Here is a 288,358-nt window from a genome sequence, read left to right on the forward strand (position 1 = left end):
TATTTTTATAAGCGCATCCTCTTAAGTCTCACCCGGTATACAAGGCATTCTCCATCTGATCATCAACCTGACATCTTATCGAATTGGCTATCTGGCATTTTTTAAGTACTTTCATATTTTATTGGACTTCAAAAGTGTCTTATGACACACACACTGATTGGATGTTCTTTGGAGTTGTCATTAAAAAAAAGTGTTCATCCCAGGGGCTGGCATAACATTGTAATAGAAACAATACTATAGTCACAGAGTTAGCCCATTTCACAAATAGATTTTTTTTAAAATAAAGTTTTTAATGGCAACGATTACATAAGGCATTTGATTAGCTTAAGTTTACCAACACTTTAGGTAAGCATAAAGTGCCCTGTTTTGCAATTGTTATCAATTAGGGAAATAAACAAACAGTTCTCCTTTTTATATAGACAAACTCTGCTATGGATGAAATGATTTATATTGTCTCTGTAAATAGTTGCCCAAATGATATGGTATAAATGTCATCAAATGTTACCAAATGTTACCAAATCTACGGCTAGATTACGAGTTTTGCGTTAGGCTTAAAAAGCAGCGTCAGCCGGTCCTAACGCTGCTTTTTAATGCCCACTGGTATTACGAGTCTTGCAGGTACAGGTGTACCACTCACTTTTTTAGCCAGAGTTGGAAATACCGCAAATCCACTTACGTAAATTGCGTATCCTATTTTTTCAATGGGACTTGCATAGCGCCGGTATTACGAGTCTGCCAAAAAGTGATTGGTACACCCTCTCCTGTCAAGACTGGTACCGCATTTTAAAGTCAGTGGTTAAGAGTTTTACACTACAACACCATAGCATAAAACTCTTAACTAAAGTGCTAAAAAGTACACTAACACCTATAAACTATCTATTAACCCTTAACCCGAAGCCCTCCCACATCGCAAACACTAAAAGAAAAATTTTAACCCCTAATCTGCCAAACTGGACATCGCAGCCACTATAATAAATATATTAACCCCTAAACCGCCGCACTCCCGCCTCACAAACATTAGTTAAATATTATTAACCCCTAATTTGCCATCTCTAACATAGCCGCCACCTACCTACATTTATTAACTCTTAATCTGCCGCCCCCATCGTCGCCGCCACTATATTAAAGTTATTAACCCCTAAATCTAAGTCTAACCCTAACACCCCCTAACTTAAATAAAAGAAATTAAACTAAAAATTCCTATCATTAACTAAATTATTCCTATTTAAAACTAAATACTTACCTGTAAAATAAACCCTAAGATAGATACAATATAATTAATAGTTACATTGTAGCTAGTTTAGGATTTATTTTTATTTTACAGGCAAGTTTGTATTTTTTTTAACTAGGTAGAAAAGTTATTAAATGGTTATTAACTATTTAATAACTACCTAGCTAAAATAAATACAAAAGTACCTGTAAAATAAAACCTAACCTAAGTTACAATTACACCTAACACTACACTATAATTAAATAAATTAAATAAATTAAATACAATTAAATAAATTACATACAATTACCTAAATTAAATTAAATTGGCTAAAGTACAAAAAAAACAAACACTAAATTACAGAAAATAATAAACAAATTACAAATATTTAAACTAATTACACCTAATCTAATAGCCCTATTAAAATTAAAAAGTCCCCCAAAATAAAAAAAAACCCTAGCCTAAACTAAACTACCAATAGCCCTTAAAAGGGCCTTTTGCGGGGCATTGCCCCAAAGTAATCAGCTCTTTTACCTGTAAAAAAAAATACAAAAAAACCCCCAACAGTAAAACCCACCACCCTCACAACCAACCCCCATATAAAAACCTATCTAAAAAAACTAAGATCCCCATTGCCCTGAAAAGGGCATTTAGATGGGCATTGCCCTTAAAAGGGCTCTTTTGCCGCCCAAAGTCCCTAACCTAAAAATAAAACTCACCCAATACACCCTTAAAAACACTAACCCACTGAAGATCGACTTACCGGGAGACGTCTTCATCCAAGCCGGGCGAAGTGGTTCTCCAGACGGGCAGAAGTCTTCATCCAAGCCAGGCAGAAGTGGTCCTCCAGACGGGCAGAAGTCATCATCCAGACGGCATCTCTATCTTCATCCATCTGGCGCGGAGCGGGTCCATCTTCAAAACATTCGAACTAAGGTAGAAAAAATCCTATTGGCTGATGCAATAAGCCAATAGGATTGAAGTTCAATCCTACTGGCTGATCCTATCAGCCAATAGGATTGAGCTCCCATTCTATTGGCTGTTCCAATCAGCCAATAGAATGGTAGCTCAATCTTATTGGCTGATTACAGCAGCCAATAGGATTTTTTCTACCTTAATTCCGATTGGCTGATAGAATTCTATCAGCCAATTGGAATCTAGGGGACGCCATCTTGGATGACGTCACTTAAAGGTACCTTCATCTTGTGTTAGTCGTTGGATGAAGAGGATGCTCCGCGTCGGATATCTTGAAGATGGACCCGCTCCGCACCGGATGGATGAAGATAGAAGATGCCCTCTAGATGAAGACTTCTGCCCGTCTGGAGGACCACTTCGCCCGGCTTGGATGAAGACGTCTCCCAGTAAGTCGATCTTCAGGGGGTTAGTGTTAGGTTTTTTAAGGGTGTATTGGATGGCTTTATTTTTTAAATTAGGGGTTTGGGCTTGCAAAAGAGTTAATTGCCCTTTTAAGGGCAATGCCCATCCAAATGTCCTTTTCAGGGCAATGGGAAGCTTAGTTTTTTTTAGCTAGTATTTTATTTGGGGGGTTGGTTGTGGGGGTGGTGGGTTTTACTGTTGGGGTGGTTGTTTGTATTTTTTTTACAGGTAAAAGAGCTGATTACTTTGGGGCAATGTCCAGCAAAAGGCCCTTTTAAGGGCTATTGGTAGTTTAGTTTAGGCTAGGGTTTTTTTTTATTTTGGGGGGCTTTTTTATTTTAATAGGGCTATTAGATTAGGTGTAATTAGTTTAAATATCTGTAATTTGTTTATTATTTTCTGTAATTTAGTGGGGGGTTTTTGTACTTTATCTCATTTAATTTAATTTAGGTAATTGTATTTAATTTAGTTAATTTATTTAATTATACTGTAGTCTTAGGTGTTAGTGTAACTTAGGTTAGGTTTTATTTTACAGGTAAATGTGTCTTTATTTTAACTAGGTAGTTATTAAATAGTTAATAACTATTTAATAACTATTCTACCTAGTTAAAATAAATACAAACTTGCCTGTAAAATAAAAATAAACCCTAAGCTAGAAAAAATTTAACTATTAGTTATATTGTAGCTAGCTTAGGGTTTATTTTACAGGTAAGTATTTAGTTTTAAATAGGAATAATTTAGTTAATGATATTAATATTTATTTTGATTTATTTAAATTATTTTTAAGTTAGGGGGTGTTAGGTTTAGGGTTAGACTTAGGTTTAGGGGTTAATATCTTTAATATAGTGGCGGCGACGTTGGGGGAGGCAGATTAGGGGTTAATAAGTGTAGGTAGGTGGCAGCGACATTGGAGGCGGCAGAGTATGTGTTAATAAATATAATGTAGTTTTCGGCGATGTTGGGGGCAGCAGATTAGGGTTCATAAGTATAATGTAGGTGGCGGCGGTGTCCGGAGCGGCAGATTAGGGGTTAATAATTATAATTTAGGTGTCGGCGATGTCGGGGCGGCAGATTAGGGGTTAAAAGGTATAAGATTAGGGGTGTTTAGACTTGGGGTTCATGTTAGGGTGTTAGATGTAGACATAAATTTTATTTCCCCATAGGAATCAATGGGGCTGTGTTAAGGAGCTTTACGCTGCTTTTTGCCGGTGTTAGACCTTTTTTTCAGCAGGCTCTCCCCGTTGATTCCTATGGGGAAATCGTGAACAAGCACGTTACACCAGCTCACCGCTGACTTAAGCAGCACTGGTATTGGAGTGCGGTAATGAGCAAAATTTTGCTCAACGCTCACTTCTTGCCTTTTAACAACGGGTTTCTGAAAACTCGTAATACCAGCACTGTAGGTAAGTGAGCGGTGAGACAAAACTGCTCGTTAGCACCGCACAGCCTCTAACGCAAAACTCGGAATCTGGGCCATAGTCTCTAATGAGGCACTTCATTATACAGGATAAACCATTAGACGGTAATATTAGCAGGAGTTGCCTGTAGCAAACTTGGCTTACCCCACTGTGTGACTCTTCTGTTCCTGGGGAGAAGGAATTTGTTATGCTATAGATCTGTGTTGTTTAGAAGCCACCAAACATTCTGGGTATCCAGCGTGTTCCTTTGTGCCTTCCTCCTCAGACGTCAATGGGGCTGTAAGCAATCCTCTCCGTAGCATTCGATTCTAAATGGGCGATCTCTCTGCAGCTCCTAGCCTGCTCAGTGAGCGAGCATAAACGGATTATATCCCGCACAGGTGCTTCTTGCTCAGGGGTGGTCAGCAAATATCCAAATGAAAAAAAGGTAAAGCGGAGCACCAATAGCTTAAAACTTGAATTTTATTTTATTCAATTAAAAGTCTCATTCACATATGGAAAATGAAATCCAAAAGGGGGGTCAGAACACAGCTGACGCGTTTCGGCTTCCTGACATTGTCAAAGCTGAATCTCAACTGTGTTCTGACCCCCCTTTTGGATTTCATTTTCCATATGTGAATGAGACTTTTAATTGAATAAAATAAAATTCAAGTTTTAAGCTATTGATGCTCCGCTTTACCTTTTTATCAATTAGGGAAACATATGTAGCAGGGTTGGCCTTAAGAAGTCAGCAGGATACATTTCCAGTTTTGAAAATTAGAACATCTACACTATTTTTTTTAATTACATGAAAAGGTGGCAAAATAAATAATGAAACTAAACATTTTATAATAAAATCTCAATGTCACTTTTCAGTAGTGTACACATATTGAGGTAGACTCAAGAGCATGCACATATCTTGAGCACTACATATAAAATATTGTTACAAACATTTCTACACACACAACTTTCCATAAAGTGCTTAAGTTGAATGCATGCTACCTCAGAACATTGCCCCTTTAATTTTAGCTCCCATATCCCCTTAAGTGTATGGACATAAAAAAAATATTTAAAAATTAGCACCCAATTATAAGAAAACGGTTAATTGTGAACATGATTTAAGCTTGCTATGAAACTCAAACTGTATGGAAATACACAAGGTAGTCACTTTATTAATAAACATTCTAATTTTCTGAATGAATGAAGAAGCAATGGGGTAAAAAAACCATTACAATAAAGCAGGTTAGATAAGAATAAAAATGAATCAACTTATTTGTTGCAAAAAACATATATCTGATTTAAAGAAAGGTTTTAGAATATAATTGAAATAAGATACTTTATCTTGTAAATTAATCTGATGAATCAATATTTGGATGATGAAATGTAAAAGGACAATACTGACATCTAGTGGCAATACACTGAAGGTGCAATGATTCTGACTAATCACGGAATCAAGTAACTTTTATGAAGCACTATTATTAGTTCCTGAAAGTGTATCTGTATTGTATCAGATGAAACTTAAATAAACATATATTGGCAATTTAATTAATTAGGTCAACTGAATCACAGTCTAATTAAAGGTTTAGCAGGAAAATAAGGCATTATTTTTCTCTGTGCTGATTGTATACCCCATTACGAGCGGTCTTGTTTCTCTGTTTTATGTAGTAAAATATTATTAAGCACAATAGCTTATATTCCAGCATTGTAAAAAATCCCTTTTAGTTAAAACAGGAGATTAATTCCTTAGCAACTCACCTTTCCGTGTGTGTGCAACTGGCATTGGTATTAACCCTTCCCCACTTCCCTTTAATTAATGATACCTGTATATTTCTTTATAGCATCCCAATTACCTCTTCAATTAATTAACTATTTAATTAATTGGCATCATAAAACCTGTATAAGTGTTTAGAAGGTTGACACACAAGCCCAAAAGTAAATATCCACATTGCCAAAGTAAATCGTAAACAGACTATAACATAAATTGCGAACTCAGGAACATTATTAAAATGCAAACATTGGTATAATTCCATTAAAGGGACAGTCAACACCAGATTTTTTGTTGTTTTAAAAGATAGATAATCCCGTAATTACCAATTTTGCATAACCAACACAGTTATAATTATAAATGCAATTTTTCCTGATAAATTCTTATCTGTAACTGCAATCTTCCACAGCGATATCCCAAAGAGGATCAGTTCTCCAAATGAGGTTATGATAGTCCCATATGGTGATAGAGATCAGGAACACAAACGGAGATGGAGTCTGCTACTTTGTCAGAAATATCTGGATACAAGAGCAATTTTTCTCTGTGAAAAAATCACAAAAAGACAAAGGCGCCTCCTGGTGTAATAAAGTTGATGCAGAGGGATAATTAGGTTATTAAAATGGTACTCACAAGTGGAGCAGCACCCAATTGTGCTAAATAAAACAGACTGGGATCTCACAGTGTCCCAGCTCACTGACACTCCAATGTGACTGGAAATTCCAATGTCCTACTGGACCGATAAAGCTCAGACTCTCACAGAAAGGTTTATAAAAAAACACAATTTAATAGCAAGTTAAAAATCACAGTGTCATATAACACTTGATATTAAAATACAAGCAACGCGTTTCTCAGACTGCTGTCTCATCAGGCTTCTAATGATACAATGAGAGTACTGGCTTAAATAAAAATATATGACCTATCACACTTCATTATCTAAAGACACATCCATCCAGGTGTGTTAGGACATAATTAGTCTCAATACAACAACTGACACATTGTACCAGTAAAATAACATTCCAAAAACAACTAAATCCATTCATAATCACTTCCCTGTTATAAGGTATAAGCTTATACATGATTTCAAATGATAGAACTATCAGATCTTGTGAACAGTGTCTTATTAGTACATAAATGTCTTAAAGTATATTTCGAGAGAACCCATATGGCTTGTGTATTAAAGAAAACCCTGAGGAGTTAAACATTTCATACCAGTAAGAGAGGTATTTAATATGGGGTCTATATGTAACAAATCCTATATGCTGCCCCCAATATGTAACGTTTCGTTCAAATTGTGTCTATACATATTCAAACATTTATAACAACTGTTTCAATTTGTACCTCCAACTGAAGCCTTTTACTTATTTTGTATCTAAATACCTTTTATCCTATAAACCAGCGGTGTCAGTTGTAAATGTTTTCAATTCTGCGCGCAATTTACTTCCTAATACGTCACTGTTTGTGAAAAAACACATGGACCTATCACAAGTGATCCATGTGTGTCATATAACCAATAGGAGCTGGAATAGTCCGGTCTTAGCTGTTCAGCGTGGTCTCTATGTTAAACTGATTACGTGAACTGTCTGATTAAAATATGGGTAGAGTCCACAGCCTAAATGCAAATACCAAAGGCTTACTTTATAGATTGTCCCTATTATTATAGTATTTAGTTCCTAACTATTTCTTAAAAAAATCATTATGCAAATAGGAAAAAAATGATAACTATATGTGTACATATAACTTTTGAATTAATATTATGTGATATATATATTTTGCTTTAAACTAGGTAGTAAAACTCGCTGTATGGTCGGCATATATATATATATATATAATAATATTAATGCTGAGGATTACTAACAATGTACATATAACTTTAAACTTCATAGATACTCGCTATATATTAAGTGATAAGTATGTTTCACTTGAAATTAAATGTATAGTGGGCAATGTATCTGTAATATTAATGAAGAAATAAACAAACAATAAATAATGAGAAATTACTAGTAAAAATTATAATGCTAAATAGATGCTAATATAAATATGCAGAGTTGTTCCTATGCTAGGCTTAACTGTTTAATGTGTTGCATGGATCCATTATCTACCGGATCATGTATGGATAGAGTCCACAACCTGGACCCGCATAATATACTATACATTTAAATATCAGTTTGATGTTACATTATTAATGTATATATATAATAAGTGATATATTATCATTAGGATCTAGTGAGAATATGACTTTAAGAGTAAAATGAAGATATATTTTGTGCAAAAGGAAATACTATAAGATTATATGTGTAGTAACTATATAACAATGTAGACCATATACTATGTATGGAGATGAGTGCTGAATGAATATATGTGAAATCACTATATAACAGTGTTTAACTCCATGTTATGTATTTAGTTAAGTGTATAAATAAAAAAATGTGAAATAACTGATTAACAGTGCTGTCTATCATATGATAATATATTATATGTGATATAGCCGTGTTGATAAATATATAAATATGTGTTGGTATGTAACTAAAATATGGGGTATTCATTTCCCCAATAAATGAGATATATAAATATATTCAATACTAAATGTGCAAGAATAATCTTGCACACATGTTGTTATCATAATACTAAATCTATATGACAACAACATATGTGCAATTAGTGTAACATGTGATCTATAAGATATCAATATGTAATGGAGGTGGGAGATGTGGCCCATTCTCCCACTATAATACTAACTAATGAATATATAATCAATTGGGAGGACCACTGTCCTACTCATGACCTAGCAAGTGTATACAACTAGGAAAGTCTATAAACTAACTGTACCTAAGAAATTATGGGTATACATTTTCTCACCAGTTGTGGGGTACTATCTAACTAAATCTCAACACCTATAGTAATCAGATCTATAAGCTCAAACTATAATCCTAAATCCTAATAGACATAAAATGATGACAACATCCTACTATCGACCTATCTATCTGACCTCAAATGGTAAATAGTATATGTATATAATAAATAAATTATATCTTATAAATATCTATCTTGTTGTATGCAATAGAGATAATAATAGGACTACTGTTCACAAGATGTACATTAACAAATCTAAAATGCAGACATGTCTATATTTTCATTGAGACCTGCTGGAAATAGTGTATTAAATTTATAAATCCAGTATGTCTCTCTTTGACATAGATTTTTGAACCTATTGATACCTTTTTTGTAGCGTATCCTTTCTAATAGTGTTATTCGGAATTGACATTTTTTGCCTACATGGCATTTGGTGTGGTGTCTGGAGACACTATGTTTTGGACTTTTTTTTTACTATATTCCTATAGTGTTCACCCCATAGTTAGAACCACAATTTAACCTTTCTCTTAGTTGATACGTATATCCAGAAGTAGAAGAGGTGACACTAGTGGTCCCATGGGTCACATATTTACACATATTACATTGTGTCTTACCACATCTAAAGGATCCTTTATTTCCATAATAATTATTGGTCACAGTGCCAGTTTCAAATGATCTTTTCAACATTATTATTTTACTTGGGGCTATCTTTTGTTTGATTGTAGGCGCTCTCCTAAATGTTGTACTGGGTGATTCATCTAGTATCCCTTTGAGGATTGGATCCTTATTAAGAAGGTACCAGTGTTTGTTAATTATTCTTTTGATCGCTTTATAGTTAGAGTTATAATTCATGATAAAAGAAACAGTTTTCCTTTTATTAGTGTTATTTTGACTACACTTATTTGTAGGGGTAGGGTTGAGAATGTCTTCTCTTTCTAAATCTCTAGCTCTCATATAGCCTTCTTCTATGAAAGATGGTGGGTATCCTTTCTCAATAAATCTATTTTGCAAAACAAGTGATTGCTCATCATACGTTTACAAAAGTGTACAGTTGCGCTTTATGCGCCTAAACTGGCTAAAATGTATATTTTTATTCCAACTGCAAAGATGATTACTGCGATAATCTAAAAGATTATTGCTATCAACTTGCTTAAAATAAGTTTTTGATTAGACCATATTATTAATGTCCCATGTGAGGACTATATCCAAATACTCAATTTCATCAGGATGTATTTTATGGGTGAAGGTGAGACCGAATGAATTAATATTCAATTTGCTAGCAAAATCTTTAGCTGAATCTATGGACCACTTCCATATTATAATTAGGTCATCTATATATCTGCCATAGAAGACCAGGTTTTGCTCCCAGTCCTCGCAATAGATGTAAATATCCTCAAATCTTCCCATAACCAAATTGGCAAAGCTGGGAGCAAACCTGGTCCCCATGGCAGTACCCTTAGTTTGTATATAGTACTTATCCAAATATTTGAAATAATTTTGTTTCAGAATAAATTCTATCAGTTCCAATAGATATTCCTTCTGTATCCCTGACATACAAATGTCCTCATTCAGATAATCAGACACATATTGTAACCCTATTTCATGAGATATATTGGAGTACGATGCGTTAACGTTGCGTTAACCAAGACTATCTAAAGGAAGCTGATAGAATAATAAAAGATATTGAATATTATAGACCCTTAGATCAGGACCCCACAATAGTGTTCACTAGGAAACTTAATTCACTTATTCAATTTGGATCAGAAGAGGGTATTTTATCCTTAAAAGAGAAACAATATTTGACACCCAGAAATCCTAACATCCCTTATTTTTACCATCTTCCCAAAATCCATAAGGATTTGAATTTTCCTCCGGTAGGCCAATTATAGCAGGTATGAATAGTATCACTGATCATCTATCAGCTTACATAGATTCTTTTCTACAAAAATATGTCAGACTATGTAATGGATTGGAGGAAGATGTGGATCTACAGCTGTGGATCTGGTTTTTTGTCTCACTCAGCCAAGAGTATCCTATATGAAAAGACACCCAGATAAGCTTGTAGTGAATTATTGAGTTCCCTTCGATGATGTATGCAGGTAGAGACCTGTTTATCTCAAGTATCTGATAATCTTAAACAGTTCAGACTACTATTTACATATATATACAGTTCAGGTTGGATTTCTCTAGTGAGAAACAGCTCTCAACAGAATACCTTGTCCCAGGAGTAACAGGAGCGTAAGCGATCTAGACTGAGCTCCTTATTAATAAGCAGATGGACACAACACTCACACTGTGGCAGAAGGTTACTATGTGCAGGGGCTCAGTAAGTGTGAAGGCTGTGTTTACCTCAGAGCAGCTTGTGAGAAGCAGGCAGCGTGTGCGGTCTCTGTGAGAAGCAGGCAGCGTGTGCGGTCTGAAACGCTGAAGTGATTGACAGGTCAGGAGCGGTGTTCCGCTCAGTCACGAGTGACGTCACTCGACTCCGTGTGTAATGAAGCAGGCTGTTAGAATCTCCTTGCAGGGAGGCGTAGATAAACTAATATGTTGACTCAGGCTTCTTATGAAAAGAACTGGTAACAGGTTGTATCCGGATAGAAGTGGAGAGGCTGAGGCATGTCATCCAAAAGGAGAGAATTGTAGTAATTCAGGCAGGCTTTAGAAATAAGTCAAACAGGAAACAAATATGCAGTAAGAACTAATCCAAGTAGACTTTGTAGCTCAGGTACTAACTTAATAACTAAGCACCTGTCTGATCTCTCAGCACAGGTGATATAGAGTAGGTGGGTTGGACATTGAAACTAACGGTGGTATTGTAGAGATGGTGGTGCTGATGTCAGATAAGGTGGAATCCCCTGACAGACTATTGCCTTCATACATAAGAGATACCACAGACCTACTTCAGAAACTATCTAACATAAAAAAGGGGGATCAATACCTTTGGATGACATGCGTCGTTAACGCATTGTACTCCAATATATCTCATTAAATAGGGTTGCAATATGTGTCTGATTATCTGAATGATGATACAGAAGGAATATCTGTTGGAACTGATAGAATTTATTCTGAAACATAATTATTTCAAATATTTGGATAAGTACTATATACAAACTAAGGGTACTGCCATGGGGACCAGGTTTGCTCCCAGCTTTGCCAATTTGGTTATGGGAAGATTTGAGGATATTTACATCTATTGCGAGGACTGGGAGCAAAACCTGGTCTTCTATGGCAGATATATAGATGACCTAATTATAATATGGAAAGGGTCCATAGATTCAGCTAAATATTTTGCTAGTAAATTAATATTAATTCATTCGGTCTTACCTTCACCCATAAAATACATCCTGATGAAATTGAAGTATTTGGTTATAGTCCTCACATGGGACATTAATAATATGGTCCAATAAAAAAAAATATTTTACACAAGTTGATAGCAATAATTTTTTTAGATTATCGCAGTAATCATCTTTGCAGTTGGAAGAAAAATATACCCTTTAGCCAGTTTAGGCGCATAAAGCGCAACTGTACACTTTTGGAAACGTATGATGAGCAATCCCTTGTTTTGAAAAATAGATTTATTGAGACAGGATACCCACCATCTTTCATAGAAGAAGGCTATATGAGAGCTAGAGATTTAGAAAGAGAAAACATTCTCAACCCTACCCCTACAAATAAGTGTAGTCAAAATAACACTAATAAAAGGAAAACTGTTTCTTTTATCACGAATTATAACTCTAACTATAAAGCAATCAAAAGAATAATTAACAAACACTGGTACCTTCTTAATAAGGATCCAATCCTCAAAGGGATACTAGATGAATCACCCAGTATAACATATAGGAGAGCGCCTACAATCAAATAAAAGATAGCCCCAAGTAAAATAATAATGTTGAAAAGATCATTTGAAACTGGCACTGTGACCAATAATTATTATGGAAATAAAGGATCCTTTAGATGTGGTAAGACACAGTGTAATATGTGTAAATATGTGACCCATGGGACCACTAGTGTCACCTCTTCTACTTCTGGATATACGTATCAACTAAGAGAAAGGTTATATTGTGCTTCTAACTATGTTATATATCTACTTACCTGCATTTGTGTGGTTCGATATTTAGGTAGAACCATCCGTAATATCAGAAGTAGATGGGGTGAACACTATAGGAATATAGCAAAAAAAAGTCCAAAACATAGTGTCTCCAGACACCACACCAAATGCCATGTAGGCAAAAAATGTCAATTCCGAATAACACCATTAGAAAGGATACGCTACAAATAAGGTATCAATAGGTTCAAAAATCTATGTCAAAGAGAGACATCCTGGATTTATAAATTTAATACACTATTTCCAGCAGGTCTCAATGAAAATATAGACATGTCTGCATTTTAGATTTGTTAATGTACATCTTGTGAACAGTAGTCCTATTGTTATTTCTATTGCATACAACAAGATAGATATTTATAAGATATAATTTATTTATTATATACATATACTATTTACCATTTGAGGTCAGATAGATAGGTCGATAGTAGGATGTTGTCATCATTTTATGTCTATTAGGATTTAGGAATATAGTTTGAGCTTATAGATCTGATTACTATAGGTGTTGAGATTTACTTAGATAGTACCCCACAACTGGTGAGAAAATGTATACCCATAATTTCTTAGGTACAGTTAGTTTATAGACTTTCCTAGTTGTATACACTTGCTAGGTCATGAGTAGGACAGTGGTCCTCCCAATTGATTATATATTCATTAGTTAGTATTATAGTGGGAAGAATGGGCCACATCTCCCACCTCCATTACATATTGATATCTTATAGATCACATGTTACACTAATTGCACATATGTTGTTGTCATATAGATTTAATATTATGATAACAACATGTGTGCAAGATTATTCTTGGACATTTAGTATTGAATATATTTATATATCTCATTTATTGGGGAAATTAATACCCCGTATTTTAGTTACATACCAACACATATTTATATATTTATCAACATGGCCATATCACATATAATATATTATCATATGATAGACATCACTGTTAATCAGTTATTTCACATTTTTTTATTTATACACTTAACTAACTAAATAACATGGAGTTAAACACTGTTATATAGTGATTTCACATATATTCATTCAGCACTCATCTCCATACATAGTATATGGTCTACATTGTTATATAGTTACTACACATAAAATCTTATAGTATTTCCTTTTGCACATAATATATCTTCATTTTACTCTTAAAGTCATATTCTCACGAGATCCTAATGATAATATATTACGTATTATATATATATATATATATATATATATATATATATACATTAATAATGTAACATCAAACTGATATTTAATTGTATAGTATATTATGCGGGTCCAGGTTGTGGACTCTACCCATACATGATCCGGTAGATAATGGATCCATGCAACACATTAAACAGTTTAGCCTGGCATAGGAACCACTCTGCATATTTATATTAGCATCTATTTAGCATTATAATTTTTACTAGTAATTTCTCATTATTTATTGTTTGTTTATTTCATCATTAATATTACATATACATTGCCCACTATACATTTAAAGGGACAGTATACTGTAAAATAGTTTTTCCCTTAATGTGTTTACAATTGCTTTTTTTACCAACTGCAGAGTAAAAAAATGTATGAAAATTAGCTTTTTAAGGTTTATTTCTGTATATTAAAGCTCTGATTGTGTGTTTTGAAGCCACAGCCTAATAAAATAGGTTGAGCTTGTAGGTATAATCAGATCTCATTACTGTATCACACTGTGCACATATACCTGCTTCTTTATCTTATATCTGTCCTTAAAACAATCACCAATACTTTGAGACAACAATGGAAAATCAACATTTTATTACCTTATCTCTGCTTTATCACACTGGGAGTGTAATTTCTTCTGCTGGCTGTGTTTACAAAGCTTATCTATAGCTGGTACGCGCGGCCACAAACTTTCAAAATAGGTGGGGATACCACATGCTAAATTAACAATTTCAAATGCCAATATAAGGGTAAAGGAGCTACTTGTAAACAATTTAATACACTCCAGCAGGTAAAGTAGATCATTGGGAACAAATTAAAGGGGAGAACATTTTTGAGTAAACTGTCCCTTTAATTTCAAGTGAAACATACTTATCACTTAATATATAGCGAGTATCTATGTAGTTTAAAGTTATATGGACATTGTTAGTAATCCTCAGCATTAATAATATTATATATATACATATATATATATATATATATATATATATATATATATATATATATATATATATATACCGACCATACAGCGAGTTTTACTACCTAGTTTAAAGCAAAATATATATATCACAAAATATTAATTCAAAAGTTATATGTACACATATAGGTATCATTTTTTCCTATTTGCATAATGATTTTTTGAAGAAATAGTTAGGAACTAAATACAATAATAATAGGGGCAATCTATAAATTAAGCCTTTGGTATTTGGATTTAGGCTGTGGACTCTACCCATATTTTAATCAGACGGTTTACGTAATCAGTTTAACATAGAGACCACGCTGAACAGCTAAGACCGGACTATTCCAGCTCCTATTGGTTATATGACACACATGGATCACTTGTGATAGGTCCATGTGTTTTTTCACAAACAGTGACGTATTAGGAAGTAAATTGCGCGCAGAATTGAAAACATTTACAACTGACACCGCTGGTTTACAGAATAAAAAGTATTTAGAAAAACAAAATACGTAAAAGGCTTCAGTTGGAGGTACAAATTGAAACAGTTGTTATAAAGGTTTGAATATGTATAGACACATTTTGAATGAAACGTTACATATTGCGGCAGCATATAGGATTTGTTACATATAGACCCCATATTAAATACCTCTCTTACTGGTATGAAATGTTTAACTCCTCAGGGTTTTCTTTAATACACAAGCCATATGGGTTCTCTCTAAATATACTTTAAGACATTTATGTACTAATGATAAGACACTGTTCACAAGATCTGATAGTTCTATTATTTGAAATCATGTATAAGCTTATACCTTATCACAGGGAAGTGATTATGAATGGATTTAGTTGTTTTTGGATTGTTATTTTACTGGTACAATGTGTCAGTTGTTGTATTGAGACCAATTATGTCCTAACACACCTGGATGGGTGTGTCTTTAGATAATGAAGTGTGATAGGTCATATATTTTTATTTATGCCAGTACTCTCATTGTATCATTAGAAGCCTCATGAAACAGACAGCATTCTGAGGACCTCTGCATCAACTTTATTACACCAGGAGGCGCCTTTGTCTTTTTGTGATTTTTTCACAGAGAAAAATTGCTCTTATATCCAGATATTTCTGACAAAGTAGCAGACTCCATCTCCGTTTGTGTTCCTGATCTCTATCACCATATGGGACTATCATAACCTCATTTGGAGAACTGATCCTCTTTGGGATATCGCTGTGGAAGATTGCAGTTACAGATAAGAATTTATCAGGACATTCATATATCTATAATTACTTGCTAACAACATTATTGTATATCATTAATACCTTTTTATCTTGTATGTGTTAACACTGTTATTGTATATTACTACTAATACCTCTTTATCTTTTATGTGTTAACACTGTTATATAGTTATATAGTGCCATAGTTCTATATATAGTATTGCTACACAGTTATTTGCGCCCTAGAAATAACACATTGTGGTTGTTATTGATTTGTTCTTTGGACAGTTATAATTATACACGTTTTACCTCTGTAATTACATTGTATCTGAGCCTCAGCAGACTGCCCCCTTATTTCAGTTATTTTGACAGACTTACCTTTTAGCTAATCAGAGCTGTCTCCATGGTAAATTCAGGAGCATGAGCACAATGTTATCTATATGAAACACATGAACTAATGCCCTCTAGTGGTGAAAAACTATCAAAATTTATTTAGATTAGAGGTGGCCTTCAAGGTCTAAGAAATTAGCATATGAACCTCCTAGGTTTAGCTTTCAACTAAGAATACCAAGAGAACAAAGCAAAATTGGCGCTAAAAGTAAATTGGAAAATTGTTTAAAATTACATGCTCTATCAGAATCATAAACGTTTTTTTGGGACTTGACTGTCCTTTTAAGATGATAAAGGCTGTACAATGTGACTAACATGTAGATTGTTAATGGGGTTATAATAAAGTTTGCATTTTAATTACATTCTGAGTGCCCTTTCTCCTAAAATGTCTATTGTGAAGAAACATTTTAACAGTAACTAACATGCAAATAATTATCGTATGGGTTTGGTTGCCCTTTCAAAAACTTACATTTGTCCAATAATAATAGGGACCAGCAGTTTATGTATGGATTTGAATTGGAGTTAGAATGTGGGACATGGTCCTATAAAATGTTGGACTATATTACATTGTTTACAAACAGTTCCTTTATCTTCATTCTGTCATTTGAAGTAGCTGATTTTGCCTGCACAGAAGAACTTACTATAGAAAGGCTATGTATACAAGTGACAGCTGCTGTCATTACTATTATTTTAGGGAATAGATTCATCAATATTTCAGGGCCCTATGATCAAAAGCTTGCCTGCGTGTAGAGAAATCATTCAAAAGTTTTGATGTTTTCTACCATTATATTGCAGTTTATTTGTCTCTCATTCATATCCAGAACCCTGCACAGCCAGATAAACAGCTCTCATGATAAAATGTGACTACTAACATTGTATTAAGGATCTCACAGTATTGACAAGACCTCTTGGATAATCAGAGCAGAGAGCTTTTTTTTTTTCATTAGGACCTTCAAGACAAAAGGCTGTATGATCTAAAACTCTGCTCTGGCAAGATAATTTACGAAGTCTCCTCTGTAGTGAGAGGTCCATCAAATAATTTTAGAAAGGGAAATTTTAGATTGAAAGCTATTTATCTGGTTATGCATGGTTCTGGTTATGAAGAAGATGCACCTACATGGAAAAAACGAAGGTTTTGTGTAATTTCTCTCCATGCTGATGAGATTTGATTATCAACCCCAGAGAAAGAGAGATTATAGGTGAGTGATTAATTGAAATTTGAGAATAAGAGTTTTATTTCAAGGAAAAATTATTTCAGAAATCACAGCTACCATACGGCTTTAGCTAAGATCACAGTTCATTAAAATATTTGATATATATAATATAATAACTACACAAGAAATAGCATCTTTTCACTCATCAACAATTTTGAAAAAGTTGATTCAGGTAGTTATAGAATGTTTGAGAGCAAAGTTGAATTTCCACCAAGTATTTAGTAAAATGTGGGAGTTTTCTATCTTTTGCACAACTGAGTGAAGAAGTTAAATGTTGCCATTTTCTACATGGATTATAATGAATATATTTCACAGATGACCTATAGGACATAGAGTCATTAAATGCAATGCAGACTGGGAATAAAATGACATTCAGATGATGTGAGTTGTATGATATCAGCATATTTATAACAATTTAGCTAAGAGGGATGATGAGTCTGCTTTTGTGCGAGTAGAACCTGGGATCTCACTGTACTATTAAGATTTCAATAGATAACATGCAATTTTCTTAGCACTCTACATTTTTATTTAATGCTTATAATTTTTACTTTAGAAATAATGATGTATCTGCTGTTCTGTAGATCAGAATGAAGCTGCAGAGATTCATTATATTTGTTTAAGTGTCAGTTATGCTTCTCAAACAACCTTAGACAAAATGAGTATGAAAGGTATTTAAAAATGTATATATATATTACATGTGAATCTGACAGAGAGAGCAGTTTGTATCCTGCAACTTTGTCAATTTTCAGATACTAATTACACCAAATTCACCGCTCATTGTTTGGTCTGCTTAAACAGTAATTCATGGTCAGTGCAAGAGCAGAACCAGACATGATACGCTGTCAGCATTTATCATTGCACAAGCATTTCTAGTTGTACAACCTAGCTTATTTTAAGATAGGGTGTACAAACATTAATAAAATAGGGTCTACTCATCAGCCATCACTAATACGCTAGGGTGTACCAACAGTAATAAGCTAGGGTGTACGAGCACTAATAAACTATGATGTACCAGCAATATAAGCTAGGTTGTACCAGCACTAATCAGCTAGGGTATACCAAAACTAATAAACTAGGGTGTACCAGCACTAATCAGCTAGGCTATACCAAAACTAATAAACTAGGGTGTACCAGCACTAATAAACTAGGGTGTACCAGCAACTATAAGCTATGGTTTATTAGCACTAAAAAGCTAAGCTGTACCAGCAGCAATAAGCTATGGTGTACCAGCAGTAATAAGCTAAGTAGTACCAGCACTAATAAGCTAAGGAGTACCAGCACTAATAAGCTAAGGAGTATCAGCACTAATAAGCTAAGGAGTACAAGAACTAATAAGATAAGGAGTACAATCACTAATAAGCTAGGGGGAACCAGCACTGATAAGCTGGGGTGTACCATTGCTAATAGGCTGGGGTGTACCATCACTAATAAGCTTGGGTGTACCAGCACTAAAACGCTAGTGAAAACCAACCCTAATAAGCTAATGTGTACCAGCACTAATAAGCTAGGGTGTACCAACACTTATAAGCTAGGGTGTACCAGTAGTAATACACTAGAGTGCAGCAGCACTAATAAACTAGGGTGAACAAGCACTAATAAGCTAAGATGTACAAGAATTTATAAGCTAGGGTGTACCAGCACCAATTAGCTAGGGTATGCAGGCACTAATACGCTAGGGTGTGCCAGCACTAATACGCTAGGATGTACCAGCACCAATAAGCTAGGGTGTACCAACACTTATAAGCTAGGGTGTACCAGTAGTAATACACTAGAGTGTAGCAGCACTAATAAACTAGGGTGTACCAACACTAATAAATTAGGGTGTAGCAGCACTAATAAACTAGGGTGTAGCAGCTCTAATAAACTAGGGTGAACCAACACTAATAAATTAGGGTGCACCAGCACTAATAAACTAGGGTGTAGCAGCACAAATAAGCTAGGGTGAACAAGCACTGATAAGCTAAGGTGTACAAGAACTTATAAGCTAGGGTGTACCAGCACCAATTAGCTAGGGTGTGCAGGCACTAATACGCTAGGATGTACCAGCACCAATAAGCTATGGTGTAGCAACACTAATAAACTAGGGTGTACTACCAACACTAATAAATTAGGGTTTAGCCGCACTAATAAACAAGAGTGTACCAACACTAATAAACTAGAGTGTAGCCGCACTAATAAATTAGGGTGTACCAGCACTAATAAGCTAGGGTGAAACAGCACTAATAAGCAAAGGTGTACCAGAACTAATAAACTAGGGTGTACCAGCACCAATTAGCTAGGGTGTGCAGGCAGTATAAACTATGGTGTAGCAGAACTAATAAACTAGGGTATACTATTACTAATAAGCTATAATGAACCACCTCTAATAAACACTAAAAAACTAGGATAAAGTTTCAAGAACCTTGGAGCCCCAACTCTGAAAATGTTAAATTAGATTCTTAAAATGATGCATGTCTAAAAACATAATTGACTAAAAATTATAGAACCAGATTACGAGTGGAGCACAAATGTTTGCGCGCAAGCCACACAGGGTTTATCACAAGTTGAAAGTAAACGTGATCACTTGAGCACAATCGCAATTTACGCTGGAATGATTACCACATCCTCAGAGCTCTGGTTACTGTTTTGCAAAACAAAAAAGTTGCACAAAGCACATCAGAAATACATTACACATCAGAAGTAAAGATACACTCATCATAATAACATGTAAAAAAATATTAAAATAAAATATTGCACATAGAGAATATGCGATCATGTTTGCGCTCAAGTAGAGTGTTAGGTTTTTCTTCTATGGGGAAATTTGTGAACGTGCACGCAATATTCTAAGTTTGGCTTTTTGTGCTTGTCAGGTTACCTTGCGAGTGAAAACAGTTTACTTTCATCTCAAAATACGCGTGCAAACCCGACAAGTGCAAAAAGCCAAACGTCTAGTGCAGTTAACGCTCATGCGGGAGCGCTAATTAGTGCTCCACTTGTAATCTGGCCCATAGCTGGTTACTAAGTTATATATTTTTGTCTATCACTGATCTAAAGTAAATTCAGTTAGCAATAAATTATTTGTAAAAATGGTCAGTATACTATTAAGTAGCTATTGGTTTTTCATAATTGTGTTAACTTAGAAAACATGATTGTAATTAAAAAACAATTATGAATATGTTAGTGTCAATCAAATTGTACCTTTTAAAGGTCAAATGAATTAGCTACATTTTGATTTAGATACCTAGTAGAAACCAAGGTTGTCAAACATTTTTCAAGTTGTGAACACATTTTAAACACGCTTTTAACTAAACACATTTCAAATAATAAATTCTTCAGTTAAATCATTTGCACACATTTGCCTGAATTCAACAAGATGAGGAAAACATTGTGGAGGTATTGTGTACAATGCAGACATGAGTGTGTCAAGCAACTCCTAGAGCTTCAACAAAGATGTAGGCCTGCAGCGAATAGACCTTTACAGCTCATCCCAAAGATTGAGATCCGGCAACTGAGCAGGCCACTGCAGCAAAGACAAGTCAGTGTCCTGTTCTAGAAACCATCCCATAGTGATGCTGGCTTTGTGCAATGGCGCATTATCCTGCTGGTAGTAGCCATTTGTCTGAAGATAAACTGTCAACATGAACAGATGCACTTGGTCAGCAGCGATTTTTATGTACGCTATGGCATTCAGACATGAATCTTGGGTTATCAATGGACCCAAAGTGTGCCAGGAAAACATTTGTCACACCATAACACTGTTCCTACCTCTTGCACAGTTTTCATCAGACATGATGGGTCCATGGATTCACCCTGTTTTCCCCAAATTCAGAGCCTGCCATCAACATCACGCACTAGCAACTTCAACTCTTCAGACCAAGCAATGTTTTAACAGTCTTTGAAGGTCCAATACTGGTGTTGTTGTGCCCACAGAAGTTGTGCTCTCTTGTTCTTTTCTAACGTGGCCGCTGGCTGCCCATCCAAGACAAGGCCATCCAAGACCTAGTGGTACGTGGCAATATGTATTTCTCTGCACCAAGGTTGAAATGCGATTGCACAAGTCTAGCTATCCTCCTCTGACCTCTCTCATCAACAATCGTTTTTCTTCCACAGGACTGCCGCTGATGTTTTTTGTTCATTGCACCATTCTTAATACACCCCTGAAACTGTGGTATGTGAAAAGTTCAGGAGTACTGCCTTTTCAGATACGCTTCGTCCAGCACGTCTTGTACGAACTATCATGGCACATTCAAGGTCCATTAGACCACTGCTTTTCCCCATTCTTACTGCGGTTTGTAACTGATAGTAGGAAGGTTGTTCTGCTGTATTTATACCAAAACTGTGGCCACATGATTTGCAATGTAGTAGAACGAACCATTTGTGTGCACAGCAGGGCTGTACCTTATAAAGTGGCCGCACAGTGTATATGGAAATATCTTTTAAAAAATACAAAGTACATTTACCCATCTCTGAAGAACATTGGAATGTGAAATATTAAAAACTCTGGGGAGAATAAGTTAATGTGGTAACAATATCCAAAGTTCATCGTCCGCACTAAAAAACGTTTAATTTCAAATTGTAATATGAGTGGTATCCGCTGTATGCAAAAAGTTTGCTTCTTGTGGTGTTAACTTTCGAGTGAAATCCACTTGTAATCTGGTCCAAATTGTTTAATTACCCATAGTGAAACAACTGTGCATGTTCTTTAATTTTTTTATTTTTTCTGCGTTTTCTGTCATTTAAATTTGCAAATTGCAGATTTTACATTCCCTAGAGAGTTCATTCATGTTGAGAAGTGATTGCTTAATACATGTAGGATTTTATTTCTACCTTGTCCTAATTGGCCACAACAAAAGACATAATCTATGGAATGTTCAAGAAGCTTTCCAAGTGGTGAGTCCCTGGACTGCAAATCAATGCAAATTGTGCTAATGTTTTATATATATTGTATGCAAATCTTTGCAATATGGTGATTTATTTCTGATGCATATATAAAAACATCTTTGATACCTCTTTAAGCTGTAAATATTAGAGAAACAAACACGTGGTCTTTCCCATGGACTCAGAAAAAAACAGTACTGAAATAGAAACATAGAACAACAGTTTAATATTCTCAGGACACTCTTGTTAAGAATGGTCATTAAACATAGCAGCATTTTGTAAGCTGAGAAGGACTTTCCCTCCAAGAAAGATATAGGTGCACTTGAGAGAGATTTAAATAAAACGCCAGAAGCCAAGTAACAAGTTTCAACCTTAACAGCTATTTGATGTTTTCAGTTTATGAAATTTTGCAAAAAGGGTAAAATATAAACTTTGCACACTCAGATGACAACACTGAAACAATTTCTTATTCATAAACATTAATTCAAGTTTCCCTGCAAAAGCTGAGTTAGAAAATATTGAAAAGCGTGACCCAAGCCTGGTATAGCAAGTTGTACAGCGTTGAAGATTCATTTTCTAAGACATTTATAAACTTATTGCTGTTTACAAGCACCCTGAATGATGCTCAGAATTAAATATATTGATTGAAAAACAACTTAAAATATATAAAAATCCATAGGCTGCTGTCTTTAGCTATGCTTTACCTCCTTGTACACCATACATAAATTATATACTATATTTAAAGGGACACTGAACCCAAATTTTTTCTTTTGTGATTCAGATAGAGCATGACATTTTAAGTAACTTCAAGTATCAAGTATTCAAATATCAATTTTTCTTCATTCTCTTGGTATCTTTATTTGAAATGCAAGAATGTAAGTTTAGATGCCGGCCCATTTTTGGTGAACAACCTGGGTTGTTCTTGCTGATTGGTGGATAAATTCACCCACCAATAAACACGTGCTGTCCAGAGTTATGAACCCCCAAAAAAGCTTAGATGCCTTCTTTTTCAAATAAAGATAGCAATAGAATAAAGAAAAATTGATAATAGGAGTAAATTAGAAAGCTGATTAAAATTGCATGCTCTATCTGAATCACAAAAGAAAAAAATTGGATTCAGTGTCCCTTAAAACATAATGGTATGTAATGGAGGTACAATTAAAAAGGGATATTAAACCCAATTTTTTTCTTTCGTCATTCAGATAGGGCATGCAATTTTAAGCAACTTTCTAATTTACTCCTATTATAATTTTTTCTTTGTTCTATTGCTATCTTTATTTGAAAAGCAAGAATGTAAGCTTAGGAGCCAGACCATTTTTGGTTCAGCCACCTGGGTTGCGCTTGCTGATTATGGCTAATTGTAGCTACCAATCAGCAAGCACTATCCAGGGTGCTGAACCAAAAATGGGCCTTAGCTTTGATTCATGCTTTTCAAATAAAGATAGCAAGAGAACGAAGAAAAAATTAATAATAGGAGTAAATTAGAAAGTTGCTTAAAATTGCATGCTCTATCTGAATCATGAAAGAAAAAGATTGCGTTAAGTATCCCTTTAATTATAACTGTAATAATGTCTCAAAGAAATTGAGAATTTGTCATTATTAGAGGTAGTAGTCTCAGGACAAACATTTTAGCATTTTCTTCGAACTTTCCAGCACTCATTTATGAGGTAATTCAGCATTGTCATGAGCTTTAACAACTGATTATCTTAGAAAACTCATTTCCAATCAAACTGGTGGTACACATAGATGGTATTATTTGTTGAAATTCTTTTCCACTGTTGCGGCTGAAAGATTTTGAAAACAAAAAAAATCCTTTAATGTACCAGGATTAGAAATTCAAAGGTTAATATAACCTTTGCTATTTTTCTTTCCAAATGGTAATCTTTAAAAAAATATATAATACTAAATTGAGTTCTTAAAATGGTCCATATTAATTTACATCACCACATATATATATATATATATATATATATATATATATATATATATATATATATATATATATATATATATATATATATATACTTTATTTCTATATATATTAATTCACATCCCCACTTTCTTTTTTTGCTTTCATTTGTTTAACTGGTTATATACACTATACACAATAAGTTGATTATCATCCTTGGTTCTTTGATTCTTTAATATAATTTATAAGGATGCAGACAAGATTATTGTTTTGTTTTCTTCTTTCTCATTAGGTTTGTTTGCTGGGGCTTTGTAGATACAAAATGCTACAAAGAGAAAAGCGATGGTTACGACTTTGCAGACGGCACCTAAAGGAAGCAGAAAAGAACATAAGTATCAAAGATTCTGAATCTCAACAAATGTCTGTAACTATTAGCTGTTGCATTAAAGGGTCATGAAAACAAAAATATTTTTTTCATGATTCAGATAGAGAATACAATTTTAAAAAACATTCCAATTTACTTCTATTATCTAATTTGCTTCTTTCTTTAGATATCCCTTGTTGAAGAAATAGCAATGCACATGGGAGAGCCAATAACAAGAGGCATCTATGTGCAGCCACAAATCAACAGATACTGAGCATATCTAGATATGCTTTTCAACCAAGTATATCACGAGAATGAAGCAAATTAGATAACAGAAGTACATTAGAAAACTGTTTAAAATAGCATGCTCTTTCTAAACCATGAAAGAAAGTTTTTGGCTAGAATGTCCCTTTAAGTATATATTTATGTAAATATGTACTAGTTTATTTCCTAAATGTTCATTCTGAAAATGAGTATCAGTTTATAATACAGTAATTGGATAATTATGACAAATTAATTAGTGTAAACTGCATGTGTACATGTGCACGTGTCATATCAATGCCAATAAAAGTCCTGTGTTTTCCATTTTCCAGGGACATAAAGCTCACAATTTTTCTTCCATGATTCAGATAGAGCATTTATTTTTAAAGGGACGTACAACCCAAAATGTGTCTTTCATGATTTAGCTAGAACATACAATTTTAAAAACGTTCCAATTTACTTCTATTATCAAGTTTTCTTTGTTTTCTTGTTATCCTTTGTTGAAAATCAGGAAGGTAAGTTCATGAGCGTGCACGTGTCTGCAGCACTATATGGCAGCATTACAGCAACAATGTGATATATTAGCAAGATCACTAGATGGCAGCACTATTCCTGCCATGTAGTGCTTGCTTAATTCTTTTGGCATCCATTGTTGAAGGTGTAGCAATGCACTATTGGAAGATATCTTAACTCATTGGTTGAGCCAATGAAATGGGACATATGTGCAGCCACCAATGAGCATTGCTGCTCCTGAGTCTACCTAGGTATGATTTGTAACAAAGGATACCAAGAGAACAAATCAAATTAGATAAGAGAAGTAAATTGGAAAAATGGCAGCACCCATAACCAGTGGGAGGTGCACAAAATGTATTTAGTGTTCACCGTCCCTTTAAGGTTGGCATTGAACAAGGCACACTTGCTATCCCCAGCAGCCCAAGGTTACTAAGGGAAACGACTGTGCCTTAATCACTACCCAAACCTTTCATGTCTCTTAATGTCCCCTTTAACTACATTCTGAGATCATTGGAATTATTGGACTTACAATTGGGTAGCAGAAGTTAACATTTTCATTAAAGAATAGAAATAAACTGATCACTTACTGATAGCGACTAAATTGTAGGACATTTTTGTATTATTGTATATCCAGCAGGCTCCCTTGTCCCCACAATCATTCAGATTCCATAAAATACAAGTACTGTCTATTATAACACCAAAGACAATTGGTCCAGGAATCGAACCTAAAAAGGTAATGAATCACAGAAAAATGTAACTCGCATACAACATCATTCTTATCATAATATCACAATTACTATAATTACTAAACAGCACCATGTATAAGAAAACTATTTCAGGGAGTCCAATCTTTTCACAAATACCCACAGACAGTTTGCTAAATTCTTAATAAAGCTATAGTATTTTTTGTTTATTTAATCTACAGCGAGGGTGGGGGGGGGGGTTGTGAAGAAGCCCAGACCACGATCTATCATGCTTAGCTAAAAATGAGAACATGCACCAGAGTTCCAGCAAATCTTGCTAGTGTCCCCTCTCCGGGTCTCTCTTGGTGACTGGCGTTTTGGGGAGACCTGTCTTTTGTATACTACTTGTGAAAGGCTTAAACCCCCAGCTGTTTTGAAAGATAGGAGATAAGTCTAGGCCCCGACAAGTGCATGCAGAAATACTACTCTAGCTTTGTCAAGACTACTGGCAAGATGGCTAATAAGCAGAGGAACCAGGAGCGCAGGACAAAGCAGACAGCAGATCCGCAGGCTGCAGATCACATTTCCATGGAAACAACTGGCACGCATCTACAAGAGTTTCACCCAATTGTCACACAAATCTCTGCATTATTTCTCCCGAAAATGGAACAGCTCCAAACAGGCCTAGACTCACTCTCATCAGAGTTTAAAAGCTTTTCATCAAGACTCCAACACATAGAACAAAGGGTGAGCGATGAGGAAATAAGGCAAAGAGAGACATCAACAAAAGTAGCGTCTCTGGAGGCCCAAAATAAGCTGCTAGTTGACAAAATAGACGACCTAGAGATTCGCTCACGCCGCAATAATCTGCGTATAGTCGGCCTGCCAGAAAGTGTCCCAAGCACAGATCTGTTGGACTTTGCAGAACACACTCTGCCTACCTTGCTGAAGTTAAATACAGATGACATCCCATGTATAGCTGAAAGGGCTCATAGGGTGGGTACCACAAGCCAAGACCAAAGAAATGCAAAAAGACCAAGACAAGTCATGATCAAATGACTTGATCTCGCTCCTCAGAGCATACTGTCAACAATCGCCTCTACTATATGAGGGTCAGAAGATATTGATATTTCAGGACTATTCAGCAGAGATCTCAAGGAGGCGTAGGGAGTTCACGCCATTTTGTAAATCACGACTGGAAGCAGGGCGCTCAGTCTCACTGCTCTTCCCAGCTACATACTGAACAAGGCATCAAATTCTTTGACTACCCTAAACAGCTTAAAAACGTTTTAAGAAAGGAGGAAGTAGAGAAAGACACAGATAAATGAGAGTCACTTTTCATAGGTTACACTTATTGTTTTGCTGCAGTACTAAAGATGTAAATGATTAACCCTTTTGCTTCCTCAGGTTGAAGAGAAGATAGTCTAAAATCTTAGAGGAGCGTTTTTTTTCAAGAAAGTTCACCTAGCTGAATGGTTGTTTTTAGCCCAAATAACACTTGGTAATATCTTGCCCAGACGGGATAAATGTGCAAAAATCATAATGTTTTAGCCAAAATGTTATACAACATGCTACATAGCTGGGATTTAAATACAGCTCTAGGATTCTGACAGAACAGAAAAGGCAAGAATAAGAGTTTAGGCAGAGGTGATTAATATACTTAGTAACTTCTTTTACAGGTTTTAGTTGGAACTCGCATATGGAAGTCTGGTATAGCATAGTATAGTATAGTATAGATAGAGATGGGCGAGATGAAAAGGGAAACGATTGCCCATCTAGTTACTACTTACAGTAAATTTTCTCAAAATGTATTTGATTGTTTTTTATTCTTTTTGTTTTGTATTGTTGCACTGATGCGTGCCCCTCCTCTCTCTCAGGTGCCCCTCCTCTCTCTCAAAAGTCGCAGGAGAAGAATTGATTTCCTGGATAAGCAAGTCCCCAATTACTATGCCAAGACAAGGTACACACCAGAACACTACGCACTTCCCACATCATGACACAATGGCCAATAGTATACACATAATAAGTTGGAAAGTAGGGGGAATAACATCGCCACAGAAGAGTAGATCCATCCTACAATACCTACGGCTGAAAAATGCTGACATCGCTATTCTGGAGGAGACACATCTCTCCAGGATAGAACACCAAAAATTAAAGCAAGGTTGGGTGGGGGAGTTAATCAATACAACATATGAACAGACTAGAGCCAGGGGTATAGCAATACTTTTTAGGAAAAACTTAGTCTACACCATAACTAAAACACTCATAGACCCTAATGGAAGGTATCTCATGATACAGTTGGAGATGCAGGGCTTATCATTTGCGTTGGTAGGAGTATATGGACCTCAAACACAGAAACAGATATTCTGGAAAGACTTACAGTCAAGGATAGTTCAATTCACCTCCCAGCCCCTCGTAATGGGAGGTGACTTCAACATAGCACCACAGACACTAGCAGATAGATTCCACAACCCAGAGAAGCCGAAAGTGGGACCTAGAACCACTCAGAACTCCAAGAAAGATACCAATTTACTCAAAACACTCATGAAACATGCTTGTCAACAACAAACGACACACTCTCGAGACTTGACTACTTTTTGCTCTCAGCTGACATATGTAACAGGGTGACAGAAACAAAAATTGACCCGATAATGGTTTCAGACCACGCCCCAATAACTTTAAAACTCCAGCAGGGTCAGACACAAAATAAGAGCAATAAGTGGGTATTCCCAAGGTACCTTTATAAAGATCTCAACTTTTATTGGCACTTGTTAGGGGAGTGGCAATCCTATACAGTATTGAATGCAACATACACAATCAGTCCTCTTCTGTTTTGGGAGGCGGCGAAGGCTGTCTTAAGGGGAGTTATTTCGGCATACGCGGCAAACATAAAGAGAAAACATACAATGAAATCTGAGCTCCTCCTGAGACAGATCATTAATGCCAGGAATAGATATCTAAGATGCCCGTCAGAGAGAAATAGGATAAGATATAAAGACATAAAAACAAACAGAGATAACTATTTGTTCCAGCAAGCAAACAATTCACACTCTAGAATGCAAGCCAAATTCTACAGATTTGGAAATAAAACAGGCAAACTCCTAGCTAATATAACCAGACTTACAAAGAAAAAAACTACAATTATGGCAGCTAAAAAAGACAACAAAGTTTTGAATGCAGAACAAGACATTCAGAATACCTTTTTAGAATTTTATAGAGATCTATATTCCCCGCAACAGGTGAACCCAGAAGATAAGATAGGCTTTGGCTACCAGTGGAACTTCCAGAGGTGGAACAGTCTCAACTTGACACATTAAATAGTAAAATCACGCAAAAAGAAATTCTGGATACGGTCAAAATGTTAACGCTAGATAAAACCCCGGGCCCGGACGGGCTCCCGGCGGAGCTATATAAGATTCAAGACCCAGAGCTGTGCCCCACCCTGGAACAACTTTACAACGGTATTTTAGAAAATATTGTGGAACCATCCTCTAGATTAGCTGAAGCAAATATAAGCATCATACACAAGGAAGGAAGGGACCCTCTGTTAGCACACTCCTATCGCCCTATATCCCTATTGAACCAGGACTACAAGATCCTCACAAAAATTTTAGCTTATCGTTTGGCGGAAGTACTGCCCACTATAATTCACAAAGACCAAACTGAGTTTGTCAAAGGGAGATCATCCACCCTTAATATTTGAAAAGTGCAGACTGTAATACAACATTATTGGACAGTTAAGCAGGATACCACCAACAAAATAGTACACAAAGACGCGACCTTACTAATGCTAGACGCGGAAAAGGCCTTTGATAAGGTACTTTGGGACCATTTATTCACTACACCAGAGAAGATAGGATTACGGGGAGAGTTTGTTGCAGCAATCCACAATTTATATAGAATCCCACAGGCATCACTAATAGTCAATGGCATGCTAACTCAACCCTTTCGTCTTTACAGAGGTACACGCCAGGGGTGTCCCCTTTCTCCACTCCTTTTTGATATAGCTATAGAACCCCTGGCGTGGAAAATTAGACAACAATTAGAAGGTCTCAGAATAGGAGACTCCCAAATCCATTTGAATCTGTTTGCCGATGATATGATTTTATTCATCCAAGATCACCAAAAAACATCCCCAAAAAAATGAACCTAATAAAATAATTTGGGCTGGTGTCTGGGTATACAATAAACACAGACAAAATGGAGCTAATCTGGATACTTAATAGGGGGGGAGAATCGATCCCTGGATATGATTTCAAAATTGTTAAACATAGTTTTAAGTACCTAGGCATTATGCTGCACATTGACCCATGTAAATGGTATTCCATTAACTACATGCCCTTGCTGCAAAAGCTTAAAAATCTGATACAGGCCTGGAAACAACTGCCGATATCCCTCTCGGGCAGAATAGGACTCATTAAGATGATCTCCTTTCCAAAGCTTCTATATGTTTTTCAGTCGGTCCCGGGAATTCTTAAAAAAACAGACTTAAAGACTATAACCCAAATGGTCCTAGGATTTGTATGGAACAATAAAAAACATAGGATGAGTTACCTAAAACTGACGGCTTCTAGGGAAAAAGGAGGGTTAGCGCTCCCAAATTTTGAATTATACAATTGGGCAGCTCAGGTCAAATTTGTAGTGGACTGGTTTACTGGCCTAGAGAAATTTACAGACCCACAACTGGAGAGTAGTCTTCTCCAACCTTGGTCACTACAGATGATACCACATATGACGCAAGCGCAAGCACACAGATGGGTGGGAGATCTAGAACTCCTTAATCAGCCAGCTAGAGCCTGGAGGCTAATGAGTAAGTGGTTAGGGGAAAATCACAGAATAGTTCAACTTCTCCCGTGGCAGGGGAACCCTGAATTTCCAGCCGGAATTACCACTAAAGCTTTTAGACTATGGAAAGAAAAGGGACTACATACTATAGGACAAACTTTATTAGAAGACAATAAGACCATGATGACTTTCACAGCCTTACAGTCTAAATTTGGACTTCCAACAACACATCACTATGCTTATTTACAGGCCAGACATTACCTATGCTCTATTATGGCAACAAACACCCAGAGGACACAATCACAACTCATGCAGATCATAGCCCTGGCATCAAAGGGGATTTCCTCTATATCGCCAATATACAAAACACTGCTGCAACCAATAAACACAAAATGTATAGATAAGATTATAGAGACATGGACAGTAATATTGGGAGAACAGATTCAAGAAAAGGTGTTCACTGAGAGCATTGGTAGAGTCCAAACGGCCAAACTCTCTTCCACTGTAAGGGAATCACATCTCAAACTTTTGCACAATGTTTACGTAGCCCCAGATAAATTCCAGTATTGGAAAAAAGAAAGAGAAAGCAATTGTCCAAAATGCACCTTTTTAGAAGCATTCTTCATATGACATGGTGTTGCCCTCACATAATGAGATTCTGGAAAATGGTACAATACTTGATACGTACCGCAATGCATCTCCCTGAGCTAGCTTTGACGTTTCAGAATGTAGTTTTTCTAAACATTCCCAATATCCCACGACCACAGAGAGCCTGTGTCTATAACATAATTCTAGTCGCCAGAAGTCTGATATTTCAGAACTGGCTGAAAAGAAATCCGCCTACTGTCACACAACTAAAAAATGCTTTGCTTAAGCAATTATTCATTGAGCAATTTGATGGGCTGGGGGACATAGTAAAGAGAGTTAAAACCTTTCTAACTAAATGGGAACCTTACATTCACTGCTTACCTAAGGGAACACGAGATCTCATAATCACACCATTCAAAGACACAGATTATGTTCTAAATGCGAGATTGAGAGGTGAAGAGATATATAAGTTGACAGATCATTGTGTAAGAGAGAGAGAACAGGAGGGGCACTGGACGGAGGATAGCGCACTGTGAGTTCAAATGTTTCTTTTAATCTTGTTGTTGTTAGGATGTTTGATGAAAGTTTAAAATGTAGTCTTCCACAGGACTCAACACGAAATAAGTTAAGCAAGAATTAACTTGTGTAAATGTATTCTAGTCAACTTGGACTTCCCTTGCAATAATTGTGAATGCGTGTTCTTGTAAACACATGTAACCGGAATGATTTTATTTCTTTTCTTTTATTTGATGTGTTTGTTTACATATTTGTAATCCTGTGGAGACAACCAAAAATAAAAATATTTTAAAAAAAATAATATGTTAAAGGTCTGTCTAAGTGACAATAAAATGATACAATTGAAAATGTAAATCAAATTTCTTGACATTCCTGTCTATATTTGCTTGCAAATCATAAAGCAAGTCAAATTTTTTTAACTTCTGCCATTTATGTTTTAATTTAGACAGTGCTTGGGAAACATATATTTTATATATTCCTTACATACTGTACAAAAGTACAACGGGATATGCACATGTGGACATGTCAAGAGAAACTATTGTAAAATTTGTTTCTCTTAAAGTGTTTCATATTACTCATTATACCTGTGGCTAATTATTAAAGAGGATATTGATATTTTAGGTTTATTTTTATATTTAAAAAGTTGCTTATTGAAACCAACACCCAATGTTGCCAAGAAAATGTCCATTCAAATTGACTGAGCCTGCAGGAAGAGCAGAAGTATTAATCTTATTTCTATATATACACACAAAGGCTAATATTTAGGTATTGATATTTTCATTATGGATAGTGGTTTGAATAAACAAAACAAACTATTTTAATTGCAATAATAAACCTAAAGGAGACATTTCTGATACAAGTAATGCTCTACAGCTGGTATAAGTCATTAGGAACACATTAAGGGGAAAACATTTTTACCATAAATTATTCCTTCATATAGCTTTCATGTGAATGAGGGACAAACTGTGCAGCATGATGCCAATATTAATAATATACAATAAGAGACAGATATATAGTTTTGAGGCACTTTATAAACTTGTTCCTTATACCAGCCCATGAGAGATTGCCATGCAAAACTTTTATTTGTGATTATGGGCTTTGTTTACTATGCCATAAAGAAATACCTTAGAAGCATGGCCATGTGAATGAATTAAGCCTCTAAATTTACATATTTGATATAACAGGAAAATCTGGATTTCTTATTATTATTATCAGGTATTTGTAGAGCACTAACAGGTTCCGCAGCGCTATGAACATAGGTGGTATATAAAAACAATTACAGGGATCAAATGGGTAGAGGGTACTGCCGAGAGTTGCACTGTTGTAGTCGGCTCTTATGAAGGTGTACTACAAACAGTTGGGCTCATAGGCTTACATGCTATGAGGTTTAAGGGGATAGCAGTGGAGATAAGAAGGTTAGTGAAGGTTGCGTCCCAGAATAGTAGAGTCTTCAGGGAGCACTTGAAGCTCTTAAAACTAGGGGAGAGTCTTGTGGAGCGAGGCAGAGAGTTCCATAAGATGGGGGCCAGTCTGGAGAAATCTTGTAAACGGGAATGTGAGGAGGTAACGAGAGGAGGAGAGTAGGAGATTATGAGCGGAGCAAAGGGGTCGGGAGGGAGAATATCTGGAGACAAGGTCTGAGATGTAGGGGGGAGCAATGCAATTGAGGGCTTTGTGTGTCAGTGAGAATTTTGTGTTTAATCCTGGAGGCAAGAGGAAGCCAGTGAAGAGATTGGCAGAGAGGTGTGGCAGATGAAGAGCAACATGTAAGAAGATGAGCCTGGCAGAGGCATTCATTATGGATTGTAAAGGAGCTAGGCGGCAACTAGGGAGAACGGAGAAGATGGAGTTGCAGTAGTCGAGGCGGGAAAGGATAAGAGCGGATTAACATCTTAGTTGTGTCTTGTGTAAGGAAATGTCTGATTTTAGTGATGTTTTTAAGGTGGAAGCGGCAGACTTTAGCCAAGGACTGAATATGAGGAGTGAAAGAAAGATCAGAGTCAAGTGTGACCCCAAGACATCGGGCATGTACGGTTGGGGTAATGATGGAGTTATCAACAGTTATAGAGACATGGGGTGGGGAGATTTTGGAAGAAGGGGGGAAAATATGGAGCTCAGTTTTGGAGAGATTTAGCTTGAGGTAGTGAGAGGACATCCAAGATGAGATATGAGAGAGACAGTTAGTGACACGGGTTAGCAAGGAAGGAGATAGTTCTGGTGCAGAGAGGTAGATTTGGGTATCGTCAGCATATAGATGATAGTGAAACCTGTGGGACTTTATTAGGGAACCTAATGAGGACGTGTAGATTGAGAAGAGATGGGGACCGAGGACAGAGCCTTGTAGTACCCCAACAGAAAGAGGTAACGGGACAGAGGATGCCCCAGAGAAGGCTACACTAAAGGTACGGTTAGTCAGATAGGAAGATAACCAAGAGAGAGCTGTGTCAAGATGCTGAAGGATTGGAGGGTAAGGAGCAAAAGAGGGTGGTTGACAGTATCAAAGGCTGCAGACAGATCAAGGAGGATAAGTAGAGAGAAGTGGCCTTTGAATTTTGCTGTAAGTAAGTAGTTGGTAACCTTAACAATTGCTGTCTCTGTTGAGTGAAGGGGGTGAAATCCAGATTGCAGTGGATCAAGGAGGGAGTTTAATGTAAGGAAATGAGATAGACTTGCATATACTAGCTTTGAGGCAAGCGGGAGTAGGGAAATAGTGCAGTAGTTGGATGGGGACGTTGGATTGAGAGAAGGTTTTTTGAGGATAGGTGTGACTAATGCATGTTTAAGAGATGTGGGAACTATAGGGATAATTTGTTTTGTTTTGTTCTCTTGGTATCCTTTGTTCAAAAGCATACCTAGTTAGGTTCAGGAGCTTCAGATTGGTGGCTGCACATATAAGCCTCAAATAATTAGCTCACTCATGTGCACTGTGTTTCTTCAACAACAGATACTAAGAGAAAGAATCAAACTAAATTCTAAACTAAACTAATTATTTATTAATGCGTGGACGACAGGGCTCATTATGCTGCCCTCACTTAATATTGCACAAGAGTCTACTAGTGCAACCTATCAAGAGCAAGAGCAGGGACTGTCAATCAGCCCAGTCATCATCTCAAAGAGGAGAAACAGTGGCCTTAAAGAGACACTCAAGTCAAAATTTAACCTCCATGGTTTAGATAGTGAACAATTTTAAACAACTTTCCAATTCACTTCCATTATCTAAATGTGCACAATCATTTTATATGCTTACATTCTGAGGCACCAGATCCTAATGAGCATGTGCAAGATTCATAGAATATACATATGTGCATTTTTTGATTGGCTGATGGCTGTCCCATGATGCAATGGGAGAGAAAATAGAACTAACTTTAAAATTTATCAGAAAGAAATCTACAATTCATATGAAATTCAATGAAGTGCTTTTGTATTGTCATTTTATTACACATTTACTGATTATACCTTTCTACTGTGTTTAGTGGCCCTTTAAGACCGCTGCTTTTGAACTATTGGCTATAGGCTTACTCATGCGCTCCAAAGCCATATCAGCCGCTTAATTAATGGAGCCCATACTGCTCATAATGTTCATATCATATTATATTAAGTATGACCAGCATTTACTAATGTTGACAATGTTTTTTTTTTTTTTTTGTGAAAAACTTTTTAAGTAAAAACTTTTTACATTTAAACAAATATTGTAGTTTTTTATTTGTAATTCTTACTAATTCTACTGGCTGACAAGGACAATTGACAAACCTCTGCAAGTCCCTGTGAGACAGTACAATGCTTCCTATAATAACGGTTTTATTCATTACATCCTCTATTTGTCTCGCTCAGTATTTACCTAATAGTCGAATAAAAGACCACTGTACTCCAACAGGCCCATTTATCAAGCTCCGTATGGAGCTTGAAGGGCCGTGTTTCTGGCGAGTCTTCAGACTCGCCAGAAACACAACTTATGAAGCAGCGGTCAAAAGACCGCTGCTCCATAACCCTGTCCGCCTGCTCTGAACAGGCGGACAGGAATCGCCAGACATCAACCCGATCGAATACGATCGGGTTGATTGACAGCTCCCTGCTGGCGGCCGATTGGCCGCGAGTCAGCAGGGGGCGGCGTTGCACCAGCAGCTCTTGTGAGCTGCTGGTGCAATGTTAAATGCGGAGAGCGTATTGCTCTCCGCATTTAGCGAGGTCTTGCGGACCTGATCCGCAGTGTCGGATCAGGTCCGCAAGACCTTTGATAAATGGGCCTGTCTGAGCGAATGATCTTTGCTTGTCTGGCACACACCTAATTTAAAAAAAAAATAATCAAATTATATTGTTTTTTTTTTAAATAAGTTGTAATAAGTAAATATTAGATATAAAACTGTTAACAGTTACAACACAGAAGTCATTTGTGCATGATTTACAAATATAACAGACACAAAGAAACAATTACACTGGGAAATAAAGCCATGTTTAATATTGTAGTATTTTTTATTTTTATTTCTAAGGTTTAAAGGGACAAAAATCTAACTTTAATGATTCAAATAAAACATGCAATTTTATACAATTTTCCAATTGATTTCTATTGTTAAATTTGCTATCTTCTCTTGCAAAACTGTGTTGAAGAATAAATGTAGGTAAGCTGAGTTTTGGAGTCTGCATGTGTCTATGGCAGTCTATGGCAGCAGTGATTGCAACTGTGTATAACATTGTTATAAAAAAGTTGCAAACACTTCTGTCAGGAGGCTAAAGACACATGTATGCTCTTGAGCTCACTTATGATTACTCTTTAACAAAGGATACCAAGAGAACTAAGCAAAATTGGTAACGTTGGAAAGTTGTTTAAAATTGCAAACCCTTTCCAATCCATGTAAATTTAGTTTTTACTTTACTGTCCCTTTAAGTAATTATTTAAGTATAAAATAAAGAATATTATGGGGTAGATAAATGTAAAAACAGAAAATCAAGAGATTCTTAACAATACACTTAAATGGACATTAAACACCTTTTGCTTTTGTGTAAAAATTGTATATAGTCCCACTCTTCATAGAGAAGACAAAAAGCAAAACCTGTAATCCAGGTCTTTAAATTACTGTAATTTACCTAAATTTGTAGGTTACAAAATTTGCTTTTTGGCCTCTCTAGGCAGTGTTGTGACCTTTAGTTCAGGCCAAGTCTGAATACACTTGCACTGTGCACATCACAGCAACAGTTTTTGTTTTTTTTGTAAAGTGCACACCACGTATAATAGCAAATTAATAAAAACTCTCACATAGGTATTTACACTTTCACACACTCTCTATCTCACAAACACTCTCACACACAATCTCACATACACTCATGCTCACACTCTCACACACTAATACACACAGGCTCTCTCTTTCTCTCACACACACAGACACTCACACTCTCGCAAACTAACACACACATGCTCTATTTCATACACAAACAGATACTCACAATCTCACATACACTCATGCTCACACTCTCACACACTAATACACACATGCTCTCTGTTTCTCTCACACACACAGACACTCACACTCTCGCAAACTTACACACACATGCTCTATCTCATACACACACAGACACTCACAATCTCACACAATAACACATACACTCTCACACACTAACACACACATGCTCTCTCTTTCTCTCACACACACACACATAGACACTCACACTCTCACAAACTAACACATACATGATCTCTGTCACACACTCACACTCTCACAAACTAATACATACATGCTCTCTCACACACTCACACTCTCACAAACTAACACATACATGCTCTCTCTCACACACTCACACTCTTACAAACTAGCACATACATGCTCTCCCTCAAACACACACACAGACACTCATGCGTTCACATACTAACACATACACTCTCACACACACACACATGCTTTCTCACACACAGAGACAATCATACTCTCACACACTAACACACACATGTTCTCTCTCTCTCACACACACAGAACTCAAGCTCTCACATACTAACACATCTCACACACACTCTATCACACACACACACACACAAAGATGCTCTCTCGTTCACACACAGACTCACACATACATAAAGAATGACAAACACAAAGACACACACAATCTCATGACCTGGTCTGACTCAGCTTCAAACCCAGGCACACAAATGGAAACCAGTACTGTCTGGGTCATCCCTGGACAGGTGGCAACCCTAAGTGTTGAATAAGCACAATTTTTATACAAAAGCATGGGTTTTATGTCTTTTTAAGAAACACCAAAGTGTATTTAACATTTTTTTTTAAAAAAAGCTATATTTGTTATCACAGTGAAAGGGAACCTACAGTCACATCATAATGGAATAGAAATAAATAGACTTCTCAAGAGTACATATAAAAATGCTTTCCAATAAATGATAGTGGTAATAGCACTTTAAAGGCCAGATTACAAGTAGAGTGGTATTTAATGCTCCCGCTCGTGCACTAACTCCGGTAGAAATACGTTTTCAGGTAGCGCACGTATTACAAGATGAAAGTAAAATGTTTTAGCTCAAAAGCTAACCCCATAGAAGTCAATGGAGCAAAAAAAAAGTGTGGGGGGGAAATAACTCCCTACTAGCACGCAGACCCGATCGCATAGTCTCAAGTGCGCTAACCCAACATGAAAATATTAATATTTCACATTCCAATGTTCTACACACATCAGAAAATGTTCTATTTATTCATGAAAACATATTTCTACCTATATCTGATGGTATTTTTTTATTTTATATATATATATATATATATATATATATATATATATATTTATACAGTGTATATATACTGTATATTTATTTATTTATAAGATTATACATAGGTATAGATGTATACAGATATATATAGGAATATCTATTTAAAACTATTTAGAATATATTCACTAGATGCAGACCATTGGAATGTGAAATATTAACAGAAAATACACAGAATAACACTTTATTGAAAATTAATATTGCTTCAAAATGATTTTACATGTTTTTATCCTCTTGACTGCAAAGGGCTCCAATGTATATATATATATATATATATATATATATATATATGTGTGTGTGTGTGTGTGTGTACTGTATATATATATAAATATACATACAGTATCTATATTTGTTTACATATGTATTTATATGTTTATATATATGTATTTACAGACATATATACATAAATACATATGTAGACACACACATATACATATTTAGACATGTTTATGTACGTCTCTTTTTTTTCTAACACCTGAGGCCTCATATCTTTGAGTCCTTATAACTTTTGTGCAATCGTTTTTTTTAATAATTTTTCTTAGATAGTGTTATTATGAGTGTAACCGTACTTTTACATGTCATGTTGATGTTTTTCTGACACTTTTTTGTTTCACAAAAGAGTTAACCAGAGTTCTAAAGTTGCGCTATCCTGACGTGTCTTAAAATCAATTGCGCTCAAGCAATCACATTTACTTTCAACTTGTAATACTATGTGCAAACAGCCGCAATAAACCCCTTATCGCTTACACATAACTGTGGGGTGGGCATAGTGCGCCACTTGTAATCTGCCCCTTAGTGTAATAGAATACTGTAGCCCTAACTTCACAGCATTAGTGTTTGCTGTAAGATTTGGACATGAAACCCACATTTTTCTTTAATGATTCAGATAGAGCAAACCATTTTATACAACTTCCAATTTACTTCTATTATCAAATTTCCTTATTCTCTTGGTATCCTTTGTTGAAGAAGTCACAAAACAGCAGCTAGTTCCCGGTACTGCATTGTTGCTCCTGAGCCTACCTAGATACGTTTTTCAAAAAGGATCCATAGAGAACAAAGAAAATTAGATAATAGAAGTTGTTTTAAAAATGCATGCAAATTAACAAAAAATTGACTTTATTGCCCCTTTTATGTATAAAATATAGCTAGAAAAAATAATATTTTCTTAAATTTTTATTAAGTAAATACACAAAACACATAAAACCCAAGCTTCCCCTGGCTTAAATATTTGACATAAACACTGGATTGCTGTGTCTGTAATGATTAATAAATCCTAAATCAAAAGTACAAACAATACAAGTTATCATAAATAAAAGCATCCAACAGCCAGTGTCAAAGACAAATCTGTACTTCTGAATTAAACTGCTGTGAACAACTACAAAAGAATAGTAACTACTCACAATGTTATTGTATTTCTTCCTGTCCCTGAAGCTCTTTACAGAAGCTGTGCAAACTCCCAGATCAGTAATACTGGTCACTTTATTGCAGCTATATAATGTGCTTCAGGTTAGTGTACATCACATGATCTTTACATGTATACAATATTTATACAAAGCACTCAACAACAATATATAGCAAAACAGCCACTGTACAGCTCCTGCTTTGTACCATGCACCCTAACCTGCAGCACATTATACAATTGTCAGAAAGTTGACAGCTTTATTGATATGCAAATGCACACTGCTTCTGTCACAGGCTGTGAGAATACCTGAGCTCCAAGATGGCGGCGCCCAGTACAAAGAGGCAAAATCTGCCACCTTTAAGCTATTAAAACAGGAAGACTGATTTGAAAAGAGCTGCAGGAATAGGATGAAATGGAATAACATGTTGAGTAGCTACAGTTCTTTTGTAGTTGTGCACAGCAGTTTAATGTCCCTTTAAGTAAAACTACTTCAAAAATATCAATTAAGCCACATGTGTGTACCTGCAACTCCTTCAGTTGACAAAACCTACCAAGTACATTAATAATTTTGGAGAAACTCAGCTTGGCTGGAATGAATTAAAAGGATAGATAAAACTGTTTAGGTGGAAAAAGCTTCATAAAATGTATAATCAGATACTGCATTAAGACAATTGCTGTTATGTGCTTCATGAATGTTTATATTTTATAGCAAATCTAACATAGAAGACAATTACATTTGTTCTAATTTTTCTTACCTTAAAATGGCCATAGTGATTGGAGTAGCTGTCATAAAGGTAGTAATAACCACAAAAAAGAAAAATGACATAAATAAGGGTAGGTTTTTACACCTTGTATCACATATTCCTGAATAAGCGGTTGAACCATTGAAGACGATTCCAAAATCTGGTATTTTGGGGATGCGTTCTCTTATGCATTCACAGTTACTAAAAACCTATGATTAAATGACAGAGAGAAAAAAAATATGTTTTTAATCCTATATTGCATTCATTGACATGTGTATCTGTATCTGTTCATATTACAGAAAAAAAATCAAGAGAGAGAGAGAGAGAGAGAGAGAGAGAGAGAGAGAGAGAGAGAGAGAGAGAGAGAGAGAGAGAGAGAGAGAGAGAATATAACACGGCCCGTGTCAACGGGTTTTAGGACTAGTATATATATGTGTGTGTGTGTGTGTGTGTGTGTAAAAAAGAGAGTTGTAAACCAAAAGCGCAGAATATGCAAACTAATCAAATAAAATCCAATAGTAAGGATATCTAGTGTAATACAATGAATTAATATGGATGGCCAAGAACAAGTATTCTAAAGAATACTCCAATGAATAGACAAATTACTGTCTATACATAAAAAAATACAAAATACAAATAAAAATAAAGAAACAATAAAGATACAATAAATATAAGAAATAAAAGAATCTTAAATTCATAAAACATTTAGATAAATATTCAAATAAAAACAGTACAAACAAATATCATGGTGTATCTATTTTCAGCCCCCTTTGGGTGTCTATCTATACTTCTTAACCTCAATTATATGAGGTAAGAGCCGCACAGCATAGGGAGAGTCCCTCAGGAGCACTGTCAGAAAATTCCACCAGTTGATTGAGTGAGGTCCGTTCTGGGATCCGATTACGGACTTGTTACATGAAAATAGAAAGAAGAGCAGCACTAGTGCAACAACTGTATGGATAAATACACCGTTGCTTTATTTTACAATCAATTGCTCACATGTTAAAACCTCAATGTCATATGAGGTAATCAGTGCACATTAATAAACAGATTATATTTTGCACGTCCTATCGTCTCTCCACCCCAAAAAGGGTCCCAAAAGTCCAGAAAGCTAACAAACAGGTTTAATTCTGACGCGTTTCGAAGGAATTCACAGTTATCACCTCTTCCTCAGAGGATAATACAGTCTGTTAGTAGAAAGCTCACTTTAAAACTGGAGCAGCGGCACGCCCCCTCCTTGTTGGTTGATGTTGATTCATTCTCAAATTGCCAAATAGCACTATCCTATTGGTTCCCTATGTCACATGGTAATCTCTTTCAGTCTATTAGTTTTAAATCCACTACTATGCTGACGTAATCCTTAGTGGGCTGTCGAAAAAGTGTATTTAATATCCCAGTACAGTCACTAATAGCATAAACGCTGGCAGTTTTCTTCTTCTAAATATTAAATTAAAACTCATTGACATAAGTTGCCCAATCAATTATTCCAAGTCCGCTTTAGCCCCGTCCATATGAATAATATATCATCTATGTACCTCCCCCAAATAACAATATTTTTGAGGTACATATTGTTGATCCAAATGACTTCTTCCTCCCACAAACCCATATACAGGTTGGCATAACTGGGGGAAAATTTTGTCCCCATCGACTTGCCGTTTGTCTGGAGGAAGAAGTCACCTTCAAACAAAAATAAGTTCTTTTCTAGAGTAAATCTAATTGACTCCAAAAGAAAATTTTGGTGGCAAGATGGTAAATTTGTAGCTTTTTTAAACAAAATGTAATGGCTTCTATACCCTTCTCATGTGGGATGTTGGTCTAGAGAGCACTCACATTAAGGGTAACCCACATAAAACCTTCTTTCCATTTGATATTACTCAATTTTTCTATGGTATCCAGAATGTCTCTAAGATATGACCTAAGCTCTGGTACTAATGACTGGAGGAAAGTGTCTATATACTCTCAGAGTCTGGAAGTTAAAGAATCAATCCCGGAGACGATTAGTCTCTCAGGTGGGTTGGCTATGTCCTTGTGGACTTTAGGGAGGTGATAGAAAATTGCAGTAGTGGGTGTATCGTTTTTCAGGTATTGCGATTCTTTCTTATTAATAATCTTAAGATGTCTAGCATCATCCAATAGATGTTTGTACTCTGTCAAAAACTGTTTTGTAGGAGTTCCAACCAATTTTCTATATGTATTGACATCATATAACATTCTATTGGCTTCCCTGAGATAATCTCCTCTGTCCTGGATAACCATTTTGCCCCCTTTATCTGCGTCACGGATTACGATATTTCTATCTTTTTCCACATTTCTTATAAAATCCTTATCCTTTTCACTCAATTTATCCTTCTTAATTTTGTAATTTGTTTTTGTAGTTTTTTTTTTAGTCAATTAGATTTACTCTAGAAAAGAACTTCTTTTTGTTTAAAGGTGACTTCTTCCTCCAGACAAACGGCACAGCAATGGGGACAAAATTTGCCCCCAGTTATGCCAACCTGTATATGGGTTTGTGGGAGGAAGACGTAATTTGGAGCAACAATATGTACCTCAAAAATATTGTAATTTTGGGGAGGTACATAGATGATATTTCTATCTTTTTCCATATTTCTTATAAAATCCTTATCCTTTTTTTCTCAATTTATCCTTCTTAATTTTGTAATTTTTACATAGTGCATCAAGATCTCCCTGCACCATTTTTGAGAAAACTGGAATGCAGTTGCCTTTGGATTGGTTGGAAATCCTACAAAACAGTTTTTTTTCTGAGTCAATTAGATTTACTCTAGAAAAGAATTTCTTTTTGTTTAAAGGTAACTTCGTTCCTCCAGACAAATCGGCACAGCGATGGGGACAAAATTTTGCCCCCAGTTATGCCAACCTGTATATGGGTTTGTGGGAGGAAGACGTTATTTGGAGCAACATATGTACCTCAAAAATATTGTAAATTGGGGGAGTACATAGATGATATTATTTTCATATGGGATGGGGCTGAAGCGGACTTGAATAAATTTATGGGGCAACTTAATGTCAATGAGTTTAATTTATCATTTACTGGCAAAAGATGCAATTCAGAATTAGATTTTTTGGATGTTGTATTTTTTAGTGAAAACATAGACATCCAAACTAAGCTTTTTAAGAAAGACACAGACAGCAATGGATATCTGCATGCCAGAAGTGGGCATGATCAAAAATGGATAAATAATATACCAATGGAACAGTTCCAACGACTAAAAAGGAACTGTTCCAAAAAGGGGGACTTTAAGAAGAAAGCTGCATGTCTAAATAAAAGATTTAAAGCAAGGGGCTATAGCAAACACAAACTAGATAGTACATTAGGAAAGGTCAGGGAGATGGATAGAACTAAACTACTAGCCACAGGTAAAAATAAAAGACAAAAGACAAGACACAAGGTTTGATACAGCCAACTTTATCACCACTTACAATGAGGGAGCTCCAGAAATTAGAAAAAATATAAGAAAACACTGGCATATTCTGAAAAAAGATAATTTACTTAAGAATATTACAGATAATGAACCGAAAGTTTTGTTTAGGAAGAATCCAAATCTAAAAACTATTCTTGCTCCGAGCCAACTTAAAAGTGGCCCTGATACAAAAGCAAATTAGCTATAATCTATCAGCGCATTACAGGGAGAAGCACAATAAGAATCCGATGTGTCTAAAAGGAACTACAGTAGAATGTGTACCCAATAATAAAAGGGGAGGGAGAAGGGAACTACAGCTTTTCGAAAGAGGGAGACCTATTGGATATACACACTCCAAACCTTAGCTCCCAATGGTCTTAATAAGGATACAGACCTTGCAGCATTTCTGGTCTGATTCTATCTACCTTTTCAGTAACGGTTCATATTTTTATAGTAATAACCTCTAATGTAAAGTCTCTTTTTCTACGTATTGGGACTCTGGTTTATAAATACTATTTATTTATTTGTTCCCATTTTACTGCAATTTTCCTGGGAATAGTAACTAGGGTCTTATATACTCTACCCTTCCTTTGGGTAGTATTACATTTAATTTAATTTAAGTAAGAATAATTGTGGCAAGATTGTATTTAAGCCTTATAATTATACAAGATTTATTAAAGATATCGTAATTATCAGATGTAGTGTGAATATTGCAAATATATGTTATTTCTTTTATTATGGGATGGTTTTATAAACTGTGCTATTTAAGTGATTCTCCGTTTTTAAACAAATTAATTTTTAAACCATTTTTTAAGATAGAAACAATAATAAAGAATATATATTTTTTAATTTTTACTAGATTTTCTAGGCATATAATAGATTTTAGCTTTGAGTATTGTTTTAAATATGCCATTTTGATCGATGATAAGAAGAAAACTGCCAGTGTTTACGCTATTTGTGAATGTACTGGGATATTAAATACACTTTTTCGACAGCCCACTAAGGATTAATGTCATCATAGTACAGGATTGAAAACCAATAGACTGAAAGAATTACCATGTGACATAGGGAACCAATAGGATAGCGCTATTTGGCAATTTGAGAACAAATCAACATTAACCACAAGGAGGGGTGTGCCGCCGTTTCGGGTTTAAAGTCGAGCTTTCTAATAACAGACTGTATTATCCTCTGAGCAAGAAGGTGATAACTGTGAATTGCTTCAGAACCGCGTCAGAATTAAACCTGTTTGATAGCTTTTTGGACCTTTGGGGACCCTTTTTGGGGCATAGAGACGATAGGACTGTACAAAATAATATCTGTTTATTAATGTGCACCGATTACCTCATATGACATTGAGGTTTTTAACATGTGAGCAATTGATTGTAAAATAAAGCGACTGTGTATTTATCCATACAGTGTATGCACTAGTGCTGCTCTTCTTTCTTTTTCATGTAACAAGTCCGTAATCGGATCCCAGGAACCGGACTCACTCCAATCAACTGGTGGAATTTTCTGACAGGGCTCCTGAGGGACTCTCCCTATGCTTGTGCGGCTCTTACCCTCATATGATTGAGGTTTAAGAAGTGTAGATAGACACCCAAAGGGGACTGAAAATTGATACACCATGATATTTGTTTGTACTGTTTTTATTTAAATACTGTATTTATCTAAATCTTTTATGAATTTAAGATTCTTGTATTTCTTATATTTGTTGTATCTTTATTGTTTCTTTATTTTATTAAAAAAATATATTTTTTATGTATAGACAGTAATTTGTCTAATCATGTGGAATATTCTTTAGAATACTTGTTCTTGGCCATCCATATTAATTGTATTACACTAGATATCCTTACTATTGGATTTTATTTGATTAGTTTACATATTCTGCGCTTTTGGTTTACAACTCTCTTTTTTACACATTTTTTCTGTGTATTGGGTTTTGGGTTAGTAGGGAACCTAATTTTCCCGATAGGTATACCTGGGCAGCGACTTGTAGGTTAGCATTTTGGAACTCCCTAGCGCCCATTTGCACATTTTCCTTGCATTTCTCATATAGTATATATACTTTATATATATATATATATATATATATAAATATATATATATACATATACACTCTATATGTGTATGTATGTATGTGTGCATAGCTATAACATACATACAAATGCATACACATATATACATACACATGTACATATACTGTATATACACCTTTAAGCCATTAAGGGTTGATGTTTGCTCGGATGCATTGTTTTATTTTAATTTTGCAGTAAAAAAACTAGTTTATAGTGTGGTATAAAAAATGTTTCATGTCTTTTCCTGATTTGACTGTTTGATATTTTTTGATATACAATATAGATAGATAGATGGATAAATAGATGGATAGATCAATAGATAATTATTTTTTGCTTGAAATTTTAAAAGTAAATGTATATTTATAGATAATTTATTGTACCTTTTTGTCACCATTAACCGTAACATTAATACAACCTGCATAGCAGGCAGAAAAATATTGAATTCCATCAGATCCACAAACTGGATCATAAAAAGAGCGTGCACAGTTGCACTCATTATTACACGGAGCTTCTACTTCTCCAATCGTTCCAGTCCTAAGAAAAGTAAAATAATGACGGTATAGTTATTTAAGCAATCTATATTAAAACTTGAATTCATTTTTTACAAAGCCACTATAAAAAATGTATACAGAATAAAGGTTAATGCCACTGGACACTGAACTGGACTAAAAAAAAAAAAGTATCTATATCTAAGGTTTAGAAGACCATGAAAGGGAAGGAAGTAGAACTACAATTGCTGCAGCAGGTGCAGTGGTGCCAGGGCCCAAGTGCTGGGGGGTGGGCATAGCAGCCATATATATATTGCTCCTAGGATTCAACACCTGGCCAGTAAGATGAGGTAAAGATTCCCAAAGCTTCTAATAGCACTTTATCTCTCTCACCTCACTGATTTGCCAGTCTAATCTTTGCCTCCCAGGAGTAAGGAGTTAAGAATTGAGGTGCTTCAGATTCTTCGTTGAAAGAGGTCCTCGGACAGATTTGAGGCCCAGTTTACTCCCTCAGAGAACTGTTACTGACAGGCAGAGGGGAGCCAGCCACAGGTGTGTCATGGGGACTGATCCCTTAGCCTCCTTCTGCTGGGTTGTTGATGTACTCCCTAAATAGATCCTCTGCTGTAATATTCTCAACACTGGATGGATTTTCTAGTGAAAGCAGTCATATCTGTAGCTTTTAAGCATGGTAGAATGGGTGCAATTCTGGTATGAATTTACACATTTCACTCATATAGTCCACAGGCAATTAGTAGGTACATTTGTAATGATAAATCAAAGCCTTGGAGACATATACTTTATTACAGACATATTTTATTTTATCACATTCACACTGGACTTTATTATGTAATTTTAGTCTAGAGGTGGGGCATGGAAACTTTAAGGGACTGTAAGGACTATTTTTATTACATGCACACTGTTCCCTTATTTTTGGGTGTTATTACTTTAAACATTTTTAATAAAGTTTTCTGTATTTGTTATCTGCGCTAATATAATGTGCTCTGGCTTCTATACGGAGTTTGTAATTCTGATCTGTATTACACTCAGATTCTAACACTTCAGATCCGTCTTCCGAAGGTGAACTACTTTCTGATGATCAGAAGCGACTGATCAAGAATCCTCCTCTTTTATGTTTAAGTTGGAACATCTTCAAACTCTTTTAAAAGAGGTTGTTTGTATTCTAGACTCTAAGCTTTCTGAAGAAAAAAATAATCAAGCACTCTTATTTGATTTTTAAACCTTCTGTCAAAACTCCAGACGTTTTTTCAGTCCCTGATGCTATAACTGAATTTATTACCAAAGACTGGTCAAAACCTGGTTTACCTTTTAAACTTCTACATTTAAATTGATGTTTCCTTTATCAGCTGCTAGTGTTGAACTTGTTTCAGAAGGCCTGGGCACAATCTATGCAATATCCTTGTGTGCTCAACATAGTTTCTCAAGGATACAGAATCGGTTTCAGATCCAGTTCTCCCAGAGGAAGGTTTCTTCTGTCCTATTTCCAAAGGACCCTGTAAAGGCCACAAGCCTTTTTTATTTACGTTCAAGATCTTAAACTCATGGAGAGTGATAGTTTCAGTTCCGATATAAGAACAAGGCCAAGGTTTTTACTACAACCTTTTCATAGTTACAAAAAAAGAGGGAAATTTCAGGCCTATCCTGGGTTTGAAATCTCTAAATAAGTTCCTCTGTTTCCTACTTTCAAAATGGAAACAATTCAGACAATTATACCGCTTGTTCAAATAGGGTGATATATATATATATATATATATATATATATATATCAATGATAGATTTGAAGGATGTTTACCTTCATATACCTATCAAAAAGGACCATCACTAGTTCCTGAGGTTTGCCTATCAAGACAAAAAAATTCAGTTTGCTGCTCTACCATTTGGCCTGGCTACTACTCCTAGAAGTTTTACAAAAGTTCTGGGAACACTTTTGTCTGTAATAAGAGCTCAGGTATTTTGGTGGCACCATAACTGAACGACATGTTTAGGCTTCATCTTTTATCCTTAGCAATATTGCATACTCTTCGCAATCATGATTTTGTTATGTCTTCGCAATCATGGCTGGAGAATCAATATTCCAAAGGAGTTCTTTTTCTCCTTTCTAGGAAGTCATTGTAGAGATCATTGACAAATCAAAGAAAATTAAAGTTTCAAATCAACATGCGTGAGACTTCAATTTCTCTCCAATCCTAATGTAGCTTTATGCATGGTTTTAGGAAGCATCAGATGCCATTCCATTTGTCTGATTTCACATGCAAACCCCTTTAGTTATTTATGCTATTCAGTGGTGCAAGGAGTACAATTAGCATTCGCCAAAGGATCCTCTTTGTTCCCACTACAAATAATTCTCTATCATGGTGGATAGAGAACCAATCAATTTTCAGGGCATCTTTTGTCCATCCAACTTTGACAATAATAACCACAGACGCAGGAGGGCATAAGGAGGTGAGGTTACCAATAAATATCCTAGAACCCATGACAATCTTGAGGGTCCTTCAGAGCTGGCCTCTCATGAAAGAAGATACTTTCCTGTGTTTACAGTCAGACAATGTCACAGTGATGGCGTATATAAATCAACAAAGGGAAATCTAAGTTTTCTAGTGATGAAGGAAATCTCTCGTATTCTGTTTTGGGCAGAGAACAATCTTTGTATGATTTCTGAAATTCATATCCCAGGTGTGGAAATTATCAACCAGATTATCTAAGTCATCAATCCCTTCATTCAGGGGAATGGTCATTATATCAGGATGTGTTCAACAGACTGTAAATCTTTGGGGTCTATGACGTCTCGTTTGAACATAAAACTTACCAGACTCTTTGCAAGATCCAGGGATCTGCAAACAGAGTTTGTAGATGCACTAGCAGCTCTCTCACTTAACATTTTCCTCCAATAATTCTACTGCCTAGAGTGATATCTAAGATCAAACAGGTGCAATTGTCCATAATCTAGATTGCTCCATCTTGGCCATGCAGGACTTGGTATACCAGTGAGGTGGGACAGATAAAGTCCTCTTGGAAGCTTTGGGAATCTTTGCCTCCTCCTAGTGGCCAGGAGTTGAATCCCAGGAATAATGGATCATGGACTTTTACCACTGTGAAATAAGTTATCAGTTTAGCATACTAAGGCCTAGATTTGGAGTTCGTCGGTTAAAAGGGCTGTTAACGCTCCGCGGCTTTTTCTGGCCGCACCATAAATTTAACTCTGGTATCGAGAGTAAAAACAAATGCTGCGTTAGGCTCCAAAAAAGGAGCGTAGGGCATTTTTACCGCAAATGGCAACTCTCGATACAGAGTTGCTTACGGACGCGGCCAGGGCATCAAAAACGTGCTCGTGCACGATTCCCCCATAGGAAACAATGGGACTGTTTGAGCTGAAAAAAAACCTAACACCTGCAAAAAAGGCAGCTTCAGCTCCTAACGCAGGCCCCATTGTTTCCTATGGGAAAACACTTCCTACGTCTGCACCTAACACTCTAACATGTACCCCGAGTCTAAGCACCCCTAACCTTACACTTATTAACCCCTAATCTGCCACTCCCGCTATCGCTGACCCCTGCATTACACTTTTAACCCCTAATCTTCCGCTCCGTAAACCGCCGCAACCTACGTTATCCCTATGTACCCCTAATCTGCTGCCCTAACATCGCCGACCCCTATGTTATATTTATTAACCCCTAATCTGCCCCCCACAACGTCGCCGACACCTACCTACACTTATTAACCACTAATCTGCCGAGCGGACCTGAGCGCTACTATAATAAAGTTATTAACCCCGAATCCGCCTCACTAACCCTATCATAAATAGTATTAACCCCTAATCTGCCCTCCCTAACATCGCCGACACCTACCTTCAATTATTAACCCCTAATCTTCCGATCGGAGCTCACCGCTATTCTAATAAATGGATTAACCCCTAAAGCTAAGTCTAACCCTAACACTAACACCCCCCCTAACTTAAATATAATTTACATCTAACGAAATAAATTAACTCTTATTAAATAAATTATTCCTATTTAAAGCTAAATACTTACCTGTAAAATAAATCCTAATATAGCTACAATATAAATTATAATTATATTATAGCTATTTTAGGATTAATATTTATTTTACAGGCAACTTGGTATTTATTTTAACTAGGTACAATAGCTATTAAATAGTTAAGAACTATTTAATAGTTACCTAGTTAAAATAATAACAAATTTACCTGTAAAATAAATCCTAACCTAAGATATAATTAAACCTAACACTACCCTATCAATAAAATAATTAAATAAACTACCTACAATTACCTACAATTAACCTAACACTACACTATCAATAAATTAAATAAACACAATTGCTACAAATAAATACAATTAAATAAACTAGCTAAAGTACAAAAAATAAAAAAGAACTAAGTTACAGAAAATAAAAAAATATTTACAAACATAAGAAAAATATTACAACAATTTTAAAACTAATTACACCTACTCTAAGCCCCCTAATAAAATAACAAAGCCCCCCAAAATAATAAATTCCCTACCCTATTCTAAATTAAAAAAGTTACAAGCTCTTTTACCTTACCAGCCCTGAACAGGGCCCTTTGCGGGCATGCCCCAAGAAGTTCAGCTCTTTTGCCTGTAAAAAAAAACATACAATACCCCCCCCAACATTACAACCCACCACCCACATACCCCTAATCTAACCCAAACCCCCCTTAAATAAACCTAACACTAATCCCCTGAAGATCTTCCTACCTTGTCTTCACCATCCAGGTATCACCGATCGGTCCTGGCTCCGATATCTTCATCCAACCCAAGCGGGGGCTAGACATCCACTGAAGAAGTCCAGAAGAGGGTCCAAAGTCTTCCTCCTATCCGGCAAGAAGAGGACATCCGGACCGGCAAACATCTTCTCCAAGCGGCATCTTCGATCTCTTCCATCCGGTGCGGAGCGGGTCCATCTTGAAGCAGGCGACGCGGATCCATCCTCTTCTTCCGATGTCTCCCGACGAATGACGGTTCCTTTAAGGGACGTCATCCAAGATGGCGTCCCTCGAATTCCGATTGGCTGATAGGATTCTATCAGCCAATCGGAATTAAGGTAGGAATTTTCTGATTGGCTGATGGAATCAGCCAATCAGAATCAAGTTCAATCCGATTGGCTGATCCAATCAGCCAATCAGATTGAGCCTCGCATTCTATTGGCTGTTCCGATCAGCCAATAGAATGTGAGCTCAATCTGATTGGCTGATTGGATCGGCCAATCGGATTGAACTAGATTCTGATTGGCTGATTCCATCAGCCAATCAGAAAATTCCTACCTTAATTCCGATTGGCTGATAGAATCCTATCAGCCAATCGGAATTCGAGGGACGCCATCTTGGATGACGTCCCTTAAAGGAACCGTCATTCGTCGGGGAGACATCGGAAGAAGAGGATGGATCCGCGTCGCCTGCTTCAAGATGGACCCGCTCCGCACCGGATGGAAGAAGATCGAAGATGCGCTTGGAGAAGATGTTTGCCGTCCGGATGTCCTCTTCTTGCCGGATAGGAGGAAGACTTTGGACCCTCTTCTGGACTTCTTCAGTGGATGTCTAGCCCCCGCTTGGGTTGGATGAAGATATCGGAGCCAGGACCGATCGGTGATACCTGGATGGTGAAGACAAGGTAGGAAGATCTTCAGGGGATTAGTGTTAGGTTTATTTAAGGGGGGTTTGGGTTAGATTAGGGGTATGTGGGTGGTGGGTTGTAATGTTTGGGGGGGGGGGTATTGTATGTTTTTTTTTACAGGCAAAAGAGCTGAAATTCTTGGGGCTTGCCCCGCAAAGGGCCCTGTTCAGGGCTGGTAAGGTAAAAAGAGCTTGTAACTTTTTTTAATTTAGAATAGGGTAGGGAATTTTTTATTTTGGGGGGCTTTGTTATTTTTTTAGGGGGCTTAGAGTAGGTGTATTTAGTTTAAAATTGTTGTAATATTTTTCTTATGTTTGTAAATATTTTTTTATTTTCTGTAACTTAGTTCTTTTTTATTTTTTGTACTTTAGCTAGTTTATTTAATTGTATTTATTTGTAGCAATTGTGTTTATTTAATTTATTGATAGTGTAGTGTTAGGTTAATTGTAGGTAATTGTAGGTAGTTTATTTAATTATTTTATTGATAGGGTAGTGTTAGGTTTAATTATATCTTAGGTTAGGATTTATTTTACAGGTAATTTAGTAATTATTTTAACTAGGTAACTATTAAATAGTTCTTAACTATTTAATAGCTATTGTACCTAGTTAAAATAAATACCAAGTTGCCTGTAAAATAAATATTAATCCTAAAATAGCTATAATATAATTATAATTATATTGTAGCTATTTTAGGATTAATATTTATTTTACAGGCAAGTATTTAGCTTTAAATAGGATTAATTTATTTAATAAGAGTTAATTTATTTCGTTATATGTAAATTATATTTAAGTTAGGGTGGTGTTAGTGTTAGGGTTAGACTTAGCTTTAGGGGTTAATACATTTATTAGAATAGCGGTGAGCTCCGATCGGAAGATTAGGGGTTAATAATGAAGGTAGGTGTCGGCGATGTTAGGAAGGGCAGATTAGGGGTTAATACCATTTATGATAGGGTTAGTGAGGCGGATTAGGGGTTAATAACTTTATTATAGTAGCGCTCAGGTCCGCTCGGCAGATTAGGGGTTAATAAGTGTAGGTAGGTGTCGGCGACGTTGTGGGGGCAAGTTAGGGGTTAATAGATATAATACAGGGGTCGGCGGTGTTAGGGGCAGCAGATTAGGGGTACATAAGTATAACGTAGGTGGCGGTCGGCAGATTAGGGGTTAAAATTTTTAATCGAGTGGCGGCGATGTGGGGGGAGCTCGGTTTAGGGGTACATAGGTAGTTTATGGGTGTTAGTGTACTTTAGGGTACAGTAGTTAAGAGCTTTATAAACCGGCGTTAGCCAGAAAGCTCTTAACTCCTGCTATTTTCAGGCGGCTGGAATCTTGTCGTTAGAGCTCTAACGCTCACTGCAGAAACGACTCTAAATACCGGCGTTAGAAAGATCCCATTGAAAAGATAGGCTACGCAAATGGCGTAGGGGGATCTGCGGTATGGAAAAGTCGCGGCTGCAAAGTGAGCGTTAGACCCTTTAATCACTGACTCCAAATACCAGCGGGCGGCCAAAACCAGCGTTAGGAGCCTCTAACGCTGGTTTTGACGGCTACCGCCGAACTCCAAATCTAGGCCATAGTTTTTTTTTATACAGACACATACTCATACATATTTGCAATATACACAAGAAGTGTGTATATTATTGCTATTGCTTATTAGTGTGTTAGCTTCAGGGGGCCCAAAAACATTTTGCACCAGGATTTTCTATTTCTGGTTAAAGAGAGGGCAAGGTCAAGTAAGGAAGAGGGAGACAATAAAAAAGAGATCAAGTCCGGGAGAAAAAGGACAGCCAGAATGGGAGATAAAGAAAAAGGAAGGTGAGAATGAGACAGACAGATAATAAGAAATATTTGGTTTCTGATTCTCTAAAGATCTCTATTAAGGCGGGAGACATTTTATAAAGTTTATTCAGTGTTGCAAGGTCCTTTACAGTGCAACTTTTACCTTTAAAACTAAGTTTTTCCCTAAGTGGAATTCCCTTAATTTCTTTATGTGACCAGAGGCACATTTACAGCAAAATACAAATTTAAATTGCAAAGCAAAATGTAAATTTAATTAACACAATAACATTTTTGTTTAAAATATTAGGATAAAACATTAAGGGCTAGATTAGGGAGTAGAGGGGCGGTAATTACCGTTCATAAAAAATGGTAGAGGGGCGGTAATTACCGTTCATAAAAAACGGTAAAAAAATATAAAAAAAAAAATAATCTTAAAAAAAAAAAAACCACCCAAACACACCTAACACTCCATCTTCATCCCGGCAGTGATCTACTTATCTTCATTCCGGTGTCAGTCTTCAGCCGTCTTCTCATCCTCTGTCCCCGACGCCCTCTTCCTGCAGTCACCCACCACACACTGAATTTTGAATGTGAGGTACCCCATTTATATTCTTTTTAGCGGATTTTCAATTTTCAATTTCAAATTCAAATCAGCCAATAGAAAAATCTTTCATTCTTTTCGCTTATTTGAATTTGAAATTGAAAATCAGTCAATAGGAATGCAAGGGTACTCCTATATAAAGAGGGTACCTCGCATTCAAAGTTTAGTGTGCAGTTAGTGACCACATGAAGAGGATGTCGGGGACAAAAGATAAGAAGATGGATGAAAATCCCCACCAGGATGAAGCTAAGAAAATAAACGCCTGGATGAAAATAAGAAGATGTCCACCAAGATAAAGATAGAACTCTGCCGGGATTAAGATAGAGCACTGCCACCCATAATAATCTTTGGTGAGTACCATCTTTGGGGTTTAGTGTTAGGTTTTTTGTGGGGGGTTTTTTTTTTAGGGTTTATTGTTAGATTTTTTTCAAGGACAGCAAAAGAGCTAAAGGCTCTAAAAATTTGACTGCCTGTTGGTGTAGATTTATTTTGTTTAGAAAAAGAGCTGAAACATTAGGGCTAGTGATGTCGCGAATTGTTTGCCGGCGAATAGTTCCCGGTGAACATAGCTTGTTCGTGTTCGCCGCGGCAGGCGAACATATGCGATGTTCGATCCGCCCCCTATTCGTCACCATTGAGTAAACTTTGACCCTGTATCTCACAGTCTGCAGACACATTCCAGCCAATCAGCAGCAGACACTCCCTCCCAGACCCTCCCAGCTCCTGGACAGCAGCCATTTTAGATTCATTCGGAAACTGCTTTCTTAGTGAGAGGAGGGACAGTGTAGCTGCTGCTGATTTAATAGGGAAATTGATAGCTAGGCTAGTGTATTCAGTGTCCACTACAGTCCTGAAGGACTCATCTGATCTCTGCTGTAAGGACAGCACCCCAAAAAGCCCTTTTTAGGGCTGCTTTTTTTTTCTCCTGTGTAATCTAATTGCAGTTGCCTGCCTGCCAGCGTGTGTGTCAGGCTCACAGCGTATACTGTGCCCACTTGCCCAGTGCCACCACTCATATCTGGTGTAACAGTAGTGTAAATAATTTAAAAAAAAAAAACTTTTTTGACTGTGAAACATCAGTCTGCTAGTGTAATCTAATTGCAGTTGCCTGCCTGCCAGCGTGTGTGCCAGGCCCACTTGCCCAGTGCCACCACTCATATCTGGTGTAACAGTAGTGTAAATAATTTAAAAAAAAAACTTTTTTGACTGTGAAACATCAGTCTGCTAGTGTAATCTAATTGCAGTTGCCTGCCTGCCAACGTGTGTGCCCAGCCCACTTGCCCAGTGCCACCACTCATATCTGGTGTAACAGTAGTGTAAATAATTAAAAAAAAAAATTTTGACTGTGAAACATCAGTCTGCTAGTGTAATCTAATTGCAGTTGCCTGCCTGCTTGCGTGTGTGCCAGGCCCACTTGCCCAGTGCCACCACTCATATCTGGTGTAACAGTAGTGTAAATAATTAAAAAAAAAAAACTTTTTTGACTGTGAAACATCAGTCTGCTAGTGTAATCTAATTGCAGTTGCCTGCCTGCCAGCGTGTGTGCCATGCCCACTTGCCCAGTGCCACCACTCATATCTGGTGTAACAGTAGTGTAAATAATTAAAAAAAAACTTTTTTGACTATGAAACATCAGTCTGCTAGTGTAATCTAATTGCAGTTGCCTGTCTGCCATAGTGTGTGCCCGGCCCACTTGCCCAGTGCCACCACTCATATCTGGTGTAACAGTAGTGTAAATAATTAAAAAAAAAAACTTTTTTGACTGTGAAACATCAGTCTGCTAGTGTAAACTAATTGTAGTTGCCTGCCTGCCAGCGTGTGTGCTAGGCCCACTTGCCCAGTGCCACCACTCATATCTGGTGTAACAGTAGTGTAAATAATTTAAAAAAAAAAACTTTTTTGACTGTGAAACATCAGTCTGCTTGTGTAATCTAATTGCAGTTGCCTGCCTGCCAGCGTGTGTGCCAGGTTCACAGCGTATACTGTGCCCACTTGCCCAGTGGCACCACTCATATCTTGTTTAATAGTAGTGTAAGTGTACATTTAAAAAAAAAAAAACTTTTTGGACTGTCAAACATCAGTCTGCTTTTTTGTGTCAGGCTCACAGTGTATACTGTGCCCACTTGCCCAGTGCCACCACTCATATCTTGTTTAATAGTAGTGTAAGTGTACATTTAAAAACAAAAAAAACTTTTTGGACTGTGAAACATCAGTATGCTTTTTTGTGTCAGGCTCACAGTGTATAGTGTGCCCACTTGCCCAGTGCCACCACTCATATCTTGTTTAATAGTAGTGTAAGTGTACATTTAAAAACAAAAAAAACTTTTTGGACTGTGAAACATCAGTCTGCTTTTTTGTGTCAGGCTCACCGCGTATACTGTGCCCACTTGCCCAGTGCCACCACTCATATCTTGTTTAATAGTAGTGTAAGTGTACATTTAAAAAAAAATGACAGGCAGAGGCAGGCCACCCCGCAGGTGCCGTCATGGTCGTGGTGCTGTGATTCCCTTTGGCCATAGAATAATGCCCAGTGTTCAGAGGCCACGTACCATGAACTCAAAAAGTTCTGAGGACATAGTTGACTTTTTAACACAGGAACCCAATCTTCTATAGCTTCAGCTCCGAACCTTGACGCACCATCCTCCTCCAGCTTATCTTCAGGCACCTCTCAAGTTACCACTCGCCCGCCTGCCGCCACCACCAACACTAGCACCACAGCTGTTTAACTTGATCTGTCAGAGGAGTTTTTTACACATCAGTTGGAAGAAATGAGTGATGCGCAACCATCATTGACAGAGGATGTAGATAACAGTGATATGTCTCAGTCAGGCAGCATTACAGGCATGGACGTACGGTGTGATGATGATGATGTTGTACCCACTGCTGCTTCCTTTGTTGATTTGTCAGATACAAGTGAAACGGTTGATGATGACGATGCGTCCGTGGATGTCACGTGGGTGCCCGCTAGAAGAAAAGAAGAACAGGGGGAAAGTTCAGATGGGGAGACAGAGAGGAGGAGGAGGAGGAGACAAGTTGGAAGCAGGGGGAGGTCGTCGCAAGGAGCTAGTGGCACAGTCAGACAGCATGCATCGGCACCCGGGGTCAGCCAAACAGCACGCCAATCAACGCATGCTGTTGCCACCACCAGAATGCCGTCGTCGCAGAGCTCAGCAGTGTGGCATTTTTTTTGTGTGTCTGCCTCTGACAACAGCGATGCCATTTGCAACCTGTGCCAAAAGAAACTGAGTCGTGGGAAGTCCAACACCCACCTAGGTAAAACTGCTTTGCGAAGGCACATGATCGCACATCACAAACGCCTATGGGATCAACACATGAGTAGAAGCAGCACACAAACTCAAAGCCGCCATCCTCCTCCTGGTCCAGCATCTTCAGCCACGTCAACCACTGCTGTCCTCCTTGCCCCCTCTCAACCATCCGCCACTCCGTCTCTCTTGCCTTGAGCAGTTCCTGCTCATCTGCCCACAGTCAGGTGTCTGTCAAGGACATGTTTGAGCGTAAGAAGCCAATGTCACAAAGTCACCCCCTTGCCCGGCGTCTGACAGCTGGCTTGTCTGAACTCTTAGCCCGCCAGCTTTTACCATACAAGCTGGTGGAGTCTGAGGCGTTCAAAATATTTGTAGCTATTGGGACACTGCAGTGGAAGGTACCCGTCCGAAATTTCTTTTCACAAAAGGCAATCCCCAACCTGTACTCGATTGTGCGAAAGGAAGTAAGCATGTCTGGCACACAGTGTTGGGGCAAGGGTCCATATGACCACTGATAGCTGGTCTGCAAAGCATGGTCAGGGCAGGTATATCACCTACACTGCGCATTGGGTAAACCTGCTGACGGCTGCCAAGCATGGAATGCGTGGCTCTGCAGAGGAGGAGTTGGTGACACCGCCATGACTTGCAGGCAGGCCTGTTGCCACCCTCCTCTACTCCTCCTACTCCATCCTCTACCATAACCTCCTCGGCTGAGTCCTCTTCTGCTGCTGCGTCTTGCTCCACATCAACGGCACCCCCCCAGCTCTGCAGGTACTATTCCACATCCCGGATACGGCAGTGTCACGCCATCTTGGGGTTGACTTGCCTGAAAGCAGAGAGTCACACCGGAACAGCACTCCTGTCCGCCCTGAACGCACAGGTGGATCAGTGGCTGACTCCGCACCAACTGGAGATCGGCAAAGTGGTTTTTGACAACGGAAGTAATTTGGTGGCGGCATTGAAATTGGGCAAGTTGACACATGTGCCGTGCATGGCACATGTGTGTAATCTGATCGTACAACGCTTTGTGCATAAATACCCAGGCTTACAGGACATCCTGAAGCAGGCCAGGAAGGTGTGTGGCCATTTGAGGCGTTCCTACACGGCCATGGCGCACTTTTCCGATATCCAGAAGCGAAACAACATGCCAGTGAGGTGCTTGATTTGCGACAGCCCGTCACGTTGGAATTCAACACTCCTAATGTTCAACCGCCTGCTCCAAAAAGAAAAAGCCGTTAACGAGTATTTGTATGACCGGAGTGCTAGGACAGCCTCTGCGGAGCTGGGAATTTTTTTTGCCACATTACTGGGTGCTCATGCGCAATGCCTGTATGCTCATGCGTCCTTTTGAGGAGGTGACAAACCTAGTCAGTCGCACCAAAGGTACCATCAGCAACATCATACCATTTGTTTTCTTCCTGGAGCGTGCCCTTCGAAGAGTGCTGGATCAAGCCGAAGATGAGCGTGAAAAGGAAGAGGAAGAGTTGTGGTCACCATCACCACCAGAAACAGCCTTATCAGCATTGCTTGCTGGACCTGCGGCAACGCTGGAAGAGGCTTTTGAGGAAGAGGAGTCAGAGGAGGAATGTGGCTTTGAGGAGGAGCAGGAAGACCAACCACAACAGGCATCCCAGGGTGCTCGTTGTCACCTATCTGGTACCCGTGGTGTTGTACGTGGCTGGGGGGAAGAAGATACCTTCAGTGACCTCACTGAGGATGAGGAACGGGACATGAGTAGCTCGGCATCCAACCTTGTGCAAATGGGGTCTTTCATGCTGTCGTGCCTGTTGAGGGACCCTCGTATAAAAAAGCTGAAGGAGAATGACCTGTACTGGGTGTCCACGCTACTAGACCCCCGGTATAAGCATAAAGTGCCAGAAATATTACCGAATTACAACAAGTCGGAAAGGATGCAGCATTTCCAAAATAAATTAAAAAGTATGCTTTACACAGCGTATAAGGGTGATGTCACAGCACAACGTGAATCTAACAGGGAAAGAGCTGAAAGTAATCCTCCGACTCCCACGCTGGCAAGGACAGGATGATTTACAGACATGTTGTTGATGGAGGACATGCAGAGCTTTTTAACTCCTATGCATCGCCACAGCCCTTCGGGGTCCACCCTCAGAGAACGACTCGACCTACAGGTAGCAGACTACCTTGCCTTAACTGCAGATCTCGACACTCTGAGGAGCAATGTACCCCTTGACTACTGGGTGTGCAGGCTTGACCTGTGGCCTGAGCTATCCCAATTTGCAATTGAACTTCTGGCCTGCCCCGCTTCAAGTGTCCTGTCAGAAAGGACCTTCAGTGCAGCAGGAGGTATTGTCACTGAGAAGAGAAGTCGCCTAGGTAAAAAAAGTCTAGATTACCTCACCTTTATTAAGATGAATGAGGGATGGATCCCGAAGGGACTGACATTGGGCGATACATTCGAGTAAAAAAGGCCTGATGAGATGAGCTGCCTTGGGCTAAAAATGGTCCACACGCTGCTGTATTTTATCTGCAAATGCCGGATGACTTGCGTGACTTATCCGCCACCAACTAGGGTTCAAGCCGCAATGTTTTAGGGCACTTTCTGCCTGGGAAACAAACATCAATTTTTCTGGCCGCTGCTACAGCAGCGGCTGCAACAATAACTAATTTTTCAGGCATGTGTACATGCCAAATTTTTCTGGCCTCTGGTGCTGCACTGTGGCTTCAAAAACAAAACCAAAAAAAAAGACACTTAACAGGGATTAAACTGATAGGAATAGTACTACTTAACACACCACTCCTATCTGGTGGCACATTAGATTGCATGCGCAGTGCCCCAAATTTGAAGTAGGAGGATCGACCAAGCATCTTTTTCCATCTCCCGGTTCCTAAAATCCATGCCATATACACATCCCCTGATAGGGGACACCGCAGTGGAAGGTACCCGGCCGAAATTTCTTTGCACAAAAGGCAATCCCCAACCTGTACTCAATTGTGCAAAAGGAAGTAACCTTACCATGGGTCACAGACCGCACGTCTTGTAATTCTCTGTCTGGGAAATTATCTATCTATCAAATCTATCTATTTATCTATCAAATCTATCTATCGTATCTATCAAATGTATATTGCATCTATTGATCTATCTATCTAATCTATGTATCTATCTATCAAATCTATCTATCTCGTGGCCGGACTGTTTTGTGACATCCACTTGTGTTTCGGCCAAATGTCCGTCGGACAAATGGCCGTCGGACAAATGGCCGTCGGCTAAAATTCCGGCCACGATTGCACGCGCAGTGCCCCAAATTTGAAGTAGGAGGACCGACCAAGCATCTTTTTCCATCTCCCGGTTCCTAAAATCCATGCACGTTATTCCAAACAATTTAGGAATGTTAGGTGATTTATTCCCTTTATGGATTAAAACCAGACTCTGCATCAACTATGTAATTTTCCGTGGGAGTTTTGCCATGGATCCCCCTCCGGCATGCCACAGTCCAGGTGTTAGTCCCCTTGAAACAACTTTTCCATCACTATTGTGGCCAGAAAGAGTCCCTGTGGGTTTTAAAATTCGCCTGCCTATTGAAGTCAATGGCGGTTCGCCCCGTTCGCCCGTTCGCGAACAGTTGCGGACGTTTGCGTTCGCAGTTCGCGAACGGAAAATTTTCAGTTCGCGACATCACTAATTAGGGCAAAGCCCTTCAAAATGACATTTTAAGGACTATTGCTGTAGCTTAATGTTAGGATAGGTTAGGGTTGGTTTATTTAAGTAGGGTTTTAGAATAGGCATAACCTTTTTTATAATTTGTTGTTTTCTGTAATGGTAGGTTTTTATATTTTTTTGTAATGGTAGATTGTTTTTTGTAATGTTAGTATGTTTGTTTATTTGTAAGTGGGTTACTTTGGGATGTGGGGTTGTATCTGTTTAGGGTTACATAGAATAGCTTAGTGCAACTGTTTTCTCCAAAGTTTAAGAGTTAAATGCGATTGCGTTCGAGCAATCGCATTTACTTTCAATTTGTAATATGAGTCGACATTGCCGCTCAATGCCACCCATAGATGAGTGCAAATGAATTTGTGATAACAAATGCACCACTTGTAAAATGGATTAGAGCATAAAGAGCAGCATTTTAGCCCATTTTGAGCAAGTGATCGAAAGTATATTTTTGTAAAGAAAAAGAAAAGAGAAGAGAAAATGGGAAAGAAAAGATTAAAGAAGAGAGAAAAGAAAAGGATTAATTATTTTTGCGGAGAGTGTCCCTTCCCACAGTAATGCGTTACGAGTTGCCATTATCAGTGAGGAATCTTTTCCATGGACTGGCTATACACAATACACAAACATATAGTTCCTTTTACCCCAGACATCACACACACACAAACACACAAAAACAGGCACAACAGAAATCAACAGATTCCATCAAAAGGAGCTGCTTCTCGATGACTGTTGTCCTTCGCAGTTTGTTAGTCAATACCTAAGAATATGCACTTCTGCAGCTTATGTATAAATATGGTAGCAGATTTTTCTGTACAACGATACTGTAGTAGCCATCTTGGAAACCCTTTCATCATGAAAGTAAATTTATACCCTTTTCATATAATGTTTTCCTTCTTTTATGGGGAAGGTGCACACAGAGGTAACAGAAATGATGCAGGTGGAGCCCAGGCACCATCAATCCCCCCTATAGGAATGCTACTACAGAAGGGGGCCCTAGATATATGGACCCAGTTTTAATTGAGGCCTCTGAGATCCCTATAGTTATGCCCCTGCCCCAGATTTACAGAGATTTAAAGATAGGCGCAAGTTGATATCACAAATCGGGCAGTACGCCGGTATATGCTAGAGGACAGGGAACAGGCAGGCTCTAGGGGATAGAGGCATGCAGAACCCCAAAACAGTGCTATTTTAATATGAGCAGCATTAATTCAAGCATATTCCTTACCTTCTGAAGCTGTCACAGAACAGTCATGCACTTAATGCAAATCTATCAGAGGAGGCATCTATGCAAGAAGTAACTTAGCGGCCTACAGAGCCAGCCATTGTGAGGAGGATCACTTTAATATAATGCTGGAGGGGCATAATCCAGCCTTGAGGTGGATCCAAAAATGGAGCTGGGGGGGGGGGGATGATTCTAGACGTGACCTGGCTCACAGACACAGGCAGCAAGGCAGAGCAAGGCTGGCCTACATCATGTACAATAAAAAATGCTGGTGACTGAAAGGGACTAAGAAAAACAGCGCCAGTTTGTAACCTGGCAAATGCCTTGTATGGTCAATCCTGGCCTGGCTTATCTGATTGTTGAGAAACAGTTTATGGATAGCTCAAACTTATCTCCTAAATGCAATCAATATAACTATCCAAATTCTAGTATTGTTTAAGTAAACATATTTTAAATGTATACATGTTGTTTGCTAATTCTGTAATAGTTTCCAAAAATACTTATCTTTTTTGCAAATCTATAGAATACAAGATTATTTTTCTGCTTTTAAAAAAACTACATAGTTAAATTTATGGATACTTACTCATTATAAAGGACAGAAACTCCAGCGAATGGATCATTTCCACACTTCGCAAAAAGAAATACTGAGCAGAGTGCTAAAGAAATGGCTGAGAAAATGATTGAGAACTTGATTATATTTTTACATTCAATTTTAAATTTAGAGATAATGAGGCCTCCTATAATTTGGCCAATTGCTGCTGCTGGGATGAGAACACCACCTGTGAAGTACAAACAAGTAACTGAGAAATGTAGTTCATTATTACTAATGAGTTTTAGTTCAGAATTATTTTACAGTTATTTCTAAACTTAAAAATGTATATATAATAATTATACAATTTAATTCATAAGAGACTTTAAATAGGTTTTACCAGGTCCTATTCAACATGCAAATTACACATTTCAAGTTAAAGGACAACTAAATACAGTGGAACTGCATAATTAACAAGTGCCTAATGAAAAGACAATGCAACGACATTTAGTTTAAATTTCAAATAAGCAGTAGATTTTTTTTCTGACTAATTTATTTTTTTCCATTTGTCACCCCCCTGTATCATGTGACATCCATCAGTGAATCAGAGACTAGTATATGTATGCTCTGTGAACTTCTGCACATGCTCAGTAGTAGCTGGTGCCTCAGAAAGTGTGCATATAAAAATACATTTAAAAAAAAATAAAATGATAATACAAGTAAATTGTAAAGTTTCTTAAAACTTTATGCTCTATCTGAATCATGAAAGTTTATTTTTTACTTTAGTGTTCCATTAAATGAACAGTTATATTTAGTCAATAGTGATGTCGCGAACATAAAATTTTCTGTTTGCGAACGGCGAACGCAAACTTCCACAACTGTTCGCAAACGGGCGAACCGCCATAGACTTCAATAGGCAGGCGAATTTTAAAACCCACAGGGACTCTTTCTGAAAAGTTGTTTCAAGGGGACTAACACCTGGACTGTGCCATGCCGGAGGGGGATCCATGGCAAAACTCCCATGGAAAATTACATAGTTGATGCAGAGTCTGGTTTTAATCCATAAAGGGCATAAATCACCTAACATTCCTAAATTGTTTGGAATAACGTGCTTTAAAACATCAGGTATGATGTTGTATCGATCAGGTAGTGTAAGGATTATGCCCGCTTCACAGTGACAGACCAAACTCCCCGTTTAAAGGGACAGTCTACACCAGAATTTTTATTGTTAGAAAAGATAGATAATCCCTTTATTACCCATTTCCCAGTTTTGCATAACTAACACATTTATAATAATATACTTTTAACCTCTGTGATTATCTTGTATCTAAGCCTCTGCAAACTGCCCCTTTTTTCAGTTCTTTTGACAGACTTGCAGTCTAGCCAATCAGTGCCTGCTCCCAGATAACTTCTCGTGCACGAGCACAGTGTTATCTATATGAAATACGTGAACTAACACCCTCTAGTGGTGAAAAACTGTTAAAATGCAATCTGAAAGAGGTGGTCTTCAAGGTCTAAGAAATTAGCATATGAACCTCCTAGGTTAAGCTTTCAACTAAGAATACCAAGAGAACAAAGCAAAGTTGGTGATAAAAGTAAATTGGAAAATTGTTTAAAATTACATGCTCTATCTGAATCATGAAAGTTTATTTTGGCCTAGACTATCCCTTTAATGCACCGCAAACAACCGCAAACAGTCCATTTGCACAACCGCAAACTCCTCATTTGCACAAGGTTGGATACCAAGCTAGCCATGTCCCGTTCCTTGTCCTCACTGATGTCATTGAAGGTCTCTTTCTCCACCCAGCCACGTACAACACCAAGGGTCCACGAAAGGTGACAACAAGCACCCTGGGACGCCTGCTGTGTTTGGTCTTCCACCTCCTCAAAGCCACCTTCCTCCTCTGACTCCTCTTCTTTAGACTCCTCTCTCTGCATTGCCTCTCTCTGCGCTATTGTAAGGTGTGTTAAGTAGTGCTATTCCTATCAGTTTAATCCCTGTTACATCCCCTATCAGGGGACGTGTATATGGCATCGATTTTAGGAACCGGGAGATGGAAAAAGATGCTTGGTCGGTCCTCCTACTTCAAATTTGGGGCACTGCGCGTGCAATCTAATGTGCCACCAGATAGGAGTGGTGTGTTAAGTAGTACTATTCCTATCAGTTATGTGCCTTTTTTTTTTTTTTTTTGGTTTTTGAAGCCACAGTGCAGCACCAGAGGCCAGAAAAATTAGGCATGTACACATGCCTGAAAAATTAGGTATTGTTGCAGCCGCTGCTGTAGCAGCGGCCAGAAAAATTGATGTTTGTTTCCCAGGCAGAAAGTGCCCTAAAACATTGCGGCTTGAACCCTAGTTGGTGGCGGATAAGTCACGCAAGTCATCCGGCATTCAGAGATAAAATACAGCAGCGTGTGGACCATTTTTAGCCCAAGGCAGCTCATCTCATCAGGCCTTTTTTAGTCGAATGTATCGCCCACTGTCAGACCCTTCAGGATCCATCCCTCATTCATCTTAATAAAGGTGAGGTAATCTAGACTTTTTTGACCTAGGCGACTTCTCTTCTCAGTGACAATACCTCCTGCTGCACTGAAGGTCCTTTCTGACAGGACACTTGAAGCGGGGCAGGCCAGAAGTTCTATCGCAAATTGGGATAGCTCAGGCTACAGGTCAAGCTTGCACACCCAGTAGTCAAGGGGTTCATCGCTTCTCAGAGTGTCGATATCTGCAGTTAAGGCGAGGTAGTCTGCTACCTGTCGGTTGAGTCGTTCTCTGAGGGTGGACCCCGAAGGGCTGTGGCGATGTGTAGGACTTAAAAAGCTCTGCATGTCCTCCATCAACAACACGTCTGTAAAGCGCCCTGTCCGTGCCGGCGTGGTCGTGGGAGGAGGAGGATTACTTTCACCTCTTCCCCTGTTAGATTCCCGTTGTGCTGTGACATCACCTTTATACGCTGTGTAAAGCATACTTTTTAATTTATTTTGGAACTGCTGCATCCTTTCCAACTTGCGGTAATTCGGTAACATTTCAGGCACTTTATGCTTATACCAGGGGTCTAGTAGCATGGACACCCAGTACAGGCCATTCTCCTTCAGCCTTTTTATACGAGGGTCCCTCAACTGGCACGACAGCATGAAAGACCCCATTTGCACAAGGTTGGATGCCGAGCTACTCATGTCCCATTCCTCGTCCTCAGTGATCTCACTGAAGGTATGTTCTTCCCCCCAGCCACGTACAACACCACAGGTACCAGAAAGGTGACAACGAGCACCCTGGGATGCCTGTTGGTCTTCCTCCTCCTCCTCAAAGCCACATTCCTCCTCTGACTCCTTTTCCTCACAATCCTCTTCCAGCGTTGCCGCAGGTCCAGCAAGCGATGCTGATAAGGCTGTTTCTGGTGGTGATGGTGACCACAACTCTTCCTCTTTCTCTTCACGCTCATCTATGGCCTGATCCAGCACTCTTCGCGGGCACGCTCCAGGAAGAAAACAAATGGTATGATGTCGCTGATGGTGCCTTCAGTGTGACTGACTATGTTTGTCACCTCCTCAGAAGGACGCATGAGCCTACAGGCATTGCGCATGAGCGCCCAGTAATGTGGCAAAAAAATTCCCAGCTCCGCAGAGGCTGTCCTAGCACCCCGGTCATACAAATAGTCGTTAATGGCTTTTTCTTGTTGGATCAGGCGGTCGAACATTAGGAGTGTTGAATTCCAACGTGTCGGGCTGTCGCAAATCAAGCACCTCACTGGCATGTTGTTTCGCCGCTGGATATCTGAGAAGTGCGCCATGGCCAGGTATCAGTGGTCAGATGGACCCTTGCCCCAACACTGTGTGCCAGACATGCCATTACTTCCTTTTGCACAATCGAGTACAGGTTGGGGATTGCCTTTTGTGCAAAGAAATTTCGGCCGGGTACCTTCCACTGCAGTGTCCCAATAGCTACAAATTTTTGGAACGCCTCAGACTCCACCAGCTGGCGGGCTAAGAGTTCAGACAAGCCAGCTGTCAGATGCCGGGCAAGGGGGTAACTTTGTGACATTGGCTTCTTACGCTCAAACATGTCCTTGACAGACACCTGACTGTGGGCAGATGAGCAGGAACTGCTCAAGGCAAGAGACGGAGTGGCGGATGGTTGAGAGGGTGCAAGGAGGACAGCAGTGGTTGACGTGGCTGAAGATGCTGGACCAGGGAGGAGGATGGAGGCTTTGAGTTTGTGTGCTGCTTGAACTCATGTGTTGATCCCATAGGCGTTTGTGATGTGCGATCATGTGCCTTCGCAAAGCAGTTGTACCTAGGTGGGTGTTGGACTTCCCACGACTCAGTTTCTTTTGGCACAGGTTGCAAATGGCATCGCTGTTGTCAGAGGCAGACACACACACAAAAAATGCCAGACTGCTGAGCTCTGCAATGACGGCATTCTGGTGGTGGCAACAGCATGCTGACCCCGGGTGCCGATGCATGCTGTCTGACTGTGCCACTAGCTCCTTGCGACGACCTCCCCCTGCTGCCAACTCGTCTCCTCCTCCTCTCTGTCTCCCCATCTGAACTTTCCCCCTCTTCTTCTTCTCTTCTAGCGGGCACCCACGTGACATCCACGGACACATCGTCATCATCAACCGCTTCACTTGTATCTGACAACTCAGCAAAGGAAGCAGCAGCGGGTACAACATCATCATCATCACATGTGTGTAATGCTGCCTGACTGAGACATATCCCTGTTATCTACATCCTCTGGCAATAATGGTTGCGCATCACTATCACTCATTTCTTCCAACTGATGTGTAAATAACTCATCTGACAGATCAAGTGAAGCAGCTGTGGTGCTAGTGTTGGTGGTGGCGGCAGGCGGGCAAGTGGTAACTTGAGAGGTGCCCGAAGATAAGCTGGAGGAGGATGGTGCGTCAAGGTTCCGAGCGGAAGCTGTAGAATATTGGGTGTCCTGTGTTAGCCAGTCAACTATGTCCTCAGAACTGTTCGAGTTTGGGGTATGTAGCCTCTGAACACTGGGCATTATTCTAGGGCCAAAGGGAATCACAGCACCACGACCACGACGCCCCCTGCGGGGTGGCCTGCCTCTGCCTGTCATTTTTTTTTTCGATTAGTGGTACTATGCGTGCACGCTACTGTGACAACAGATATGAGTGGCACTGTGCACTGGCAGAAGTTGGCAGAGTAGACGCTGTAGGCCTGACACACACGCTTGCAGACAACTAACTGCTATTCAATCTATTACAGTCAAAATTTTATTTTATTTTTTAAATGTACACTACTGTTACGCCAGATATGAGTTGTACTGGGGTGACACTGTGCCCTGGCAGGCAGGCACTGAAACGCACACGTGTGAAGGAAACGGACTGCTATTATTTCACAGTCAAAAAAGTGTTGTTTTTTTTAAATGTACACTACTGTTACACCAGATATGAGTTGCACTGGTGTGACACTGTGCCCTGGCAGGCAGGCACTGAAACGCACACGTGTGAAAGAAACTGACTGCTATTATTTCACAGTCAAAAAAGTGTTGTTTTTTTAAATGTACACTACTGTTACACCAGATATGAGTGGTGGAACTGGGCAAGTGGGCACAGTATACGCTGTGAGCCTAACACACACGCTGGCAGGCAGGCAACTGCAATTAGATTACACAGGGAAAAAAAAAAAAGCAGACTGATGTTCTAGCCCTAAAAAGGGCTTTTTGGGGTGCTGTCCTTACAGCAGAGATCAGATGAGTCCTTCAGGACTGTAGTGGACACTGAATACACTAGCCTAGATATCGATTTCCCTATTAAATCAGCAGCAGCTACACTAAGAATGCAGCTTCCAAATGAATCTAAAATGGATGCTGTCCAGGAGGTAGGAGGGTCTGGGAGGGAGGGTCTGCTGCTGATTGGCTGGAATGTGTCTGCTGACTGTGAGGTACAGGGTTAAAGTATTACTCAATGATGACGAATAGGGGGCGGATCGAACATCGCATATGTTCGCCCGCCGCGGCAAACGCGAACAAGCTATGTACACCGAGAACTATTCGCCGGCGAACTATTCGCGACATCACTATTAGTCAATCTATAATATATTCTTGGGATCATTTTTGGATACCGGCTCTAGTAAACAAGTAGAGGTAGTATGCTAATTTAAGCCACTTTATGGTAAAAATTAGTAGGGTAACTTGATATCTGAACAGGAAGGAGTTATTTTGACTATATCAGATGTTCTTTGACTTTGAGAAAGTAATATGTACAGGGAAAATTAAAAAGTTACATCGAAAAAAACATCTAACAAACACATCATCAATTCTTTAAAATTCAATATTGATTATCCTATATAATAAAAGGCCAAGTGTGTTTCTCCGAAGCTGTCACGTGCAGTAGAGACTGCGCACGAGGACAAACACACCTGGCCTTCCAACTGACCTGGCGTCGTGTGGTGGAGTGGGTGTGGCCGGGCGGATGCGGAGTGGGTGTGGCCGGGCGGGTGCGACATGGACGTGGCCGGGGAGGGTGCCGAAGACCTGCTTTAAAACGAAGAAGACAGCAGCCATCTTGTCACCCTCATGGGTTTATAACAGATATGGAAAACGCTCACCAGATATTAACTGAACTCAGCAAACTACTAGTTTCTCACCAACTTATATTTACCGCAGCATTAAATAAAGCCATTGGCTCTACAGAGGACAACAGAATCCAGGCAGAGGTTTATTTAAGCCCAGCTGATGTGAACACTGTTGGCGGGGATGCTTTGGGGACCCAGCATCCAACGCTCACCCCTGATATAGTAATTGCTGAGGAGACGTTATACCAAGAGGCAGAAGGCTTTTCCGCCGAGCTCCTGTCACTGAGTGCTATTGCTAGGAGCCCAACCAGAGCTTATATAGATAACCCAGGAGGAGGTGGAGATTTGGATTCCCAGGTGCTTTCGGAATGGATCAATGCTGTGGACACAAACCATCGGCTGAGAGATTATAGTGTTTCTCACATAGTCCTGGGAGGAAGAATAATAAAGACGGAGCGAACGGGGACAGCACTGGAGGGATCCTTCCTTTTGTGGAAGCAATTTTGCCTGACCCACGCAGCCCGATACAAGATCAGCGAGACAAACAGCACAGAGCTAGATCTTATGGATGTGGTACATTCATAAAGGATGGGCATAGGATGTGTTGCCACTTATGCTTTGCTGTTTGGACACAATATGAAGGAACTCTACAAAAAAATTTAAGCCAGACTTTCCTGATAAATCTTATGTGAACTTTTTCTTTTTGCCACACTAGTTATATTAGAGGCAATCCAGATTATTAACCGTTGCATTTGAAGGCATAGCGCTAGAAACCAAACAACGGTCTTACAAGGACTTGCCTAAAGCTCAATTGCAAGTTAGATGCTTACTGCTCTGTCTATATTCTACAACTCAAGAGCTTCATTAGTATTATGTGCTGAGTTTCATATTGACATTTGTTTATATGTTCCCCTTATAGCAGCATAGGTTAGTAAGGGCTTCTCCCAGTTTGGTTTAGGACTAAAATATTGGGTGTTTTACTTGTCCCTTTGATTGCACTTATGCTACCTCTTCTTTTGCCAGACGGTCACCGAACTTAATCTTTATTTCAGTTACAGCAGTGAACCAGAATATGTTAAACCTCAATTGTGAGTGGTTTCTTGTCCAGAGGGTTAAATTTGTGCTAAGTTATGTATTGTAAAATATATTTACAACAGCGACTTATGTTATAACAACCAATCTCTCTCATTACCTATTTAGAGCACTCTAAATTAAACGTGCCTGGTTTGTTAAAGTCACAATTCTTATGTTTAATTGATACTATGATTTAGTTTGAAGCTTACTAATGCAACATATTCAATACTCAGAGTAGTTACTCTAAACTGCATTTAAATCCAGGATACACAACAGCCTATCTCTCAGGAGAATATTTAGCAGCCCTAATCTCCCATATGTTCCAACTCTAGAATATTTTTCGCCCTAGCTTAGTAACTCTTATTGTTGTATTAAAAACCGTTTCTCAAAACTCATTCTCACTATGTAAAGCTGCCTATACAATTATCCTACTACATGCCTATTCTACATTAAGATTGGTACATATATAACCTAGCTACTTTTTTATTTATGCTCCTAACCCCCCCCCCCCCCCCCCCCCCTATTAATATGCTCTGACAAGTTTATTTGTTCTCAGAGTATTATTTTGTGGTTCTCTTGTTACATACCACATCTATCATTTTAAAGGGACGTGAAACCCAAAATTTTTCTTTTATGATTCAGATAGAGAATACAATTTTAAACAACTTTCTAATTTACTTCTATTATCTAATTTGTTTTATTCTCTTGGTATCATTTGTTGAAGGAGCAGCAATGCACTACTGGTTTTAACTGAACACATGGGTGAGCCAATGAAAATGAGTATTTATATACAGCAAACAATCAGCAGCTAGAACCTAGGTTCTTTTCTGCTCATGAACTTGCATAGATAAACCTTTCAGCAAAGGATAACAAGGGAAGGAAGAAAATTAAATAATAGAAGTAAATTAGAAAGTTGTTTAAAATTGTATTCTCTATCTGAATCATGAAAGAAAAATTTTGGGTTTCATGTCCCTTTAACTATTCATAATAAAACAACTGTACATCAAAATTAGCGTTTCATTATAATAATAGCTCTCATCATATTCAAAATATCATCCTAAGGTCTCACTTGCATACACTAATATTGCTATTCCTTGGGGTATAGTGTGACCTTGATATGTATTTCTGGAGCCGAACGGAAAACTACATTTCTATACTGCAAAATATCTTAATCTTCCTTTTGTGTTCTTTATACACGTGAATTGTATTTTCAAGTTGTTTCTAGTTCTAGAGCTTAAAGGGCCACTAAACCCAAAATCTTTCTTTCATGATTCAGATAAAGAATAGAAATTTAAACAACATTACAATTTACTTCCATTATTTATTTTGCTTCATTTTTTAAATATCCTTAGTTGAAGAAAAAGCAATGCACATGGTGAGCCAATCACACGATGCTTCTATGTGCAGCAACCAATCAGCAGCTAGTGAGCATATCTAGATATGCTTTTCATCAAAGAATATCAAGAGAATCAAACAAATTAGATCATATAAGAAAATTTGAAAGATGTTTAAAATGGCATTCTCTTTCTAAATCATAAAATAAAAAATGTGGGTGGTATGTCCCTTTAATGAGGCTTTTTGTACAAATTTGTCTATATGAAAATTTTGGTGAATACTAATAATGCAAAAAAATAGAGGTTTATAATGTTTGTAGATCCTTTTGTAACATCTGAATGGTAATCTGATTTGCATTGAGTGTACCTGCATTTGCAACTTCATATATGTATTGATCTACCTTTTCCTGTAATTTAGATTATATTACCTCAATAAAAATATTGAATAAAAAAATAAAAAATAAAAAATGTTTTTGCTTTCTTGTTATCCTTTGTTCAAAATAGAAAAATAGTAAGCTCGGAAGAGTGCACATGTCTGCAGCACTATATGTGAGCAGTTTTACAACAGTGTTATACATTAGCAAGAGCACTAGGGGCAGCACTATTTATTGTCATGTAGTGCTCCTCCTGACATGCGTGCTACCTATCTAGATATCTCTTTAACCAAAAATAACATGAGAACAAAGCAAACTTGATAATAAAAGTGAAATGGAAACTTTTAAAATTGTATTCTCTAGCTGAATCATTAAAGAAAAATTTTGGGTTTCATGCCCCTTTAATGGTTATGGGGTCTGATTGGAAGTCTAATGTGAATATGTAGCTAACAAATTAAGACTGCAGTGATCTGATCTGGGATCTCGTGCTGGCAATAGACTGAGTGGGATTGCAGGACCATGTGTTCTTATTTGAGGTCTGGTAATGACTTCAACTACCACCTCTGGTCTCCTTTTGGTTGTGGAGAGCAGTGGGCATCTTTGAATAGCAGCCTTCATTTTTTACACTTATGTTCAAATATGTGTTAAAATAGTAAGAGTCGAACAGCTCCAGGATACTATTTTGTTTGCATGTTGTGTTAGATATCAGAATCCTGGATTCCAGATAATTAAAACCTCAGCTGCCAGAGAGGGTCCCCACATGTTGCTATTCAGTTTATTGCTAGCATTCATGGGTTAGACAAGCTGATTAATGCATCTCACCACAACTTGTTTTCCAATTTTACTGCATCCTGATTTATTGTTTTTAAAAGAGAATCAACATCAGTTCATACATGTATTCTGTTTGAAATAGTACAAATCCAATGAGCAAATAATAGTCACCTACCTCCCAATATAGCTGCAAAACTTGATGTCAGTGAAAACTGATTTTCAATAACTTTGGGAAGAAAGGTTGAAAATCCAGTAGTGATCAAAGCATCTGTACAGCTGGCAAATGTCAAAGACATCAGCACTGGGTTTTTTAGCAACAGCTGGAACCAAAATAGAATTAATATTTAATAACATTTAAAACCCTCAAAGTATGTTTTATATTATTATATACATATAACAAATGTTATGCAAGAGCTATTGTACACAATCTCAACACAAGCCCTTGGAAATACCACTCTTCTGTTCCTTCACTGTTCCCTGTACAGCAAATAACATGCTTTTTATTTTCCTAGATTCTTGCAATGCAAACAAGAATGAACTATAATTGTATATATCATACAAACAAGCACTTACAATACATGTGCATTAAAGTGATTGTAAACTTTAACGAATTATAGCCCAGTATCAAATAATACTCTTATAAACAGGGGCACTTTAATTAATTAAAGTTTACAAAGACGCTTATATTTTAAAATATTTACCTTTGCGTTTTGGTAAACATAACGCCGATCCTCCGCCTGCATCTGCTGCTGAATTAAAGTGTCCCTGTTTTTAAGATTATTATTTGATACTGGGCTTTAATTAGTTAAAGTTTACAATCCCTTTAAGTGGTTTCTTGTACATTTACATATGGAGCTCTAATATATGGCTATTCAGTATAGTAACTACTTTCAAGCACTAATCAGCAATGTTATTAATTTGCTGCCTTGTTTTAAAGGGACAGTAAAGTTATAATTAGACATTCAAGATTTAGACAGAGCATACAGTTTTAAACAACTTTCCAATTTACTTCTAGTATTTAATGTGCTTCCTTCTCTTATTATCCTTTGCTGAATGGTTTGTCTAGGCTCAGGAGCAGCAAAGAACCTAGGTTCTAGCTGCTGATTGGTAGCTGCATATATATACTGATTGTCATTGGCTCATCCATGTGTTCAGTTAGAAACCAGTAGTAACAAATTATACCAAGAGAATGAAGCAAATTTGATAATAGAAGTAAACTAAAAAGTTGTTTAAAATTGTATGTTCTACCTAAATCATGAAAGAAAAATTTGGGGTTTCATGTCCCTAAGCAAATAGTAGGGTCTCATGTGTTCAGCTACATTTTGCTTTTATATTGTTTAATAATTCAAGTATTTTATTAGAAATGTAGATAAAATATCCATAATTGCCATACAATATTTTTTGCATGGAAATTCTAAAAAGACTGGATTGAGGGCCTAGCGAACTAGCTGTTCTAGGTCAGACCCAAATTCAGGACACATCATAAATGTCGAGGAGGTGGTAAAAAAAACAACTATCTATTGATTTATTACTAACTGTGAGCGGAAATTATTACACGTGCATTTGTTTCATTATGATTGCAAAGTTGTTAACCAAACACGGATATTTGTTTCATTTTCATGAATGCACCACAAAATTAAAAGAAAATGAATAAATAATTATGAAATTCATCCGTATTCATTTGTTTCCTTTAAATTACCTTAGGGTTTAAAAATACTTATCTATAGCGCTAATCCCGACCCTTCTTCTCAGAGCCCAGGTCATGATAATAGGAGGCTTAGCACAGTGAATGCCAGGGCCTGCACTAAAGGCAAAGGTCCTTTAGTGCAGGCCCTAAGATCCACCGCGCTAAGCCTCCTATTAGCTTGACATGGGGCTCTGAGAAGAAGGTTAGGGATTTACGCAGCTCTCCATCATGCTAGAGGTAAGTATGTAATGCTACAGGTGAACTGTTCCACCTGTAGCAAAGGAACACTTGCATTGACTTAACGAAAACTAATGTAAATGTGCCATGAATATTCAGCAAGGGCAGCCAAATATTCAGAAAAATACATTTTCTAAATATTCGGTTCAAAAGATTTGGCCGAACCAATTTTTTGCCCGTGCACATGTCTATAAATTATTATTTGTTAGTGTAAAGCAACAGCAGTAGTACTATAAATGTACAGCATACAGCTAACAAACTGACAGGCACTTAATGAATGACAAATCTAGCCACTGACCTATAGAAAAATATATACGATAATAAAACATTAATGGGAAAAGAGGGCCCAAAATAAGTGCTACTTATAAGGTGAGCATGCCGCCCTTAGAGGTAATAGTGATTACTCAAATTTAAAGAGACAAGATACCCAAATGTTAAAGTGATTGAAAGGGAAGCAGTATAGCTGCAAAAAGCCAACTAGAAAATATCACCTGAACATCTATATGTAAAAAAAGAAAGATATTTTAACTCAAAATTTCTTCAGTAGCCACATCCCATTGTAAAGGGATTTTAAGCAGCCAATCAGGATGCTAGTCCAAGGACTTGCAAGGGAGCGTGCACCTGACATGTGCAACACAGTCATATTTATTCCCTCTTCAGTTTAAATAAGTTTATTATGAAATGATGTCAGATTTCAGTGAAATCTCATCAGATCACAGTAATGCAAAGTATGACATCAGCACTGATTAAGCTGGTTGGCGGTTGTTTTTTTTTTTTTTTTTTTTCAACATGCAGATGATAGTAGCTGAAGGATAACTATTCACAGAGCACTTGCTATTGTGAGTTTAAGAAATGTTGAGGTAAAATATCTTCCTTTTTTGCATAGAGATGTTCATATGATATTTTCCTGTCAACTTTTTGCATTTATGCCCCATCATTTTCAAGTGATTTAGCATATGGGTATTATGTCCCTTTAAGAAGTAGTGCTCAATGTGGGCCATCTCATGCAGAATAAGTAGTGCAACACTATGCAAGGCAAATCCAGGACACCTGAAACATTAGGAATACATTTAAGGAAAATTAGGACATCTGGTAACCTTCATTTAATATTTCTGTAGCTAATAGTTTAACATAAAGATGGTTTGTTTACATATTTGTGTGTAGTTTGATATTTGAAACCATTCATCATAAGTAGATGCTTTTAATTGGTTACTTCACGTCTTTGTATGAACATGTTGTATTGGTCAATTTTACAGTCCAGCAAGACATTTTGAAACAGAATTGGCTATTGAAATTTATAAAATGTGGTATAAGAAAAATGGAAAAATAAATAATTAAAAAAGGAATAATTAAATAAGATTATTTTATTTTTACTCTACAATGAAAAAATGTTGATGATTTATATTTAAGGGGATATTTGTGCTGTATTTACTTGAGGTTTATGACTGGTTAAATATATGTCTGTCAAGTTCTTTATCTGTAACTATTTATGCTTCCTGCACACCCAATTGGACCACATAATTTTAATCAGTGCAAGTGTTCACTTGAATTGTTTTTATTATTTCACTTTATTTTATTGTATTGGATATGGGTTTTTAAAGTGAAGGTAAACTTTGATGAATGAAAGCCGTTTTTAAAAAATACTATTAAAAACAGGGGCACTTTCATTCATCAAAGTTTACAAAGCAGCCGTTTTGATTAAAAACTTACCTTTTTTTCTTTTCTCAGCCAGAGCAGCTTCCCCCTCTGGAAATCCTCTCTTCACACGTCAGCAATGACTAATCCGGCTTCCTAGAAATCACAGTATGGCCTCAGGCAATGACTACCCTGTGGGGAAAGCCGTGATTGGAAGAAGCCGGATTAGTCATTGCTGACGTGTGTAGAGAGGATTTCCAGGAGGGGGAAGCTGCTCTGGCTGTGAAAAGAAAAAAAGGTAATTTTTTTTAATCAAAACGGCTGCTTTGTAAACTTTGATGAATGAAAGTTCCCCTGTTTTTAATAGTATTTTTTAAAAACGGGCTTTCATTCACCAAAGTTTAGCTTCACTTTAACTTAAAACATTGTTATTTTGATTGAGCGCTGTTCATTTTTTGTTTGGATTCTATATTTTCTTTGGAGAGGCAGATTTTATAGTATTTACTTATACATCTACTCTGACGGTGTTTAGTTTTCGTTTCTTTGGTAATAGAAGATAAACAGCGCAATCATACCTAAAATTAATTTCTGTGTTCCCTGATTTTCCATAAAATTAAGGTATACAATACTTTTAAATATGTCATTATTGTTAAAAGATTCATATAACAAACTTATCAAAGGTCTGGAAGAAAGCAGAACCCCGGACGTTGGCATCAAGGTAGGGGTAATTGACCCCTATTGGCTGAATGCAGTTCAGCTTTAGGTCAAAGGGGCGTGGCTGGAGGCAAGTTTTTAAATTGTTGGTGCATAGTGTTTTTCGCGCTCTTTTCAGTGACTTACCTGACCGGGAGAACGGCTTCAGTGCTTACCTGCTATGGACGCGCTGCTACAGGAGCTGACGGCGATGGCCAGAGGAAGAGGAGTCGAATGGATCCGGGAGCAGCTGAAGTCGGTGGAGGAGCCTCGCGCAGGGACATCAGGAGTTGCAGGAGTCAGCGGGTCCAGGAAGAAGAGACCGTTGAGATCAGCTGGGCCCCCGTCAAGGTTGAGTCCTGAAGCATCCAGCTCGAAGCGGAAGTCGGCGACGAAGACTGGGCGGAGAGGTTCTTCAAGCAAGAGGCCAGTGGCAGAGAAGACGTCAGGACCCGGTGCATTAACGGCGCATGGCGGTGACGTCATTGCGCTCCGGAGGCCCGCTGGGACTGCAGGAGCAGAGAGGACGGTGACGGGTAAAGTGGGGTCTGGCAGGGGCACAATCTACAGGGTAGTGTGGCGGTAGTAAAAGGGGGCATGTTTAATGGTATGCCAGGTATGTGAGTTAGTTATTGGGTATGTTTGTAGTTATTCGTGAGGGGGGAAGGCTGTCAATTTTTTTGCACGGCAGTGAGGGGGTTAACATTAATAGGGGCCAGTATGTTGGTTTTTATAATTTTAGTGTTTGGTATTGTATTGAGGTAGGTATGTTAAAAAAAAAGAAGGGTGCGTTATGCTTATTTTCTCCTGGCAAAAAAAAAAAATTAAAAAATAATTAGAAGTTTATGAATAAAATTTTTAGAAATGTATTGCAATAATAAAAATTGACGAATGTATGTTGGTGTAAAAATATACATATATATTGAAATGTTTTATTTTGGTTTTTTGTTTTCCTTGTTTTTTAAGGTTTTTTATTGGGGTTGTATGATATGCTTTTGGTTATATTATCTAGGTGAGGAATTTTGCTTGTAATGGTAGGGCAGGTTTAAAAAAAAAAAAAAAAAGATAATAAATATATAAACAAATTGGTGTTCTTTCTTTGATGGTTGCAATTTTATGTTTTTTTCCCTGAGTTTTATAGGTGTTCCTGTATAGGTAGGTGCTATTTGGTTTGGGTTATTGCTTACGCAGGTTACTGTTTTTAAGGAGAGCAGGGTAGGAAGCTGACATTTGACTAGGAGGTGTTTTAAAAAAAAAAAAAGAAGAAGATCATAGGAAAAAGGGTGTTAGTGGGGATATTTTAATAAAGTAGTAGTTTGGGGATGAGAGCTAATGTCTCTAATTCTTTCACGCAGAGGTTTATCAGGAAGCACACGGCCTTTCTAGTGGAGGAGAAGAGGCCCCTACTCCTCAAAGGGACCCGGTTACGGAGCCGTTGCTGGTACTGGATGCTGGCAGCGACTTTGAGGAAGAAGAGGAGATTGACGAACCTGCGTTACCTGGACCGAGTACGGCTGGTCAGGTAGGCGATGCGTCTACCCTGGCGCAGCTTTTGAAATTATTATCTCCTGAAAAGGGGGTAAGGGTTTCAGGGGGGAGCAGGGCTTGTGAGAGTAGGGTTAGAGATAGGGAGGGGGTGCAGGGGAGTAGGTCATCAGGGGGGGCATGCACTCACACCTTCCCGTGCTTTGCAGTCCCCAGGATCTGGAGATATTACGGTGCCCAGCAGGCATCAAAGAAGGAGGTCAAGGTCGGGTCACGGCTGACGGAGATCACGTTCACCTTTGAGAAGATCTACTGTTATTCATTCACCTACTCGGGCGAGGGTTGAGAGTTCAAAGAGCAGTGGAAGAAGAGAGAGAGGACTTCACCTTCTAGGAAATCGAATGGGAACAAGAGGACAGGCGAGAGCGGTAGAAGGAGAGATGAGGTATTGGCAACCCAGGTCGTTCCCAGTGTTGGAGCAGATAATCGGGAGAGTACAAGGACGGCCCCCCAGTCTTCAGGTGAGTCAGCTGGGGGTGCTGTGGTGGAAGGATCGGGTTTGAAGTGTGGAGAACGTGAGAAGCTGCTGAATGGTTTGAAGGCGTTGCTGGCGAGTTTGGAGGCTCCAAGTGGGGGGGAGTCGGCCGATAAGGCTTGGACCCCGGGAGCCATTGTGGCTCCGGCTGAGTCAGTTTCGTCGGTGAGTGGAGCCGTTTCGGTTTCTCAGGTGTCGACTGTTTCGGTTTCGGGTAGTTCAATTAAGGTAGCTGAGGAAGCCTTGAGGTGTCCGTGCTTGTGTTCCATTGGTCCTTTGGGGATTCATCTAACGGTGGAAGTTAAAGAAAAAATATGGAAGAGGGAATTTTTAGAAATTTTTTCTTTGTTGCCACTGGACCAAGTGGTGGAGTTGAAGGAGGATGATAAATCCGAGAAAGGCAAGAAGGAGGAAGATGAAAGGAAGAAGAGGTACAGGAAGTTACCTAAGACCTTAGGTAATTGGTCGAGAGCCTTTTGCATTCTTGCTAGTGTGGTAACGGAGAAGTGCCCGGATCAGGGTGGATCTTTATTTTGTTATTTTGATGAGATTTCAAATGCTTACCGTACTTATGGAGGTATGGCATGGTGGCGTTATGACGAGAAGTTTCGTCAGAGGCTGGCAGTGAGACCAGAGATGCGTTGGGACGATCGTGACATGGGCATTTGGCTCGAGATCATGACCCCTTTAAGGGGTCAGCCTTTTCGTGGGTCAGGGGTCGGTTACTCCGGCCCCTCGGTTAGTTCCGGATCGGCAGTCTCAATGCGTAAGGGATTATGCTTCCAATTTAACGATGGAGCATGCCGGTTTGGAGCAAGTTGTAAATTCAGACACGAATGTTCTGGGTGTGGCGGTAGCCACAGTTTTTCAAGGTGTTTCAAGAAAGGAAAGATTGTTAGTAAACAAGGGGAATCTACTCCTTCGAGCTCAGACCCCGGTGAAGGTAGGAAAGATGGTGGGTTGGTTAGAGGCTTACGCCAATAAACGGGGAAAACGAGATGATGCCGAGCTGCTTCTTTCCGGTTTCAGCTCAGGTTTTGTAATTCCTTTCAAGGAAAGTGCTGGTGGTAAATTTAGTGGGAATTTGAAGTCAGCCAGGGAATTCCCTGAGGTGGTTAGAAAAAAGTTGCAAAAGGAGGTTACTTTGGGAAGAATGGCAGGCCCATTTGTTTCTCCTCCTTTGGAGAATTTGAGAATTTCTCCATTAGGAGTAGTTCCTAAGAGGATTGAGGGTCAATTTCGTTTGATCCACCACCTATCTTACCCAAAGGGTTTTTCTGTCAATGATGGCATTGATCCGGAATTGGTCTCGGTTAATTATGCGTCATTCGACAAAGCTGTTGATTTGGTTCGGGTTGCTGGCCGGGGAGCTTTGTTGGCTAAGGTTGACATCAAGGCGGCATTCAGACTATTGCCGGTTCACCCTCGGTGTCATCACCTTTTAGGTTGTAAATTTGATGGTTCCTTTTTTGTAGATTTGTGCCTTCCAATGCGGTGCTCTATTTCTTGTTCTTATTTCGAGAAGTTTAGTACATTCGTTGAATGGGTGGTAAAGCAACGAGCTGGGTTGTCATCTTTAGTTCATTACTTGGATGACTTCTTGTTTGTGGGCCCCGAGGGTTCAGAGGTCTGCAGGAGGCTGATGTTGACTTTTGATCTTGTTGCATCTGATTTTGGTATTCCAATTGCTGAAGAAAAATCGGAAGGTCCGATAACTTCTTTGTGTTTCTTGGGTATTGAGATTGATTCAGTGGCTATGCAATGCCGTTTACCCGAGGATAAGGTCGTTGACTTGTTTCAGTGCATCCAAAGGGCGTTGTCGTCTGAGAAGATAACTCTGCGGTGTCTTCAATCTTTGTTGGGTAAGATTAACTTTGCATGTCGTATTATCCCTGTTGGTAGGGTTTTTTGTAGAAGATTTGCATTGGCGACGGTCAGGGTAGTCGTTCCCCATTATCATATTCGTTTGTCAAAGGTCTTGAAGGATGACCTTCGAGTATGGTTGGCCTTCTTGAAGGATTTCAATGGCCGGTTGGTGATTCAGGAAATAGATTGGTCTGATGAGCATTTATGCCTGTTTACTGATGCATCTGGTTCCTGCGGCTTTGGAGCCTATCTGAATGGAAAATGGTGTGCTGAGGCTTGGCCTGAAGATTGGGAACCTTTGGGTTTGACAAAAAATCTAACTTTTCTGGAACTCTTCCCTCTGGTGGTTGCTTTAAAGATTTGGGCTTCTGAGCTCCGAGACAAACGGGTTTGTTTTCACTCGGATAATTTGACTGCTAATTCCCCCCCGGTTATCAGTTTGTTGAGAGAATTTGTGCTGGAGTGTCTGAGGCTTAATGTCATTTTTAGAGCTGTTCATGTATCGGGCAAGTTGAATTCTATTGCTGACGCTCTTTCCCGTTTTCAGTGGGAGCGGTTCAGGTCGGAGGCTCCGGACGCAGAGACGGAGGGTGCGAATTGCCCGAGGGAATTGTGGCTCCTGGGGTATCCTTAGTTTGGGACCTCGTGAATGGGGCTCTGGCACAATCCACCTGGCGGGCCTACGCCCGGGTATGGAAGTTATGGTTAACTGTGGTGAATGGTAGGGAATGGATGGCTTCTATAGAATCCTGTCGTGAGATACTGTTAGGTTGGATTATGCAGTGGAGGACTGAGTCTTTATCAGCAGCGGAAATTCGTAGGAGACTTGCAGCTTTGGCTTTCTTGTTTCAGTTGGGTGGTTTGGAGGATGTAACCAAGAATTTTGTAGTTAGAATGGCGGTTCGTGGTTTGTGTAGGAAGAAGCCATTAAAGGACAGTAGAAGACCGGTTATTTTCTCATTGTTAAAGAAGTTGGTGAGTATTCTTCCTCAGGTCTGTTATTCTGATTTTGAATTTTTATTGTTCCGGACTGCTTTTGTTCTGGCCTTTTTCGGGGCTTTTAGAATTTCTGAATTGGTAGGTAAGAATAGGTTATGTGCTAGTGGCCTTCGGTGGAGGGACATTTGTTTGAATAACGGGAGTTTGGACATATGGTTAAGAAAATCTAAAACTGACCAGTCTGGAAAGGGAAAATTGTTTCGTTTAAGGGCGGTTGGTGGCCCGTGTTGCCCATTTGGGGCGGTGTTAGCCTTTTTAAAGGTTAGGAATGGAGCTAACGAGGCTTTATTGATCCATCAGGATGATTCTGTGCTTTCAGTTTTTCAATTTGTATCTGTTTTTAAAAAGTGCCTTGTTTTGTTAGGGTTAAATCCTTGTGAATTTGGTTCTCATTCATTCCGCATTGGAGCTGCGACGGAAGCTCAGCTCCTGGGTTTGGAGCCTCAGGTGATTAAGAAGATTGGTAGATGGGAGTCTGACCGTTTCAGAGTGTATGTGAGGCCGGGGTTGGTAGTTTAAAAAAAAAAAAAAAAAAAAAGTTTGTTTTTATTTGTTCTTCTTTTCAGGTCCTTTGAGATGTTGGGTTATCGGCCATTCTTACGTTTATTGGGCCAGGAAAGCTGCTGCTGTAAAAAAAGGATGGTGCCCAGCTGGGTTTTTGTAAGAAAAAACTTGTTTTGAGGTGGTTTGGGGTTAGGGGCATGAGGTGGTGTCAGCTTTTGGAATCCGTAGTTAATTATGCTAGGTTGTTTTCGCCTCCTAATATCTTGGTTATTCATCTCGGAGGGAATGACTTGGGTTTTATGGCACAGAAAGCTTTGGTGGACAAGATTAAGTGGGATTTGGACCGGTTACATACTTTGTTCCCGAGTTTGGTAATTGTGTGGTCAGACATTGAGTGCCGGCTGTTTTGGAGGTCAGCGTGGGACTGTGTTAAATTGGAAAATTCCCGGCGTAAAGTGAACCGTATGGTGAGTGGTCACGTTAAAAAGTTTGGGGGCCTCGCTTTGAGGCATTCAGAGTTTGAAGGGGAATCGGGTAAATGTTTTTTCCTCCGAGATGGTGTCCATCTTAATGAGGTAGGTTTACATTTATTTAATTTTACCCTAAAGGAGGGTATTGAGTTGGCCGCAGCCTTGTTGGGCGGTGCTCGATGCTAGTTCGAGCTGTGGCGGGGTGCTTGCCCTGGGTGATGGCTTACGCCATGGTTGGGGTTCATGGTACCTCCTGTTGGGATAGGCAGGAGAGGTGATTGTTCATGGGGAGGCGTGCCTTATGGGTTCAGGCACGGAAAATATTTATTTGGTAGGGCAAGCCCTGGTTTTATGGTGTTAAGTTTTAAATAAAAGTTATTTATGTTGTTAATAATAATAAAATATGCTGCAGCCTTTTTTACCCCAACTCTGGTGTTGTGTTATTTATTTGGGATTGGGTTGTTGGGGGACGGAATGTATAGACAATTTGGGGTCAAGCAGAACCCCGGACGTTGGCATCAAGGTAGGGGTAATTGACCCCTATTGGCTGAATGCAGTTCAGCTTTAGGTCAAAGGGGCGTGGCTGGAGGCAAGTTTTTAAATTGTTGGTGTATAGTGTTTTTCGCGCTCTTTTCAGTGACTTACCTGACCGGGAGAAGAACGGCTTCAGTGCCCACCCTCCCTCCCTGTTTTATGATTTAAAAAAATTAAAAAAAAAAAAAAAATTGATTATAGATAAAAAAAAAAAAAAGAAAAGAGTAGTTTAAAAGGGTAAAACGTGTTCATATTGTTTAGTATATATGGTTGTCGCAGTAGGGGGCGGGGTGCTTGCCCTGGGTGATGGCTTACGCCATGGTTGGGGTTCATGGTACCTCCTGTTGGGATAAGCAGGAGAGGTGATTGTTCATGGGGAGGCGTGCCTTATGGGTTCAGGCACGGAAAATATTTATTTGGTAGGGCAAGCCCTGGTTTTATGGTGTTCAGTTTTAAATAAAAGTTATTTATGTTGTTAATAATAATAAAATATGCTGCGGCCTTTTTTACCCCAACTCTGGTGTTGTGTTATTTATTTGGGATTGGGTTGTTGGGGGACGGAATGTATAGACAATTTGGGGTCAAATCTTTTAAATGTTACAAACAATTTTTGCACTCATATATAGAGTTTAAGATTAATCTAAAGAAGTTTTACAAAAATAATAATCTCTCCAATTTCTAATGTCAGTGTATATTAAAATTCGAAACATGTTTTGTTAAAAAGAAAAAAAAAAGAATAAAATATTTTTTTCTTACCAAAAGTGCCAAAGGAAAATCTTTGAAGCTTTTACCAAGATTGTTTTGTTCTACAATATTTTCACTTCCATTGTTATGTGCTTGGGATATTTTTTCAGACTGTATTTTTGCAGTTCCTGTTGAACAATTACAGTTTGAGTGTTATACAATGTGCTAATGGTGATATTAAGATGAATAAAAAAAAAAAAAAAAGGTAAGATGTATTCATCAGTGAGAAATTCCTGTGCACAATCCAACTTTTTTAACTGTACAACTGTGTATTGACAAAAAGAGCTGTAGTTTTTGAATAGCACAGTAGACAGAACAAAAACTTGAGGTAAGTCTTAAAGGGACATTGTAGTGTAAGGAAATGAGGAAAATAAAGTTTAGATTCTGGAAGTAGAACTGGAGAAAATGTGAAATGATGAATTGAAGTATAGAAATAAGAAGTACATGATAATATAAACAAAGTTAAGATGTAGAGAAAAATGTATTAAAAATGAATGAGACAAAATTGGCTCAAATTATATATTTAGTAAAAGGCAACAACCAACTAATACAGTATAAGTAATGTGAATCAAAGTGCAAGATCACAAACAAGACAGTAAGAAATATTATTAAAAATAATTATAGAAAATTATAGTAAATTAGCATATCCATTGTTTGGCTGGTAACAACTGCCTTCTGTGTATTACATGAATACATTGTTTACAAACGTGCAGTATCTTCTTTCTTTTGAAAGCTGGAGCACCATATGGTTGCTGGTAATTACCCCCTATAAACTCTTGATATGAGCTGCAGCTAAATACGTAAATAAAAAGCTGCAACATAGAAGTTCTGTAACACATAAAATATGTAGCAGTGTCTATGCTATGAGGAGCCTCTAACTCTTTCAGCTTCCACAAGTGGTGGCTTTATGGGGTGCATAAGCACCTCTGTTGGACTGATTAGGCTGAAGATAAAGGTAATTAGGCTGAAGATAAGGGGGGAAAGGCACTACTGGGAACTAGCTGAGCACATTAGCTGAGCCAATGACATGAAGCTTATATATGCAGCAGCAAATCAGCAGCTCCTGAGCCTGTCTAGGTATGCTTCTCAACAAAGTACACTAAAAGAACATAACAAATTAGATAATAAAAGTAATTTGGAAAGTTGTCTAAAAGCACATACTCACTCACAAGCTCTCAGCTAAGTTTAAAAGCAAAACTGGAAGAGTCAGTTACCGCATTTGGCCAAATGGGACAAGCCCAGGTACCACGTCAAGGTCTCTTCCAAACACCTGGGTCCCTAATACAGTCACACAAATGCAGTCTCGCACACAAATGCAAGTACTTAATGAAACAAACTGGGAACAGGTCAGGGTTCACAGACTTATGTAATCACCCTAGACATAGGCAAAATAAGGAAAAAAGGACAGCACTCTCAGACAGGACTGGGTTCACATCCCATGACCCCTAAACAGGCCCAGCTTTTGGTGCATAGCACTCTCTTAAAGCTACACTATTTCCAGAGTCACGGGCAGTCAATCCCGGGCCTGCCTGGGTGCAGGTCCAGAGGGAAAATTACAAAACAGACAATACAATATACAGAAAAAGTCCAGCACTCGCTCACAAGCTCTCAGCTAAGTTTAAAAGCAAAACTGGAAGAGACAGTTGCCGCATTTGGCCAAATGGGAGAAGCCCAGGTACCACGTGAAGGTCTCTTCCAAACACCTGGGTCCCTAATAGAGCCACACAAATGCAGTCTCTCACACAAATGCAAGTACTTAATCAAACAAACTGGGAACAGGTCAGGGTTCACAGACTTATGTAATCACCTTAGGCATATGCAAAACAAGGAAACACGGACAGCACTCTCAGACAGGACCGGGTACACATCCCATGACCCCTAAACAGGCCCAGCTATAGCACTCTCTTAAAGCTACACTATTTCCAGAGTCACAGGCAGTTAACCCCTGGCCTGCCTGGGTGCAGGTCCATAGGGAAAATTACAAAACAGACCCTAGACCCTAGGCATATGCAAACAAAGGATATTGTATTGTCTGTTTTGTAATTTTCCCTATGGACCTGCACCCAGGCAGGCCCAGGGTTAGCTGCCTTTGACTCTGGAAATAGTGTAACTTTAAGGGAGTGCTATAGCACCAACAGCTGGGCCTGTTAAGGGGTCATGGGATGTGTACCCAGTCCTGTCTGAGAGTGCTGTTCTTTTTTCCTTGTTTTGCATATGCCTAGAGTGATTACATAAATCTGTGAACCCTGACCTGTTCCCAGTTTGTTTGATTAAAGTGAAGGTCAGGTTACTAATAGTGCTCGACGGCATTGAATAGACGTTTAAAAATTAACAAGGATATAATTCATGAAATGTTTCATATGTATATATTTTGTAGAATTTTTACCTATTAAACGCTGCGACGATAAGCGCAGCTCTCCCGCCCGCCATATTATCAAAATGATTGACAGATGACGATTTGTAAAATAACAAATCCTTGTTTCCCCTCCGGGGCGTTCAGCCCCTTTGCGTAAAGGTCAAGGCCCGGGGGGAAACAAGGATTGGTTCTTTTACGAATCATCATCTGTCAATCAATTTGACAAAATGGTGAACGGGAGAGCTGCGCTTATCGCCGCAGCAGTAAATAGGTAACAATTCGTCAATATATATAAATATAAAACATTTCATGAATTAAACCCTTGTTAATTTTTAAACGTCTATGCAATGCCATGGGGCACTATTAGTAAATTGACTTTAACTTTAAGTACTTGCATTTGTGTGCAAGGCTGCATTTGTGTGGCTGTATTAGGGACCCATGTGTTTGGAAGAGACCTTCACGTGGTACTTGGGCTTGTCCCATTTGGCCAAATGCGGTAACTGACTCTTCCAGCTTTGCTTTTATACTTTAGCTGAGAGCTTGTGAGTGAGTGCTGGGCTTTTTCTGTATATTGTATTGTTTGTTTTGTAATTTTCCCTATGGACCTTCACCCAGGCAGGCCCGAGGTTAACTGCCCGTGACTCTGGAAATAGTGTAGCTTTAAGAGAGTGCTATAGAACCAAAAGCTGGGCCTGTTTAGGGGTCATGGGATGTGTACCCGGTCCTGTCTGAGAGTGCTGTCAATTTTTCATGTATATATATATAATTTTTACATATAAATGTATATGTAACAACCAGCCTGTGTTCTCTGCCCCATTCTTCCCTCAAACGGTTCTTTTCCCTCTCTGTTTTCTCCCATCTGTTCTCTCTCCCCCTCTGTTCTCCCTCCTTGTACCCCCCCAATTTTTCCTCCCCACTGTTATCTCTTACTCTCCCCCACTATTTTCTCTCCACCACCATTCTCTCCCTTTGTTTTCTCCTCCCCTCTCCCATTCTCTCTTTCCGCCCACCGTTCTCTTTCCCCCTTCTCTCCCCACTCTTCTCTCTCTCTCTTCTCCTCGCCCTCTGTTCAGCCCCATACTGTTCTCTCTTCCTCTCACCACTGTGTGTACAGTAGTGGACCTACTCAACAGAGGGCCCTGGTGCAATATTTTTTGGGGTTCCCAAAGGTAACTCAGTAGAAAGCAAAAGTATTAATATACATTCTGCTCTATATAATAATGAAACAACATTTTGCACACCTATGTATAGACTGGCTGTTATGAGCTCCCACCAGCTTTTAGGCCCTGGTGCGACTGCACCTGCTGCACCAATGGTAGATCCGCCCCTGTGTGTGTGTGCATTTTTGATCAGCCAATAGGATGAACGCTCAATCCTATTGGATGATTGCAACAGCCAATAGGATTTTTTCCCCTTTAATTCCTATTGGCTGATAGAAATCTTTCAGCTAATGGGAATGAAAGGGACACCATCTTGGATGACATCACTTAAAGTGAAACTTCATTTTCCAGCGACGAAGAAGAGGATGCTCCACGTTGGATGTCTTGGAGATGGACCCGCTCCGCGCTGGATGGATAAAGATAGAAGATGCCATCTGGAGGAAGACTTTGTCGGCTGGATGAAGATGGAAGAGGCCGCCCGGATGAAGGCTTCTTGCCGCCTGGATGATGACTTCTCTGGCTGGATGAGGATGGATGTCCGGACTTCGATAACTGTAAGTGGATCGTCAGGGGTTAGTGTTAGGTTTTTTTAAGGGTTTTTTGTGTGTTTTTTTTTTAGCTTAGGGTTTTGGCAATGTAAAAGAGCTAAATGCCCTTTTAAGGGCAATGCCCATCCAAATGCCCTTTTCAGGGCAATGGTTAGCTTAGGTTTATTTAGGTTTTTATCTGGGGGGTTGGTTGGTTGGGTGGTGGGTTTTACTGTTGGGGGTGCTTGTATTTTCTTTACAGGTAAAAGATCTGATTTCTTTGGGACAATGCCCCACAAAAAGCCCTTTTAAGGGCCATTGGTAGTTTATTGTAGGCTAGGGGGGTTATATTGGGGGGGGGGCTTTTTATAGGGCTATTAGATTAGGAGTAATTCGTTTTTATTTTTGATCATTTCGTTTTATATTTTTTTTTATTACCATCTCAAAGTGTTTAATGTCCCTTTAAGAGAGTTAGATGTTACATTTGAAGGGCAGATGTTTCATGTAATTTGAAAAATTAATATATATATGTCAGTGTATATATATATATATATATATATATATATAATATATTTATAATTATATATTATATTTATAACTTTTGTTATTCACAAAGGGTATGCAATTTTTTTTTTATTTTTTTTTATTAAATTTTTATTGAGGTTTCAGATAAAAATAACAAATAAAATACGTCCATTTACAATGAGAATACCAAATCAGAGAGCACACAAACAAACATCACAGATGGTGCACATGCAAGTGATAACTATAGGTCTCAGAAGTTATAGCTGTACACATAGCTAAATATTGTTGCAATGAACCACAATTATAAAAATAGAAAATATACTCAAGTGGAGGGAAAATTTGTTGCATGGACTATCTCTCGTGCAAAAGGCTGGAATATAAAACATAGACCTTGTAAAAATGGTAAAGAAATATAACAAACCAGATATAACCATTTGTAGTGATAATACACTATTAGAGTACACACTAACATCACAGGCGACATATATGTGGGTAGTTACCAAAGGACTCAGGGATCGTAACTATCCATGTCATTCTCACATTTTTGAATTATACTATGGATATATGAGTGAACAGTGAGCTCATAAGGGTAATATTGCATGGACAGTATATGGTGTATAAAACTCTAACATAAAACTGGTGAAGAACATATAATACTCAGAACCTGTAAAGGTGGAACCTCATTTTATAGTTTAGTGATTATACCCCCAATATTCAAAGGTCACTCTTGGACCGATCTAGATAAATAATTCCTAAGTGAGGGGAGTGAACAGAAAATGTAAACACTGTCGATCTCTCAATTAAATGGTGGGATTAGATAAAGTGTTTGATGGAGTATTTTCAAAAAGTGTTTTGTTATTTTATTGTGTTGGGGGGACCGTCATAACTAAAAGCAACAGGTCAATTAGGCATAGGAGGCGTTATGCAAAAGTACTTCTCTAGAGGGTAATAGACCAAAGGGGTAAGTACAAGGCTAGGAATCAGTGCTTGTGGCTTACTAGGAATATGCTGCAACTCTGCCCCTATACTGTCAGACTCCAGGTCTTTATACGACATGCAGTTAGATATGGTGATGTACTACAGACCATTGGATATAGGACATACAATAGACAGAATAAATATTTAACAGTTAGCGGACACTGCGCTCAGCATATATAATGTACTTAGGTTCCTTTCGTAGTCCTACCCATCTAAGACAATATGGGTGTTGCACAAATTAAGAACCATACCTGAGGGTAGGATATCAGAAAACAGTAGGAGCCCTCAAAGAATTAAATTAGGGAGAGTACTAAGACATTGTAATATATGGAGATACAGAGAGGCTGTAGTTGGTTAATATATATAGAAATAAATAAAAAAAACAAAAAAAAACAACACGCATGGCGTTCAGAAACTGTTGTTATATGTCACTGAATAAGTCTCAGACTCAGGGTCCTCATAGTATCAGTAGACTATTGATCTGCCACCATATTGTCTTTGTATTAAGGGCACAGTTAATAAGACAACATTTCTCACTTGTGTTTTGCTCTTAGGATCACTGTCAGTAATCGTGGGCTAAGGTATAAAATACTTTTAGAATCCATGAAGCTATACAAGGTAAAGTGGGATTGATCTCACCATCTCAACTAACCCACGCCTTGTCGTTCGACTAGTGACACCTTGCCCAACATATCAAATCCAGACTCAGCAAATTGCTATCTCTCTGAATGAAATTGACAGATTTCCAACAGGCTCTGAATGCTGAATAGCGGGCCAGGCTCCACACATGCTCTGTACCCACCAGCTGCTGGGGATCAGCGGCACCAAGCCTTCCGGGAGCTCAAGGGTAAAGTCCTCAAGGGTGCAAGGCCCCTCAACGCAGAAGAGAAAGCCCGGCACTGTTTCCCTACGATGTGGTCATCTCTCTCACAGGTATTGTGTGCCGGAACATGCTCCTCGGTTTCGCTAGCGATAGCTGTCGCATCACCTCCCAGACCCGGTCTGAACTGCGTTCCGGGAGTAGAGGGCTTCACTTTGTGGATCAAGTCTGCAGCGCTCTCGGGACCTTCCCATAATGGTTCAAGGGTAGGTGTATGTTTGGCAGGGTCGGGGCTCACCGAGATTTGTGTTGTGGTCAAGGGGGTAGCCTCCCAACTAACCTCCATAGCCACATAGGGATCTAGGCTGTACTCACTATCGGTGGAACCCTGCTGGGACCCATTTTGAGGCCTCATATTGAGGAGCAACTCCGTCAGTCCCCTCTCCAGCTCTCGATAATGATCGTGCAGAAGCCGGTCCACTCGAGTCTTCCATTTCGGCAAAGCCTCCATTTGCGCTCAAAAAGTCAGGCATATAACAGTTGACGGTTCCCCCTTACTATGTGGGGAAGGAACAGGACAGCTTACAGAAGCTTCTATACCCATATCACCGGGGGGGTTAGGTGTAGGTCTGGCCTGCTTCTAGGCCGTCACTGCGTACCTCACCGTTCTGGTACCTCAGGACAAAAGTTGGCATCTCATTTTAGATCAAACTCTTCAGCATATATTGCAGTGTTGATATAAGTTAGTTTCAATCCTAGATGGAGCCGTAGCTAAGCGATATGCAATGGATATATTAGCTCAGCTCTTTAGCCACTGAAATAAACAACCATCATGGCTGCCATCCGGAAGCGTTCCCCCTCGTTTTATATTTTTTGTAATTTAGTGTTTATTTTTTTTGTAATTTAGAAAATTGTATTTTAATAATTTAATTTATTTTATTTTATTGTAATGTTAGTTTTTAGTGTAAGACAGGTTAGGTTTTATTTTACAGGTAACTTTGTATTTATTTTAACTAGGTAGTTAGTAAATAGTTAAAGGGATACTAAACCCAATTTTTTTTCTTTCATGATTCAGATAGAGCATGCAATTTTAAGCAACTTTCTAATTTACTTCTTTTATCAATTTTTCTTCGTGTTCTTGCTATCTTTATTTGAAAAAGAAGGCATCTAAGCAAATGTTTGGTTCAGGACCATGGACAGCACTTGTTTGTTGGTGCTGTCCAATCAGCAAGGACAACCCAGTTTGTTCACCAAAAATGGGCCAGCATCTAAACTTACATTCTTGCTTTTCAAATAAACATACCAAGAGAATGAAGAAAATTTGATAAAAGGAGTAAATTAGAAAGTTGCTTAAAATTGCATGCTCTATCTGAATCATGAAAGAAAAATTTTGGGTTCAACGTCCCTTTAATAACTATTTACTAACTAGTCTACCTAGTTAAAATAAATACAAACTTACGTGTGAAATAAAAATAAAACCTTAGATAGATACAATATAACTATTAGTAATATTGTAGCTAGCTTAGGTTTTATTTTACAGGTAACTTTGTATTCACTTTAAATAGGAATTATTTAGTTAATAACTGTAAGGTTTATTTAGATTTATTTTAATTATATTTAAGTTAGGGGGTGTTAGGGTTAGGGTTAGACTTAGGCTTAGGGCTATACGTTAGGGTTAGGTTTAGGGGTTAATATATTTATGTAGAGTTAGTGATGTGGGAGGTCAGAGGTTTAGGGGTTAATAATTTAAGTATATTTCGTTGTTGGGGGCTTGCGGGTTAGTGGTTAATAGGTTTATTATAGCGGCGGTGTGGGCGGAAGACAGATTAGGGGTTAATAATATTTAAATAGTGTTTGGGGTGCGGGAGGGCGGCGTTTAGCGGTTAATAAGTTTAGTATAGTGGAATGGGGATAATAAATTTTTTTTAGTGGCGGCGATGTGTGGAGCGGCAGATTAGGGGTTAATAAATATATTATAGTGTTTGCGATGCAGGTGGGCCTTGGTTTAGGGGTTAATAGGTAGTTTATGGGTGTTTAGTGTACTTTGTAACACTTTAGTTATGAGTTTTATGTTACAGCTTTGTAACGTAAAACTCATAGCTACTGACTTTAGATGGCGGTACGGATCTTGTGGTAATAGGGTGTACCGATCCCTTTTTGGCCTCCCAGGCAAACTCGTAATAATGGCGCTATGGGAGTCCCATTGATAAAGGACTTTTTAAAAAGTGCGGTATTGACGTTGCGTGACGGACAAAAAGTTGTACAGTACACCTATACCTACAAGACTTGTAATAGCGGCATTAGCCATTAGCAATATGAGTGAAAAAGCATAACAATGCTTTATCACTCATAACGCAAAACTCGTAATCTAGCTGATATGTGACTTCTGAAGGTAATTGGTTGCACCAGATCTTATTTAGGGGCTTCATAGCAAAGGGGGTGAATACATATGCACTTACCACTTTTCAGTTTATTATAATTTAGAATTGTTAATCGAGTCCATTACCCATTTCAGCGCATGCGTCATTCTTCTGCAATATAGTATTGAATGAATAACAATATCCATTCAATACTATGTTTGAACAGACAGAGACTAGCTGTGTTTTTTAGCGATCCTACTGTTGCAGATTGTCGCGGAACTGCTGTTAGCTGCCTGCATAAATAATATTGGCAGAGCGCATGCGCGAAACGGGGCCGCGGTCGCTTTGCCGATGTAAACAGAAGACACTGACGCATGCCCATATTGTGACACTACCTGCTGACGTCAATTGACGGCCTAAAAGTCAATTGGCTTCTGAAACAACGTGATCATCCTTTCAGCAGAAAAAAAAAAACAGGGTCGATTTTGTGATAGCGATATTGGAAAGAAATAATTAATATATTAAATGAACAATGTAAAATTAAAAATATTGATGAATGAAACTGCCATTTATTTTGGGTGATAAATAAAATATTGCATTAGCAACAATCAAAGTTAACCTTCACTTTAAGAGCTCTCAGGGGTATATATCAAAAATTCATCAAATAATGATTCCCCTAAAAAACAAAATATTTTGTGTATATAAGAGCGCTATGTGCAAAAAATTACAATTTAATATAGCAATAATAAGTATGAGGATGAGAACGGTCCAGCAATGTTCCTCAATAATCAGTCATGCTGTGCAAAATGAAGGGTTGCAAATGATGTTGACAATGCATCATTGATGAAAATTAAAGCGGATGTTCGAATGGATGCAATCCAGCAAATATTCCCAATAAAGGTTAATGCTTAGCAGGATGGAACAATGTGAATGATTATCACAGTGCAGGTAATAGCAGGTTAATAACTTGCAGCTTTAAACAGTTCATGCATGAAGTTAGTAAGCATATGCAATAACCAACATATAGCCAACAATGTTCCTTGATAATTTGAACATACACTTAGAGGAGACAGTACTTATGATACACAATTGTGGCGTTGAACAGGTCACGTAAGGGAACTCCTACTGAGAGATATACTCTCATCTAAGGGGCCCTTTGTTAATCTCACCACTCCACAGTAAGTGACAAACTCCTCCAATGTCCGTAGATATAGTTGCTGATGGACTGTCACAATCCTCCGATTCTTATGCTGTAGGCTTAATAAGCATTCCCGTTAGGTCATGTGTGTGGCAGCAAACTCCTCTTTCACTCGGGTGGCCCTTCCCGAGACATGTGAAAACACGCAACAGGTGTTTCGACGCTAGGAACTTCCGGTGCGGCTTCTTCACAGCGTATCAGTGCTACTGGTATTTTCTTCCTCCCGGAAATTTATACCCTAATTGTGGAGGCTCAGGGCTTGTTTTAATCCTCCCATCCGTCTGCTTGTTACTATAGTGCAATGTTTGTTTGGGTAGGCAAAAAACTTTTTTTGTATTCATTATTGTATTTATCAATAGCAACTAAGTTCTGTATTTGTTAAATAGAAACTAAATTGTTCGATAGTCATGATTACCTCTAATTCCCTCACTATATACATTAATAAAGTGCATTCATAAATTTATAAACATATGTACATATCCTGATATGAACTTGGAGGAAAGTATATATCTTAAGCAATCAAATTTGTAGGGATCCACTAAAATTAGTACGATGCCAATGTCAACATCATTATATTATATGAATATTTACCATCTATTAGAAGAATATGAGTACATTCATATAAGGTGTAAGTCAAATTGATACTAGGGCTACCTCAAAGCTAATGGATATTGAATGGTTTGGTGATATATGATGGTTATCCATAATTAAAAGTAATCAAAAATAATTTAGCTTATAAAAAGGGCGCATAATTTATCTCCTCATTCAGTCCATTAGGATTCATAGTGTCCATGTTGTATATCCACTTACACTCAGCTTGTAAAAGTTGCTTATCTAGATCTCCTCCTCTACTTTGGAGATTTATCAATTCTAAACCTCTCACTTTCAATGAAGTTGCCAAACTATTATGATGAGTAAAAAAGTGTCTGGCTACACTACTATCCTTCAGATTTTTATTTTTAATATCCCTTTTATGTTCTTTAACTCTGTCACGGAGTTCTCTATAGGTTTTACCTATATAGGACATAGGGCATGAACAAGAGATCATGTATACTATCCCTTCACTGCAACATGTAATATGTCCTTTAATTTTGTGTCTGTTATTGTGTCGATCTAACACAGTATCACCTTCCTGTATATTTTTACATATACTACATTTACCACAGATGAAATTACCATCTTTTTCTTTGTATATAGATAGCCATGTTCCTTTTGATTTAGTTTGTTGGAAGTGACTATGTACCAATTTATCTCTTGTTTGGGGTTCTTCTAGGGGTCATGATAGGTCTTTCACCAATTATCTCCCTGACAATAGGGTCTGTGTGTAATACTTCCCAGTGTTTGTTAAAAATAGCTCTGATGTCTTGCCACTTATTATTGTAAGCTGTTATGAATCTAATCTCATCATTTTTTACACTGCTCTTCTGATTGTTGTTATATAGGGTTTCATCACGTGTTTTTTTTACAAGTTTTAGAGAAACTTCATTTCAATTGTTTCTGTGGGTATCTATCTCTCAAATCATCTGCATGAAATTTAAATGACTCAGTGGTAGAGCAATTGCGCTTACACCGTAGATATTGGCCGTATGGAATGCCTTTAATCACGGAATTTATATGATGACTATCAGCTTTCAAAATAGTATTAGCTGAGGTTTCTTTTCTGTATACCTCAGTCTCTAGCACACCATTTCTGGCGGAAATAACCAAATCCAGAAACGTTATGCTAGTAGTACTGCAAGTATATGTAAATTTAAGATTTAGATTATTGTTATTGAGTTTTTCAATAAATTCCTTTAATTCTTCTTCCCATTCCATAGGACCAACACGTCATCAATGAAGCGGACCCACAATTTCATTTTCTCCTCATATTGTGATGCGATGTCTAACACACAGTCAGTCTCCCATTTGCCCAAGTATAGGCATGCGTACGATGGGGCACAACTGGCCCCCATCGCCGTCCCTAGAATTTGGCAATAAAATTTTTCGGCAAAAATGAAATAATTATTGTTAAGGACAAAGTCCAGAAGTTCTAGGACAAAGTTAGTGTGATCTTTATATTTTGGTCCTCTCCGTTCAAGATAGTATTGACAAGCCTCTAATCCCTGTTTGTGAGGGATTGAGGAATATAAAGATTCCACATCAATGGCTACCAAAATGGTATTATTCTCTATTGTTAGACAGTGGCGTCCCTACAGGGGGGCAAGGGGGACAATTGCCCCCTTAAATTATCCTTTGCCCCCCCCCATCTGCCCCCCCGCCAGCCCTGGCGGCGCTTGTGTGAAGTGTTTGAATGTCTGGTGTTTTTTATTTTAAAAATAAATGTCTGAGTCGAGTGAGTAGTAAAAAATTATATGCGCAGCGCGCCTCCCCATGCTCTGTTTGAGCGGAAGAACCCCCACCACCCACATGCAGCACCACTTGGCTCCAATACTGCTATTTGCTATCCAGTCAGCCGGTCACATTCCTACACAACACAAGGAAGTGGAACATGACCGGAGACAGGACAGAAGACTGAACTTGAGAGGAAGAGGGAGGAGCCAGTCAAGTGCTGTGGTGTGGTACAGGAAGAGCTAGAGAGCGCGGGAAGGAGCCGAGCAGGACCGGGTCAGCAGGCAGCAAAAAAACGAAGATTTGGGGTAAGTCACACTCACAACAGGGACAGGGTTACTTAGGGCATGGCATGATGGCAGACGCCGGCTAACTCTCTGTAACAGACAGACTCCACTGATAAAAAAACACTTTAGCTCAGCCTCGGTCTCTCTACTCGCTAGAGAATCTATAAAATACTGTCTGCTGCAAATTCCTGTGTCAACTTCCATAATGTTTTTTCCGGTATGGCTGACAAGGAGACAGAAGTGACAACACTCAATCATCTTCTAGATGTCAAAATCTGCAATGTACATTTCACACTTCTGCCACCTTGTCAGCCATACCAGAAAAAACATTATGACAGTTGATAGGGGACTGTATGTGCAGCAGCATTAGTAGCCTGGTTAAGGATATTCCCCTCACGTTTTCTATCCCTGAATGGTCCGTTTCAGGTGCTTATTTATCTAAGAGGCACAGTGTTTATAAGGGATGGATCAGATACCCTCACTGCACGCAAATAAAACAGTATGCCGGAAGTTTCATAATCCCTTTCAAGTAAAGGTTATATGCGGCTTTGACTACCGATGCCCTTCTAGTACAATCCTTGTCAGGATTTATATTAATGATGGATTTGCACACTTTATGCTGGGTTGCAGCACCAACAGGTATGTGAGAGTGGTCTGCGCCATTCCACGTGCTATTTGTTAGTCCCTTATTCTGGGATAATATCAAGTACAGGGGTTTTTAATGTGTTTTCCCTGCTGTATGTTTTTAGACATCGAGGGTATTGAGACATAATTACCCTCTTGTTTAGAGCTCATTCTCCCAGCACCGGTGTGTTTAAAAAGTTTTCCAGCCTTGGAGTGGGTTATGGCCACGTGTCAGAGAACACTAAGCAGGTTTGTAGAGCTGTGCGGTTTTGTGATGTCGATTTGCATCTTTTAATTTTAGAAATGGTGTTGTTAACCCTCTTGACAGGGGGGCCCAGCCATAGTCGACTTATGATTTCTCTCTAAGAGGATTTAGAGGAATAGCTGCAGGCTGGTAGGTTTCTCTGGAACCCCACTGGAAATACATTTAAAATACCGTACATTGTGATATTGTAAAATACATTGTGTTAAAATACAATGTGCTGTGTTAGACAAGAGAGCTGTCTGTGTCAGATGTATAGGTGTGGCACTGCCAGCATAGCAAATAGTTTTATGTGTGAGGGGTAGATGTGGCAATACTGAGATAGTAACTACTGAATATACCTGAGGTTTAGTTATACATACACACACAGTTACACACACATACACACACATATACACACAGACACACATACATACACACATACACATATACATACACATAAATACACACACATATATACTTACATACACATACATAAATAGTTACACACACACATTATACATACATATACACACAGTTACATACATGCATACATACACATACATACACACACATATATACTTACATACACACATTATACACACATACATACACACATACAGTACATACACACACACAAATACATACACACACATACATATATACATACACATATATACTTACATACACATACATAAATAGTTATACACACACACATTATACATACATACACACACAGTTACATACATGCATAAATACACATATACATACACACACATATATACTTACATACACATACATACACACATTATACATACATACATACACACATACAGTACATACACACACAAATACATACATATACACACACATAGTTAAACACACATACATACACACACATACATACATATATACATACACACACATATATACTTACATACACATACATAAATATTTATACACACACACATTATACATACATACACACACAGTTACATACATGCATAAATACACATACATACACACACATATATACTTACATACACAAACATACAAACATTATACATACATACATACACACACACAAATACATACACACACATACATACATACACACACATACATACATACACAAATACACACACACAGGGACTTCAAATTTTTTTTTGTAAGAAATATTGATTATATTTATTGGTGCATATCAGTCAGGATAATTTTTGCTCAGCTTAGCTAATACTTGTTAAATGTATTGTGACAACTTGTTAAACTGCCAGCTGCTCACAAGTCAGCAGGAGCCTGAATTTATATTTTAATACCTAAAGCAGCCTATGGAACTCTTACATATTCCCTCAGCTAGTCTACAGCAAGCTCTGCATGTCCTACACTATTATACCCAAAGTTCAGCCTATAGCAACTACCTCAGTCAGTCTCTTGCTGTAGAGCAATTCCAGCATTTCTATACTTCCCTACCTAAACCCCAGGTATATTCAGTAGTTAGTATCTCAGTATTGCAAGCTTCCATTTATAGACAAGAGAGTTGTGTTAGATGTATAGGTGTGGCACTGCCAGCATAGCAAAGAGTTTTATGTGTGAGGGGTAGATGTTGCAATACTGAGATACTAACTGTGTGTAACTGTGTGTATGTATCTCTGTGTGTGTATACTTGTGTGTGTATTTATGTGCCTGTGTATATATGTGTGTGTCTATTTATGTGTCTGTGTGTGTGTATTTAAACTATAAAGAAAATATTTTGAGAGTTTTCCTATCTTTCTCAGGTCTGAAGCAATACCTGAGGAAGAAAGGAAAACTTGGAAGCTTGTTTTTTAAGTAATTAGGTTAGTACAATAAAAAGGTATCATTGCATACCGCATTACTCTGGTATTTTTGGAATCTTATTTATATATATTTACTTAGTTTATTTTCAGTGGTATGATTTAGTGGTGAAAATTATTAGTGCCCCCCCAGTTTTGACTGTGGTATCTTATGTGCCCCCCTATATATTATTCCTAGAGTCGCCACTGTTGTTAGACTATCTAGTTTTTTCAAGGCGTCTCCTGTATCTTGTATAAATGAGGGCAGGGTTTCCAGAAAGGGCTGCAAACAATAATCAATGTATTGAGACACATTCTCACCCAGGCTACCCTGTCCCGAAACAATCGGCCTACAAGGTGGTGGGTTTTTGTTCTTATGAAGTTTTGGTATGGTATAGAATGTTGCTATTCTTGGATTTTTGATATTCATAAAATCATATTCCGCTTTATTGATTATTTCGTTTCCCATAGCCTGGGTGAGAATGTAGTCCAATTCAATCTGACATTCCTTAGTTGGGTCACTATTTAGTAACCGATAGTGAGTATTATCTGTGACCTGTCTGAGGCATTCTTTTTTATAGTGTATTCTGATTCTTTGTTCTTTGGTGCGGTTCTTTTGGACTACTGGATACTCTCTGTCTGATATCACTGTATTGTAATTTATATGAGAAGTGCTGGCTAAGGAATCCTCTTTCTTTTCTTTATCTTTATCTTATCTTCTATCAACTCTAATTTTCTGTATATGATTCATATATATATATATATATATATATATGACATTCTACGGACACAACTAAATATAGGGCTGGTATTTAATTTTTCCAGGGATGCTTTTTATCCCCAGTCCGGCCCTGTGTAAATATGTATGTGGACACATACATAGATATACAGGTATATAAACACACACATATATATATATATATATATATATATATATATATATATATATATATATATATATATATACACTTTTGAGCAATTCCCAGTCAAATACATGAAAATATGCAATATTATTTTTAATCAATTTTAATGTTTTAATGTTTTTTTCATATTATACATATTTGAAATGCCTATGTTCTTCACTTAGAAGTAAATAATATTTTTATATTTCAATATTTATTTGAAATGCCTATGTTCTTCACTTAGAAGTAAATAATATTTTTATATTTCAATATTTATTTATTTCTCTCTCTCTGTGTGTGTATATATATATATATATATATATATATGTGTATATATGTATGTGTATATATATATATATATATATATATATATATATATATACAGGGAGTGCAGAATTATTAGGCAAATGAGTATTTTGACCACATCATCCTCTTTATGCATGTTGTCTTACTCCAAGCTGTATAGGCTCGAAAGCCTACTACCAATTAAGCATATTAGGTGATGTGCATCTCTGTAATGAGAAGGGGTGTGGTCTAATGACATCAACACCCTATATCAGGTGTGCATAATTATTAGGCAACTTCCTTTCCTTTGGCAAAATGGGTCAAAAGAAGGACTTGACAGGCTCAGAAAAGTAAAAAATAGTGAGATATCTTGCAGAGGGATGCAGCACTCTTAAAATTGCAAAGCTTCTGAAGCGTGATCATCGAACAATCAAGCGTTTCATTCAAAATAGTCAACAGGGTCGCAAGAAGCGTGTGGAAAAACCAAGGCGCAAAATAACTGCCCATGAACTGAGAAAAGTCAAGCGTGCAGCTGCCAAGATGCCACTTGCCACCAGTTTGGCCATATTTCAGAGCTGCAACATCACTGGAGTGCCCAAAAGCACAAGGTGTGCAATACTCAGAGACATGGCTAAGGTAAGAAAGGCTGAAAGACGACCACCACTGAACAAGACACACAAGCTGAAACATCAAGACTGGGCCAAGAAATATCTCAAGACTGATTTTTCTAAGGTTTTATGGACTGATGAAATGAGAGTGAGTCTTGATGGGCCAGATGGATGGGCCCGTGGCTGGATTGGTAAAGGGCAGAGAGCTCCAGTCCGACTCAGATGCCAGCAAGGTGGAGGTGGAGTACTGGTTTGGGCTGGTATCATCAAAGATGAGCTTGTGGGGCCTTTTCGGGTTGAGGATGGAGTCAAGCTCAACTCCCAGTCCTACTGCCAGTTTCTGGAAGACACCTTCTTCAAGCAGTGGTACAGGAAGAAGTCTGCATCCTTCAAGAAAAACATGATTTTCATGCAGGACAATGCTCCATCACACGCGTCCAAGTACTCCACAGCGTGGCTGGCAAGAAAGGGTATAAAAGAAGAAAATCTAATGACATGGCCTCCTTGTTCACCTGATCTGAACCCCATTGAGAACCTGTGGTCCATCATCAAATGTGAGATTTACAAGGAGGGAAAACAGTACACCTCTCTGAACAGTGTCTGGGAGGCTGTGGTTGCTGCTGCACGCAATGTTGATGGTGAACAGATCAAAACACTGACAGAATCCATGGATGGCAGGCTTTTGAGTGTCCTTGCAAAGAAAGGTGGCTATATTGGTCACTGATTTGTTTTTGTTTTGTTTTTGAATGTCAGAAATGTATATTTGTGAATGTTGAGATGTTATATTGGTTTCACTGGTAAAAATAAATAATTGAAATGGGTATATATTTGTTTTTTGTTAAGTTGCCTAATAATTATGCACAGTAATAGTCACCTGCACACACAGATATCCCCCTAAAATAGCTATAACTAAAAACAAACTAAAAACTACTTCCAAAACTATTCAGCTTTGATATTAATGAGTTTTTTGGGTTCATTGAGAACATGGTTGTTGTTCAATAATAAAATTAATCCTCAAAAATACAACTTGCCTAATAATTCTGCACTCCCTGTATGTATATGTATATATATATATATATATATATATATATATATATATATATATATATAAACCAAAATTCATTAAAATTATGGGGGGGGAGATAAAAAACTGAAATTAAAATCCTCCATGTCTCAAAATTAAATCAATGTAAATATTTCCATGGGTAACTAGTACATCTAGGCAAGTATCCCCGCTTGCTTTTCCCCAGAAATTCTTAATATGCAATGTTTCCAATGCACAAGAGAATTGTGGGTAAGATATGCAAATTAGATATGCAAATTCTCAGTTTTTTTGCTTCAAAAATACTGTTTTGACACAGCGATCCTTTTAAACAGGACTATGACAGCAAACCAGAAATCACTCACTAGACAAGCCTGTTTCGTTCTTTTTAGAACTCATCAGCAGGAGATAGATTTCTGGTTGCTGCATTGGAAAAGCTATTTTCATGGTTAAACTAAAATTCATTAAAATTATGGGGGGGGGAGATAAAAAACTGAAATTAAAATCCTTCATGTCTCAAAATTAAATCAATGTAAATATTTGCATGGGAAACTAGTACATCTAGGCAAGTATCACCGCTTGCTTTTCCCCAGAAATTCTTAATATGCAATGTTTACAATGCACAAGAGAATTGTGGGTAAGATATGCAAATTAGATATGCAAATTCTCAGTTTTTTTGCTTCAAAAATACTGTTTTGACACAGCGATCCTTTTAAACAGGACTATGACAGCAAACCAGAAATCACTCACTAGACAAGCCTGTTTCGTTCTTTTTAGAACTCATCAGCAGGAGATAGATTTCTGGTTGCTGCATTGGAAAAGCTATTTTCATGGTTAAACCAAAATTCATTAAAATTATTGGGGGGGGGGGGGGAGATAAAAAACTGAAATGAAAATCCTCCATGTCTCAAAATTAAATCAATGTAAATATTTGCATGGGAAACTAGTACACCTAGGCAAGCATCCCTGCTTGCTTTTCCCCAGAAATTCTTAATATGCAATGTTTCCAATGCACAAGAGAATTGTGGGTAAGATATGCAAATTAGATATGCAAATTCTCAGTTTTTTTGCTTCAAAAAGGATCGCTGTGTCAAAACAGTATTTTTGAAGCAAAAAAACTGAGAATTTGCATATCTAATTTGCATATCTTACCCACAATTCTCTTGTGCATTGGAAACATTGCATATTAAGAATTTCTGGGGAAAGGCAAGTGGGGATACTTGCCTAGATGTACTAGTTTCCCATGCAAATATTTACATTGATTTTATATATATATATATATATATATATATATATATATATATATATATATACTCCTGTATATATACTGTATATATATTTATCTATCATCTATCTATTTATCACGCACTAACTTTTTACTTTCAACTTGCGCTCATTAGCTATAAAAATGTATTCCTTCACTTGTAATCTTGCCCTTTATAGGGATTTCATTTTTGTATCCACTAAAACATTTATTTACCCCAAATGATTTCAGAAACTCAGCCACTTTTATTTAATTTACTTAATATTATATACATACCAGGCAAATGTTTTGGGAAACAAGAGAAAGGAGCAATTAGTAACCATGTAGCCAGCCCAATAATTAAAAATGCTATCCACCATGCTCCAAGCCACCGTGGGTCATCGGGTTTGATGCTCACACTTTAAAAAGAAAAAGATACATATGTTAGGACATGAGTCTCTACAGCAGAGCTTTCCAAACTTTTCATGTTGGCGACACACTTTTTAGACCTACATAATTTCGCGACACAGTAATTCAGTTGTACTGGCAAACAGGATTTTAAACTAACTTGTTTTAAGAGATACGGACACATACATAAATGGTATAATAACTAAATGTATTTACAAGTAACAGTATGTAAGTATGTGCAAGAATTAAAAAAAATTCTACTTACTATTTTAATGGGATGTATGAGGTTGATGGGATGAACACAATTTCTGAATATTTGGTGGAATATTAGATAAAGGCACTCGCATTTCATCATCAAGTACTTTTACGCTTCCCCTTCCTATCCATATATCAAGAGCAGGAGCAGCAATGCACTACTGGGAGCTAGTTGCAAAAAAAAAACCCCACTGACTTCTGACTTCAGCTCAGCATTTAAGTTGCCTCCCTCAGTGCTCGGTGAGTCCGATTGACTACTGCCCACGCTGCAAACACACTGCTGTCCTACTCACTGACTACACATGCAGTCACGAGCCAATTAAGGAGACTACATGTGCAGCCAGGAGCCAATGTGCCGCCAAAGCCGCCAATGGGAATAGTTTCAGATCCCACTGAGCTGCGCCAATAGGTTAAGATGATCTGTAACCTCCTAGGTATCAATCACATGTCAACCATGTGATATGCGTAGCAGGCAGGCGGAAAGTCAGAAACCAAAAAAAAAAATATTTTATTAAATAAATTTAAAAAAAATTGTGCTGAAGCAGGGACACACCTACACACTGCTGCCGACACACTAGTGTGTCCCGACACACAGTTTGGAAAGCACTGCTCTACAGAATAAGCTTTTTGGTAAGTTCTGTTTTTGTTTTTGACATTATCAAATAATATGCTAGACTCCATGTCACACAGTATTGATTAAAGGTGCTCTAAAGTAAAAAATAAACTTTCATGATTCAGATAGAGAGTGCAATTTCAAAGAACTGTCCAATTCACTTCCATTATCAAAATATGCACAATCTGTTTATATGCACACTTTATGAAGAACCAGTTCCTACTGAGCATGTGCAAGAATTCACAGTATATAGAGTACAGACATGCATTTTGCAATTGGCTGATGACTGTCACATGATACAGGGGGGAGGAAAACTGAACTCATTTTAAATTCAATGCTATTTTGTTGTCATTTTATTATGCATTTGCTGATTATTCAAATATACTTTATTGTATGGTCCTTTAAACAATAGATTAGCTAATAAATGATTGAGGACATGTGAAACTAAGGGTCTGATGATCTAAAGCTCTCCGTTCTGGTGAGATTATCTAACAAACCTCGTCAGTATGGCAAGGTCCTTCAAAGAATTGTAGAAAGGCAGATTTTAGATTGAGAGCTGTTTATCTCACTATGCAGGTTCTGGATGTCAAAGATATACACATAGATTACAATACAATGCTAAAATAATATATTTTGCATGATTTCTCACCATGCCAGCAACATTTTGATAATTGATCCTAACTGCATGTCAAGACTAGTGAAAATATATTTTGGAAGAAAATTCATTTAATTTAAATTAATGCAAAAAACACTTACAGCTAACATTCAGATAGATTATGAGTTTGGCATTATGATTGAAAAAGCAGCGTTATGGTCCATAATGCTGCTTTTCCCCTAACGCTGCTATTAGTATTGTAGGTATAGGTGTACCGCACACCTTTTAGCCTGTCATGCAACATCAGTACCGCACTTTTCCTTTTTCAATGGGACTCCCATAGCTCCGGTAGGAAGCCAAAAAGTGAGCGGTACACCCTATACTGAAAAGATCCGTACCGCCATCTAAAGTCAGTAGTTATAAGTTTTACGTTACAAATCTGTAGCATAAAACTCATAACTAAAGTGTTAAAAAGTACACTAACACCCATAAACTACCTATTAACCCCTAGGGTTTTTTGGGTGGGTTTTATTTTTAGTTTAGGGCCTGGGCATGTAAAAGAGCTAAATGCCCTTTTAAGGTCAATGCCCATCCAAATGCCCTTTTCAGGGCAATGTTTAACTTAGGTTTATTTAGATAGGTTTTTATTTGGGGGGGTTGGTTGTGGGGGTGGTGGGTTTTACTGTTTGGGGGGTGTTTGTATTTTTTTTTACAGGTAAAAGAGCTGATATCTTTGGGCAATGCCCCACAAAAGGCCTTTTTTAAGGGCCATTGGTAGTTTATTGTAGGCTAGGTTTTTTTTTTTTTTTTTGGGTGGGCTTTTTTATTTTGATAGGGCTATTAGATTAGGTGTAATTCTTTTTTATTTTTGATAATTTGTTTCTTATTTTTTGTAATTTAGTGGGGGGTTTATGTAATTTTTTTTTTTTTTAGAAATATTAGTGTTTAGTTTTTTTTTTAAATGTTAGGTTTTAGTGTAAATATGTATTATTTAGTTAATAATTGTAACTTTAATTTAGCTATATTTTAATTATGTTAAAGTTAGGGGGTGTTAGGATTAGGGTTACGTTAGGGTTACGTTAGGGTTAGTTTTAGGTTTAGAGGTTAATGGATTTATTTAGTGGTAGTGATGTGGGAGGTCAGAGGTTTAGGGGTTAATAACTTTAGTATAGTGGCGGCGACATTGTGAGCGGCAGATTAGGGGTTAATAACTGTATGTAGGTGGCAGCGATGTTGGGGTGGCAGATTAGGGGTTAATAACTGTATGTAGGTGACAGCGATGTTGGGGCGGCAGATTAGGGGTTAATAACATTATGTAGGTGGCGGCAATGTTGGGGGTGGCAGATTAGGGGTGTTTAGACTCAGGGTTTATGTTAGGGTGTTAGGTTTAAACATAACTTTTTATTTCCTCATAGACATCAATGGGGCTGCGTTACGGAGCTTTTGTTTCCACGATCGCAGGTGTTAGACTTTTTTTTTCCCGGCTCTCCCCATTGATGTCTATGGGGAAATCGTGTAGGAGCACGTACAACCAGCTCACCGCTGATTTAAGCGGACTCAAAGCTTTGATTTCAGTGCAGTATTGAGCCTAACACCCCCTAACTTAAATATAATTAAAATAAATCTAAAGAAAACCTACTATTAATAACTAAATAATTCCTATTTAAAACTAAATACTTAGGGGGGGGCGGAGCTGGCCGCTGCTAAGATGGCAGCATAACTCCAGAGCTCCGTATGCCAACACATATATAAATGTAAATAAAGCATACAAACTCAAAATTCTGCTAACTGAACTAAGCAGGCAATAATTATGGGACTCTAGCTCACTTCGGAGCTTCTCTGCGATGCAAAGCTTGGGGGCTAAAGAAGAAAAACAACAACAGGTCCTCGGCAACTTTGTGGCCTGCGCAACACCAATTGTGAAGGCATCCGGAGAGAGGAACAGATCCCATCAGCGGAGAGCACCCTGATACCGTCGGTGCTAAACTCTGAGTACCGGAGGGACCAGGAGCCGAATTGGACATACCGGGTGAGATAACAAAGTGCCGCGAAAACGGGCGGCCCGCCATTCATTCACTCTGTGGCGTACTGACAGCCCTAACGGAACAGAACACAATTGAGGGGGGCAAATTGAAAGCCCATATAAAGGACTCAGACAAGCATAGCTAAGGGGGTAGAAGCTTTACAGTACCTTGCACACACCGCGACTAAGCCAGCAGAGGCGATCCCCTCACACGTACCCCTGACAAGATAGAGTGTGAGACAAGGCCTAATTGCAGTGACGCAGCTAGAATACAACAGCTACAGGTAGAGCAACTCTAAAGATAGGAGCTGCATCGCAGAAACCACACAATTAGCAACAACAATTGAAAGGGATAAACTGCAAAACAATAAAAATAACAAACGGAGATCCTTGCTCTTCTTAAGCATATCTTTTAAAAGAACTAGAGGGAACAGAACATCCTTCAGAAATAACTTGACTAACTGGTGTTACGCCATAAAACCAGGACATATCATAAACAGGGGTATATTACCAAACACCAACTCAGAAGAATAGTGCTAGTCACACTACATCACTGCACAGACATCTGTGTGAACCACACTAAACTACACGTTAAAAGATAAAGCCTAAAATGACGTCTAAGAGGCTACTGAAACCACCTAAAGCCACAAAACACACGCACGTAAAAGGCCCTAGTGTGGAATCTTTCTTTAGCTCTGAAAGCCAGCACTCTACCTTCACTGCACATGAACAGGAAGAAGAGCTTATGCCTATCACACCATCGCCTAACAGACCCCAGAAGGTCCCAGATACCCTAACACAGATTCCGTCCTCTGTACTCTCATCTCTAGCCTCTAAGCAAGATATAGCGGAGATAGTAAGGACATGTATGAGAGAGGAGATGGCTGATCTCAAACAAGAACTACACACTATTGGGTTCAGGGTTGATACTCTGGAAGACTATACAAATAATATCCAGGATGAAGTACATCAGATACAAGAAACCACTGCCACACAAGCAGATCTAATAGAGGTTCTCCACGACAAAATAGAGGACCTAGAAAACAGAGGGCGTAGGAAAAATCTTCGCATCAGGGGCATCCCTGAATCGGAATTACCGAAAGACCTGCCTACCTATCTTCCAGCACTGTTTGCCCATTTGAGGGGCGAAACCTCTACAAGGGAAATAAACTGGGACAGAGCACACAGGGCCCTAAGGCCCAGACCACCAGACAAAGCTCCACCTAGAGACATCATAATAAAGTTCAAACAGTTTATGGAAAAAGAGGAACTCCTCAATCTCTCCCGAAGAAACCAGCCGGTTAAGTTCAGAGGCACAGTCCTTCAATTTTACACGGATCTATCACAGCGCACACTACAAAGACGGAAAGAGCTGGCACCATTAACAGCCCTACTGCGGAGCAAGAAGATATTATATAGATGGGGTTTTCCTTTCCACCTATACGTCCTCCATGGAAATAGAAAACTTTCCTGCACTAAGATTTCGGAGATACCGGATTTCTGCGCTGCTTTGGACCTGGATCCCCCAATCGACCCAGGAAACGATGACCTACAGCCACAGCCACAACGTAGAAAACGACCAAAAGACAGTAGTAAAGGGCAAACAGACTCTTGCACCACTGAGGCCAATTCGTCTACAAGAATACAGCCACCTGAAACAAAGAGAATTGCCCAAACTCCTAGGGCTCATGTCACAGAAGAAGGATAAAAGTGCCGGTATACGTCCAGACGGGTAAAACACTATACATACAGACTATATAGAGATGATCCTCCTGGTTCAGCTCTTAGCTACACTAGGAGAGGATTACCTTGCCTACTCCTAACAATTATAGAATTTAACGTTAAAAGTATGTTTTACTTATTTCTGCACTGTTAGTTCCAAAACTATGCTTTATAACAATGTATGCTGTTCATGATATTTCCAAATTGTTGGCTTACACCTTTATGATTCATCACAGTTGTTTATAAGATCTAGTACTAGATATATAGGTAATATAATAGGCTTTTACATAATTTCTCTCAGTGAAGTGTTGATTGCATCTATTTTGTTTTGCAATACACACAGAACGAGAAAGATTATTTCTACTGTTATATTGTATTATTGTTTTATTTTTATTTTGAAGTTATTCATTATCTTTTATTTTTAATGTCATCCTTCTATTTTTATTTCTCTTCATTATTTTTATTGCTGGTTTTTGATTCTAATTTGTGGAGTGACTGCTGCGCCGCTGCTTGTACTTAGAGCATAAACTACCACCAATTGTTACCCTAGCATAACCCACAATTAGAGAAAATTAGAATGAGCAAACCGATCACCATAATATCCCAAAATGCAAAGGGCTTAAATTCCCCGCAGAAGAGGTCGATAGCACTATTAGATCTGTACAGAAAGAAAGGGGATATTGTTTTCCTCCAAGAGACCCACTTCAGGAAAAGAAGCGAACCTAGATACCTAGGGACACGCTACTCCCAACACTTTCACAGCTCTGCTGAAACTAAGAAATGTGGGGTTAGCATTCTGATACACAGAGATACTCCCTTCAAACACATACAGACTACATCAGACAACGAAGGCAGGTTCTTGGGAGTTTTTGGGCTTCTCTTTGGCAACCCAGTGACTCTGATAAACATATATGCACCAAACGTACGCCAACTCCCATTTCTTAAAAAGATCTTCAACAAAATAATAGACTTCTCTAGAGGAGTAACCTTCATAGGTGGAGACCTAAACATCACAATTGACCCACACATGGATAGCTCTCACAAAATACACGGACCCATGACGCCCACGACTAGATATCTAGGGAAACTGATGAGAGACTATAACTTGTATGATGTCTGGAGGTTTGTTAATCCCTCTAAAAAAGATTATACCTTCTTTTCACTGCCACATCATACCTACAGTCGTATAGACTACATTCTGACCAACCAAGCAGGCCTTACGACTATATGCCACTCAAAAATCTCTCACACGACATGGTCAGACCATTCCGCGGTGATAACACAACTTAAATGGCCAAACACACCAACACAACCTTTCATTTGGAAACTAGATGACTCTCTACTAAATACTCCCCTATACGCCGAGAAATTTACTAACTCATTGAAAGAATATTTCACAATAAACAACCGGGAAGATAGCAAGCCATTCATGGTGTGGGAAGCACATAAATGCTACATGAGGGGGGAGTTTATCAAAACTAAATCACACATGAAGAAAACATCCAGACAGCATTATAAAGACCTCTCAAACACATTGTCCCAAGTTGAATATCGGCACAAACAGGACCCACAAAACACACAAATACTTGAGGAATTACAAAAGGCTAGGGATGCCTTAAAGGACCTACTGACTAAAGAACACAATTTAATGACATTAAAAATTAGACAGAGATACCACTATGAGAGCAATAGAAGCGGAAAGCTATTAGCGAGGGCGTTGAAACTCAAAAAATACAAAACATATATCCATGATATCAACACACCCGACAGGCAAACTGTAAAAACTACACCAGACATCTTGGCCCAATTTGAGTCTTACTACTCGAAGTTATACAATATCGAGAGAGAGGAAACACATAATACTGCAAAACCCGATATGCTATCTTATCTAGAGAAGTGTAAACTACCCCAATTATCATTAGAACAGGTAGAAGATTTAGAAAAGCCAATATCGACGGGAGAAATAATATCAGCCATTAAGGATTTAAACACAGGAAAGAGCCCAGGCCCAGATGGCTACACAGTACAGTATTATAAAACATTCGCCCCGATCTTAATACCCCACTTACAGAAGATCTTTAATCAAATATCCAAAGACACCTCATTCCCACCTTCTATGCTTGAAGCGCATATCACTGTAATCCCTAAACCGGGGAAGCCAGCGACCTACCCATCAAACTTTAGGCCTATATCACTACTAAATGTAGATGTAAAAATATTTGCGAAGGTGCTAGCTGCGAGACTAAATAAGTTCCTACCTGACTTGGTACATTTAAACCAAGCTGGGTTTGTCCCACGTCGCGAAGCAAGGGACAACACGGTGAAAATCATAGACCTTATGGACTATGTACATAGAGAAAAGATACCTGCGATCTTCCTAGGGATAGACGCTGAGAAAGCCTTTGATAGGCTGAACTGGGCTTTTCTACAGCAAACTCTCATCAAATTTGGAATGGGACCACACATGATTAATAAAATTTTTGCATTATATGACAATCCCTCAGCTAAGGTTAGATTAAACGACTCCCTATCATCTGGCATAAATATTAGAAACGGCACCAGGCAGGGATGCCCTCTATCCCCTCTATTATTTGTACTAGCCATGGAGGTTTTGGCCTCCAGAATCCGCCAAAACCCTGCAATAGAGGGCCTTAAGATCCAAAATGAGGTCTACAAATTATCACTCTATGCAGACGACATTTTGCTGACACTGACCAATCCATTACCATCCTTAAAAGCACTACAGTTAGAATTCGAACTATTTGGCTCTCACTCCTATTTTAAAGTTAATACAACTAAATCAGAGGTACTGGGAGTAGCAGTACCCGACCCAATCCTCCAACATATTAGCAGTCAATTTCACTTCTCTATCCAAAAACACTCCCTGACATACTTAGGTACGCAAATAGCAAGAACTAAAGAGGAACTCTACACTTTAAATTACTTGAAACTCTTAAAAGAACTACAGATAGAGATTAGTGGATGGAAAACCAAGTGCCTGTCATGGCTTGGCAGGATACAGGCATTTAAAATGTCACTCTTACCAAAAATACTGTATATCTTTCAAACGGTACCCATCCCATTGCCCACTTCATACTTAAATAGGCTCCAGGCTAGTGTAAACACATTTATCTGGCAGGGTAAAATACCGAGAGTTTCAAAAAAAACCTTATACAGGGATAGAGACGCAGGAGGCCTAGGAGTACCCAACCTTCTTCATTATAAACAGGCGACCATGTTAACCAGAATCATAGATTGGTGCAAACACAAGGACAACAAGGAATGGGTAAAATTAGAACACAATCTGGTTTGTGTGCCCAGCTTGGGGAGTCTATGCTGGCTTAATAAAACACATAGGAGACTTGGTACCTCACCCCCAGCCCTGGTGACAGAAACTTTTGATGTATGGGACACAGTGCTAAAAAATAAAAAAGGCATCTCATCTATCCCAGGCCCACTAACCCCTCTCCTGACAAACACTGACTCCCCAATAGGACACTATAGAATAGAAGGAGAAACCGCGTATATCCACTGCTGCGTACCGATTTATACTTGCTTAGATAAAGGTAAACTCTTGACTAGACAAGAAATGACGGACAGAAACATTTTTGTGGGCCAGACCTGGTATGAATACCTCCAATTGTCACACTATATTACTCACAACAGAGAAAAAAGAGAACTAATTAGGCCATTAACCACATTTGAATCCATATGCTACTCCTCAGGCACGTCAAAAAAAGGGTTATCCCAATCCTACAAATTATTAGTGGCAATGCACTCCACACAACTACCCGCATACACCAAAGTATGGGAAAGAGAATTACAAGGGTCCCTAACACTAAATGAATGGCAAACAATTTTCCAGCAAATGGGAAAAGCCCCATCCTCCATGAATGCTACAGAGACCAATCTGAAATTACTCACCAGATGGTATTTAACTCCTAAGAGACTTTCTGGAATTTACCCGGGTACTAGCACTCAATGTTGGAGGGCATGTGGGCAAGAGGGAAATATGTCCCACATATGGTGGACCTGTCCCTACATTAAAACATACTGGGTCAACCTACACTCGGAGATAGAAAAAGTAATATCTACCCGCTTAGAATACAACCCGTTTGTACTCTTATTAAATAAAACACCTAAAATAAAATGCAAACTGAGAGCGATGTTACTATATATTATGTTAAATTGTGCTAGACAACTGATACCTAGACTCTGGAAACAGATAAGAGTGCCCAATGTACATGACTGGAGAGAACAGGTCACTAGGGTATTAACTTTAGAAAAATACCACTTTCAGCACACTAATCGTATCGGTGACTATCACTCTATAGTGTTTTTGTGGGAAGAGTATACAAGGTCACTCTGATGACTCCATGTAAGATCGATCAATCCATACATATACCATATAGCTGGGATTAAGACACAAGACGCAGTGCATGGTTTGCGGTGCAGCAGCAATACTAAAGAAGAACTGTCTAAGTTTTGATGACACATTTAATATGTTTAAAGTTATATTAATGGCACTTGAATTGGAAGATGAGAATCTAGCAAATACTGTTGTGACGGGGAAAAGGGAATCAAATGACTATATACAAGATAAACAAACTGTAAGTTGCAGCTCCTGAGAGATGTAATAATGTCACTGTGTTGTGGATTCCTTTTTCTCATTGTTGTTAATCTGTTTTAAAAAAATCAATAAAAATTTAAAATAAAAAAAAATAAAAAAAAATAAATACTTACCTGTAAAAGCAACCCTAAGCAAGCTACAATATAACTAATACTTACATTGTATCTAGTTTAGTTTTTATTTTTATTTTACAGGCAAGTTTGTATTTATTTTAACTAGGTAGAATAGTTACTAAATAGTTATTAACTATTTACTAACTACCTAGCTAAAATAAATACAAATTTACCTGTAAAATAAAACCTAACCTGTCTTACACTAACACCTAACCTTACACTACAATTAAATAAATTACCTAAATTAAATACAATTAACTCAATTAAATACAAATACCTAAAATTACAAAAAAACAAATACTAAATTATACAAAATAAAAAACTAATTACAAGATATTTAAACTAATTACACCTAATCTAATAGCCTATCAAAATAAAAAAGCCCCCCCCCCCAAAATAAAAAAGCCCTAGCCTAAACTACCAATAGCTCTTAAAAGGGCCTTTGCGGGGCATTGCCCCAAAGAAATCAGCTCTTTGGCCTATAAAAAAAATACAAACAACCCCCCCAACAGTAAATCCCACCACCCACACAACCAACCCCCCAAATAAAACCCTAACTAAAAAAACCTAAGCTCCCCATTGCCCTGAAAACGGCATTTGGATGGGCATTGCCCTTAAAAGGGCATTTAGCTCTATTGCTGCCCAAACCCTAATCTAAAACTAAAACCCACCCAATAAACCCTTAAAAAAACACTAACACCCGAAGATCCACTTACAGTTTTTAAGACCGGAAATCCATCGTCAACAAAGCAGGGAGAAGTCCTCAACGAAGCGGCAAGAAGTCCTCAATGAAGCTGGGAGAAGTATTCATCCAAGCTGGGAGAAGTGGTCCTCCAGATGGGCAGAAGTCTTCATCCAAACGGTGTCTTCGGCATCAGCCAATCGGAATTAAGGTTGAAAAAATCCTATTGACTGATGCAATGATTTTTTTTTTTCAACCTTAATTCGTCGGGAGTCATCTGAAAGAAGAGGATGCTCCGCGTCGGATGTCTTGAAGGTGGACCCACTCCGCGCCGGATGGATGAAGATAGAAGATACTGTCTGGATGAAGACTTCTTCCGATCTGCCAATGCCCTGCAAAAGGCCCTTTTAAGGGCTATTGGTAGTTTAGTTTAAGCTAGGTTTTTTTTTTATTTTGTGCGGGCTTTTTATTTTGATAGGGCTATTAGATTAAGTTTAATTAGTTTAAATATCTTGTAACTTGTTTTTTATTTTGTATAATTTAGTATTTGTTTTTTTTTTGTAATTTAGGTATTTGTATTTAATTGAGTTAATTGTATTTAATTTAGGGAATTTATTTAATTGTAGTGTAAGGTTAGGTGTTAGTGTAAGACAGGTTAGGTTTTATTTTACAGGTAAATTTGTATTTATTTTAGCTAGGTAGTTAGTAAATAGTTAATAACTATTTAGTAACTATTCTACCTAGTTAAAATAAATACAAATTTGCCTGTAAAATAAAAATAAACCCTAAGCTAGATACAATGTAACTATTAGTTATATTGTAGCTAGCTTAGGGTTTATTTTACAGGTAAGTATTTTTTTTTAAACAGCAATTATTTAGTTATTAATAGTAGGTTTTATTTAGATTTTTTAAATTATATTAAAGTTAGGGGGTGTTAGGGTTAGGGTTAGACTTAGGTTTAGGGGTTAATAAATTTAGTATAGTGGCGGCGACGTTGTGGGCGGCAGATTAGGGGTTAATAAATGTAGGTAGGTGGCGGCGATGTTAGGGGCGGCAGATTAGAGGTTAATAATATTTAACTAGTGTTTGTGATGCAGGAGTATGGCGGTTTAGGGGTTAATATGTTTATTATAGTGATGGCGATGTCTGGGGTTAATAATTATAATTTAGGTGTCGTGATGTCGGGGGCGGCAGATTAGGGATTAATTAGTGTAAGATTAGGGGTGTTTAGACTCGGGGTTTATGTTAGGTTGTTAGGTGTAAACATAAATTTAGTTTCCCCCTAGGAATCAATGGGGCTGCGTTACGGAGCTTTTCGCTGCTTTTTTGCAGGTGTTAGGCTTTTTTTCAGCCGGCTCTCCCCATTGATGCACGAGCACGTACAACCAGCTCACTGCTGACTTAAGCAGCGCTGGTATTGGAGTGCAGTATAGAGCTCAATTTTGCTCTACGCTCACTTCTTGTCTTTTAACGCCGGGTTTATAAAAACCTGTAATAGCAGCGCTTAAGGAAAGTGAGCGGTGACAATAACGTGCAAGTTAGCACTGCACCCCTCTTACCGCAAAACTCGTAATCTAGCCGATTGAGATTTAAAAGGGACAGTCTACTGTAGAATTGTTATTGTTTAAAAATATAGATAATCCCTATATTACCCATTCCCCAGTTTTGCATAACCAAAATGGTTATATTAATATACTATTTGCCTATGTGATTACCTTGGGCAAGATTACATATATGGCGTCGGTTTCAGCGCAACTGATGAAACCCACGCTGCCCATACGTTCACCTCGCACATCGGGTGAATCACATATACAGCGCTGACAGATCATATACTGTAATAAGTTAGATAAACTGGCAAGGTATAGAAATGTGATCTGCCGTCGCCTAAGTAAAAAACAAAAAAATGTTTAATCACACGAAGAAATATAACCCGCCTTCAAAACATTTTACCCGACACGTCAAACTACTCATAAAATGTATTAACCTCTAAACCACCAACCCCCCACAATGCAATCTACCTATTTAAACTATTAAGCCCTAATCCACCAACCCCCACATCGCAAACTAGCTAATAAATGTATTAACCCCTAATTAACCATCCACCGACACTGCAAAGTACCTAATAAACATATTAACCCCTAAATCGCCATCCTCCACAATGCTATCTAACTGATTACACTATTAACCCCTAATCTACCAACCCCCCACAACGCAAAGTACCTAATTAACTGATTAACCCCTAAACCGTCATCCCCCACATCACAAACTACCTATTAACACTATTAACCCCAAATCCGCCAACCCCCCACAATGCAAAGTATTAATCTAATACCTAAGCCCCCTAACCTAACACCCCCTAAATTAACCCCAATTAAAATACAATTACATAAAATAAAACTGGAAGACAAGAACAGAAGAGCGCATCCACGACTCAAGGTAAAAAGAATAACACATTTATTGAAAGCATTCAATCAATTGCACTTACAAGAGGTAAGTAATCAAAACGCCTTGGTTAAAAAACAATCAATATGCGGCTTCAAGCAGCTTGGCAGATAACAAATACTGCTCTCACTGTATCCCAGTCCTCCACTCAGGCAAATACAGGATATTATAAACAGTTTGTCCTTTCTACAAGTGAAGTGTCTGCTGTAGACCGTCCTTGTCTACGCGTTTCGTCTGACCTCTGAAGACTTTGTCAAGACACTGGATGCGGTCACCAGTGTCTTGACAAAGTCTACAATTGATTGAATGCTTTCAATAAATGAGTTAATCTTTTAACCTTAAGTAGTGGATAGGCTCTTCTGTTCTTGTCTTCCAGTAAATCTACGTCTGAGCACTCCTTAGTGCTCAGTGAATGTGGAAGCTGCACCGGCAACTTTCAACAAAAGGGAGAGCTATCCCTCTCATAGGAAGCAGAGACATTACATCCATGTAATCTACCCATACTCCCACAGCCACAAATGTGAGTTTTATGAAAGTGGGTCTTTATTATCAGATTTTTAATTATAAGATATCCAGAAGGAAGAAGCATTAAATGGGACACCTATCTGGTCTATATATATGAATATACTCAAGACCATATTCTGTTAATATGATGTATTAAAGGAATGTTGCACTCCCTGTATTGATTAACTTGAACAGTGTGATTAATCTGTGTCTATTATTGTACTTTCTAGTGCACAGCTCATATTTGGTTGCGTGATTTACATAAAATAAAAGACTATCGGACTTCCGGTAGGCGGCTCACTAGGATGGTCACATCTTCATAGAGCTCCGTGAGTGAACCTGAATTTTGAAAGCAAAGTGGCAAAACTGCAGCCATCCATTCCTCCCTTGACAGCAAGAGTGTCCGGGAAACCCTTGGGATCAGGATATTACAACCCCTGGCCTCCGAGTCATTTAATAGTCTAACTTCGCCTTTGGGCCTACAGACGCTGTGCTTACTCTAGTAACCAAGATGGCGCACGTTACTGAAACCCTAATTGAAATTTTCGCACCAAGGTTGGATTCCCTTATGGCAACTATGCGGGAACTTCTCTGTGAGGTTCGAGATTATTCTACTCCTAACTGCGCTAGAGCAGCTCTTACCTGTCACAATGACCCTCAGCAGACTTTGTTGACTGCCCTGGAAGCGGGCACTCTGGATACTGGCATCAGAACTCAGAATAACTCTGCACTTAGCCTCTCAGCCCGAGACCAGAGCACAGAATTCTTACCGCTCAGCAAGGCTGTGAACGCTAATGAGCCCACAGCATATGTCCCAATCCCTTTTTGGCCCTGCTCTCCTGCCGTTATCTTCCCTCGGTACTCAGCCGACTCGGCTGAACATTGTCACATCCAGACGGAGAATAAGGACACCACACCTCACGAGCCTACCTATACTGTAGTAAACGGAAAAGACAGCGACAATGGGAACTATGCTGCACAGGGCAGTGGACAAGCCGCAACCGCATCCAATATGCCGCGGACCATTATCTCCCTGCAAATACCAGGGCTGGCTTTGAGATGGGGCAGCGGTCGTCTTGGCAAGCTCCTGCCTTCATCTACTGTCACGAAGCAGTCCCCTCTCCCTCTGCAAAAGAACGGTTCTCTTCTGGGACAAAGATGTCGGGTTCCAGCCCGGATTGGTGTTGGGTAATTTGTACATTGACTGCGGTCACTTGCTTCAGCGGCATGTGAACCATAGTATGGCTGGCATTGGCTGGGGTGTGAGAATGTATGTGATCTGATCACCACGATGTCTTGACCGTCATGCTTTAATAAAATAAGACAACAACACTCCCTTAAACTAGACGAACTGGGATATCATCTTACTCAGTGTACCAGACCTCGCATGAAAACCAAGCTGTACTTTTGTTCATAGTTGGGTTGGACAGCACATAACCCCCCTATGTTTGTCTGTGTCTGCAACGATAAGTTTATTTTATGGCACTCCCTTAGCCCTGCAAGGTGTAGACCTGGCTTGATATGGTAACAAAGGCAAAAAGAAAAGGGAAAAGAAAAACTGCTACGCAATTTTAATGCTGTTTACATTTTTTCTATTTATTTTAGTCTGAAATGCTAAAAAAAAAAAAGTAAAAGCTTATCTAAACTGCTGTGCAAGTCTAACACTGTTTTCATCTTTTTTAGCTTAAAATACTCCCTATATGTTAGGCGTAATATTGCAATGTGAATCTACTTGCACTTAGATTTCTATTTCTGGTAACAATGCTGTTATGTCTGTTTTGTTTTTATGCACTATGTATATACCTGGCACCACAAGTACTGTGGCTAGCAACAGAGTAGTACTCTAACTCACAAAGCATAGGTATTTTAGATAGAGCCAGTTTGATTTCTATAACTCCATACAATGGAACTTTTTGTGTCATGTCAGGGTGTTGGGATATAGTCCTGTCTCTCTCCCCTAGTTCTATTCAGAGGTTACAAGCAACAGAATTTGTTCCCCCATCTGGACCCCCCCAACTTGCTCAACCCCTGCCACAATTACTCTATATGCAATATTGATGTTCTGATTTCTAAACCCATGATTGAGACGCTGACACAAGCCTCAGTAAAACATCTATATAATAGTCTGCCCATATTCTATGGTTCGGCACTGATCTCTTTCATTCACTTAACTTATCCTACCTTTCCCACCTTCTGATTTAAGCCATGGGACCTGCTTTAATGAAACACATTTACTGCATATGCTGGTTTTCGACACACTATCTACTCATTCAAAGTGAAACCTCTATTAAATGATATATGCTCATGTACTGTAGCTGGCTGGCATAATATCTGATTATTTTATAATCACAGCTAACAAGACCATATATTGCCTGCTATATGTTGGTTTGGTGAAAGTACTCTAACCTTCGCAATTAAATCTAAGTGCCACAAAGTGTAATAGCTGAGAACTGCAACCATAATATCTCAGCTACACATTTCATTGGTCTATATGCACTTATGTTCCCCCCATCCCTTGCCACTATGACCCGCCCTCTCCTTAAGCTCCCCCTCCCTCGCCTCCATCTGTTTCCCCTGTTTTGTGTCTTATGTTTGTCTGCTCCCCCACATCCCTTTCTATTCTACCTGCCCCCCCCCCCCCCCGGTTCCCCTTCCCCCTTCTTCTGCCTTCCCTGTCCTATGTTTGTTTGTTTGTTAGTTTGGTTGTTAATAAAGTTTAAAAAAGGGAGAGAGTTCGGGTAATAGCTACTGGAGGTACCTTTGTGCCCACGTGAAATGAATATGTATGTTCATGCATGATATACACCTTTTCTATACTTTAAATTGTTGTATACACTGACAATGTATCTCTTTACATATATTTTGTATCAAGTGTTTATTTTTTTTTATAATAACGTCTACTGTAGACTCATTGAATGTGACTTCAAACATTGTCGAAGTATCTGCATACATGTATTATATGCCTGAACTCTCTTTAATAAAAAGAATTTGAAAAAAAAAATAAAAGACTATCTCCCTAAAAAATATATAAAAAATTACCAAAATAAAAAAATCGTAACTTGCCCTCCACCACCCCTGGATGAAGATTGAAGATGGCACCGCTCTGCTCCGCGACACCGGGATGAAGATTGAAGAAGACCTTCACCGCCGGACTTCAGGAATGGTGAGTACCTATTTCAGGGTTAGTGTTAGTTTTTTTTGTTTTTTTGGGTAGGGTTTTTTTTTTAGATTAGGGCTTTTTATTTTTTTTAATGGGTACTAAACTAGCTGATGCCCATACAAATGGGTAGATTAGGATTTTTTTAGTTAGGTCTTTTTTTATTTTGGGGTTTGGTTGGGTGGGGGGTTGTACTGTTATAGGGGACTTAGTATTTTTTTTTAAGTAAAAGAGCTGTTAAACTTATGTCAATGCCGTACAAAAGGCCCTTTTAAGGGCCAATGGTAGTTTAGTGTTAGATTATAGGATGTTTTTATTTTGGGGTGACTTTTTTGTTTTTATAGGGGTATTAGATTAGGTTTCATTTTTGTATTTTGGATAATTTTGTTTATTTTTTTTCTTAGATTTTTTTATTTTTATGATTTTAGGGGTTTTTTTTAAATGTAATATTAGGTTTTTTTATTTTACTTTAATGTTAGGATTTTTTATTGTAATGTAAAGTTAGGATTTTATTATTTTGGTCATTTTTAATATTTTTTTTAGGGAGATAGTCTTTTTTTATTTTATGTAATGGTAGTTTAATTGTGGTTAATTTAGGGGTGTTAGGTTAGGGGGCTTAGTTATTACATTGATACTTGGTGTTGTGGGGGGTTGGTGGTTTAGGGGTTAATAGGTTAATTAGGTTGATTGCGTTGTGGGGGATTGGTGGTTAGGGGTTAATCTCTTTATTAGGTACTTTGCGATGTGGGGGTTGGTGGATTAGGGGTTAATACATTTTATTAGTTATTGTGGTGGGGGATGGAGGTTGAGAGGTACATATTGCACAGTTAGGTGTTTGTTAAGACTTCCAGGAAGTTACGTTACTTATATATTCAGCGCAATATGCGATACTGACTTGCGACGCTGGTTCTATGTTAGTTTATGGGAGTAAAAATAGCGGGAGAGGGGTAAAATATACATGTATGTGTGATCGCTAGATTCGCAAAAAAATGGTGACAGCGGCTTTTGCGCCCGACGCTGCATATGTGATCGCACCCCTTGTATTTAAACCTCTGCAGAATGCGCCCTTATATCATATTTTTTTGTCAGACTTGCGTTTTAGCAAATCAGTGCCCTCTCATAAGTAACTCCATGGGCGTGAAACAATGGTATCTATATGGCACACATGAACTAACATCCTATAGCTGTGAAAACTGTCAAATGCATTCAGATAAGAGGCAGCCTTCAAAGGCTTATACATTAGCATATGAGACTACCTAGGTTTAGATTTCAACTAAGAATACCAAAAGAACAAAGCAAATTTGATTATAAAAGTACATTGGAAAGTTGTTTTATATTGCATGCCCTATCTGAATCATGAAAGTTTAATTTTGACTACACTGTCCTTTTAAATAAAAAATAAGAAAAATATATAGGGGCGCCCTTGGTCAAAAATGAGAAATAAAGCCTAAAGTTAGACTATATAAAAATAGACAATAGTGCTACAACAGTCAGACTGTATAAAAATAGACAATCGTAATACAACAGTCCTAGGAACAGAAAATAAAATATAACCAAAATTGTGAAAAGCAATAAATGAATCAATGCAAACTGCAACAGATAAAAAGTCCCATATATCAATAAGTGGAATTGTAGAAATGGAACCCAAGTTTATGGAGCACATCCAGGTCTAGGCAGCTGTCTGTGGGAGGATCAAGGTCAAGATCCAGAATCAGCAATCTGTGAAGAATATAGAAAAACAGAAGCGCCACATGGCCTAGTACTGTATGGATTCGTGAAAAATGGTGTATAAGATGTTTACACTCACATTTAGTAGAGCACCCCTCTTGGTGCAAGTAGAGCAGGCTGGGATCAAACAGTCAACCAGCAGACTGATCTCCGGTGTAACTCAAACTCCAGTAGGTCAGGAAGCGAAGTCTCAAACAATGGTACAGCAATTAGTCAGGTGTAAATCAAAAGAAATGGTATAACAACAAGTGGTAAGTATAAAACGTACTTTATTAAAACAATAAAATCAAGCAACGCATTTCTCAGCCAACCGGTGGCTGTTTCATCAGGCTTAATACAAACAGTATAAAACACTTGCCATATATACCAAAAAAATCCTGTATAATGGGTAACACCTGTAGGGGGTGTGTCAACCATTTCAATGTGTCATAGCAACCAACATAAACATTCCATGTGTGTCAAAACAAGTGAAATATAACACATAATCTCATAATTGTTTGACACATTTTGAATACAAAAACCTCATTTGATCATTTTAAACCTTACATACAGATAACAATACATTACATAATATAGTATAATACCCTAGAGGCTTTGTTTGGTATATATGGCAAGTGTTTAGCCTGATGAAACAGCCACAGGTTGGCTGAGAAACGCGTTGCTTGATTTTATTGTTTTAATAAAGTATGTTTTATACTTACCACTTGCCGTTATACCATTTATTTTGATTTACACCTGACTAATTGGTGTACCACTGTTTGGGAATTCGCCTCCTCCTGACCTACTGGAGTTCGAGTTACACCAGAGATCAGTCTGCTGGGTCACTGTTTGATCCCAGCCTGCTCTACTTGCACCAAGAGGGGTGCTCTACTAAATGTGAGTGTAAACATCTTATACACCATTTTTCATGAATCCACACACTACTAGGCCAATTGGCGCTTCTGTTTTTCTATATTCTTTATAAATAAAAAATAAGCATGACAAGGTTGGGCAAATATGTTGCATGAAGAAATTATGTATTTGCACAGATTTTAGATTTGTTAAATTTATATAAAAATGCAAACAATTTAGAATGCAATGTATCATACTATCAAATGTCCAACTGAAAATTATTTTTTTCTCTTATTTGCTTGAATTCTACATAGTATATAATGTTATTAGTTTTCTTTTGACCTGTTAAGTTTTTGGATGATTTGTAAGAGGTCTATTCTCGTTTAGTTTAAGAAATTATTATACAACAACTTTGAAAACATAATAAAATAATAGACATTAGCTTGAGATATCATGATTAGATTCTAAACAAAGTAAAATGTGTTTTAACTAGCCATTTTTATTAAATTAAAGCTAAATATAGATTTTATGACACCATAGTAATCAATTCCTTTAAAAAAAATACAAATACTAAGTTTTAATTTGTCTTTGTACTTATCAGAAATAAACACCACATGCTGATATTTATTCAAAATGAAATGTGATTGTGGCATCAGCTGCCTTTTCTTATTAAATATTAACTAATAATAATAGTAATATTAATGTTAATCATGTGGTTAGTGAGAATCTAATTTGCCATATTGTTCTAAGCAAAGAAACATTGCTAAATTTAACCCACAATCATTTTGACTATCGAAATACTGTATATTTGATCTGTTTTTCCACACAATATTAGAAACGTACATTTCTAGTGTTGATTTTATCATAGGTAGCTTGCTGTGTGATCTGTAATAAAATATCATTCAGTAAAATAAACATGGTGAGTTTAATAACTTAAAGGGTCACTAAACCCAAAATCTTTCTTTCATGATTCAGATAGAGAATATAAATTTAAACAACATTACAATTTACTTCTATTATTTATTTTGCTTCATTTTTTAGATATCGTTAGTTGAAGAAAAAGCAATGCACATGGTGAGCCAATCACACAAGGCTTCTATGTGCAGCAACCAATCAGCAGCTACTGAGCATATCTAGATATGCTTTTCAGCAAAGAATATCAAGAGAATAAAACAAATTAGATAATAGAAGTAAACTAGAAAGATGTTTAAATTGCATTCTCTTTCTAAATCATGAAATAAAAAATGTGGGTTTCATGTCCCTTTAAAGGGGTATGAAAAAACAATTTCTTTCTTTTATACTTTAGATAAATAATAGAAGTAAATTGCAAAATATTTTCTATTTGCTTCATTCTCCTGGAAGAAGCAGCAATGCACTACTGGGAGCTAGCTGAACACATCGGGTGAGCCAATACGATGAGGTATATATGTCCAACCTAGGTATCCTTTTCAACAAAGGATATCAAAAGAAAAAAACAAATGAGATAACAGAAGTCAATTGGAAAGTTGTTTAACCCCTTCACTACTGGGAATTTCATAGAAGAAGTTGCACAAAATACCAAAGAAATGTTAGCATTTTTTGCTATTACTCCATTTAAACAGAAATATAACCTTGTTTTGTTTTATTTACCTTTCAAAACTATATATTTTGTTTACGTGGGCAAACCAAGGTATTGATCTAGGCCATTTTGGTATATTTCATTCCACCATTTTATCGCCAAATACAATCATATAAAAAAAATGTTAACTTTTTCACAAACTTTGGGTTTCTCGCTGAAATTGTTTGCATACCACTTGTGTAATCATGACACAAATACTTGTATAAGCTTCTCTGGGATCCCCTTTGTTCAGAAATAGCAGCTGTGCATGCCGTTGCCATTAGTTTTTAGTAATTAGAATTCCGCTAATTGCAGCTGCGCACCACACTTCTATTATTCCTGGCAGTGAAGGGGTTACACAGGTAGCTTGTAAGGTTAATTTTAGTGGTAGTGTAAAGATTACCCTCACATCTCACACCTCCGATCCCCTGATCCTTCCCAAACAGCTCTCCTCCCCCCACCTACACTCATCCCCACCATCTTAGGTACTGGAAGACAGTCTGACAGTATGCATTTTAGTGCTTTTATTTCTTTCTTTTTTTCCCTGCAATGTAGTGATCCCTCCTCAACCCTCCCACTTCCCAGATCCCTCCCACAGCTCTCTAACCCTCCCCACTCTCAATAATGGTGGCCATCTTCAGTGGCGTCACTAGGGTTGGTGTCACCCGGTGCGGTAAGTCATGGTGTCACCCCCCCCCCCAGAAAGCAGACACACACAAAAACACAGGCAAACACACATACAAACACTCAGACACACTTAAACACATACTCAGATGCACACACAAACACTCGGAAACACACTCAGACACACACACAAAAACACACACACAAAAACACTGAGACACACAAAAACTCAGACACACACATACAAAATATGTAAACTGCACTGCATTAATTAGGAAGCTCATGCCTAGAGCTGCTCCCTGGCTCAGCAGAACATCAAATGAAAGATAAACAGAGCACTCTAAAATAAATCACTGAAGAAAAGGTTTAGGCGCGCAAACTATGAAAATTCTGCTCTCTGACTCTGTTCCAAGTCTGTCAGTGCACAGCCCTGGGCCGCATGTCACTGAGCAGTGAGCACAGATAGGCAGGCAGGTTTAGGCTAGCAGCGCAACTTTGCAAGCCCCACGGCACACCCACAACATTCATAGTGATATTGGGCAGGGGAGGAGCAAAGTACAAACAAGCAAAAGCAGCCGGGAAAACTATTTGTTGAAATTGCAGCACTGGCTCAAGGGGCAAAAAAATTGTGTGTCTACAACTTCCCCAGTCCCACTAATGTTCACAAATGCCAGCCTCTAATAAAATAATCTATGCATCTCAACATTGTATTTCTTTGAATTTCAATAAAATTTAAAAAAAAAAAAAAAAAAAAATTTTTTTTTTGGTGTCACCCCCTGGAGGGTGTCACCCGGGTGCGGCCCGCCCCCCCCCTGTCCCCCCCTAGTGATGCCACTGGCCATCTTTGGTACTGGCAGCTGTCTGTCAGAATCTTTATAAATAGTTTTATTTATTTGTTCTGTAGTGTAGTGGTTCCCCAACCTCCTCTCTCCCGACGATCATCACATTGGGCCCTCCCAACCTCCCATTTCACCCCTTTTCTGTAGTGTAGTGCCTTATCCCTCCCAGTTCCTTCAATTTTATTTTCTGCATTGTAGGGCCCATCCTACTTGCTCCCCCTCCATCTCCCCTCCACCACTGGGCCACCCACCTGCCACCTGCTTTCCCTCCCACCGGCACCAGCAGATGACAGTAGTTTTAATTTTGTATCATTGCATTTATTTTTTGTGCCTTTTCTAGACATTGCATGACACCAGAAAGGGCCACAAAAAAATAAGCCAACTAATTATATTTTATGCACAAAAATTGAAGCTTTATGGATTTTACAGTATTAGCAGTCCATAACGTATACATTTTTGCTTTCGACAAGGCCTATGTGTTTAGGGCTAGATTACGAGGGGTGTGCTTACTGTTTTTCACAACTGGTTGCGTGCATCGGAAAGGAGCAAGCATATTACAAGTTGAAAGTAAATGCGAACAAATGAGTGCAATTGCAATTTACGCTTGTTTGGTTAGTGCGTCTTTAGCTCTCTGGTCAACTCTTACGCAAGACAAAAATACAGTAAACTCCCAGTTAACCGGCACCCATGGGGATTGGTAGATTCCGGATAAGTGCAGTTTCTGGTTGCTTGAGAGTTACTATTAAAAATAGGCCTAACTAGTTCTATAACCCATACTATACTATAAACACTGTATTTACTTGATGTTAGTATCTAAATACAGTAAATAAAAGCAAATTATGAATTAATATTAATGCCGTCTCTGTTCAGTCCCGGGCACCTAGTGGCAGCATGATGTCTAATTCTCAGACTGCCTTGAGATTACAACTTTCAAGAGCAGTTATGTAGGGTCTGGTGGCATTAAAATGGCTTGCTTTCACCTTTGAGAGCCCACTATAGAGAAAGGAAGCTGCAGAGCAAAGTTAGTGTCCATTTTAATGTACAGCATCTTCAATTTTTTTTTTTTTTGGTTGCTTGAGAGTTCTGGTTGCTTGAGTTCTGGTTAACTGAGAGTTTACTGTAAATATATATATATATATATATATATATATATATATATATATACAGGGCTGGATTTCCCATTAGGTACAGTAGGCATGTGCCTGCAGGCACCTTGCAGTGAGGGGCGCCTGCCTGTCAGTAATAAAACAATTTTTTTTTTTTTATTATTTTTTTGTGAGGGCATTAATTTTAGTAAGAATTGTGCTGCCAGGTGCTTACAGAGTCGAATGTTTATTGGAAATATGTTACAGCAGTTGAGGGAGCCATGAAGGAGAGAGGGGCAAATATTAAAACTAAACCCCTCCCATTTTCGCCAGGCATGTTTAGTTTCACTTTTATTTTATGTACTTCTGTTGCCTCACACAGCCAAGCTCCATGCTGATGTGTAGCAGACACTTTTTGTTGAGGAATGAAAGCTTCAAAACAACAGGTTAGGGCTGTACAAGGCTTCTAATGCTGCCTAGAATGACAACATAACAAGCAGAGCACTTTAACCCCTTGGCTACCAGAGAGGGTTGCAGTGTATTCATTTGTTATGTGCTGTAGGGCATTTTTATAGCCAGGGGGTTAACTTCTGCTTCAGGGTGAATGTTTTTGTTCTATAAAGGCCTTGGAGGTGTGGAGGTTATGTGGGACTAGCTGCTCTGCTCTTTATTACAAAATGCCAATTGTGATTTACAAATTTTACAGCCTTTAGGGCACTTTGACAACAAAGTTTGTAGACTGTAAGGCTGTAAAATGTGTATGTGTGTAAACCACTCACATGGCATATTTGTTTGTATGCATATGTATATGTATGAATATGTATGTGTATATATATATATATATATATATATATATATATATATATATATACATACACATACATCACATACAAAATTGTTAATCTGTTCTTTTATCAAGTAAGTGTGGTATTTTTGTATTGTGGTAAATTGAATTTCTAATTTTAAACACATTTGTTGACCCCTGGATTTTATATAATCTACAACATTCCATGTTTTCCTTTGATAGCAACATCATATTATATTTATATTTCAGAACAAACATCTGTTTTTTCATGTAGTGGAAAAAATACCTACATTTTATGTTTTCTTCCTCTGGCTGCACAGGTTGTTGATGAGCTTGCATGCTGCTAGTTTTAATATTGCTATTGTTTACACAAAACTGTGTTTAACTCCAAAAAATGTTAAGCACATAGTCAAAGTCATCTCCAGAAAAGCAATACACTAAAGGCTTGTCAATAAACATGTCCTATGAGCCCATCTGGGTCTGCACAGATGTGTATTGCTGTCTCAGAACTGACTTTGACTATGTGTTTAACTCTTTTGCAAGAGGCTAACACACTTCTGTGCAAGCACTAGTGCAATATTAAAATGCTTTAGCAAACTGTCACATTTTATGTCCCTTTAAATAGGGTTTTCTTTAGAATATTTTGCATTAAAAGTTTAACATGATTTGTTTTTGTTATACATAATAGAAATTGTATGGCCATTTGAGTCAAGTGAATATTGATTTTTGGTGTAGCTTCCATTACAACAAATATTGGTGTGTGTATTTGTGTATCTCCATAAAAGGAAAAATGTAATTTTACATCTAATATTTATTTTTAGTTGTCCTAAATAATAATAAAAAAAGTCCTCATTTTTTTCCACTTTTTTTTTTTGGGGGGGGGTAGGGGGGCGCTTCAGGTTTTTGTGCCTACAGGCACCTGAGATGTAAATCCGGCCCTGTATATATATATATATATATATATATATATATATCTGTATATATCTATACCTATATATAATTTGATATATATATATATATATATATATATATATATATATATATATATATATATATATAGAGAGAGAGAGAGAGAGAGAGAGAGAGAGAGAGAGAGAGAGAGGTATAGCTATATATTGTATATTTTATTGTACCTAAAAACCATTTTATATATATACCTACATTTATTAACCCCTAGTCTGCCGCCCCCAACGTCGCCGCCACTATATTAAAGTTATTAACCCCTAAATCTAAGTCTAACCCTAACACCCCCTAACTTAAATCTAAATAAAATTACTATTATTAACTAAATAATTCCTATTTAAAACTAAATACTTACCTATAAAATAAACCCTAAGCTAGCTACAATATAACTATTAGTTACTTTGTAGCTAGCGTAGGCTTTATTTTTATTTTACAGGCAAGTTTGTATTTATTTTAACTAGTTACAATAGTTATTAAATAGTTATTAACTATTTAATAGCTACCTAGTTAAAATAAAGACAAATTTACCTGTAAAATAAAACCTAACCTAAAATACACTAACACCTTGCACTACACTATAATTAAATCAATTACCTACATTAAATTAAATTAATTACAATTAAATAAAATTAACTAAAGTACAAAAAAATAACCACGGTTGGGTGAAGACTTCTCAAGGTTGGGTGATCTTCAAGGGGTTAGTGTTAGGTTTTATTAAGGGGGTTTTGGGTGGGTTTTAGAGTAGGGTTGGGTGTGTGGGTGGTGGGTTTTAATGTTGGGGGGGTATTGTACTTTTTTTTTTTTTTAACAGGTAAAAGAGCTGATTACTTTGGGGCAATGCCCCGCAAAAGGCCCTTTTAAGGGCTATTTGTAATTTAGTATAGGGTAGGGCTTTTCATTATTTTGGGGGGCTTTTTTATTTTATTAGGGGGATTAATGAGGTGTAATTAGTTTAAAAAAAATTGTAATTATTTTATTATTTTCTGTAATTTAGTGTTCGTTTTTTTGTACTTTAGTTAATTTTATTTAATTGTAATTAATTTAATTTAATGTAGGTAATTGATTTAATTATGGTGTAGTGTTAGGTGTTAGTGTAATTTAGGTTAGGTTTTATTTTACAGGTAAATTTTTCTTTATTTTAACTAGGTAGCTATTAAATAGTTAATAGTTTAACAGCCAGCTGGATTGCTGTGAAATCCAGCCTGTCTCTATGGGCAAGATTGATTGCCTTCACCACATGTGAGTATCCTGTGCATATTGGGGTGTTGTTGTGCCTTATATCACCATTGATCTGCACCATTGGCGCCTCTGTACTTTGTCTCACTTCTATAGTTTAATAAAGCCTAAGATAGCTACAATGTAACTATTAGTTATATTGTAGCTAGCTTAGGGTTTATTTTATAGGTACGTATTTAGTTTTAAATAGGAATAATTTAGTTAATGCTAGTTATTTTCTTTAGCTTAATTTAAATTATATTTAAGTTAGGGGGGTTAGGGTTAGACTTAGGTTTAAGGGTTAATTACTTTAACATAGTGGCCGCAACATTGGGGGCAGCAGATTAGGGGTTAATAAATGTAGGTAGGTTGCGGCGACATTGGGGTCGGCAGATTAGGGGTTAATAAATATAATGTAGGTATTGGCGATGTTGGGGGCAGTAGATTAGGGGTTCATACATATAATGTAGGTGGCGGCGGTTTCCGGAGCGGCAAATTAGGGGTTAATAATATAATGTAGGTGTCGGCAATGTCGGGGGCGGCAGATTAGGGGTTAATAAGTGTAAGATTAGGGGTGTTTAGACTCAGGGTTTATGTTAGAGTGTTAGGTGTAAACGCAAATTTTATTTCCCCATAGGAATCAATGGGGCTGCGTTAGGAGCTGAAAGCTGCTTTTTTGCAGGTGTTAGTTTTTTTGCTAAAATGCAAGCCTGCCAAAACAACTGAAATAAGGGTAAGTTTGCAGAGGCTTAGATACAAGAGATAAAATGTGCATTAATATAACTGTGTTGGTTATGCAAAACTAGGGAATGGGTAATAAAGGGATTATCTATCTTTTAAAACAATAAATATTCTGGTGTAGACTGTCCCTTTAACACAGCTTGGCCTTGAGGATGGGTGGGGATACCACAGGCTAATTAAACTATTTCAAATGCCAATATAAGGGTAAGGGAATTACTTATAAACAATTTAATACACTCCAGCAGTTAAAGTGGATCATTGGGAACAAATTAAAGGGGAGACATTTTTTGAGTAAACTGTCCCTTTAAGGAGGTTGCGATATTCTAACGCAACCTCCTGGTTAGAGCTTGTGTGAAAACTTGTAATATGCGCTCTACTTGATATGCGCAAAAAGCTTACTTCTAGCGCAGTTAATGCACGAGCGAGAGTGATAAATTGTGCTCCACTTGTAATCTAGCCCTAATACCTTAGAGCATGCCATTGTTCCCTTAGAATGTCTCTTTAAGTAGTTATATTGTTACCTTATACAGTATATTCACAACAAAGCCATTAATGGTGCTTCCCTTTATTGACAGTAATTACCTGTAAATGCTATTATACGTTTACAGATAGGAAGCTTTAGAATTAACTTACCTTTCTCCGTTATCAAAATCAATGTATATGTTTAATAACTGTCCACCTATCAGGTATCCAATTGCAGGCCCCACAACCGACATCCCATAAGCAATCCCTGAGAAATGAGTTATACATAAAGATATATAAGATGTAACATAACATATATAATAGCATGAAAGTTTAGCAGTTATAAAATTATCAGCAGAATGAGCCCCCTGCATTTCTTACTCTTTCTGTCTCCCTGTTTCTGTTAGGGTTTCTATAGGACAGGGTTAGGAACCACAGGCAGTCTAGCCAGCAATTTAAAATAACATAAAGATAAAAATTAAGACGAACATGAATGTACTTAAGCTTTGAATAGCACATACATAAGCAAAAAAAATGTTTCTAGTAAATGTTTTCACTAATTTAGTGACGTTTACGTGAATAGAGCATATGTACATATGCCCTGCGCACACTCATTCAAACACCTCACCTGCTCAAAGAGTGCCTGTGAAAATATATTCATCAGTGATGATGCAAACCAATATATTCTCTGACTGGTGTACATTTTGAATGAGTATGCGTGAGCACTTAGTATGTACGTATGATCTATGCACAGTAAAACCTATTGCTGAAGCAGTGATCATTTTACTTGGGACATTTTTGCTAATATGTGTTTTTTGCACATTATCTTTTCAAACCTGAAATGCCTGTATGCATTCTGTACTCCCAACACTGGCTCTAAAATGACTGGGACGGGAGCTTAAAGGGACAGGGGTTGTACATCCTCAGCATACTATTGCATTATAAAAGATTAAAAAAAACAGCCTTTTTTATGCTGCTTACCAGCCCCTACATAGCTGTGACACATTTTTTTTCTTTCATGATTTAGATAAAACATACCATTTTAACCAACTTTCCAATTTACTTTTATTATAACTTTCTTCATTCTATTGATATTCTTTGTTGAAGGAGCAGCAATGCACTAATGGGAGCTAGCTGAACACATTAAGTGAACCAATGACAAGAGAGTAAGTTACGTGCTGCCACTTAGCTAGTTCCCAGCAGTGCATTCCAGCACCTGAGCCTTTCCACGACGAATATAATGAGAATGAAGCACATTTGATATTAGAAGCAAACTGGAAAGCTGTTTAAAATTGTATGGTCTATCTGAATAAAAAAAAAATAAAAAAAAAAAAAATGTGTTTCATGTCCCTTTAAGTAGCAGGCAGGACAGTTGTTTGGTGAAAGAGCAAATTCTTGCAGGAGCAGGTGTGAGGGGATGCTGGGGGGGGGGAGAAAAAGATCATTAGGTGCAGCCTCATCTAACGCCTACAGAACTGAGGGAGCATAACAGAGATTATTAGGTGCAGATTCACAAAGTGTCTGTAGTGCTTAGGAGCGAGACCTGAACAGCATGATACATCTGGTGTGTGAAAGAGAGTGTGTAATCTATGCAGTATGCGATAACTGTCTCATGAATTCAATGACTGCAGGGTAAAAAATGTAGAGGTGCAGGAGCCAAACTTTAGGTATACTGTACTGCACTGTCCTACAACTTAAATACATATATACCTTACAATGGACTAGATTACGAGTTGAGCGCTATTTATCTCTGCTGTTTGCACGTTAACTCCACTAGAGAACTAACCCAACACGGCAAAAAACAGAAGTTGGAATATCGCGACCGTGTTAATGTACTCCCCCATAGACTTCACTTGAAACGCAAAAAGTAGAAAAAAAACACCCAACAAGTTGCGCTAACAAGATCGCGTTTAACCAAGTGTTCTAACCCGACATGAAAATATGAATATTTCACATTCCAATGCTCTTCACATAGAAGAATATGTTCTATTTATTCATAAATAAATATTTTTATATATATCTGATGGTTTAGAACTTTTTTATGCATTTGTTTAATAATTTTTATTAGATAGTTTTATTATGAGTGTAACTGTACTTTTAAATATATTTTTGATGATTTTTGAGCAACTTTTTTGTCTAGCATAACAGTTAACCTGAGCTCTGAAGTTGCACTGCCCCGACGCACGTTAAATTTAATTGCGCTCAAGCAAGCGAGATTACTTTCAATAATACGCACGCTTCTTCTGACTTGCACAAACACCCGGGACAAAGCCCTTTTGGTTTGCACACAACAGTTAGCGAGCCACTCATAATCTACCCCAATATAGGGTGCGTGTAATGAATATAAGTGAACAAAATGAAACATTTGTAAAGATTTAAATAAGTAAATACCTATATATAAGGATGACTTATGTGTAGGAAGGCTATCATCAAAAAAGGCAGTTCCCAGAGTATATAAGGGAGTTCCACCTACTCCCATTAGCAGCTGAGCCAGAATAAACACATAAAGGTAGTTTGAGAGAGAAGAGCCTTGTTTGTTCACACATTCCGCTCCAGTGCTATTAGATCCTGATATTTCACAGAAATCTAGAAAAGAATGCATTTGTCAATTTACAGTATATACAAAATGTAAACATAAATCCAAAAACAGGGCAAAAATACTTACAACTATAATAAATTGTCAGCTTATAGCTGCCAAATATTTAGGAATCAGGTGCAGGACTGAAAGGCATTTTCCCTACTGTTTAAGCTCAATAGCTTTTATTCTCTTTTTTATGGTGCTAAAAGATGTAAAGTATACAAACAGAATGCAAGCTAGGCCATATGGTATTGCAGAAGCATTAATACTGTGCCAGAGCATATGGTATAGCAGAAGCATTAATACTAGGTCAGAGCATATGGTATTACAGAAGCATTAATAATAGACCAGAGCAGATGGTATTGCAGAATCATTAATACTGTGCCAGAGCATATGGTATTGCAGAAGTATTAATACTAGGCCAGAGCAGATGGTATTGCAGAAGCATTAATACTGGCCCAGGCCATATGGTATTGCAGAAGCATTAATACTAGGCCAGGCCATATGGTATTGCAGAAGCATTAATACTAGGCCCTAGCAGATGGTATTGCAGAAGCATTAATACAAGGCCAGAGCATATGGTATTGCAGAAGCATTAATACTAGGCCAGAGCAGATGGTATTGCAGAATCATTAATACTAGGCCAGCATATGGTATTGCAGAAGCATTAATACTGGGCCAGAGCAGATGGTATTGCAGAGGCATTAATACTAGGCCAACACATGGTATTGCAGAAGCATTAATACTAGGCCAGAGCACATGGTATTGCAGAAGCATTAATACTATGCCAGAACAGATGGTATTGCAGAAGCATTAATACTAGGACAGAGCAGACGTATTGCAGAAGCATTAATACTAGGCTAGAGCAGATGGTATTGCAGAAGCATTAATTATAGGTCAAAGCAGATGGTACTGCAGAAGCACTAATACTAGGCCAGACCAGATGGTATTGCAGAAGCATTAATACTAGGCCAGCATATGGTATTGCAGAAGCATTACTACAAGGCCAGAGCAGAGGGTATTGCAGAAGCATTAATACTAGGCCAGGGCAGACAGTATGGCCGAATCATTAATACTAGGCCAGAGAAAATGTTATTGCAGAAGCATTAATACTAGGCCAGAGCAGACAGTATTGCAGAAGCATTAATACTAGGACAGAGAAGATGGTATTGCAGAATCATTATTACTAGGCCATAGCAGATGGTATTGCAAAAGCATTAATATTAGGCTAGAGCAGATGGTATTGCAGAAGCATTAATATTAGGCCAGAGCAGGCGGTATTGCAGAAGAATTAATACTTGGTCAGAGCAGACAGTATTGCAAAAGCATTAAAACTAGGCCAGAGCAGATGTTATTGCAGAAGCATTAATCCTAGGCCAGGGCAGATGGTATTAGAGAAGCATTATTACTAGGCCAGAGCAAATGGTATTTCAGAAGCATTAATATTAGGCCAGAGAAGATGGTAATGCAGTAGCATTAACACTGGGCCAGAGCATATGGTATTCAGAAGCATTAATACTAGGACAGGGCAGATCATGGTATTGCAGACGGATTAATACTAGGACAGAGCAGATCATGGTATTGCAGACACATTAATGATAGGTCAGAGCATATGGTATTGCAGAAGCATTAATACTAGGCCAGAGCCCACAGTATTGCAGAATCATGAATACTAGGCCAGGCCATATGGTATTGCAGAAGCCTTAATACTAGGCCAGGCCATATGGTATTGCAGAAGCATTAATACTAGGCCCTAGCAGATGGTATTGCAGAAGCATTAATACAAGGCCAGAGCATATGGTATTGCAGAAGCATTAATACTAGGCCAGAGCAGATGGTATTGCAGAAGCATTAATACTAGGCCAGAGCAGATGGTATTGCAGAAGCATTAATACTAGGCCAGCATATGGTATTGCAAAAGCATTAATGCTAGGCCAGAGCAGATGGTATTGCAGAAGCATTAATACTAGGCCAGCATATGGTATTGCAAAAGCATTAATACTAGGCCAGAGCAGATGGTATTGCAGAAGCATTAATAATAGACCAGAGCAGATGGTATTGCAGAATCATTAATACTGTGCCAGAGCATATGGTATTGCAGAAGTATTAATACTAGGCCAGAGCAGATGGTATTGCAGAAGCATTAATACTGGCCCAGGCCATATGGTATTGCAGAAGCATTAATACTAGGCCAGGCCATATGGTATTGCAGAAGCATTAATACTAGGCCCTAGCAGATGGTATTGCAGAAGCATTAATACAAGGCCAGAGCATATGGTATTGCAGAAGCATTAATACTAGGCCAGAGCAGATGGTATTGCAGAAGCATTAATACTAGGCCAGCATATGGTATTGCAGAAGCATTAATACTAGGCCAGATCAGATGGTATTGCAGAGGCATTAATACTAGGCCAACACATGGTATTGCAGAAGCATTAATACTAGGCCAGAGCACATGGTATTGCAGAAGTATTAATACTATGCCAGAACAGATGGTATTGCAGAAGCATTAATACTAGGCCAGAGCAGACGTATTGCAGAAGCATTAATACTAGGCTAGAGCAGATGGTATTGCAGAAGCATTAATTATAGGTCAAAGCAGATGGTACTGCAGAAGCACTAATACTAGGCCAGGCCAGATGGTATTGCAGAAGCATTAATACTAGGCCAGCATATGGTATTGCAGAAGCATTACTACAAGGCCAGAGCAGAGGGTATTGCAGAAGCATTAATACTAGGCCAGGGCAGACAGTATGGCTGAAGCATTAATACTAGGCCAGAGAAAATGTTATTGCAGAAGCATTAATACTAGGCCAGAGCAGACAGTATTGCAGAAGCATTAATACTAGGACAGAGAAGATGGTATTGCAGAATCATTATTACTAGGCCATAGCAGATGGTATTGCAAAAGCATTAATATTAGGCTAGAGCAGATGGTATTGCAGAAGCATTAATATTAGGCCAGAGCAGGCGGTATTGCAGAAGAATTAATACTTGGTCAGAGCAGACAGTATTGCAAAAGCATTAAAACTAGGCCAGAGCAGATGTTATTGCAGAAGCATTAATCCTAGGCCAGGGCAGATGGTATTAGAGAAGCATTATTACTAGGCCAGAGCAAATGGTATTTCAGAAGCATTAATATTAGGCCAGAGAAGATGGTAATGCAGTAGCATTAACACTGGGACAGAGCATATGGTATTGCAGAAGCATTAATACTAGGCCAGGGCAGATCATGGTATTGCAGACGGATTAATACTAGGACAGAGCAGATCATGGTATTGCAGACACATTAATGATAGGTCAGAGCATATGGTATTGCAGAAGCATTAATACTAGGCCAGAGCCCACAGTATTGCAGAATCATGAATACTAGGCCAGGCCATATGGTATTGCAGAAGCATTAATACTAGGCCAGGCCATATGGTATTGCAGAAGCATTAATACTAGGCCCTAGCAGATGGTATTGCAGAAGCATTAATACAAGGCCAGAGCATATGGTATTGCAGAAGCATTAATACTAGGCCAGAGCAGATGGTATTGCAGAAGCATTAATACTAGGCCAGAGCAGATGGTATTGCAGAAGCATTAATACTAGGCCAGCATATGGTATTGCAAAAGCATTAATACTAGGCCAGAGCAGATGGTATTGCAAAAGCATTAATACTAGGCCAGCATATGGTATTGCAAAAGCATTAATACTAGGCCAGAGCAGATGGTATTGCAGAAGCATTAATACTAGGCCAACATATGGTATTACAGAAGCATTAATAGTAGGCCAGAGCACATGGTTGTGCAGAAGCATAAATACTATGCCAGAACAGATGATATTGCAGAAGCATTAATACTAGGCCAGATCAGATGGTATTGCAGAAGCATTAATACTAGGCCAGAGCAGATGGTAATGCAGAAGCTTTAATACTAGGCCAGAGCAGACGTATTGCAGAAGCATTAATATTATTCTAGAGCAGATGGTATTGCAGAAGCATTAATTATAGGTCAGAGCAGATGGTACTGCAGAAGCACTAATACTAGGCCAGAGCAGATGGTATTGCAGAAGCATTAATACTAGGCCAGCATATGGTATTGCAGAAGCATCACTACAAGGCCAGAGCAGAGGGTAATGCAGAAGCATTAATACTAGGCCAGGGCAGACGGTATTGCAGAAGCATTAATACTAGGCCAGAGAAGATGGTATTGCAGAAGCATTAATACTAGGCCATAGCAGACAGTATTGCAGAAGAATTAATACTAGGACAGAGAAGATGGTATTGCAGAATCATTATTCCTAGGCCATAGCAGATGGTATTGCAAAAGCATTAAAATTAGGCTAGAGCAGATGGTATTGCAGAAGCATTAATATTAGGCCAGAGCAGGCGGTATTGCAGAAGAATTAATACTAGGTCAGAGCAGACAGTATTGCAGAAGCATTAATACTAGGCCAGAGCAGATGGTACTGCAGAAGCACTAATACTAGGCCAGAGCAGATGGTATTGCAGAAGCATTAATACTAGGCCAGCATATGGTATTGCAGAAGCATTACTACAAGGCCAGAGCAGAGGGTATTGCAGAAGCATTAATACTAGGCCAGGGCAGACAGTATTGCAGAAGCATTAATACTAGGCCAGAGAAAATGTTATTGCAGAAGCATTAATACTAGGCCATAGCAGACAGTATTGCAGAAGCATTAATACTAGGACAGAGAAGATGGTATTGCAGAATCATTATTACTAGGCCATAGCAGATGGTATTGCAAAAGCATTAATATTAGGCTAGAGCAGATGGTATTGCAGAAGCATTAATAATAGACCAGAGCAGATGGTATTGCAGAATCATTAATACTGTGCCAGAGCATATGGTATTGCAGAAGTATTAATACTAGGCCAGAGCAGATGGTATTGCAGAAGCATTAATAATAGGCCAGAGCATATGGTATTACAGAAGCATTAATACTAGGCCAGGCCATATGGTATTGCAGAAGCATTAATACTAGGCCCTAGCAGATGGTATTGCAGAAGCATTAATACAAGGCCAGAGCATATGGTATTGCAGAAGCATTAATACTAGGCCAGAGCAGATGGTATTGCAGAAGCATTAATACTAGGCCAGAGCAGATGGTATTGCAGAAGCATTAATACTAGGCCAGCATATGGTATTGCAAAAGCATTAATATTAGGCCAGAGAAGATGGTAATGCAGTAGCATTAACACTGGGCCAGAGCATATGGTATTGCAGAAGCATTAATACTAGGCCAGGGCAGATCATGGTATTGCAGACGCATTAATACTAGGCCAGAGCAGATCATGGTATTGCAGACACATTAATGATAGGTCAGAGCATATGGTATTGCAAAAGCATTAATACTAGGCCAGAGCACACAGTATTGCAGAATCATGAATACTAGGCCAGGCCATATGGTATTGCAGAAGCATTAATACTAGGCCAGGCCATATGGTATTGCAGAAGCATTAATACTAGGCCCTAGCAGATGGTATTGCAGAAGCATTAATACAAGGCCAGAGCATATGGTATTGCAGAAGCATTAATACTAGGCCAGAGCAGATGCTATTGCAGAAGCATTAATACTAGGCCAGAGCAGATGGTATTGCAGAAGCATTAATACTTGGCCAGCACATGGTATTGCAAAAGCATTAATACTAGGCCAGAGCAGATGGTATTGCAGAAGCATTAATACTAAGCCAACATATGGTATTGCAGAAGCATTAATAGTAGGCCAGAGCACATGGTTGTGCAGAAGCATTAATACTATGCCAGAACAGATGATATTGAAGAAGCATTAATACTAGGCCAGATCAGATGGTATTGCAGAAGCATTAATACTAGGCCAGAGCAGATGTTAATGCAGAAGCTTTAATACTAGGCCAGAGCAGACGTATTGCAGAAGCATTAATATTATTCTAGAGCAGATGGTATTGCAGAAGCATTAATTATAGGTCAGAGCAGATGGTACTGCAGAAGCACTAATACTAGGCCAGAGCAGATGGTATTGCAGAAGCATTAATACTAGGCCAGCATATGGTATTGCAGAAGCATTACTACAAGGCCAGAGCAGAGGGTAATGCAGAAGCATTAATACTAGGCCAGGGCAGACGGTATTGCAGAAGCATTAATACTAGGCCAGAGAAGATGGTATTGCAGAAGCATTAATACTAGGCCAGAGCAGACAGTATTGCAGAAGAATTAATACTAGGACAGAGAAGATGGTATTGCAGAATCATTATTCCTAGGCCATAGCAGATGGTATTGCAAAAGCATTAAAATTAGGCTAGAGCAGATGGTATTGCAGAAGCATTAATATTAGGCCAGAGCAGGCGGTATTGCAGAAGAATTAATACTAGGTCAGATCAGACAGTATTGCAGAAGCATTAATACTAGGCCAGAGCAGATGGTATTGCAGAAGCATTAATCCTAGGCCAGGGCAGATGGTATTAGAGAAGCATTATTACTAGGCCAGAGCAAATGGTATTTCAGAAGCATTAATACTAAGCCAAAGCATATGGTATTGCAGAAGCATTAATATTAGGCCAGAGAAGATGGTAATGCAGAAGCATTAACACTGGGCCAAAGCAGACAGTATTACACAAGCATTAATACTAGGCCAGAGCATGTGGTATTGCAGAAGCATTAATACTAGGCCAGGGCAGATCATGGTATTGCAGACGCATTAATACTAGGCCAGAGCAGATCATGGTATTGCAGACACATTAATGATAGGTCAGAGAATATGGTATTGCAGAAGCATTAATACTAGGCCAGAGCAGACAGTATTGCAGAATCATTAATACTAGGCCAGGCCATATGGTATTGCAGAAGCATTAATACTAGGCCAGGCCATATGGTATTGCAGAAGCATTAATACTAGGCCCTAGCAGATGGTATTGCAGAAGCATTAATACAAGGTCAGAGCATATGGTATTGCAGAAGCATTAATACTAGGCCAGAGCAGATGGTATTGCAGAATCATTAATACTAGGCCAGAGCAGGCGGTATTGCAGAAGTATTAATACTAGGCCAGAGCAGACAGTATTGCAAAAGCATTAATACTAGACCAGAACAGATCATGGTATTGCAGAAGCATTACAACTAGGTCAGAGCAGATGGTATTATAAAAGCATTAATACTAGGCCAGAGCAGATGGTATTGCAGAAGCATTAATACTAGGCCAGAGCAGATGGTATTTCAGAAGCATTAATATTAGGCCAGAGCAGGCGGTATTGCAGAAGTATTAATACTAGGCCAGAGCAGATGGTATTAGAAACATAGAAACATAGAATTTGACGGTAGATAAGAACCAAAAAGGCCCATCAAGTCTACCCATATTACATGTTACTTTTTCCTTAGCATAGCCTTATGCATGTCCCAGGCATTTTTAAATTCCTTTACAGTCTTTGTGTTTACCACCTCAAATGGAAGTTCATTCCATGAATCCACCACCCTTTCTGTAAAAAATCCTTCTTTAAATTTCTCCTGAATCTGCTACCCTCTAACTTTAAATTGTGACCCCTTGTTTTGGCATTTATTTTTTTGTGAAAAATGCTTTCAGCTTCTATTTCATTAAGTCCCTTCATATATTTGAAGGTTTCTATCATGTCACCGCTTTCCCTGGCAGAAGCATTAATACTAGGCCAGAGCATATGGTATTGCAGACGCATTAATACTAGACCAGGCCATATGGTATTGCAGAAGCATTAATATTAGGCAAGAACATATGGTATTGCAGAAGCATTAATACTAGGCCAGAGCGGATGGTATTGCAGAAACATTAATACTAGGCCAGGGCATATAGTATTGCAGAAGAATTAATACTAAGCCACAGCAGATGGTATTGCTGAAGCATTAATATGAGGCCAGGGCAGATGGTATTGCAGAAGCATTACTACTAGGCCAGAGCAGATTGTACGGCAGAAGCATTAATACTAGGCCAGAGCAGATGATATTGCAGAAGCATTAATACTAGGCCAGAGCAGATGATATTGCAGAAGCATTAATACTAGGCCAGAGCAGACGGTATTGCAGAAGCATTAATACTAGGCCAGAGCAGACAGTATTGCAGAAGCATTAATACTAGGCCAGAGCAGACAGTATTGCAGAAGCATTAATAATAGGCCAGAGCATATGGTATTGCAGAAGCATTAAAAATAGGCCATAGCAGAAGGTATTGCAAAAGCATTCATACTAGGCTACAGCAGATGGTATTGCAGAAGCATTAATACTAGGCCAAAGCATATGGTATTGCAGAAGCATTTAAACTACACCAAAGCAGATGGTATTGCAGAAGCATTAATACTAGGCCAGAGCAGATGGTATTGCAGAAGCATTAATACTAGGCCAGCATATGGTATTGCAAAAGCATTAATATTAGGCCAGAGAAGATGGTAATGCAGTAGCATTAACACTGGGCCAGAGCATATGGTATTGCAGAAGCATTAATACTAGGCCAGGGCAGATCATGGTATTGCAGACGAATTAATACTAGGCCAGAGCAGATCATGGTATTGCAGACACATTAATGATAGGTCAGAGCATATGGTATTGCAAAAGCATTAATACTAGGCCAGAGCACGCATTATTGCAGAATCATGAATACTAGGCCAGGCCATATGGTATTGCAGAAGCATTAATACTAGGCCAGGCCATATGGTATTGCAGAAGCATTAATACTAGGCAAAAGCAGATGGTAATGCAGAAGCTTTTATACTAGGCCAGAGCAGACGTATTGCAGAAGCATAAATATTATTCTAGAGCAGATGGTATTGCAGAAGCATTAATTATAGGTCAGAGCAGATGGTACTGCAGAAGCACTAATACTAGGCCAGAGCAGATGGTATTGCAGAAGCATTAATACTAGGCCAGCATATGGTATTGCAGAAGCATCACTACAAGGCCAGAGCAGAGGGTAATGCAGAAGCATTAATACTAGGCCAGGGCAGACGGTATTGCAGAAGCATTAATACTAGGCCAGAGAAGATGGTATTGCAGAAGCATTAATACTAGGCCAGAGCAGACAGTATTGCAGAAGAATTAATACTAGGACAGAGAAGATGGTATTGCAGAATCATTATTCCTAGGCCATAGCAGATGGTATTGCAAAAGCATTAAAATTAGGCTAGAGCAGATGGTATTGCAGAAGCATTAATATTAGGCCAGAGCAGGCGGTATTGCAGAAGAATTAATACTAGGTCAGAGCAGACAGTATTGCAGAAGCATTAATACTAGGCCAGAGCAGATGGTACTGCAGAAGCACTAATACTAGGCCAGAGCAGATGGTATTGCAGAAGCATTAATACTAGGCCAGCATATGGTATTGCAGAAGCATTACTACAAGGCCAGAGCAGAGGGTATTGCAGAAGCATTAATACTAGGCCAGGGCAGACAGTATTGCAGAAGCATTAATACTAGGCCAGAGAAAATGTTATTGCAGAAGCATTAATACTAGGCCATAGCAGACAGTATTGCAGAAGCATTAATACTAGGACAGAGAAGATGGTATTGCAGAATCATTATTACTAGGCCATAGCAGATGGTATTGCAAAAGCATTAATATTAGGCCAGCATATGGTACTGCAGAAGCATCACTACAAGGCCAGAGCAGAGGGTAATGCAGAAGCATTAATACTAGGCCAGGGCAGACGGTATTGCAGAAGCATTAATACTAGGCCAGAGAAGATGGTATTGCAGAAGCATTAATACTAGGCCAGAGCAGACAGTATTGCAGAAGAATTAATACTAGGACAGAGAAGATGGTATTGCAGAATCATTATTCCTAGGCCATAGCAGATGGTATTGCAAAAGCATTAAAATTAGGCTAGAGCAGATGGTATTGCAGAAGCATTAATATTAGGCCAGAGCAGGCGGTATTGCAGAAGAATTAATACTAGGTCAGAGCAGACAGTATTGCAGAAGCATTAATACTAGGCCAGAGCAGATGGTACTGCAGAAGCACTAATACTAGGCCAGAGCAGATGGTATTGCAGAAGCATTAATACTAGGCCAGCATATGGTATTGCAGAAGCATTACTACAAGGCCAGAGAAAATGTTATTGCAGAAGCATTAATACTAGGCCATAGCAGACAGTATTGCAGAAGCATTAATAATAGGACAGAGAAGATGGTATTGCAGAATCATTATTACTAGGCCATAGCAGATGGTATTGCAAAAGCATTAATATTAGGCCAGCATATGGTATTGCAGAAGCATCACTACAAGGCCAGAGCAGAGGGTAATGCAGAAGCATTAATACTAGGCCAGGGCAGACGGTATTGCAGAAGCATTAATACTAGGCCAGAGAAGATGGTATTGCAGAAGCATTAATACTAGGCCAGAGCAGACAGTATTGTAGAAGAATTAATACTAGGACAGAGAAGATGGTATTGCAGAATCATTATTCCTAGGCCATAGCAGATGGTATTGCAAAAGCATTAAAATTAGGCTAGAGCAGATGGTATTGCAGAAGCATTAATATTAGGCCAGAGCAGGCGGTATTGCAGAAGAATTAATACTAGGTCAGAGCAGACAGTATTGCAGAAGCATTAATACTAGGCCAGAGCAGATGGTACTGGAGAAGCACTAATACTAGGCCAGAGCAGATGGTATTGCAGAAGCATTAATACTAGGCCAGCATATGGTATTGCAGAAGCATTACTACAAGGCCAGAGCAGAGGGTATTGCAGAAGCATTAATACTAGGCCAGGGCAGACAGTATTGCAGAAGCATTAATACTAGGCCAGAGAAAATGTTATTGCAGAAGCATTAATACTAGGCCATAGCAGACAGTATTGCAGAAGCATTAATACTAGGACAGAGAAGATGGTATTGCAGAATCATTATTACTAGGCCATAGCAGATGGTATTGCAAAAGCATTAATATTAGGCTAGAGCAGATGGTATTGCAGAAGCATTAATAATAGACCAGAGCAGATGGTATTGCAGAATCATTAATACTGTGCCAGAGCATATGGTATTGCAGAAGTATTAATACTAGGCCAGAGCAGATGGTATTGCAGAAGCATTAATACTGGCCCAGGCCATATGGTATTGCAGAAGCATTAATACTAGGCCAGGCCATATGGTATTGCAGAAGCATAAATACTAGGCCCTAGCAGATGGTATTGCAGAAGCATTAATACAAGGCCAGAGCATATGGTATTGCAGAAGCATTAATACTAGGCCAGAGCAGATGGTATTGCAGAAGCATTAATACTAGGCCAGAGCAGATGGTATTGCAGAAGCATTAATACTAGGCCAGCATATGGTATTGCAAAAGCATTAATATTAGGCCAGAGAAGATGGTAATGCAGTAGCATTAACACTGGGCCAGAGCATATGGTATTGCAGAAGCATTAATACTAGGCCAGGGCAGATCATGGTATTGCAGACGCATTAATACTAGGCCAGAGCAGATCATGGTATTGCAGACACATTAATGATAGGTCAGAGCATATGGTATTGCAAAAGCATTAATACTAGGCCAGAGCACACAGTATTGCAGAATCATGAATAGTAGGCCAGGCCATATGGTATTGCAGAAGCATTAATACTAGGCCAGGCCATATGGTATTGCAGAAGCATTAATACTAGGCCCTAGCAGATGGTATTGCAGAAGCATTAATACAAGGCCAGAGCATATGGTATTGCAGAAGCATTAATACTAGGCCAGAGCAGATGGTATTGCAGAAGCATTAATACTAGGCCAGAGCAGATGGTATTGCAGAAGCATTAATACTAGGCCAGCACATGGTATTGCAAAAGCATTAATACTAGGCCAGAGCAGATGGTATTGCAGAAGCATTAATACTAAGCCAACATATGGTATTGCAGAAGCATTAATAGTAGGCCAGAGCACATGGTTGTGCAGAAGCATTAATACTATGCCAGAACAGATGATATTGAAGAAGCATTAATACTAGGCCAGATCAGATGGTATTGCAGAAGCATTAATACTAGGCCAGAGCAGATGGTAATGCAGAAGCTTTAATACTAGGCCAGAGCAGACGTATTGCAGAAGCATTAATATTATTCTAGAGCAGATGGTATTGCAGAAGCATTAATTATAGGTCAGAGCAGATGGTACTGCAGAAGCACTAATACTAGGCCAGAGCAGATGGTATTGCAGAAGCATTAATACTAGGCCAGCATATGGTATTGCAGAGGCATTACTACAAGGCCAGAGCAGAGGGTAATGCAGAAGCATTAATACTAGGCCAGGGCAGACGGTATTGCAGAAGCATTAATACTAGGCCAGAGAAGATGGTATTGCAGAAGCATTAATACTAGGCCAGAGCAGACAGTATTGCAGAAGAATTAATACTAGGACAGAGAAGATGGTATTGCAGAATCATTATTACTAGGCCATAGCAGATGGTATTGCAAAAGCATTAAAATTAGGCTAGAGCAGATGGTATTGCAGAAGCATTAATATTAGGCCAGAGCAGGCGGTATTGCAGAAGAATTAATACTAGGTCAGATCAGACAGTATTGCAGAAGCATTAATACTAGGCCAGAGCAGATGGTATTGCAGAAGCATTAATCCTAGGCCAGGGCAGACAGTATTAGAGAAGCATTATTACTAGGCCAGAGCAAATGGTATTTCAGAAGCATTAATACTAAGCCAAAGCATATGGTATTGCAGAAGCATTAATATTAGGCCAGAGAAGATGGTAATGCAGAAGCATTAACACTGGGCCAAAGCAGACAGTATTACACAAGCATTAATACTAGGCCAGAGCATGTGGTATTGCAGAAGCATTAATACTAGGCCAGGGCAGATCATGGTATTGCAGACGCATTAATACTAGGCCAGAGCAGATCATGGTATTGCAGACACATTAATGATAGGTCAGAGAATATGGTATTGCAGAAGCATTAATACTAGGCCAGAGCAGACAGTATTGCAGAATCATTAATACTAGGCCAGGCCATATGGTATTGCAGAAGCATTAATACTAGGCCAGGCCATATGGTATTGCAGAAGCATTAATACTAGGCCCTAGCAGATGGTATTGCAGAAGCATTAATACAAGGCCAGAGCATATGGTATTGCAGAAGCATTAATACTAGGCCAGAGCAGATGGTATTGCAGAATCATTAATACTAGGCCAGAGCAGGCGGTATTGCAGAAGTATTAATACTAGGCCAGAGCAGACAGTATTGCAAAAGCATTAATACTAGACCAGAACAGATCATGGTATTGCAGAAGCATTACAACTAGGTCAGAGCAGATGGTATTATATAAGCATTAATACTAGGCCAGAGCAGATGGTATTGCAGAAGCATTAATACTAGGCCAGAGCAGATGGTATTTCAGAAGCATTAATATTAGGCCAGAGCAGGCGGTATTGCAGAAGTATTAATACTAGGCCAGAGCAGATGGTATTAGAAACATAGAAACATAGAATTTGACGGTAGATAAGAACCAAAAAGGCCCATCAAGTCTACCCATATTACATGTTACTTTTTCCTTAGCATAGCCTTATGCATGTCCCAGGCATTTTTAAATTCCTTTACAGTCTTTGTGTTTACCACCTCAAATGGAAGTTCATTCCATGAATCCACCACCCTTTCTGTAAAAAAATGCTTCCTTAAATTTCTCCTGAATCTGCTACCCTCTAACTTTAAATTGTGACCCCTTGTTTTGGCATTTATTTTTTTGTGAAAAATGCTTTCAGCTTCTATTTTATTAAGTCCCTTCATATATTTGAAGGTTTCTATCATGTCACCGCTTTCCCTGGCAGAAGCATTAATACTAGGCCAGAGCATATGGTATTGCAGACGCATTAATACTAGACCAGGCCATATGGTATTGCAGAAGCATTAATATTAGGCAAGAACATATGGTATTGCAGAAGCATTAATACTAGGCCAGAGCGGATGGTATTGCAGAAACATTAATACTAGGCCAGGGCATATAGTATTGCAGAAGAATTAATACTAAGCCACAGCAGATGGTATTGCTGAAGCATTAATATGAGGCCAGGGCAGATGGTATTGCAGAAGCATTACTACTAGGCCAGAGCAGATTGTACGGCAGAAGCATTAATACTAGGCCAGAGCAGATGATATTGCAGAAGCATTAATACAAGGCCAGAGCAGATGGTAATGCAAAAGCATTAATACTAGGCTAGAGCAGACGGTATTGCAGAAGCATTAATACTAGGCCAGAGCAGACAGTATTGCAGAAGCATTAATACTAGGCCAGAGCAGACAGTATTGCAGAAGCATTAATAATAGGCCAGAGCATATGGTATTGCAGAAGCATTAAAAATAGGCCATAGCAGAAGGTATTGCAAAAGCATTCATACTAGGTTACAGCAGATGGTATTGCAGAAGCATTAATACTAGGCCAAAGCATATGGTATTGCAGAAGCATTTAAACTACACCAAAGCAGATGGTATTGCAGAAGCATTAATACTAGGCCAGAGCAGGCAGTATTGCAGAAGCATTAATACTAGGCTAGAGCAGATGGTATTTCAGAAGCATTAATACTAGGCCAGAGCAGATGGTATTGCAAAAGCAATAATACCAGGCCAGAGCAGATGGTATTGCAGAAGCATTAATACTAGGCCAAAGCATATGGTATTGCAGAAGCATTAATTCTAGGCCAGAGCAGACAGTATTGCAGAAGCATTAATAATAGGCCAGAGCAGACGGTATTGTAGAAGCAATTAATACTAGGCCAGAGCAGACAGTATTGCAGAAGCATTAATACTAGGCTAGAGCAGATTATGGTATTGCAGAAGCATTAAAACTAGGCCAGAACAGATGATATTGCAGAAGCATTAATACTCGGCCAGAGCAGATGGTATTGCAGAAGCATTAATACTAGGCCGGAGCAAATGGTATTGCAGAAGCATTAATACTAGGCCAGAGCAGACGGTATTGCAGAAGCATTAATACTAGGCCAGAGCATATGGTATTGCAGAAGCATTAATACTAGGCTAGAGCAGATGGTATTGCAGAAGCAATTAATACTAGGTCAGAGCAGACGGTATTGCAGAAGCATTAATACTAGGCTAGAGCAGATTATGGTATTGCAGAAGCATTAAAACTAGGCCAGAACAGATGATATTGCAGAAGCATTAATACTCGGCCAGAGCAGATGGTATTGCAGAAGCATTAATACTAGGCCGGAGCAAATGGTATTGCAGAAGCATTAATACTAGGCCAGAGCAGACGGTATTGCAGAAGCATTAATACTAGGCCAGAGCATATGGTATTGCAGAAGCATTAATACTAGGCTAGAGCAGATGGTATTGCAGAAGCAATTAATACTAGGTCAGAGCAGACGGTATTGCAGAAGCATTAATACTAGGCTAGAGCAGATTATGGTATTGCAGAAGCATTAATACTAAGCCAGAACAGATGATATTGCAGAAGCATTAATACTAGGCCAGTTAAGATGGTATTGCAGAAGCATTAATACTAGGCCAGGGCATATGGTATTGCAGAAGCATTAATACTAAGCCAGAGCATAAGGTATTGCTAAAGCATTAATTCTAAGCCAGAGCAGATGGTATTGCAGAAGCATTAATACTAGGCCAGGGCATATGGTATTGCAGAAGCATTAATACTAAGCCAGAGCATAAGGTATTGCAGAAGCATTAATTTCAGGCCAGAGCAGATGGTATTGCAGAAGCATTAATACTAGGCCAGAACAGATGGTATTGCAGAAGCATTAATACTAGGCCAGAGCAGATGGTATTGCAAAAGCATTAATAGTAGGCCAGAGCAGATGGTATTTCAGAAGCATTAATACTAGGCCAAAGAATATGGTATTGCAGAAGCAGTAATACTAGGCCAGAGCAGATGGTATTGCAGAAGCATTAATACTAGGTCAGAGCATATGGTATTGCAGAAGCATTAATACAAGGCCAGAGCAGATGGTATTGCAGAAGCATTAATACTAAGCCAGAACAGATGGTATTGCAGGAGCATTAATACTAGGCCAGAGCAGACGGTATTGCAGAAGCATTAATACTAGGCTAGAGCAGATGGTACTGCAGAAGCATTAATACTTGCCCAGAGCAGATGGTATTGCAAAAGCATTAATACTAGGCCAGAGCAGATGGTATTGCAGAATCATTAATACTAAGCCAGAGCATATGGTATTGCAGAAGCATTAATTCTAGGCCAGAGCAGATGGTATTGCAGAAGCATTAATACTAGGTCAGAACAGATGGTATTGCAGAAGCATTAATACTAGGCCAGAGCAGATCGTATTGCAAAAGCATTAATAGTAGGCCAGAGCAGATGGTATTGCAGAAGCATTAATACTAGGCCAAAGAATATGGTATTGCAGAAGCAGTAATACTAGGCCAGAGCAGATGGTATTGCAGAAGCATTATTACTAGGTCAGAGCATATGGTATTGCAGAAGCAGTAATACAAGGCCAGAGCAGATGGTATTGCAGAAGCATTAATACTAAGCCAGAACAGATGGTATTGCAGGAGCATTAATACTAGGCCAGAGCAGACGGTATTGCAGAAGCATTAATACTAGGCTAGAGCAGATGGTACTGCAGAAGCATTAATACTAGGCCAGAGCAGATGGTAGTGCAAAAGCATTAATACTAGGCCAGAGCAGATGGTATTGCAGAATCATTAATACTAAGCCAGAGCATATGGTATTGCAGAAGCATTAATTCTAGGCCAGAGCAGATAGTATTGCAGAAGCATTAATACTAAGCCAGAGCATATGGTATTGCAGAAGCATTAATACTAGGTCGGAGCAGATGGTATTGCAGAAGCATTAATACTAGGCCAGAGCAGTTGGCATTGCAGAAGCATTAATACTAGGCCAGAGCAGACGGTATTGCAGAAGCATTAATACTAGTCTAGAGCAGATGGTATTGCAGAAGCATTAATACTAGGCCAGAGCAGATGGTATTGCAAAAGCATTAATACTAGGCCGGAGCAGATGGTATTGCAGAAGCATTAATACTAGGTTAGAGCAGATGGTATTGCAGAAGCATTAATACTAGGCCAGAGCAGATGGTATTGCAGAAGCATTAATACTAGGCCGGAGCAGATGGTATTGCAGAAGCATTAATACTAGGCTAGAGCAGATTATGGTATTGCAGAAGCATTAATACTAGGCCAAAACAGATCATGGTATTGCAGATGCATTAATGATAGGTCAGAGCATATGGTGTTGCAGAAGCATTAATACTAGACCAGAGCATATGGTATTGGAGAAGCATTAATACTAGGCCAAGGAATAGGGTATTGCAGAAGCATTAATACTAGGCCAGAGCAGATGGTATTGCAGAAGCATTAATACTAGGCCAGAGAAGATGGTATTGCAGAAGCATTAATACTAGCCCAGAGCAGATGGTAATGCTGAAGCATTAATACTAGGCCAGAGCAGATGGTATTGCAGAAGCATTAATACTAGGCCAGAGCAGACAGTATTGCAGAAGCATTAATACTAAGCCAGAGCATATGGTATTGCAGAAGCATTAATTCTAGGCCAGAGCAGATAGTATTGCAGAAGCATTAATACTAGGCCAGAACAGATGGTATTGCAGAAGCATTAATACTAGGCCAGAGCAGATGGTATTGTAGAAGCATTAATACTTGGCCAGAGCAGAGCATGGTATTGCAGACGCATTAATGATAGGTCAGAGCATATGGTGTTGCAGAAGCATCAATACTAGACCAGAGCATATGGTATTGCAGAAGCAATATTACTAGGCCAAGGCATATGGTATTGCAGAAGCATTAATACTAGGCCAGAGCAGATGGTATTGCAGAAGCATTAATATTAGGCCAGAGCAGATTGTATTGCACAAGCATTAATACTAGCCCAGAGCAGATGGTAATGCAGAAGCATTAATACTAGGCCAGAGCAAACACATACTCCCCCACCTCTCTCCTCAGCAGCCTGTCAAAGTATCAGGATATATCCTAGTTGTTTCAATTCCGGGCTATAGTGTTATGAGTCTCTATAACCCCTAATCCATTCCGCCGGGAAATCACCCAGAAGAACCAGATCACTAAAGCTATCTGAACTAAAAAATGGATATAAGATCCTTTTTTGAGCTCCTTCTGGATATGACTTAATAATCTGTAAACATCTTACTAAAAACGTCCTAACTTCTCTTTCACTAGCTTCTCTCAGGTATAAAGATTCAAAAATTATATGCATTTGAATTCCTTTCACAAATAAAAACACACTGAAGAATGAAGGTTCCGTTAAGGGACGTCATCCCAGAATCCTTGATTAGGATTTTTTCAACTTTAATTCCGATTGGCTGATAGAATTCTATCTGCCAATAGGAATTCAAGGGACGCCATCTTGGATGACGTCCCTTAAAGGAACCTTCATTCTTCAGTATCCATTGACAGAAGAGGATGCTCCACGCTGGATGTCTTGAAGATGGAGTCACTCCGCGTCGGAAGGATGAAGATAGAAGATGCCGTCTGGATGAAGACTTCTGCCCGCCTAGAGGACCACTTCTTGCTGCTTGGATGAAGACTTCTCCCGGCTTCATTGAGGATGGATGCCCAGTCTTCAAAAACTGTAAGTGGATCTTCCGAGGTTAGTGTTAGTTTTTTTAAGGGTTTATTGGGTGGGTTTTATTTTTAGCTTAGGATTTGGGCTGAAAAAGAGCTAAATGCCATTTTAAGGGCAATGCCCATCCAAATGCCCTTTTCAGGGCAATGGGGAGCTTAGGTTTTTTAGATAGGATTTTATTTGCGGGGGTTGGTTGTGTGGGTGGTGGGTTTTAATGTTGGAGGGTTGTTTGTATTTTTTTTTTTACAGATAAAAGAGCTGATTTCTTTGGGGCAATGCCCCGCAAAAGGCCCTTTTAAGGGCTATTGGTATTTTAGTTTAAGCTAGGGTTTTTTTTTTATTTTGGAGGGGCTTTTTTATTTTGATAGGGCTATTAGATTAGGTGTAATTAGTTTAAATATTTGATTTTCTTTTTTATTTTGTGAAATTTAGTGTTTATTTTATTTTGTAATTTAGTTAATTGTATTTAATTAATGTAATTTATTTCATTGTAGTGTAATGTTGGGTGTTAGTGTAAGACAGGTTAGGTTTTATTTTACAGGTAAATTTGTATTTATTTTAACTAGGTAGCTAGTAAATAGTTAATAACTATTTACTAACTAGTCTACCTAGTTAAAATAAATACAAACTTGCCTGTGAAATAAAAATAAAACCTAAGATAGCTACAATGTAACTATTAGTTATATTGTAGCTAGCTTAGGGTTTATTTTAGGGGTAAGTAAGTATTTAGTTTTAAATAGGAATATTTTAGTTAATGATAGTAATTTTTATTTAGATTTCTTTTAATTATATTAAATTTAGAGGTGTTAGGGTTAGACTTAGGGTTAGGTTTACGGGTTAATAACTTTAGTATAGGGGTGTCGGTGACATTGGGGGCGGCAGATTAGGGGTTAATAATATTTAACTAGTGTTTGCGATGTGGGAGGGCCTCGGTTTAGGGGTTAATAGGTAGTTTATGGGTGTTAGTGTACTTTGTAACACTTTAGTTATGAGTTTTATGCTACAGCTTTGTAACGTAAAACTCATAACTACTGACTTTGGATGGCGGTACGAATCTTGACGGTATAGGGTGTAACGCTCACTTTTTGGCCTCCCAGGCATAACTCGTAATACCAGCGCTATGGAAGTCCCACTGAAAAAGGACTTTTTGAAAGGTGTGGTAGTTATGCTGCGTTACGGCCAAAAAGGTGTGCAGTACAGCTATACCTACAAGACTCGTAATACCAGCGGTAGTGAAAAAGCAATGTTATGAGGCTTTTTCACTCATAACGCAAAACTCGTAATCTAGCCGTTAATTTGTTAATTTCTGATACAATACAAGCCCTACTAGAGCTCTGAGCAGCTGCCGTATTTTACATTCGGGTGCACTGAGAATATTTAACTATGCTTCACATGCACGTGCAGAGAAAATTTTTAACACTAAAACAAAGATAACTTTTACTAGGAGCATTTTTACAATTCATGTATATTGCAAATATGTTTCTATGCAAAGATGTAATTCATCTATGTGCAGGTAGAAAGAGCCACTATTATTTAGGAATTGCATTGAAAATGTTATAAAGTTCGCCTGGTACAGGTCTATCTCTGGATGTAAAAATATGTTAACAAAAGCAAATATTCCCAATTAGGGTCGCTTCATGACTTTCGCAGACCCTAGACACTTTCACCTTAATGGGTTTCTTTCTCTTTAAAAAATATTAAAATGTATATGTTACGGCTGTGTTGGTACAACAATAACTATATTTCCGACTGGACTGGAGTTGAAGTATGTAATTTGCTTATTGTGAGTAGTGATGTCGTGAACCTAAAATTTTCGGATCGCGAACGGCGGACTCGAACTTCCGGTATTGTTCGCGAACCGCGCGAACCGCCATTGAATTCAATAGGCAGGCGAACTTTAAAACCTACAAGGACTCTTTCTGGCCACAATAGTGATGGAAAAGTTGTTTCAAGGGTACTAACACCTAGACTGTTGCATGCTGGAGGGGGATCCCTGGCAAAACTCCCATGGAAAATTACATAGTTTATGCAGAGTCTGCTTTTAAGCCATAATGGGTCTAAATCAACTAACATTCCCAAAGTGGCTGTCTCAAAACATCCCGGACAGAAGATAGATTGATAGTGATAGATAGGATAGATAGATATACATAGATTGATAGTTAGATAGAATCGATAGAAGAGAAATAGATAGATTTTTTAGATATATAATTACCCTAATAAATTCTAATAATCAAACATGCGTTCTTGGACCCAACTAGCTTGTGTCAATTAGTACTTTTCTTAGCACTTTAATCCCTGTCCCCCCCCCCTATTGGGGGAGTTCTATATGGCCTGCCAGATTACCCTGAAAAATTATAATAATAAGACATGTGGTCTGCTACCTATTTTAACGAGGTTGTGTTTTAAGTACTACCATTCTTAGCACTTTAATCTCTGTAACTCCCCCTATTTGGTGAGGTCTATACGGCCTGGATGATTACCCATACAAAATATAATAATAAGACATCTGCTCTTGGTCTGCGACCCATGGTAACTATGTTGTGTTAATTAGTAATGTCCTTCGCATTTTAATAGCTGTTACTCATACTCACCCTATCGGTGGAGGTCTATATGGCCTGCATGATTACCCTTACAAAATATAACAACCAAACATATGCTCTGGGACCCATGGTAAGTGGGTTGTGTTAAGTAGTACTGTTCTTTGCATTTTCATACCTGTTACAACACCAAATGGTGGCAGGTCTATCTGGCCTTCATAATTAGCTGCACCCAAACACAAAAAAAAGCCGAGTGGTCTTAGACTAACACCCATGGCTAACTCGGTTGTTTCAATTAGTACTATTCTTAGCACTTTCATCCCTGTTACGGGCGGTCTACATGGCCATCATGATTAGCCGAACAAAATACTACAATCCAACCTTTGCTTAGTCTTCATAGGCCCTTCATTGTCTGTATTTTGATAGTACAGTTCTTATTATTTTTATAGCTGATACAACACCGAATGGTGGCAGCTCTATATGGCCTGCATAATTAGCCACACCTAATACAAAAATAAATCCAAGCGGTCTTGGATTAACACCCATGGCTAACTCTGTTGTTTCAAGTAATACTATTCTTAGCACTTTCATCTCATCATCCCTGTTACTTCCAGGACTCTCGGTGGTGGTGGTCTACATGGCCATCATGATTAGCCTAACCAAATACTACAATCCAACCTTGGCTCAGTCTTCCTAAGGCCCTTCATTGGCTGTATTTTGGTAGTACTGTTCTTATTAGTTTAATAGCTGATACGACACCGAATGTTGTCAGCTCTATATGGCCTGCATGAATAGCCGCACCCAAAGCCAAAAAAAAGCCAAGCGGTTTTGCACTAACACCCATGGCTAATTCTGTTGTTTCAAGTTCTACTATTCTTAGCTCTTTCATCTCATCATCCCTGTTACTTCCAGGACTCTCGGTGGTGGTGGTCTACATGGCCATCATGATTAGCCTAACCAAATACTACAATCCAACCTTGGCTCAGTCTTCCTAAGGCCTTTCATTGGCTGTATTTTGGTAGTACTGTTCTTATTAGTTTAATAGCTGATACGACACCGAATGTTGTCAGCTCTATATGGCCTGCATGAATAGCCGCACCCAAAGCCAAAAAAAAGCCAAGCGGTTTTGCACTAACACCCATGGCTAACTCTGTTGTTTCAAGTTCTACTATTCTTAGCTCTTTCATCTCATCATCCCTGCTACTTCCAGGACTCTCGGTGGTGGTGGTCTACATGGCCATCATGATTAGCCTAACCAAATACTACAATCCAACCTTGGCTCAGTCTTCCTAAGGCCCTTCATTGGCTGTATGTTGGTAGTACTGTCATCCTTTTGAATAATAGATTACAGGAAAGGCATTAATTTTAGAATCCCAGAGATCATTTATATGACCCGTGAAATTAAAAAAAAAATAATTAGATACCCGTTACACAATTATTTATCCTCAGGCCTTTTTAATACGAGGGTCCCGGAGCCTCAAATGAAACAACAGCATGAAATAGGACATATGGCATCCTTTTGAAAAATAGATTACAGGAAAGGCATTGATTTTTGAAAGACAGAAACAAAAATTTGTTACAACCGGGAAACAAAAATTTGTTACAACCGGGAAATATAAAAAAACATTGAATAGACACCCATTACACTTCTTTATCCTTAGGCCTTTTTAGCAGAGGCTCCAGGACACTCAACAAAACCAGCAGTAGGAAAGAGGACATATGGCATCCTTTGTGAAAAAAAGATTATAGGAAAGGCATTGATTTTAGAAACCCGGGGATAATTTTTTGCAACCGTGAATTTTAATAAAAAAAATTGATTGGATGGACACCCAGTACAATTCTTTATCCATAAGGCCTTTTTATAAGAGGGTCCAGGACCCTCAAACAAAAAAACAGCAGGAAAGAGGACATATGGCATACTTTTGAAAAATAGAGTACAGGAAAGGCATTGATTTTAGAAACCCACAGAAATTTTTTTTTAAATGGAAATTTGAATTAAAAAAATGATTCGATGGACAGCCTGTACACCTCTTTCTCCTTAGGCATTTTTATAAGAGGGTCCTGGACCCTCAAAAAAAAACACCAGCAGGAAAGAGGACATATGGCATACTTTTGAACAATAGAGTACAGGAAAGGCATTTATTTTAGAAAGCCATAGATAATTTTTTGCAAATGGAAATTTGAATCAAAAAAGACACCCAGTACACCTCTTTCTCCTTAGGCCTTTTTATAAGAGGGTCCTGGACCCTCAAAAAAAACACCAGCAGGAAAGAGGACGTATGGCATCCTTTTGAACAATAGATTACAGGTACAGCATTGATTTTACAAACCCAGAGATCATTTTGGTCAATTGTTAAATAGAAAAATAAAAATGAGTGGCCAACCAGTACACCTCTTTCTCCTTAGGCCTTTTTATAAGAGGGTCCTGGACCCTCAAAAAAAACACCAGCAGAAAAGAGGACGTATGGCATCCTTTTGAACAATAGAGTACAGGTACGTCATTGATTTTACAAACCCAGAGATCATTTTGGTCAATTGTTAAATAGAAAAATAAAAATGAGTGGCCAACCAGTACACCTCTTTCTCCTTAGGCCTTTTTATAAAAGGGTCCTGGACCCTCAAAAAAAACACCAGCAGGAAAGAGGACGTATGGCATCCTTTTGAACAATAGAGTACAGGTACGGCATTGATTTTACAAAACCAGAGATAATTTTGGTCAAATGAGAAATAGAAAATAAAAATGAGTGGACACCCAGTACACCTCTTTCACCTTAGGCCTTTTTATAAGAGTGTCCAGGACCCTCAAACAAAATACCAGCAGGAAAGAGAACATATGGCATACTTTGGAACAATAGAGTACTGGTACGGCATTGATTTGTGAAACCCACAGATAATTGTTTGTAAAAGTGAAATAGCCCCAAAAACCATGCTTGGACTCCCACTCCAGGTCGTTCTCCTTCAGCTTTTTTATAAGAGGGTCCAGCACCCTCAACAGAAACAACTGCAGGAAACACCACCACATATGCCATCCTTTTGCACAAGCGAGTACAGGTATGGCATCCATTTTAGAAACCCAAAGATAATTGAGAGGAACCAGGAACATTTTTCTAAAAACTGGATGGGGCACCCATTACTACAGGTCGTTCTCCTTCAGCCTTTTTATATCATGGGCCACGACCCGCAACAGGCACAACAGCATGAAACACAACATATGCCACCCTTTTGTACAATAGAGTACAGGTATGTCATAGATGGAACACGGAGATAATTTAGAGCAACCAAGAGACGGATAAAGATGCTTGGTCGGTCCTACTCTTTCAAATTTGTTGCATTTTGCGTTCAATTGAATGGTCCACCGGATATGAGTGGTGTGTAAAGTTGTACAATTCGTAACAGTTTAATCACTAGTGTTATGTGCCTTATTTTTTTTATTTGAGTTTTGTACCCACAGAGATGCAGCAGAGGTCAGAAAAATTAGGAATGTACAAATGACTGAAAAATTGGGGTATTGTTGTAGCAACTGCTGTAGCAGCGGCCAAAAAAACGATGTTTGTAAAACATTTATAAAGTGCCCTAAAAGCTTGTGGCTTGAACACTAGTTGCTGGCGGATAAGTCAAGCAAGTCCTCCGTCTTTATAACCAAAAAAAAAGGCCAACCTGTGTACCAGTTGTAGCCCAAGCCAGCTCATATCATCATCAGTAGTTTTTTATTCAAATGTATCGCCAAATGTCAGTCCCTTCGGGATCCAGCCCTCATTCATTTTTATAAAAGTGAGATAGTCAAGGCTTTTTTGACCTAGGCGACTTCTCTTCTCAGTGACACAACCTCCTGCTGCACTAAAAGTCCTTTCGGAGAGGACACTTGAAGCGGGGCAGGCCAGAAGTTCCATTGCAAATTGGGATAGCTCAGGCCACAAGTCCAGCCTGCACACCCAGTAGTCAAGGGGTCCATCGCTCCTGAGAGTGTCGAGATCCACAGTTAAAGCTAGGTAGTCTGCTACCTGTCGGTTGAGTCTTTCTCTAAGGCTGGATCCCGAAAGGCTCTGATGGTGCATGGGAGTTAAAAAGGTACGCATGTCCTCCATCAACAAGACGTCAGGAAAGCGCCCGGTCCTTGCCGCCGTGGTCGTGGGAGGAGGAGGATTAATTTAATCTCTTCCCCTGTTACATTCCCGTGGTGCTGTGACATCACCCTTATACGCTGTGTAAAGCATAGTTTTTAATTTATTATGAAAATGCTCCATCCTTTCCGACTTGCTGGAATTTGGTAACATTTCAGGCACTTTATGCTTATACCGGGGGTCGAGGAGCGTGGACACCCAGTACAGGTCGTTCTCCTTCAGCTTTTTTATACGAGGGTCCCTCAACAGGCACGACAGCATGAAAGAACCCATTTGAACAAGGTTGGATGCTGAGCTAATCATGTCGCGTTCCTTCTCCTCACTGATCTCACTGATGGTATCTTCTTCCCCCCAGCCACGTACAACACCACGGGTACCAGAGAGGTGACAACAACGAGCACCCTGGGATGACTGTTGTGCTCGGTCTTCCTCCTCCTCATCCTCCCCAAAGCCACATTCCTCCTCTGAGTCCTCTTCCTCACAATCCTCTTCCTGCGTTGCCGCAGGTCCAGCAAGCAATGCTGATTCGGCTGTTTGCAGGGGTGATGGACACCACAACTCTCCCGCTTCCTCTTCACGCTCATCTACTGCCTGATCCAGCACTCTTTACAGGGCACGCTCCAGGAAGAAAACAAATGGTTTGATGTCGCTGATGGTGCCTTCGGTGCGACTGACAAGGTTTGTCACCTCCTCAAAAGGACGCATGAGCCTACAGGCATTGCGCATGAGCGTCCAGTAATTTGGCAAAAATATCCCCAGCTCCCCAGAGGCTGTCCTAGCACCCCGGTCATACAAATACTCATTAACAGCTTTTTCTTGTTGGAGCAGGCGGTCAAACATTAGGAGTGTTGAATTCCACCGTGTCGGGCTGTCGCAAATCAAGCGCCTCACTGGCAGGTTGTTTCGACGCTGGATATCAGACAAGTGCGCCATGGCCGTGTAGGAACGCCTGAAATGGCCACACACCTTCCTGGCCTGCTGCAGGACGTCCTGTAAGCCTGGGTACTTATGGACAAATCGTTGTACAATTAGATTACACACATTGCCCAATTTCAATGCCGCCACCAAATTACTTCCATTGTCAGAAACAACCTTGCCAATCTCCAGTTGGTGCGGAGTCAGCCACTGATCCACCTGTGCGTTCAGGGCGGTCAGGAGTGCTGGTGCGGTGTGACTCTCCGCTTTTAGGCAAGTCAACCCCAAGACTGTGTGACACTGCCGTACCCGGGATGTAGCATAGTACCTGGGGAGCTGGGGGGGTGCCATAGATGTGGAGCAAGACGCAGAAGTTGAAGAGGACTCAGCCGAGGAAGAGGTTATGGAAGAGGATGGAGTAGGAGGAGTAGAGGAGGTAGCAGCAGGCCTGCCTGCAAGTCGTGGCGGTGTCACCAACTCTTCTGCAAAGCCACGCATTCCATGCTTGTCAGAAGTCAGCAGGTTTACCCAATGCGCAGTGTAGGTGATATACCTGCCCTGACCATGCTTTGCAGACCAGCTATCCATGGTCATATGGACCCTTGCCCCAACGCTGTGTGCCAGACATGCCATAACTTCCTTTCTCACAACAGAGTACAGGTTTGGGATTGCCTTTTGTGAAAAGAAATTTCTGCCAGGTACCTTCCACTGCGGTGTCCCAATAGATATAATTTTTTTGAAAGCATCAGACTCCACCAGCTTGTATGGTAAAAGCTGGCGGGCTAAGAGTTCAGACAAGCCAGCTGTCAGAAGCCGGGCAAGGGGGTGACTTTGAGAAATTGGCTTCTTACGCTCAAACATGTCCTTGACAGACACCTGACTGTGGGCAGATGACCAGGAACTGCTACGTAAGAGAGACTGAGTGGAGGATGGTTGAGAGGGGGCAAGGAGGACAGCACTGGTTGACGTGGCTGAAGATGCTGGAGCAGGAGGAGGAGGGCGGCTTTCACTTTGTGTGCTGCTTCTACTCATGTGTTCTTCCCATCGGCCTTTGTGATGGGAGACCATGTGCCTTCGCAAAGCAGTTGTACCTAGGTGGCTGTTGGACTTCCCATGACTCAGTTTCTTTTGGCACAGGTTGCAAATGGCATCGCTGTTGTTAGAGGCAGACACACAAAAAAAATGCCACACTGCTGAGCTCTGCGATGACGGCATTCTGGTGGTGGCAACAGCATAGGTTGATGGGCGTCGGCGGGCTGTCTGGCTGACCCCATGCTGTCTGACTGTGCCACTAGCTCCTTGAGACGACCTCCCCGTGCTTCCAAATCGTCTCCTCCTCCTCCTCTCTGTCTCCCCATCTGAACTTTCCCCCTCTTCTTCTTCTCTTCTAGCAGGCACCCATGTGACATCCACCGACACATCATCATCAACCGCTTCACTTGTATCTGAAACATCAAGAAAGGAAGCAGCAGCGGGTACAACATCATCATCATCATCATCATCACACCGTACCTCCATGTCGGTAATGCTGCCTGACTGAGACTGATCACTATTATCTACATCCTCTGTCAATGATGGTTGCGCATCACTCATTTCTTCAAAATGATGTGTCAATAACTCCTGTGACAGATCAAGTGAAGCGGCTGTGGTGCTAGTGTTGGTGGTGGCGACAGACGGCGGAGTGGCACTGGTCACTTGAGACCTGCCCAAAGCACAGCTGGTCTTAGATGGTGCATCAAGGTTAGGAGGACTAGCAGCGGAAGCTGAAGAAGATTGGGTTTCCTGTGTTAGCCATTCAACTAGGCCCTCCTCAGAAGTTTTTGCATCCCCCCTGGCACCCAGCGTCTGAACAATGTGCATATTTGTAGGGTCTAAAGGAATCACAGCACCACGACCACGACCACGGAACCTGCGGGGTGGCCTGCCTCTGCCTGTCATTTTTTTTTAAATGGACACTAACAATACTATTACACCAATTGAGTGGTGGCACTGTGAAAGTGGGCACAGTATACGCTGTGAGACTGACAACAACAAAAAAGACAGATGTTTTAAAAATCACAAATTGTTAATTTTTTGAAATATTACTAGTACTGTGGCAACAAATATGATTGTTTGGCACTATTTGGCAAATGGGCCTGTCTAGCACACACGCTGGGAGAAAGGAAACTGCAATTCAATGGCACTAGGAGACTGAAGAATCACAGTCAAAACAGTTATGATTAACAAAAATTCCAACCCTGTTACAATAAATATGAGTGGTGGCACTAATTGGCTAGTTGGGACTGGCACACAGGCAGGCAGGCAGGCAGGAGGAAAATGCAATTCAAGGGCACTAGTAGACTGCAGATTGACAGTCAAAACAGTGTTGATTGACAAATTTTGCAATACTGTTAAAAGAAATATGATTGCTAGCACTAATTGGATAGTTGGGCCTGGCACACAGACTGGCAGACAGTAGAAAAGTGCAATTCAATGGCACAAGCAAAATGAGGATTAAGATCAACAATCAAGATTTTTTTTATTTTAATTAGTAACTATACTGTGACAACAATTAGGATTGGTGTAAATAGTTGGCAAGACGGCCTGGCACAAAAGGATGGCAAGCAGGAGGTAGATGCAATTCAAGGACACTAGGAGACTGATTACTGACAGTCTAAACAGTGATGATTGACAATTCTTGCAATACTGTTAACAGAAATATGATTGCTGACAACAATTGGCTAGGTGGGCCTGGCTCACAGCAGGCTGCAAGGCAGCAGGAAAGTGCTATTCAATGGCACCAGCAAAATGAGGATTCAAATCACAGCAACTATTACCAAAAATATTAATTTTTAATTATTAGAATACTGTCACAACAAATATGATTGGTGTAAATATTTTTTAAGTAGGCCTGGCACACAGGCTTGGAAGGCTGTAGAAAAGTGCTATTCTAGGGCACGAGCAAACTGAGGATTAAGATCATCAACAATAAAGATTTTTTTAATTGTAATTAGTAACTATACTGTGACAAAAAATTAGGATTGGTGTAAATAGTTGGCAAGACGGCCTGACACAAAAGGATGGCAGGCAGGAGGTAGATGCAATTCAAGGACACTAGGAGACTGATTACTGACAGTCTAAACAGTGATGATTGACAATTTTTGCAATACTGTTAACAGAAATATGATTGCTGACAACAATTGGCTAGGTGGGCCTGGCTCACAGCAGGCTGCAAGGCAGGAGGAAAGTGCTATTCAATGGCACCAGCAAACTGAGGATTCAAATCACAGCAACTATTACCAAAAATTTTAATTTTTAATTATTAGAATACTGTCACAACAAATATGATTGGTGTGAATATTTTTTAAGTAGGCCTGGCACACAGGCTTGGAAGGCTGTAGAAAAGTGCAATTCAAAGGCACGAGCAAACTGAGGATTAAGATCATCAACAATAAAGATTTTTTTAATTGTAATTAGTAACTATACTGTGACAAAAAAATTGGATTGGTGTAAATAGTTGGCAAGACGGCCTGGCACAAAAGGATGGCAGGCAGGAGGTAGATGCAATTCAAGGAAACTAGGAGACTGATTACTGACAGTCTAAACAGTGATGATTGACAATTTTTGCAATACTGTTAACAGAAATATGATTGCTGACAACAATTGGCTAGGTGGGCCTGGCTCACAGCAGGCTGCAAGGCAGGAGGAAAGTGCTATTCAATGGCACCAGCAAACTGAGGATTCAAATCACAGCAACTATTACCAAAAAATTTAATTTTTAATTATTAGAATACTGTCACAACAAATATGATTGGTGTAAATATTTTTTAAGTAGGCCTGGCACACAGGCTTGGAAGGCTGTAGAAAAGTGCAATTCAAAGGCACGAGCAAACTGAGGATTAAGATCATCAACAATCAAGATTTTTTTAATTTTAATTAGTAACTATACTGTGACAAAAAATTAGGATTGGTGTAAATAGTTGGCAAGACGGCCTGGCACAAAAGGATGGCAGGCAGGAGGTAGATGCAATTCATGGACACTAGGAGACTGATTACTGACAGTCTAAACAGTGATGATTGACAATTTTTGCAATACTGTTAACAGAAATATGATTGCTGACAACAATTGGCTAGGTGGGCCTGGCTCACAGCAGGCTGCAAGGCAGGAGGAAAGTGCTATTCAATGGCACCAGCAAAATGAGGATTCAAATCACAGCAACTATTACCAAAAATTTTAATTTTTAATTATTAGAATACTGTCACAACAAATATGATTGGTGTAAATATTTTTTAAGTAGGCCTGGCACACAGGCTTGGAAGGCTGTAGAAAAGTGCAATTCAAAGGCACGAGCAAACTGAGGATTAAGATCAACACTAAAAAATTTTTTTATTTAAATTAATAACTATACTGTCTGACTGTGACAACAATTATGATTGGTGTAAATAGTTGGCTAGACGGCCTGGCACAAAAGGCTGGCAGTAGCAGGCAGGAGGTAAATGAAATTCAATGACACTAGGAGACTGAATATTTGCAGTCCAAAAAATTATGATTTTTTTTTTTATTACTGTTACAAGAATTGTGATTGGTGCCACTAATTGGCTACTTGGGCCTGTCAGACAGGCTGGCAGATATGAGTCGTGGATGGTAGGTAGGGCAGCAATTTAACACAGTATGCTGTGTAAGTGTCAAAAACACAGGACTGATAGAAAATTAAGTTACATTACACTAGCAAAATATTTGAAAATTTTAGATTTTAATATTAAAATTATGTTAAGAAGTTCAATGCACATATGACTCTATGAGTGGTCGCACTGGCTGGCTGCTACGTAGGGCAGCAATTATAACAACAGTATGCTGTATAAGTCAGATAGACAGTTAGACACAGGCCGGATAGAAAATACAATTAGATTACACTAGCATAATGATTTAAAGACTTTTTTTTGGAAATTTTAAGAAAAAGGTTAAGCACATACATATGAGTCGTGGCTGGAAGGGCAGCTATTAAAAACAGTAGGCTCTGTATGTCGGATACACACACGCCTGATAGAAAATACTATTAGATTACACTAGAAAAATTATTGAAATTATTTTTTTTGGGGGGGGAATTAAAAAAAGGTTAAACACATATGAGTCGTGGCTCATAGACTAGGGAGGGCAGCAAGTAAACACAGTAGGCTCTCTATGTCAGCAAAACACACAGGCCAGATAGAAAATTATATTAGATTACACTAGCAAACAAATTTAAACTTTTTTTTTTATATATATTAAAATTAAGGTGAAAGAAAAATAGATATGAGTGCTGGGTGGCTGCCTGGCACAGACCAATTAACCAAAAGACTGAAAAAAAAGAGGTATATTAATGCTGAGTGAGCCTGACAGACACAGGCATGATAGTAAATGTAATTAGATTACACTAGCAAAATTTTTTTTTTTTTTTTTTTTTTTTTTATTTAAAATAATGTTATAAACGGATATTAACACTGGTGGCTGCTGGCTGGCACAGAGCAATGAACCAGAGTATATGCTGTGTGACACTGGCCTAATAGAAAATGAAAAAAAATTATACTAGAAAAATAATTGTATTTTTGGGTTAGTTAAATTTAAACTAATGTTGTTAGGGAGATATCAGTGGTGGCAGTAGTCACAGCATATGCTGTGAGCCTTAAACACACAGCTGAAAGCCAGGCAAATGCTAATAAAAAAAAACGGGAAAAAAAAAAAAACGGCACGAAATATAGCCCTAAAAAGGGCTTTTTGGGGTGCTGTGCTTGCAGCAGAGATAAGTGGAGTCCTTCTGGACTGTAAATACACTAGCCTAGCTATGTTTTTCCTATTAATGTCAGGAGCAAAAACACAACACGTCCTCTCATTAAAAAAGCAAGGTCGTTATGAGTCTAAAATGGCGAATTCCGTGTAGCTGGGAGTGTCTGTGAGGGAGTGTCTGATGTTGATTGGCTCTAATGTGTCAGGCGGCTGTGACATAAAGGGTCAAAGTTTCCACAATGATGACACATAGGGGCGGATCGAACATCGCCATGTGTTCGCCCACAAACGCGAATGCGAACAAGCTATGTTCGCTGTGAACCGTTCGCAGGCGAACAGTTCGGGACATCACTAATTGTGAGAAGTAACCTGTATATATATATAGGTGACCTAGATGTATTTATCTAATATATGTCTATTTAAAGTCTGATCAAATAACTTATATGTCACAGTAATGGCAAGACACCTATATTTCTCTTTGGCATTGTGATCTTCTTTTTTGTTACATAAACAATGCATATATTAAGTATAGATCTACATGAAAAATGTGTTTAGATCCATTCAATTGTAATAGTCGGTATCCTAATAGTTTATTAGTATGGCAATTTCAGGAAATTTAGTTCACATTATATATAGCAATTCTTAAAATTAATGGTCAGATTATTTACTGTCATGTATTTTCAATATTATCCCTTTGTATTCTCTTTTTATGCTTATTCTTAGCTACCGGTATTATAATTAAAGTAGCCCGTCTTGTGGATATAGGTATTCAATCAGGTTTCAAGTATGTAAATTTCTGGTAATTAGCTTAGTCATAAATAGGTGAGTGAGCTGATCCTCAGGTAAGCAGTGATCAAGTGCGCAAACGCACGAAACATGTCTGAGTGAGGATCAGCTCATCAACCTGATTGTTGGAGTCACTGCTGGCTCTCTGCTGGACAACACTATTTTGTCCTTCTTTTAGTCATTTTTGGAATAAAAGTTGTTTTTACTTTTTACAACGTGCCTGGAGTGCCTTTCTTTCTTCAAGAATATTACAAGCTTGAACGCAACTTCTCTCCTTGGATCAGTATATATATATATATATATATATATATATATATATATATATAAGGTATACACATATTCAATCATGCACTGCTGTATCTTACTTTACCCAAATGCTGCTTCAAAGAGATAAACATATAATACTTTCTGGAAAGCACTCACAGGAGTTTAAATAAAAGCAAAGTTTATTTAATTCTATCATTAAAAAATGTTTGGCTACAAGATTCGACTTTGACAAACCAGTGTAAAAGCCATGTCCACCTATTAGTGCCTTCTATTAAATATATATATATATATATACTATGTGTGTGTATGTATATATTTATACATATATTTTTTTACACAGATACACACACATGTATATAATAGCACATATGTATATAATAGCAATAACCAGCCTGTTTGCGGGTGCATAATAATTTGGTGCTCCCCTTGTAATCTAGCCCTAAGTATGCAGTGACATACTCCATAAGGTAACAATGGTGTTAAAGGCTGTTAATAAACAACTACATTTTTTAAGAGATGATTGTATGTTGGCAATTTCCAAATGCCTTCTCATTGCAACATATGTGTGACTCACTTTGTCAATAATATTTAATATTACTGTTAAATATATCCCTTTAAAAAAATGTGTCCAATCACATATGAAAAGTGTCTGAAGCACTTTAAATCCAAACAGCGGTTATTTGTTTTACTTATTTGTGCGTTAATATTTTAATTATATTAGATGCTGAATCTATTTGCATTCCCTGTAGGTTACACTGCCTAGGGGATGAGACAAATTTTAATTAAAATACAAATTAATATTACATAATTATATTAAAAAAAAAGGGGAAGTAGTACAATAAGCTGTTAATTTATCGGATCTTGCTATTATATAAAGCTGAAACGGGTTGTATTGAGAAACCTATGCCATAGTATTGTCAATCTATTAATTATTTATTTATAAACTATTTTATCAGGAAGGATACATTGAGATTTCTCTCATTTTCAAGTATGTCCTGGGTCCACAAAACATTGCATTGTTACAATAGGGTACAAATAAAATACAGAAACAATATTAATACATAATATATGCAAAATGTAACATAGAACAGGTAGGAAATATATAATCATCCATGACAGGTGCATTCTGTTTTGAGATATATAGAGAGGGATCTCATAAAGGATATTAGGCTTGGGGAAGGTTTGAAAGTGTGTGGGAGGTCATTCCATAACTGTGGCGCTCTGTAGGAAAAGGAGGATCGAGCTGCTTTCTTTTTGTATTGTGGCAAGCTAAATAATGTGCTGGTACTGGATCGAAGGTTATAGGAGGTGGGAACAGCCAGGGAGAGCATTCTGCTCAGGTAGGGTGGGCGCTTCCCAGAAAAGCTCTTAAATACAAGGCTGGAAGGATGAAGGGTGCGTCTATCCAGTGTAATATTTGTAAGTATTACATTGAATATAATAAAACAATAATAAAGAATACATTCCTTATGTCCATTACTTTACATTTATGCAGAAGCATTAAAGGGATATTAAACATCTTGAAATTACAAAACAATACAGTTTCTGGTGGCACTATGCAGGAAAAAGTATTAGACATTATATAAAACTACCTTTAGTTACATGTATAAGCTGTATTATGACATGTAAATATTGCCTAAAAGACATAAGATATTGTTGTATACACTTGGGGGCCGATTTATCAATGCTTCAACTGATAATACGCTGAAATCTCACGTCAAATTAGATGCAAAGTTGATCCGCCGTAGTTAACAAAGCGTCAAGATCGTCAAATGTTGAAATGTGTGACGTTATATACGCTCCCGTGATATCAATCTGACGCAGATCGATGCTTGTGTTATTCGAGCTGACATACTTATCATCCGCCGTGACATGCGACTCTATTTGTCAATTTATCAAACATTCAACAGGTACGCTCCCGTCTATTCCGACGCAGCGTACCTATTGTTCAAACCGCCCCCCTTTGAGCCTGCGAATGCCATAGAAATCAATGGGAGTCTGAAAACACAGAAAGGTTATGTTCGATGCTGCAAGACAATGAAGCATATTAGATAATAAAAGTAAATTAGGGAGATGTTACCCTACTTGGATTATGTTACATCTTTGTCTCTCATTACAAAGCAAGGGGATAATATTATTGCTCCAAATTTGGTGCACTAGTAGATATAGGGATAACAATGAAATAAATACATTACATAATATGCAAAACAGCTTTGGAAAAAGATTCCAAGAAAAGAAAATGCTTTGTCAGCACTCTGTGCCCAGACTAGTTATGCAGAAGTCCAGTTCCATGGGAAATCAGCACCACTGTGTGTATCAGTGCTCGAGTGACAAGGGTTAGCTGCAAATACCCCAAACGTCAATAGTAAATACAAATAGTCACCAGCACTGATATATTACTTATAAAACTTTTATTGGAATTACATAAAAAGCGACGTTTTTTGTATATACTTTTTTTTTTATCTCTTAGCTGGATACAAATAGATAAATCACTCATTTAAGATTGAAATAAAGTATCTCAAATTTAAATTAAGAATTTAAATAAAGAATAAATACTTAGTTAAATTCCATGAGAGGAGCCCTAAACACAGTTTTTTAAAAAATAAATAGATAGAACTGATGGGAATTTGTATGTTGGCTAAATATAGATTATTTATGGTCAAAGGCATGAGTCAAAAGAAATAAGTCAAAAGAAATAAGTCAAAAGAAACAAGACAGATCAAAATCTCTGTTAAGACCCTTAGGAATGAGGGTCTCTAACATGTGGATCCACCACATCTCTTTATGTTTTAATAATTTTTCCCTGTCCATTCCATTTCTAGGCACATAGATTTGCTCTATTATCTGCCACCTCAGTATTTATTCTTTATTTAAATTTTAGATGAGTGATTTATCTATTTGTATCCAGCTAGGAGATAAAAAAAAGGTTTATACAAAATAGCAATTGAACAATTAGAATAACAATGTATCTTATTACTGCCATTCTGTATAGGTTTGATACATTGTTTTAGCGGTTACACATACTTTGAAACGCTATACAACAAAATGACCACTAGATGGAGCCCAAAGTTCTTCAGTGGACAGTTTTGGCGCCATGAATTGTGTTTAAAAGACCAATACGATGTATATGAAACTTCAGCATGACTAAGGGGATAAGCCCCGAAACGTCGCTTTTTATGTAATTCCAATAAAAGTGTTATAAGTAATATATCAGTACTGGTGACTATTTGTGCCCAGACTAGTGTTAGAGGCAGGATAAAATAAAATATAACCTTTAATTTAACTCTTAAAAGATGGCTAAACAAAAAGGTTAAAATCCAATATCACAAGCAAATGTTAGTGTAGAAGTATAAACGTGTCCCTGAATTAATGGCTGTCTGGCCTTATTGTGTCATTATTTCATCAGGCAAAACACTTAGGGCGCGATCCGATAAACGGCGTAGTTTGCGGCGCAAGCGAGGGAACCCGCGTTGCCCGCAGTTTCAGCTCGCAACTCGAGCTATCCCATATACGGCGCCGTTAGATGCTAACGTGCCGTAAGTCGGATAAACCAGCGATGTCCAGAAATCTGCGAAAGTACAAATTTCTGGCGTTGCCAGTGACTTGCACCACGTTAGAAACTGCCGGCGCCTACAAAACCTGACTAAAGTCTAAATCACCTGCACTGTCTAACACGCATCCCTAACATAGCCCGACACGTCTAACCCTCTATCCGCTATCCCCCCTCACTATCCTAACAACAAAATATGTATTAACCCCTAAACCGCCGCTCCCGGAGCCCGCCGCTACCTAATAAAGTTATTAACCCCTAAACCGCCGCCAGCTATATTAAATCTATAACCCCCTAAAGTGAGCCCCTAACACCACCGCCATCTACCTTACCTACCCCCTAAAGTGAGCCCCTACCCCGCCGCTATCTATTTTAAAATTATTAACCCCTAATCTAATCCCCCTATCCCGCCGCCATCTATATTAAATTATTTAACCCCTAAAATACTAAACTATCCCTACCACTAAACCTAAGTCTAACCCTACAAATAGCCCTGAAAAGGGCTTTTTGCGTGGCATTGCCCCAAAGTAACAGCTCTTTTGCCAGCCCTTAAAAGGGCTTTTTGCGGGGCATGCCCCAAAGAATTCAGCTCTTTTGCCAGCCCTTAAAAGGGCTTTTGGCGGGGCTTTGTCACAAAGTAAACTGCTCTTTTGCCTACAATCTACATCCCCCTACACCGCGGCCACCTATAATAAATGTATTAACCCCTAATCTAATCCCCCTACACCGCCGCCAGCTATATTAACTATATTAACCCTAATTATATTAGGGTTAATATAGTTAATATTGTTATTATATTATATATATATATATTAAGTATAATAACCCTATCTAACTCTAACATCCTAACTAAACTCTTATTAAAATAAATCTAATATTAATATTATTAATTAAAATATTCCTATTTAAATCTAAATACTTACCTATAAAATAAACCCTAAGATAGCTACAATATAATTAATAATTACATTGTAGCTATGTAAGGGTTTATATTTATTTTACAGGTAAATTGTTAATTATTTTAACTAGGTATAATAGCTATTAAATAGTTATTAACTATTTAATAGCTACCTAGTTAAAATAATTACCCAATTACCTGTAAAATAAATCCTAACCTAAGTTACAAATACACCTACACTATCAATAAATTAAATAAACTACAAATATCTATCTAAAAATACAATTAAATAAACTAAACTAAATTACAAAAAAACCCCACTAAATTACAAAAAAATAAAAAAAAATTACAAGATTTTTAAGCTAATTACACCTATTCTAAGCCCCCTAATAAAATAATAAAGCCCCCAAAATAAAAAAATTCCCTACCCTATTCTAAATTAAAAAAAGTTCAAAGCTCTTTTACCTTACCAGCCCTTAAAAGGGCCATTAGTGGGGCATGCCCCAAAGAAAACTGCTCTTTTGCCTGAAAAAAAACACAATACCACCCCCCAACATTACAACCCACCACCCACATACCCCTAATCTAACCCAAACCCCCCTTAAATAAACCTAACACTACACCCCTGAAGATCTCCCTATCTTATCTTCACCACGCCGGGCCGAACTCCTCATCCGATCCGGGCGATGTCTATCCAAGCGGCAAAGAAGAGGTCTTCATCCCAGCGATGTCTTTATCCAAGCGGCAGCAAAAACTTCTTCCATCGGGCAGCATCTTCCATCAAGCGGCATCTTCAATCTTCATTCTTCGCTCCACAGACGCGGAGCATCCATCCCGGCCGACGACTGAACGACGAATGAGGTACCTTTAAATGACGTCATCCAAGATAGATTTAAATAGGAATATTTTAGTTTATAATATGAATTAGATTTATTTAATACAAATTTAGTTAGGGGTGTTAGGGTTAGATAGAGTTAATATAGTTTATATAAATACTATAGTAACTATATTAACTATATTAACCCTAATATAATTAGGGTTAATATAGTTAATACATATAATGTAATAACTATATTAACTATAATATACTTAGGGTTAATATAGATAATATAGCTGGCGGCGGGGTAGGTAGATTAAATTAGGGGTTAATAATTTTAATATAGATGGCGGCGGTGTAAGGGGCTTACATTAGGGGTTAATACTATTAATATAGGTGGCGGCGGTGTAGGTAGGGAAGGTTATAGGGCAAAAGAGCTGTTTACTGTAAAATAAAAGGGAGAGATAAGTGCACTAGGCCAAAACGATAACCAAACACCCCCTTAAAAAGACAAATATCCCTACAGTTGTCTAAAATAAGAGAGAAAATATACAGGTAGTAAGGGAGGCGCTAAAAAAAGCCAAAGGTATCAAGCACTTATAAAATGTAATAAAAACACATAAACATACATTAAGGGACGTCTCCCCAAAATGAAATACTACAACAATACTAAAAAATGCAATTGATAAAACTTCCACAGATTTAAAATCATACAATCTGTATAGAGCAGTCCCAATCAGTTCGTTATAATAGGGTCAGATATAAATGTCTTTTCTCCATAAAATGTAACTGAGTATGTGGTCAGCGTCTCTATAGTCAAATACCACCAAGCTGCCAAATTGATAGATTGATAGAGCAATAGCTGCCAAACAGTAGATAATTATATACTTGCAATTCCAAAGTTCTCTTACTGTGTAAAATATCACTTTAGCAAAACATTCAGCCGTGTACTTTACCAGATCCTTATACGTGAGGTGGATGTCTTTTCCCCTCGCCCGGTATTCACCTCGAGCAGGGCCGACTGAAACTTTCCGGCGTCTGACGTCACTGAAAGATGTTCCAGTTAGGAGAAGAAGCCGATTCCTGCGCTTACTTCTATGACCTGTAATCCCGGTCCTCTCAGATGAGCCCTGCACTTAGTGCTTATAGCACGCAAGGGATTGGATACTGGACAAAGTAAAGGATATCCCAGAATTGCTGCCAAACACAAGTCCTACAGATGATTTACTCCTATTTAGGAGAAGATAGTTCCAAAATGTATAACCCGGGTTATTAAGTAGGAATCAAAAGATATGTAGATTGTTGTCACAGAAATAAAAACAACAACACTGCCAACACATACGACGCGTTTCGCCCTCCTATGGGCTTTATCAAGATAGTGGTGGCAAGTGTGAATGACCTTATTTAAAGGGGTATCTTTCAGTCTGATTGGTGGTGGTTTCAATTAGCAGAATTGCTTTAAGGTGGTATTTGACTTTTAGTAGCAACTTCTTTTTAAGGTGGTATTTTTCTCTTCTGACCTTTTAAATGAAATCACACAATCTTGCTACTCAAGGGACCTCAAAATTGTACCAGAAAAAGGACCGCAATAGAATAATAAATAGAATATTCATAAATTAATAGTCATCCATCTTTAACGGAGAATCTATGTGTGATTAATAAGAGATATATAACAAATTTTTATTATATAAATCACTAAAAATTGGCTCAAAGGCTTCCTAATAAAAAACTGTGTAAATATATCAAATGTTAATACATGAGTATACCATAAAATGTGCAAAACAGAATAAAATTACATAATTCTCATAATAAAGTGCAAAGTTAATATATAATCTTATAAGTGAAAAAAGTCTAAAAACTATACATGTGTAATAAAATCTAAAATAATTAATCATTCAAATAAAAAGGGAGAGAGATCTAATTCAGAATTTAATCCCTTAGGATATAGGGTGTCATACTTATAGATATATTCTGCTTCCCTTATAAGGAGGGTTTTCTCAATATTACCACCTCTCCAATGATTGTTTATTTTAAGAATACCCCAATATTTTAAATCCCTAGTATTACCATGGTGAACTTCCTTAAAGTGCTTATATAAATGTGTGTCCTCTTTTTCTTTTTCTATACAAAGAAGGTGTTCTCTTATTCTATCCCAGAGACTCCTCTTGGTTTCTCCAAAATAGAATAAGTTGCATGTGCATTTCAATACATATATGACATTCTTATGAGTGCATCTAATAATTCCCTTTATCGTGATATCTTCACCCAAACTATTGATTTTAAGATTCTTCAATTTTGAACTATGTGTGCATGCTTTACATGTGTAGCAGGGAAAGAAACCTGCTACACTTCTACCCTCCAGATCTAATTGTTTTTGGTCTCTTGTCTTCTTTCGTATTTCACTAGGGGCCAGAGTTGTTTTAAAATTCTTTGCTCTCTTAAAAATAAAGGTCGGTCTGTCCGCCAACTGATTCCCTATGATATTATCCTCTTTTAATAAATGCCAGTTCCTTTTAATAATTTTTTTAATCAGATAATGATCTGCGTTATAATCCGTTACAAATGGAACAATGATTTAGTCTCCTTTAATAATTTCCTTTGTTTTATAATTTAGAAGATCATCCCTATTCTTCATCTGCGCTTTTTTTATTGCCCCTGTAATATTTTCCTCCTCATAGCCCTTTACAGTAAATTTATCTGCTAGGACTACTACCTGTCTTTCAAAGTCCTCAATACGTGAGCAGTTTTTCCTTATCTGTAAGCTTTGGCCGAACGGGATATTGTCCTTCCATTGCTTCAGGTAGCAACTATCCGCATGTAGCAGCTTGTTGCAATCTACCTCTTTAAAGTGAGTTTGTGTTTCCAATTTCTGGTCTATTACCATAATTTCTAAATCTAAAAACACCACTTTTTCTTTACTATAATGACTCACAAACTTAAGACCATTATTATTGTCGTTCATCTCTTCAAAGAGTTTTATCAATTCTTGCTCAGGACCCTTCCATATAATTAATAGGTCATCTATATAACGCTTATAAAGTACGAGGTTTGCACCGAGATCTCTACTATTAAAGAAATGCTCTTCCCAGACACCCATAAAGAGGTTGGCATAACTCGGTGCAAAACACCAACGTACAATAGATTTGCCCCTTTAAGAGCAGAACCTACCGTTTCCAAAACACTAATCACTGAAGAGAAATCTTTTTTAGACTACAGTCCTCCAAGAGAGGGCACATCAAGAGACACCCCAAGATTAAATCTAGACCAAACCCAAAGAAGAAAAATAGGGCTCGAGGAAAGAGAGGAGGAGGAACACGTAAATGTAGCCAAAAGGGTAAGATAGTTAATAATGAAAAGAAAGGGATTTTTAATCTGAGCCAATTTAAGTTAAACAGTGAACAAGAGAAACTCCTAAATTTGGGATTTTCCTATGCCCCTACGGTAAGGATGAACAAGTTTAATACCCACATTCATGTAAAGAAGTTCGTTAGAAATTTGACCATTAAAAGATTCTTTATGAAAACCCCTTTAGAGAAACAAGCGATTAATGATCATGAAATAACAGATAATTTTCGACATACTAGTCTGAAGTCAAAGTCAAGATTTAACCCCACTTTTGCCAAAGGCAATTTTTTAGAAACGTTTGAAAAGATAGTGACCAGTGATATAAGGAAATGTAGTCTCCCCAAATTAAGAAAACAAAATATAAGCAAAAAAGAAAGAGAGACTTTGAGTGAGTTACAAACTAATAATCAAATCACCATAAAGCCGGCAGACAAGGGCGGAGGGGTAGTAATAATGGACACAACTAAGTATATGGCAGAAGCCTACAGACTCCTCAATGATAAGAAAACATATAGATTGTTAACCAGTGACCTAACAAAAAGATACAAAATAATCCTTGATAAAATGCTAATAGAGGGAAATAAAAAAGGAATCCTGAATGATAAAGAATTTGCATATCTAACATCGGACCACCCTAGAATCCCTATTTTTTATTTCCTACCGAAGGTCTACAAGTGTCTGATTAACCCCCGGGGAGACCAATAGTGTCTGGGATTAACTCCATATCAGCAAATGTGTCCCAATATATTGACAAATTCCTTCAGCCCTACGTATCTAATTTGGACTCGTATCTCAAAGACTCCACTCAAATGCTGAATTGTCTTAAATCGATAGAATGGAGTAATGACATGATAATGGCGACATGTGATGTGTCGTCATTATACACCATAATCAAGCACAAACAAGGTATACAAGCTGTCAGACACTATTTAGAACAGGATTCTAATATGAGGGATGAACAAAGAAAATTTATCTTAAATAATATCAGGTATATATTGGAGCATAATTATTTTTCGTTCGACAACAAATTTTTCCTGCAGATAGAAGGGACCGCGATGGGTACGAGGTTTGCACCGAGTTATGCCAACCTCTTTATGGGTGTCTGGGAAGAGCATTTCTTTAATAGTAGAGATCTCGGTGCAAACCTCGTACTCTATAAGCGTTATATAGATGACCTATTAATTATATGGAAGGGTCCTGAGCAAGAATTGATAAAACTCTTTGAAGAGATGAACGACAATAATAATGGTCTTAAGTTTGTGAGTCATTATAGTAAAGAAAAAGTGGTGTTTTTAGATTTAGAAATTATGGTAATAGACCAGAAATTGGAAACACAAACTCACTTTAAAGAGGTAGATTGCAACAAGCTGCTACATGCGGATAGTTGCTACCTGAAGCAATGGAAGGACAATATCCCGTTCGGCCAAAGCTTACGGATAAGGAAAAACTGCTCACGTATTGAGGACTTTGAAAGACAGGTAGTAGTCCTAGCAGATAAATTTACTGTAAAGGGCTATGAGGAGGAATATATTACAGGGGCAATAAAAAAAGCGCAGATGAAGAATAGGGATGATCTTCTAAATTATAAAACAAAGGAAATTATTAAAGGAGACGAAATCATTGTTCCATTTGTAACGGATTATAATGCAGACTATTATCTGATTAAAAAAATTATTAAAAGGAACTGGCATTTATTAAAAGAGGATAATATTATAGGGAATCAGTTGGCGGACAGACCGACCTTTATTTTTAAGAGAGCAAAGAATTTTAAAACAACTCTGGCCCCTAGTGAAATACGAAAGAAGACAAGAGACCAAAAACAATTAGATCTGGAGGGTAGAAGTGTAGCAGGTTTCTTTCCCTGCTACACATGTAAAGCATGCACACATAGTTCAAAATTGAAGAATCTTAAAATCAATAGTTTGGGTGAAGATATCACGATAAAGGGAATTATTAGATGCACTCATAAGAATGTCATATATGTATTGAAATGCACATGCAACTTATTCTATTTTGGAGAAACCAAGAGGAGTCTCCGGGATAGAATAAGAGAACACCTTCTTTGTATAGAAAAAGAAAAAGAGGACACACATTTATATAAGCACTTTAAGGAAGTTCACCATGGTATTACTAGGGATTTAAAATATTGGGGTATTCTTAAAATAAACAATCATTGGAGAGGTGGTAATATTGAGAAAACCCTCCTTATAAGGGAAGCAGAATATATCTATAAGTATGACACCCTATATCCTAAGGGATTAAATTCTGAATTAGATCTCTCTCCCTTTTTATTTGAATGATTAATTATTTTAGATTTTATTACACATGTATAGTTTTTAGACTTTTTTCACTTATAAGATTATATATTAACTTTGCACTTTATTATGAGAATTATGTAATTTTATTCTGTTTTGCACATTTTATGGTATACTCATGTATTTACATTTGATATATTTACACAGTTTTTTATTAGGAAGCCTTTGAGCCAATTTGTAGTGATTTATATAATAAAAATTTGTTATATATCTCTTATTAATCACACATAGATTCTCCGTTAAAGATGGATGACTATTAATTTATGAATATTCTATTTATTATTCTATTGCGGTCCTTTTTCTGGTACAATTTTGAGGTCCCTTGAGTAGCAAGATTGTGTGATTTCATTTAAAAGGTCAGAAGAGAAAAATACCACCTTAAAAAGAAGTTGCTACTAAAAGTCAAATACCACCTTAAAGCAATTCTGCTAATTGAAACCACCACCAATCAGACTGAAAGATACCCCTTTAAATAAGGTCATTCACACTTGCCACCACTATCTTGATAAAGCCCATAGGAGGGCGAAACGCGTCGTATGTGTTGGCAGTGTTGTTGTTTTTATTTCTGTGACAACAATCTACATATCTTTTGATTCCTACTTAATAACCCGGGTTATACATTTTGGAACTATCTTCTCCTAAATAGGAGTAAATCATCTGTAGGACTTGTGTTTGGCAGCAATTCTGGGATATCCTTTACTTTGTCCAGTATCCAATCCCTTGCGTGCTATAAGCACTAAGTGCAGGGCTCATCTGAGAGGACCAGGATTACAGGTCATAGAAGTAAGCGCAGGAATCGGCTTCTTCTCCTAACCGGAACATCTTTCAGTGACGTCAGACGCCGGAAAGTTTCAGTCGGCCCCGCTCGAGGTGAATACCGGGCGAGGGGAAAAGACATCCACCTCACGGATAAGGATCTGGTAAAGTACACGGCTGAATGTTTTGCTAAAGTGATATTTTACACAGTAAGAGAACTTTGGAATTGCAAGTATATAATTATCTACTTACACTGTTTGGCAGCTATTGCTCTATCAATCTATCAATTTGGCAGCTTGGTGGTATTTGACTATAGAGACGCTGACCACATACTCAGTTACATTTTATGGAGAAAAGACATTTATATCTGACCCTATTATAACGAACTGATTGGGACTGCTCTATACAGATTGTATGATTTTAAATCTGTGGAAGTTTTATCAATTGCATTTTTTAGTATTTTTGTAGTATTTCATTTTGGGGAGACGTCCCTTTTACATATGTTAATGTATGTTTATGTGTTTTTATTAAATTTTATAAGTGCTTGATACCTTTGGCTTCTTTTAGCGCCTCCCTTAGTACCTGTATATTTTCAAAAGAGCTGTTTACTTTGGGGCAAAGCCCCGCAAAAGGCCCTTTTAAGGGCTGGTAATAGAGATAATTATTTTAGGGGGATTAGATTAGGGGTTAATAATATTAATATAGCTGGCGGCAGTACAGGGGGATTAGATTAGGGGTTAATATTTTTTATATAGGTGGCGGCGGTGTAAGGGGTCAGATTAGGGGATAGATAAAGTAGATGGCGGCGGTGTAAGGGGTTCACATTAGGGGATAGATCAGTTAGATGGTGGCGGTTTTAGGGGCTCACAGTAGGGGTTAGTTTATGTAGATGGTGGTGGGGTCCGTGAGCGGCGGTTTAGGGGTTAAATACTTTATTAGGGATTGCGGCGGGGGATCGCGGTTGACAGGGAGATAGACATTGCGCATGCGTTAGGTGTTAGGTTTTATTTAGCAGCTAGTTTAGAGAGTTTACGGGGCTCCAATACTCAGCGTAAGGCTTCTTACGGCTGCTTTTTGTGGCGAGGTGAAAATGGAGTAAGATTTCTCCATTTTCGTCACGTAAGTCCTTACGCTGTATATTGGATACCAAACTGCGTGGGTTTGGTATACCTGCCTATGGACCAAAAAACTACAGGCGACGGCAGAAATATACGCACGTAACTTCTAGGTTATGCCGTATATAGGATACCAAACCCGCGCAAATATTGGCGTCGCCAGCTTTTGCGGGCGACGATTTTTATCGGATCGACCCCTTAGTTGGAAATGTAATTGAAAGTTTTGCACTGTATGTTAGAATCTGTAAAACTGGTGTATTCCACTCTTAGCGACTGGTACATGCGAATATAGCTATAAATGTGGCATCTATTACTGGTTCCAATTAGATAATATTATACATGCGATCTCACATATGTATTGGTTCATGAGTCATGTGCATGCCTAGACTTCGTATAAGTACATATAATGTGTGATTAAACAACATCATTCCATAATGTTGCATTTTATTTTAGTAGTTACATTGGCAACACATGCGATGGTCCATGAGTTATACGCATGCCTTAACTTTTTAAACGTCCATATAATATGTGATTGAACAACATCAATTCGTTTTATTTCAGTAGTTACATTTGGCATCACAGTATTTATTGTCCACGTGTGTTGCCTGATGAAATAATGACACGATAAGGCCAGAGAGCCATTATTTCAGGGACACATTTTTACTTCTACACTAACATTTGCTTGTGATATTGGATTTTAACCTTTTTGTTTATCCATCTTTTAAGAGTTAGGCACAGAGTGCCGACAAAGCATTTTCTTTTTTGGAATCTTTTTCCAAAGCTGTTTTACATGTTAAAATTTTCCGCACCAAATTTGACAAAATACTCAAATTCCTAAACAACGCACAAACTGGTAAACTTTTCCACAACTTCTTATTGGTGAATGCATAATCACGTGATTAATGAAATCAGCCAATCTGATTGAAAAATACATTTTCTACTATCACTAACTAATCAAATTACTCTATTCTTGAGTCATTGATCACTCATCCGAACTTGTAAGTGCCATTTGTTACATTGTGTATTATACTTTAAAAGTATGTACATTATCCCACAAAAGTGAGTACACCCCTCACATTTTTGTAAATATTTTATTATATCTTTTCATGTGACAACACTGAAGAAATTACACTTTGCTACAATGTAAAGTAGTGAGTGTACAGCCTGTATAACAGTGTAAATTTGCTCTTCTCTCAAAATATCTCAACACACAGCCTTTAATATCTAAACCGTTGGCAACAAAAGTGAATACACCCCTAAGTGGAAATGTCCAAACTGGGCCCAATTAACCATTTTTCCTCCCCGGTGTCATGTGACTCGTTAGTGTTAAAAGGTCTCAGGTGTGAATGGGGAGCAGGTGTGTTAAATTTGGTGTTATCGCTCTCACACTCTCTTATACTGGTCACTGGAAGTTCAACATGGCACCTCATGGCAAAGAACTCTCTGAGGATCTGAAAAAAAGAATTAATGATCTACATAAAGATGGTCTAGGCTATAAGAAGATTGCCAAGACCCTGAAACTGAGCTGCAGCACGATGAGCAAGACCATACAGCGGTTTCACAGGACAGGTTACACTCAGAACAGGCCTCGCCATGGTCGACCAAAGAAGAGTGCACATGCTCAGCGTCATATCCAGAGGTTGTCTTTGGGAAATAGACATATGAGTGCTGCCAGCATTGCTGCAAAGGTTGAAGGAGTGGAGGTCAGCCTGTCAGTGCTCAGACCATACGCCACACAATGCATCCAATTGGTCTGCATGGCTGTCGTTCCAGAAGTAAGCTTCTTCTAAAGATAATGCACAAGAAAGCCTGCAAACAGTTTGCTGAAGACAAGCAGACTAAGGACATAGATTACTGGAACCAAATCCTTGTCATGCCGCACCATCTAGCAATTGCTAGGGGTGCAGCGCCTCATTCCCTGCTCGTTGCCAGGGGCTGTGTCGGGTCCGGATGCGTGCAGCGCTCACGTCATCACTGCACGCTCCTCTCTCTCTGATGCCGGTCCTGACGCCTCTGGCATGAATCCTATGCCTATGTAAGTGTTTTCAAATCGATCCATCACTGCCCAAGTATAGGTGTTAATTTGTGTGCTCCTGGGTGTGATAGATTGTTTCTGCTATTTGGCTTATTGTTGATAAACCCTGCCTGTCTGACTACTCTGCCTGGTTAACCCCTAAATTGCTGGATAAATTTACTGTTGCTGAACTCTGCTTGTCTGACTACTCTGCCTGATTAACTCCTATTGTTCTGAATTGCTGCACTGTTGCCAAACCCTGCCTGCCTGACCATTCTCGTAGTTTACCCTTGTACTGCTTTATCGTTGCCAAACCCTGCCTGCCTGACCATTCTAGTAGTTTACCCTTGTACTGCTTTACCGTTGCCAAACCCTGCCTGCCTGACCATTCTAGTGGTTTACCTTTGGACTGCTTTACCATTGCCACTGCAGACTATCCTGCCTGTGGTGAGTGCTATTTATCTTATCTTGCAAACTTTCTCTGCTCTGGGATATTCCTTATCATTCCAGCTCGATGACGGGATAAGAAGATTACTGGACGAGTTCGTTCTGATAGTGGAGTATCCTACAAGCATAACATTATACTTGGGCCATGGAGCCAGATGAGGTGGCATGAGCAGTTTATCTTCAGGGACAGATGTTGGGAACCCATACCACACAGTTGCAGAATATGGATTCCAAGTTAGAGGCTATAACCGCTCCTTTACTTGATACTGCGAGGAATACCGCTCCTGTTGTTGTACCGCCTGTCTCCGCTCCTGGTACTGCGGCTTCTTCCTCTGCTTCTGGAAATATACCTCCTGACAAGTATGAAGGGGTTTTCTTAACTAATGCAGGCAGCACTTCCGCAATAATCCTGACACCTTTCAGTCTCACCAGTCAAGGGTCACCTTTATCATTTCTTTACTGAAAGAGAAGGCCCTAGCTTAGGTCTCTCCTTTTTTGGAACAGAACGTTCCACTCCTGAATGACGCTGATGCGTTCATTGCTGCACTTTCTTCTGTCTTTGGGACTTCTGGCCGTACTTTTGCTGCAGAATTTTCTCTCCTAGATCTCCGCCAGGGCAATAGAACTGTGGCACAATTTGCCATCGAGTTTCACACCTTGGCACTAAAGACCAGTTGGGATGGCAGTGCCCTCAAGGCAGCCTTTAGGAGGGGTCTGCATGAATGCATCAAAGATGAACTCATTTATCGTGATATTCCCTCTTCTTTGGATACCTTTATAACACTTTGTATCAGTCTAGACTCTCGCTTCCAGGAGAGACACCTGAGAGAGACAGAACTCGGAGTATCCTTACCTCCTGTCCTTCTATTCGTCCAGTTTCTAAACTGTCCTCTACCCCTTCTTCTTCTCCAGCCACCCCTGTAGAGGAACCCATGGATATTTCTTCCTTCAAACCCTCAGAGTCTGAAAGACAGAGAAGGAGATTGAGACTATGCTTTTATTGTGGTTCTAACTGACACCAACAAAAGAACTGTGACATTCGGCCAGGAAAAGCCAATGCTTCGGGGATTACACTGGGGTACCTCTAAGCATGATCTCTACTAAATCCCCTCACTCCTCTCGGATTCTGGTACCTGTTTCTCTTACCATCCTTCAGAATACTGTCCACACTCAAGCCTTCATTGATTCAGGGGCAGCTGGAAATTTTCTGGATTACCGTTTTATGACTCAAGCTGGTTTGCCTCTTCTGCAGAAAAGACATTGTCTCAAAATAACTACTCTGGATGGCACCCCCCTTGGTTCAAGGTTGATCCATTTTAAGTCAACACCCCTGACCCTAACTGTGGGAGTCCTTCATACTGAACAGCTGCGGTTCGAGGTCATTCATTCCCCAGCACAGCCTGTCATCCTTGGTCTTCCTTGGCTTCAGATACACAAACCCCAGTTCGACTGGGCGGAAGGACAATTGGCCTCCTGGGGTACCTCCTGTTTCCACTCCTGCCTTGCTAAAGTCACTTCTCTGCTCCACATTCCCATAACCAGTATACAGACTCCTCCAAACTTTCCCTAAATATATGCAGACTTCGCAGATGTGTTTGAGAAGAAAGCAGCTGACGTGCTGCCACCCCGCCATCCTTATAACTTCAAGATCGACCTCTTTCCCGGAACCCCACTTCCTAAAGGGATGACTTATCCATTCCCCAAAGCTGAAACCAAATCTATGGAGGAGTACATCCAAGAGAACCTAGCTAAAGGTTTCATTCGCCCTGCCTCCTCTCCTGCTGGGGCAGGCTTCTTTTTCGTCAGTAAGAAGGATGGTGGACTTAGACCCTGCATCAACTACAGGGCCTTGAACAACATAACTATTAAGAATTGCTATCCCATTCCTTTGATCACTGAACTGTATGACTCACTCCCGGATACTCGCTTCTTTGCCAAGCTAGACTTACGTGGGGCATACAACCTGATTCATATCTTCCAGGCCACGAATGGAAGACCGCCTTCAACACAAGATCAGGGCATTACGAATACCTCATAATGCCCTTTGGGCTGTGTAATGCCATTGCAGTCTTCCAGGTATTTGTCAACGATGTCTTCCGTGACCTAATCAACCACACTGTCATTGTCTATCTGGATGACATCCTTGTTTTCTCTTCCAATCTGGAGGAGCATCATAAGCATGTGAGACAGGTACTTCAACATCTCAGAGACAATTCTTTGGTAGCTGAGCTAGAAAAGTGTGAGTTTGACCAAGTCCACATCCAGTTCCTAGGTTATGTCATCTCGAAGGAGGGTTTTGCCATGGATCCTGCTAAACTCACTGTAGTTCTAGAATGGCATCAACCTACTTCATTAAATGAACTACAGAGATTCTTGGGGTTCTCCAATTATTACCGTAAGTTTATAAAAAACTTTTCTCAAACAGTCGCTCCACTCACTGAATTGACAAAACGGAACAAAGACAGTAAACATTGGCCTCCTGAAGCCATTAATGCCTTCTCTCGTCTGAAGAAGGCTTTCTGTTCTGCTCCTGTGCTCTGCCATCCTGATCCTGACCTACAGTTCACTTTAGAGGTTGATGCCTCCAAGATAGGGGCTGGAGCAGTTCTAACCCAAAGGGATCCCTTGACTTCCAAGTCACACCCTGTAGCCTTTTTCTCTAAACGCTTTACTCCTGCAGAGAGGAATTACGATGTAGGTAATCATGAACTCTTAGCCATTAAGATGGCCTTGACTGAATGGCATCATTGGTTAGAGGGCACCTCCAATCCCATTCAGATTCTCACCGACCACAAGAATCTGACTTACCTAGAGAGACTGCTCATCAACTCAATCCTCGACAGGCCAGGTGGGCCTTGTTCTTTTCCCTTTTTAACTTTTGTGGTCTCTTATCTTCCTAGGACAAAGAACAAGAAGGCAGATGCCCTATCCCGTCAGTTCCCTCACTCAAGTGATTCCTCTGAAGCTCCTATTGAACACATCATACCTCCCTCCTGTGTTGTTGCTCAACTAAATGCCACCCTTCTGCAAAGATTGCAAAGTGCCCAGTCCAGTAAACCTCCTGAAACCCTCATGGCCTCTGATATCCTGTTTGTGCCTCTGAACCTAAGCACCCCTGTGCTATCCTGGGCTCATGTGTCAGGGTTTTTTCCTGACTTGTTTGCCATGTGCTGCTGGCAGCCATTTTACTCACCTCTCTTCCTGACTTGGTGCATTGTGGGGGATGCTGCTCACTTCCTGCACTTCCTTTTATGGCCAGACTGGTTTACATCATCCATGTGAGACAGGATGCAGTCTCAGAATTGTGATGTCATCATTTATTATTTAAAGGGCCTCTGTTCAGTATGCTTTGTCCTTGCGTTGTCTCAGACCTGTTTGTGAGAGCTCCTGTGTATTACCTGGCTGTCTGACGTCCTTCCTGGTTCCTGATCCCTGGCTTGTTCCTGACTCTGCTGTTCTCCTTGTTCCTGATTCCGGCTCGTCTGACTACTCGCTTTGGCTCCTGACTCGGCTTGTCTGACTACCAGCTCTGGTTTTGATTCTTTGACTTGTGGACTTTTTATTATTTTTTGCTATTAATAAAGGTGTGATTATTTTTGCACTTCTCGTCTCAGTCTGATTCCTGGCACCCTGACATTACCCAAGGAACATGAATCCTGATGGTGCTAGTAATCCACCTTTACCTGCCATAAGTTCCAGGATGGATGAACAGGATCACCGCTTGGATTAATTTGCACTAGACCTGCAAACCCTGCTGCTTAGCACTGCACATTTGGATCAAAGTGTTCCGCAAGTTATGGCTCCTCCTGTTTCCGCTGCTGCACCTATGCTTACCAGGAGCATGTCCGGTTTTGCACCTCTACCTCAGCGATATGGAGGCGATCTTAATCAGTGCAGAGGGTTTTTGAACCAGGTGGGCATTTACTTTGAGATGTTACCTCAGGCGTTTCTCTCTGACAGAGCTAAGGTGGGATTTCTCATCTCGTTACTCTCTGACACAGCTCTTGCCTAGGCTAATCCCTTGTAGGAGACTAATAAACCTGTGATTTCAAATTACCCTGAATTTGTGGCCTCCTTTCGAAGGGTATTTGATGTTCCAGCTCGCTCCTTCTCTGCTGCTAAACTACTCATGTCCATTCAGCAAGGTACAAGATCGGTTGCTCAGTATGCCATTGAGTTCCGTATGCTTGCAGCAGAGGTAGGCTGGAACAATGAAGCCCTTGTTGCCACCTTCTTTCATGAGCTCTCTGATGTGATTAAAGACGAAGTTGCTGCCAGAGATTTACCAGAGGATCTCGAGGCATTGGTGTCTTTTTTGTTCCTAATTGACATCAGACTAAGTGAGAGGCCTTCTTTTAAGGAGCACTTGCAGAAGCCTCCTGTACCGTTGTCTCCTACGTGTTCGTTCCCACCCATGCTTCCCTCTCCTCCCATGCCTCCTGGTACTGAGTCACCAGGTACTGCTGACCTGATGCAGTTGGGATTCACACATCTCTCCGCGGCAGAGAGGGCCTTTAGGAGGAGGGAGGGGCTCTGCCTCTATTGTGGGTTACAGGGCCATCTTTTGAAGTCTTGTCCTACACAGCCGGGAAACGCTCACACCTAAGGTCCTGTCAGGGGCAGACCTTAGGTGGTTTATCCTTGTCCCCCAGAACCGCTAAAGGAGAAACCTTTGGTCACGGTTGTCGTTTCCTGGGTGGACTCCTCCATAGTCACCCAGGCTCTTGTTGACTCCGTTGCTGCGGGCTATTTAATTGACAGTGCTTTTGTATCGAAGCACTCCATTCCTGTTTTGCCTCAGTCCGTTCCGCTTGCTATTGAGGCCATTGATGGCAGGCCCCTTCAGCCCACACTCGTTACTCACGTTACCGCTCCGTTGTCCATGGCTGTTGGGGCTCTCCATTTTGAAACCCTCCAGTTCCAGGTGATAATCTCTCCCCATTTTCCGGTTGTTCTGGGTTATACCTGGCTCCAAAAGCACAATCCCAGTCTCGACTGGCGCAGGTCCGAAATTTTGTCGTGGTCTCTGCAATGTATTTCCACTTGTCTTCAGAAACCAGTTAAAGTCTTGTGCACTTCTTCAGTATCTCAATTGCCAGAGGAGTACCGAGAGTTCCTAGACGTTTTTGACAAGGTGCGTGCTGGTACGTTGCCTCCTCACCGGTCTTACGATTGTGCCATAGACCTGCAACCCGGAGCCATTCCTCCTCGGGGCCGGGTTTACCCTCTGTCTGTTGCAGAGAATTGTGCTATGGAGGAGTATGTTTCCTATGCTCTGTTGTGGGGGATCATCCGCAAATCCTGCTCTCCTGCAAGGGCTGGATTCTTTTTTGTGAAGAAAAAGGGTGGCGAGTTAAGACCATGCATCGATTATAGGGGTCTTAATCGTCTTACTATTAAGAATGCTTACCCTATTCCGCTCATTACGGAACTCTTTGACCACCTCAAGGGAGCTATGGTCTTTACTAAGCTTGATTTGAGAGGAGCGTACAATCTCGTTAGGATCAAGGAGGGCCACGAATGGAAAACAGCATTTAACACCAGGAGTGGGCATTATGAGTATCTTGTAATGCCCTTTGGCCTATGTAATGCTCCTGCTGTTTTCCAGGAATTTATTAATGATGTCCTACGAGATATGTTGCAATACTGTGTTGTGGTGTACTTAGACGACATCCTCATACACTCACCCACACTTGAGGCTCATCCTTCTGATGTTACACGGGTTCTTCAGAGACTACGTGAGAATGGCCTGTTTTGTAAACTTGAGAAATGTGAGTTCCATCAGACTCAAGTAACCTTCCTAGGTTATGTTATCTCCGTTGCAGGGTTCTCCATGGATCCTGACAAGTTATCTGCAGTTCTGCAGTGGCCTCGCCCAGTTGGTCTTCTGTCTATTCAACGTTTTTTGGGGTTCGCCAATTACTATAGAAATTTTATTAAAAACTTTTCTTCCTTGGTCAAACCTATCACAAACATGACCCGTAAAGATAATAATCCACTCCATTGGTCACCTACTGCCATTGAGGTCTTTGATAGTCTTAAGACTGCCTTTGCTGCCGCTCCAGTTCTGGCTAATCCTAACCCTGTCCTGCCTTTCCTTCTTGAAGTCAATGCGTCTGAGACTGGAGTAGGTGCCCTCTTGTCTCAGCGCCCTACGCCTGACGGTTCCTTGCATCCGTGTGGTTTCTTCTCTAAGAAATTGTCTCCAGCGGAGTGCAATTATGAAATTGGCGACAGGGAATTACTGGCCATAATTTTGGCACTCAAGGAATGGAGGCATCTTCTCAAGGGTACTAGCGTGCCAGTGCTCATTCTTACTAACCACAAGAATTTAATTTATCTATCTGAAGCAAAACGTTTGTCGCCCCGACAGGCCAGATGGGCGCTATTTTTGTCTTGATTTAATTATGTGGTCTCCTACATGCCTGGTAGTAAGAACGTTAGGGCTGATGCCCTTTCTCGACAATTTTCACCTCTGTCCAATAAACTTCCAATAAACTGGCTCCCCGTTATGTTGGTCCTTTTCGAATACTCCGACGGGTCAATCCTGTGGCCTACACTCTTGACCTTCCTCCTACAATGCTCATCTCCAAAGTTTTTCATGTCTCCCTCTTGAAACCATTGGTTTGTAATCGGTTTACCACTATGTTGCCTCGTCCCCGTCCTATCTTTGTTGACAACCATGAGGAGTATGAGGTCAGCAGCATTATTGACTCTCGTATGTCCAGGGGCCGCATACAGTATTTGGTTCATTGGAGGGGCTACGGTCCAGAGGAGCGTTCATGGGTTCCCTCCTCTGATGTTCATGCTCCCGCCCTCCTCCGTGCCTTCCATGCCCGTTTCCCCAGTAAGCCTTTGTTCCTCCCGTGGGGGAGGGGTCATTGAGGGGAGGGTACTGTCAGGGTTTTTTCCTGACTTGTTTGCCATGTGCTGCTGGCAGCCATTTTATTCACCTCTCTTCCTGACTTGGTGCATTGTGGGGGATGCTGCTAACTTCCTGCACTTCATTTTATGGCCAGACTGGTTTACATCATCCATGTGAAACAGGATGCAGTCTCAGAATTGTGATGTCATCACTTATTATTTAAAGGTTTCTGTTCAGTATGCTTTGTCCTTGCGTTATCTCAGACCTGTTTGTGAGAGCTCCTGTGTATTACCTGGCTGTCTGATGTCCTTCCTGGTTCCTGATCCCTGGCTTGTTCCTGACTCTGCTGTTCTCCTTGTTCCTGATTCTGGCTCGTCTGACTACTCGCTTTGGCTCTTGACTCGGCTTGTCTTACTACCAGCTCTGGTTTTGATTCCTGGCTTGTTATTTGACTTGTGGACTTTTTATTATTTTTTGCTATTAATAAAGGTGTGATTATTTTTGCACTTCTCATCTCAGTCTGATTCCTGGCACCCTGACATCATGATAGTAAACTCTCAGGACATCCTGGTTTGACTAGGATCTTTAAGCATCTTTCCCAACATATATGGTAGCCTACTATGAAGTCTGATGCTCTGGATTATGTGAAAGCCTGCACAACTTGTGCTGCCAACAAAACTCTCAGATCCTTGCCTCCTGGCTTGCTCCAACCATTGTCCATTCCCAAACAACCATGGACACACATAACTATGGACTTCATTGTGGACCTCCCCCCTTCTGACCACCATACAGTTATCTGGGTTGTGGTGGATTGGTTCTCCAGAATGGCTAATTTTGTACCCTTAACGAAACTGCCATCGGCCCAGGAATTATTGTCTCTTTTTCTCTTGCATGTAGTACGACTTCATGGCATTCCTGTGAATATTGTTTCCGACAGAGGTCCACAATTCATCTCTATCTTTTGGAGAGACTTTTGCAAGTTGATTGGAACCAATGTTTCCTTGTCTTCAGCTCTGTGATGTCGTCATGGAGGAGTGGAAGAGGACTCCAGTGGCACTGGCAACCTGTAAAGCTCTGGTGAACTCCATGCCCAAGAGGGTTAAGGAAATGCTGGAAAATAATGGTGGCCACACAAAATATTGACACTCTGGGCCCAATTTGGACATTTCCACTTATTTGTGTACTCACTTTTGTTGTCAACGATTTAGACATTAATGGCTGTGTGTTGAGTTATTTTTAGGGGACAGCAAATTTACACTGTTATACAGGATGTACACTCACTACTTTACATTGTAGCAAAGTGTCATTTCTTCAGTGCTGTCACATTAAAATATATAAGAAAATATTTACAAAAATGTGAGAGGTGTACTCACTTTTGTGGGGTACTGTATATGTGAAATTAGTATTAAAGATAAACATTGATGATGACATTAGGCCACACAGTGTAATATTTCTGACAATGATTTTAATAATTGAATGATGTTTCATTCAATATATTCTTAAACTGATAGCTCATAACATTAAACTGTCATGAATCAGATACAGCAGAAATTAAAATCACCTCTTTACTGTCATGCTATTTTTAGTGTTTTTCTTCCTTCTCTTGAATTTAATTTTTATTAAGAAATCTCATCTTAAATGCCAGCCCATTTTTTTTAACACCTGCGTAGGGGTGGTGTTTCAAACTAGACTGCAATCAGGAAGGGTTACACAGGTGCAGAGAGAAAAATGGCCCAGCTCTTAAAATATCCATTGATTGCAAATAAATACATATGATACTCTGATTTCATGTTAAATTTGCAATTATTCTTGCTCAGAATAATAATACATTTACACTATATACATATAGTGGTATAAATAAACACAGAGATATAAGACAACATTGTTTAGAACAAAAAAAGGAATTTAGAGACATGTAAATATGTTTGCAAAAGATTTATGACATATTACATACATATGTACAAGTATGTACAAATATATATGAACAAATTCTAGCATTAATAATCATTTTAAAAAAGAAAAAAATCATGAGATAGTCATATCATGATTTCTAGAAATACAAATACATTCATTTATGTGAAAATATCATATATCAGATTTTTTGTATAACAAATAAAAAAAATACTTTCTATGAGCTATTATTGTTTGTTCACGTATAAATCTAGCTATTTCTTGGACATTAACAGATGAAAAATAAAAGATTAGCTTTAGAGAAATGTGCTTGTTCATGGACAGTAATGAAATGGTATAAATACAGTTGGAAAAAAATGAATATCTGTGAAATCGATAACTCTTATTTATCAACAGTCCGATGCTCACATACTTGACGTGCATGTTTTTGACAGACTTTTTAATAAATAAGGCTGTCGTATGTAGATTTGCAGCAGCGATGTCTGGCGATGTCTGGTGAGCATATTGACTCCAGTGAATGCGTCGAAATTGACGCAATGATAAATTGGCCCCATGGTTTCTTCCTCTCCCCAAGCTGTCCAATTTTAAAGATGCAAATATTCCAAAATCCAAACTATTCTGAAATCCAAATCTTTTCCATTCCTAAGTAGTTTGGATAAAGGGATTTTTATCTGTATCAAATTTTATTTTGTGTAGTATACAAACAATATGTATCCCCTTCTAATACAATTTAACTCTAAAAATTGTAACTTTCCAGTTCCTATTAAAAGTGGAAGTACAGACTTTAGCCTTAAAGGGATTATTCAGAGAGAGCATGCATTTTTAAACAACTTTCCAATTTGCTTAGATGTCCCTGTATCCTTTGTTGAAAAGCATACCTACATAGGCCAAGGAGCATCAATGCATTGCTGGGAGCAAGCTATTGATTGGGGGCTGCACAAACAAGCCTTTTCTCATTGACTCAACCAATCTGTTCAGCTAGCTCCCAGTAGTGGATTGCTGCTCCTTCAGTACATTCTCTTTGTTCCATCTAAAATAAGCTGTTGTATGTGTTATCCACAAACATACATTCATTTTTTTGATGTTTTCACATATAAAAACAAACATGTTTTGCTTTCAACATGTCTTTAATTGCATAAAATGTCACTTACCTCTATTTTTGCTTCCATACTGATAACTTCCACTTGTAAAGTGGGGCAAGGAAAAAACAATAGAACCTAACCCGATCATTAATGCTGCAAAGGCAAGCCATCTTGGTTTATGTCCTCTTTGTCCATAAAAAGAAACAAAAAGTGACAGAAGACAGAAAGCAATATCATAGCTAGAGGCTATTAGTCCGGTCAGAGAACTGTTCAAGTCATAACGTTTCTCTATAGTAGAAATGACAACAGTCACTAAGCCATTGACAGCAGTACCTGGAAAAAAAAAGAAAAGGCAAGGGTCAGTTAAAATGCCAATTTTTACATTTCACTTATTCCATATAATCATCAGCACCTGCCAGATGCAAACAGGAAAAAAGTTCTGGGATATACTTATTAATACATACAGGGCTAGATTACAAGTGGAGCGCTAAATTATTAGCGCTGGTTATTGCTACTGTAAGCAGATCTCTGGTTAATTTTCTAAAAGTACCCTAAATGCCCTCAAAATAGAGGGCATTATAGTTTTTTATTTATTTATTTGGGGCTTTAAAGTTGGTGGGAGCGGGTTGTGCACTGAAAAGTGCCTTTACATTGCGGCCTAAGGGAACTGTGTGTTCCCAGTAAATATATATGTAAATGACAATTGTCATTACTCTTAGAAATTCCAATAATAAAAAAGGAAGTCTACAAATAAAGGCCTGTTTAGGGTGAAAGTCTTACCAGCTTTAGTTCCTGAATTATATATATATACAGCATACCTAGTATTTTTTTCAAGCAAAGGTGGCAACCCTATTAGCAAAGGGACTTGCATATTATCTCTCTTTTTTTGTTGTTGAGGAAATCAGGCTTGGATATCAGCACAGACTGTGGACTTTCAATATCCAGTTTCTGGCAATTGGGCACATTAAAGGACCACTCAATGCAGTAGAATTGCATAATTAATCAGTGCATAATAAAAAGACAATGATTTAACACATTGGGGCCTTCAGACTTGCCAGAAACACAAGTTTTGGAGCAGCGGTCTAAAGACCGCTGCTCCATAACCTGTCCGCCTGCTCTGAGGAGGTGGACAGACATCACCGGAAATCAACCTGATCGAATACGATTGGGTTGATTGATACCCCCCTGCTAGCGGTCGATTGGCCGTGAATCTGCAGGTGGCGACGTTGCACCAGCAGTTCACAAGAGCTGCTGGTGCAATGCTGAATACGCTCTCCGCATTCAGCGAGGTCTGTCGGACATGATCCACAATGTCGGATCATGTCCGACAGGCATTTTATAAATAGGCCCCCTACTCTGAATTTCAAATAAGCAGTAGATTTTTTTCTGACAAATTTATTTTTTCTTCTATTTTCCGGTCCCCTGTATTATGTGACAGACATTAGCCAATCACAGACTAGTATACGTATACCCTGTGAGCTTGTTTCCCAGAAAGTGTGAATATGAAATGACTGTGCAAAATTTAATATTGGAAGTAAATTGGAAAGTGTCTTAAAACTGCATGTTCTTACTGAATCATAAACGCTTATTTTGACTTGAGTGTCACTTTAAAGGGGACATTAAACACTTTGGGATGGTAATATAAAATGATAAACTATATATATATATATATATATATATATATATATATATATATATATATATATATATATATATATAAAAGAAACCCTGCAATATACTTTCACTATTTATTTTGTCCCCTTTTCTTGTAATTCCATTCTGAAATTTTGAGCTTTTCAGTTCCTGTTAGAAATGGAAGTGCAGGACACTGTTATATACCACACAGCCATTGGCTGTACACTCTAGTAACCTATTTATAACTGTCCCTAATTGGCCTCAGCAGAGAAGGTAACCTAAGTTACAACATGGCAGCTCCCATTGTTTTATAGACACTAAAACTTAACACTTATTTTGTCAATATTTAAAGAGCTAATGAAACTTTATAAAATATATCTACATGTTATTCTCAGACTAATCTTTTCTTTGAATGCATCATTATATCTAACATTCATTCAGTGTTTAATGTCCCTTTAAGTATAAAATAATCCTTATTACACAGGATTTGATTGACATTGGTGCACAGATTTATTTACGCATTGTTTTAATTATTTTGTATTCTATTATTGTTTGTGCTATTTAATCACTGTATTGTGATATCTATTTTATTTCATTATACTTGCTGTTTGTTCTATGATGTCAATTTATGTAGGTGCGAGCGGACATGATATAGCAGATCATGTCCGCTGCACATCGATAAATGCTGACAGCATACTCTGTCGGCATTTATCATTGCACCAGCAGTTCTTGTGAAGTGCTGGTGCAATACCGCCTCCTGCAGATTTGCGGCCATTCGGCCGCTTGCAGGGGGGTGTCAATCAACCCGATCGTATCCGATTGGGCTGATTGCTGTCCGCCACCTCAGATGTGGCGGACGAGTTAAGGAGCAGCGGTCTTAGGATTCTAAGATTACCATTTCAAAGTGGCCAGAAACAATATTCATTTTAAAATAACATTTTTACTGTTAATGCTGTTAATGCTGCATGATATAGAAAGGGGCGCAGGAGGATATTAGCAGCTCAATCTAAGGTAAGACTTTAAAGGGACATGAAACCCAAAAAATGTCTTTCATTATTCTGATAAAGAATACAATTTAAAAAAAGTTTCTAATTGACTTCTATTATCAAACTTGTTTCTTTCTCATGTTATTCTTTGTTGAAGAAATACCTAGGTAGGTAGCGTGCACTTGCCTGAAGCACTACATGACAGGAAATAATGCTGCCATCTAGTGCTACTGCTAATGTAAAACATTGTTGCAAAACTCCTGCCATATAGTGCCTCAGACACGTGCATACTCATGAGCCCACCTTCCTGCTTTTCAACAAAGCATTACAAGAAAACTAAGAAAATTTGCTAATAGAAGTAAATTGAAAAGTTCTTTAAAATTATATGCACTATCTAACTCATGAAAGACAATTATGGGTGTTATGTCCCTTTAAGATGACTAAGGTGTAGACTATGAGGCCTATTTATCAAATGTCTGTCGGACCTGATCTGACAGTGCGGATCAGGTCCGACAGACATTGCTGAATACGGAGAGCAATACTCTCTCCGTATTCAACATTGCACTAGCAGCTCACAAGAGCAGCTGGTGCAACGCCGCCCCCTGAAGATACGCGGCCAGCAGGGAGGTGTCAATCAACCCGATCGTACTCAATCGGGTTGAATTGTGGCGATCTCTGTCTGCTTGCTCAGAGCAGGCGGACAAGGTTATGGAGCAGCAGTCTTTAGACCGCTGCTTCATAACTGCTGTTTCTGGCGAATCTGAAGACTCGCCAGAAACACGGGCCCACAAGCTCCATACGGAGCTTGATAAATGGGCCTCTATACCTTTAATTGTGCTTAGCATAAAGTGAAACCACAAGCTCGAGTTAGCATTAACCAGCCACTTTAATGGCTGGTTATTTCACGTGCGCCCATAAACGGGGGAATTTTGCCCCTTTACGAGCGCACGTTAAGATAGCACCTCAGTTGTAATCTAGCCCTAATTATGAAAAATACTTAAAAGTATTTTCATATGTTAGATTTTTTTATTTTTTGTAGACTTTATTTAAATTACTTATAATATCCCTTATATCACTTTAAATAATAAGACTATCAGTCACAGAGTAAATTCCTATGTGAAACACTGGACTAGGCAATCTTAAAGAGACAGCAAATTCTCATATTTTATGTTTTGCTGTTAAAAGAGAAGTTCTTAAAGGGACAGTCTACTTGAAAATTGTTATTGTTTAAATAGATAAACAATCCCTTAATTACCCTTTCCCCAGTTTTGCATAACCAACACTGTTATATTAATAAAAGATTTACCTCTGTGATTACTTTATATTTATACTTCTGCAGACTGCCCCCTTATTTATGTGCTTTTTACAAACATGCATTTTAGACAATTAGTGTTGAGTCATAAATAACTCCACAGAAGTGAGCACAAAGTTATCTATATGGAAAACATGAACTAGTACTGCCTATTGCCTAACAGTGAAAAACTGTCAAAATGCATTGAGATAATAGGCAGTTTAATGGCTTAGAAATCAGTTTATGAGCCAAGTTTTAGCTTTCAACAATGAATACTATGGCCTAGATTTAGAGTTCGGCGGTAGCCGTGAAAACCAGCGTTAGAGGCTCCTAACGCTGGTTTTGGCCGCCCGCTGGTATTTGGAGTCAGTGATTAAAGGGTCTAACGCTCACTTTTCAGCCGCGACTTTTCAATACCGCAGATCCCCTTACGTCAATTGCGTATCCTATCTTTTCAATGGGATCTTTCTAACGCCTGTATTTAGAGTCGTTTCTGAAGTGAGCGTTAGAGCTCTAACGACAAAACTCCAGCCGCCTGAAAATAGCAGGAGTTAAGAGCTTTCTGGGCTAACGCCGGTTCATAAAACTCTTAACTACTGTACCCTAAAGTACACTAACACCCATAAACTACCTATGTACCCCTAAACCGAGCTCCCCCCACATCGCCGCCACTCGATTAAAATTTTTTAACCCCTAATCTGCCGACCGCCACCTACGTTATACTTATGTACCCCTAATCTGCTGCCCCTAACCCCGCCGACCCCTGTATTACATTTATTAACCCCTAACTTGCCCCCCACAACGTCGCCGCCAGCTACTTACAATAATTAACCCCTAATCTTCCGACCGCAAAGCGCCGCCACCTACGTTATCCCTATGTACCCCTAATCTGCTGCCCCTAACACCGCCGACCCCTATATTATATTTATTAACCCCTAATCTGCCCCCCTCAACGTCGCCGACACCTGCCTACACTTATTAACCCCTAATCTGCCGAGCGGACCGCACCGCTACTATAATAAAGTTATTAACCCCTAACCCGCCTCACTAACCCTATCATAAATAGTATTAACCCCTAATCTGCCCTCCCTAACATCGCCGACACCTAACTTCAATTATTAACCCCTAATCTGCCGACCGGAGCTCATCGCTACTATAATAAATGGATTAACCCCTAAAGCTAAGTCTAACCCTAACACTAACACCCCCCTAACTTAAATATATTTTACATCTAACAAAATTAATTAACTCTTATTAAATAAATTATTCCTATTTAAAGCTAAATACTTACCTGTAAAATAAATCCTAATATAGCTACAATATAAATTATAATTACATTATAGCTATTTTAGGATTAATATTTATTTTACAGGCAACTTTGTAATTATTTTAACCAGGTACAATATCTATTAAATAGTTAATAACTATTTAATAGTTACCTAGTTAAAATAATAACAAATTTACCTGTAAAATAAATCCTAACCTAAGATATAATTAAACCTAACACTACCCTATCAATAAATTAATTAAATAAACTACCTACAATTAACCTAACACTACACTATCAATAAATAAATTAAATACAATTGCTACAAATAACTACAATTACATAAACTAACTAAACTACAAAAAATAAAAAAGAACTAAGTTACAAAAAATAAAAAAATATTTACAAACATAAGAAAATTATTACAACAATTTTAAACTAATTACACCTACTCTAAGCCCCCTAATAAAATAACAAAGCCCCCCAAAATAATAAATGCCCTACCCTATTCTAAAATAAAAAAGTTAAAAGCTCTTTTACCTTACCAGCCCTGAACAGGGCCCTTTTCGGGGCATGCCCCAAGAATTTCAGCTCTTTTGCCTGTAAAAAAAACACATACAATACCCCCCCCCCAACATTACAACCCACCACCCACATACCCCTAATCTAACCCAAACCCCCCTTAAATAAACCTAACACTAAGCCCCTGAAGATCTTCCTACCTTGTCTTCATCATCCAGGTATCACCGATCCGTCCTGGCTCCAACATCTTCATCCAACCCAAGCGGGGGTTGGCGATCCATCATCCGGTGAGTGAAGAGGTCCAGAAGAGGCTCCAAAGTCTTCCTCCTATCCAGCAAGAAGAGGACATCCGGACCGGCAAACATCTTCTCCAAGCGGCATCTTCGATCTTCTTCCATCCGGTGCGGAGCGGGTCCATCTTGAAGCAGGCGACGCGGATCCATCCTCTTCTTCCGTTGTCTCCCGACGAATGACGGTTCCTTTAAGGGACGTCATCCAAGATGGCGTCCCTTGAATTCCGATTGGCTGATAGGATTCTATCAGCCAATCGGAATTAAGGTAGGAATATTCTGATTGGCTGATGGAATCAGCCAATCAGAATCAAGTTCAATCCGATTGGCTGATCCGATCAGCCAATCAGATTGAGCTCGCATTCTATTGGGTGATCGGAACAGCCAATTGAATGCAAGCTCAATCTGATTGGCTGATTGGATCAGCCAATCGGATTGAACTTGATTCTGATTGGCTGATTCCATCAGCCAATCAGAAAATTCCTACCTTAATTCCGATTGGCTGATAGAATCCTATCAGCCAATCGGAATTCGAGGGACGCCATCTTGGATGACGTCCCTTAAAGGAACAGTCATTCGTCGTTCAGTCGTCGGGCCGGATGGATGTTCCGCGCTGGAGGTCTTCAGGATCCTGCCGCTTCGCTCCGGATGGAAGACCATAGAAGATGCCGCCTGGATGAAGACTTCAATCGGATGGAAGATCCTCTTCTGCCCCGCTTAGATGAAGACTTTGACCGGATCATGGACCTCTTCAGCCCCCCGCTTGGGCTTGGATCAGGACATCGGAGGAGCTCTTCAGGACGGATCGGTGAACCTGGATGGTGAAGACAAGGTAGGAAGATCTTCAGGGACTTAGTGTTAGGTTTATTTAAGGGGGGTTTGGGTTAGATTAGGGGTATATGGGTGGTGGGTTGTAATGTTGGGGGGGGGGTATTGTATGTTTTTTTTTACAGGCAAAAGAGCTGAAATTCTTGGGGCATGCCCCGCAAAGGGCCCTGTTCAGGGCTGGTAAGGTAAAAGAGCTTTTAACTTTTTTAATTTAGAATAGGGTAGGGAATTTTTTTATTTTGGGGGGCTTTGTTATTTTATTAGGGGGCTTAGAGTAGGTGTAATTAGTTTAAAATTGTTGTAATATTTTTCTTATGTTTGTAAATATTTTTTTATTTTTTGTAACTTAGTTCTTTTTTTTTTTTGTACTTTAGCTAGTTTATTTAATTGTATTTATTTGTAGGAATTGTGTTTAATTAATTTATTGATAGTGTAGTGTTAGGTTAATTGTAGGTAATTGTAGGTAGTTTATTTAATTAATTTATTGATAGGGTAGTGTTAGGTTTAATTATATCTTAGGCTAGGATTTATTTTACAGGTAAATTTGTTATTATTTTAACTAGGTAACTATTAAATAGCTATTGTACCTGGTTAAAGTAATTACCAAGTTGCCTGTAAAATAAATATTAATCCTAAAATAGCTACAATATAATTATAATTTATATTGTAGCTATATTAGGATGTATTTTACAGGTAAGTATTTAGCTTTAAATAGGAATAATTAATTTAATAAGAGTTAATTTATTTCGTTAGATGTAAATTATATTTAAGTTAGGGGGGTGTTAGTGTTAGGGTTACACTTAGCTTTAGGGGTTAATCCATTTATTATAGTAGCGGTGAGCTCCGGTCGTCAGATTAGTGGTTAATAATTGAAGTTAGGTGTCGGCGATGTTAGGGAGGGCAGATTAGGGGTTAATACTATTTATGATAGGGTTAGTGAGGCGGATTAGGGGTTAATAACTTTATTATAGTAGCGCTCAGGTCCGCTCGGCAGATTAGGGGTTAATAAGTGTAGGCAGGTGTCGGCGACGTTGTGGGGGGCAGATTAGGGGTTAATAAATATAATCTAGGGGTCGGTGGTGTTAGGGGCAGCAGATTAGGGGTACATAGGGATAACGTAGGTTGCGGCGGTGTACGGAGCGGCAGATTAGGGGTTAATAATAATATGCAGGGGTCAGCGATAGCGGGGGCGGCAGATTAGGGGTTAATAAGTGTAAGGTTAGGGGTGTTTAGACTCGGGGTACATGTTAGAGTGTTAGGTGCAGACGTAGGAAGTGTTTCCCCATAGGAAACAATGGGGCTGCGTTAGGAGCTGAACGCTGCTTTTTTGCAGGTGTTAGGTTTTTTTTCAGCTCAAACAGCCCCATTGTTTCCTATGGGAGAATCGTGCACGAGCACGTTTTTGAGGCTGACCGCGTCCGTAAGCAACTCTGGTATCGAGAGTTGCATTTGCGGTAAAAATGCTCTACGCTCCTTTTTTGGAGCCTAACGCAGCATTTGTTTGAACTCTCGATACCAGAGTTAAATTTATGGTGCGGCCAGAAAAAAGCCCGCGGAGCGTTAACAGCCCTTCTACCGCCAAACTCCAAATCTAGGCCTATGAGAGCAAAGCAAATGTGATGCTAAAAGTAAATTGTAAAGTTGTTTAAAATTTCATGCCCTATCTGAATCATGGAAATATAATTTTGACTAGACTATCCCTTTAAATATTGTAGTATTGTACCTCCTGAGTGACTAAAATGGAAAATATTTTTTGAAATGGAGGTGAAGTGGAGATGTGAACTGTCTGTTAACAGCAACATAATCTAAAATACCGAGAATATATATTTAAAACTAGATTGTACTATATTTGTAATACTAGATTTTAATATTTTTCTAAAATAACTTGCTGCAACATGACAGTTAGAAAATGGCCAAATTTAGAGATTGGTACCAGATCGGCCAGTGGCAAGATCAGTTCAATTGAAATCACAGTTTATATCTTAACCACTCACTGCACAGAATAAGTTTCAATGTGCAGAATGCCAGCTTAATAAAAATGTATTAAAAGAATTATAAAACTAACTTATTAAAATAAAATATCAACTCACTTTAGAAAATAGTCAGCTCTAATGTGTAAAAAAGGCAACTTTTAAAAAGTAACACCATTAAAATAAGAAATTTGTAACAACATTGGCCTCGCTTCCATTGAGTCGTTAAAAATGGAGCCGTAAGCTACCGAAGCGGACGACAGCTAAAAGTAATTTACGGCTCCATTTTAGTACCAGGTTTCCATTGAAAAGATTAGCGTGTTGCGCGCATTCACTCTTTTCGTGTAGCTGTAAGTTAACGTTGTGTTAACGCTTCCATCTGACGTCGGATTTCTTGAAAATCAATTAGTTGCTAAGGTAACCCGACCTTACGCTATAGAATTTACGTTTAATGTCCGTGCTTCTTACCTGAGATCGCCTCTCAAGACAAATAAAGATACACTTATCCATATTTTTAATAATCAAATATTATTTTTTAATATAATTATATTTTCCACTTCATAAATATAAGTAATATGTATTGCTGCCCTAGGCATAGGTCTAGTTTGCATTCTGTAGATATGTTCTTGCATATATTATTATATTTAAATTTTCTATTAGAATATAAGTTTAACTATTTCTATTCATGAGACAACAATAAATATTACTTATAACAATTTATTTTTACATTAAAACACTTGCATTATTTGCAAGTTTTATAATTTCAATAGAAAATAGGTCTCAAAAAGCACAATTATCCTCTTTTACACCTAGTTGAGCTGGGGGTAATATTTCTCAATGTATCGACAGCCTCCGACAGTGTATTAACGGTTAGCGCTTTCATTGGAATAATTTATCGATTAACGGCTTCTATTACTTTCTATGGGATGCGAAGATCTTTTCGGCAGCCGAAGTCCGGCTGCCGATATTGAGGTATAACGTGCCATTGGAAACAGTCGTTAAACGATATTGCTTTCGACAGCATATTTAACGGTTTGCGAGTGCACGCAAACTGAATTACAACTCAATGGAAGCGAGGCCATTGTCAGCTTTGTAATAGTGAATTGCGCCTTTGTAAATTCTGCATATTCAGAAATATCTTTAGGGAGCGTTTAAAAGAAGGCAGATTAGGGGAAAATCTGATACCTCATATGTTTGAGGATTTTACATGTTAGTGTACTCTTTCTTTTCTCTGTTTTTGCTTAAACATTGACATAATACACCAGGTGGATGTCCTTGTTTTGTTTGCTCCTCCCCCTCTTTTTGTTTCATATATATATATATATATATATATATATATATATATATATATGTGTGTGTGTATGAGTGTGTACATATGTATTTATATGTGTATATGTGTATTTACAGATATACTGTATATACACATATAAACACATAAATACATATGTATACATATAAAGACATATATATGATAGATATTCAGTTTCGCTTTGCAATATGAGCACTACCTGATGTGTGCAAAAAGCTTATTTCTAACGGAGTTAAAACATGAGCGACAGAGTTAAATAGCGTTCCACTTGTAATCTATCCCTAAATATTCTTAAACCATGTGTAGTGTCCCTTAAGTAGGTTGGAGGATTTATTACTAGAGGTTGCAGGACAGTATCCAACCATTCACTAAGTGGTTCAAAGAGAAAAACTATACATGAGGCTTCTAACCCTTCGTGCATGTTTGGTAAATGGTGAAAGATGGAATTCCTAGGGTGCTGAGCAAAAAGGTAATCAAATGCAGCTTTATCAAAACATTCAATAATGCCATCATCTTAAAGATGTTTTAATTCTTATTGGAACCTTCTAATTGGGTTACAGATAGGACATCACAGGATTCTCGGTCTTTGAGCTGCTTACTGATAACGACTAAGAACACTAAAAAAAAACTGTTCTGGGCTTGTTGCTCAAAATATCTTAGACTCTTTGGAACTGCTCATCAGTATCACCATATCACTGTCTCTTTCCCCCATCATAGATGTTTGACTATGCACATAATATTGATAACGTGTTATATAAATAAGCATTCTATTGTGATATTACTGGATCATTGTAAAAAAGACGAAACCCTTGAATTTAGTAACTTGTAGATAATTTTTCAGCAGAAACAAGATCCACCAAATATTTCCTATAGCTGCTTGTACAACTTTGAGGATGGATTTTGGACTAGTTCTCCCTGCAAACCTGTTTCAGTTCATCAATATTTCTGGGTTGTCTTGATTGTACAGCCTTCTTCAGGATAGCCACAGCACCTCAATTGGTTTAAGATCAAGACATTGAGGCCGAATGATCAAGCCGTCAACTATGCTGCATTCGACAGCACCAATACGCTCGCCTAACATCGCCTAACATCGTGGCCGGGGACCTGAATACGCTCTCCTTATTTCTAAAAAAGCTGTCAAAAAGCCACGCACCAAGTGGGGGGCGATGAGCAGCGGACTGTTGTTAACTAACAGTCATCGATCTCGCTGCTATTCGGCTTTTTCCCAACTTTATTTATATCCTGTCACTAAACACCGCCACTATACTAAAATGTTTAACCCCTATCCCGCCGCTCCCGGACCCCGCCGCAACTAAATAAAAGTATTAACCCCTATCCCGCCACTCCCAGACCCCGCCGCAACTAAATAAAAGTATTAACCCCTATCCCGCCACTCCCGGACCCCACCACAACTTTAATAAAGCTATTAACCCCTATCCTGCCGCTCCCGGACCCCACCGCAACTTTAATAAAGCTATTAACCCCTATCCCGTCGCTCCCAGACCCCGCCGCAACTTTTATAAAGTTATTAACCCCTATCCCGCCGCTCCCGGACCCCTCCGCAACTAAATAAATGTATTAACCCCTAAACCCCTGGCCTCCCACTTCACTACCACTTACTAAACCTATTAACCCCTAAACCGCCAGCCCCCCACATCGCCATAAACTAAATTAAGCTATTAACCCCTAAACCTAAGAACCTGCTAACTTTACTTCATCCCTATCTTATAATAAATTTAAACTTACCTTTAGAATTAAAATAAACTATATTAAACTATTAATTAACCTACCCTATTATCCTAAAATTACATTAAACTATTAATTAACCTACCCTAACTATTATACTAAAACTACATTAAATTAACAATTAAAATAACTATATTACATATTTAAAAACCTAACCCTACTGAAATTATTTAAATCTACAATTAAAAATTACTAAGTTACACAAAAATAACAATTAAGTTACAAAAAATAAAAAAACACAGTATCAAAAATAAAAAAGAATTACACCTAATCTAATAGCCCTATCAAAATAAAAATGCCCCCCCCCAATAAAAAAAACCCTAGCCTACAATAAACTACCAATGGCCCTTAAAAGGGCCTTTTGCGGGGCATTGCCCCAAAGAAATAAGCTCTTTTACCTGTAAAAAAAAATACAAACACCCCCCAACAGTAAAACCCACCACCCACACAACCAAACCCCCCAAATAAAAACCTGTCTAAAAAACCTAAGCTCCCCTTGCCCTGAAAAGGGCATTTGTATGGGCATTGACCTTAAAAGGGCATTTAGCTCTTTTACTACCCAAATTCCCTAACCTAAAATTAGAACCCACCCAATAAACCCTTAAAAAAAAACTAACACTAACCACTGACAATCCACTTACAGTTTTCGAAGACCGGACATCTATCCTCATCCAAGCGGTGGAAGTCCTCAGCAAAGCCGGCAGAAGTCTTCATCCATAGTGGGCCGCAGTCTTCATCCAAGCGGACAGAAGTCTTCATCCAGACGGCATCTTCTATCTTCATCCATCCGGCGCTTAGCGGCTCCATCTTCAAGACATCTGGCGCGGAGCATCCTCTTCTTATGACGTCTCTTGAAGAATGAAGTTTCCCTTTAAATGACATCATCCAAGATGGCGTCCCTTACATTGCAATTGGCTGATAGAATTCTATCAGCCAATAGGAATTAAGGGGGGAAATCCTATTGGCTGTTACAATCAGCCAATAGGATTGAGCTTTCATCCTATTAGCTATTCCAATCAGCCAATAGAATGCAAGCTCAATCTTATTGGATTTTTTTCCCCTTAATTCCTATTGACTAATAGAATTCTATCAGCCAATCGGAATGTAAGGGATGCCATCTTGGATGACATCATTTAAAGGGAAACTTCATTCTTCAAGAGACATCGTAAGAAGAGGATGCTCCGCGTTGGATGTCTTGAAGATGGAGCCACTCCATGCCGGATGGATGAAGATAGAAGATGCTGTCTGTATGAAGACTTCTGCCCACTTGGATGAAGACTTTGGCCCACTTGGATGAAGACTTCTGCCGGCTTCGCTGAGGACTTCTGCCGCTTGGATGAGGATGGATGTCTGGTCTTCGAAAACTGTAAGTGGATCGTAGGTGGTTAGTGTTAGGTTTTATAAGGGTTTATTGGGTGGGTTTTATTTTTAGCTTAGGGACTTTGGGCAGTAAAATAGCTAAATGCCCTTTTAAGGGAAATGCCCATACAAATGCCCTTTTCAGGGCAATGGGGAGCTTAGGTTTTTAGATTGGTTTTTATTTGGGGGTTTGGTTGTGTGGGTGGTGGGTTTTACTGTTGGGGGGGGTGTTTTTTTACAGGTAAAAGAACTGATTTCTTTGGGGCAATGCCCCGCAAAAGGCCTTTTTAAGGGTCATTGGTAGTTTATAGTAGGCTAGGGGTTTTTTTATTTTGGGGGGGCTTTTTTATTTTGATAGGGCTATTAGAATAGGTGTAATTCTTTCAGTGTACCTGTTAGAAATTTGTCAGATAGTGCCGAATTTGTATTCGGAACATCTGTAATGACGTAAGCATTGATCTGTGTCGGATTGAGACTGGCGGATCGTATGTTACGTCACAGATTTTAACTTTTGCCGGTCTGTAGGCTTTGATAAATGGGTCGAATCAAGCTTGCCACAATTTCGCGGCGGAATTCCAGCGTATTTGTGGTTGACGGCTTGATAAATATCCCTCTATGACTTTGCCATTCCAAAATTTAAATCTTCGTATTTCAGCCATTCTTTAGCTAATTTACTTGTGGGCTTTGGGTCATTCACCTGTAAAATGTCTTGATACACTTTTAAATTAATTGTGCAATCAATAATTGCAAGGCATCCAGGCTCTGAGGCTGCAAAGCAGCCCTAAACCATGATGTTCCCTTCACCATGTTTCACAGTTGGGATGAGGTTTTGGTGTTGGTTTGCAGTGCTGTTTTCACTCTACACATAACATTGTGCTTTTTTGCCTAAAAGTTGAACTTTTATCTCATCTGTCTACAGTCTAAGACACGCCAAAATGTTTTCTTTCATCAGCAGTGGTTTCCATTGTGGTGTCCTTCCATGAACAAGATTCACTTACTTTTCCCAGCCTGCACTGTATATAATTACTCAATATCTTCAATAAGTAAAACTGTTTTTGTGTTATTACTTTAGTCAGATTGTGTTTGTCTATAATCTATATAACTTAGATGAAGATCAGACCACATTTTATAAGTAATCAATGATGTGATTGGATGTTCAGCAATGCTTTTGTAACTTTTTCCAGCTTCATGCATCTCTATAATATGCCTTCTAAGGTCCATTGAAAGTTCTTAAGATCGAGGCATGGTTTACCCTAACCAATCTTTCTTAAGAATAACAGATTTATCACTAACCATGCTTTATGTACCTTTATTTAAAGGGCATGGCACCTGTGCAACCCACACTTCGAATCTTATCTCCTTAAAGGAAGAACCTGACTCCAAATACCTCTTGGAGAAATCATTAATAAAAAGATTCACTTACTTTTTCCAGCCTGCACTGTATATTATTACTCAATATCTTCAATAAGTAAAACTGTCTTTGTGTTATTACTTTAGTCAGATTGTGTTTGTCTATAATCTCTATAACTCAGATGAAGATCAGACCACATTTTATAAGTAATCAATGAGGTGATTCAGGTAATTCCAAAGGGTTCAAAAACTTTTTGTTTGCACAGGATTTCACAATCCTGGACTCCTACACTGTATCATCTATTAATTACATATTATTACTAAAACTTAATTACTATTTTAATTTGGCCTATTTGCGACTGACTTTTAAATTTTGATAATTCAAACTAATTTCCAGTTGATTTTACTGCCAGTTATATACCAGTCTGTTAATTATTTGCTTGCACAGAAACATAACTTGTACTAAAATGGCACTATATCTAACGTCAAATTACTGATTACATTCATTACAATTCATCCCACTAGACCACCAAGGACTTCATTAGATGCATTAAAGAAAGGAGGCACAGGGGTAGACAATATAGCCTTCTCGGAAGCTTCAGGGACCACAATAGACCCTTGAGCATCTAATTCAAATAAAACATAGATGGACTATGTAACTCTACCAGACTTTCATGCAGCACTAGTAGGGTTGCCACCCAGCCGGTATTTTACCGACACGGCCGGTATTTTTACAGTTCATGTCAATATAGAAAATAAATAAAATATTGAATGAAAGCCCCTGTCAAAGTGATACTTCTTCTGAGTGTCATGAATACTAGTTATTAACAAAAGAGCATTTAAAATCAGTCCTATCAGCTTTAGTTTTTGAGTTATGCTGTTTAATTATTTATTCAAATTTATGTTAATGAGCATGGGCGGTATTTTCTTCCAAGAAAGGTGGAAACCCTAAGCACTAGGGATGCATAAAAATGAACGGTGTCTCTTATTGGAAACTCCTAGAGCCCATTATAGAGAAGGTTCCTGGAAAGATCAGGTGCCTTCAGGTAGACTCACTGAGACTCAGGGTGTTATTATATATAATTAGAAATAGATATGTGCTGTTGGATTACCCAGTATTTTATAAGGATGACACTTGAAGCAACCTAACAGGTCTAACCTCTCATAATTACTCTTATGCTGACTTTAACTACCAGGTGATTATGTCCTGGACTATATTTATAAATTATTCAGACTGAAATGATTCAGGGAATAATGCCTGTTAATATTTGTGAAAATTGTTGCATGAATAAGTAATATTATTACTATATGCTGGCACTTTAAAAGATTTACAGGTAGGTGCAACCTCTTTGCTTACTGTTGTGCTAGCTGAAAATTAAATTGCAAGCCGGGTTCTATATTGCGTTAAACAATGTATCAATATGCTTTAATGCTTCCTTTTGCTAGTGGTTTACTAACAATCACTTTCAAATTCGATGGCAGAAAAGTTGGAAAAACACTTCAGGATACTTTAATATTACAGCAAACATTTTGTTCGCACTAAATTGAATTTTGATTGGAAACCAGTTACTATTTGCTTGCATTATTCCATGCAATCTGCAGTTTAGCACACTGGTGTGAGGTTACAAATCTGCCTGGCCACCTCAGTTGTGAGTTGAGCCAATCAAAATCCATAGATTTAGACTTAAATGCAGAATGAGCTCCTGAAACTGAGACATATGGCCCAATTCTCTAAAGCTCTCTGATCTGGTAAGATTCTTTAAGACTTGTCAGTATTACAAGTTGAAGGTTGCCAGTGATCTATATTACCTGCTGGAGTCTAGTAAATTGATAACAAATGGCTTTATTTTGTCACACTTAAGTATTAGTTTTGATAAAGCTGTGTTAACATAAACAGGAGAATAAATTATACTATGCTATGTGCAGAACATTGGAATGAAATATTTACAGTAAATACATAGTTAAAACCTTTATTAAAAATGAATATTGCATAAATACATGTTTTGTTTTTTTAAATGTTTTGATCTACTTAATGGCAAAGGGCTCCAATGCACTTCTATATATGTCTATATATGTGTACATATATATTTATGTGTTTATATGTATATATATATATATATATATATATATATATATATATATATATATATAAATATGTAAATATTTATATACACATATAAATACATAAATATATATATTTATAAATATATATATATTTCATTAGAAATGTATATATACTGTATGTATCTCTATGTTAAAGTCCTTTGCCATCTTTGCCGAGATCTCCTATCTTTGAGCCGTTGTGAAATATTTTTTTTCAAATAATTTTTATTTGACAGTGCTATTATGAGTGTAACTGCACTTTGTAATGTATTTTTTATGTGTTTTGTGCAACTTTTTAATTTCTTGAAACAGTTAACTACAGCTCTGAGATTGCGGGAATGATTCTAGCTTAAATTTCAATTGCGCTAACGCGATTATGTTAACGCTCACCTTGTAATATGAGCAGTAGGCCAATGAGCGCAAATCCTCGCGATATACCTTTTATCGCTCTGGCACAAATGATTGCGCTCTACTGGTAATCTAGCCCTAAAAATAGAACACTATAATATTGTTATTTTGTATACAGATTTGATCTATTATTAAAATTCCATTATTTGATATTATAAAGTGTGTTTTATTATTAATATTTTGCAATTTCTCTGACAGCAACAAACATGAATCATTAATAAAGTATTCTAAACCCTGCAATGTTTATAATAGAAAATGAATGAAAACCTTATTTATTACACGTGGGCTGATCTTTTGCTCTGTAGTTAGTGTCTCCAGCTCTTAGGACAGATGGAAAGCAAAGATAAGATTTGATACACTGACCGTGAAGAGGAAATTACTTGTTTGTTTTTCCCACCTTCATTTTACTTGTGATCAAATTAAAATGTCTTTCCAGTACTCTCTGTCTGCATTTTTCAAATTGTATTAACAATTTGATATTATTAAAAGTATTAAATAGTATAAATTGAAAACATGTTAATCAATTATTCTTTTAACTGCTGAGCTCCAGTGCTGAGCTGTTTTGGAGTTTTAGGTGCTGCTCACATTTCAGTCCTAGTGTATTATAGGTATTGTTTTAGTGAGAAACTCATACAAATTACTGTATATATTGGGGGGGGGGTTTAAGCAGATTTTATGTAAATATCATGATGTGAGAATTATACAACAAAACGCGTAAATAAAATGTATGTTGTGTATATATAGGGTAAAGACAATTGTGTGACAATTGTGTGTGTTTCTTTGTGCTTCCAAATAAATGCAAATTTTTATCAATTGTTACAGGGACTTACAGAACATATTGTTATTTTTATTTTTTAACCCCTTAATGAATGTGACGTACCATGTAAATCATCAGTTGTTTAGGGTTTCTTTGTTTGTAAAAGCGCTGGCCCTGTCGCAAAAGATGGGACCTCACTATTATACCCTCCCTCCTCCCTTCTGGTCACTGGAAATAATGGCAAGAGCATGCTATTAGTAACGCAAACCCCATAAAAAGATCATATTATATATAAATAAATATATATATAAATATATATATCTATATATATATATATATACACACACACACACATAGATATACTGTAGATATATAGATATATTTATTCAATGTCAAAAAAACTTTCTTAATAAAGGGGTCAATTCCAATATTTCCAAAATTCCCATTTTATATCAGAAAAAAAACTATCAGAATCTTTCTGACATAGTCAAGGTTGATAATACCCACAATATTTTATCTCAATTTTCCTATAATGGCAATGACGACAACAATAAGGACTTTCTCATCACCAAAGAACAAAATAGGGTTAAAGTTGTCCATGTTTTTGTGTTTTTGCAATTGGATAGAGTGGTATTTCTCATTAGTGTTAAACCATTTGAATTTCATTTGTATATGGGCATGATGGGTATACTAGGCATGTTTGTCAAATTATTTTTGTAAACTTTTCAAAAAGTTTTCCTATTTGCTAAGAATTTCTTCTAAAATCAAGAAGAAGTCTGCAGGAAATGTTTTTCAATAAGTAGAAAGTGGCCACAATGTATATCATCTTCTAAGTTGGGATTTTAAAAGTTTTCATACTGTAAATTGTGAAAACATTGAGTTTTCTCAAAACAAAAGTTTAAATTCGGTAGAGAGCAAGGTCTGCGCTTTCGAAATTTATATTATGTAAGAAGATGTTGACACTAGGTTATTGTAAATCGAGATTTCTGTTTTCTATGGAAACCAGTCATGCAAAAGGTGAGATATCATTATAAGCTATGTGCATAGATATCATGTTGATTAATTCATCTATATATGAAATTTCTGTACTGTAAGTATCATTAAGGACCTGAAATCAGACCTTTCAACCCAGACCCCTCTCTATTCTCAAATACATATTGCAGACAGGATGTCCCAAAACTAAAAAAAAGAGAACATTTTGTTTCCCAACTAGAAGGTATAAACTTCAAAGGAGCTTGTGTTCTATGATCTATATCAGGTTAAAATCTAATTTAAATTGACAAGATAAACGTGTTACCTAGAGATGCCCCCTGTGGATCGCAGCCTAGAAGTCTACAGTGGTCAGTATTTGAAGCTAGCAAATTCTCAGGAGGGTAATTGATTCAACACAGGCAAATGCTGGGAAAAAGAATTCCCTTTGAATTCATGAACCCTTACATGCTTTCTGAAAGGGACACTAGCAAATGTAATAATACTGGGACTTAAAGTTCATTTGAAATTAATTGTATAATTTTCAGATCTATTTAAAATACTCAGTATTATGTATAAATAATATTTGTGAGTTTGGGAAATGTGTCCAATGTTTATATAATATATGTCTAAGAGATACATCACGTTACATACTGTGTTAAGTATGAAGTGAAATGAAGTGTAGGATATTTAAATGATTTACAAATGATATTTAGGATGTATAAAAGGTTCCATATTCTGAAATGGACAATGCCTGTGTAGTTTGTGCTATGAATTGTATCAAATAGTCAAATAGTTTAATGCACTCAATATTAAAGTGATATCCACAGATGCAATATTTGTAGTAAATGGAATAAGATCAGATACAAAAATATCTATCTAATTGATTACTACAGAATTGTAAGTGCAGGTACGTATGGAATATTTTCTAAGTGTACCCATGTTTAGGCTCAAGAATACATACTAAATCAATATACTCATGCTTAGTCTTAAAATATACGTACTCAGTTAAGCCAAATAGTCACATATATATTGACAAAATATTTTATTAAGGTTAGGAATTATGAGTGTATTAAATAGACATTTTATATATATATATAATATATATATATATATATATATATATATATATATATATATATATATATATAATATATATATATATATATATATATATATCCCTGTAATTGAGAAACAGAATATTTTAAAAATGAAATGTCTCATTCCAATTCCTGTTGCCCCAGTGTTCAGTGCGAGAATTATAGCCAGAGATATTGAACCATGGGGGTTGAATTACAAAGTGGCATTACCAACAGCCAATGAGCGCTAAGGGCGTACCCAGATAATTTCATATGGAATGATTCTAAATTAAAGGAAAAACCTGTTGGCCCTCTACAAATACCTGATAATAATAATAATAATAATATAACAGAATATAGCCCCCACTATGCAAGAAAGAGGGACAGACTCACTTTGTAAAACAGATATACACACAGTTTGGGCCTACTTTCTCTTAATCCTGGCTGAAAAACTCTCTTTGGACAAGAGAGATACTCTGTGACTTGTACCCTTGCAAAAAGTGATACCTTCATTTATGACCATAAGAAATATCTTGAATATTGAACGTTAGTGGCAATTGCTGCTGATAAATACACCAACATTACTGGAGGACACTCCTGAGACGTATCAACAAACCCATGCAATAGATCTTGGTTTCCAATAAATAAGACAGAATAAAACAATGTTAAATCCCATTCACAAAGGCATGATTGCTAATAGAAATCCTGTTTAAGAAGACAAAAGTACTTTAAAATACAATCACGAAAATGTGATTATGAAAAAAAAAAAAAAGTTTTAAGAACATGATTGCCAAACTCCATTTCTAGATGTTTCAGTCATGATTTTGGTTTTCCAGCATTTATTGCTCTGAGACACAGATTATGAGTGGCGCGCTAACAGTTGTGTACAAGCGATATCAGGTTTATCAAAGCTGTTTGTGCTTGTCCGAAGTAGTGCACTTATTACAAGTGGAAAGTCAACAAATTTGCTAAGTGCAATTGAATTTAACACGCACTGGGATAGTGTAACCTCAGAGATCTATTTAATTGTTAGGCTCAAATAAAAAGTTGCATAAAATACATTAAAAATACATTAAAATGTACACTCATAATAACACCATCTAATAAAAAATATATAAAGTTATAAAGGCTCAAAGATATGTATATATATATATATATATATATGTATATAAAAAAATATAAATGCGTGTTCATGTGTATTTATATATTTACATCTTTATATATTCATTCATAGACATATACACAAATAAACACATAAATACACACACACACACACACACACACACACATATATATATATATATATATATATATATATAGTATATATATATTTATATATATATATATATATATATATATATATGTGTGTGTGTGTGTGTGTGTGTGTGTGTGTGAATTGGAGTAGTCAAGTAGATGAAAACATGGAAAATCCTATTTCTGCAATATTTTTTTTTATTTTTTTATATTTCTATTTATTTATTTTTCAATATATAACAGCATCACAAAACAAAAACAAAAAACAATATTATGCTGGAGACGCAGCTCCCATAACATCGAAAATTTAAGAAGAGGCACAGTAAAAACTTTTTTTCTTTTTTTCTTCCCTTCCCTTTCTTTTTCAAATCTACAACGAACTCAAAAGAAAGAATCAAGCATGAATATCACCACAAAAAGACATATTTGATGGAGACGCAGCTTCCATGACAACAGTGATTTAAAGGAGACACAGCTCCCACTTCATCCCTACATTCAGTATAAATACCTCCACTGAAAACTCCAAATCATACAACCAGGAAGGAAGAAGAGAAAAAAAAAAAAAGAAAAAAAATTTAATTTTCTCTCTCCCCTCCCCCCCTCCACACCTCCCCCCCACCATTACTCCGGCACTCCCACCGACATTCCCCACCGGGTTGCTCCAACCAGCTGTGCGGAAAGACATTTAATAAAGTCAATTCCGCAAAACTCACTGTTGATAGGAAGGGAGAGAGAGAAATGAAGTGTTATACTGTGTTTTTAGTTCAAGTATTTCACATTCCAATGTCCTTCACATTGGGGAATACAGGGAGTGCAGAATTATTAGGCAAATGAGTATTTTGACCACATCATCCTCTTTATGCATGTTGTCTTACTCCAAGCTGTATAGGCTCGAAAGCCTACTACCAATTAAGCATATTAGGTGATGTGCATCTCTGTAATGAGAAGGGGTGTGGTCTAATGACATCAACACCCTATATCAGGTGTGCATAATTATTAGGCAACTTCCTTTCCTTTGGCAAAATGGGTCAAAAGAAGGACTTGACAGGCTCAGAAAAGTCAAAAATAGTGAGATATCTTGCAGAGGGATGCAGCACTCTTAAAATTGCAAAGCTTCTGAAGCGTGATCATCGAACAATCAAGCGTTTCATTCAAAATAGTCAACAGGGTCGCATGAAGCGTGTGGAAAAACCAAGGCGCAAAATAACTGCCCATGAACTGAGAAAAGTCAAGCGTGCAGCTGCCAAGATGCCACTTGCCACCAGTTTGGCCATATTTCAGAGCTGCAACATCACTGGAGTGCCCAAAAGCACAAGGTGTGCAATACTCAGAGACATAGCCAAGGTAAGAAAGGCTGAAAGACGACCACCACTGAACAAGACACACAAGCTGAAACGTCAAGACTGGGCCAAGAAATATCTCAAGACTGATTTTTCTAAGGTTTTATGGACTGATGAAATGAGAGTGAGTCTTGATGGGCCAGATGGATGGGCCCGTGGCTGGATTGGTAAAGGGCAGAGAGCTCCAGTCCGACTCAGACGCCAGCAAGGTGGAGGTGGAGTACTGGTTTGGGCTGGTATCATCAAAGATGAGCTTGTGGGGCCTTTTCGGGTTGAGGATGGAGTCAAGCTCAACTCCCAGTCCTACTGCCAGTTTGTGGAAGACACCTTCTTCAAGCAGTGGTACAGGAAGAAGTCTGCATCCTTCAAGAAAAACATGATTTTCATGCAGGACAATGCTCCATCACACGCGTCCAAGTACTCCACAGCGTGACTGGCAAGAAAGGGTATAAAAGAAGAAAATCTAATGACATGGCCTCCTTGTTCACCTGATCTGAACCCCATTGAGAACCTGTGGTCCATCATCAAATGTGAGATTTACAAGGAAGGAAAACAGTACACCTCTCTGAACAGTGTCTGGGAGGCTGTGGTTGCTGCTGCACGCAATGTTGATGGTGAACAGATCAAAACACTGACAGAATCCATGGATGGCAGGCTTTTGAGTGTCCTTGCAAAGAAAGGTGGCTATATTGGTCACTGATTTGTTTTTGTTTTGTTTTTGAATGTCAGAAATGTATATTTGTGAATGTTGAGATGTTATATTGGTTTCACTGGTAAAAATAAATAATTGAAATGGGTATATATTTGTTTTTGGTTAAGTTGCCTAATAATTATGCACAGTAATAGTCACCTGCACACACAGATATCCCCCTAAAATAGCTATAACTAAAAACAAACTAAAAACTACTTCCAAAACTATTCAGCTTTGATATTAATGAGTTTTTTGGGTTCATTGAGAACATGGTTGTTGTTCAATAATAAAATTAATCCTCAAAAATACAACTTGCCTAATAATTCTGCACTCCCTGTATGTCCTAAGTATTTATAAATATATATTCCTATATATATTTGTATATATCTATACCTATATACAGTAGAATCATATATACTGTATATATATGTATAGGTAAAGATATATATTGTTCCAAAAAAACATCAGATATATAAAAAAATATATTTGTTATGAATAAATAGAACATATTCTGCTATGTGAAGAACATTGGAATGTGAAATATTAATATTTCTTATTGGGTTAGTCAACTTGAGAAAATGCAATTGGGTTTGCACGACTTGTTCAGCGTTAGTTTTTTCCCCACTTTGCATGTTCCATTGAAGTCTACGGGAGAAAACGTTAACATGGTCACGATATTGTAACTTCAACTTTTTTGCGCACTTTGGGCTAGTGCGCAAGAGATCATTTTTAACTTTAAATTTGTAATACGCACGGTACCCGACGCATGGAAAAAGCGAAGTTAGATGCACAAGGTTAGCTGTCTATTAAATACATATAAATGGGGGGCGGAGCCAGCTGAGGAACTGAACAGACGCAGGTTCTGTTAGCTCCTGCTCAAATACCTTAATTAAACCTTCCAAATGGTTCCAGAAATTAAGTTTGGATAGAAACTTTAATGTAAATCTCTCTAACCAGCAGACTGGAGAAGCTTTACCTCTCAAATACCCCTTGTCTAAGAGTTTAACAACAACGCCAAAGGTCAGCTTGCAGAGAAGTGCATGTTCCGCCATTACAGCAGTGAGGTCACAAATATATCGATCATGCTATGGACGAGATCCTGGCTACAATCTACAGTCTAAGACCTCCACTGGTACTGTCAGGCTTACGTTCTATTTGAGCTTGGACCTTGTATACTCACATATCGCTCACCATTTGAAAGCAGCACAGATCCCCTGTTTTATATTCACATGCTCTTTCTGATTTTATGGTTCATTTTATTTTTAATTCTGCTATGCCCTATATATAGTTGAGAAGTGGTTAGGTTCCCTAGTTCACCTATCCACAGATAAAACCTTAAATACATGCTTCAGTCTGTTATTTGCAACTGTAATAAGTTATTGATACCCCTTCTCACTGGTTCTCTCTGTGTATATTAAGTGTTTCCAATCTGAACTACTGACAGCGTAGTGAATCTTAAGTCAGGCTGACTATTGTTTCCTAGTTTACTCTGCATAGTTATAGCTATTAGGCCTGAGTTTTTCTGCAGCTATTATAATTGAATGAAGATATTGTGGGCCCTCTTGTAATTGAATGAAGATATTGTGGGCCCTCTTGCACCTAGAGGCTAGCGCCTGAATAAGAGTGCATTCACCTCTTGTACATGTTATTAACCCCAAATGCCCATGCGCTTACAAGGCTGATAAAGATTGCCAAGCCTCTTTAAAAACCTTAATATTCCCCATATTGCCCCTATAGACTCTTATCATATTTAAAGGTGGGCCTTTTATAATCCTACAGGGAACAAGGGTAGCCCTTATACTATGTCTGTGTCCTTATTATTCTAATATTAAATCTAAGTCACCTAAATTAGCTCATCTTTTAATATCTCAGATACTATGCAACACTATATTTTGGGTCACATAGGAGTTATATTAAAGCTTGATAGTCTATATACAATAGTTGGGTGAACCTGGTCTAGTTAGAGAAGTTCACTCCTTGACCAAGATGTACTACGCCCTATTATAATGAGCGCCTCTATAAACCTGACACTCTAACAAAAAAATGTTATGCTCATAATTAGGGTTTTCAGAGACTGTTTACACAATCACCGTTTCACTCCCTTTTGCCTCAAACTGCTGCCCCTTGGAACACTCTTTATGCATGTACCATAGACAGAGACATAAGACTAGAAACTTTCTCCCTCTTCTTTTCTCTCCCAATTGCCATTGACAAATTACAGGAGATGCTCTCTCCCATATACACTGGAAGTTGAAACTGTTAATGGCTGGAACCATTTCTATTCACTAACAGGTCTCTGTTTATATGCCTTAAATTAACTGGAGCTCTAGGTGTGCAAAGTTTACGTGTGTCTTATAGTTCCATATTAGTGCTGTACTGCATAAGCTTAGATTATTTATAGTTATTCCAAGTATGTTAATGTCTTAGCCCTATATCTAAAGTTGCTTATATGATGTTTAGTCTTGGTAGTTCATATACGGGGCACATCCCTTATAAGCCTCACACTATATCCATGCCGCACCGTCTTTTCCATCCATTACCTCTATTTGACCCCTGCGGGTCATACCCCTTCTCCTTTTTCCCACATCGCCTATAGCTGGCATCTCCCCAGGAGAGGGGTTCATGTAACAGTCCTCTGCTTTCCACACATATATATATATATATATATATATATATATATATACATATATATATATATATATATATATATATAAATATATATATATATATATATATATATATATATAAATATCCTTCCCTGCTACCATTATTTTTAGGAATCTACCCTTACTTTTGCATCTCCTAGCTGGGAATTTATTCACAATGTAAATAGAGGATTAGAGTGACTCGAATCAGCTTAAGAGGTATTATATTCATATGAACACTAGTATAATATTTGGCTAAGATGTAGGGTATTGTATGTTGGTCAATATATATGTATGACTATTTTGCTGATACTAAATTAGAGCCCCTTTGACTATTAAAGTTGATGGCCCGTAGTCTTTATCTTTCCGGTTTCCTGGCTGGCTCCGCCCTCCATTTCCCCCCCTATTTCGAGCAGATTTTGCCCGCTGCATCCCCCCCTCATATATTTAGACCTCTGAGAGGTCAGACAAAAGCCATTTCTCTACCTCCTATCATTATAGTCTATAAAGTACCTCTCATCTTGAGGTAGGGATCATTAGTTAAATAATATAGAAATCGAGGTTTCATAAATATATGTTCCAGTCACCTGTGTTTGTTATATATGGTTTTACATTTTCTCCTCATGGTGATAGAAGCGGTGCTATTGTGCATGTCAACTATTATTCTACTATTCATATGTATATATGGCACCACTGCGGATTAGATATCGTGAGAACAACTGCTTCATTAGTACACCAATGTATTAGCTTACATTTATATTTTGTATGAGAAATGTACAAGTGTTTTTATCATTTCTGATCCGTGCCTGAACATATTGTTTGTTCTATTGTTATTACTTATTACCTCAATAAAAAAATTATTTAAAAAAAAAAAAAAAATACATATACATATGTAAATTTCTATCTTGCCCACTACTGATGGATAATACTGATGGACCAGCTGTTTTTTTGACCCCTTGAGAAAGTCTGCATGTCAGCAGACGAAAACGCATAAGGGGAGGTTTGCTGTGTTGAGTTTTTTTATCCTGCATACTGAAATTTCACATATGATTTTTACAGCCCATGTTCAGGTGCATTTTCCAGGAACTTCATGTAACATCCAATCCTGACAGCCACCTGTCTAGCTGCAGGCAGCACAAGTATAAGGAGCTGTGTTTGGACGCTGAGGAGCCCATTGAAATACGCCTTTGTGGGGTTTTTCAACCAGATAAGCTGTTTGTATTCTTCTTTCTTGTACGTGCATTTTTTAAGTAGATGTGTGTAGTGTTTTAATAAACTGTGCTTCATATATGCCCTCTGTCTTTTTCTCTTTTTTGATGGATAATACTATAGTAATGAATTTAGGTTCAATTTATCTAAATCATATGTTTGTTTATACATCTAAATTGTCATCTATGGCCATTTCAAAGTGTATTGCACATGTGCAACATAATGGAATCATTCCAAACTTTCTTGGAATACTTGCAAACATGTCAAAAAGGCCCCTTTTGTACTTTATCTAGTCCCTTAAGGTGTTGAATTTAATAAGTGCAAAATAGTCATGAAAACCTTTTGAAAGTATAGAGAAAATGGATCGTGATTGCATCGTATGGTTGACAATTCTGATATCTGATCTGATATTTTTCCAATATGTAAATGGTGTTATTGTTTATATTAGTGCCAGAATCCGTAAGTAAGCGCTCAATTGTTTGGCAATTCCATTCGCCTCTCTCAATGCCGTGCTATGCTGTGTCTTCACTGCCTCTGCAGCACCGCTCCGTCTCACCTCTTCAGCGCTCCCCACGGGAGCTGTAGCTAAAACAAAGGTTCCGGTCCGACTGGTGCAGAAAGGGATATGTACAGGGAACTTCACCTTTTTCCCTCAAGAGAACGATTATTAGATCAGCTGAATCCTCGCACACATAAGGGTTATGAAAAAAGGGTGAATGTAAATAACGTACCGCCAGTCCAATGGCTTAAAAATAAAAAGCTCCTTTATTTAGAAATACACGTAAAAGGCATACACGCCAGCAAGGTCACTGAAGAAGTTACAACTATGAAACGCGTTTGACCTTGTTACCTTGCTGGCGTGTATGCCTTTTACGTGTATTTCTAAATAAAGGAGCTTTTTATTTTTAAGCCATTGGACTGGCGGTACATTATTTACATTCACCCTTTTTTCATAACCCTTATGTGTGCGAGGATTCAGCTGATCTAATAATCGTTCTCTTGAGGGAAAAAGGTGAAGTTCCCTGTACATATCCCTTTCTGCACCAGTCGGACCGGAACCTTTGTTTTAGCTACAGCTCCCGTGGGGAGCACTGAAGAGGTGTGACGGAGCGGTGCTGCAGAGGCAGTGAAGACACAGCATAGCACGGCATTGAGAGAGGCGAATGGAATTGCCAAACAATTGAGCACTTACTTATGGATTCTGGCACTGAATTATCATTTCTTCACCATTGGGTATGCAGCTCGTAGTGTGGCGAACATTGGGAGATATATATTTATTCTTATTTGTGATATTTGTGTATATCTACCTCTCTGCATAGAAATGGAATTGAGTCAATGTGTCTGTGTTCTCTGCATCACACCGCACTATTTGTCTGATAGGGTTAGGTTGGGTGAATGTACCGCTTATGATCCCTCATATACACATATTATTGTTTATATTATAATCATTCTGATGGTGAAGAGCACATATCAGAAGTTGTTTGTGTATTGTGCATGTATATGTAGGGGCCGATTTACTACTGTGCGGGCGGACATGATCCGCTATACTGTAGTCTTCAGGTTGTGTGTAGTGTGTTTTTGTAGCATGTGTTACGTTATGTAGTGTGGTGTGTAATATTGTGTGCAGTGTTTTAAATGTGTCTGTAGTTTGTGTACATTTGTGTAGTGTTTGTATGGTGTCTGTAAAGGGTGTAACTAGACCTCACTTGGGCCCTAGCTGTGGAGGGGCCCATTTCAACAGTGCCCTTTCTGGATGTTGGCCATAAGCAAAAGCTAAGATAGGAATAAAAAGAACTGTTTCTCTGTGCCTGTGAGTCTTTTTCCCCTTTGATTAGTCTGCACCAGAGGATATGCAACTGTAAATCTATCTGTAAAAATAAGGTAAGAGGGATTTTTTGTGCAATAAAACTATGGTGGCCATCTTGGAAACTTTGCTAACTTATTGTAGAGGCAAATTATTAAACTTTTCTTAAAATATAAACCCTGTTTTGAAGGGGGCGTGCAAAGCAGCCAGGTGAAGCCCTGGCCTCACCAGGCCCCCAGTACCAACAGCACTATAAACTTCAGGACCCACTATGAGACCACTGAGATGCCTGTAGTTACACCCCTGGTCTGTATGTAGTTTATGTGGCATGTGTTTGGTGCTTATGTGGCATGTGTTTGGTGCTTATGTGGTGTGTGTAGTGTGTGTGGGTAATGTTTGTGTGGTGTGTTTAGTGTATGTGTGGTGTGTAATGTGTGTGTGTAGTGTGTTTTGCATATTCCACAAAGTTACAAGTTACAGGACTTTACAGACTTCTGGGACAACTCCCACAAACCTTTGCTTCCACATATTTTTTAGCTTTTTCCTTCCACTGAGCATGTTAAAAATCAATAAAAAAGAACTATAAACTACTATAAAATAGCAACCACTGTTTGCTCTTCCCCCAAAAATAAATAAAAGATTTTTTTTCTGTATACAAAATTTCATAAAGGTTGGTGCAGTGGTTCAAACTATTCAAAGTTACAAACACCTGTAAAATAGGGTTTAACAATATTTTGAGTGAAATTTGAGATGGAACTAGAAACAACAGCTCCTACTTATTTATTTACTTATATTCCTGAACTATTTATGTCTGGTTCTGTATTGTTGTATTGCGTTCTTCATACAAGTTTGTCAATGTCTGCTGTAAGAAGTGAATTCTTCATCACTTACTGGCATTTGGCACAGTTTGAACCCCTCTCCCCTTCTGTAAATTCAGCTTTAGCTCCAGTTCCATTATAAGAAATTTTTCGGCTATTTATAAACAAAATCACCATTCAGCAACCTGTGTAAATAATTATATGTTATTCCCTTCCAAAGAAACAGATATGTCAAATGAACTTTTTTTAACCTTCCTAGATTCAAGTGAAGAGGCAAATAGCCAATATTTCTACATGATTGTGCAACCTTTTATTGTTGAAGAAATGATACAGTTTTAAAAGTATGTACTCACAAGGCCTAGTGAAAGGCTTTTTTCTTGCCTGAGATTTGTGTATCTTGTTTTAATGATGTTTGTAATAATCGTTTGATACACTATTACTAATTACATCAAAATCTATATTATTTAGTAAATAGTATTTTTATTTACGTACACACAGCAGACACACTTTTGTGCATAAACGAAACAGAACAAATGTTAACCAAAGGACTTCGGATTTTGCAACCATGTTAGCTTTTACTCCCTATAGACTTCAATGGAGCACGCTGTTAAAAAAAAAATGTTATCGTTCACGCGCTAACCCTACACCATATTAAACCCACAGTGCTAGACCTGACAGGTGTTATTAATATTTCACATTCCAATGTTCTTCACATACAGGACAATGTAATTTTTATTTCAAATAGATATTTCTTTATATAACTATATACAGTATGTCCATATCTCTATATGTATATATATATATATATATATATATATATATATATAGGTATAGATATATATTTTACATTATATATATATATATATATATATATATAAACATATATTTAAAAATAAAAAGAACACTTTCTTCTATGTGAAGAACATTGGAATATAAAATATTCATAATGCACTTTTGCACTGTGAGTCTAATGTGGTGTCGGGTTAGCACACATGAAGAATTAGTAATCTTCATGCGTGTTAGGTAAATATTAACTATTAAATCTTAAAAAAAAATTCATAATAATTATAAATAATTATTATACGGCTAGATTACGAGTTTTGCATTAGAGGCTATGCGGTGCTAACGAGCAGTTTTCTCTCACCGCTCCCTTACCTGCAGCGCTGGTATTACGGGTTTTTACAAATCCGTTGTTACAAGACAAGAAGTGAGCGTTGAGCAAAATTTTGCTCATTACCGCACTCCAATACTAGTGCTGCTTAAGTCAGTGGTGAGCTGGTCGTACGCGCTCGTGCACGATTTCCCCATAGGAATCAACGGGGAGAGCTGGCTGAGAAAAAGTCTAACACAGGCAAAAAAACAGCGTAAAGCTCAGTAACGCAGCACCATTGATTCCGATGGGGAAATAAAATTTATGTCTACACCTAACACCCTAACATGAAACCCGAGTCTAAACACCCCTAATCTTACACCTATTAACCCTAATCTGCTGCCCCTGACATCGCCGACACCTACATTATTCTTATTAACCCCTAATCTGCCGCTCCGGATACCGCCGCCACCTACATTATACTTATGAACCCCTAATCTGATGCCCCCAATATCGCCGCCACCTACCTACACTTATTAACCCCTAATCTGCCGCCCCCAACGTTGCCGCCACTATAATAAAAATATTAACCCCTAAACCGCCGCACTCCCGCCTCACAAACATTAGTTAAATATTATTAACCCCTATTCTGCCATCCCTAACATCACCGCCACCTACCTACATTTATTAACCCCTAATCTGCCGCCCCCAACGTCACCACCACTATACTAAATGTATTAACCCCTAAACCTAAGTCTAACCCTAACCCTAACACCCCCTAACTTAAATATAATTTAAATAAGTCTAAATAAAATTCCTATCATTAACTACATTATTCCTATTTAAAACTAAATACCTACCTATAAAATAAACCCTAAGCTAGCTACAATATAACTAATAGTTACATTGTAGCTATCTTAGGTTTTATTTTTATTTTACAGGCAAGTTTGTATTTATTTTAACTAGGTAGAATAGTTATTAAATAGTTATTAACTATTTAATAACTACCCAGCTAAAATAAATACAAAAGTACCTGTAAAATAAAACCTAACCTAAGTTACATTAACACCTAACACTACACTACAATTAAATAAATTAACTAAATTAAATTAAATTAGCTAAATTACAGAAAATAATAAACAAAGTACAAGATATTTAAACTAATTACACCTAATCTAATAGCCCTATTGAAATAAAAAAAGCCCCCCCCCCCAAATAAAAAAAACCCTAGCCTAAACTAATCCTCTTCATCCGACAGACTAACGACGAATGAAGGTACCTTTAAGTGACATCATCCAAGATGGCGTCCCTTAGATTCCTTTTGGCTGATAGAATTCTATTAGCCAATCGGAATTAAGGTAGAAAAAATCCTATTGGCTGATGCAATCAGCCAATTGGATTGAGCTCGCATTCTTTTGGCTGTTCCAATCAGCTAATAGAATGCAAGCTCAATCCTATTGACTGATTGGATCAGCCAATAGGATTGAACTTCAATACTATTAGCTGATTGCATCAGCCAATAGGATTTTTTCTACCTTAATTCCGATTGGCTGATAGAACTCTATCAGCCAATCCGAATCTAAGGGGCGCCATCTTGAATGACGTCACTTAAAGGAACCTTCATTCATCGGGCAGTCGTCAGATGAAGAGGATGCTCCGCGTCGGATGTCTTGAAGATGGACCCGCTCCGTGTCGGATGGATGAAGATAGAAGATGCCGTCTGGATGAAGACTTCTGCCCATCTGGAGGACCACTTCGCCCAGCTTGGATGAAGACTTCTCCCAGCTTCGTTGAGGACTTCGGCCCGGTTGGATAAAGACTTCTGCCGCTTCCTTGAGGATGGATGTTGGATCTTCAGAACTGTAAGTCGATGTTCAGGGGGTTAGTGTTAGGTTGTTTTAAGGGTGTATTGGGTGGGTTTTATTTTTAGGTTAGGGTTTGGGCCTGCAAAAGAGCTAACTGCCCTTTTAAGGGCAATGCCCATCCAAATGCCCTTTTCAGGGCAATGGGGAGCTTAGTTTTTTTTAGTTAGTATTTTATTTGGGGGGTTGTTTGAGTGGGTGGTGGGTTTTACTGTTGGGGGGTTGTTTGTATTTTTTTACAGGTAAAAGAGCTGATTACTTTGGGGTAATGCCCTGCAAAAGGCCCTTTTATGGGCTATTGGTAGTTTAGTTTAGGCTAGGGTTTTTTTATTTTGGGGGGCTTTTTTTTATTTTGATAGGGCTATTAGATTAGGTGTAATTAGTTTAAATATCTGTAATTCTTTTATTATTTTATGTAATTTAGTGGGGGGGGGTTTGTACTCTAGCTAATTTAATGTAATTTATTTAATTATATTTAATTTAGTACATTTGTGTAATTATAGTGTAGTGTTAGGTGTTATTGTAACTTAGGTTAGGTTTTATTTTACAGGTACTTTTGTATTTATTTTAGCTAGGTTTTTATTAAATAGTTAATAATTATTTAATAACTATTGTACCTAGTTAAAATAAATGCAAACTTGCCTGTAAAATAAAAATAAACCCTAAGCTAGCTACAATGTAACTATTAGTTATATTGTAGCTAGCTTGAGGTTTATTTTATAGGTAAGTATTTAGTTTTAAATAGGAATAATGTAGTTAATGATAGTAATTTTATTTAGATTTATTGTAATTATATTTAAGTTAGGGGGTCTTAGGGTCAGGGTTAGACTTAGGTTAATACATTTAGTATAGTGGTGGCGACGTTGAGGGCAGCAGATTAGGGGTTAATAAATGTAGGTTGGTGGGGGCGATGTTAGGGATGGCAGATTAGGGGTTAAAAATATTTAACTAATGTTTGCGATGCGGGAGTGTGGTGGTTTAGGGGTTAATATGTTTATTATAGTGTCTGCGATGTTGGGGCGGCAAATTAGGGGTTAATAAGTATAGTTAGGTTGTGGCGACATTGGGGGCGGCAGATTAGGGGTTAATAAATATAATGTAGGTGTCGGCGATGTTGGGGGCAGCAGATTAGGAGTTCATAAATATAATGTAGGTGGCGATGGTGTCCAGAGTGGCAGATTTGGGGTTAAAAATTAAATTTTAGTGTTTGCGATGCGGGAAGGCCTTGGTTTACGGGTTAATAGGTAGTTTATGGGTGTTAGTGTACTTTTTAACACTTTAGTTATGAGTTTTATGTTACGGCGTTGTACCATAAAACTCTTAACTACAGACTTTTAAATGCGTTAGGACTCTTGATGGGGTAGGGTGTACCGCTCACTTTTTGGCCTCCCAGGACAGAATCGTAATACCGGCACTATGGAAGTCCCATAGAAAAAATACTTTAAGAAGTTTACGTGTCGTTTTGCGGTAAGGCCAAAGAAGTGTGCGGTGACCCTAAACCTTCAAGACTCGTAATAGCAGCGGGCGTAAAAAAGCAGCGTTAGGACCTCTTAACGCTGCTTTTTTACCTTAACGCACAACTCGTAATCTAGCCGATAGTTACTTAAAATGTACATATATATTTATTCAAATTGTTTTTATGAATATTTTATTCCAAGTGCAAATAGATTACTTTCAACTTGAGCGATGTTAACGCACAACAGCTCTAATATTTTTGAGCTTGACTTACAAACTAGCCCTATATTTACTAAGATCAGTTTATGAACCTTTAAATAATTTTCGGCTAGATTACAAGTTTTGTGTTATGAGGGTGCGGTGTTAACTTGCACGTTATTGTCACCGCTCACTTTCCTGCAGCACTGGTATTACAGGTTTTTCTAAACCCGGCATTAAAAGGCAAGAAGTGAGCGTAGAGCAAACTTGTACTCCATACCGCACTCCAATACCAGCGCTGCTTAAGTGAGCGGTGAGCTGGTTATATGTGCTCGTGCACGATTTCCCCATAGACATCAATGGGGAGAGCCGGCTGAGAAAAAGTCTAACACCTGCAAAAAAGCAGAACGCAGCCCCATTGATTCCTATGGGGAAACTACATTTATGTTTACACCTAACACAATAACATGAACCCTGAGTCTAAACACCCCTAATCTTACACTTATTAACCCCTAATCTGCCGCCCATGAAATCTCTGACACCTACATTATACTTATTAACCCCTAATCTGCCACACCGGACATCGCCACCACCTACATTATATTTATTAACCCCTAATCTGCTGCCCCCAACATCACCGACACCTACATTATATTTATTAACCCCTAATCTGCTGCCTCTAACATCGCCGCAACCTACCTACATTTATTAACCCCTAAACTGCCGCCTCCAACATTACCGCCACTATTCTAAATTTATTAACCCCTAAACCTAAGTCTAACCCTAACACCCCCTAACTTAAATATAATTTAAATACAGGTATACCTCACTTTACAGCGCTTCACTTTACATCGATTCGCTAATACAGCACTTTGTGGAGCTGAAGTTCAACCTCCAAGCATTTTGAAACAGTGCTGTAATCTTTGTGAGATTGCGAGAAAAGTGAATGGCACCATTTTGTTATGCTTAGCTCACTCTGTTAACTGCATTGCAGTGCAATCTGTGTCTCAGTGCTATAGTCTTGCAAATTTTACTACAGTAATTGTCACTATTTTACAGGTACAGTATTTATTGAATACTAATTGAATACTTGCTGGGCTAGTGTTAAACTAAACGTAGCACTATTGCACCCCTAATATATGTTAGTTCAAACATGTTTTTAAGATTTTAAACACTGAAAAGAAAGCTAAAACTGCCTTGTTTCACTTTAAGGCGGTTTTCACTTTACAGCGGGGCTCCGGTCCCTAACCCGCTGTATGAGCGGGGTATACCTGTAAATCTAAATAAAATTAATATTATTAACTAAATTATTCCTATTTAAAACAAAATACTTACCTATAAAATAAAACCCTATCGGCTAGATTTAGAGTTTGGCGGCCAAAGGGGTGCGTTAGCTACGCGTGCTTTTTTTCTCCCGCACCTTTTAAATACTGCTGGTATTTAGAGTTCACAGAATGGCTGGGTTTTCAGTGCGCTAGGCTCCAAAAAGTGAGCGTAGAGAATAATTTAACGCCACTGCAACTCTAGATACCAGCGGTGCTTACGGACGTGGCCAGCTTCAAAAACGTGCTCGTGCACGATATCCCCATAGAAAACAATGGGGCTGTTTGAGCTGAAAAAAACCTAACACCTGCAAAAAAGCAGCGTTCAGCTCTTAACGCAGCCCCATTGTTTTCTATGGGGAAACACTTCCTATGTCTGCACCTAACACTCTAACATGTACCCCGAGTCTAAACACCCCTAACCTTACACTTATTAACCCCTAATCTGCCGCCCCCGCTATCGCTGAAACATGCATATTATTATTAACCCCTAATCTGCCACTCCCTACACCGCCGCAACATACATTATAGTTATGTAACCCTAATCTGCTGCCCCTAACACCGCCGACCCCTATATTATATTTATTAACCCCTAATATGCCCCCCACAACGTCGCCGCCAGCTACCTACAATAATTAATCCCTAATCTGCCGATCGGAGCTCACCGCTACTATAATAAATGTATTACCCCTAAAGCTAAGTCTAACCCTAACACTAACACCCCACTGAGTTAAATATAATTTTTATCTAACGAAATAAATTAACTCTTATTAAATAAATTATTCCTATTTAAATCTAAATACTTACCTGTAAAATAAACCCTAATATAGCTACAATATAAATTATAATTATATTGTAGCTATTTTAGGACTAATATTTATTTTACAGGCAACTTTGTATTTATTTTAACCAGGTACAATAGCTATTAAATAGTTAATAACTATTTAATAGCTACCTAGTAAAATTAATTACAAAATTACCTGTAAAATAAATCCTAACCTAAGTTACAATTAAACCTAACACTACACTATCAATAAATTAATTAAATAAACTACCTACAATTATCTACAATTAAACCTAACACTACACTATCAATAAATAAATTAAATACAATTCCTACAAATAAATACAATTAAATAAACTAACTAAAGTACAAAAAATAAAAAAGAACTGTTACAAAAAATAAAAAAATATTTACAAACATTAGAAACTAATTACACCTACTCTAAGCCCCCTAATAAAATAACAAAGACCCCCAAAATAAAAAAATGCCCTACCCTATTCTAAATTACAAAAGTTCAAAGCTCTTTTACCTTACCAGCCCTTAAAAGGGCCCTTTGCAGGGCATGCCCCAAAGAATTCAGCTCTTTTGCCTATAAAAAAAACATACAATACCCCCCCAACATTACAACCCACCACCCACATACCCCTAATCTAACCCAAACCCCCCATAAATAAACCTAACACTAAGCCCCTGAAGATCTTCCTACCTTGTCTTCACCATGCCAGGTATCACCGATCATTCCAGGCTCCGAAATCTTCATCCAAGCCCAAGCGGGGGCTAGACATCCATCATCTGGCTGAAGTCTTCTATCAAGCGACGGCTGAAGAAGTCCAGAAGAGGCTCCAAAGTCTTCATCCTATCCGGGAAGAAGAGTAGATCCAGACCGGCAACCATCTTCTTCCAAGCGGCATCTTCTATCTTCATCCAATGATGACCGGCTCCATCTTGAAGACCTCCACAGCGGACCCATCTTCTTCTTCCGACGACTTCCCGACGAATGACGGTTCCTTTAAGGGACGTCATCCAAGATGGCGTCCCTCAAATTCTGATTGGCTGATAGGATTCTATCAGCCAAACGGAATTAAGGTAGGAAAATTCTGATTGGCTGATGGAATCAGCCAATCAGAATCAAGTTCAATCCGATTGGCTGATCCGATCAGCCAATCAGATTGAACTTGAATTCTATTGGCTGATCGGAATACAAATTGACCTGTAAAATAAAACCTAACCTAAGTTACACTAACACCTAACACATCACTACAATTGAATAACTTACCTAAATTAAATACAATTAAATAAATTAAATACAATTAGCTAAGTTACAAAAAAACAAACACTAAATTACAGAAAATTAAAAACAAATGACAAGATCTTTAAACTAATTACACCTAATCTAATAGCCCTATCAAAATAAAAAAGCCCCCCCCAAAATAGAAAAAAACCTAGCCTAAACTAAACTATTAATAGCCCTTAAAAGGGCCTTTTGCATGGCATTGCCCTAAAGAAATCAGCTCTTTTACCTGTAAAAAAAATACAAACAACCCCCCAACAGTAAAACCCACCACCCACACAACCAACCCCCCAAATAAAACCCTAACTAAAAAAACCTAAGTTCCCCATTGCCCTGAAAAGCGCATTTGAATGGGCATTGCCTTTAAACGGGCATTTAGCTCTATTGCTGCCCAAAGCCCTAACCTAAAAAAAACCCCACCCAATACACCCTTAAAAAATCCTAACACTAACCCCCGAAGATTCGCTTACCGGGGAGAAGTCTTCATCCAAGCAGCAAGATGTCCTCAACGATGCCAGCAGAAGTGGTCCTCCAGATGGACAGAAGTATTCATCCAGATGGCATCTTCTATCTTCATCCTTCCGATGTGGAGCGGCTCCATCTTCAAGACATCCGGCGCGGAGCATCCTCTTCAATCGACAGCTTCTTCGGAATGAATGTACCTTTAAGTGACGTCATCCAAGATGGTGTCCCTTATATTCCGATTGGCTGATAGAATTCTATCAGCCAATCGGAATTAAGGTAGAAAAAATGCTATTGGCTGATGCAATCAGCCAATAGGATTGAATTTCAATCCTATTGGCTGATCCAATCAGCCAATAGGATTGAGCTTGCATTCTATTGGCTGATTGGAACAGCCAATAGAATGCCAGCTCAATCCTATTGGCTGATTGCATCAGCCAATAGGATTTTTCCTTCCTTAATTCCAATTGGCTGATAGAATTCTATCAGCCAATCGAAACCTAAGGGACGTCATCTTGGATGACATCATTTAAAGAAACATTCATTCCGAAGAAGCCATCGATTGAAGAGGATGCTCCAAGCCGGATGTCTTGAAGATGGAGCCGCTCTGTTTCAGAAGGATGAACATAGAAGATGCCGTCTGGATGAAGACTTCTGCCTGTCTGGAGGACCACTTCTGCCGGCTTTGTTGAGGACATCTTGCCGCATGGATGAAGACTTCTGCCGGTAAGTGAATCTTTGGAGGTTAGTGTTAGGAATTTTTTAAGGGTGTATTGGGTGGAGTTTTTTTTTAGGTCAGGGCTTTGAGCAGCAATAGAGCTAAATGCCCTTTTAAGGGCAATGCCCATCCAAATGTCCTTTTCAGGGCAATGGGGACCTTACATTTTTTTAGTTAGGGTTTTATTTGGGGGGTTGGTTGTGTGGCTGGTGGGTTTTACTGTTGGGGTTGTTTGTATTTTTTTTTACAGGTAAAATAGCTGATTTCTTTGGGGCAATGCCTAATGCTTAATCCCCTTTAAGGGCTATTGATAGTTTAGTTTAGGCTAGGGTTTTTTTTTATTTTGGGGGGGCTTTTTTATTTTGACAGGGCTCTTAGATTAGGTGTAATTAGTTTAAAGATCTTGTAATTTGTTTTTTATTGTCTGCAATTTAATGGGTTTTTTTTGTAATTTAGCTAATTGTATTTAATTTAGGTAAGTTATTTAATTGTAGTGTAGTGTTAGGTGTTAGTGTTATTTTACAAGTCAATTTGTATTTATTTTAGCTAGGTAGTTGGTAAATAGTTAATAACTATTTAGTAACTATTCTACCTAGTTAAAATAAATACAAACTTGCCTGTAGAATAAAAATAAACCCTAAGCTAGATACAATGTAACTATTAGTTATATTGTAGCTAGCTTAGGGTTTATTTTAAAGGTAAGTATTTAGTTTTAAATAGGAATCATTTAGTTAATGATATTAATTTTATTTAGATTTATTTAAATTATATTTAAGTTAGGGGGTGTTAGTGTTATACTTAGGTTTAAAGGGTTAATACATTTACAATAGTGTCGGCAATGTTGGGGAGTGCGGTGGTTTAGGGGTTAATAGGTAGTTTATGGGTGTTAGTGTACTTTTTAGCACTTTAGTTATAAGTTTTATGCTACTGACTTTAAAATGCGTTAGGAATCTTGTTGGTAGAGGCTGTACCGCTCACTTTTTGGCCTCCCAGGACAAACTCGTAATACCGGTGCTATGGAAGTCCCATAGAAAAAAGCCTTTTGCGAAATTTACGTAAGTAGGTTTGCGGTAAGGCCAAAAGAGTGTGCGGTACACCTATACCTGCAAGACTCGTAATACCAGCGGGTGTAAAAAAGCAGTGTTAGGACCTGTTAATGCTGCTTTTTTACCTTAACGCACAACTCGGAATCTAGCCGTTTATGTGTAACTTTTTGTGTTTAGCCTTAAATTGTGTAAACACTTTTACATGGCACAAAATCAGTGTTGACATGTAAGATTGTTTACTAATTGGCTAAGGCTCAGAACATTAGGTAAACCACTTATCCCAAGACAAATGTATGTAATCTTAAAGCATACATTTTTCATAGAGTGAACATTTATGATTTACAGGTTGATGTAGCTGTTGATTAGAATAGACTCTACCAAAGAGACTGAGGATTCCAAACTCCACATATACTATCTAATTCTTTTTTAAAGTGTAGTTGATACATGCCTGTACCATCTTGAAGTATTTTGGTCTATTCCATCAATACCTGTGCTGAGAAGGCCAGAATTTAGAACACTGTGTATTTGGTTGTCATTAAACCAGCACAAAAATGAGTTGTGAATCCCCTTGTAAATTTAGCACATTTCTGTCACAATTATGATAGATCACTGTTAAAATTAAAATAGAAAAAATACTAAGGCCTCTAGTTATGAAGGTCTGGCGGACCTGATCCGACACTGCGGATCAAGTCCGCCAGACCTCGCTGAATACGGCGAGCAATACGCTCGCCGTATTCAGCATTGCACCAGCAGCTCACAAGAGCTGCTGGTGCAACGCCGCCCCCTGCAGACTCGCGGCCGCCAGCAGGGAGGTGTCAATCAACCCGATCGTACTCTATCAGGTTGAATTCCGGCAATGTCTGTCCGCCTGCTCAGAGCAGGCGGACAAGTTATGGAGCAGCGGTCTTTGTGACCGCTGCTTCATAACTGCTGTTTCTGGTGAGTCTGAAGACTCGCCAGAAACAGAGGCCATCAAGCTCCTTACGGAGCTTGTTAAATAGAGGCCTAAGAGTCTGGAGAAAACTTGAACCTGTGAATTTGAGTCCTGTAGTAATGTGCTGCCTGTTATTGGAAGATACATATATGTGCCATACACCAGTTGTTTCCTCATGTGAAATAAAATATTTTAGCTTCACGCTAGATTGCCCTTTTAACTATATTATAATTCCTATGACAACTGTGCTGTAGTCTTATATATATATATGAACATTATCTAAAAAGAAAATGAAAAGGCCCATCCTTGTGCAGATCTATGCTATGGTGATATGAGCCAACTCACTTCATAATGTGCACAAAGTACTCCCAAAGTTTGCAGCACTCCGTTGTGCTGACAGAAGCAGGCAAAGATCTTGCAGTGTCTCTGCTCACTGATTCAAGGCAACCGGAAACTGAGTAATCTTTCTTGGAACACAGCCTGCTTACAGCTGTAACAATTTTCCCAGTCATTCATGGTATTCTGTTTTTCTGTTTCTTGCTTTTCTTGAATAAATGCTTATTCACCTGATAAATTTGTTTCATACTGTATACCTTCTCTATCCTATCGCAATAAAAAGATTTATAAAAAAAAACAAAACAAAAAAAACAACATTTTTTCCCACAGCTGTTAGCAGACTGTGTTCCAAGGACGATTACTCAGTTTCCAGTTGCCTTGAATCACTGAGCAGAGACTTTACTTTGCAAGATCTCTAACTGCTTCTATCAGCACAGTGGAGTGCTGCAACCATTGTGAGTATTTTTACACATTGGGAAGTGAACTGGCTCATATCACCATAGGGTTGCAAAAGAAGGGGAGATTAAGAAAATTCATTTAACCTAAATAGATAATCAGTTAACCTAAATAAGAAAATTCATTTAACCTAAATAGTTAATCAAATAAGAAGTCATTATTATTTGTGTTTTACACAGTATTGGCGCACACATATACACCCTTCTTTTGCACCTCTGATCATTATCAGGCTTAGGGATTGCCTGTTTCTTTATGTGTAGCCCAGATCTTATCTAGCGCGTTTTTTTCATTAATTTCCTTTAATAACTGTCTTAATCATATCACCATAGGGTTGCCACCTCGGCCATGTTTTCCTGCACACTTATGAGTTACAAATGCTGCAGGGTGGAACATGCACTGCGCACCTGGACAGCAAACAAATAGTGACCCTGGACAGCACTATTCATGTTCCTCCCTGCACACCCTGCAACATGTGTAACTCATAAGTGTCCAGGAAAACATGGCCAATGTGCCAAGCCTATATCACCAGCTTTATAGCATTGATCTGCATAAGGATGCACATTTTCCTTTTAAACTTTATTTTGATCCAATTTTGACTGTGAAGTGGGATAAAAGTGCAGCTCTTTGGTCAAATTAAACAATTCAAGTATTCGCTGCTTATGGGACTCATATATTGCTTTTAAAATGTTTACTTTGCATAGATACATTTATATTTCTACTTAATGTAGTATATAGATATTGTTTATACTTTTAGGTTGGTATATTTGGTACATATATTATATCATCATTGGTGTTACTTGTGCCCCCCTAGGCTTGCAAAATGATTAGTTTTTATTTATTGCGTATACAGAATGAACATTATGTAGCAAGAATGATAATGTCCCTCACAAATTATAAGCAACCCAAGCATATTTTTTTTTTTTTAGCAGAGCAAACACTAAACAATCTTTATTTTGTTTTCTTTACTTCTGTTTGTTGCTCATAAAAAAAAAATGATTTAAAAGAACATGAAACACTTTGGGATTGTAATAAAAAAATTGAATTATTCATAGTAGAAAAACTGCAATATTTGTTCCTTATTTATGTTGTTCCCTTTCCTGTAATTTAACTCTGAAACTGGTGGGTTTTGGGCTTCTGAAAACTGGAAGTGCACACTGCAGACTTCACAAGCTTAACCCTGTTACATATGTTCCTAATGGGGAGGTGGGGAGAGGGACAATCTAGCATAACATTTTATACAAATCATTATTTTTATTGTTTTTCTTCCCATTTTGAAATCCCCAGACTCAATGGCCCAGAAATAACAACAAGCACAATGGTGATTTTGTGGGATTAGTATTACATTACAGGGCGTGTAGTGATGCTAATAGGGGAAATTGACTGATTGTGCTCCAAAACCATAGCGATATGTGTCTATTTCTTTTTAAAGGTTTGAACAGGGGCACTATATGTATGGTGGGGCTGTGGGGTAGATTTACCAATGTGCGGGCCGACAAAGATAAATGCCGACAGCATACACTCTCTGCATTTACCACTGCACAAGCATTTCTAGTGAAATGCTTGTGCAATGCTGCCCTCTGCACATTCGCGGCCAATCGGGAGTGTCAATCAGCCCGATCATATCCGATCAGGCTGATTGCTGTCCACCGACTCAGAGATGGCGGACGAGTTAAGGAGCAGCGGGCTTCTTAACTTACATTTATTCCGAGGTAGATAGCAGCATGCAGCTGCTTGGTAAATCTACCCCTGTGTGTTTCTTGGGTTACTGATATGGCAAATGTTTTTAGTGTGAAAGTGCTTAGCATTAGTTTTAAACATGTAATTGACTAAGCAACTAGTTTTTGTATTTGTTGGGTGATGTTGCTTCCTTAAAGGGGCATAAACCCCAATTTTTTTCTTTCATGATTCAAATAGAACATACAATTTTAAATAACTTTCCAATTTACTTCTATTATCAATTTTTCTTAGTTTTGAAAAGTAATGCCTAGACTTTGAGTTCTTCGGTAGCCGTCAAAAGCAGTGTTAAGGGCTCCTAACGCTGCTTTTTACCGCCCACTGGTATTTAGAGTCAGGCAGGAAAGGGTCTAACGCTCACTTCCAAGCCGCGACTTTTCCATACCGCAGATCCCCTTATGCCAATTGCGTATCCTATCTTTTTAATGGGATCTTCCTAACGCCGGTATTTAGAGTCTTGACTGAAGTGATCGGTAGAGCCTCTACCGACAAGACTCCATCCGCAGAAAAAAGTCAGTAGTTAAGAGCTTTCTGGGCTAACACCGGTTTATAAAGCTCTTAACTACTGTGCTCTAAAGTACACTAACACCCATAAACTACCTATGTACCCCTAAACCGAGGCCCCCCACATCGCCGCCACTCTAATAAATTTTTTAACCCCTAATCTGCCGACCGCACACCACCGCCACCTACATTATCCCTATGTACCGCTAATCTGCTGCCCCTAACATCGCCGACACCTACATAATATTTATTAACCCCTAATCTGCCCCCTCCCCAATGTCGCCGCTACCTTACCTACACTTATTAACCCCTAATCTGCCGACCGGACCTAGCCGCTACTCTAATAAATGTATTAACCCCAAAACCGCCTCACTCCCGCCTCGCAAACCCTAAAATAAATATTATTAACCCCTAATCTGCCCTCACTAACATCGCCGACACCTAACTTCAAGTATTAACCCCTAATCTGCCGACCGGACCTCGCCGCTACTCTAATAAATGTATTAACCCCTAAAGCTAAGTCTAACCCTAACACCCCCCTAAATTAAATATAATTTTATTCTAACGAAATAAATTAAATATTATTAACTAAAGTCTTCCTATTTAAAATGAAATACTTACCTGTAAAATCCCTACTATAGCTACAATATAACGAATAATTATATTGTAGCTATTTTAGGATTTATATTTATTTTAGAGGCAACTTTTTATTTATTTTAACTAGGTACAATAGCTATTAAATAGTTATTTACTATTTAATAGCTACCTAGTTAAAATAATTATAAAATTACCTGTAAAATAAATCCTAACCTAAGTTACAATTAAACCTAACACTACACTATCAATAGATTAATTAAATCAATTAACTACAAGTACCTACAATTAAATCAACTAAACTAAATTACAAAAAAAAAACACTAAATTACAAAAAATAAAAAAAGATTACAAGAATTTTAAGCTAATTACACCTACTCTAAGCCCCCTAATTACACCTACTCTAATAAATGTATTAACCCCTAAAGCTGAGTCTATCCCTAACCCTAACACCCCCCTAAATTAAATATAATTTTATTCTAATGAAATAAATTAAATATTATTAACTAAAATCTTCCTATTTAAAACTAAATACTTACCTGTAAAATAAACCCTAATATAGCTACAATATAACGAATAATTATATTGTAGCTATTTTAGGATTTATATTTATTTTAACTAGGCACAATAGCTATCAAATAGTTATAAACTATTTAATAGCTATTTAATAGCTACCTAGTTAAAATAATTACAAAATTACCTGTAAAATAAATCCTAACCTAAGTTACAATTAAACTTAACACTACACTATCAATAGATTAATTAAATCAATTAACTACAAGTACCTACAATTAAATCAACTAAACTAAATTACAAAAAACAAACAAACACTAAATTACAAAAAATAAAAAAAGATTACAAGAATTTTAAGCTAATTACACCTACTCTAAGCCCCCTAATAAAATAACAAAGCCCCCCAAAATAAAAAAATTCCCTACCCTAATCTAAATTGGAACAGCCAATAGAATGCAAGCTCAATCTGATTTTTCCTACCTTAATTCCGATTGGCTGATAGAATCCTATCAGCCAAACGGAATTCGAGGGACGCCATCTTGGATGACGTCACTTAAGGGAACTTTCATTCGTCGGTAGTCGTCGGTAGGAAGAGGATGTTCCGCGCCGGAGGTCTTGAAGATGGAGCCACTCCTCGTCGGATGGATGAAGATAGAAAATTCCGTTTAGATGAAGATGTCTGCCGGTCCAGATGTCCTCTTCTGCCCGGATAGGATGAAGACTTCTACCGCTCCGGATGTCTTCTTTTGGTCCATCAGTGCTCGGCTGAGTGAAGACGACTCAAGGTAGGGAGATCTTCAGGGGGGTAGTGTTAGGTTTATTTAAGGGGGGTTTGGGTTAGAGTAGGGGTATGTTGGTGGTGGGTTGTAATGTTGGGGGGGTGGTATTGTGTTTTTTTTACAGGCAAAAGAGCTGATTTCTTTGGGGCATGTCCCGCAAAAAGCCCTTTTAAGGGCTGGTAAGGTAATAGAGCTGTTAACTATTTTAATTTAGATTAGGGTAGGGAATTTTTTTATTTTGGGGAGCTTTGTTATTTTATTAGGGGGCTTAGAGTAGGGGTGTAATTAGCTTAAAATTCTTGTAATCTTTTTTTATTTTTTGTAATTTAGTGTTTGGTTTTTTTGTAATTTAGTTTAGTTTATTTAATTGTAGCTACTTGTAGTTAATTGATTTAATTAATTTATTGATAGTGTAGTGTTAAGTTTAATTGTAACTTAGGTTAGGATTTATTTTACAGGTAATTTTGTAATTATTTTAACTATGTAGCTATTAAATAGTTTATAACTATTTAATAGCTATTGTGCCTAGTTAAAATAAATACAAAGTTGCCTGTAAAATAAATATAAATCCTAAAATAGCTACAATATAATTATTCGTTATATTGTAGCTATATTAGGGTTTATTTTACAGGTAAGTATTTAGTTTTAAATAGGAAGATTTTAGTTAATAATATTTAATTTATTTCATTAGAATAAAATTATATTTAATTTAGGGGGGTGTTAGGGTTAGGGATAGACTCAGCTTTAGGGGTTAATACATTTATTAGAGTAGCGGCGAGGTCCGTTCAGCAGATTAGGGTTTAATACTTGAAGTTAGGTGTCGGCAATGTTAGTGAGGGCAGATTAGGGGTTAATAATATTTATTATAGGGTTTGCGAGATGGGAGTGCGGCGGTTTAGGGGTTAATACATTTATTAGAGTGGCGGCGAGGTCCGGGCAGCAGATTAGGGGTTAATAAGTGTAGGTAAGGTAGGGGCGACTTTGGGGTGCAGATTAGGGGTTAATAAATATAATACAGGGGTCGGCGATGTTAGGGGCAGCAGATTAGTGGTATATAGGTATAATGTAGGTTGCGGCGGTGTACAGAGCGGCAGATTAGGGGTTAATAATATAATGCAGGTGTCAGCGATAGCGGGGGCGGCAGATTAGGGGTTAATAAGTGGAAGGTTAGGGGTGTTTAGACTCGGGGTAAATGTTAGGGTGTTAGGTGCAGACTCAGAAAGTTTTTCCCCATAGGAAACAATGGGGCTGCGTTAAGAGCTTAACGCTGCTTTTTTGCAGGTGTTAGGGTTTTTTTCAGCCCAAACTGCCCCATTGTTTCCTAAGGGGGAATCGTGCACGAGCACGTTTTTCCAGCTAGCCGCTACCGTAAGCAATGCTGGTATTGAGAGTTGAAGTGGCGGTAAATATGCCTGTACGCTCCCTTTTTGGAGCCTAACGCAGCCCTTCAGAGAACTCTAAATACCTGCGTTATTTAAAAGGTGTGGGGGGAAAAAACACGCTTAGCTAACGCACCCCTTTGGCCACAAAACTCAAAATCTAGGCGTAAGAAAGTAAGTTAAGGAGTGAGGGATGGGTGAATGTGTTTATATTCGAATTCGAACATTAGAACGAATGTTATTGTAGAAATTCGATTTACATTATAGAATGTTGATAAGAACGAATATTCTTAAAAATTGTATTATCGAATGTTATTTACAGTTTTTGAATGTCACTTTCGAATTTGAATGTGACTTTCGAATGTGACATTCAAATTCAAATGTGACATTCAAATTCGAATATTACATTTAAAAAACACAGTTGTAGACTAGAAATACTATTTCAAATTCGAATGTTATATTTAGAAATCACAGTATTAGACTAGAAATACTATTTCGAATTTGAACGTGAGATTCAAATTCGAATTTAGCATTTGAATATTACATTTATTGAACACAGTTGTAGACTAGAAATACTATTTCGAATTCGAACGATACATTTAAAAAACAGTATTAGACTAGAAATTCTATTTCAAATTCGAAAGTCACATTCGAATATTACATTTCGAAATTGAATGAATACATAGCTAAACATTCTTTTATTCAAACAAATATTTTAAAATTTTATTGAAAAATTCAAAAAGGAAAATTCGAAAATAGAATGTTAGAGTGTTATATAAACATTTGAAATTTGATTCAAAAGAACAAATGTATCAAAATTCGTTTTAAATTTTGAATTTTTAGAAACATTCGCCCATCCCTAGTGAGCATGTTTCTGCAGCACTATATGGCAGCAGTTTTGCAATAATGTTATACATTAGCAATAGCACTATATGGAAGCATTACTTCCTGTCATGTAGATCTCCAGACACGTGCACACTACCTATCTAGATATCTCTTTATCAAAGAATAACAAGAGAACAAAGCAAGTTTGATAATAGAAGTATATTGGAAACTATTTTTAAAAAATTGTATTCCCTATCTGAATCATGAAAGAAATATTTATGTTTTATGTCCCTTTAACACTTTTTGGGGTAGTTGTTAATTAAGTTGAAAAGTGTTGTCTGGGGACTGAACAAGTCTTTTTGATTGTGGAATTCGATAGGTGGAAAATTGCACTGTAAATTTGTCCTAAAATATCAAGTAAAAGAGGACTAGCATGTGTTAAAGACCATTTTCACCAAATTGATAATGTTTTAATTTCTTCTGATAAGCAACTGAAATTGTATTGTCATTGAAAATGGCTCATCTATGGATGTTAACATGCAGAAGTTATCAAACAATAGATTGTAATCAACTCCTATGTGTTTAACCCGCTCAAAGATGTCAAATTGCAGCTCCTGTGTAGGACATGTTGGTGATTGGCTGCTATTTGCATATACCGATCCTAATTAGCTCACCAGCCATGCCCTGTTTAGGACAACATATTGTGGCTCCTTTTAGATATGTGTTCAGCCTCTATGCAGGGTTGAAACACATAGGGGCCATTTTATTAAGCCCCGTATTGGCCCCAATGCCTCTGTTTCCGTGCAAGCCTACAGGCTTGCTGGAAACAGGAGTAAAGAAGCAGCAGTCTTAAGACCATTGCTCCTTAACTCGTCCACCTGCTCTGAGGTGGCAGACAGCAATCTGCCCGATTGCATACGATCGGGTTGATTGACATCCCCTTCCAGTGGCCATTTGGCCGTATGCTGTCTGCATTTATCGATGTGCGGCTGACATGATGACTACAGCAGATCATGTCCGTTCGCACTTTCATAAATCGGCCCTACAGGGCTATATTACATGTGGAGCGCTGGTATTACAAGTTGAATGTAAAAAAGCTTGCAAGCAAAAGACTCACTCGAGCGCTAACCCGGTGGTAAGCTAGGCCAACTGCTCTATAGTCAAGGGTGCATTAAGAATACTTCAAATACCTATGATGTTTGCTCAGAAGAAAAAGTATTGTATATTTCAAGGTATTTGACTGGAAAGGGCTTTCTTTGTTGCTTTCTTAGCCTCTATAACAATCTTGATATTTTATTATTAATTGCCCCCTGAAAACCCACACTGATCAACATATTACATAACCCTTTAAAACAATAAGCACATAGCAAGCCCCCTGATCTTCTTCATGAGGAAACTGAGAAATAGAACACAAAACAGACTAGAATAGAGTATATGAGACATGGAGAGTCCAATAATCCATTTTACCAAAATATCATCAAGCAACATATACAGTATATATATCAGAAGGCTATAAGAGACAGAGTTCTGGAAAAAATAGATACATGGATGATCCCAGTTCATCTAAAAACACATTTTGGCAAACACCCTTTTCTGATTCACTAAAACGTATAGTCCCATGGTGAAACTCATTAGCTACCACTTGAAGTGCATCCCGTGACAGAATTAGGCAATATTTTTTATAATTATAAAATAAAGGGTTACTCCTGTGTGCCAAGGTACTACTATGCTTGCAGACCCAATGGATGTTAGTGAGTAACTACATCTAAATCTTTAGTAAACATAATAGTGATTATACTGATCTCCACAGGGGTATAACATAAAACCAAGCAACTGTAGCCTTTTAAACACAGTACGTTACCCAAAGTTTCAAAGTAGTAGCTGAAACTTTGAGTCACGTACCTTTTGTGGAGCACTATCATTAGAAATGCAGCTTTTGGGACATGGATGTTAAGTGGCTCCAAGGCTCAGAATATGATCTAACGTTTACCAATGTGACATCTTAAGGAGGAAAATAAATATACTGTAACATCAGCTATAACTTAGGTGAGAACAGCCTGCGTTACTGACAATGAATGAAGCGATTCATGTCCTCCCTCTTGGAGTCTGGATATTACTTCTCTGTATTCTGCTTTTCTTCAATGTATCTGGCATCACGTTCCTGTCACTTACTGATGACGTCACTGTCAAGCGTCTGATACACCCCCAAAACTTGCCAGATTAACAATGCTACATGGCTATGTAATACTTAAAAGTTGAAACAATATAAACCTTGCAGATCACCAAGCACATTTCATTGTTTCATTACTGGTAACTTACTAACCCCTGATTAAATTTCACTCGCCAATGGCGAGAGGGCAAGTGCAATTTGTGAGCCTTATAAATATAAATATATATATATGTCCATATATGTGTATACTCCATTGCAGGCACTCAAGAGGATAAACAGCAAGCTTTTATTATATATCAAAACAAATCCATAACTCTTCAATCCAAACAGGAACCTTTGTCAAATTGAATGTTTTTTCTTGTTCCTTTTGACGAAGGTTCCTGTTGGGATTGAAACATTATGGATTCATTTTGATATATAATAAAAGCTTGCTGTTTATCCTATATGCCTGCAATGGATTCCCTTTAAATAGGATGTGGCTGTCCCTCAGGGCTCTACGAACAGAGTTGTATGCATTTGAGCATGAGCACCAATAGCATTGTATCTTTAAAGGAGAGTGCTACCTACACTGGATCTGCGTATATATATATATATATATATATATATATATATATAGAGAGAGAGAGAGAGAGAGAGAGAGAAACAGAGAGAGAGAGAGAGAGAGAGAGAGAGAGAGAGAGAGAGAGAGAGAGAGAGAGAGAGAGAAAAAGAATCATTGTTGCCATGCACTCACTATGATCATGTATAGCATCCCGGGGGCTTATCCTCCAGTATCCATATACATTTGTCTTTGATTGTGGGGGCACTAATAGCCTATAGGTCTTAAAAAAACATTTTCTTTATTGAACATCCTTTAATAATTCATGTGTTGTTTGTCCTATATATATATGTGTGTGTGTGTGTGTTTATTTGTCTATACATGTGTATTTGTGTATGTACACATAAATACACGTTACACATGTATGCACATATATACACATGTATACATATATATATATTTCTGAACCCTTCTCAGTCAAACACCTTGACAATTACCATTCCTTATTTAAATTATACTTTTTTAATATGTGTATATATGAGTGTAATACTTTATTTTAATATGTTTTACATGTGATTTGTGAGACTTTTATTTTAGCCCTAACATTTTACTACAGGTCTCAGGTCTTCTTCTAGTGCTATTTTTTTTTTTGCGATATCCATTGAAAATATAGGGCTCACTAAAGGGATGTAGACCACAATAAACCTTCTCTGGTAATTGTTTTACCATGGACCTGTAATATTAGTTTGCACGCTAATTTAAGCACAGTCCAGCAATGTTAATATTGCACCCTGCGCTATCAATGCCTCTCCACTTGTAATCGGGGACAGAGCTGACAAGGAAAAATATTCCAAATATAAAAACCTTTTTTAAAAAATGTTTTTGTTAATCATGCGCTAAAATAAATATGTAGTGAAAAGGGTTAGATTTCTACTTAGTATGATGATATCACAGCTTGTGTATATGTGTGCGCATGTATGTGCTGTGAGTGTGTATGTGAGAGTTGTGTATATGTGTGTATGTTAATGTTTTTGTGTGTATGTGTGTGTGTGTTGTACATATGTGTGTGTATTTGTGTAATGTTTGTGTTTGCGTAGTGTGCGTTTGTATGTGTATATGTGTGTTGTATAATGTGTGTATGCATTATGTGTGTGTTGTGTGTATATGTGTGTGTGTATATGTGTGTTGTGTAATGTCTGTGTGTGTTGTGTATGTATATGTGTGTTTTTGTGTGTAGGTGTTTGTGTGTGTTGTGTATATATGTGTGTCTGTTTTTGATGTATGTTACTGATTTACTCTGTAATGTTACATTTGGAAAGAATGTTACAGCAAGAGCTCACCTTGCATAACAGCCAGCAAACTGTACATCACTAAATACCCCTTGGGATTATTGCAGCACTGCAGACAACTTGGAACAAAGCTGCCCCAACCACACGGGCCTTCTTCAAACTCCTCATGCCCATCTTGTTGGGGGTGGTCTTTTAGTGCATCTTCTGTGGCAACTTTCTTTTCAACTGTTTTTAGCGAGACCTCCCCAGCAGTGCTGAAGCTGGGGTTATCCACTCCTTCACTCATGATAGCTCTATGTTGCCTTCTGCCAAGAGAACCACATAAAACAGCTTCTATGTAGCTGTGCAGCTGTGTAACCCTTCTGCCTGTGTAGCTGCTGCTTGCTGTCTTTCTGCCTTGAGAGGATCCTTGTCAGACATGTGTTGAGTCACAAGCAGGTGGGGGCACCTTTTTCTGTGCTGCACTTTGGGACGAATTCACCTGCCTGGCACAGCCCACCCCTCCCCTGATCTTGTAACACCTATGAGTACTGGTCACATGATCAAGGGAGACAACACCTGCCTCTTCTGGCTTGTTATGATAATATGTACCTGTGTTATCTTGTTTATATGAGAAGCTAAACATTTTTTTTACTTATTTGGAATTGGCAAAATATGCAAATACAATATAATGCTTATAACTAACAACAATACATTTTTCTTGAAGTCAAGATTTTGTGTGGCTATAAACATGTGTAACTGTATAATAGTATGATAACTTAGTATTTATTCACCACAGAAATTACAGCAGTTACCAAAACACACACTTCATTTTTTAGGTAAGCATCTGAGTTCTTCACATTTTCATTAACAGTAATAAAAATAAACTGAAAGAATAGCTATTTTATAAGAATTTTTGTTATGTAAAAGGGACAGTCTACCATAGAATTGTTATTGTTTTAAAAGATAGATAATCCCTTTATTACCCATTCCCCAGTTTTGCACAAACAACACAGTTATATTAATACACTTTTTACCTCTGTGATTACCTTGTATCTAGGAACCTTCTTCCAGCCCCCTGATCACATGACTGTGACTGTTTATTATCTATTGTCTTCCATTTAGCATTGTTTTGTGCTAAATCTTAAATAACTTTCTGTGCCTGAACACAGTGTTATCTATAGGACCCATGTGTACTTTCTGTCTCTTTGTGTTGAAAGGAGATTTAAAAAGCATGTGATAAGAGGCAGCCCTCAAAGGCTTAGAAATTAGCATATGAGCCTAACTATGTTTAGTTTAAACTAAGAATACCAAGAGAAAAAAGCAAATTTGATGATAAAAGTAAATTGGAAAGTTGATTAAAATTAAAAGTCCTATCTGAATAATGAAAGTTTAATTTATACTAGACTGTCCCTTTAATATTTGTTTTGCTTTAATTCAAGCGGTTAAATATTTTATAAGTGTAGCATTTCTCATGAGGTATTTCAAAACAAAGTAGATTACTGTTTTTTAAGTTTACACTGATGTGAAATGCTAATAATTATCAGTGCTTAAACAAACCAATGAAAGGTTCACAAAATTCCATCACAATTTATAAAATGGTTTGACTTTGTACTGAAAATGACTATTATCTATCTCTATCTATCTCTCTATATATATCTCTCTCTATATGTATATACACACACACACACATACTGTATATATATAATTAATTATGCATCATTTCCTTCCCCAGGAAACAATTTTGAAAGCACATGTTAATACATAGGGGCCGATTTATTAAAGTGCGAGCGGACTTGATACGCTGTCGTCATTTATCATTGCACTAGCAGTTCTTGTGAGCTGCTTGTGCAATGCCACTCCCTGCAGATTTGCGGCCAATCGGCCACTAGCAGGGGATGTCAATCAGCCGGATCGTATAGGATCGGGTGGATTGATGTCCGCAGCCTCAGAGCAGGCGGACAAGTTATGGAGCAGCGCTGCTTCATAACTACTGTTTCCGGCGAGGCTGAAGGCTCGCGCAGAAACAGGGGCATCATTCGGAGCTTGATAATTCTGCCCCATAGACATGGGAAAGGAGCATTTATTTAAATAATGAATTTCTTCAGCTTGTCTTACTTATATCATTTTATCTACATGTTTAAATGACATCTATTTAGATATTATGTGTATCTTATCAATGTTCAAGAATCCATACTACCTGCTGTTATCTTTATGATTTATTTGTCTGTGTCATGTAACCTTGCTTTTAGAATAATTTCTAAGGTTATGTACAGTTACAAATGAAAACAAATCATACGATCGCTGAGTTAACTTTATTACACTATTTCAGTTCACCAATAAGCATTGACAAAATACATCTATAACTATATTTAAATGCTATTTATTAAATATATACTACTAACTCCACAATCAAGTAATGATACAAAGCCCCCCACACACATATACATGGATAGATAGCGCAACAGTTAGCGTGTCACGCGTACTATTAGCGATATGTGAGATTAAAGCCATATGTAAGTAATAGTGCAATAATACACGCAGGGCCGCCATCAGGGGGAGACAGGGGTGACTCCTGTCAGGGGCCCAATGGGCTAGGGGGGGCCCATGAGGCAACAAAAAAAAAAAAAAAAAAAAAATTTTTTTTTTTTTTTTTTTTTACATTTTTGGCAGCCACCAGTGGGTACTACAGCAGAGTGCTAATTGAGCATGGGAAATGTTATTACAAGGAGTAAAGTATTAGCATTTGAGAGGATTTCTGAGTGTGCACTAAACCACTATGCACAGCGTGAGACAGACTTGACACTTTGTTTGTACAGTGTGTGCCTTAGTCAGACAGCTAATCACTTTCATTTGCAGAGGAGGTAGGAATTACTTAGCAAATGTTTTTTATTTCTTTGTGCAATTTAAGATTGTAACTCCAGTGTGGTAGTAGTTGTATGGTGGGGCCAGGGGTCCATAAAAACACATTTTTTAGCAGCAGTGTATTTATGATTATTTGACAATGCTGTAGAAATTCTATATTTAAAACCATGCAGAAATGTTTCCTCCTCAATACACAAATTATATATATTACATTCCAGTTTACTGCCCCTTTATGCAAGGACTTTCCAGATAAAAGGAGGCATTTTAAGATTTTTACATCTGCATAACATGTTATACTCTCAGACTAAGATTGCTCAGTATTGGAAATGACACAGGTTAACTTAAAACTGTTCAGTTTACACTACAGCTGACTTAATTTTGAAATGCATACCAACAAGCTTAAATCCTGCATTTAACCAGATCTAATGGTATGAGTACCACAGCTTATGGTTCCACCAAGACCATATAGAGTACAGCATTTTCAAAATCCACAAGTACAGCTGACAGATGGGAACATTTATACACTATATTTGAAGTGGTGCTCTTGGTTGGGGAAAATGGGGAAAATATCAAACATATGTCAACCTTTTAAAAGTACTTTTCTTTATCTAGCCATCTACCCAGATCATTAATGTACAATTTTGAATTCACAGAATTATTTTTGTTTGCACATTTACAAATATGATTCTTTAAAAAGTGATCTCTTAATTTCTGCATTTTTATTTATCATGCATGTCACACACTGTTGATTTAGGGGATGCAAGGTGCATAAATGTTTCCTCCTGTGAGTGTTTCTGTGGGTGTCTGTGTTTATGTCTTTGTGCTTTGGTTTGTGTCTCTATGAGTGTGTATGTATTTTTTCTGTTGGTATCTCTTTCAGGGTGGGTGTGTATGTCTTTGTGCATTTTCTGTGGATGTCTGTAAGGGTGTGTGCATATATCTTTGAGCTTTTTCTATGGGTGTCTCTGTGAGGGTGGGCGTGTGTTTGTCTTTGTGTATTTTCTCTGGATGCATCTGTGAGGGTGGGTGTGTATGTCTGTGTTTTCTGTGGATGTCTCTGTGAGGGTGTGTATTTTCTGTGGTTGTCTCTGTGAGGGTGTGTGTATGTCTTTGCGTGTTTTCTGTGGATGTCTCAGTGAGGGTGTGTGTATGTATGTCTTTCTGTGTTTTCTGTGGGTGTCTGTGTGTGTGTGTGTGTGTATGTCTTTGTGTGTTTTCTGAGGCTGTCTCTGTTGGTGTTTCCTTGGGTGTATGTGCAAGTTTGAGTTTGTGTGTGTGTGTCCATGGTCTGTTCCTTTTTAGGAAATTTTGACCTTACTACTGATTATTCACATCTTTCTACAGACTTTGAGACTAATGAGACCTTTCCGGAAGTCACCAATCTACCATTTAACCTTTAAATTATTGTTTAGGCAGTTCAGGGCCCTTCCTTTCAGCCACTGCATGCTGTTGTCATCATTTAGTTTGCATCTTCCTTTACAAAAAGATAATCAGAACTCCATATTTTGTTTTCTAAATCTCCTTTTTTTTACAAAACTGTAGTCTACCTCATTACTTGTCAGGTCAATGTAAACAAGTGCTGAGTGTATGTTTGGGCGTCTGTGTCTGAGTGTGTTTCTTTGTGTGTCTGCTAGAGTGTCTATATGTGAATCCTTATGTGTGAGTGTGTCGGTGTGTTTCAGTGTATGTTACTAACTTTACAACATTTAAATGTTTAAATAGACACTTAAGAATAAAGTGCATATACGTTTTAGTCACTTGGTCAAAAATTGCACATGTCAAGGGGGGGGGGGGCCCTGATCAATGGTTAAGTCAGGGGCCCCAAAATTTCTAGTGGCGGCCCTGAATACACGTCTTAAACATATAAGAACATTTTCTTTTTTTTATTTTATGTCCTTTTAATGAGGTCTCCAAAAGTTTGTGATTTATCTTGAGCTCTGCTTTCCAATTTCGGACATTTACTAAAATAAGAGACTTTGGAAGGAGGGGATAAGCAGACATGAAACACTCTGGAGATATGTTTTTTATTTACCTATTAATATGATTCTTAGGGGCCGATTTACAAAAGTGTAGCGTATCATGTCCGCCGTACATCGATAAATGCAGACAGCATACACTGTCGGCATTTATCATTGCACAAGCAGTTCCGGTGAACTGCTTGTGCAATGCCGCCCCCTACAGATTCACGGCCAATCGGCTGCTAGCATAGTATATCGTATAGGATCGGGCGGATTAAAGACTGCAGCCTCAGAGGCAGCGGACAAGTTATGGAGCAGTGGTCGTTAGACCGCTGCTTCATAATTACTGTTTCTGGCGAACCTGAAGCCTCGCCCGTAAACAGCAGCATCAAGCTCCATTTGGAGCTTGATAATTCGGCCCCTTAAATTGTACTATGAAGTTCATATATGATGAATTTATAACATGAGATGAAAGCGAAGTTATTAGAACAGTTGAAGTCCAGCAGTAATTGTATTATCAATGTAGTAAGCTTAGTATATAATGATCTTATGAATACTGCAATGGGGATTGTTTTAGCAATCATTACTGAAAAAAATATTTAAAGGTGTCAATAAACGCATACTTGTAAATAAAGAACTGTTGTAACTTATCCCATGATCTGCTTAATGCTGACTGCTTAAAGGGACACTGTAGTCAAAAATAGAATCATATTATTACAATAGTATAAGTTTAAATCAAGCTTTTTTAAATGTTGGTTATGTTATACATATTTAGCGTTTTTAATATATTGCTGTTTGAAATATTAAATTTCTTTCATGTAATTGGCAAGAGTCCATGAGCTAGTGACATATGGGATATACAATCCTACCAGGAGGGGCAAAGTTTCCCAAACCTCAAAATGCCTATAAATACACCCCTCACCACACCCACAATTCAGTTTTACAAACTTTGCCTCCTATGGAGGTGGTGAAGTAAGTTTGTGCTAAGATTTCTACGTTGATATGCGCTTCTCAGCATTGTTGAAGCCCGATTCCTCCCAGAGTACAGCGAATGTCAGAGGGACGTGAAGGGAGTATCACCTATTGAATACGATGATTTTCCTAACGGGGGTCTTTTTCATGGGTTCTCTGTTATCGGTCGTAGAGATTCATCTCCTACCTCCCTTTTCAGATCGACGATATACTCTCAAATTTACCATTACCTCTACTAAAGAACTGTTTTAGTACTGGTTTGGCTATCTGCTATTTGTGGATGGGTGTCTTTTGGTAAGTATGTTTTTATTACTTAAGACACTCTCAGCTATGGTTTGGCACTTTATGCAATTTATATAAAGTTATAAATATATGTATTGTACTTATATTTGCCATGAGTCAGGTTCATGTATTTCCTTCTGCAGACTGTCAGTTTCATATTTGGGAATATAAACACTTTAAGAAATTTGTTTCTTACCTGGGGTTTAGTCTTTTTCAATTTTGACTACTTTTGCATTTGCGGGTATTAGGCCCGCGGGTGCGTCAAATGTTAGACTTTATTGCGTCATTTTTGTCGCGAACTTTTTTGGCGCGGGAAATTACGTTTTTTGACGCAACTTCGTCATTTCCGGCGTCACACGTGACGTCGAGACCTTTCACACGGCGGTGTCATTAGTGACGCAAGTGTGTCATTTCCGGTCAATTTTGTCGCCAAAAAAGTTTACTTTACGTTGTGCGTCATACTTGGCGCCAATTTTTTTCATTATTTCAATACCCCATTCATGTTTGCCTCCTGCTTTCTTCTATCAAGAGGCCTATGCATTTGCATTTTTTCCCATTCCTGAAACTGTCATTTAAGGAAATAGATAATTTTGCTTTATATGTTGTTTTTTCTTTTACATTGAGCAAGATGTCCCAATCCGATCCTGTCTCTGAAGTTTCTGCTGGAACATTGCTGCCTGACGTCGGTTCTACCAAAGCTAAGTGCATTTGTTGCAAAATTGTAGAAATTATTCCACCGAATGTCATTTGTAATAGTTGTCATGATAAACGTTTACATGCAGATAGTGTTTCTATCAGTAATAGTACATTGCCAGTTGCAGTTCCTTCAACTTGTAATGTGCATGATATACCTGTAAATTTCAAAGAATTTGTTTCTGAATCTATTATGAAGGCTTTGTCTGCATTTCCACCTTCTAATAAACGTAAAAGGTCTTTTAAAACTTCTCATTTAGCTGATGAAATTTCAAATGACCAACAACATAATAATTCATCCTCTTCTGATGAGGATCTATCTGAAACAGAAGATCCTTCCTCAGATATTGACACTGACAAATCTACTTATTTATTTAAAATAGAGTATATGCGTTCTTTATTAAAAGAAGTGTTAATTACTTTGGATATTGAGGTAACCAGTCCTATTGACGTTCAGTCTAATAAACGTTTAAATGCTGTTTTTAAACCTCCTGTGGTTTCCCCAGGTGTTTTTCCCATTCCTGAGGCTATTTCTGATATGATTTCTAGGGAATGGAATAAGCCAGGTACTTCCTTTGTTCCTTCTTCAAGGTTTAAGAGATTGTATCCTTTACCAGCAAAATCTATAGAGTTTTGGGAAAAGATCCCCAAAGTTGATGGGGCTATTTCTACTCTTGCTAAACGTACCACTATTCCTATGGAAGATAGCACTTCCTTTAAGGATCCTTTAGATAGGAAGCTTGAATCTTATCTAAGGAAGGCCTATTTATATTCAGGTCATCTTGTCAGACCTGCTATTTCTTTGGGTGATGTTGCGGCCGCATCAACTTTGTGGTTGGAAAATTTAGCGCAACATGAATTGGATTCTGTCATATCTAGCATTGTTCGCTTACTGCAACATGCTAATCATTTTATTTGTGATGCCATTTTTGATATTATCAAAATTGATGTTAGATCCATGTCTTTAGCTGTATTAGCTAGAAGAGCTTTGTGGCTTAAATCTTGGAATGCTGATATGACATCTAAATCTAGATTACTATCTCTTTCTTTCCAAGGTAATAATTTATTTGGTTCTCAGTTGGATTCTATTATTTCAACTATCACTGGAGGAAAAGGAGTTTTTTTGCCTCAGGATAAAAAACCTAAGGGTAAATCTAAGGCTTCTAACCGTTTTCGTTCCTTTCGTCAGAATAAGGAACAAAAACTCAATCCTCCTCCCAAGGAATCTGCTTCCAGTTGGAAGCCTTCCTCAAATTGGAATAAATCCAAGCCATTTAGGAAACCAAAGTCTGCCCCTAAATCCGCATGAAGGTGCGGCCCTCATTCCAGCTCAGCTGGTAGGGGGCAGATTAAGGTTTTTCAAGGATTTTTGGATAAAATCTGTCCAAAATCATTGGATTCAGAGCATTGTCTCTCAAGGGTATCAAATAGGATTCAAAGTAAGACCTCCTGTGAGAAGATTTTTTCTCTCACACATTCCTGTAAATCCAGTAAAAGCTCAGGCTTTTCTGAAGTGTGTTTAAGATCTGGAGTCTTCAGGGGTAATCATGCCAGTACCAACTTTCAAGATGGTGACTATAAGGACTATTCTGCCTTTTGTTCAGCAAGGACATTATATGTCCACAATAGACTTGCAGGATGCATACCTTCATATTCCGATTCATCCAGAACACTATCAGTTTCTGAGATTCTCTTTTCTAGACAAGCATTACCAATTTGTTGCTCTTCCATTTGGCCTAGCAACAGCTCCAATAATCTTTTCAAAGGTTCTGGGTGCCCTACTATCTGTAATCAGAGAACAGGGTATTGCGGTGTTTCCTTATTTGGACGATATCTTGGTACTAGCTCAGTCTTTACATACTGCAGAATCTCACACGAATCAACTAGTGTTGTTTCTTCGGAAACATGGTTGGAGGATCAATTTACCAAAAAGTTTCTTGATTCCTCAGACAAGGGTCACCTTTTTAGGTTTCCAGATAGATTCAGTGTCCATGACTCTGTCTCTAACAGACAAGAGACGTTTAAAATTGGTTGCAGCCTGCTGGCGCCTTCAGTCTCAGTCATTCCCTTCAGTGGCTATGTGCATGGAAGTTTTAGGTCTCATGACTGCAGCATCGGACGCAATCCCCTTTGCTCGTTTTCACATGAGACCTCTACAGCTTTGTATGCTGAATCAATGGTGCAGGGATTATACAAAGATATCACAATTAATATCCTTGAACCCAATGTACGACACTCTCTGACATGTTGGATAGATCACCATCGTTTGGTTCAAGGGGCTTCTTTTGTTCACCCAACCTGGACTGTGATCACAACAGATGCGAGTCTTTCAGGTTGGGGAGCTGTTTGGGGGATCCTGACAGCACAAGGGGTTTGGAAATCTCAAGAGGCGAGATTACCAATAAATATTTTAGAACTCCGTGCAATTCTCAGGGCTCTTCAGTTCTGGCCTCTACTAAAGAGAGAACCGTTCATTTGTTTTCAGACAGACAATATCACAACTGTGGCTTATGTCAATCATCAGGGTGGGACTCACAGTCACCCTTTTGGCTATCTCTTCTGCTAGAAGAGTTTCTGAGCTATCTGCTCTTTCTTGTGAGTCTCCTTTTCTGATTTTTCATCAGGATAAGGCAGTTTTGCGGACTTCTTTTCAATTTTTACCTAAGGTTGTGAATTCTAACAACATTAGTAGAGAAATTGTTGTCCCTTCTTTATGTCCTAATCCTAAGAATTCTTTGGAGAGATCCTTACATTCTTTGGATGTGGTAAGAGCTTTGAAATATTATGTGGAAGCTACTAAAAATTTCAGGAAGACTTCTAGTCTATTTGTTTTATTTTATGGTCCTAGGAAAGGTCAGAAAGCCTCTGCTGTTTCCTTGGCTTCTTGGTTGAAACTTTTGATTCATCAAGCTTATTTGGAATCGGGTCAAACCCCGCCTCAGAGAATTACAGCTCATTCTACTAGATCAGTCTCTACTTCATGGGCTTTTAAGAATGAAACATAGAAACATAGAAACATAGATATTGACGGCAGATAAGAGCCATAGGCCCAGCAAGTCTGCCCGACCTTACCTAACAGTATAAACTTATCTAGTTCGTAGGATAGCCCTATGCTTGTCCCATGCATTTTTAAAGTCCCCCACAGTGTTTGTTGCTACTACCTCTTGAGGAAGTTTATTCCATAAATCAATCACTCTTTCTGTAAAGAAGTGCTTCCTCAAATTACTCCTGAATCTACTACCCTTTAGCTTGAGCTCATGACCCCTTGTTCTTGAATTTTCCATTTTATGTAAAATACCCACAGCCTCAGTTTTACTAAACCCTTTAATGTACTTGAAAGTTGCTATCATATCACCTCTTTCCCTTCTCTCCTCTAAGCTATACATATTTAGGTCATTGAGCCTATCCTGGTAAGTTTTATTTTTTAGACCATGTACCATTTTGGTAGCCCTCCTTTGCACAGATTCAAGTTTGTTAATATCCTTCTGAAGATAAGGCCTCCAGAACTGCACACAATACTCAAGATGAGGCCTAACTAATGATCTATAAAGTGGCATAAGAACCTTACTATTTCTGCTGCAAATACCTCTACCAATACATCCAAGCATTCTGCTAGCCTTACTCGCTGCATTACTACATTGTTTACTAAGTTTTAAATCATCTGAAATAATAATTCCCAAGTCCTGTTCCTCGTCTGTAACAGTCAGTAAAGTGTCATTGAGTCTGTAATTAACATTTGGATTTTTCTTCCCTAAATGCATTATTTTACACTTTGCTGCGTTAAACTTTAGATCCCAGTCGTTTGTCCAATCCTCCAATTGTTGTATATCACTTCTCATTTTGTCTACCCCCCCTGGAACATCCACTCTGTTGCAAATTTTTGTATCATCTGCAAAGAGACATACTTTCCCCTGTAGCCCTTTGCTGATATCGCAGATAAATATCTTAAACAAAACAGGCCCCAGAACTGACCCCTGAGGAACACCACTAGTAACAGCCCCCTCTGCTGAATGAACTCCATTTACTAAGATACTTTGTTTTCTGTCCTTAAGCCAGCATTCCACCCAGTTCACAATTTTTGAATCTAGACCAAGGAGATATAGTTTGTGAATAAGTTTATTGTGTGGGACAGTGTCAAATGCTTTGCTGAAATCTAGATATGCTACATCAACTGCTCCTCCCTTGTCTAATACTTTTGTTACATAATCAAAGAAGTCAATTAGATTAGTCTGACATGATCTCCCTGAAGTAAAACCATGCTGATTTTGGTCCTCTAAATTGTTTCTTTTAAGAGGCTTTCCATTAATTTCCCTACTACTGAAGTTAAACTAACTGGCCTGTAGTTGCCAGATTCTTCTCTACTGCCCTTTTTATGAAGAGGTATTACATTTGCTATTCTCCAATCATCTGGGACAGCTCCTGTTAATAGTGACTGATTAAACAGATCAGTTAATGGGACAGTTAGCACTGATCGAAGTTCTTTTAAAACCCTTGGATGAATATTATCAGGACCCACTGCCTTTGTAACATTTATTTTTGATAATGCTAACAAAACCTCATCCTCTGTAAAAAGATTACTGTTAAGCTTGTTTCTATTTTGTGTAGCATCCCTTAATGTAGACATTGTATCTTCACAATCTTTAGTGAAAACAGAACAGAAGTAATCATTGAGACAGTCTGCAATCTGCTTATCTCCTTCTATTATTCTACCATCAACTGATTTCAATTTTACTATTCCTACCTTATTTTTTCTTCTTTCACTGATATATCTAAAGAATGTTTTGTCCCCATGTTTTACTGACTGTGCTATCTGCTCTTCTGCATGAGCTTTAACCTTCCTAATTAACTGCTTAGTCTTTTTTTGTTGGAGTCTCCATATTTTCATATCATCATCTGCTTGTGTGTGTCTGTAATTTTTATAAGCTATCTTTTTTGTCTTTACAGCATGTGCTACTTCTTTGGAAAACCAAATTGGTTTCCGCTTTCTTTTACTTTTACAGAAATGTCTAATACAGTGTGCGGTTGCATCTAAAATGGCACCTTTCACAAATTCCCACTGTTCTTGAACCCCTGTAATAAGAGTTTTCCCCTTTAAATAGTTTTTTAGGTATTCTCCCATTAATGAAAAATCTGCCGTCCTAAAGTCTAAAACTTTTGTTTTAGTCTGGGTGGACAGTTCCTGAACATGAATACTAAACCAAACAGATTGATGATCACTGGATCCTAAGTTCTCACCTACAGACACATCTGAAACTGTATCACTGTTTGTAAGTATTAGATCTAATATAGCTTCCTTACGAGTTGGTTCCTTGACTAATTGTTCAAGTGATTCCCCTAGCAGAGATTCAAGAATATACCTGCTTCTAGCCGATCTAGCAGAAGGAATCTTCCAGTCTATATCTGGCAAATTAAAGTCCCCCAGTACTATAACCTTACCCTTCATGGTCATTTTCGTTATTTCATCTAATAACAGATTGTCCAGTTTTTCATCCTGCAATGGAGGCCTATATACAACCCCTATTCTAAAATAGGGGTTGCAAAGCAGCCACTTGGTCCTCTTTGCATACATTTACTAAATTCTACCATTTTGATGTATTTGCTTCTTCGGAAGCAGTTTTTGGTAGAAAAGTTCTTCAGGCAGCTGTTTCAGTTTGATTCTTCTGCTTTTGATTTAAGTTTTTTTTTTCAGCGTAATATTGCTGTTTTTATTTTATTCCCTCCCTCTCTAGTGACTCTTGAGTGGAAGACTCCACATCTTGGGTATTGATATCCCATATGTCACTAGCTCATGGACTCTTGCCAATTACATGAAAGAAAACATAATTTATGTAAGAACTTACCTGATAAATTAATTTCTTTCATATTGGCAAGAGTCCATGAGGCCCACCCTTTTTATGGTGGTTATGATTTTTTGTATAAAGCACAATTATTTCCAAATTTCCTTTGTTGATGCTTTCTACTCCTTTCTTTATCATCCCACTGCTTGGCTATTCGTTAAACTGAATTGTGGGTGTGGTGAGGGGTGTATTTATAGGCATTTTGAGGTTTGGGAAACTTTGCCCCTCCTGGTAGGATTGTATATCCCATATGTCACTAGCTCATGGACTCTTGCCAATATGAAAGAAATGAATTTATCAGGTAAGTTCTTACATAAATTATGTTTTTTCCAAACCCACTGAGTTGTTCGCAGTTACCGATTTCCAATTCGGCTGAACAACTCCAGTTGGAAGATGGCGACTCCTAGACGCAATGCGCATGTGCAAGTTAGTGCAACGTCATCGGATACGTCACCAATGCGCTTTATTTTTTCTATTGTCGGTCATGTCGGGTTCTGTACTGCAATATGCGCATGTGAGACTAAGATAATCCTATTGCGCATACGTGGAATGACGATAATGTAGTTTAAAGTTATGCAAATACTCGCCATCTGATTGGCAAGTATGTTAGACCTTAGATGGCCCACATTTGAGGGCTGGATTACGTGATGTAATGAAGATAAAATAAACTTTATTTTTCTGATTAAGGGAGCTTCGTTTTTGAAAAAAAAATGGTACACTACTTTAATTTGATAAATACAATGCTGTTTGTTCCGTTTTGCATAACAAAAAGAAAAGTTAGTAATCCTTTAAAGGGATATTCTGGTAAAAAAATTAAATGCACATAGATGAATTATATCTTTGAATAGAAAAAGATTTGCAATATACATGTATTTGCAAAAATGCTTCTAGTAGAAGTTATTAATGTTCTCATGTTAACATTTTTCTCTGCACATGCATGTGAAGCATAGCTAAATATTCTCTGTGTACCAGCATTTTAAATATTGCAGCTGCATTGATAGCCAAGGACAACGTCAAGATTTCTTCCTCCCTGGGTCTCTAACCTACAGCCACACAATGCATGTGTCTGACCAAACACACTCAGATTCAAACAAGGGTGACACAGCCCTTTTGTATTTCCCTAGACTCATACAAACACTGACATAGACTCTGAAACCAGACTGGGTACACATCCCTGCAAAACTCACAGCCTTGGGTGCTTACCAGTACTCACAGATAGTTGTGCAGCTCCCAGCAACTCAGGCAGTCAAACACAGACCAACCTGGGTGCAAAACCCATAGGAAAAATTACATAACAAAAATATTAACACAACACATAGAAAGTCTGGCACTCTTTTTCAAGCACACAGCTAGATTTAAAGCAAAATGGAAGGGTAAATTTTAATTTAGCTGTGTGTTTGCAAAAGTGCGCTGAGTTTTTACCTGGAGAAAAATGCCAAGGGGATGCAAGTGCCCCCCCCTTGCCCCTCTCTGGGCGCCCATACCTACAGAGTGTGAGGCATGGGGAGAGTGGAACTCAAATGCAGCAATAGATGTACAGAAAACCAAAAGTCTCTTAAAATGCTCCAATAAATCAAGAGAAAAATAAACTAAGAATAGGTCAATACCAATGTTAAAACAAGAGCAAAGTCTAGGAATAGGCCAAAAGTCAGGTACCATGAGATCAGTCCAGCAACTAGGTAACAAGGGACAAACAAGAGTAGAGGAACACGTCAAAGGTGAGAACCGTGAGGTCAGTCCAGCAAATAGGTATCAAGGTGCAAAGCAGGAGCAATGTCAAGCAGGTATAGGTTGACAGGCTGGCACATGATATTAGATAGATGCAGTAGTAACAACAGGATTCAGGTAGACTGCCAGTGGTACAGCAAATATAGGAGACTTAGCAGGCACAGGATACTCTGTTGGTTGAGACTGTCACGGGACACCAGGTAGGTGCAGCTGGTACAGAATGATTCAGGTAAGCTGCCACTGGTACTGCAAGCACAGGAGACTCATCAGGCACAGGATACCCAGTGGGTACTGTTGCTGAGGCTATTATGGGATGGAAGGGAGCAGTGGGGTACTTTAAAAATTAAATACTTAAAGCCAATACACAAAATATTACTCTGCTATCAGTGTATAGTATCTTAAAATTGTCTCTATTTTCATAAGCCTGTATTTATGTATGAGGGTAATACGTGTTTTGTGTTCTTTAGAGAATTAGAACAAGGGCTTTATAGTATTGGTGAGATTTCTTGTTAATAAGACAGGTAAAGACAAAGATTATAATAAGATATAGGGGCCGATTTACTAATGTCCGCCGCACATTGATAAATGCCGACTTGCACAAGCATTTCTAGTGAAATGCTTGTGCAATACCACCCCCTGTACATTTGTAGCCAATCGGCCGCTAGCAGGGGGTGTCAATCAACCCAATCATATCCGATTGGACTGATTGCTGTCCGCTGCCACAGAGGTGGCGGACGGGTTAAGGACGGAGCAGTAGTCTTACGACCGTTGCTTCTTAACTTCCTCTTCAGGGAGACCTGAAGTGGGTCAGAAGCAGCATCCGCTGCTTCATAAATCGACCCCATAGTGTGAATTTGTTAGTACACTTACCGCGGCTAATGGGTCCATCTAAGACCACCCATGCTAACACAGACACAGGTCCCTGGCACTCTAACCTCGGCATTCCTTGGAGCAGTCAAACTGCTAAGCTTCAATCCAGACCCCATGTCATGTGAGCTAAATCTAGCACTTCAAGAAGCCCTAACTCTGATTCAGGTTTTAGTTGCACTATTCCCTACAATAGCATCAGGCATGCTAGGTGACCATTGGGTTGATGTTGAGACTGCACTATGATACGCGGGCACTTGCAAATCCAAGCTACCTTTTACATTCTTCTACAGTGGGTTAGAGGGGGCACAAGAACTTAACCAACAGTCATTGATCATGCAATTACATCATAGTTACGTCTAGCCAAGACCTATAAATACCCACAAACCTATCTCACTTCAGAGAGTGCTTAATTATTCTAGTATCAAGTCATTAGTCATGCTAGCTCGCTGAATTTTCCAGTGACGTTTCTGGTTCTCCTTTCTACATTTTTAATAGTATGCCTGAGATCATGTTCTTTATTTAACAAACAAGATATTATACTTGTATGATGCACACGTGGATTCACTGAACTAAAAGTGAAGAAAAAAACATGTTGAGCAAATACTCACTGTTCTCATTAATGTTGCAGCTGTTCTTATGGATACTTTCCATGACGCTCTGTTAGTCAATTGCACACATTGCATTAATCTTTCCATGGGAGTTCCTCAATGTTCACTACAACAGCAAGCTTGCATTCTTAATTTACAGGTCCTTCCAGTTTTACCGCCATCTGGCTTGTAGTACTTCCTGCACCTAAGTCTTTACCGTGCAGGTAATGCTCCAACCTTGCTGTTACCTACCTTGCGATATATCCTGTCTTCTGGTTCTATGACTTCTGGCTCTCTACCTCAATTCTGCCTCGTTGCCTAACCCCTCTGGATTTGAAACCTGATGAGCTGCCTTCCTGGTATTAACCCCTGGCCTGTAAAGGGGACTCCGACTGTCTCTTTGTCACTTCCATCTGGCCTAACAGTCGCCTAGATTTAGAGTTTTGTCAGCTTTTTTTCCTACCGCTGCTCCCAAACAATGCTGGTATTTAGAGTTGTCTGAGGGTCTGCGTTAGGCTCCAAAAAGGGTGCGTTGAGCCGAATTTACCGCCACTTCAACCCTCAATACCAGCGTTGCTTACGGTAGCGGTAAGCTGGCAAAATGTGCTCGTGCACGATTCCCCCATAGGAAACAATGGGGCAGTTTGGGCTTAAAAAAAGCCTAACACCTGCAAAAAAGCAGCGTTAAGCTCCCAACGCAGCCCCATTGTTTCCTATGGGGAAACACTTTCTAAGTCTGCACCTAACACCCTAACATGAACCCTGAGTCTAAACACCCCTAACCTGACACGTATTAACCCCTAATCTGCTGCCCCCGCTATCACTGACCCCTGCATTACACAATTAACCCCTAATCTGCCACTCCGGACACAGCCGCCAACTACATTATCCCTATGAACCCCTAATCTGCTGCCCCCAACATCGCCGACACCTATATTATATTTATTACCCCCTAATCTGCCCCCCCCCCCAATGTCGCCGCCACCTAACTACACTTATTAACCCCTAATCTGCCGACCGGACCTCGCCGCTACTATAATAAAGTTATTAACCCCTAAAGCTAAGTCTAACCCTAACCCTAACACCGCCCTAAGTTAAATATAATTTTAATCTAACGAAATAAATTAAATCTTATTAACTAAAGTATTCCTATTTAAAACTAAATACCTGTAAAATAAACCCTAAACTAGCTACAATATAACGAATAATTATATTGTAGCTATTTTAGGATTTATATTTATTTTACAGGCAACTTTGTATTTATTTTAACTAGGTACAATAGCTATTAAATAGTTATTTACTATTTAATAGCTACCTAGTTAAAATAATTACAAAATTACCTGTAAAATAAATCCTAACCTAAGTTACAATTAAACCTAACACTACACTATCAACAAATAAATTAAATAAATTACCTACAATTACCTACAATTAAATAAACTAAACTAAATTACAAAAAAAACCCACTAAATTACAGAAAATAAAAAAATATTACAAGAATTTTAAACTAATTACACCTACTCTAAGCCCCCTAATAACATTAAAAAAAACAAAATAATAAAGGTCCCTACCCTATTCTAAATTAAAAAGTAATCAGCTCTTTTACCAGCCCTTAAAAGGGCTTTTTGCGGGGCATGCCCCAAAGTAATCAGCTCTTTTGCCTGTAAAAAAAATACAACCCCCCCAACATTAAAACCCACCACCCACATACCCCTACTCTAACCCACCCAAACCCCCCTTAAATAAACCTAACACTACCCCCCCCTGAGATCTCGCTACCTTGAGTCGTCTTCACCCAGCCGGGCCGAAGTCATCATCCGATAGGGCAGAAGAGGACAACCAGACCGGCAGAAGTCTTCATCCTATATGGGCAGAAGAGGACATCCGTACTGGCAGACATCTTCATCCAAGCGGCATCTTCTATCTTCATCCGTCCGGAGCGGAGCGGAGCCATCTTCTTCCAGCCGACGCGGATCCATCCTCTTCAACCGACGCCTACTCGCCGAATGAAGGTTCCTTTAAATGACGTCATCCAAGATGGCGTCCCTTGAATTCAGGTAGGAAAATTCTGATTGGTTGATTAAATCAGCCAATCAGATTCAAGTTCAATCCGATTGGTTGATCCAATCAGCCAATCAGATTGAGCTCGCATTCTATTGGCTGTTCCGATCAGCCAATAAAATGCGAGCTCAATCTGATTGGCTGATTTAATCAGCCAATCAGAATTTTCCTACCTTAATTCCGATTGGCTGATAGAATCCTATCAGCCAATCGGAATTCGAGGGACGCCATCTTGGATGACGTCATTTAAAGGAACCTTCATTCGGCGAGTAGGCGTCGGCTGGAAGAAGATGGCTCTGCTCCACTCCGGATGGATGAAGATAGAAGATGCCGCTTGGATGAAGATGTCTGCCGGTCCGGATGTCCTCTTCTGCCCGGATAGGATGAAGACTTCTGCCGGTCTGGATGTCCTCTTCTGCCCCATCGGATGATGACTTCGGCCTGGCTGGGTGAAGACGACTCAAGGTAGGGAGATCTTCAGGGGGGTAGTGTTAGGTTTATTTAAGGGGGGTTTGGGTGGGTTAGAGTAGGGGTATGTGGGAGGTGGGTTTTAATGTTGGGGGGGTTGTATTTTTTTTACAGGCAAAAGAGCTGATTACTTTGGGGCATGCCCCGCAAAAAGCCCTTTTAAGAGCTGGTAAAAGAGCTGATTACTTTTTAATTTAGAATATGGTAGGGACCTTTATAATTTTGTGTTTTTTTTAATTTTATTAGGGGGCTTAGAGTAGGTGTAATTAGTTTAAAATTCTTGTAATATTTTTTTATTTTCTGTAATTTAGTGTTTGTTTTTTTTGTAATTTAGTTTAGTTTATTTAATTGTAGGTAATTGTAGGTAATTTATTTAATTAATTTATTGATACTGTAGTGTTAGGTTTAATTGTAACTTAGGTTAGGATTTATTTTACAGGTAATTTTGTAATTATTTTAACTAGGGTAATTATTTTAACTAGGTAGCTATTAAATAGTAAATAACTATTTAATAGCTATTGTACCTAGTTAAAATAAATACAAAGTTGCCTGTAAAATAAATATAAATCCTCAAATAGCTACAATATAATTATTCGTTATATTGTAGCTAGTTTAGGGTTTATTTTACAGGTAAGTATTTAGTTTTAAATTGGAATACTTTAGTTAATAAGATTTAATTTATTTCGTTAGATTAAAATTATATTTAATTTAGGGGGGTGTTAGGGTTAGGGTTAGATTTAGCTTTAGGGGTTAATAACTTTATTATAGTAGCGGCGAGGTCCGGTCAGCAGATTAGGGGTTAATACTTGAAGTTAGGTGGTGGCGACGTTGGGGGGGGCAGATTAGGGGTTAATAAATATTATGTAGGTGTCGGCGATATTAGGGGCAGCAGATTAGGGGTTCATAGGGATAATGTAGGTGGCGGCGATGTGCGGTCGGCAGATTAGGAGTTAAAAATATTTATTATTGCGGCGGCGATGTGGGGGGACCTCAATTTAGGGGTACATGGGTAGTTTATGGGTGTTAGTGTACTTTAGAGCACTGTAGTTAAGAGCTTTATAAACCGGCGTTAGCCCATGAAGCTCTGAACTACTGACTTTTTTTGGCGGTAGGAGTCTTGTCAGTAGAGGGTGTAACTCTCACTTCAGCCAAGACTCTAAATACCGGCGTTAGGAAGATCCCATTGAAAAGATAGGATACGCAATTGGCGTAAGGGGATCTGCGGTATGGAAAAGTTGCGGCTTGAAAGTGAGCGTTAGAACCTTTCCTGCCTGACTCTAAATACCAGCGGGCGGCCAAAAGCAGTGTTAGGAGCCATTAACACTGCTTTTGACGGCTAACGCAGAACTCTAAATCTAGGTGAGTGTATTTGGACTGCTCTTCTAGTTTTAACCATGACTTCTTTCTGACCTTGGCTTTGGATACTCCTTTGGCTCCTGTGCCTATTTCCTCTCTGACAGATCTGTTCCCCATCCAGGTTTCTCTCAGTAGCGGTTTATATAAGGGTGTGCTACTAGATTAATTGCTACTAGATTCCTCCATCTGCAACCTTGGCTGCATACCTATGAATTTGACATTACTGTGTATATATTTGTCCACTGTAAGAGCGATCATTTTTTTATGTCTGTATCTCAGCATAGTATGAGGAATATATAATTAAACGGACAGTCTTACACCAGGACTTGTATTGTTTAAAAAGATAGAAAATCCCTTTATTACCCATTCCTCAGTTTTGTATAACCAACACAGTTATATTACTTTTCACCTCTGTGATTACCTTGTAGCTATGCCTCTGCAGATTGCTACCTTATTTCAGTTCTTTTGATAGACTTACATTTTAGTCAATCAGTGCTCACTCCGAGGTAACTCCACAGGCTTGAGCACGATGTTATCTATATAGCACATGGGAACTAATGCCCTCAAGTTGTGAAAAACAGTAAACATGCATTCAGATAAGAGGCGGCCTTCAAGGGCTAAGAAATTAGCATATGAGCCTACCTAAGTTTAGCTTTCAACTAAGAATACCAAGAGAACAATACAAAATTGATGATAAAAGTCAACTGGAAAGTTGTTTAAAATGACATGCCCTATCTGAATTATGAAAGTTTATTTTTAAACAGACTGCCCCTTTAATTCAACAAAAGATGTATGGGGAATTAATAGCTATGTATCAGCCCTGTATGTGTGGATATAACGGCTGTATTTCTGAGCTCTTTATTTTGAATTACCTGCTTCAGGTGCCTGTTTCTACTTTTTTTCGTTGCACTGCTTTTAAAGCTTTTTAGAAAATAACTGCTCTCTGCTTATGTAATCACTATGTCTGCATTTCAGTCTGTATTGAGGGGGAGGGTTTAAGTTTTAAAGAATGTGGTAATGAAATCAAGGAAGGGTGGTTAAGATAGAAACAAATATTTTATTTTTCATTTGTTTGTGCAGCACAAAAACAATGTTTTGTGGAGCGATAGGACTGCATGGTAGGTACAGTAATTAATCTGAAAAGTAATGGTATTTTTCTACTAAGGCCATTCTGCTATGGAGTCAATGACATTTATACATTGTTATCACCATTATTGTGTATGTTTTTAAAATATAGGGAAACTGAGAAGCTTTTACACTGTTGGCTAATTTCCTGCACCAAATCATGTTTACATCAGAGAAAAACTATACTTACCTCCAGTTTTTATCTATCAAATAAACCACAACAAAGATGAACTATTACCCTGCCAGTTATTAATGCACATTACAAAATATTATAATAGTGCAACAACATCCCCTGTGAAGTAATTCTGCCTGAGTAGCACCATAAAACTAAAGTTAAATCTGTATCCTAAAATGTGCATAACATACATATGCCCTAATTTAAGAACATTAGAGTTCCTGTAAAAACTGCATAAAAGTGATTTTTTTTTTTTTTAATCTTTCGATGCTTGTCCTCTTAATAACAACTGTTGATTTATTTAGCAAAATATTTTTTATTAGTAAATTAAATAATAGAATCAAGGCCGCCATCAGGGGGTGACAGGGGTGACTCCTGTCAGGGGCCCAATGGCCAAGGGGGGCCCCATGAGACAAGAACTAAAAAAAAATAAAATTGGCAGCCACCAGTGGGTACTACAGCAGAGTGCTAATTGAGCATGGGAAATGTTATTACAAGGAGTAAAGTATTAACATTTGAGAGGATTTCTGAGTGTGCACTAAACCACTATGCACTGTGTGAGACAGACTTGGCACTTTGTTTGTACAGTGTGTGCCTGAGTCAGACGGCAGATCACTTTCATTTGCAGAGGAGGTACTTAGCAAATGTTTTTTATTTATTTGTGCAATTTTGGATTGTAACTTCAGTGTGGTAGTAGTTGTATGGTGGGGCCAGGGGTCCATAAAAACACATTTTTTTAGCAGCAGTGTAATTATAATTATTTGACAATGCTGTAGAAACTCTATATTTAAAACCATGCAGGAAGTTTTTCTCCTCAATACACAAATGGCAGGTGCCCTTTTGTCAGATATATATATAATTCCAGTTTACTGCCCCTTTATGCAAGAACTTTCCAGATGCAAGGAGGCATTTTATCTAAGATTTTTACATCTGCATAAAATGTTATACCCTCAGACTAAGATTGCTCAGTGTTTAAAATGAGACAGGTTAACTTAAAACTGTTCAGTTTACACTACAGCTGACTTAATTTTGAAATACATATCAACAAGCCTAAATCCTGCATTTAACCAGATCTAATGGTATGAGTACCACAGCTTATGGTTCCACCAAGAACATATAGAGTACAACATTTTCAAAATCCATAAGTACAGCTGACAGATGGGAACATTTGTACAGTATATTTGAAGTGGTGCTCTTGGTTGGGGAAAATGGGGAAAAAACAACCAAACATATGTCAACCTTTTAAAAGTACTTTTCTTTATCTAGCCATCTACCCAGATCATTAATGTACAATTTTGAATTCACAGAATTATTTTTGTTTGCACATTTACAAATATGATATGCACATTTACAAATATGATCCTTTAAAAAGTGATCTCTTAATTTCTGCAATTTTTTTTATCATGCATGTCACACACTGTTGATTTAGGGGATGCAAGGTACATAAATGTTTCCTCCTGTGAGTGTTTCTGTGGGTGTCTGTGTTTATGCCTGTCATGCTCCTCGCTTCTGAGGCTCTGTTGCTGTGTTGCTTAGCAACATCCTTTGCCTCTGAAGCTGTCTCACTCTGCTGACACGCTCCCTGAAGCCGTCCCATTCTGCTGACATCACTCTGGGTTCAAATTTCGGCGTGTTCTTCACCTGATGCCCATTTGTTTTTTCCTTGCTGTGGCTTTGTGAGTACTCATTTTGATACTTTGTTGCCTGATATTCTGTTAACGAACTTTGCTTGCCTGACCACGTCTCTGTTTAACCCCTTCAAACCTGAGGATACTTTGCTGCCTTACAGGGAGTGCAGAATTATTAGGCAAATGAGTATTTTGACCACATCATCCTCTTTATGCATGTTGTCTTACTCCAAGCTGTATAGGCTCGAAAGCCTACTACCAATTAAGCATATTAGGTGATATGCATCTCTGTAATGAGAAGGGGTGTGGTCTAATGACATCAACACCCTATATCAGGCGTGCATAATTATTAGGCAACTTCCTTTCCTTTGGCAAAATGGGTCAAAAGAAGGACTTGACAGGCTCAGAAAAGTCAAAAATAGTGAGATATCTTGCAGAGGGATGCAGCACTCTTAAAATTGCAAAGCTTCTGAATCGTGATCATCGAACAATCAAGCGTTTCATTCAAAATAGTCAACAGGGTCGCAAGAAGCGTGTGGAAAAACCAAGGCGCAAAATAACTGCCCATGAACTGAGAAAAGTCAAGCGTGCAGCTGCCAAGAGGCCACTTGCCACCAGTTTGGCCATATTTCAGAGCTGCAACATCACTGGAGTGCCCAAAAGCACAAGGTGTGCAATACTCAGAGACATGGCCAAGGTAAGAAAGGCTGAAAGACGACCACCACTGAACAAGACACACAAGCTGAAACGTCAAGACTGGGCCAAGAAATATCTCAAGACTGATTTTTCTAAGGTTTTATGGACTGATGAAATGAGAGTGAGTCTTGATGGGCCAGATGGATGGGCCTGTGGCTGGATTGGTAAAGGGCAGAGAGCTCCAGTCCTACTCAGACGCCAGCAAGGTGGAGGTGGAGTACTGGTTTGGGCTGGTATCATCAAAGATGAGCTTGTGGGGCCTTTTCGGGTTGAGGATGGAGTCAAGCTCAACTCCCAGTCCTACTGCCAGTTTCTGGAAGACACCTTCTTCAAGCATTGGTACAGGAAGAAGTCTGCATCCTTCAAGAAAAACATGATTTTCATGCAGGACAATGCTCCATCACACACGTCCAAGTACTCCACAGCGTGGCTGACAAGAAAGGGTATAAAAGAAGAAAATCTAATGACATGGCCTCCTTGTTCACCTGATCTGAACCCCATTGAGAACCTGTGGTCCATCATCAAATGTGAGATTTACAAGGAGGGAAAACAGTACACCTCTCTGAACAGTGTCTGGGAGGCTGTGGTTGCTGCTGCACGCAATGTTGATGGTGAACAGATCAAAACACTGACAGAATCCATGGATGGCAGGCTTTTGAGTGTCCTTGCAAAGAAAGGTGGCTATATTGGTCACTGATTTGTTTTTGTTTTGTTTTTGAATGTCAGAAATGTATATTTGTGAATGTTGAGATGTTATATTGGTTTCACTGGTAAAAATAAATAATTAAAATGGGTATATATTTGTTTTTTGTTAAGTTGCCTAATAATTATGCACAGTAATAGTCACCTGCACACACAGATATCCCCCTAAAATAGCTATAACTAAAAACAAACTAAAAACTACTTCCAAAACTATTCAGCTTTGATATTAATGAGTTTTTTGGGTTCATTGAGAACATGGTTGTTGTTCAATAATAAAATTAATCCTCAAAAATACAACTTGCCTAATAATTCTGCACTCCCTGTATTTACTGTTAACAAACTTTTCTTGCCTGACCACATCTCTCTTTTAACCCCTTCAAACCTGAGGATACTTTTCTGCCTGATCTACTGTTAACAAACTTTGCTTGTCTGACCACGTCTCTGTTTAACCCCTTCAAACCTGAGGATACTTTGCTGCCTGATTTACTGTTAACAAACTTTGCTTGTCAGACCACGTCTCTGTTTAACCCCTTCAAACCTGAGGATACTTTGCTGCCTGATTTACTGTTAACAAACTTTGCTTGCCTGACCACGTCTCTGTTTAACCTCTTCAAACCTGAGGATACTTTGCTGCCTGATTTACTGTTAACAAACTTTGCTTGCCTGACTACGTCTCTGTTTAACCCCTTCAAACCTGAGGATACTTTGCTGCCTGATTTACTGTTAACGAATTTTGTTTGCTTGACCCCGTCTCTGTTTAACCCTTTCAAACCTGAGTATACGTTACTGCCTGATATACTGTTAACGAACTTTGCTTACTTGACCAGGTCTCAGATAAATTCTCTTTAATCCGAATCAACCTTGTTGCTGGATCTTCCGTTGCCAAATCCTTGCCTGCCTGACTACGTTTTATCCTGACACCTTATCTTCAATCAAGCATCTTTGTGGTATTACTTGGATTACGTGAGTAACATCTCACATTGTATTATTCTTTTCCAGAGAGGCTGTCGTGGGGTCAGGTCCTGGTTTATACTCAGTGTGCTAGTGTGTTGTTAATTATCATTCTAGCATTCGGGTCTGATTCGGGACTTCACCTAACCTGACAATGTCTTTGTGCTTTGGTTTGTGTCTCTATGAGTGTATTTGTTGTTTTTTTTCTATGGTTCTCTCTGTGAGGGTGGGTGTGTATGTCTTTGAGCTTTTTCTATGGGTGTCTCTGTGAGGGTGTGTGCATGTTTGTCTTTGTGTATTTTAATTATAAGAGATATGCGTATTGCATGGTTTCACAGTCTTTCACAGAAAGAAAGAATACAGGACCAAAAAGAAAGCAAAGCGTAATTAACCCTTTTTCTGCTAAAGCAATTTTCACACCCCTGTATTAGAGCTTTTTTTAGATCATAGGCCATCATAGTTTTAACACATAATTATCAACTTCTTTTCTGTAAGGTACTCACAGTAGTTATACCTCTTTTTTGTGTAACAGACAAAGCATTTTTAGAAATTAATTTTAGTTTGTAGAAATATCATAATATGGGAAAACACCACCACGCATAATGCTAGTGAAAGACTTCTTGTGAGTCTGGAGTGCATTTACAGGCTAACCTCCTTGAACTATGTGAGTGCCTGTGGTGCTGCAACTTTGTGAATGTTAGTGGGCTTGGCTGACCTGGTATAAATGTGTAAATAATCAGTCCTCTCTGCTTCCTGTTCCAAAGAGTTTTAACTTTTGGACGAGAAGGGAATACTCCAGAAGATTCTCTTTGCCTCCAAAAAAGTTCATGGATGGTTCCTCTCCATCTGCACATCATAGGACATGTACAAGACAGAAGAGTATTGAGAGTGGAAAGGATTTTGCTCTTTCCTCTCCAGGTTCTCTTTCTCCCTCCAGGGTCTCTTCTCATTCAGTCTTTTTAACCTATCCCATCTGCTTTGCTTTCTCCCCCTACCCTTTCCTACATTTCCTCCACTGGTCTAGTGACCCTCTAGGTATAAGGGTAAGCAGATACTTACTGTGGCTCAATAGGAAATGTCAACAATTGAAAGATTGAGTGCTAACTGAGACACAAGAACATACATGAACTAGAACTATTTTTACAAAGAGAATTCAAACAATAAATTGAAATGGAAAGCATATGATAATTACAGTAATATAAATTATTCACTAGTACTACATTTTCCCACTACCCTTTTGACTCCCCCCCTTCTAAACTTCCTCTTTACACTACTACAACCTTTCCGTAAATCTTACTTTTTTTTAACTCTCTCATTATTTTTCAAATCCCTCCTGCTTAAGTACCGCTATTCCTCACTTTGTCATATACCTGCTCCATAAAAAGTTAATAGCTTGTTATCCTTGGGGACTCAATTCAGAGAAGGGCAGGAGCAAGAGAGGCAGCAGCATGTAGCATTGTTATTAAAGTAGGTAGGCGTCTGGTACCCGACCCTTAAAAATACACCTCCAATAGAGTAAGACTTGGACACATAGGGTAACAGTTCTCTACATTTTATTACTTTAACTGCTGATAACTGCAGAGCAGGAAGGGCAGGAACAAGAGTGACAGCAGCAGCAGACAGCAGAATTACTGAACAAGGTAGGCCTCACAGTACATAAGCCTCAAAACTACACCTCCAAGGCAGGTGGAGGGCAAGCATGTGCCTAGAACCCCCTGGACACAACAGCCAGTTGTTCCCTGAGGATTTGGCATTGACATATGATGACCACCATGGAGCATGAAGGGTAGGAGCAAGAGTGGAAGCAGCAGCAGGCAGTAGACTTATTGAAATTGATAGAGCTCACAGTACATAAATCTCAAAAATACACCCCAAGGGGAGGTAGAGGGCAAGCATGTGTCTAGAGCCGCTTCCACATAATAGCCAGCAGTTTCCTAAAGATTTGGTATTGAAGGATTATAACCACAATGGAGCAGGAAGGGCAAAAGCAAGAGTGGAAGCAGCAAGCAAAAGAGTTACTGAACTAGATAGGCCTCATAGCACATAAACCTAAAAAATACACGTTCAAGGGAGGTGGACAAACAAGTGACTAGAGCTTCTTGGACACAATGACCAGTAGTTCCTTGAGGATTTGGCTTTGACAGATAATCACCACCATGAATCAGGTAGGGCTGGAGCAGGAATGGCAGCAGACAGCTGAAATAGGTAGGCCTCACACTACATAAACCTCAAAAATACACCTTCAAGGGAGGAGGAGAAAGATATTCCCTGAACAGTAGAGTCTTTAGGGAGTGCTTGAAGTTTTTAAAACTAGGGGAGAGTCTTGTGGAGCAAAGCAGAGAGTTCCACAAGATGGGAGCCAGTCTGGAGAAGTCCTGTAAGTCGGAGTGTGACAAGTTAACAAGAGAGGAGGAGAGTAGGAGGTCCTGAGCAGAGTGAAGGGGATAGGAGGGAGAGTATCTGGAGACAAGGTCTGAGATATAGGGGGGAGCAGTGCAGTTGAGGGCTTTGTATGTCAGCGTGAGAATTTTGTGTTTAAACCTGGAGGCAAGAGGTCTTGTGTAAGGAAATGTATAATTTTAGAGAGGTTTTTAAGGTTGAGGTGGCAGGATTTAGTAAGGAGTGAAAGAATGATCTAAGTCAAGTGTGACCCCAAGACATCGGGCATGCGGGGTAGAGGTAATGATGGAGTTGTCGACAGTTATAGAGAGATTTGGGGTGGAGATTTTGGAAGAAGGGGGGAAAATAAGGAGATCAGTTTTGGAGAGATTTAGCTTTAAGTAGTGAGAGGACATCCAGGAAGAGATGTGAGAAAGACAGTTAGTGACACGGGTTAGCAAGGAAGGAGATAGGTCTGGTGCAGAGAAGTAGATTTGAGTGTTGTCGGCATACAAATGATATTGGAACCCATGGGACTTTATTAGGGAACCTAATGATGATGTGTAGATTCAATAGAGAAGGGGAGCAAGGACAGAGCCTTGTGATACCCCAACAGAAAGTGATGACGGGGCAGAGGAGGCCCCAGAGAAGGCTACACTAAAGGTACAGTTTGACAGGTAGGAAGAGAACCACAAGAGGGCTGTGTCACAAATGCCGAAGGATTGGAATGTTTGGAGCAAAAGAGGATGTCAACAGTATCAAAGGCTGTGGACAGATCAAGGAGGATAAGCAGAGAGAAGTGGCCTTTTGATTTTGCTGTAAGTAGCAAACCTTAACGATTGCTGTCTCTGTGGAGTGATGAGGACAAAATCCAGATTGCAGTGGGTCAAGGAGGGAGTTTAATGTAAATGGGATAGGCGTGAGTATACTAGCTTTTCGAGAAGCTTTGAGGCAAGAGGGAGTAGGGAAATAGGGCGGTAGTTGGATGGGGAGGTTGGATCAAGAGAAGGTTTTTTAAGGATAGGTGTGACCAGTGCATGTTTGAAAGATGAGGAAAAAATACTGGTGCTGAGGGAGAGGTTGAAAATGTGTGTGATTATAGGGGTAAGGATAGAAGAGAGGGAGGGGAGCAGCTGTGAAGGGATAGTGTCAAGAGGACAGGTAGTGAGGTGAGAGCTCCTCAGTAACAGGGGAGAGCTAAATTTATGGTTTGAGGGGTGAGAGAATGCGGTATGTTGAGAGCTGATTTCGTTTCTGATGGAGTCGATTTTGTTATTGAAGTGGCTGACAATATAAAACTAACCTAAAGTGAACTAAGTCACACTAGGATAATAAAATGTGGCGTTACTAGTAACCAGTTATATTCCGGTACTACGCTTAATTAACTAGGTTGTACAGACCCCTTCTGGGTCTAGTGTTACCCTGGTAATTACCCTTATTTTGTTCCAATAACCTTTATATTAGTTTATCACTCACATAATTCCTAACACGTATATGTTATCCACTTGTAACATTGATTGATTTTAAGGTATTATTAATATGCAGCTAATCCTCACATATTGAGTTCGAAATTTCCTCTACTCATATATTTTACCAGTCCTAATATAGTGAGCCGAAATGAACTCATTTATTAGATCTCAATTCTAACATATTCAAATAGCCTGTTACCTATTATATTTGGTTACTAGAAACGCCACATTTTATTATCCTAGTGTGACTTAGTTCACCTTAGGTTAGTTTTATACTGTTAGCTTTATTTTTGGGTAGTATTGAGGAAAAATACTCTAATTTGTGGTTTTATAAAGGTATTTGACTTAGCGCCTATCACTTCACTAACCCCGAATTCTGAAACTATTGAAGTGGCTGGCAAAGTCTTGAGCTGACAGAGAAGTTGTATTTGGGGGTGGGCAGAGAAGAGTATTGAAAGTGGAGAATAGATGTTTTGGGTTTGAAGACAGATTAGAGATAAAAGTAGAGAAGTAATGTTGCTTATAGAGATTAAGGGCAGAATAGTAGGAATTCAAAATTAACTTGTAATGAAGGAAATCAGCTGAACTCTATGATTTTCTCCAATGCCGCTCAGCAGTATGGGAACATCTGCGTAGGTACCATGTCAGAGCAGGATAACAGGGCTGAGGATGAGTGTGTGATTTCCGAGCAATGGTAAGAGGGGCCAGATTGTCAAGGACCGATGTATGGGTGGAATTATAGTGGCATATAGATTGGTCAGGGCAGGAGAAGTAAGATATGGATGAGAGGAGAGGTTCGAGGGAATTAGCAAGCTGTTACTAATCTAATGACATAATGCTTCTGTGAAGTTTGGTGTGAGGAGTAGAGGGAGTGAGGGTTGTAGAGAGGGATGAGATGTTGCAAGTGAGAAGATGGTGGTCAGAAAGAGGAAAAGGAAAGTTTGTGAACTTTGAAATAGGGCATCGATAACTAAAGATCAAGTTAAGGGAGTGACCATCTTTTTTTTTAAATTGTTTTATTTGTATCAAAAAATAATAACATAAACATATGTTTACACACAAAAACAATTTTTGCAAAAAATACTAATACATTAAAATAAGAGAGTACACCACAGATGTGTTGTATCAAATTACATCTAAGACACTGGGTGTCTCCACCCAGCGGTTACTAGTGATCTCAACATTACAATGTCTAGCCATATACTATATATACAGAAACCCTAGAAACGACCAACCTATACAGAAAGATATTACACCAAATTACAAGCGGTCACTAACATTCTTGACTGAACTGATCCAAAATTCGTCTCTATAATTATACTACTGCCTACTTGCGCAAACAAGACCCCACCTTAGATATGTATAGTGGGTTCCGGCACACCCGCCCTAATACGCCTGAGCTCTCCGAGCCTATGAGCCCCTCTCCCCCCCTCCCCTCCCCTGCCCATTTGGTTACAACTTATATATCAGTATACACTATAAAACCAGGAATGGTACAGGTTCATCCGTTAGCCACATTATCACAAAGTGCATAATAAACAGGCCACACCGAGACAGAAAACACAAAAAAAAAAAAAAAAAGGGGTTCCCTCTCAAATCGTCCCCCCCCCCCCCCCCCCCGACCCTCACTCCGCGACCTCCGCCCAGTTCCCGGGAAATTGGCCTGCTAGAATATTTGTCAGAACGTAGATTCCCTAAATGGTTTAATCATTTTTTTCTGATAAGCTGGGGGCAAGGATCTAATAAATTTCTCCCATTTTCTGAAGAACGCGGGCAAGTATTGATCGTGCGGGGAGGGCATATTGTATTGCTCTGTTGTATATTGACTGACTACCGCCGCTTTAAGTTGAACCAATGTGGGAGCCGAACGTGACTTCCATAGTTTAAGAATGAGATTGCGCCCCGTTAGTATTATTGTGTTTATCAGACGATAGTTTTTTTTACGACCTTGATATCTCACTAAAAAGAAAATCTCAATGGGGACTAATTCATGCTCCAGTTTTAAGACCATGTTCATCCAATATGCAATCTTACTCCAAAATTGTTGAATTTTTGGGCAACCCCATAGACAGTGGAATAAGTCTGCATCCATCCACGAGCATCTGGAGCATAAAACCTTAGCATTATACCATTTCGAAAGCAAGCCAGGGGTAAAATACCTCTTAAGCCCGATTTTTATCTGGGATTCTCTCCAAACGGTGGGGACCCAATTCTGTTGAATAATTTTAAAACTTCCTACGATGGTTTGCTCATCTATGTCAGGGAATTGGATAGACCATTTAGTAATCATCTCGCCTACCTGTAAATCTGAAGCTTTCTGAGTTACAAGTTGATATAAAGGGGAAATTCCAAATTTCCCTGCTGCATATAGGGAGATCCTGGGCTGTAGTTCGCCCAAAGACCAGTTATTGCCGAAGTTATTTTGCAGCTCCTGTAAGAAATGTCTGACTTGAAGGTAGGCGTAAAATTCTCGCGTCCCTAAACTGAATTTATTTGCAATTTCAGTATAGGTTAATAGATATCCGTCAGGTCTCCGAAATTGACTCATGGCATTTAAGCCTTTCAAATCCCAGTCTTTAAATATCTGACTTGAGAGTCCGGGGCAAAAATTGGGATTCCCACATATGGGTAAATATTGTGAGAGATACGGGGAGTAATCCAACGCAGAACACAACCTTTGCCATGCTATAATTATATTCCTAAACGTGGACAGACTAAATATGTTCGAAGGGAGAGAGGTCATCGGACAATGTAATAAAGCCTTCAGATTAAACGGGGCCACAACCCGCGACTCCCAAATGGACGCCGAGATCTGGTCCTTACCCGTTATCCAATCTAATGCAAATCTAGCTATGGTCACTAGATTATACATCTGGATGTTAGGGAGTGCAAGGCCGGCGGCCAACTTAGAATTCATGAGTCGATGAACGGCAATCCGTGGTTTACTCCCTTTCCATAGAAATCTGGAGCAAGCACTATTATATGCAAATAAAGAGAGAAGCGCTCTACCAGGAACGAACAACAGCTCAGTGGCTTGTTCTATGGCGATTTACCACCCGGAAGCAGCCTCTTTTAGACCAGTGTACTTTTCACAGAAGAAAACTTTCCTGAAGTATATTAGTCTGATCCTGCCAAGGAAGGTCAGTCCAGCCCCGAAATACCAGGCAATTCTCCTCTGAACAAGGAACATGACAACCCCAGACGATCGTTTCGGCCTCCTATGGGCCTCGTCAGTGAGGTGCAGCCACATTCCTCTAAGCACACTGGGCAAGGAGTCCACGTCTGGTTTCCCCCATTACCCATAGGGAGACTTCCCCAGGGTCATAATAATTTGCAAATAAAGAGAGAAGCGCTCTACCAGGAACGAACAACAGCTCAGTGGCTTGTTCTATGGCGATTTACCACCCGGAAGCAGCCTCTTTTAGACCAGTGTACTTTTCACAGAAGAAAACTTTCCTGAAGTATATCAGTCTGATCCTGCCAAGGAAGGTCAGTCCAGCCCCGAAATACCAGGCAATTCTCCTCTGAACAAGGAACATGACAACCCCAGACGATCGTTTCGGCCTCCTATGGGCCTCGTCAGTGAGGTGCAGCCACATTCCTCTAAGCACACTGGGCAAGGAGTCCACGTCTGGTTTCCCCCATTACCCATAGGGAGACTTCCCCAGGGTCATAATAATTTGCAAATAAAGAGAGAAGCGCTCTACCAGGAACGAACAACAGCTCAGTGGCTTGTTCTATGGCGATTTACCACCCGGAAGCAGCCTCTTTTAGACCAGTGTACTTTTCACAGAAGAAAACTTTCCTGAAGTATATCAGTCTGATCCTGCCAAGGAAGGTCAGTCCAGCCCCGAAATACCAGGCAATTCTCCTCTGAACAAGGAACATGACAACCCCAGTCGATCGTTTCGGCCTCCTATGGGCCTCGTCAGTGAGGTGCAGCCACATTCCTCTAAGCACACTGGGCAAGGAGTCCACGTCTGGTTTCCCCCATTACCCATAGGGAGACTTCCCCAGGGTCATAATAATTTGCAAATAAAGAGAGAAGCGCTCTACCAGGAACGAACAACAGCTCAGTGGCTTGTTCTATGGCGATTTACCACCCGGAAGCAGCCTCTTTTAGACCAGTGTACTTTTCACAGAAGAAAACTTTCCTGAAGTATATCAGTCTGATCCTGCCAAGGAAGGTCAGTCCAGCCCCGAAATACCAGGCAATTCTCCTCTGAACAAGGAACATGACAACCCCAGACGATCGTTTCGGCCTCCTATGGGCCTCGTCAGTGAGGTGCAGCCACATTCCTCTAAGCACACTGGGCAAGGAGTCCACGTCTGGTTTCCCCCATTACCCATAGGGAGACTTCCCCAGGGTCATAATAATTTGCAAATAAAGAGAGAAGCGCTCTACCAGGAACGAACAACAGCTCAGTGGCTTGTTCTATGGCGATTTACCACCCGGAAGCAGCCTCTTTTAGACCAGTGTACTTTTCACAGAAGAAAACTTTCCTGAAGTATATCAGTCTGATCCTGCCAAGGAAGGTCAGTCCAGCCCCGAAATACCAGGCAATTCTCCTCTGAACAAGGAACATGACAACCCCAGACGATCGTTTCGGCCTCCTATGGGCCTCGTCAGTGAGGTGCAGCCACATTCCTCTAAGCACACTGGGCAAGGAGTCCACGTCTGGTTTCCCCCATTACCCATAGGGAGACTTCCCCAGGGTCATAATAATTTGCAAATAAAGAGAGAAGCGCTCTACCAGGAACGAACAACAGCTCAGTGGCTTGTTCTATGGCGATTTACCACCCGGAAGCAGCCTCTTTTAGACCAGTGTACTTTTCACAGAAGAAAACTTTCCTGAAGTATATCAGTCTGATCCTGCCAAGGAAGGTCAGTCCAGCCCCGAAATACCAGGCAATTCTCCTCTGAACAAGGAACATGACAACCCCAGACGATCGTTTCGGCCTCCTATGGGCCTCGTCAGTGAGGTGCAGCCACATTCCTCTAAGCACACTGGGCAAGGAGTCCACGTCTGGTTTCCCCCATTACCCATAGGGAGACTTCCCCAGGGTCATAATAATTTGCAAATAAAGAGAGAAGCGCTCTACCAGGAACGAACAACAGCTCAGTGGCTTGTTCTATGGCGATTTACCACCCGGAAGCAGCCTCTTTTAGACCAGTGTACTTTTCACAGAAGAAAACTTTCCTGAAGTATATCAGTCTGATCCTGCCAAGGAAGGTCAGTCGAGCCCCGAAATACCAGGCAATTCTCCTCTGAACAAGGAACATGACAACCCCAGACGATCGTTTCGGCCTCCTATGGGCCTCGTCAGTGAGGTGCAGCCACATTCCTCTAAGCACACTGGGCAAGGAGTCCACGTCTGGTTTCCCCCATTACCCATAGGGAGACTTCCCCAGGGTCATAATAATTTGCAAATAAAGAGAGAAGCGCTCTACCAGGAACGAACAACAGCTCAGTGGCTTGTTCTATGGCGATTTACCACCCGGAAGCAGCCTCTTTTAGACCAGTGTACTTTTCACAGAAGAAAACTTTCCTGAAGTATATCAGTCTGATCCTGCCAAGGAAGGTCAGTCCAGCCCCGAAATACCAGGCAATTCTCCTCTGAACAAGGAACATGACAACCCCAGACGATCGTTTCGGCCTCCTATGGGCCTCGTCAGTGAGGTGCAGCCACATTCCTCTAAGCACACTGGGCAAGGAGTCCACGTCTGGTTTCCCCCATTACCCATAGGGAGACTTCCCCAGGGTCATAATAATTTGCAAATAAAGAGAGAAGCGCTCTACCAGGAACGAACAACAGCTCAGTGGCTTGTTCTATGGCGATTTACCACCCGGAAGCAGCCTCTTTTAGACCAGTGAACTTTTCACAGAAGAAAACTTTCCTGAAGTATATCAGTCTGATCCTGCCAAGGAAGGTCAGTCCAGCCCCGAAATACCAGGCAATTCTCCTCTGAACAAGGAACATGACAACCCCAGACAATCGTTTCGGCCTCCTATGGGCCTCGTCAGTGAGGTGCAGCCACATTCCTCTAAGCACACTGGGCAAGGAGTCCACGTCTGGTTTCCCCCATTACCCATAGGGAGACTTCCCCAGGGTCATAATAATTTGCAAATAAAGAGAGAAGCGCTCTACCAGGAACGAACAACAGCTCAGTGGCTTGTTCTATGGCGATTTACCACCCGGAAGCAGCCTCTTTTAGACCAGTGTACTTTTCACAGAAGAAAACTTTCCTGAAGTATATCAGTCTGATCCTGCCAAGGAAGGTCAGTCCAGCCCCGAAATACCAGGCAATTCTCCTCTGAACAAGGAACATGACAACCCCAGACAATCGTTTCGGCCTCCTATGGGCCTCGTCAGTGAGGTGCAGCCACATTCCTCTAAGCACACTGGGCAAGGAGTCCACGTCTGGTTTCCCCCATTACCCATAGGGAGACTTCCCCAGGGTCATAATAATTTGCAAATAAAGAGAGAAGCGCTCTACCAGGAACGAACAACAGCTCAGTGGCTTGTTCTATGGCGATTTACCACCCGGAAGCAGCCTCTTTTAGACCAGTGTACTTTTCACAGAAGAAAACTTTCCTGAAGTATATCAGTCTGATCCTGCCAAGGAAGGTCAGTCCAGCCCCGAAATACCAGGCAATTCTCCTCTGAACAAGGAACATGACAACCCCAGACGATCGTTTCGGCCTCCTATGGGCCTCGTCAGTGAGGTGCAGCCACATTCCTCTAAGCACACTGGGCAAGGAGTCCACGTCTGGTTTCCCCCATTACCCATAGGGAGACTTCCCCAGGGTCATAATAATTTGCAAATAAAGAGAGAAGCGCTCTACCAGGAACGAACAACAGCTCAGTGGCTTGTTCTATGGCGATTTACCACCCGGAAGCAGCCTATTTTAGACCAGTGTACTTTTCACAGAAGAAAACTTTCCTGAAGTATATCAGTCTGATCCTGCCAAGGAAGGTCAGTCCAGCCCCGAAATACCAGGCAATTCTCCTCTGAACAAGGAACATGACAACCCCAGACGATCGTTTCGGCCTCCTATGGGCCTCGTCAGTGAGGTGCAGCCACATTCCTCTAAGCACACTGGGCAAGGAGTCCACGTCTGGTTTCCCCCATTACCCATAGGGAGACTTACCCAGGGTCATAATAATTTGCAAATAAAGAGAGAAGCGCTCTACCAGGAACGAACAACAGCTCAGTGGCTTGTTCTATGGCGATTTACCACCCGGAAGCAGCCTCTTTTAGACCAGTGTACTTTTCACAGAAGAAAACTTTCCTGAAGTATATCAGTCTGATCCTGCCAAGGAAGGTCAGTCCAGCCCCGAAATACCAGGCAATTCTCCTCTGAACAAGGAACATGACAACCCCAGACGATCGTTTCGGCCTCCTATGGGCCTCGTCAGTGAGGTGCAGCCACATTCCTCTAAGCACACTGGGCAAGGAGTCCACGTCTGGTTTCCCCCATTACCCATAGGGAGACTTCCCCAGGGTCATAATAATTTGCAAATAAAGAGAGAAGCGCTCTACCAGGAACGAACAACAGCTCAGTGGCTTGTTCTATGGCGATTTACCACCCGGAAGCAGCCTCTTTTAGACCAGTGTACTTTTCACAGAAGAAAACTTTCCTGAAGTATATCAGTCTGATCCTGCCAAGGAAGGTCAGTCCAGCCCCGAAATACCAGGCAATTCTCCTCTGAACAAGGAACATGACAACCCCAGACGATCGTTTCGGCCTTCTATGGGCCTCGTCAGTGAGGTGCAGCCACATTCCTCTAAGCACACTGGGCAAGGAGTCCACGTCTGGTTTCCCCCATTACCCATAGGGAGACTTGTCATGTTCCTTGTTCAGAGGAGAATTGCCTAGTATTTCGGGGCTGGACTGACCTTACTTGGCGGGATCAGACTGATATACTTCAGGAAAGTTTTCTTCTGTGAAAAGCACACTGGTCTAAAAGAGGCTGCTTCCGAGTGGTAAATCGCCATAGAACAAGCCACTGAGCTGTGTTTCGTTCCTGGTAGAGCGCTTCTCTCTTTGTATGCAAATTATTATGACCCTGGGGAAGTCTCCCTATGGGTGATGGGGGAAACCAGACGTGGACTCCTTGCCCAGTGTGCTTAGAGGAATGTGGCTGCACCTCACTGACGAGGCCCATAGGAGGCCGAAACGATCGTCTGGGGTTGTCATGTTCCTTGTTCAGAGGAGAATTGCCTGGTATTTCGGGGCTGGACTGACCTTACTTGGCGGGATCAGACTGATATACTTCAGGAAAGTTTTCTTCTGTGAAAAGCACACTGGTCTAAAAGAGGCTGCTTCCGGGTGGTAAATCGCCATAGAACAAGCCACTGAGCTGTGTTTCGTTCCTGGTAGAGCGCTTCTCTCTTTGTATGCAAATTATTATGACCCTGGGGAAGTCTCCCTATGGGTGATGGGGGAAACCAGACGTGGACTCTTTGCCCAGTGTGCTTAGAGGAATGTGGCTGCACCTCACTGACGAGGCCCATAGGAGGCTGAAACGATCATCTGGGGTTGTCATGTTCCTTGTTCAGAGGAGAATTGCCTGGTATTTCGGGGCTGGACTGACCTTACTTGGCGGGATCAGACTGATATACTTCAGGAAAGTTTTCTTCTGTGAAAAGCACACTGGTCTAAAAGAGGCTGCTTCCGGGTGGTAAATCGCCATAGAACAAGCCACTGAGCTGTGGTTCGTTCCTGGTAGAGCGCTTCTCTCTTTGTATGCAAATTATTATGACCCTGGGGAAGTCTCCCTATGGGTGATGGGGGAAACCAGACGTGGACTCCTTGCCCAGTGTGCTTAGAGGAATGTGGCTGCACCTCACTGACGAGGCCCATAGGAGGCCGAAACGATCGTCTGGGGTTGTCATGTTCCTTGTTCAGAGGAGAATTGCCTGGTATTTCGGGGCTGGACTGACCTTACTTGGCGGGATCAGACTGATATACTTCAGGAAAGTTTTCTTCTGTGAAAAGCACACTGGTCTAAAAGAGGCTGCTTCCGGGTGGTAAATCGCCATAGAACAAGCCACTGAGCTGTGTTTCGTTCCTGGTAGAGCGCTTCTCTCTTTGTATGCAAATTATTATGACCCTGGGGAAGTCTCCCTATGGGTGATGGGGGAAACCAGACGTGGACTCCTTGCCCAGTGTGCTTAGAGGAATGTGGCTGCACCTCACTGACGAGGCCCATAGGAGGCCGAAACGATCGTCTGGGGTTGTCATGTTCCTTGTTCAGAGGAGAATTGCCTGGTATTTCGGGGCTGGACTGACCTTACTTGGCGGGATCAGACTGATATACTTCAGGAAAGTTTTCTTCTGTGAAAAGCACACTGGTCTAAAAGAGGCTGCTTCCGGGTGGTAAATCGCCATAGAACAAGCCACTGAGCTGTGTTTCGTTCCTGGTAGAGCGCTTCTCTCTTTGTATGCAAATTATTATGACCCTGGGGAAGTCTCCCTATGGGTGATGGGGGAAACCAGACGTGGACTCCTTGCCCAGTGTGGTTAGAGGAATGTGGCTGCACCTCACTGACGAGGCCCATAGGAGGCCGAAACGATCGTCTGGGGTTGTCATGTTCCTTGTTCAGAGGAGAATTGCCTGGTATTTCGGGGCTGGACTGACCTTACTTGGCGGGATCAGACTGATATACTTCAGGAAAGTTTTCTTCTGTGAAAAGCACACTGGTCTAAAAGAGGCTGCTTCCGGGTGGTAAATCGCCATAGAACAAGCCACTGAGCTGTGTTTCGTTCCTGGTAGAGCGCTTCTCTCTTTGTATGCAAATTATTATGACCCTGGGGAAGTCTCCCTATGGGTGATGGGGGAAACCAGACGTGGACTCCTTGCCCAGTGTGCTTAGAGGAATGTGGCTGCACCTCACTGACGAGGCCCATAGGAGGCCGAAACGATCGTCTGGGGTTGTCATGTTCCTTGTTCAGAGGAGAATTGCCTGGTATTTCGGGGCTGGACTGACCTTACTTGGCGGGATCAGACTGATATACTTCAGGAAAGTTTTCTTCTGTGAAAAGCACACTGGTCTAAAAGAGGCTGCTTCCGGGTGGTAAATCGCCATAGAACAAGCCACTGAGCTGTGTTTCGTTCCTGGTAGAGCGCTTCTCTCTTTGTATGCAAATTATTATGACCCTGGGGAAGTCTCCCTATGGGTGATGGGGGAAACCAGACGTGGACTCCTTGCCCAGTGTGCTTAGAGGAATGTGGCTGCACCTCACTGACGAGGCCCATAGGAGGCCGAAACGATCGTCTGGGGTTGTCATGTTCCTTGTTCAGAGGAGAATTGCCTGGTATTTCGGGGCTGGACTGACCTTACTTGGCGGGATCAGACTGATATACTTCAGGAAAGTTTTCTTCTGTGAAAAGCACACTGGTCTAAAAGAGGCTGCTTCTGGGTGGTAAATCGCCATAGAACAAGCCACTGAGCTGTGTTTCGTTCCTGGTAGAGCGCTTCTCTCTTTGTATGCAAATTATTATGACCCTGGGGAAGTCTCCCTATGGGTGATGGGGGAAACCAGACGTGGACTCCTTGCCCAGTGTGCTTAGAGGAATGTGGCTGCACCTCACTGACGAGGCCCATAGGAGGCCGAAACGATCGTCTGGGGTTGTCATGTTCCTTGTTCAGAGGAGAATTGCCTGGTATTTCGGGGCTGGACTGACCTTACTTGGCGGGATCAGACTGATATACTTCAGGAAAGTTTTCTTCTGTGAAAAGCACACTGGTCTAAAAGAGGCTGCTTCCGGGTGGTAAATCGCCATAGAACAAGCCACTGAGCTGTGTTTCGTTCCTGGTAGAGCGCTTCTCTCTTTGTATGCAAATTATTATGACCCTGGGGAAGTCTCCCTATGGGTGATGGGGGAAACCAGACGTGGACTCCTTGCCCAGTGTGCTTAGAGGAATGTGGCTGCACCTCACTGACCAGGCCCATAGGAGGCCGAAACGATCGTCTGGGGTTGTCATGTTCCTTGTTCAGAGGAGAATTGCCTGGTATTTCGGGGCTGGACTGACCTTACTTGGCGGGATCAGACTGATATACTTCAGGAAAGTTTTCTTCTGTGAAAAGCACACTGGTCTAAAAGAGGCTGCTTCCGGGTGGTAAATCGCAATAGAACAAGCCACTGAGCTGTGTTTCGTTCCTGGTAGAGCGCTTCTCTCTTTGTATGCAAATTATTATGACCCTGGGGAAGTCTCCCTATGGGTGATGGGGGAAACCAGATGTGGACTCCTTGCCCAGTGTGCTTAGAGGAATGTGGCTGCACCTCACTGACGAGGCCCATAGGAGGCCGAAACGATCGTCTGGGGTTGTCATGTTCCTTGTTCAGAGGAGAATTGCCTGGTATTTCGGGGCTGGACTGACCTTACTTGGCGGGATCAGACTGATATACTTCAGGAAAGTTTTCTTCTGTGAAAAGCACACTGGTCTAAAAGAGGCTGCTTCCGGGTGGTAAATCACCATAGAACAAGCCACTGAGCTGTGTTTCATTCCTGGTAGAGCGCTTCTCTCTTTGTATGCAAATTATTATGACCCTGGGGAAGTCTCCCTATGGGTGATGGGGGAAACCAGACGTGGACTCCTTGCCCAGTGTGCTTAGAGGAATGTGGCTGCACCTCACTGACGAGGCCCATAGGAGGCCGAAACGATCGTCTGGGGTTGTCATGTTCCTTGTTCAGAGGAGAATTGCCTGGTATTTCGGGGCTGGACTGACCTTACTTGGCGGGATCAGACTGATATACTTCAGGAAAGTTTTCTTCTGTGAAAAGCACACTGGTCTAAAAGAGGCTGCTTCCGGGTGGTAAATCGCCATAGAACAAGCCACTGAGCTGTGTTTCGTTCCTGGTAGAGCGCTTCTCTCTTTGTATGCAAACTATTATATGCAACAATGTCTTTATGGTGTAGAAATATCGGAATATTTTGAAATATGTACATAAGTTTCGGGAAAATGATTGATTTAATTAATGTTACCCGTGCAGATAAAGAAATAGGCAGTGAGGACCATTCATCCAGTTTTTTTTTTACAGCGGCTGACCCCGAACGCGTAATTCAACTTATACCAATCCTCTGGGTTTCTGGAGATATAAAGCCCCAAATAATTAATCTGAGAGACTTCGACAAAGGGATGTTTTACATCACCTAATGGATGTCTATAGAGCCACATTAGTTCTGATTTCGATGTGTTAACCCGGAATCCGGAGATCTCCCCAAACTCCTGAATAATATCCTGGAGAATTGGCAACGAAACCGAAAGATTAGATAAGCATATCAATAGATCATCCGCGTATGATAGAAGGACCATTTTCTCACCTGCAAACAAAATACCTTCTAGTTCTTGACGTAATCGTATGGCCAGCGGTTCCAAACTGATATTAAATAATAGGGGGGATAGCGGACACCCCTGCCTGGTCCCTCTATGCATAATAAATCGCTGGGAGGTCACATTGTTGATAATGACCGATGACGTGGGGGCACTATAGATTAACCTGATGTAATTATGAAAAAACCCGGAGAAACCGAACTTCTCTAGAGTAATGAATAAATGGTCCCACCCGACCCGGTCGAAGGCCTTCTCCGCGTCGACCGTAAGAATAGCCTTATCATGAATATCATTACTATAAGAGGCCTTGTATTTGTTCCAATAAGACTCAATGAGAACTAATAATTTCCTGGTATTTCGCACAGGATTCCGGCCGGGCATGAATCCGGATTGAATCTCATGGATTAAGTCCCCGATATGAGGTTTTAATCTGGAAGCTATAATAGATGCTAATAGTTTATAGTCGGTATTGAGGACAGAAATAGGTCTAAATGAACTAGGAAGCTCCGGGTCCTTGCCCTTTTTTAAGATTAACGTTATGTTTGCCGCGGCAAAAGAAGGCGAGCAATTGATATTATCTGAAAAATAAAAATTGAATAACCTAGACAGAATAGGGGTCACCTGAGCTTGTAATATTCAATAAAATTCAATGGGGAAAGAGTTGGGCCCGGCCGCTTTGTTGGATTTAGCGTTCTTAATTGCAGATCTGATCTCCTCCTCAGATATGGGGGCATTAATAGCTTCCAGGGCTTCCGGTGCTAGTCTCGGGGTCTTGATCTTCGACCAGAATTTTATTTGCTGTCCTGCATTGGACGGTTCTGATTTGTACAAGTCTTGAAAAAAATCAAAAAACACTCGTTCGATGTCGGGGTGGCTCGTGAACCTCTTTGTACCTTGTTTAATAGCAGAAATTACCTGCCTAGGTGAGGATTTAGCTATTCTGGCTAGGAACTTAGCGGATCTACCTACGAACCCACTGTATCGAGCTTTAGTTCTAAGATCTTCTAGTGCGCTATTCTGCTTAATCTGGATGTCACGGAATGCCTTGGCCCTTACATAAGCGTCCCAATGTCCTCTGCTAGGATTGTTTAAATACGCTCTAAACGAGTTTTTTACTTGATTTGCACACTGTCTAGCCGCCTGACTACACTTCTTCTTCCAGTGTATCATATATGATTTGATTTCGCTGCGTAAGACGGCCTTAGAAGCCTCCCAAAACACTTCCACTTTGTCCAGGTAGTTACCATTGATCTTATGGTAATCTGCCCACTTAATTTGTAGCCAGTTTTGAAAACTGGGGTTGTTACTCAAGAATCTAGGAAAATATATATGCTTATTCCCTGAATACGAACTGTTAGGTTTGCAGCGCAGTAAGATGGCCGCGTGATCCGATATAACTATATCTTCAATTTTAGTGACCCAGTCCCAGCTTATTAACGAGTCCGACACCAAAAAGTAATCAATCCTAGAGAAAGCTTGCTGAGCATGTGATACACATATGAATACTCGCGCATCCGGGTTCTGTACCCGCCAGATATCTACTAAGCCCAAGTGTGAGCAGAATTTCTGAAAAATGCGCACTTTCCTACCTCTGCTGTTAAGGGCTCTTTTTTTAGAGCAATCTAGAGTTGCGTCAGCTGTCAAATTAAAATCACCTGCAACAATTAAATTATGCCCTATAAATCTGTATAATCTAGCCATTAAGGACGCCCAGAAATTCTGATCAATTTGGTTAGGACCATAAATATTACAAAGTGTATATTTGATCTTTTTAATCACAATCTCCAGTATCAGGAATCTGCCTTCAGGGTCCACTTCAGTGTTAGTTATTTTATATTCCAGATTCTGATTCAATAAAATGGCCACCCCCCTTTTCCTGGTTGTAGAAGTAGCGGCTATAACCTCCCCTACCCATTTACTCTTCAGTTTGGGGATTTCTGGAGGTTGAATTTCCCTGAGTACTTTATTATAGATTTCCGTTTAATTGGGGAGGTTATGCCGCCGACGTTCCAGGAAAATAAATTGATATTAAGAGCCATCAAATCCTACTTCTATTGTCATACACATATGGAGGAAGAAGACCTCCGAATGCAATGGAACAAGGGCAGCAGGGGCGTGGAAGAGGGAACAGGGAG

The 288,358-nt window shown here is 38.9% G+C and overlaps 1 protein-coding gene across 1 annotated transcript; it reads right to left on the minus strand.

Moving 5' to 3' along the window:
• Nucleotides 1–24,645: 24,645 nt before the first annotated feature.
• LOC128646919 (solute carrier organic anion transporter family member 4C1-like) lies at nt 24,646–222,952 on the minus strand. Its single transcript, XM_053699728.1, has 13 exons — nt 222,889–222,952; nt 193,255–193,518; nt 134,985–135,179; nt 132,765–132,861; nt 104,857–104,978; nt 85,277–85,392; nt 74,051–74,195; nt 63,829–64,024; nt 46,916–47,069; nt 41,054–41,250; nt 35,978–36,027; nt 26,155–26,292; nt 24,646–24,796 (listed from the first exon to the last, which is right to left on the minus strand). The coding sequence occupies exons 1-13, from the start codon at nt 222,950–222,952 to the stop codon at nt 24,672–24,674; spliced, it is 1,863 nt and encodes a 620-aa protein (XP_053555703.1). The 3' UTR covers nt 24,646–24,671.
• Between the last annotated feature and the right edge of the window lie 65,406 nt (nt 222,953–288,358).

This window comes from Bombina bombina, chromosome 2, assembly GCF_027579735.1.
Source record: "Bombina bombina isolate aBomBom1 chromosome 2, aBomBom1.pri, whole genome shotgun sequence".
NCBI lineage: Eukaryota > Metazoa > Chordata > Amphibia > Anura > Bombinatoridae > Bombina > Bombina bombina.

Bases quoted from the DNA above. Each gene is read 5' to 3' on its own strand.
- LOC128646919 (XM_053699728.1), bottom strand. From the start codon at position 222,952: ATGGAACTGGAGCTAAAGCTGAATTTACAGAAGGGGAGAGGGGTTCAA. The intron at 132,862-134,984 runs GTATTTACTTAT...CTCATTTCTCAG, and splicing joins TAAGTCATCCTTATATATAG to GGATTGCTTATGGGATGTCG. The intron at 24,797-26,154 runs GTAAGTGATCAG...TGCTTCCTTTAG, and splicing joins CTACAATTTAGTCGCTATCA to GTGCCGTCTGCAAAGTCGTA.